The following is a 219680-nucleotide window of genomic DNA, read 5'->3' as shown; positions in this document are numbered from 1 at the left end:
ATGTTGTGATATGCTTTGTTTTAGTGTGTGTGTGTGTGTGTGTGTGTGTGTGTGTGTGTGTGTGTATTACATTTTTCACATGGGCTTTTACATATACCACACATTCAGTGTTTTATGATGAAATAGATTATGACTTCTTAAGAAAGAGACCACTGAGCTGCTGGTTTAGTGCTGGGTCAGGTATCAGTGTTTAACAATGTTATTGAAGCTACAGGGAACAGAATAACAAACATATTTATGAAAAAGAAACATCGGTATGGGATTTAGAAAGAGTAATTTGGCTAGTCTCACCAATCCATTCTGAAAAGTAGCTTCTGTCCTAAAAACAGTTTTATCAATGAATTCCACCTAGGAGTTCGATGCTCTAAAACTGGCTTTTCCTCAGTTATGGGATGAGCACCTCTTTGTTAGGAAAAACTGTTCTTTTTGTATAAGGTAGTGCAATGGCAGATTAAAAGTCTTAACCTTGGATCAAAGATGTACCCCTGTCTTGAAAACATATATACACTATAAGGGAAGGTCTCCAGTTGTCCAAAATATCCAATGTGTCAATCTGGCATCCACAAACATCTCACTTTATCTGACTAAAGGTCCAAAAACCATGATAAAGCAAGATTTGAGGAGGATATCCTCAAATCTGCGAAGGTAACTCCAACACTGATGCCTGAAACAATCAATCTATCATGAAATAGTTGTGGATTAATTATGTGTTTGACTTACTGATTTATTGTCTAATCATTGCAGCTGTAGAATTCCTATAATGAGCTAGAAGAAGTTTTAAACATACTGCAGAGTTGTCTCTTGCCAATTAGCTCAGTGAGATGAAGCATTGTCTCTTATGCTTAGAATGCCACCTTTTTTCATCTTCCTACACTCTGCTTGTTGCTCAGAATGGCCTAATTTTGCCTAAAATTGCCCGGCCCCGACCATTGCTGCACAGCAGCTATAAGTGTAATTTGGCTTTGATCTGTCCTACTGCCCAGTGACAGCATCAACCATCAGTCAGACCACCGATATTAAGTGGTTTGCCTTAAAAGTAAAAATCTAAAAGTGGATTGGTAAAGTGAAAACTCTGTATTGCAATTTCATGAATTATTTTAGTTTTTTTGCTTTCACATCACAAAATACAGCAAAGTAAAATGATATGTACACTGAGTCAATCACATGCACACAAACACTCACATATACACATATTTAAAAGGGGAGGTAAGAATGGAGGTCTTATACTGTACAGAAACATCTGATGTTCTTGCAAAGATTAACATGATCACATTAATAAGGATTAATGGATCCAATAATAATAAGAATTAGTTTAAAATGTATTTCAGGAATAAACAAAGATGATGACTTTGACTTTTTAACTAGAACATATTGGATAATGAAGATGGTTTAGACCAGGGGTGTCAAACTCATTTTTGTTCATGGGCCACATACAACCCAGTGTATATAAGACCGATGAACCGCCTGAGATGTTTGAAGAAAATAAGTGCAATTTCAATAATAAGTTGAGTTGGCCTACTATTTATCAATACATTTCTGTTTTTTAGCAGCAGGGTTCCACCAATATTGTTTTAAGATAGATGTCTGATACAGATTCTTTAGCACTGAAGCTGTGGATTGACAATAATTTTGAGAACTATTTTCTGATCAAGGTGGAAAAGTATAATAAAGATGCATAGAGCATCAACAAACAAACATAGAACCAACAAGGACAAAAAGACAACCCCGCACCTGCCAGCCCAGGATAAAACAGAGAAAGCTAGACCAGCGAAAGGAAATCCAATAGACCAGAACAAAAAAATAATAATAATTATAAGTGTAGCGTGTTTCATTACAATTTTCCAGCTTCCACATTTGCTACAAAAGTTGAAAATGGTTGTGAGGTGGCAAAGAAGCGTGCAGTTGATCCTTTAACCAACTGTTTAACTTGCTCCTACAACCTTGCACCTCGTAGTCTCATCATCTAGTAGGTCAGATTGGACCCTTTGGCGGGCCTGCTCTGGCCCACGGGCCATATACTTGACACCCCTGATAAAGTAGGGAAGAGCGGGACAATTGGGTTTTTTGTGGGGGGGGGGTTTAGATATTTTTTGGGGCTTTTTAGCCTTTAATGGATAGGACAGACAAGCGCGAAAGGGGGAGAGAGAGAGAGAGAGAGAGAGAGGGAGTGACATGCAGCAAAGGGCCACAGGCCAGAGTCGAACACGGCCCTGCACATGGGGCGCCTGCTCAACCACCAAGCCACCGGCGCCCCAGAGCGGGCACTGAATTCCTCCAAGCTAGATTGAGGAAGTTTACTCTGCACATGCTCAGTAGGACCCTTCTTGCTCTGCCTGTGAAAAAGAAGCAGGATCATTTCACCTCTGCAGAAGTTTTAAATGAAAAACTGATTTTGAGGTATCAAAGTTACCTATCGGTATTTTTCCTCTGCTGTCTAAAGACAAGATGACTGAATTTAAACTTGCATGAATTTTTATCTCCAGGTTAATGATAAAAAATGAACAATACAAATAATCAACCTATGATAAAGGAGTTGCTAGCTGCATACAGCATTTTTATTATGGCTGTGTTTCAATCTCCTCTGACCCACATCACCCAGTGTAAGAACCTTTATGTTAGAAAATGAACATATTTCACTAAATTTAAATTTGAATTTCATTTTAAAAGTAATTTTTGCAAAAATTATGTCTACAAAGCAGCGCTCCACTGTCACTTTTGTTTCCTGTACAGCGGATTTAAAGTGGTTTGACTGTATGAGACTTGGCAAAACCAAAGAGGATGACTAGTTCACTTGTCAGAAGGACACAGTTGATGAAGTTAGAGCAAAGAACTTAGTGGAAGTTACCTATTGTATTGTGTTTGAGTAAAATATACTGAGTTCAAATAATTGAAATTTTGCTTGATAGTGCCTGACATCTAAAATAATTTGAACCACTTACAAAAATAAAATAGCATTAAATAAAATCATAAGTAACATTATTAGATACTACAGCAGTAATATTGCTTTGAGGTGTGCTTTTATTTTGAAGTTAGAGCAAAGAACTTAGCAAGTATCTTTTACTCAATTCAAATGCGTAAAACTACAATTAATAGATTGAAACATTTACAAAAATAAGATATCACAGCAGTAATATTATTTGAGGCGTGTGATACAGTGGGTAAGGCTAATATGACTTAATTTTCAGTGGTACAACGGCATCACTGACTTCTTGCATCAGCTTTAATATTATTTCATATTTAAAAAGTGAGTTATGAAGGACAATGTAAACAATGTCACAAGTATGTTGAAGATCATGGGGAGCAGAACCGTCAAGGGCTTTTATTGTGAAAGTCATACCCGGAAACAGAATGTGTAACAGTGTGTGTCTTGACTGTGGAGACGCCCATTTCCAGTCCTCACACCCTCCTCCCCGGCTGTGTGCTCGGTCCCTCCTCTTCAGTCTCCAGCTGGATGTCGGATCAGCTCCGCCGCGTCTGTACCGCAACAGGTAAAGACCAGAAATCATTTTAATCCTCATCAGGACGGGATGAAATGAAACACACACACCGGATACTGTCGCTGCTGACCTTGTTTGATATATTCTCACCTGTTCTCTGAAGGTAAGTGTTTATTAAAGCCAACATGTAACAGGCGAGGCTGTGTGGCGTGTTGTCAGTGTGATCTCGAAATGCTGCTGCAGATTTTATTTGTCCAGCCTTTAGAATATATGAATTGCTGACACCTGTCACTGAACATGAGTGACAGCCTTTTGTTTGAGATGAAGATCAGCCCATAAGGTTGAGGAAGATGTCTTTGAGGCGTTACATTTATATGTGGATAATGCATTTCAGAATAGTCCAGTCACATTTAAGGATACAATCTGATTTAAAATACCTAAAAAAGGGCTGTCTACTGCCTCTGTGGTGTTAGGACTGTCAGGGACAGTGTCAAGTGAATGCATAATGTGATTAATGGTGTATTTATTATGTATTTTAATATATAATCTTACAAAAATACAGGCAAAATAGTGGTTTATGCCAGATAATATAACTCCAGAGGTTGCTCACATCTTTTCCCCCGAGACAATGTGTTCGCTGCTCCCTAAAAATCCATCTAACTACTAATATGTCCATCTTGATCTTGCGAAAATCACCAGGATATTTGTGGAGCTCCCACACCGGAGTGAGTGTGTGTGTGTTTTTAAAATGGAATGATGTTATCAGTTGTTGCTGTTTTCTATCATCAGTGCAGTTTTCCATTCTTTCACAAGGCGACTGGGGGCAAGTTTATCAGTTTATCCAGTGCTGCTGTTCATTCACTGCAGTATAGACTAATTATAGAGATTGCTCAGAGTGTGTGTGTGTGCACGCGCTTGTTTGTGTGTGTTCTGCTGCTCTCAGTGAAAACAGAAAGAGGAGGCTTTCTTTGCTGAAGAGGCAAAGTCCATTTAAGCTGTGCTTCCCAATGACATCTGGACTCATCCCAGGAGGGACTGTTACGATCCACCTGCCAAGAAACAAAACATTGCGTAACGCCCGCACCATTAGGTACACCTTTCTAGTACCAGGTTGGACCCCTTTTGCCTTCAGAGCTGCCTTAATTCTTAGTGTTATAGATTCAACAAGGTGCTGGAAACATTCCTCAGAGATTTTGCTCCATATTGATATGATGACATCACACAGTTGCTGCAGATTTGTCGGTGGCACATCCATGATGTGAATCCCCCGTTCCACCACATCCCAAAGGTGCTCTACTGGACTGAGATCTGGTGACTGTGGAGGCCATTGGAGTACAGTGAACTCATTGTCATGTTCAAGAAACCAGTTTGAGATGATTTGAGCTTTGTGACATGGTGCGTTATCCTGCTGGAAGTAGCCATCAGAAGATGGGCACACTGTGGTCATAAAGGGATGGACACGCTCAGCAACAATACTCAGGTAGGCTGTGGTGTTTAAACCATGCTCAGTTGGTACTAAGGGGCCCAGAGTGTGCCAAGAAAATCTCCCCCACACCATTACACCACCACCACCAGCCTGAACCATTGATACAAGGCAGGATGGATCCATGACGCCAAATTCTGACCCTACCATCTGAATGTGGCAGCAGAAATCCAGACTCATCAGACCAGGCAACGTTTTTCCAATCTTCTATTGTCCAGTTTTGGTGAGCCTGTGTGAACTGTAGCCTCAGTTTCCTGGAGTGGCACCTGGTGTGGTCTTCTGCTGCTGTAGCCCATCTGCTTCAAGGTTGGACGTGTTGTTGGTTCAGAGATGGTCTTCTGCAGACCTTGGTTGTAACCAGTGGTTATTTGAGTAACTGTTGCCTTTCTATCATCTTGAACCAGTCTGGCCATTCTCCTCTGACCTCTGGCATCAACAAGGCTTTTTCACCCAGAGAACTGAAGCTCACTGGATATTTTCTCTTTTTCAGACCATCCTCTGTAAACCCTAGAGATGGTTGTGCCAGCAACAACCATGCCACGTTCAAAGTCACTTAAATCACCTTTCTTCCTCATTCTGATGCTCAGTTTGAACGTCAGCAGGTCGTCTTGACCATGTCTACATGTCTAAATGCATTGAGTTACTGCCACATGATTGGTTGATTGGCTTTTTGCGTTAATCAACAGCTGAACAGGTGTACCTTATAAAGTGGTGGGCAAGTGTACATTCATTGTTGTGTTGAAAGTGGGCGCCTGTGGGTCCAATTTCATGTGACAGTCACAGTAGCGTGACTGCTTTATTGAAGGCAATTTGGCATTGAGTAGAAGTCCGGTACCAAAGGTAAGAAGCTGAGGTGGGACGTGCTGCTGTGTTTGAAGTGTAAAGAAAGTGAAAGAGGCTTTGGTGAATCATTGCTCGAGCTGACCCACAAATGTATCAAAGGGATAAATATAACAGGGATTCTTCCAGTTTAAGCAGTTTTCACTTGCACCACAGCAGAGGAAGGGGTGTGTGTGTGTGTGTGTGTGTGTGTGGATGCCATTGTGTATGTCTGTGCTCTTGTGAATAGGCAGAAAATACAAGCACATACACACACACATGCACACAGGCTTCTTTCTTCCACCGGCTCAGCAAAGCTTCCTGGGCTGTGTCTGCTAGAACAGGGTCCCCCTCTGTTTGAGGAGTGTGTGTCAGACACACTCGCGCACACAGGCCCGCACATTGATACGCACATCCGAGCGGTTCGGTGCGGCACACACAGGTGTCAATCAGCATGCAGGGCAGAGTCAAAGGTTCTTTGATTCATTTTCTCCCTGGGTGCAGTGGGTCAGCAAACCACTGGCCCTTAAAGCGACTCACAATGTTCCCCAAATCAAAAACTTTTAAAGTGCTACATGGAGCGTTTTTAAACATCAATACACCATCAAGGCTGCAGAGAGAGGGATGTCTGAGCTGTTTGGCTTTGGCACTGCAGCACGGACCCACATGAGAAGTACACTGGCCTGTCTGTAGCCTGTGTAAGCACCGTGAACACATGAAACCATGAGTGTGAAAGTTTTGACCTTGGAATAGTGTGTTGATCTGAACCCAGTGTTTGTTTTGTAATTTTACACAAAGATAGTCCAGTTGCCATCACTTGCATGACCAGATTAACCTGTTAGGCCCTGGGGCAAAAAAACATTATGTCCACCCCTATTGGTGCCCACCCTCAATGCATTGTGTGTACCCTGTCACCTTTAAGTTGTCAGTGTACACAGCAAAGTACTCACTGTACTCCTGTAATCGCCTTGCTGCAGCCTTTTTGAATAATAAAGATCTTAAAACCAGAGTCTGACACATGGCCTCTGAAGCTCCTCTGCAAGATGAGCTAACCAACCATTCACTATACAGTGAACCTGGGACCTATGGGGCCCCCGAAGTCTTTTGTCCAATAGTTAAAGGATAGCTTTGGCAGCTCTGGACCCTATTACCCTGTGTAAATTGGTCACAGAAACTGATGTGAACAACTGTTTTTGAAATTGGTCCAGTTTTGAACAAGCGGGCAGCAGCTGGCAGCTGCAATGGAAGCACAAGGGGCAATTGACCCTTCACTAAGCCCCGCCTCTTTGTGATGGTCCGACAAGCTGTCAGAGTAAGCATGGAGCCCACACTGTAACTAACTGCACTCCCTGAAGAAATATGATCATATATTTGGAGAAATGAAAGCGTGATTCCAGAGAGAAGCAGACAGAGGGGTCTACAGTCTGTGTTTGAAGGATATATCCAGGATGTCAAACTGACTCAGCAGCAACAACAGGTTAAAAAGACAAAGATAGTTAGAAGCTAAAGCCGAACTATAGGCTACAGATCACAGTGTAAAAGTGAACCACCACATCACTGCTGATCGCCACACAAGACAATGAATATAAAGGGAAACTTTGCTGATATTGAACCAGCTGTGTGGCACCACAGTGTGTGCAGATGAACTGGGTTCCCTGCTTCCCTTCACTGGCTCCTGTACAGCAGGGTCAGTCTTTGTCTCACTGTTATAATCATTAAAAAGCAAAAGCAGCATGTGTATACATTCAGTAGGAACGTATATCTTTTTCCAACCTCTCCAGGTAACGAATATCATTAATACACAACGTGCCCCGGCCACAACATTTAGCTCCAAATCCACAAAACCAGCCAATGATTGCATTAGAGACAATGGAGCACAGCTGTGTTGTTGTCAGACCCTGGTCTGGACTGGTCCGATGCTACATTATGATTGGCCAGTGTGCGTTCAGGGGTGGGACTCAGTGAAGGGGCAATTGAACACTGTCGCTTTACATCCATTAAAAGTGGTTATTTATGCCACAGTGGCTCAGATTGTTATTGTAAGTGGCTGAATTGTCTCTTTCCCTGGAACTTCTGTCATTTGGTTGAAAGCTCCAGAGGAAGCTTGCCAGTGGACCCTGAGTCAGGACTGTTTTGTAAATGAAAGCATGGTTGAGATGACTTGTATTCTTAATAGGTGTTTTCACACCAAACTGTCTTGGGAACTCCTTCAAGAACTGCATACCTTGGAGGGCTTTTTTTTTTCTGTTTGCATTTACATCGTCAATAGAAACACTGAAGTGACATACTGTAAGCCGGCTAGTGGTTGGTACAGCAAAGTTACTTTCACTTTGATGTTTGAGTGTATGTCCATTGTCACATATATGCTCAGTAAAGCCTGGACTGCATGGTCTGTCCCTAGGTCTGCATTTCCTTCTATTTTTCTCATGTTACGAGCTGTTGTTTGTGTTTTGCGTAGTCTTGTTTACATAACTAACAGGTTTTTAAAAATGGTGGTTGCTGATGACACACTGGCCTTGTTGGAAAAAATCAGTGTGCACTTACAACATTCGGACCAATCACTCTGCATTTAACTTAAGATTACCTACCCTGAAATAAGAGCTAAAAAGTCCCGCAAAAAGTCTCCGTTCTTGTGGTGTTGACACAACAAATAGGGGTGTCTTTAGGCCGAAACACAGCAAGCAGCAGCAAAGTGCGGCTTGCGGCAGTAATTAAACTGTCTGCAACCTGGAGGCGTGTTCATGTGTTTTAGGCGGGAGGACAGTGTTTGTAACTTATGTTCTTATATCAACATGTCACAGGAGTAACATGACTCTGTTTACTGATTGGCTGTGAGTATTCTCTGGCTGCAATTCGCCTCTGAAGGTTGACCAGTTCCCAACTTGTAGTTTGCCGCAGAATCAAACGGCTGCAGCTCAGAGCGGCTGCCGCAGCTTTCCATAGCCATTGCATGGCAGCTTTGTCGCACGTCGCTGCTTCGTGGTGTTTTCAGTGTTTGAACTAGGTTCTCAAAACTATGAAAAAGTGTCTCTGGTCTGAAAATGCCTTCAGTTACACTTTTAAAAACACATATAGAATAATTAAAACATATTCCAGAAATACTGTTGCTGTATATCCTCCCACTTGTTCTACCACACACCTTCAAAAACACGTAGTTGTCAATAGACGTTATTTAAATATCAAGGGCCAAGTTAGGGGAGCACGGCGAACCTTCTAACATGAGGTAAATTATTACACTGACTTTTTATGTGGTCACACAGGGTTGATCCTTTCGTGCTTCCGGCCAGTTGATCACAATACCACCAAACATAATTTGACGTGTTTCAGCTGAGTTCAGTGACAAAGAGCGTTTTCAGCTGACATAAATAAATTTCTTTGTCATACTTTTTTTTTTCGATTACTGAGCTGTTTATGTGAGTCACCGAATCCAACCATATATCATCTTAACAACTGTCTTGTTGCCTAAAACATAGCACCATTTTGAACTATGTAACCAACTCCCAGCAAGTGTAGCTAGGCTAGTGGTAACGGGGTGTTACAGCTGAGCCACCTATAGCACATTTCCTCAATTTTTTGCGCTTCAAACTTGTGTTCAGTTTGAACTAACGTCCTGAATAAATTAATGTATTTTTACTTTGTCAGGTATCTTATTGACACAGTTTCACAGCCTTGTCAGTATTCATATTCAATACTCAGATTTCGACATGCAGATCTGGGTTACCCAATCTATGTATCTATCTATCGGTCCAGCCACTGAATATCGATGATAGCCTAACAGATGGATGGATACCTGCATGGATACCTATCCTTCCCTTGATGAAAATGGAAACATAGGTATCTACATACATCTGTCCATCAGTCTATCATGGGTGAAAAGAAAAAATATATATAATATCAACATACTATACACCGATCAGCCAAAACATTAAAACCATTGGTGGGTGAAGTGAATATTAATGATCATCTTGCACCATGCCACACCACAAAAACTGCTCAGGAATGACCCGAGGAATGGGACAAAGAGCTCAATGCATTAACTTGGCCTTCAAATACCCTAGATCCCAATCTGATTGAACATTTAAGGGACGTGCTGGTGCCCCAGAGGTACCCCCAGTCTGTGGTGGGTCCTCCTTGGATTGGACTTGGCTCTGACCTGTCAAGACATGGACACAGGACACTGGCACCAATGCGTTGGCTTCAAGTCTTTCGGGTCCTGTGGGTTGTAACGTGGGGTGACAGCACATCCCACAGATGTTTTTGGTGAATTTGGACGCCAGGTCAATGCCTTGAGGTCTCTGTCATGTTCCTTGGGCCACTCCTGAGCCGTTTTTGTGGTGTGGCATGGTGCAGGTACGTCAGGCGGAATCCATATGAATGCCAGGACCCAAGGTTTCCCAACAGAACATTGCATTGTAACAAGATGATCAATGTTAGTCACGTCACCTGTCAGTGGTTTTAATGTTTTGGCTAATCTGTGTATATTCGTCTATGTGTTGATCTTTTCATTCAAGAAGCGTTGTGGTTAGATGAAGTTTGTACAGATGTTTGGATATCTATCGTAGATGGATCCATAAACAGTATCAGCCTGTAGTATATAGATATGGTATATATCTCAAACAGTTTTAATAACATTCAGCCCAAACTCCCCTCCATTACTCAGGTAAGTCTGGTTTTTCCAGTTATGATCAAACCTTTTAGTTTTGTGCAAGTTTGCCAGGAGCTGGCATGATTTGAATCAGCATTTGAATCTGCACTGTGAGCTTCCCTGTGGCATAACTGCCTTTCAGTTTCTCTTTGGAACATAACATACGTAGCACAGACTGAGCTTTCAGGTAAATCAAATTAACAATGCATTCATCTCAGGAGTGCACGATGAATTTCAAGCACTCCATGGACATTTAGAAATGACACGCAAATTTAGTGAAGGTGCTGTGGGTGTTACTGTAGAGGGTGTTGATTCTGTTATCCAGGATGTGTCCTGTTTGAACAGAGGAGGCTCTCTGTAGCCAATAGGAGATACTATCTTGCATTTTAAACCACACACACACCCCTCAGGGCACAAAAGTGTATGAGGGCGGATGAGATTCTGCTAAGTACCTTCATACAAAGTGTTTACATAAGGGAGTGTAAGGTGCACACATACAGTATTTACACTCACATGTAGACCTGCGTCGCTCAGGGTGCTATTAGGAGAATGTTTTTGTGTTATTTAGTTTGATAAAGTAATAGTTGACCCAATAATGAATGCTGTGGCATTATCTACTTGGCGTTGTGTCAGCTGAAACACTGAAGCTTTAATATTATTTAGCACACAGTGAGTTACTAACACAGCTTCATTTTAGCCCTTTATTTCTTCATGAGATTCAATTTTTGTGGATGGGAAGTCTGTCTGTCTCAGGATGATGACATTATTGTATAAACTGGTTGTGCTAGCTTAAAGGGACAGTCCATCCCAAAATCATAAACACATATTTTTCCTCTTATCTATAGTGCTGTTTATCAATCTAGATTGTTTTGGTGTGAGTTGCAGAGTGTTGGAGATATCAGCTGTAGAGATGTCTGCCTTCTCTCCAATATAATGGAACTAGATGGCACTCAGCTTGTGGTGCTCAAAGCGTCAAAACAATACTTAAAAATAACACTCAACAACAATGTCTCTTTCCAGAAATCATGACACAGTTGCTTAAGATAATCCACAGACCTTGTTGATAGCAGTTTCATGTAGGAACTATTTTCTGCCAATTGTATCATTGCGCAGAAGGAAGTGTGCATATACTCATGGACAAGAGGCACGTGCTTATAACAGCATGTAATATAGACATCAATGGCGTCCTCCTTGACTGAGCATGGATGTATAACAAGACCTGGATACAGCGTTGGAGGTGGGGCCGTGTTTATTTCTATGAGAGTTGCTCAGTGCCGCATGAAACCAAAATAGTTCAAATGCTGCAGATAAAATTACACGGATGGTCGGCACTGTTTTGGCACTGTGTGGCCCATAGAGCAGGCACACGAGAGACTTTTCCTAGCCAAGTTGGCTACTTCCAGTTTAGCACTCTGTAAACTTGAATGTGGATGAAATGATTCAGTCATGGGCTCTTCTATACTTTCCAAATGTTATCAGAACCAATGGATTAAATCCCCGTAGTGAAATGAGTCATCTTGTGGCGGTTGCGACGCTCCATAAATGTATCCAGTGTTTTCCAGACATCTCTTTTGCCATGGAAGTCAATGGAAAAAAAGGCTTTTTGGGCCGCAGGGCATCACGTGATGGACCCGGCAGTTGTAACTCCACTGTTTGGCCACTACGAAAATTGTCTTCAAAGCCCGGCACACTTCCTGATGGCCTGTTCTAGGTGAGTCAGCAGTAGATGCACGCTTCCTTCTGAGCAGCAATTTGGTTTGCTGGTGTAGTTTAGCAGAAAGAAAATAGTTTGTGGACTTTCCACATCCAGAGATGACTTGGAAGGTACCCTGGGTGTGTTGGTTGTTGACGTTCTGGAACACTGTGTCAAGTTCTGCCCATTACATGCATTGTCTTCTTACAAAATACACTTCTGATCTCACAGGAAGTTTAACGTTGACATACAGTCTCTTGCAAAATAAATGCACTACGTCCTACATTTTCCTTCAACAACAAACATGCGTGGTTAGGTTTAGGAAAAAAGAACAGGGTTTGGCTTTAGAATCTAACGGGATGCAAACACCGCTCTCTCGGGTCAAAGTCAGTGTTTGTGGGACCCATCCACCAACCCTCCCGCCTGCCCCAGTCGGACTTACGCCACCTTAATTTTCGGCCTTGTCTTGCCACATTTCCCCCTGACGCCGCTAGGCGCAGTTAAACTATACCGGCAACTGGCCGCGTATCATGCCCAATTGCCGGATTTCAATAACTTCGGAGTGAGACCGGGCTCACTTGCACATGGTTGGATGTAGGCAACAAAAGCACATGGTTAGGCCCAGAAAAAAACGATAGGGTTCGGCTTTTTATTGATACAGAAAGCAAACACCAGCCTCCAGGGTGAAAGTCGATGATTGTTTGACCCATCCACCACCTCTCCCAACCACCCTGCTTGGACTTTCTGCCCTCTTAACTTATGTTGTTGTCCGGCTGCAATTACCCCTGATGCAGTTGGGCGTACTTCAGTCCTAGAAACCTAGAAATGCCCTTACATACATATGCAGGGCTGCTGACTGGCCCCTGGCATCCTGTCATTTTGCTAAAGTGCACCCCGGGCAAAGCCAGCTGAGTATCCCTGCTTTAAAATCTCCGTTCATGATGCAGTAACAAATGAAGATGGCTGCTCATAGAGTTAAGTGTTACTTTAATTTGATTAGCAAGATTTTCTTTGAGGAACTGCCTCCTTTGTATTGTCCGAACATTTGTGTTTATGTTTTCCTCGATGGATTTATGAGTTTTGGACCCACAGTGCAACCATTGTTTACTTGTGTGTGTGTGTTTGTTGGTCACGTTGTGTGTAAACGTGCACTCTTATAGTCGTGCATATATTCAAGTGTATGCAGAGGTATACACCACAGTGAGCGGTTCATTGCTCTTAAGTAATTGGCAGTGTCGGCATGTGCAGAGAATGATTTATAGGCTACTACAACAGCCACACTCCCCCCCTCCAGGAATTCAGAGGAAAAGGGGGAAGCCGGTGGCGGAGCAACAGTGTAACAAGAGCAGAAGGGAGAGGAAGGGATGAGAGAAATTGAGTGGGAGTCATATAAGAGGGTATGCATGTTAAAGTGAGGGCTGAATAAGAAGCAGGGGAGCTGAAATAGAAAAGATAGAGTGGAGAGCGATGGGAGGTAAAAAGTGTGAAGAAATGATTTGGTGAAAGCCGAGAGGAGATTGCTTCGACCTGACAGGAATCACAGCCGAGCAGAAACCTGGCTTGTTAGCTATAGGCTTGTAGATAGATGGATGAAACAAGAGGAAATAAAGGGGTCGCTCTGAGTGGAGGGACTAATACAATCTGAGGAACGAGATTGAAAGAGTTGCAGGAATAGTGGAATGAGAAATTGCAGGGACGGGAAACTTGGCTTGGAGTGAAGAAGGAGGAAAACCACCTCCATAAAGAAGAGTGTTCATTTTCAATTTGAAGGTGTAGCAAGCACAGATGATGGAGAATATGGGAAGTGTATAGTCGGAGCGTCTGGACTGAGAAATGATTCAGCAACAACAGCAAAGTCAGAGAAGAGAATAAATAGCAAGAGAAAATGGAGAGGACAGGAAACAATAGACGTGCAACTCCACCTGCAGAGGGTTTTTAACGTGTCAGACTTTGCAGCAGTGTTGAAAAAATTATAGACTATACACACCTTTTTTCAATTTAAGAGTGTACCTGCATGAGCTCATCTGTCCCCTCTACCTCCTGGGACTCTGCCAGAGATCCCACAGAGTCTCATCAGGTGGGCCAGGCTGCCTGCCCACCGGCAGCAGTGGATACAGGCTGCACTCAGTGCATTCATCCAGGACTTTAGTTTGTGTGTGTGTGTGTGTGTGTCTGTCTGTCTGTCTGTCTGTGTGTCTGTGTCTGTGTGTGTGTGCAGATACATATGGGAACATATGGGGACATTTCTGATTATGCTGAATAATAAAATATATTTATATAAATATATTTTATTATTCAGCGTAATCAGAAATGTCCCTGATAACAAGCTCTTTCCATAGCACAAAATTCTTTACCTCTATTAGGACAAATATTCATATATCCAATAAGACAAATATTTACATTTATGATAAGATAATATGTGTATTCCTAATAGGGAAAATACAAACATTTCTAATCAGTTAAATATTTATAATACTAAAAGGGAAATATTTATGTGATATTTATTAATATTTTGTCATATTTGTATATTAATACTTACATCGTTAATAGGGAAATGTTTATATTTCTAATTGAAAAAAATCTTATATTCTAATAATACTTATTTGTTTCCCCAAACAAGAAAAAAGAATAAATTCTGTAATAAAACAAATATTTATATTCCTAAAAGGGCAAATACATACATTCCCAAATAAGGTAAATATTTATAGAACTAAAGGTAAATATTTATATTCCCAATGGGAAAAAAAAATCCTAATAACACAAATAATCTAATAAGTTTAATACTTATACTGCTAAGGGGAAATATTTGTATTCCTAATTTGAAAAAAAAAATTGTAATAATATGTTTTTTTGTATTCATAGTAAGACAAATATTTATATCTGTAATAAAACAATATACAACAAGCTAAATATTTGTACTACTTAAGGGGGAAATATTTATATTACTAACAGGGAAATGTTTATATTTCTAACTGAAAAAAAATCTCATATTCCTAATAATACTTATTTGTTTCCCAAAATAAAGCGAAAATTTATATTTGTAATATATATGAATATTTATATTTGTAATATGGCAAATGTTAATATTTATAATATTAAGGTAAAATATTTATATTTATAATTAGAAAAAATACTTATATTCCTAATAATACATATTTGTATTCCTAATAAGACAAATATTTATATTTGTAATAAAACAAATATTTGTAAAGAATTGTATTCCTAATAGGGCAAATACATACATTCCTAATAAGGTGAATATTCATACTACTACCATTCGTACTTTTAAAAAAAAATACTTGTATTTCTAATGGGCAACTGTATACATCCATGTTTTTAAAAGGAAAATATTTAAGGTCATAAATTGAAAAAAAAATAATAATACAAATATATACAAACAAAACAAATATATATATTTATATTAAAACAAATATTTGTACGCCTACTTGGGCAAATACATAAATTTTTAGCGAGTTAAATATTAGGTACATTTCTATATAATCCTAAACAAACAAGGACTGCTATTATTAATAATACAAATTAATATTCCTAATAAGAAATATATATATCCCTGCTTAAAAATACCAATGAGAAATATTAATATTTCCAATAAGACATTTTTTATATTCCTAAGCGGATAAAATCTTTTATTTTTTACGACACAAATATTTATATTTTAAAGAAAACAATTAATTTTATTTATTTATTCATTTATTTATTTTGTTTCAATAAAACAAATACTTAAATGCCTGTCAAGACAAATATGTATATTAAGATAGATATTTATTATAGGGGTGACCTCTAGCTCACCTGGTGGAGTATGCAACCTTTGCAGCGGCCCTTTGCTGAGTGTCATCCCCCCGTCTCTGTCACTCTCAAGCTGTCCTATAATAAAGACAAAAGGCCCAAAATATAATCAAATATGAAAATAATTACATTTTTATACTCCCAAATAAAAGCCAAAACCGATAGTTTAATGGTACTTGCACAGAAAGCCACATGACGGACACGTTAACAATGGAGAAATACAGTTACAGTCAGATTTATAGGAAGCTGCTGGCTTAAGCCGCCATCAGTGATCCGAGAGCAGACAATGATAAATGCTCCCTTCCTCTCAGACCACCATCATTCCTCCCTCCTCCGTCTCCGTCTCAACTGTCTGTCCTCCTCATGCCTACATCTCCCTGGTGGCATTGTCTGTATCTCTGCTCTTCCTTCTTCTTCCCTCCTCATCCTCCCCTCTCTCTCTCTCCCCCTCTGTCATTTTATCTCCCTGCTGTCTCTTTATTTCCTCCTCCTCTGTCCCTCCCTCGCTCTGTCATCCCCATCCCTTCGCCGCGCTCGCCGCTCACTGTGCCTTCCTCGCATTGTTAACAGGGAGGATGAGATTCTTTATTTTTGTTGGCTCCTGCTCGCATCTGTATCGTCCCTGTTCCCTTTCTTACTTCTCGCACGCACACTCGCGTCCCTCACTTGTACCCGCCGCTCCGTGACACACACACAATCACACTTCTCCCTCTCTCTTTCTCTGCAGATGTCTGAGAGCTAGCCAGCTGAGTGGAGGACTCCCCTCTCTGCCCGTGCTTTTCACCTGCAGCCATGAATGGTAAGAACACTTTGTTTTCCTCCTGCATGATGTGTTTGTCTGCAGGGGGTGAATGTGCACTTCAGGCAGAGTGGTCAGGGCAGGTATTGTGAACTTGACGGGAGAGAAAGGAATAAAATAAAAGCAGAAGCAGAAAGACGGAGCTGACCAATGAGCAGCAGCTGTGTCGTGCCCCCTCTTTAAACTTTAATCTTTCCCTCTGGTCAAGACTCAAAGCTGCGTTTGATGATGTTTGATGTTTGTGTGGGTGCTTGTCACTACTGCAAGCTGCAAACTGGACCCTGAGATTGTGTTAAAAGGGTATCGATCTGCTGCTGGAGTAAAGGATCAGACTTAAACTGAACCCATCTTTGATCTCACGACACTTCGCGCAAGAAATTACAGGCAATCCAGTGTCGTATAAACCTCCTCAGCAAAGAGGGCTTGAAGGAATTATTATGTTTAATCAATTTTATGAGCTATTCTGGTGTGTATTCTGCCTCCTTTCCTGCTCAGTCTTGAATATGATGCATCTCTTTTGTCCTTGCTGTGGACAGAATTGCTCAGTAGTGTGTGTGTGTGTGTGTGTGTGTGTGTTAATCCTCTTGTTTCACAGCCTTTGATCATAGAACAGTAGTTGCCGCTCCTTAAGGGCCTCTATGGGAAATGCCTCGGAGTTAAAGTGTGTGTTTGTGTGTGTGTCGGATGCATCTTGTCCACATGACTAATTCTGCAGTTTAACAAAGTGCCAAATCCCCACAACAAGTACGCTCTCTGCTGTAATGCTACCCGGTAGATCAACACCGGGAGACAGCGATTCAGAAGCAGCATCAGTGTGTGGTGTACAGTACGGGAGGCTGAGCTCTCTGCGTTATTGCACCCTCATGAACACGGTGAATCTGCTATGAGGCAATTGTGAAGTCATTAGTGAGTCCGTTTCCAAAACAGGTGGACGGCGTGCAACAGTATGTGTTGATTGAAACGCTGCAGCGTGCACCGACTGTTGATTCGCCGCACATATCTGAAGCATCAACTTGTCCTCCCCAGGTGAAGCGTCTGATATGTAAATAGTTGTGAAAGCAGTGATGTGGTTTCCCCCAGAGGGCCCGCGCTGGGTGTTTGGAGGTTTGACTCCAGCGTCTCCTGAGGACCGTGCGGCGCCTAGACAACAGCACACAGGCTGACAAAGGGAAGTTAAAACCACACAAGGCTGAGGCTCTTTGTGTCGCAGCTGCCGAGGAGGTGAAGTGTGGTACAGTTGGTTTAAATTCTGCACAGGCATCGTTGCTGTGGAAGCTATTCCATGAAGAGTATGCTGCAGGTTTTTTTTTTCCCCTGTACATGGACTGTGTGTTATATTGTCTCAATATTGGCTGAAGGGCTCCTGTGTGTTCGGCTCAGTTAGCCTTCTAGGTTGCTGTGCAGGAAGCTGCTTACAGTCCAGGTCGCAACATTAACAGTGAGTGTCAGGATAGATTTACAGTGACGAACTGGAAGAGTCAAAATGTTGAGAGAGACCCAGAGAAAAACGAACAGACAAGATAAAAATGGTGGCTCAGAAAGACAGCAGAAGTTCTACATTTTGGATAATACATTTACAGAGAGTTAGATGGGAATATTTGCCTATTGTATATAAAGCTACTTCCAGGAGACCAGGGGTCATATGTATGGGCAAAAGCCAAAAATGACGTGCGCCAAAAAATATTTGTTTCTACAATTGGGCTTCCACCTCAGCATCTGTGTTGCCAGTTTCCCGTCTCCAAAATGTTCATAAGCATGGTTCAAAGTGTCTCCCACCCAGACGTTATTATGGAACGGGAAGTGGTGTACGCCTCTTTCAGGTGGTGCAGTGGTTAACATTGTCGCCTCATAGCAAGAGGGTTCCTAGTTCGAGCCCAGGGTGGGGGAGCCCTTCTGTGTGGAGTTTGCACACTCTTCCCATGTCAGCGTGGGTTTCCTCCAGGTACTCCAGCTTCCTCCCACAGTCCAAAGACATGCAGGTTAATTAGTGAGTCTAAATTGTCCGTAGGTGTAAATGTGAGTGTGAATGGTTGTCTGTCTCTATGTGTCAGCCCTGTGATAGTCTGGTGACCTGTCCAGGGTGTACCCTGCCTTTCGCCCAATGTCAGCTGGGATAGGCTCCAGCACCCCAGTGACCCCAACAGAATAAGCAGCTAAATAAAATAAATAAATGAACAATGTTATAGTGGGAAGTGGTGTATGCCTCTTTTAGGTTTTGTTTTGTGCGTATGCAAAGTTTGAGTGAGACCCCAGGCGTCTCATCTATAAAACAATACGTAGGATCTGTAATAAAAATGTACGTACGGACAAAAGCCAAAATTTGCATACGGCAAAAATTATTCGACAATTTCTACAGTTAGGCTTCCACCTCACCATCTGTTTTGCCAATTCCCTGTCTCCAAAGTGGCGTACGACTCTTAGATCTCTTTTACTGTAGGTCTGAAGCATACACAGTGTTTATAAAAGAGACCCTCTCCCTGTTAGTGTGGGTTTTCTCTGGGTACTCCAGCTTCCTCCCACAGTCCAAAGACATGCAGGCTAACTGGTGACTCTAAATTGTCCGTAGGTGTGAATGTGAGAGTGAATGGTTATCTGTCTCCATCAGTAAGTTTACATGAAAAACCGAATTATTGCCTTAATCCGACTATAACTGGACAACTGAAGTGCATGTAAATGCGTTACTCCGACTAATATCGGAGTTCTCCAACTCCGATTAAGACACCCAGATAATGCGATTGGAATTCGATTTTCTCCGGCATGTATACGCCTTAATCGGAGTTAAACTAGACAATGCATGTGCGCATGCTCCACACCCCCCGTGCTGCCGTATGACCCCGGAACAGACAAGACATGCTATTGTTGTAGCCCTCCAACAGCATACGGCGTTCTTGTCTGCCTCTCGAAATCACCATGACCACGAGGGATAGCGTGCACCTTATCTGCACAATCAGTAACGCATACATTACGTACTAGATGAACAAAGCTGTACGATTATCCATCGTGCTGTTGTTCGAAAATGCCGGTCTGCTGCCTGACTCCAGTTGTTTATTATTAGGTGACGTAATAGGTCAACCGGAAAGGGGGCCGTATTAACCCGCTGAAACGACGCATATCGCCACCTAGTGTTGAGGAGGAGGACACGTTCCCGTCAGTAATTCGATTATCTCAGTTGAATGTAAACTGGGACAAGGACAGAAGTCCGATTAGACACCAAAATCGAATTTTGAGCATAGCTCGATTAAGCTGTGCAAATAAACGTACTGTATGTGTCAGCCCTGTGATGGTCTGGTGACCTGTCCAGGGACAGGTCGCCAGCTGGGTAGGCTCCAACCATCCCACGACCCTGAACAAGATAGGCGATTAAGGAAAATTAATGAATGAAAGATTAATTAAAATCATTGTTTTTGCGGGCGGAATCTGAAGCTTTGGAATGGTAGTCCATAAACCAGAAGGTGACATCACTGTGGCTGTGTCCATGGTGACTAGCTTTGTCTGCCCCAAATATGGAACTTTTTTTTTTTTGGTACCCTAGCGTTCCCCCTGCTCTCAGTCTTTATGCTAAGCTAGCAGTCTCCTGGCTCCAGCTTTATATTTACAGAGTGGTTCTGACCTTTTCATTTCACTCTTGACCAGAAAAAGAATAAGTGTGTTTTCTTTAAATGTCAACGAGGTTTCCACTAAAAATAATTTTACAACAAACAGCGGCCCTTTGTTCACGTCAGTGAAAGTTGCTTTAACAAGGATTTAAAAACCTGTGACATAAAAGACTTTTATATGCTACATATTTATCATTTGGCACCTCTTTTATTCGGCCTCACATTGAGTGGCCATATGTTTCCAACACCAGTGTCACGCCACAGATGACCCCTATGGATTCTGCCGTTGCTGTGTAAGAAGCTTTGTGGCGCCCCACTTCTTCAGCCCTCGCTGACATACACACGCCCAGTCAACTGACAGGCCCGTGGATGTGTCCATGCTAGCTACATGTCCCAGTGGCACTGTGCTAAATATCACCTCCTCTTCCTCACTTACAACAGCTTCTAAATGAGGTCTGTCAAAGCCAACGAGACAATGTGGAGAATACTCACATCTCCGTGCGAGATTAATTACTTTCCCCCGCAATTTTGCTGACAATGCCAAAACTAGGACAGGCACTCTGAGCTGCTAATGCTGGCTCTGTCAGGGAAAAAGCACATACCTGAACAGGTGCTGCTGTGGTGGTTCAGAGTAGAGTGTGTTCAGATAGTGAAACCAGCTCTTGGCAATCAGCCAATGTTTGCTAACAAACAGAAATCTATTAGTCTGAAAACAGCTGGCATTTTTTGATTAGAAAATTTTGAATAATCTTTATTTTAACTCTGTAGCTGCTCACATCTCATCTGCAGGCTGCTTACGAGGGACTGCCGTGCTGTAACTATGTCATTCCTCAGTGATGTATGTGCAGTGTGTGTGTGTGTGTGTGTGTGTGTGTGTGTGTGTGTTGCGGTCAACAAGAGCCAGTGGGGTGTTTGGGTTAGCGTCGGGGAGGAAGTTCCATCATGGGCAGGGTGGTATTTCCTGAAGCTGGTGAATAAATTACACCCTAGATACCGTGTCTGTAAAGACGTACTCCCATAATAGCACAAAGAATTCTGCCCAATAACAATATAACTGTCTCTACAGTATATTACGACTGTAGTTTTTGTCCTCAGCTCTGCGACTTCAGTCCTTCTCTCTGTGTCTTTTGCGTCTATCAGAGACACTCTCCCCTGATAACGGCGTTGTTGTTCATGTCGAGATGAAAAGTTTAGAGACGACTTCCTGTGTAAAATATTCTCTGTCTCTGACGTCTCCGGATAAGAATCAGGATCAGAGTGGCTTAATTGTTATCCCAAGTATGTTGTTGTCGACAGTACTTGTGATATCAAGAGGGAATAAAAGCAATTAAAGCAATCACATGATTGTTAATTATTTGCACAGATTATATAACAACAAAACAATGAATGTACCAAAGGCAACTTACATTTATAGATTCAGTCTTTTGAAACAGCTGTAGTTTTTATACATGTGACCCAGATTTGGTGACTTTTCTTTACTCAAGAAGATCTTTACTTCCTTTAAGTTTATTAAAGATAGACAGACACCCTAAAAAATTACACGTGGAAGCAAGTAAGTTGCCCTGCCATAAATTGTTATGACGGGTCTCTTAAAGGTTCAGTGTGAAGGGTTTATAAGGATCTATCAGCTCAAAGTGGGCGACACAGTGGGGCAGTGGTTAGCTTTGTTGCATGTTCTCCCTGTGTCAGCGTGGGTTTCCTCCAGGTACTCCGGCTTCCTCCCGCAGTCCAAAGACATGCAGGTTAATTGGTGACTCTAAATTGTCTGTAGGTGTGAATGTGAGTGTGAATGGTTGTCTGTCTCTATGTGTCAGCCCTGCGATAGTCTGGTGACCTGTCCAGGGTGTACCCCGCCTCTCACTCAGTGTCAGCTGTTCTTGGCTCCAGCCCCACAGAGACTCTTAATAGGATAAGTGGTTACAGAAATTAATGAATGAATATTGGCATGAATGATATTCATGACTATGTTTTCATTAGTGTATAATCACCTTAAACTAAGAATCACTGTGTATTTGTTAGCTTAGAATGAGCCTTTCATATCTATGTAGGTATCAGGTCCTCTTCTGCAGAGCACGCCATGTCAGAGTCCTACACGGGTCTGATTTTCAAGACCCATTCTGAAACCAAAAAATAGTGACATGCAATACTGCACCCACCTAGACACCTGCACATATGACCAATTAGTTCCACAACCTGAGCCGACCCACTGACACAAGGTCTGTGTCCTGACCTGAAACTGCACATCCTTTAATAAGCAAGCGCTGCTCAAATAATTTGGTTAGGCAGCACATTTAAAGTGATCATTTTGGGACCCCAGTCATTATACTTTAAAACAAGGTAAATAAATATTTTTTCCGTATTCTCATAACGTTGAGCGCCACATCTCCACAGTTAACATGCCTGTTAAGTGACGTACCTGATTGAAGCAGCTCTCGTATTCCAGCTGGCAGAGAAGACAGAGCTGACACACAAAGTCAGCAGTCAAAGGATTAAAACGTTAAAACATTAGATTAAATTAGTATTGTTTTTTATTTTATTTAAATATATTTATCATCCAACACACATGATCCAACCAGCATGTTTTTTTCCACTCATACCCAAACCCATAAGTAAAGTTAAGACAAAACACCACCTGCAAATAACTTTTTTGCAGGTCACTCGTCTAGTACCTGTAGGTATCTGACCAAGTGCAGGACTCTGCGCCATGTTGCACCACTAGAAAGGGCCAGTTGCGTTGATACTTAGTCTTTGGCTGCAACCTCACTGTCAGATCCCACTTATCCTACATGATGCACCTTTATGTATCTAAATCAGGGATTTGATCTGTTTGACATGTATTCCCTGATAAAATCATTCACATCAAACCATGTCTAGGTATTTACAACAGGTCAGTGTGAGGTTGGTTTTTGCTTCTGTAACCAAGCTCTTTTTGTTTTCTTAATCAAATTGATTGCACTTTTACAGAGACTTTTCTTTCGATAAATCCTAAATAAATCATTTCATACCAAGGTAAGCTTTAAAGCAGTGATGAGCTCATTATATTTTTTTAATTTTAATACATTTTTCACATCACATCCACCTAATTGTGTACTGGGATTAGATTGCATCCATGAATGTAGGTACAGATACATCCTTAGAGTAGCTTTGTTTGCTGCACGCATCACAGTTTTACAAAAATGGTTGGATCAAGAGCCCCTGACGTTACGATGTGGTGTGTAAAACTTATGTCCATTGGAGAGATTATATCACATGTGCTGAGAGGAACTCTGGGGGTTTTTGTAAGAGACTGGGCCCTAATATCAACATAATCGAAAGAACAAGAACAGAATGAGCATATGAAAGACAATACTTTGTAAATTGTACCGGTTGTGATTACAACTATTGCTCATTTTTTTGTGTTTGTTTGTCCTTACTTTGTCGCTATCATAAGGTTTGTCTCACTTGTGGGTTTTTGTATTGTATCACCCTATTATTGTTTAAAATTAAAAAAAAACAAAAAACTAGTCCATACCCTGGGGCGTTGGTGGCTTAGTGGTAGAGCATGGGCCCCATGTACAAGGCTGTTGCCGCAGCGGTCCGGGTTCGACTTCAGCCTGTGGCCCTTTGCTGCATGTCACTCCCTCTCTCTCTCTCCCCCCTTCACGCTTGTCTGTCCTATCCATTAAAGGCTAAAAATGCCTGAAAAAATATCTTTAAAAAAAAACAAAAGACTAGTCCATACTCATTGGTAGCTTTGTCACCTTCTACCTATGCCAATCCTCAATGCCTATGTGCAGTTTCACATAGATTGACCACGTGTAGAGTCGAAAAACGTGGGACAGACAATGACTGACTGACAGAATGACACACTGACAGTTGCCGTGATTATGTACAGCATACCATACCATGACTTAGTCATACCAAAAATTAGAAAAAAACAAACATTGGTCCACAGGGGGAGCCACAGCGATCGGTCGCATTTTAGCCATTTTGAAGCATTTTTCTGTTGTTATAGCGCCACCCAGTTGCCAATTAGAGTCACATTTCTCCAGTCACCTTGAGGCGTCCTGTTCTACATATCTACCAAGTTTAGTAAAAATTGATATGGCGGTTAGGCCTAGATAAGAAATTAGCTCTCTAGCGCCCCCATTTTGTTTGATGGGGTCAATAATGGAGGGGTCCCCTCAGATTATGTGTGGTCATATTCCTACAAAGTTGTGTGGTGATGGGTGAAACCCTTGAGATGTTATACACCTTTATGTGATGAGCCACGCCCTCCGCAATATTCATTGCCTTATAGAAGCTCAGTTTAGTAAGTTTTCCAACTTTTGCCAAGAGGGAACTTTAGATATTGCTCCCTAGATTATGTTCACCCAGTTTCATGCAGATCGGTCAAACTTCCTAGGAAGAGATCGATTTGAAGTGTTTTTCAAAAAATTCAAAATGGCGGAAAATCTATATAACCGGAAGTTATGGGTTCTTGAGGCAAATGTGTTCCTCATGAGGAGAGGCATCTCTGTGCAAAGTTTCATGTCTCTACGACATACGGGGTACGAGATATGCCCATTCAAAGTTTGCAATTTCAGTCAGTTGCTGTAGCGCCCCCTTTGGCCAATTGATGTAATATTGCTTCATTCGCATCCTCCCATGACCCTCTACCACTGTGCCAAATTTCACATGGATTGACCAAATCAGTGAGGAGAAAAACATGGAACAGACACACACACAGAGTTTTCGTCATTATATAGCAAGATATTGAGAGAAAAAAAAACATTAAAATATATGAAAAATAACATGAATATATAGAGAAAAATATATGTACCAATATTATGTAATATTATATAAAACTATTTTTTAATTCACTTTTTCTTATTATTTTTTGCACATTGAGCACCTTTTTTGTAGCCTGGAAATCCAGACCCAAATCTAGAAAGATTTAGGGTCTGGCTATGAGTAATGCAAATGGCCCAACTTGAGGGGCGGCACCAAGCATGCATTTGAAAATATCACTGCACGCAATTGGATAACACTACGACCAATCAGAACAATACACAGGGTGACGTATCCAGAGCTTAGCTACCAGCGGAGCTAACTGGTAGATTAGACTCTTGCCGTATCCGGTCGGCAAAACAGCAAAAACGTCCTTCTTGCAAAGGAAAGATTCGAGCGCCGTCTTCTGTTCCTCTTTTAGAGAAAAAGCCAAGTCTAACTCGTTCATTGTAGCGGCCAAAGCCGTTTCAAACAACTGGTGTTCATCCGTAGCCATCTTGCAATGTTTACTGTTACTGATTCCGGACTTTGTCGTCGCAGCGCTGTCGTCATCTGTTTAGCTCGCCTCTGGCCCGCCTGTATCAGATACACTGATGTGATTGGTGCAGCTCGGTTTCATGGGCATAGGTAATGAGCATTATTACTGATTGCCAGAGTGACTCGCTGAGCAAATTCAAATTGTGCTTTCACAAGAACTCTGGATTTCCAGGGTACCTTTTTGTGCAGAGGTGTCCTAAATAAATATACTGTTTTTTTCCCCCATGTCAGCCTGTGAACCTTTTTTGTGGCTGTCCAGCCCAGCTACATTGGTGTGCAGGTATCTCCTCTGCCATCCTGTCTTGATTGTTCATTATACTGACATACCCAAGATACATTTTTTTCGTTGCCCTGAGTAGGCGCAGCTTCACAGCAACCCTAAAATTTTAATTATAATATTAACATGCTTTTATTTTACACTAAACTCACTGTTATCAAAGAAACTGTGCAAACATTTTGTGTGAGGGCTGTACCGCTGTGATCACCATGGTTACAGCCATTGGCATCAGGGAGGCCCGTCTGTCGCTGTCAGGCAGAAGACCGAGCTGTTTAGTAGCTGAGCTGCAGACGAACTGATAGACAAAGTTTGTCCTGTGGTTTTTTCCTTCAGTTGTTTTCCATCTGTAACATTGTAATTATCCACTTTACAGCTGTAGCACTGGCCGTTTGTTACACCAGCACATCTGTTTCTAATGTCTGAATGTAGTTTACAGTCGATAAACTAGTCCATCACTCAGCTACACTGGTTCGAATTCATCTTCTGTGCATCGCTCTCCATCTCTATCTGCGCTGTCCGGACTCGTTATCAGTCATTGTCTCCTTATCTACATCTCCGTCCTTCGATTACTGCCATATGGAGAGATCCATCTGTGCACAGTGTCCACACAATCACTCTTTTAATTAAAAAAGGCTTCACAGCTTCAAGTTATGGAAAAGAAATGAAGGAAAAGGCTTTGAATGTACTCTGATCGTGTTATGATTTAAATAATTTCACAGACACCCCTATGATTAATTGATTATTGGCTCCAATGATAATCTCTCACCCCCACTCCGTTAAAGACATCTCATGAAATTGAGTAAGAATTGAGTTTCATATTCCTCACATAGCACATTTGACTTCATATTTAATTCATAGCCAACCCTGAACTTACCTTGAGATATGCAAGAGTGGAGCGCAGTGAGAAAAAGCTGACTGGACATTTTTATACATTAATCATTGTCGGGAGTTGGTTAAGAGTGGTTTCATCTGAGGGGAGGTCTCATTTGGGATGGAAATTATGCAGATTTTTCGGGTGGCAAAGTTAAAAAGACACTGTATACTGAATTCAGTATTAGCATTTCTGCTTTGGGGATGTGTTGCTGCGTTTGTTGTGTGTTGACGAGCAGAGCGCAGCCCACACATTGTGGTTTGAAATTTCTTTCTTCTATGGATTTTTCTCCACAAGAAATGGTGCTGTCATATTTATGAAGGTTTGAGGGTCAGAATTGCAGCTAGTGTTAAAATACAGCAGGATCTTTGTGTATCCGAGTTCCTTCTACTTAGCAGCACCAGTTGACATGCAGAGTTACAGACTATTGAAATGGTAATGTGTGGAATATACTGTATGCATTCGTCAGTTTGAGTTTTGGAGTGGTTGTAGTTACTTTTTCGTCATGGTTGAGACTTTTCTCTTTGGATCGCATTGTTGATCATTGCCATGAAATTTCGTACAAACGTTCATGGTCTCCTGAGGCAGGTTGTTCAGAGGTAATCCGATCTGATTCTGGATTGGATCAAATCTTGAAAATGGGTTGTTCAAAAGAGGAAAAAGGGATTCTGAAATCGTATTTATTATGTAATCCAGTCTTGGTTTTGATCTGGATCAACTCTTTAGTATGAGTTGTTCAGAACTGTCTTGATAAGTCACCTATGATCATATTTTAAAGATCTTACATGGAGTCTGTCCTGACCTTCTTTCTTCTCTGCTGGTTTGAGATTCTCAACATCAGGTCCAAAAATGCACTAAGTAGCATTGCGAAAACGGGTAGCAAGATCTTGGGAGTTCATCTGAGTACGTTATCTGTCCTGTTTCATAAACAGATGGTAAGGAAGGCTAAAGCCATCCTTTCCGACAGCTCTGTTTCTTGGCTCAGATTTTCCCAAGTTAAGAGCAACAGATACAAGCACTCTTTCATTCCTACTGCCATTTCTCTTTTGAATGCAGGGCAGTAACGAGTCATACGTAGTACTGAGGCTGCTCTTTTGGCTGGTTGTTACTCCTGCTATGATCCTGTGATGATGATAGTGATGATGTTGGTGATATCGATATTGATGGTTGTTGTTGATGACAAGTGTTGTTTCAGATCATTGTATTTATATTCTTATGTGTTCTCACGTGTCTTTTTATGTATGCTTTTACTTGCTGTGCAACTAATTGCCCTATAGGAACAAAATAAAGTTGAAGCTGAAGAACTATTTAGTAGAATGGGATACCTTTCTTCCAGAAAATCAGGATTATCCTGCTCCGAGCAGAGGGCTGGATTACAGCAACAAAATTAGTCAAATATACATACATTTATTCATATTTTGCACATGATTTGTTTAGCGTTACAGAGATAAAGTATATCAGGCTACCTATTGAGCCTATCAGTAAGGTAGATTTTAAGAAAAAAGAAGTACTTTGTCCCAACAAATAATCCTTGATTAACTGTGCAGCCCTAAATCTTACTAAAAAGTTCTGAGCAACACATATGGAAGATTTGATCCAGATCCAAACCAAAATTTGATTATGAGATCAAATCCGATATTAGAATCCCTGTTTTCCCCCGTTTGAACAACCTGTTTTAAAGATTTGATCCAAGGCAATAGCTGAAATTTGATCAGAACAGATGGGCCCAGACTTTTCTTCTAGCACCACCATGAGGTTGGCATTCTGTTTAAGTTATCCTCAAATAACCTTTTTATCCAGGCGTTTCTGCATTTGATATCTGAAATGCAGTGAGAGACAGGAAGCATGGTGAGAGAGAGGGGATGTGGCATGCACCAGAGGTCCCTTGCCCTAATCAAACTGTGGACATTTCAGTTTTATGATGTCCGTCTTAACCAGTTGGCTACCAGGGCAACCCTGTGGCTTTGTAGTGGTCCTTTGTCCTTTTATTGCACATTTAAGATGTCGTGTTTTACCAGGACTTCATGAACAAGTGAAGTTATTAAAGTTGTTATAAGTTGACCTCAAAATTAAAATTCAGGATTGTCTCTTTTGTCCAGGCGGAGCCACTGCGTGGGCCATCACTCCAGAGGAGAGGGGGAAGCACGACAAACAGTTCGACACCCTCGCCCCCGTCCTCGGCTATGTCTCAGGTACATTGTTGTCATAACAAACAGAGGTGTCATCAGTGGTTCAGCTCTATCAAACAGCTGTTTCTCCGAACCCCAGTCATTCTTTTTTGTCTGTCTTCAGGAGAACAAGCCAGGAAGTTCTTCCTCCAATCTGGCCTTCCTCCTTCTGTCCTGGCGGAGATCTGGTAAGCATCAACTAACCACATTGTTGAGCCAGAGCAAGTAGGTCAGTAGGTCCAAGCTTTGTTTTTTGGCCAGAGTTAGTTTGGACTTCTCGGCCTGCTTTGTACTTCCTGTTGAGCGCACACTTCCTTCACAGCCTGCCCCACCTAGTAAACTGTGTGTGTAAGAAGGGGGACAGTGTGTGTGTGCGTGCGTGTGTGTGTGTGCGTGTGTGTATGTGTGTGTGTGTGTGTGTGTGTGAGTACTGGAATTCAATCCCACTGGAGCCTTGTGTAACTCTCTACTACTGTCACAATAAAGAAAACACAAAATACTGGGAGTGCACACTGGGCTACACACAGATCATATAATACATCATCTCCTCCTGCAGGAACCTTGCTGACATGGACAGCGATGGGAAGATGGACAGACAAGAGTTCTCCATCGCTATGAAGCTCATTAAACTCAAACTTCAGGGGCGGAATTTACCATCTGTCCTGCCAATCACCATGAAGCAACCTCCTGTTGCCAATTCTGCTCCAACCATCCCTTCATCAGCACGTTTTGGTAAAGATTTCTCAGAGGATATTACAGCTGTGATCCAATTTCAAAACCAATACATTTTAACTTTTTCCCATATAATGAAATTATAATAATAATAATAGATAATTATTTTGCCGTCAATGGGCAAAAATGCCATAATAAACTTTGGGTTTATTGTTATTCAAGTGGACTGAGAGACTTCTGCATCTCCTCTTGGCTCTGTTTTCAGGTTTTAGAAAATCTAGCCCATGTGGCCAATCACAGGTCATTTCAGAGAGAGGGCGTCCCCATTTGCCATTCTCAAAATGCAGATGTTTGTGCATGTCCTTAAGATGAAAGCCTGATTCAATGGCAGAGAAAGTTGTTATTCCAGTAATGGTTACAACTGCTTACACTGCAAAGAAACCCCAAAAAAGAAGACAGACTTACCAAGATGAAAGTCTAAAAGAGTTTGATAATAAGCAAAATGTGTCAGTGTCATTGAATTGTTTCAGAGATGGAGAAAAAATGTTGCTAATAGTTTAGCCTTCAGCTAACCAGAGCTATGGGCTCATAGCTGCCGCTTCGAGTTCACAGCTATGAAGCTAACGTTAGCTAGAGCCTCAGACCACAGTGAGTCATCCGCCTCACTCCCCACTACAATGGACCACTTCGCTGGCAGAAGAGTGGGTAGCAGCTCAGGAGGACTCCAAGTAAGCGGCCGCAGCAACCCAAATGCAGCCAGCACAAACCCCAGCTCTGGTGGACTGGACAGCCCTGACACCCTACCAGATCAGCAAACTTTCTGTTGCTGCTGTGACACATCCAGAGCTGCTGCTGGCCGCCAGTCTGTTGTGAAGCCCAGCACTGAGGGACTTTCACTGGCCAAATTCGAGCTGCTACAGTCAGTGGCTGAAGGTCCATCTCCAGACCTGCTGCCTGCTCTCTTCCCAGAGAAGCAGTCTACAGTGGTGAGGAGCAAGGCGGAGGGACCAGGGTGATGCTTGCTAATTCTTGTTTCATTTGTGGCCTGATAAACAGAGAGGGAGCGGAGCAAGGAGGGTCTGTGCCCAGCTCTGCAATGAAATAAGATTAAATAAATCAATGTTTGAGAAATATGGGGTTACTGTATGAAGTATGTGCATATGCCCATGGTCACCTGGTGGAAGGGGCTTAAGACAGAGGGAGGAAGGCAGCAGGATGAGGGTGTACATTCAAATACTGATGGTTTTTTGCCTTCTCTAGATTTCTGCCTACCCCAGCATTAACAAAGGAAAAATGACTCACTCATTTGAAGAGTTTTATTTCAAATGGGCTGCATTTGAAAACGAAATAGCTCCTTAAGAAATGACTAATGGTACAAAATAATGGCAGCTTTCAAAAAATAATAGGCATCAAGCAGGCGAGTCTTTGATTGACACAAATAACTCATTTAGCTGAGTTACAATAATTTCAGGGTTTTCATTCTACAAAATGAAGAAATCCATTTTCAAATTCAACTTCTCACATCCTCTGAAATATTGTTCTTAATATCTTCATGTTCACATGTGTGTTTCCTCCTTATAGGAATGGGTTCTATGCCAAACCTGTCAGTCGGTCTGTCATCCATGTCAGCTATGTCAGCCATGCCCATCCTAACACCCATCCCGGTTAACCCCTCCATGCACTCTGTGCCAACCCTGGTGCCAACGCCAATGACTCTGCCCCTCATCACCTCCCTGGGAAACTCTGGACTCCCCAATGGCAATGTCAACCTCCTCACCCCGCCTTTTATTCCCAACAATACAGGTTGGTTCTGCAGTGGAACCATTCTGATCGCTTGCAAAACAAATACAAATAGCTATTGATCAGGGGATTAGCACCAATTCATTCAAACTTAACCTGGGATCAAGAAGGTGAAGATGTTGGATTATGTTCCAGAGTAACAGGGATATTTCACTGGCACACGTCACTTTGAGATTAAATGCAAAAGAGGAGACCGCAGACGGTTGAAAAAACAGCACAGATAAGAAGCTTGAGCCATTGATATTAACTTCTGCACATGCAAAGAAAGATATTACCATCAGCTGGGAGCACAGACACAGGAAAATGAGAAGAATAATGTGCTTATAAATGTTCTCTTTGTTTTGGGTAACGTTACTTTAGTTTTTCTTAAGGTCTTTGGACTGGTTGCACCAGTTTATTGTAGATTTAAATTAGTCTTATCATAACATAAGTATTTATTCAATGGATATTAAAACATACAGTCTAGTAGTTCTTATTAAGAGATAGTTCTTATTAGTAATTAGTATATATTTAAACCCAGTAACTGCCAGGTTTAACGATTTCATAGCTAACTGAACCGACACGTTAGCTAAAACTAAGCTAACGTTAGCTTGCTAACAGACCCGTTTTGAATGAAGAGTAAAAGGGAATCTTTAAGATAGGGTCACATATTTGACGTAGCACTTAATCAAAATACTGTTTAACAAAGACATGAACTTCAATTATATTCCACAAAGATAAAACAATAAGTTATGCCTAAAACAACAGAATGCTATGCTAATAGCATCAGCCTGAATGTTAGGCCAACTAAGTAGTGTCAGGTTAGCATGGCTGAATATTTCCTTTTACTCTAAACTATGTAAGTACTGCTAACTTTGATGTATGCGTATATAAATAAATAATACAAAGTTACACCTAAATTAAATTTGCAAATGCTTGACAGTCAAATTTAACACAACGCTCAGGTCCCGATCACACAGAAAGCATTTTGCAGATTGCGAAATGCGAGGTGCACTGTACTGCCTTTTCTTTTTTTAAATTGAATGCCACTAGAAGAAAAAAGAAAAAGAAAACGCTTTCCTTGCCTTTTTATCATTGCCAGGCAACCACCCTATCACCTCCTTATCCTAACCTGCCCGTGTAATCAATCTACCATTTATTTATTTTATTTATTTGACAGTAATTATTATCTAGTTCCAAATAGCAAATAGTTTGTTGGGCACAGGGAAACAGAGATCTGCGTGGGTACATGAGACCTAAAAAACAGGGTGGATCATGGGGGGTACCACCAGTTGGTCCAGGAGCTTCACCTCCATGATGGCCATTTCCAGGCATATTTTAGGATGACCCAGGGGCAGTTTGACAACCTGCTGTCTATGGTATAGCTCTGGGTATCCGGCACCCGCTACCACCAGTTTCTCCTCCATCATTTACCAATTGTAAACTTGTTGTCATGACCACCACAGAAGCCCCACCTCTTAAATCATCCAATTAGACACTAGGAAAAGCGGAGATGACGTGGGGCGCTTTTCTGCTCCGAGTTGGCTTTTTCAACTTGTGGAGTTCAGAGTGCTGCAGCAAAAAAGACAGGCACCTAGAGCGCAGAAACGTGAGGCGCGTTGCAATGCAAAAACAACTACAAAAAGCAGCCTCCCGCTGCTAAAATGCTTTCTGTGTCATCGGGGCCTTGCAGTTTGACAGCTTCTCATACAACGGTTACTTTCTATTTACATAAAATTCTTAACTAAAGGTCTTTGTGAAGTTTTAATGGTGCAGCCTGTTTTAGTAAGTCAGTAGTTTGAGTGCTTATTAAGAGTGTCAGAAAGACTTCAAGGGATAGTTTGGATCTTTTGAAGTGGGGTTGTGTGAGGTACTTATCCATAGTCAGTTCAGCTCTTCATTGATCTGACAAGTCAGCAAATACAAAGTCACCTGCAGCACCAGCTGTGTTTGAGCAGTAAATTTACTTAGATTGTGTCATTTTTTAAATGCTAGGAGCACGATAGGTGTGATACATCAAATCTGACCAAGTGTGTCATGTTGCAACACATTTCCCTGTGGATGTGTTGAAGCATTAAAGGGAAAGTTAGTTTTTGAAGTGAGGTTGTTTAAACACAGGTGAACACAGAGCTGCTGCTCTACTGCTGCCTCGATTAGCTAGTTTGTTTGTGTTATTGTGTGACTTTGGCATTATGAAGGTTTAGTTGCGATTCACCAAAGTCACATACTAACACAAACAAATTAACTGACATAGGCAGTGGTAGACCAGCAGCTCTTATTTTCAGCGAGCTGCTTTTGTCAGTGGAGTCTGGTGGCTTTGACAAGAGCATAGATATGGAACTAAAGCTGTTGAGGGCTTCCCTGTCGGAAAGCGTTGTCTGCTGCAAGATAAAGCAGTCAAAATATTCTAAATCTAGCGTGCACTTAAACTGATATTGTTCTTATTTTAGGTAGCTAGCTTAGCTCCTGTGTCTGTACTCCTGCCTGCTTCTCCAAACTGGGCGCATGCTGACCGACATCTACTGTATGTTATACACTGACTATGGCGAATTACCTCATACAACCCCACTTCAAAAGATCCAAAATATCCCTTTAATGCACAAACTGAGAGCTGGATTAATGAATAGCTGGTGCAACCCAGTCCTGGTGTGTAATGTTTAGTGAATCAGGGTCAGTTATTTATTCAGGTCTTGCGCGTTTATTGCGCAGTGTTAATGTGGAGTGGATTACACATGCAACATGAAAGGGTTGAACCTTATCTCTCTGCTCCCTGAGGTCCTATATCTGACTTGAATGTAATGTGGAAGTATCTGTAGCCTCTGTATATACAGTATGTGTGTGTATGTTGCAGTATGCAGTAAGAGCTGCACAGTCTTTACTGCAGTTAGTGCATGCATTAGATTAAAACATTGAAATCAGGCGTGGGAGCAATTACATATATATATGATATACCTTTAGTCTGACTGTGTGCCCTTCATCTCTCACCTCCTCCATCTGTCCATTGGCTGCTACATTTTTTGGCAGTGAAATGCACAATCTAATGACAGTGAGTGTGAAATCTCTATTATTTGGTGTTCCCTCAATCTTTATCCCCCCGTCTCTCTCTGCTGGTGAAAATATCTCAGTGCCACAGATCCCGAGACTTAAGCGCACGGTTGCAGAAAACAGCGATCAGTTTGTTTTAAGCCAGATGTCAACGACCTTGCTGCGGGAGCTCTGTGTGCTGCGACTGTAAAGTATGAGGAGATAAGATTAGATGTACACACATTCAAGGGCAACTGCACCCTGCACGTCGACAGTATGTCAGAGATTGATTGCATAAGGAAAGGCACATGCACACCCTGTATGTATTTACATGCATGCACTAAAAAAAACCTCACCGCATTGTTTTCTCATATTTCACTGAATTTGTCAGAATGATATTTCACTATTTATTAACCAGCTCCCTCCAACTGATTTGCAGTGCTTCCTCTGTCTGGCTTCTCCTCTCCAATGGCGTTCTCTCCATCCACCGGCATGTCGAAGGCCAACTCTCTTCTGGACCTTGGATCCAGCAGGTGAGACCCAATAAATAAAAACATTCTGTGTAAAAAAAAAAAAAAAAAAACCCCATCAGCTCCCCCAGATACCCTGTAAGGAGAATTTAGCTCATTTTGAATGTCCTCTTTCTGCACACCAAGTTCCCCTTGAAGCATACATTCTGAACCAAGCACCCCAAAGTTTATTGGGCATTTATTTAAACAATTTATTCATTTTCCGTAACCGCCTATCCTGTTGGAGCCACCACCAAGGATTTCTAAAATGCAACATTTATTTTTGCAGTAATTTTAAGGGGAAAGGCTGGTATAAACACAGTCCAGTGCTTACTGAGAGGCAGAGCTTTTGCAGGAAGGGTTTAGGATCAGAACGCAGACACAGATGAAACACTTAGATAACACAGAGAGCAGGAAGGGCATTTTGAAATCAGATGTTCTAGTTGGCAACAGAAGGAAGGGGGGGTTGTTTACAGTCACAAACATTAGAGGAGAGCTGGAATCAAATAGCATTCTTGCAGAAGGAGGTCACTGTTACTATGAAGTTTCCTTAGTCACCATATTAGGTCCACCTCATTGGTGTTTTATATCAGCAGTGACTGACTGGACTGCCATCTCACCAGAGGATCAACCTTACTGACTTTCATGATCCTGAATTTACCTCCGTCTCCACCATAACGGTTACATTTGTAGTTTTGAGTTACATTTTTAACAATTACTGGGTGGATTGCATCTTGAACGGGCTGTTATGATACCACAGCTATCACGCATTGACATGTATGTAGTTTTTTGTCAAGCCACAAGCATCACGTAGGTTTACATTAACAAAAGGTTTATGACTAAATCACTTGTAGCATTGACTCCTGTGTGCACACGGCGAGAGAGGACAGGGAGAGACACTGTGCTGCAGCCAGAGGAGCCGCTGAATGAGTTCCCTCTGAGCCATAAGGAGCTAAAAGAGTCTGAGAAGTAGGGCTGCAACTAACGATTATTTTCATTGTCGACTAATCTGTCGATTATTTCTTCGATTAGTCGACTAATCATTTTACCAAAAAATGTGTTAAAATGTTGCTAAATGCCGGCCTGTCAAACCCCAAAATTATGTCATCTAATGTCTTGTTTCGTACTCACGCCAAAGGGTTGTAGTTCACCGTCATGGGAGAGTGTGTAAAGCTGCCAATATTTGAACATAAGAAACTGCAGTGAGAATATTTTGGGGTACTTTTATAGTACTTTTCTATGAAAAATGACTCAAACCGATTAGTCGACTACTAAAATAGTCACCCATTATTTTAATAGTTGATTAGTCATCGATTAGTCGACTAATCGTTGCAGCCCTACTGAGAAGTCCGGGGCTGTTTATAAAACATTCAGAACGCCACAGTTTATTCCACACTACTGAAGCTGCTCCTCTGTTTGGAACCACCGCGGAGTCTGTAATAATGTTGCTTTCAGCCAAGCTTGTTGTTGCTGTGGGTAACACAGTGACATCAATATGTCATCAAGCCAAAATATCACAAGTATCAGGATATGAATTTTTTTATATCGTATTAAAAATTTTACCACTTTTATCATGAACGAAATGATATGCCACACCCATAGCTGAGAGAGAGCCCCATCAAATCTGAAAGGATAACCCTATTTTCCCATGTTTCTGTGTACAGATGACTAATGGAAACAACATTTTTTGATTATGGTCCAGTATTGAGTGAGCCAGCAGCCGCAAAACAGGCTGCAGTGTCACCACTCAGGCAGTGTTGCCAACTTGGCAAAGTTCACAGTAGATTCTGCGACTTTTCAGACCCTCTTATTGACTTCATTTCTAAAAGGCGACAAGTGACAAATTAGCAACTTATTCAGACCGTTAGGGCAAAAGTGAGAAAAATATTATATTGTAATTTAATACCACACATGCTGCTCAGAGTCATTGCAGTCCATGGCTTATCTGCCATCAATGTGGGGACTCTTCCCGTCTCTTCTCTTGCACTGTGCAATGGGTGTGGGGCAGGCAAGGGAAGAGAAGATGCCATTCACTCTGTGAGTTCAGTTGTATTGAGTTTCTTTTGTTACGCTGACGTTCCCGGTCTCTGGTTTGGAAGTGTGAGAAAGTCGTGCCGTAGATCTCATGCCATTCAAATGCTTTATCTAATGATCCAATTCAGTCAAGTTTTAATGCTTCCATTAAGTTGCAGTGTTTGCACTGTCAATTTAAGTCCATTAACAGTGCTTGTTTTTGCCACTGACGGGCTCAGATTGTGTGGAAAGGATCCCTACAGAGATAGACCTTTTTGTAAAGAGTAACATCCTTTTTGTTTAACTAGAAACAGCTCTGAAATCACTGTCGCCAAACCCACCAGACTCCATTTAAACAAACAAGAATTTTATCATTGTAAAACACACTTCATTCAAAGTTGATAGGAAAAAAAACCCTATGGTTTGGTTTAAATAAACCCTTAATTTACCCAGTTAGATGTGAAAATATGCTGACTCTATACATGCTAAAATTACTGTTTATTTACCCTTTCAGTTGTTTGAGTTTAGTGCTAATTAGCAAATGTTGACATGACAACAAGCTAAACTAAGATAGTGAGCATGGTATATAATGGGGCGGCAGTAGCTCAGTCCATAGGGACTTGGGTTGGGAACCAGAGGGTCGCCTGTTCAAGTCCCCGTCCGGACCAAAATATGGAGCGTGGACTGGTAGCTGGAGAGGTGCCACTTCACCTCCTGGGCACTGCCGAGGTGCCCCTGAGCAAGGCACCGAACCCCCCAACCGCTCTGAGCGCCTGTCATGGGCAGCCCACTCTGACATCTCTCCACTTAGTGCATGTATAGGTCCTGTTTGTGCATGTGTGTGTTCGGACCTGTGTGTAATTGACAAACAGAGTGAAAAAATTGAATTTCCCCTCGGGGATTAATAAAGTATATAAAATTAAAATTAAATTAAATTAATAAACCTACTAAACATCAGCATGTTAGCATTGTCATTGTGTTAGCATGCCAATGTTAGCATTTAGCCCAAAGCACTGCTGTACTTATGTAGCTGCCAGCATGGCTGTAGACTGTAGTTTGGTTCAAGACAAACTGAGTTTTTGTTTCAATTGCAGGACAAAGACACAGGTTACGGATAGATGTAGATTAAAGGAGATATATGATGTTTATTGAGCAGTTTTTATAGCTTGTCACTAGCGAGTTTTGTCAAATTAAATGCTAATAGTATCACATGTTTTCAGTCGTGAATGTTAACTTAGGTCTCAAAGTGGAAATGGAGTGGAAATGTGAGATGGCGACTGGAGGGGTTAGTGGTCCTACATCTATGACAGTCAAACTTTCATTTGTGTTTTTGCACAAAGCACTTTGTCTCTGCCTGGAATAGTCACAGCAGTGGGAGTCAATAAAGATGAAACCAGAGTCTGGGTGGTTTTGTGCAGTTTCAGTAACAGCAAGATTCCCTTCAAAAAAGACAATAGAAGTATCCACTATCCTTGATACTTCTCATTGTGTGGTTTGGGAAAAGGATAGGAGTGGTATCTGATTTCATTTTGAGAGTAATGGTTTAAATGGCCCAGTGTTTGTCCTGGCCTCAGGTGTAGGTGGTAAGAAAAACATAAATAAGGGCAATGGGAGTGTTAGGAAGTCAAATAGCAGGACAGGTTGATCCAGCAGACACCCACATCGCTTTAACCTTCCAGTCCGCATGGAGACATCCTCTTATATCATACTTGACACTTTGTTCTTGTCCTGCTTTGTTTTCTTTTCAGACCAACACTCTCAGAAATAAGGGTCTTCCTGAAGGGCTGAGGTTTTACGTACAAGCAGTTGAAGAGTTCTTGAAAGGGTTCTTCGTAAGACTAAGGGTCCTTTTTTGAAAAAAGGGTTTTTCAAGGATTGTTGAAAACATGGGCCCTCAGATATCCAAATGTTTATCCATGTTCCAAATGGTACTCCTTAATGTAGATGTGTCTGGATCCCTCTCAATCGATTAATTTTACTTGTGTTCTGTCATAGTTGATATCTTTACCATCATTTCATGCCATACAGTACCACATGGTTTGCCAAAATTCTTGGTTTTTTGTTTGTTTTTTCATAGGCACCTGGTACCTGCCATTTTTGTATTCAGTTCTTATTTGGCACCACGTTTTGGCTACCAATCCTTCTGTGCCATTAAAATAGTCAAGGCTATAGTGGTATAGCGTTCTGGATAGGACCCCCAGATACACCATTTCCAACAAATTAACTCTGGCTCTTGACCAGTTCCGTTCAGGACTCTTGGAACCTTGGTGCTATCTAGTGAACCAGCCCACAATTTGAACAGTTTTGATCAGAACTATTGTAATCAAGGATGTGTCATCAGCTGAGGGTGTTGCACAATGCACAACAGAAGTAAACAGTGTTAGCAGAATGGCTTTTTGCATTGACAATCTGCAAGCATTTGTTCTGTTATTACAGATATTTTTTTGATCCAACAAAACAGGCATGGACCAACTATTAAGGAGATCACTGCACTCTTTTTTTCTGACAGTTTCTCACATGACTCCTCCAATGTTGCCTTCTCCCTCCTCTCTTTCCAACCTGTAGAATATGACACACCTACTGATGTTGTCACAGTTCGCACTTCAGGTCAAGGAAAACCTGCTATTTTTTTTGTTTGTTTCCAACTGAGAACCAACTTTTCAGGTTCTGAACCAATTTAAATTTTTTTTTGTCAAAATGCTCAGAACAATTCATAATTAGTGCCATGTTGGTGGAAAATGGGTAATAGGAGGTTGTGGGTGGAACCTTACACAGATGGTTATAGGTATTACCCTTCATGTTGTGTTCTAGGTAAAAGTTTCCAGGTGGAACCTTAAGAAAAGGTTCTACCAGGAACCAAAAAGGGTTTCTCAATGGGGACAAGCCAAAGAACCCTATATGGTTCTAGTTAACACCTTTATTTCTAAGAGTGTATAACAAATTTGAAGAGAAAGGACTTTTGCCTTATTGGTGGCTCGAATTCTTACACACACATTTTGTACTTTTATCTTTGTAAGGACATAATGCATTCCCTAGCCCCTTACCCTAACCTAACCTAAACCATCACAACTAATTTAATACCCCAACCCTTAACCTTACCCAAAGCTAAACCTAATTGTAACCTGAACCTTAAAAACCAGGGCCCGTATTCACAAAGAATCCTAAGACTAAAAGTAGCTCTCAGTATCGTCATTCTAAAGAAAAATCTTAGAATTCCTCGAATTTTAAGATTTTTCTTAGAATTTTCCCTTGGTAAGATAAAAGTTATTCACAAAGCATCTTAGGCCTTAAGAGAGCTCCTAAGGTGAAAAACTGTTAAGAGGAGGAGGAGGACTTTTAAGAAGCCTAAGAGTGTCTTAAACAGAGAAGATGGCGGAAAGACAGAGAGGAAGGAGAGATATTCTCCGTATATTGAACAACAGTGATTTAATAAGATGCTACCGGCTTGATTGTACAGAGATAATGTTTGTGGTTGACCTCATCAGGGATGAGCTTACTTTTCCCACCCAGCGTAGTAACGCAATAATGCCTGAGATGAAGGTCATCACAACATTGCGATGCCTGGCTACGGGGAAAATGCAACAGTGTGTAGCAGTGATGACTTGGGTCTGTCACCACCCTCTGTCAGCAGAGTGGTCAGTCAGACCATTAGGCTACGGCGCTTTAACAGCCTCATATTGCTGCAATCTCCGCTCTCACTTTGGATTGCAGCACGTACCGGCGCTTCTCACACTCATCGCTTGTGTGTAAAAGGAGAGGGAACGAGGCATTGATGTGTCGGGCAATGCGCTCCCAGGTCTGCCTCTTCCCTTGTGCCTTGATCCCAGGACCGAATGTCCCACTTCAAACTCATTTGTTCTCCTCCACGAGCTGTGCCAGCAGCAGGCACTGCTCTTCTGTCCAGTTCGGCTTCTCTCGTTTTTTCTCCATTTCGTTCGTTGTTTTGGTCATTCTGCCAAATCAAACCGCTTTTTACAAGGAGGCCAGCAATCATAGTAATTGCTGACAGCTGAGTCTGCGTCCACCATTAATATCAAATACATTAAGTAGTAAAATTACCAGCATGGCGAGTAAACATAACAATAAGCAAATCAATAGGCTATAAAAATCAGAACCTATGTTCAAACATTTTGAAGCTGTGTAACAATTAATTTAATTTTGCTGAGTTTCATCATCATGACATAAAATTATTTTCACGATTACACATTTCTTAATACAGTCTAAGTTCTATGATCGGTTCATTTCACTGTCCATTCATTACTAGGAGCGCATTTTTTTTGGTAACAACCAATCACAGCTTTTCGAAGACTGCGTTATACCTAGCAACGGGGTCAACCACACCTCTTCACTAAGATAAAAGTTTCTGTCCCCTCCTTGTTCAGAGTTGCTCTCAGAAACTTCCTGAATCACTCTTAAGCTAAGATTCCTTGCTAGGAATTTTTAGGCTAAGTTAGGAGCTCTCTGAGAGGACTCTGAGAATCTTTGTGAATACGGACCCTGGTCTTAACCCTCAAACAGGCCTTTGAAGAAGTGAGGACTGGCCACAACGTCTTCACTCTGTGGCTGGAATCTGTTTTTTGGTCCTCATTATGTAGCCAGTACAAGTACACACAGACACACTCACACTCAAAATAACACAGAAAAGAAGCCTCTGGGTAGAGGGAGGATCCCACACTGCATCTCCTATTGTCTCCCTGAAATCTCTTCTTTTATTTCAGAGGAGTGTTGCATGCTTCCACCCAGCTATAATGGAACGGAAAAAAGTACATTCTTCTCAAAAGAACATCATCGACCCAGCCTATCCTTTTGCTATTCTTGCAGAGGCATTGTTTATAATAAAAACAGAACGGCTGATTAGCATAGCCCGAGAGTACTGCGCTGTCTCGTTTCAGAGAGTCATTGTCTACGTGGTCGTTTGCTTCCTCTACAGCTAATTAAGAGCTGAGAGATAACACCGGGAGTCTCGGAGCAATTAGTGGTTTAAAGTTAAGGCTTGAATACAAGGGAGAAAAGAAACACTGACCACATAATATTGTTGTGTAACTTCCCTTTAGGTGATATCTTTGTGTGTCAACATGTCTCTCTTTTCTCTCTGTCCGTAGTTCAAACTCTTCCTCCACCACGTCGTTGGCCAGTAACTCTCCAAAGACAGGCGCAAGTGACTGGGCCGTTCCGCAGAGCTCGAGACTCAAGTACCGTCAGCAGTTCAACACACTAGACAAGCTCATGAGTGGCTACTTGTCTGGTAGGTCCCACACACACACACACACACACACACACACACACACACACACATATACGTACACACTCCAGCCTAAATAAACACGAGGTTCTCAGGACCGCTTGGCCACTCATGAGTGGCCTTCTCAAAGTTTGACAGAGCATACTCACGGTCAGCTTCACTTTACACACATGCACTCACGTACTCTTGTGATTGCTCTTAACCCCACTTGACAGAACGTAGCAGTCAGATATACACAAACACGTCCACGTCAGCTGGCGTGAGAATTCCCTTTGTTTTTATTTCTGATGTAATTTTATACTTCGCAGGACCTCAGGTTAGGAATGCGCTGATTGCATCAAACCTAACCCAGACTCAGCTCGCTACCATCTGGTGAGTATAAGGTGTGTGTGTGTAAGAGTGTGCATATCCATGTATGATCCAGCAGGTAGCCACATCTATTTGTCTCTGTGACAACTTTTTGTCGTATGGATTGTCTGTACTGGGGAAGCATGATATTGGAGTTTTTACTGATATCCGATATGCTGATATGTAACAACTCATTTAACCAATACCGATATTTATATAGGGCGGCACGGTGGTGCAGTGCTTAGCATTGTCGCCTCATAGTAAGAGGGTTCCTGGTTTGAACCCAGGGTGGGGGAGCCCTTCTGTGTGGAGGTTGCATATTCTCCCTGTGTCAGCGTGGGTTTTCTCAGGGTACTCCAGCTTCCTCCCACAGTCCAAAGACATGCAGGTTAATTGGTGACTCTAAATTGTCCGTAGGTGTGAACGTGAATGTGAATGGTTGTCTGTCTCTATGTGTCAGCCCTGTGATAGTCTGGTGACCTGTCCAGGGTTCATTGTGGAAAGCATGTTGGCCGATTCTGACAGTTCATTTTAAAGCCAGTATCAGCCGATACCAATATAGCCGATAGTTTTTCCTAATTCGTTGTGAGGGTCCAAGGACAGAGGATGTCATATGCTGTGGAGCCCTCTGAGGCAAAATGTGTGATTTGTGATATTGGGCTTTATGACTAAAATTGAATTGAATCTCAAGCTGTGTGCCTCTTAAGTTGATGATACAGTCTATTGATCACCAGACAGGCAGAACATGTAGATGGATGATGCCATTAAAACACAACTACTCTGGTATTTTTACTTCACTTTATGTGGATATTATTCAAATGATTTACTGCACAAAACTTTTTGATGAATGTGATTTAAAGGTCCAGTGTGTAGGATTAAGGGAATTTACTGGCAGACATGGAATATAGTATTGAAAGCTATGTTTTCATTAGTTTATAACCACCAGACACTAAAGCCCAGTTCAGACCAAAGATTTGCGATGAGACGACTTGAAACAACGCAATGTTCAGAAAGAGGCCTGACTGATGATGTCATGTTATTGGAGGACATGCTCAAATGTCACAAAGTCTTCACAAAGGAAGAAAGTTCCAGTTTAAGTCTCCTATTTTATAATAAACAATTCAGCAGATCATTTGTGGCTGACAGTTTTCACTAAGATAACCCTGATTTGGCATAAAGTCCAAAAAATTAAAGCAGCTTTGCAAGTGTCAAGCTACTGTTGCCATTTTCTCGTAGCTTAGCTTGCTTAATTTCTCTGGGGATAGTGCCAATGTAGTGAGGCTTTATTTAATGTAGAGTAACTGGTAGCTTAGCTCACTGCATTCTCTAAGTAGCTTGCCCAACACTGCAATCTGCAAACTCACTGCCAGAGGCTACTAAATCCTAAACACTAGACCTTAAAGTTAGGGTGAGATAAGAGGTGTGAGATAGTATGGGACACAGCCAGTTAAGGAGTTTAGCAATTGCTTCTGAAATAGGAAGATAGGATTCGTCTAGACAAGCAGTTAGGATGTTTTTTCGGTAATGAGAGCCCTGTTTGCCAGCTTTTTCCCCAGAACAACTTTATGGGGTGATAATTTGTTTACAGCTTGTCCCGTTGCCTCTAAAGAAAACAATCATGCTGCTTTAAAATCGTGATAGTCTCACCAAAAAAGTAACAAATTTCCTCTTTATTGCTTTACAATGTGAGTTACTGTGTTGTGTGTGAATAGGACGTTGGCGGATGTGGATAAGGACGGTCAGCTACAAGCTGATGAGTTCATTCTGGCCATGCACCTGGTGGACATGGCTAAAACTGGCCGACCTCTTCCCCTCACACTGCCTCAAGATCTGGTGCCTCCCTCTCTCAGGTAACACAGACAGATTGACTCTGTGGGTTCATCAATATATTCATGATTACAACCGCAGAGATTCTTCTTTTTTCATTTCAGAGGAGGAACCAAGCCCAGTGAGCTTGTTAATGGAACAGGCCCCTACACAACTCCCTGTTTATTGGACACACCAGAGATAGAACCTGCACAGAAGCCAAAGAGCAGTGGTACGACTTGTCCTGTATGTTTTATAAATGTATAAGCCTTTGGTCTTCCTCTGTGTCATACCGGTCTCCTCCTCTTCCTCTTAGTCTCCTTCGAGGACAAGCTGAAGGAGAACTTTGCGCGAGGCAGCGCTGAGCTGGAGAAACGTCGACTGGCTCTGGAGGAAGAGCAAAGAAAGGAGAGGGAGAGGAGAGAAAGGGAGGAGAGAGAGGCTCATGAGAGGAGGGAGAGGGAGGCGAGGGAGCAGGAGAACCGGAGGAGGCTGGAGGAGGAGAGACGGCTGGAGAGGCAGAGGGAGATGGAGAGACAGAGGGAGGAGGAGAGGCTGAGAGAGCTGGAAAGGAAGGAGGTAAGTAGGCGAAGTGGCCTCACATGTGAGATGCCGAACGTCCAGATTGGCATGTCCGGTGACCAAGTTCTTTCGTACTTTCAGGCGGCGAAGCAGGAGATGGAGCGCCAGCGGAGGGAGGAGTGGGAGCGTGGGAAGAGAGAGGAGCTTGGCAGGAGGAGAGAGGGAGAGCAGGAAGAGATCTCCAGACTCAGGGCCAAAAAGAAGAGTCTAGAGTTGGAGCTAGAGGCTGTGGTGAGACTGCACTGACACTCAAATATGCACTTCAGGGTTCTGTATGCAACTTTATACATGTAATCCTCATATGGCCTGTGGATTGACATCTATGTAAAGGACCTGGGCTAAATTTTCCAGGAAAATCCAAAGGGTGTGCCTTGATGTATGTACCCTAGTAGAGGGGTTCCCAACTGGTGGGTCATGGGTCCATTCTGAACAGACCAAGTGACTCACAAACGTGTTAAAAAAATTTAAAAAAACGCACTTTTTTTGGATGTACAGTGAATTTCCTGCACACGCTTTTATTTTATTTTGTTGTAGAGTAGGTGAATAACAGACATCTACTAAACAGAAACAACAAACTAGCTTGACGACATGGCCAAGCGCAAGTGTGATGCTGAATTAAATTTTGTGGATCTTGAACTAATGACTAAGGACCAATCTGGACCAGTTGGGAACCACTGCCCTAGAGCCTTGCCCCCCTTCAGCTCCGCTGCAGTGTTAACAGTGTGCAACACCAGCTAACATTAGCTAAGATGTACACACACAAGACAAACCCTCACTTAGCACCCTGTAGCAACTTAAATTCAGCCAGAACAAGACTCAGCACCCTGAGGATTTGCTTCTAGACTGCCCTCTCGATCACCCCAAGTCTCTGCCAGATCAGTAAACTTTCTTTTGCTGTGAACCCTGGCACTGGGGTTGCTACAGCGGCTAAGGTCCGTGCTGCCATCCACTCTCCTCACGGGAAAGTTGGGTGCTAGTGGCGGAGAATGAGGAGGAAGGTCCGCAAGCTGTGCTAGCTAGCTAATTCTTGTCTCATTTGTTGTCTGATAAACAGTAAATCCATCAGATTCAGTGCCCCATATCATAATTTCAGTTCCCCTGGTGCTGAAAAGAAATCCTAACCTGACACGAAGCACCAACAAGAAATATACTGTGATATAACTGACTTTTGTTAGCGAACGTTAGCTTGCCTGTTAACACGGAAGAATTGCTAGCAAGCTAACATAGCAAAATGCTGTCTTGAGTGATATAGCATGTTCTAATTCACCCAGATTCCAGCGCCTCGTCTGGCAGGTAAATTCGTTAGCTTGCTGTCTAAAAATTACTTTATCGCCTAACGTTAAAAAGCAACTAACTCCAGATTAATACAACATAGCTTAGTTACAGCTAGCTTGCTACCTTAACTTCCTTGCTCGCTAAAGTTCTTGCAAGCGAAATACTATCTGAGTAGATGTGTTAGTTGGCTAGCTTGCCAAATTTTTTCACCACCTAATGTAATCCTAATGTGATACTTAATTATGTATTATTACAGATTATATTGACTTAGCCAACAATAAATTATGTAACTTTACAAAGTGCTTTTTACCAGCCAAGAATGATACAGTGGCGGCCAAGGCGGTAACCATAAACAAAGCTAAAGTTAGCTGTCTAGGTTGCTTCGTAATGTCAGCTAAGATAATTTGCAACAGTTAGCTGCTTAGTATCATGGAGTCACAACATGGCCGATGCCCAGGTACTCACTAGTACCTACAGAGTGTGCGCTCTGGAGTGCGAGAACAGGATGCTGACTGCAGTTCACTTAACAGCCTCATAGAGAGGTGTTTCTAATTATGAGGATTTTGTGAAAGTTACATACAGAACCTTTAAACTCTTGCCAGAAAGCATGTACACATACTGATATCAACTGCCCGGTCTCACAGGGCAACAAGCACAAGCAGATCTCCGACCGTCTCCGTGACGCTCAGAGCAAGAGGCGGATCTTGAAGGCAGAGGTGGACCTTGTCAATCAGAAGAGGGACTCGCGCATCGTAGAGATCAACACACTGCAGCTTCAGTTTGAGGTTAAAGAAAAACTTTCGTTTTCAGTCCCTCCCTGTCAAACATTTAAATTACGCTCATGAATGCATTTTTGTAATTTTCTGTTTGTGTGTTTATGACTGTGTGTTTGCAATAGGACTGGCAGAGGAAGCTGTCACAGCTGGTCCCTGAGCAACAGAGACTGACAGAGAAGCTGCGAAACATCAACCTAAACAAAATCCCCTGTGGGTTACAAACACCTTCTGCTTACACAAACACGCAGACGTCATATCGGTCGCTGAATTCTCTCACTTGCATCTGACCTTTAAACTTTTGCCTCGTAGCCGTGACTTTGACCTCTCTGACTGGGAGCGTGACGGAGAAAGGGGTGAACTGTCGGAGGCTGAAGGACCAGCTTGACACTCTGGAGAGAGAGACCACAGACAAACTGGCCCAGATGGAGCAGTACAACAAGGAGCTTAAGGTCAGTGGTCAGCACAGACTGATTCGGGAGACGGAGGATGGTAGTGACATTTTTAGCCCATCTCAGAGGAGTTTAGACTATTTGAATCCAACACAACCTAAATTAGCCCAGGAAGAGTCGGGTCAGGCCACTGCAGAGTAGCTCAGACCACAGGTTGTAGAAAAACTTTGATGTCAACCAAAGATTTTAGTTTGGAGAAAGCTCAGTTCACCACTCTCCAATGTCTTGGTTAGTTGTTGGAGACAGAAAGTCAAGAAATACTGTGAAGTAGGTTTGAGCAACCGTCCACTGTCAGCCCAGCAACCAGCAATTGCCAGTATATTTGCGCAGTTGTGTGTGCGGCTGGGAGATGTGTTCAAGCCACACACAACTGCTGTTCAAGCAGTGTGTTCGCTACGTTCCACAAACTCTCTTAGCTACTTTTCTTCTAATGAATAAACAAAATAAACTCACAAAGGAAATATTCTTACACCTGTTCTTCTAATCAAACAGAAAAATACAACTGTACACCTTCTGAATTTAACTTTCTCTCTTTCGCCTAACTAAGACTAACTTAATTGCCATAACACATTGATTCAAACTCAACAGAAACAAAATAAAACTCACCAAAACTGTCTTAGTTGGTCACTGATCCAACAATCATCAACTCTGGTTTGGTCAAAACAAACAATGCACAAGGTTAGATGTGGAACATATGCTGATCTATACGCTCTCTCTCGCTCTCGCCTTGTGCCAGCTGCCCACTGAACAGTGACTCCCACACACTCTTAAGAGGCAGATAATTTAAGTAACAAAATAAAATTACAAAAGTCGACTTTCAACAAAACATCCAGCAATGTACTCAGCCAATCGCACATAGACAATATATTCATCTGATTGCCCAACCCTGTCGTGAAGTACCTCAGTGGAGTTGTGGTAAATTAAGATGCCTGTCAGTCGAGCAGACTGAGCAGACACGCACATATATAAAAATATATGTATATTTAAATTGCAATCAATAAAATAGTTTGACGTTTCGGGAACTAGAAGCCCCTTTCCCACTGGATAAAAAAACTCCACCAACACCCACTAACGTCCAGCTTTTTTCTTTTAGTGGGAAAGGTCACAATTGGCATTCATGCTCGAGACAAATGACTCTGCAGTCACAAGTATTTATCGGCTCTCGCTCTGATCAGCAGTGATGGAGACATGGCACCTGGGTGGACTGGCTAATGTTCGCAACTTTGCTGGTGACTCTTCGTCATCTCAGCCATAAATTCCATTTGGTTCCATCCAAGCAACGAGTGAACATCGCTCCAAATTGGTCTGCACTAGGCCCGTTTCCACTGAAGAAGTTCCTGGTACTATTTGGGGGGCAGGAACTACTACAGGAACGTCCTCTCGCTTGGCCCTCTCAACCGCCGTGTCTCCACTGAGAGAGAGGAGTAGGAGGAAGGTTCCTGTAAAGTTACCGGGCACTGTATGTGACGTAATCGTTGCGCGACCATTTTGACAGGGGCGACGTAGGGGCGCAGGGACGCCGTTAGCAGTGTCTGTAATAACTAAAATATTTTTTTCCAGCGGATGTCTTAGTTACAACATGATTGAGCTAACTGGAGTAGTTTCATGTCGTATCTGACAACGGGAGACTTTTAACAGATGACGTCCTGATTTTAGCTTTGCTGCTGCTGTTAGCTGTCCCTGTCAGCTGATGCTTTCTAGACATCGTGATTTCCCAAAACTGAATAAATATCACACATAGCAACACAAAACTGCTTTGCTAGCTCAATCATGTTGTAACTAAGATATCCGCTGGAAAAAATATTTTTTTCACAGACACCGCTAACAGCTAACGGTTAGCCCAGCTAATCTACGATAACCATGTTGTTATTTACAAAATGTCACATCCCGTCTTGAGTATATCCAGTCAGCACCAAGTAAACCCTAAGCCCCAGCCAGGAGTTTCTCGGGGCCATTCTGAGTACCTACTCCGAGGCAGGGACTTGTTTAGCCCCTGTAAAAGTTCCTGAACTCTGTCCTTCGGGGGTGGTTCCTGCGGTGGAGACACGCACCAACGGCCCCGGCCCCATAAAATTACCCCGAAGTTCCTGCGGTGGAAACGGGCCTACTGAGTTTGAAAGAGAGACTGAATAAATGGAAATGAAGTAACAACCATCACATTTCCACTGGCTTCCATGCTGCTTTCTACTGTTTACTAACCTGTTTTTGGCACATTTGTGACGTCAAATGCAGCACACGTGGAATAAAACAAAACAGAAAGGTATACTTGCCTACTGGCAATAGGAATGGAGTCTGTCAACTATCTTTAGTGGGCTTAAAAAACGTTTAAAACCCACATGCTAATTTTGGTGGGAAAAAGGTGTCAGATGTGAAGATTGACACCGCTCATCTGTCCGTTGAGTAGGCTAAAGCTGAGAGCTAATTACTTTTCATTTCTGTTTGTGCACTGACTAAAGAAGATGTGTTGTTAATTAGCAAACTTCAGATGTGCTAGTAGGTTTATTTTTTAACTTCTGGAGAGAGCCAGGCTGGCTGTTTCCTTCTGTTTCCGTTCTTTATGCTGGCTAAGCTAATCAGCTGGCTCGTTCCAAAATTAATGCACAGGCTCTAAAGTGGTAATTTTCTTATCTAACTCTCTGCAAGAAAACAGTAAGTGCATATTCTAAACCTATTCCTTTGAAATATGGCTCTTGAGGCCCTAACTTTATTTGGGAATCATGTATCGACTCACATTTCAGCACAGACGTTTCAGAATAATACAACAAAATGAAGCAGCATGACTACATGATGGATTACACCAATATTTGGTTTCTTTCCCTCAGCAGTGGATTATTGGAATAAAACAAAAAAGGGAGTTTCACACTTAAAACGCTGCTGTGAAATCTTGTTCGGCTGGTCATGGTAACTCTAGAGTTTCACCCCTCAGGCAGAGAGAGCCTCGTTACCTAACTGTTATTGCTCACGTAGAGACTTAGATGTACACACTCGCTGGCAGAGAGCCTGAGAATTTGATGCCTGTGATGAATGATGTCATGCAGTCTCACAGTATATCGTCAATGTGATGCTAATAGTTGCAGCATCAAACGCCTGCTCTTTCTCTTTTGGTGTGTTTGATGCCTCTCTTCTCTTAACTGCTTTTTAAAGCTTTTAACTTCTTTCTCTTCTCCCTCTTTTCCTCTGCTTCCCTCCACTTGGACTTCTTTCTTATTAATTCACATTTATTTTGTTTCTGTCTGATGCTTCTTTTCTTTCATCCACAATGCAATTCACCTGTTCTCCTTTTATCTCGACCACACTTGTCCTACCTTCTGTCCATCTCGTTCTCCGCCCTCCTCCATCCTCCCTCTCCCTCCCTCTGTCATCACACTGTGTTTCTCTCATAGCTTGGGGATATGGATGACTGTGTCCTGCGGGGCCTTCTGTCTCTGCTGGCCTGCCTCAGTCAGCTCTTCCTCCTCATCAAGGTTATCTTTCTTCCTCTCTGTCGCCACCTCCCACTGTGTAATCTTTTTCTCCGTCCCTCCTGATTAGGTTTCTTTTTTTTCACCTCACCTCTTGTCTTCCCCCAAAGCCACAATCTTTAATCTTCCTTTTCATCCCGTGATGATTCGATCTGTTCGCTCATCCTCAGCTGTTTTTTGTCCTTTGACTCATTATTAAATGGAGCTCTGCTTTGGTACCATGTCTTCCTCTTTTTTCTTTCTTTTTTTGTCGTTTCTCTCCATGGGATTTGTTCTAGACTGTGTTTTTTGTGTAAACAGGATGCACCCTGAGGGTAAAACACACTCGCACAGAATGCTTAACCTGCATAAGTTTTGTTTTAGAAAGGAAAGAAAAAGAAGCTCAGCTTATATATACTGTATATAAATATATTTACACACATCTGCATGTTTCTGTGAATGGCTGTCAGTTTGTGGACTGTTCTGCATGCTTGCACTACTGCACCAAACAGTTTTTTTTAGAGATGAGTTTTACAACACATCTACTTCTTTCTATAGATTCAGAACAAATGTAATATGCACTACTATTATACATACTACAGCAGTGTAGTAGGGACATTGAAGGTTAAAAAAATACAGAGCTGGGACTGGGGGGTAATTTTTCAATGAAAACTTAGAATTTCCCAGATTAAAGTTGTACATTTTTTTTTTTTGACAAAAACTCAGAAATACTCTGAGATTAAAGTCACAAATTCATGAACTGCATCACTTTACTTTAAAGTTGGATCTCCACAGACGCCACCAAGGGCACACTTTATTTTACAGTATGCTAATAAGATGTAATAATCCGTACTTTGTATCAGATTAGACCAAGAATGTTAATTGATTATGTGAGACCTCATTCATATAATATTTGGGTGTGTAAACCCCCCTCTACCTACATCCTACGGTGGCGTAATAGGGAGTGGGGAGTTATATTCCAATAAAAACTCCAAGATTAAAGTTGTACATTTTTAGATAAAAACGCAAAAATTCTCAGAGATTATACAGTAATAAATTTGTGAGAAAAAACAATAGAAAAAATAGTGCTTTTCCCCCTAAGGATCCACATTGCTTCACTTTGCAAGGTTGGATTAACCATATCACACTTTATTTTACGATACATTTATAAGACGCAAAAAGTCGTACTTTATATAACAAAAGACCAAGAAAGACCAAAGGGAGAGCAGGCAGAGGAAAGTTTGTGAATGACAGAAAGATTTTAATTTACTATTACAATTAGCTTAGCATGCGTCATACCTTATACTCCTCAGTTAACAAATACTTTGCTGCATTTGAGTCAATTCACGCCATATGCTCGGCTGGTAGGATGTCATGTTGACCATGTTTTGTGTCATTTAAGCTGGACTTATTTGGAGAAGAACTTAGTGCAGCTTTCTTAAAGTGGTCTGTAACAGGATGCCAGATCTGGTAGAATTTGTTTTCACACCTTCTTAATGAGAATTTAATCTTTTCCAAATACAAGTGGTGCATCACACCCTTCATGAGGGCAGAATGGGCAGCAGCCCCGTTTGCTTCCAATTTAATAACAGCAATCTACCTGTTAGTAGGGTTACAAATAATATCATACTAAATATAACGTTTATTATATATTTATGACTAGAAAAACCTGACAGTCAATGCTAAACTGCATCTGAAATCAATCATCAGGTTCCCATCTTTAATATGATGTGAACTCAGTCTTTACCAATACAGCTTTTAATATGTGTTTAGGATTAGCCTAGATATGTGATTTCATCACTGAGTTTTTGTCTTGTAATTTAACAACTTTAATCTCAAAATTCTGGATATAACCTCCCTCCCTCAGCTCTGTTTTTGTTTTCCCTATTCACAATGGCCCTAACATGCTGCCGTAACATCCACCACTTTAGCCACTTTGTTGTTGGAGCAGATTAAAAGCTTGTATATAGTTGTGTTGTGCTCTGTGCCTGGTAATAACACTTTCTGCGTTGTTAAACTGTTAAACTGGTCGTTGCTCGTGTCTTTTATATCTCTCTAATGCATCGTACGCTCTGTGGCTGCATCAGGAGCTGAGGGAGAAGCAGGTGAGGCAGCAGGCTGTCCTGGACGACCTGCACAGAGTCAAAGAGGAGAAACTGAGGGAGCTGCAGAGACGCAGGGAGGAGGAGACAGAGAGGAGGAGGAGGGAGGAGGAAGAGGCCGCCAGGTGAGTGTGAAGGAGCATGTGACTGCAGATCACTCATACTTTACCTGAATCTAATGATTCTAATAAAACACATTTTCTGTCTCGAGCTTTAAAAAATCTGCTTTTACTTCCCACAGACAGGCGAAGCTAGAGCAGGAGAGAAGAGAGAAGGAGAAGAGGGAGGAAGAGGAGGCGCGTCAGAGGAGGCTCCTGGAGGAGCAGAGGGCCAGACAGAGGGAGGAGGAGGAGAGGGAGGCACAGGCTCGCCTCCGAGCAGCCCAGGAGAAAGCACAGGAAGAGGAGAGAAGAAGGAGAGAGGAGGAAGAGGAGGAGAAGAGGAAGAGGGAGGAGGAGGAAGAAAGAAAACGGAAAGAGGAGGAGGAGGAGAGGAGGAAGAAAGAGGAGCAAGAGAGAGAAGGACAGAAGCAGCCGGTGTTGGTGGCTCAGAAGTCCTTGAAGCTGACCACGTACAGAGCTCTGTACTCGTTCGTCGCCCGAAACGCAGACGAGCTGAGTATCGACGCAGACGGCCTCATAGAGGTACGACACACACACACACACACACACGCACGTGTGTGACTCACGCATTTAACATTGATGCATAAAAATACTGCATTTTATTTTCCAAGTATTCCAAACGTTATGTTTCTGACAACCCCCATTGATTTTTTTTTAGGGTTCCCATGGGTCCTTGAACCCTTGAAAGTTTGTGAATTTGAGGGACAAAAATCATGGTCTTGAAAGTTTCTGAAAATAGATAGAAATTAGAAATTTAGTTTTTGAATCAGTACAGGTCAGGTGTAAAGTTTGTTTCTATGAACCACATCTCAGCTGTCATTAGCATCACCTCATAATTTGACACAGCAAGACAACTTTATGTTAGATAGTTAGATGTAAGTGGAAGTAAAAAACTCATAAATCTCTAATTAACAAGTGTTTGATAAAACATTTACACATTGTTTATGATTATGTAAAGGAGTACCTGCTTTTCAATTCAATTCAATGAACTTTCTTTATCCCGAAGGAAATTCTTATGCTAGAGAATGCTTCAAATTACAGTAACACACATTAAAATAACAACGATTAACATTCACTTTCACTTTTATTATCACATCAGCCTGCTTTATAGTAAGCTAGCATCAGTGGTGGGTGAAGTCGGCTACCTTAAAATAAAGGTACAGATATCTCACCAGAAAATGACTTTGACAGAAAAAACAAGTATGAAGAGATTAAAAAACAGTTTATTTTTGCATAATTTTTTACACATTGCCATGACAAAAATGCATATACTCCTCAAATTACACATTTTGTTTATGTGCAGTTTCTTAATCAATGTGATGGCCTGAAATGTGTCAACATACCATCATAAATTATTTTAAATAAAAGTACTTTTCTATTAAAAAGGTGTCCATGTGACATTTCTACATGACAATCTTTGTATGTATCAGCCTCTAGATTATAGTTTTACAATAAAGACTCATACTCGTACTCGTACTCGTCATCCTCCGCTTATCCGGGTCCGGGTCGCGGGGGCAGCCCCGACAGTCCTCTCCCCAGCCACTTCCATCAGCTCTTCCGCAGGAACCCCGAGGTGTTCCCAGGCCAGCCAGGCGATGTAATCCCTCCAGCATGTCCTGGGACGGCCCCGAGGTCTCCGCCCGGTTGGACATGCCCGAAACAGCTCCCAACGGAGGCGTCCGGAAGGCATCCTTACCAGATGCCCGAACCACCTCAACTGGCTCCTCTCGATGTGGAGGAGCAGCGGCTCTACTCCGAGTCCCTCCCGGATGTCTGAGTGCCTCACCCTATCTCTAAGGCTGAGCCCAGCCACCCTGCGGAGGAAACTCATTTCAGCCGCTTGTACTCGCGATCTCGTTCTTTCGGTCACTACCCAGAGCTCGTGACCATAGGTGAGGGTTGCAACATAGATCGACCGGTAAATCGAGAGCTTCGCTTTCTGGCTACGCTCCCTCTTCACCACAATAGACCGGTTAAGCGCCTGCATCACTGCTGACGCTGCCCCAATCTGCCTGTCAATCTCCCGCTCCATCCTACCCTCACTCGTGAGCAAGATCCCAAGATCCTTTTCCGGCTGAGGACCATGGCCTCAGACTTGGAGGTGCTGATTCTCATTGTCAGATCTACTCAAGTGAAACTGACAGTGAAGCAGTCTGTGTGTGATGGATGTCTGAATGCACTAACTGTGTGTGACTGCTGTGTAACAATAATTGTTCCTGATTGGTCCAAAACAGGCCTGCAGTTGGGAAACAACATGTTTATCACCGTCACCTTGTTACGTCTGATTGTGTTTGACTGAGCTGTGTTTTCCATGATGCAGGTGGATGAGCAGACCGTCGGTGAGCCCGGCTGGCTGTGTGGGAGTTACCGTGGAAACAAGGGCTGGTTCCCCCAGAGTTATGCAGAGAAATGTCCTAAACCCTCTGCTACTGAGACCGGCCCGTCTTCACCTGGAAAGATGTCCTGTGCGCTGCCACCGCCGCTAAACACAGGGTAACACAGAGAAAGAAACACATGAGACACTTCCTGTGATGTTTCAGTTCCCCGACACTGAACATAGGATGGTTTGTGTCTGTAACTGTCACTGTGGGCTTTGTAATGTACGCCACAGCACTGTTGGGTTGTTTTTATTCTTGTGTTGTCTCCTTCCCTAATGGTTTGTCCCTCCTGTTTTACCCAGAGTCCCAGATGGGGAGGTAGCATGTGACAGCACCGCTCCTGCCCAATCAGACGCTTCACAGGTAACATCCAACCTATATTTACTTTTCACTCCCGGCACGCAGTAAATTGGGTTAGTTACTTAGTTCACTTAAAAGGAAACTCACTCCTAATGGACAGATGAACTTCTCGGGGACTTGCTCCAGATGCAAATTGAAACTCTGTTTTGTTGCTGTGTCTGCTCAGGATTTATTTACTGGAGAGAATAACCATGTTTAACAGGAGCAACATGGGAGTTTCTTATCCTTTCATTATTTGCTCTCTGTTGTCAGGCATCACAAGGACAAAAAGTTCCCATAATCTATTTTCTAAAGGTTTCTAGAGCACTTGTCATGAGCTTTTGGATTATCTCGGGCCTCCCTGCTCTGACAGTTTATTAAGATTAAAGCTGCTTTAATTCATATTTCTACATTAACGATAGATCAAATGAGCAATGTGAAAGGAGACACTTGTAATGACAAACCCACAGAGAATCATCATCCAATCCTGCAGTTCCCCTTAGCTATACGGAGCGTTTTCATCTTCTTTCAGCTCATTAGATTAGGTATATTACCAAACAGGCTTACCGGGCCCTGGCCCAGGGGCCCAGGAGCTCAGAGGGGGCCCTGAGTCAGAGCCTCTGCGTGATGTTGCTGTTATTTACTTTTCATTTCTTGTCCCAGGGCTTAGTCATCATGTCAACAACTGAGCCCCAAAAGTCCTAAAAAAAGAAAAAGTGAAGGAATAGTCTAAACATTCACTTTGAAGATGTCACAAGAAAGAAAGCATCATGAATAATTAAAGTGAGTGTTTCTATCCCCGCAGTTTATCCACAGGAATTTAGATGTGCTGAGTACAATTTGCCCTTCAGTTTTGTGAGGAGAAACAACAACAACACGTTGTACCTGAACTAAGGGGGGCAGCATTTACACACATTTACCTGTGCTCATTAGCTGCGGTTACACAGATAATATTTCTTGAATCTGATTGAAATCCCCATTGATTAAAGATTCTAACATCACTGTCAACATCAACGCTAAATAAAGTGTTTAAAAAGATGTGTGTTTACATGCCCCAAAGCATTTAATCAGCATGTAACTTTATCGACTTGTGCAAAGTGATTCTGCCCACTGTGAAGCTGAAAGATTTGTTTTTATTAACAGATGCTCAAACTACAGTGCAGGAGCAGTTCCAAAAATGTGTCAGGTTTCCATTTGTGCATTTGAAATGATGCTTTTAAAAAGAGAAAGTAAAGGACAGAGATAACCAAAAACATAAGAAAAGAGGCAAAAACCAAAAACACACACACACAAAAAAAATATATTCCTTAAATATATACAGAGAGGATGTACTAAAACTAAATCTTAGGACATTTTGACATACAAAGATATATTAGTAAATTCATGAATGGATCAGAAATGAGCAAAGTTGAAGTAGAGCATGAAGGAGATTATTGAACCAAAAACCATAACTCTGAATGAATGCTGATGTTTCTCTGCTAGATGTGTAAATAAGCAAATGTTTGCTAATGTGTTGCCATATACAACAATAATAATAATAATAAACTTTATTTATATAGCACCTTTCATCACGCAGTCACACAGTGCTGTACAATAAAACAGATGGAGAGTAAAACTAATTGAAATGTCATCATAATAAAAGATGAAGTACAATGAGGCCAAGACTGAAATCAAGATAATGAATGAGAATTAAAATCAATAAAATAGAGAGACAGCTCAGATAAAATCAGAATATGCTCTCTGACTGAAATATTTTTAAAGAGATGCAAAACGACTACAAGGACATGCAAAACAGCTGCAAAGAGACACAAAGAGACTGACAATGATGACAAACGGGAGTTAAACAAACACAAAGGGACACAAAATAGCTACAAAGAGACCGAAATGATTACTAAGAAGCATAAAACAACTTCAGCGACGCACTAACTTACTGCAAAGAAATGCAAAACAACAACAAAAAGAGGCTCAACAACCATAAAGCTTGTGTCTTGCTCCTGTGTAGTAGAGCAAGTGGGGCCTTCTGCATGTCTGTACCCGGGGGTCCACTGTCTCATGATACACCCATGCACACACCCAGACTCCCTGACGAAACAGTAGACTTTCTGTTGCTGCTGTAACATAGTTTAGACCCAGTGCTGCTGCTGCCCACCAGCTAAATGCTTCAAGTTCACCTTTATGTTGTTGTTAGCTAAAACCTTAAATCACAGTGTGTCGTCCACCTCATTCCACGCCACTACAGACCACCTCTTTGGGAAAAGAGCAGGCTGCACCTCAGGGGAGACTGAACAGCCCCGACTCCATGCCAGACCAAAAAAACTTTCTGTTGCTGCTGTTACATAGTTCAGACCAGGTGCTGCTGCAGCTCACCAACTAAAGGCTCACGACTACAGCTTCAAGTTTATGTAGTTAATGATAGCTAGAACCTCAAATCACAGTGTGTCGTCCACCTCACTCCACGCCACTACAGGCAACCTTTTTGGATCAGCAAACTTTCTGTTGCTGCCTTTACACAGGTTAGACCAGGCTACCAGCCTGCTGTGACAACCGACGCTGGGGTGGTTTTTAGCTGGCTGAATTCAAGCCGCTACAGCTGCCGACTGAAGGTCCATCTCCCAAGCTGCTGCCTCCTGTTGTTAGCGTCATTTTATCAGAATATCAGAAACTTTTCTGTATTGAGAATCTGTTGAAAATCTGTAAAGGTTAACACGGGCTTTATCAGTTTTCAATATCATTAGATAAGCATGTTTCTTGTACTCTAGTAGTTTTTAAGAGAGACTTAAAGACTCAGACAGCCGTATGTCCTCGGGCAGGTCCTTCCAGAGTCTTGGGGCTCTGACACTTTTAGTCTTCAGTCTGGATTCTGGAACAAACAAAAGAAATGTGCCCGAGGATCTCAAACCACACAGATGTTCATAAGAGATTAAAAGGTCAGAAATTTAATCTGGAACGAGGCCATGAAGTGACTTAAAAGTAATCAGTAAGCTTTTAAAATCAATCCTAAAATAAACAGAGAGTCTGTGATTGTGCTTCGTGGTTCTGGTTAATATCAATTATATGTCAGTGTTGTGTTCACAGCGTGTTGCTCTGCCCCCAGGTAGAACAACAAGCTCATTAATGCAGGTTTAAATATACCCTGCTCGGCTTCTTTTTGGTGTCGTCGGTGTCTGCCTTCATAGTATATCTGAGCTATAAACAGGCTTTGGCGGGGAACTAACTAGGTCTGGCTGGAGTACACGGTCTGCTGCTGACACCAACACAAACACACACATTCACGCACACACACACACACATCCTCCACAGCAGCATGGATTTGTATTTATAGCTTTTCCCTACTGAGAGTTCTTCTCTCTCTCTCTCTCTCTCTGGTTTTCTGTGGGTCACACAGACATTTACAGATCTCCATCTCCCAGTGGGTAACATCAGTGTTAGTGGGTCTCATGGTCAGAAAGTGTTAACTCGCTCTGTATCTAGATGAGTCGCCTAGAGGCTGGTTTTATCTTTGATTTCAGAGATGATTTGCTCCAAAGTGAAACCCTGCTACTCTTATTTTCTTATCTCACCCTTCAGTCCTCCGTCCCCCTGCTGGCTCGAGCCGTCTCCTCGTGGTCAGCCACCTCGGAAACTCACCTCAACCTCTCCTCCGGCGCGGGCGACGTCATCACCGCACTGCTGAGCTTCTCACAGGGTGACATCATCAGCGTGCTGCAGCAGAGGGACGACTGGTGGTTGGGGCAGCTCAATGGGACGCAGGGATGGTTCCCAAAAAGCTACGTCACTTTGGAGACGGGTGGAAACACAGAGTATGAAGACACATAGACGTACACAGACACTTTTCTGTTAGCCGACCATGACACTAAATTAACCACGTGTTGTTCCCATTCTAGGGTGGATGCGTTCGACACGACAGACTCTGTTCAGCTTGAGGGTAGGTAAAGTTTATCTGCACAATAAAGGCGAGCCAACTGTCGCACATGTGGCTCTGACTCACTCTACTGTGTTTTATCCCAACCAGAGTATGTGGCCTTGTACACGTACGAGAGCCCGGAGGCGGGGGACCTCACGTTTGTTGAGGGAGATGTTGTCATGGTGACAGAGAGGGAAGGAGAGTGGTGGCGAGGGTGCATCGGGGATCAGACCGGGGTGTTCCCCTCCAATTATGTCCGACCTGTTGAACCAGAGGTGAGTCAACCTGTATAGTAAAAAAGTTTTTCCTGTTTCTCACCTAAAATTGGAACGTTTGTGTTTATAATTCTGTTTTTAGTATATAGAATGTTACATGTGAGGCAAAGATAAGTCATAGTTTTTGATTTTTTTTATTGCTAGTTAGAGAAAATAAGAGTTTTTGGGAACTTGTGACAAGTCCAAACATTATTTGACATAGATCTATAAAGTGACCCATTAGTAGCAAGGCTAACATTACTTTTTTCCCCATTTTTGTCTTTAATTTTAAATGTAATGTACTTGTTTGTTACCTTACCCCCTTTTTTAACTCCTATTTTATTCATTTAGGCATCAAAACCTGGAGCTCCGGTCAAAAAGCCAGGTGAGACAGCTGCTCACAAACACTGAACACACACACAGGCTGTCACAGTCTGCTGATTAACTCCATTATACCTCTGACATTTACCTGATCTATATTCATCCTCAGCTATATCTGTTTGGTCAACAGAGATCGCCCAGGCAGTCACCACCGCTGTTGCCCCGACGATGCATCAGCTGCGTCTGTCTCCTGGGCAACTGATCGTGGTCCTGGCCAAGAACTCCACTGGCTGGTGGCTCGGGGAACTGCAGGTCAGTCATAAGATCTTCAGGGGCCCTACTAAAGCTGAAGTGGTCTTTTTTGTCTTTTTCTGAATAAAAGAATAAAGTAAGAGTGTAAAAACTTGTCAGTGACAAAGTTTTATTTCAGAAATTAATTAGGCTCTTAATGCTCAAGTGCAGTTCAAGGTCAGTTGCACCTTGAAGCACTGTATTGGTATGAGTAATCAGTCATAGTGGGGAATATTTGAATCTCCACAGAAACGGTCTTTAATTTCACTGTTTGAAGGACGCTGAGAAAATGTTCAGATGAAATATTTGATAACATGAAGAATGTTTTTAATGGCTTGTTAAGATTTTTTGAAGTGGGGTTATATGAGGTACTTATCCATAGTCAGGGGCTTCAGTGCATAGTGGTTGGTAGTTCAGCTGTGTAGTGTTGTAGGTGGGGGCAACAGTAAAACATATTTTATATACACTCACCAGCCACTTTATTAGGTACACCTTGCTAGTACCGTGTTGGACCCCTTTAGCCTTCAGAATTATCTTAATTCTTCGTGGCATAGATTCATCAAGGTGCTGGAAACATTCTTCAGAGATGGTTGTGTGTGAAAATCCCAGTAGATCAGCAGTTTCTGAAATACTCAGACCAGCCCGTTGTCTGGCACCAACAACCATGCCACATTCAAAGTCACTTAAATCACCTTTCTTCCCCATTCTGATGCTTGGCTTGAACTTCAGATATCGACTCACTGATCCACCTCACAAGGATCTACAGTAATGACATCGGAATGTCATTCGGACTAGATAAGTGTAGTCAGATGGTGTCAAAGTGAGGGAAGACGATCAGAACCAAGGGGGTCGAACTGCCAGAAGGCAGCACTGCAGATGTTCAGGACAGCTCCAAATACCATGGTGTCCTACAGGCCAATAGGAACCATGAGGAGGCCATAAGGAAGTCGGCCACAGCCAAATACCTACAAAGGCAGGTCCTGAAAAGTCAGCTTAACGGAAAGAACAAGGTCCGAGCCATCAAGAGAATGACCAAGCTAAGATTCTGTGGGACTTCCAGATACAGACTGACAAACTGGTGATGGCTAACCAAGCGGACATAATTTTAATGAACAAACAACAGAAGAAGGCAGTGGTGATAGATGTAGCAATACCTTTAGCACTACATTTTCTCAACCCTAGAACATCTGTATTCCTACGCATAAGCACAATGTGGTACGCCGCAGATCAGCAGTTTGGGTCAGACTTTCAGCTGTATCTTTTGCAGAGGGAGACTGAACGGACCAAAAAAGAGAGATGCATAGGAGTGCCAAAGTTATCCTAAGTGCTATATCGTAGGCAACTGGACTTGCTTGAGTTTCTTGAAGACGATTCACCTCTCATCCAAGAGGCTTTTTAAGTCATGAAGTAAACAACTAAGAACTGAAGAAGCCTCTTGGATGAGAGGTGAAACGTCTGAAACTCAAGCAAGTCTGCACTATATAGCACTTAAGATTACCTGCGAATCTTCACCAATGTAGTGCCAAAGGAAAGGGCTGTCTAACTGCAAGGTAAAGCAGTGAAAATATTTTCAGTATGACATACACTTAAACTGATATTTATATTTTTGGTGGAACTTTTATTTTTTTTAGGTGGCTAAACTAGATTTTGTTGCTGCCCCTTGTCCCTAGCAGTACATTGCTTAGCTTCCATAGTAGTACTCCTTCCTGCTTCTCCAAACTGGGACTTGCGGACCGACATCTACTGTATGTAATATACTGACAATGGATAAGTACCTCATACAACCCCACTACAAAAAATAACGTCACCTTTAATGCCTTAAGACATCCGTAGGAAAATGTGTTGCAACATGACACACTTGGTCAGGTTTGATGTATCACATCTACTGTGCTACCAGCATTTAAAAATTGACACGATCTAAGCGAATTTACCTCTCAAACACAGCTGGAGCTGCAGGTGTCTTTGTATTTGCTGACTTGTCAGATCAATGAGGAGCTGGTGAGAGGTGGACAGGAGGTAACGGGTAAAAACAGGGTTGTCTATAGGTCATACATCTACAGCAGCGAGAGGTCAATCCTCAATGTCTACTTTGTGCTGAGGCTGCTGCTGTAGCTCCGGTTAAGCTCCTGGTGAATGGTTTGACACAGTAATGAGACAGCTGAGTCAAATAAGCAGCCAGGGGACGATTCATACAAGACAGTCAGAATCTGAATTCACATTGTTGGAGGATTACGACAGCTTTGTCAAACTGTACAGAGCCCTCAGTAAGGAATATGCTGATTTGTATTAAACTTGGTAAAGTAGGATGAGACCTTGAACGGCAATCGTTCAGTCATTCCACAGATGTCACACTGAGCTTCGGCTTGATTCATGATGGCAGCGAATATAAATTCTCGGTAAAGACCCATCATGATTCAGTATGGTTTGTTTGCGCTGCCGAGACTTTAGAGGTTCAGCTCTCCACCCGACGAAATCGATTCATCAATTCATCTCTCGATTTAGAATTCAGAACTGAACCAGCAGGAGATTGATTTACTCTCACTGGTTCTTTTCCCCTCCAGGCTCGAGGCAAGAAGCGGCAGAGAGGCTGGTTTCATTCCTCTCACGTCAAGCTCCTCGGCCCCTCCAGCAGCAAGTCCTCTCCCTCCCCTCTGCCAGGTGACGGCTGACACACTTTAAACATAATGATTTATTGGTTCTGTCTTACATAGTCCAGCAGACACACTGATATTTCTAAGCCAAAATTACTTTGACAGCATTGCTGATGAGTTTCTGTGGCTCTGAGTTTGACATTTACGTAGAAATAGTCATTAATGTGGTGTAAATATCAAGATCCTATTGAATTACTGTAACTTCCTGTGCCAACATGGGATGAGTTCACACAATGCAGAACACCATAATGTAGTTTCTGTCATTTTGTTGAATTTTATGGTTGAACAGCATTGTTTTTAACCATAAAAATATCCAATAACTGCCTTATGTTTTCCAGTGATGAAACAAAGGAGGGGAGAGGATCAGGGGAAAGGGAGCAAGGGAAATGAGGGGGGCACAGAAATGCAGGATTTATTCCTGTATTGTACCGCATCTGTGACTGCAACACTGCCTTAACAACAAACAACATAACAGCAAAGCACTGTTTAATAAGATGAGATACGTTAAGATAAGACTTCATTGATCCCACACTGGGGAAATTCACGTTACAGCAGCTCAAATAGCACAGATAAAAAAGCAAGTTGAATGGCAAAAGAATACTAATAGAACTAAGATGAAATACAAAAAGATATGCATCAGAATAAGAAAAATATAAAATATAAAGTAGTAAATTTAGACACAACTATATACACTCAATACTATTTACACCATATACACCTTTCACTTAAATGATATGTATATATGAATGTATGTATGGGCATATATTGACAGCTGCACAAGATAATTGTACATTGGATTTAAAACACACAGTGTGTGATATAAAATTAAAAACAATGTAAGAACAATTTAAACAGTGTTGCCTCACAAAAGCAGATACCATAGAGAGGCATACTGCAAAGAATATTAATAGCAGACATTTTGCAGTGAGGTTCACATTGGGGAATAAATAAATATTGCACGGAATTCGCAGTGTAGATGTACTGTGTTGCACAAGTTAAGGGAAGTGTATAAGTAATGTGGCATAACAGTGCTGCATTAAGCAGCGCTGGTAATTTGACATCTTGCTATGTAAAGATAAAGTGGATTAAGGGTGTCCTGAGTGCATAATGAAGTCATGCTCCCTCTGCTCTTTGTTGTGATAGATGGTCCAGTCGCATGCATGTAAGTGCATGTGAGTCCCTGTGAGTGTGTCCCACTGGTTAGCTAATCGCCACCACTCTGCACTGCACTCATACAGCACTTACCACTAACACTGAAACGGTGTTGTGGAAGCCTAGTGCCCACCCTCCAGTTTGCCCCCGGGGTAACAGTGTCAGCGCTGTCAGCACTGTTGCTGTAGTTAGCACTGGTTATTGAGTTAGCACCGTTAGCTGCTATACTTCTTGTCCCTGTAGGGAAATTTGTCTTGGACTCAGGAGCTGCATGTGTATTGTTGCCTTTCAGTAGAGCTCGTAAGTTGCATGTTTCCGTTTCTGGTACATGGGACCTTAAACATCGATTTCTTGTAATGTATTTCAATGGCTAGATGAAAATTATTTTCTGGTCCCGTCTGAATTGTGCCATGAATTTCACATATGTTGTTTGTGAATTTTTAATATATTTTTTCGTGCAAAGAAGGCTACAATTTAGCAGGAAGAAGTTTGATACTGTTAGGTTTTGTGTGAGAGTGCTTTGTGGACTACAGCTCTTCGCTGCTTTCGGCGCGTATGATATATATCACCACTCGCACTCTGAATATGGCTGTGTCTCTGGTACACTTCACCGCCTTCTTCCAAGTTTTAACATCATGTGGGAATCGAAAGAAAGAACAGTGTTCTTGTTGGAATGGTGACATTCGGGTACGAAACACACCGCTATTGATCTGATGACTCAGTAGATCGTGGCAGAAGACGCAGCAGCAGCACTCTGAGTTGAGAAGTGGAGGGAAAGTGTGATGATGTGACATCACATAGGTGACATGTAGTCTTTCTCATTACGTTGTTTCCACAGCCTTTAACTGAAGAATCATACAATAAACTGTCAAACTCTTAACATGAAAAAATATTATTTAGACCCACACAAAACATTTGTGTAATCCAAGGCATTTAATGACTGGGACCAGAAAATAATAATTTTCTCTCCATTGGCTCCCATTCATATTTTCCGAGCCTAGAGGTCCGATGGGGGTCTACCAGAAGGGGCGTGACTTACGAGCTCTATAATAGTCCAGAAGAAATTAAAAACATACACCATGTGTATAAATGTTTGTACCAAATTCTGATCCATCCGACAGTTGTCAAGACCTCTAACTTAAAATTACGAATATTAACCTCATGGTGGTACTAGACGAAAAGTCAGGAGGAATCCAAAGTCACCATGATTCATCCTCTGGGCACCATGAATGTCCGTCCAACAGTTGTTGAGATAGTCTGGACCGAGCAACAGACCAACATGCCCTTCATAAAACCAATTTGCTGGCACAAATTCACTAAACTGAAGCTTCTAACTTATCAACATGCTCAAACTCATGCCCTTATAAACCCTCATTTGTGCCTCTGACCCTCAGTGTGCCAAGTTATTGCAATGTACGACTACACAGCTGCCAATCGGGATGAGCTGAGCTTCTCCAAGGGTCAGCTGATCAACATCCTGGACAAGACCAACCCTGACTGGTGGAAAGGAGAAGCCAACGGGGTCTTGGGCCTGCTGCCCACCAATTACGTCAAGATGACAACAGAATCAGACCCCAGCCAGCAATGTGAGTAAACCTCAAGCTTTTTTCTGCCTTAACTACTTTTCTCAGAGGGACAATATTTCTCTGTCACACCATAGAAAATCAATAATTCACACACGTAGCTGGAATTTTTGTGGGAGTGCTGTTGGGGTAAAAATAAGACTGTCGGCATAGATGTAAACTGATATTTATCAGCTGTAGAAACAAACTTCTGTCATGTTGCTGACAATTTTATTGATTGACTTGGCTCACCGCAGGTACAGTAGATTCCTCATCCATGTCAGAGCATGGAGAGACTGACGGTAAGATTTAAGGAGTTGGTTTATATCACTGAGGGATCACCAGTGAACATGAACCTGCTGCACTTAAAAGGCTCAATCCACCACATGTTTTGGGTGTCATACTAAAAAGAGCAGTGTCTCACACAGGGCTGGGCAATATATTGAAACGATATTTGTATCCTTATATAAGATTGGATATCATCTTGGATTTTGGATATCATAATATTGTAGATGTTGTGTTTTCCTGGTTTTAAAGGCTGCATTGCAGCATTACTGTTCTATTATTTGCCTTTATCCACTGAGCCAGTATCAACATTACTGATGTTCATCAAAAATCTCATTGTGTAAATATTTTATGAAAGTGCCAATAGTCAACCCTACAATATCATCACATATCATTATGTAATGGTCAAAAATATTGTGATACTTGATGTTCTCCATATTGCCCAGCCCTTGTCTCACACAATTTGAAATTAACAAGACAAAAAGAAAAGTAAATGTTAAATTGCCTTTTAAGTGTACCTGAAATGACTGCACCAATAATTTGAAATCATTCAAAGGAACAGTTTGATATTTTGGGAACTATGTGTATGTGCCTTTCTTGCCAAGAATGTCTGTTAACTAAAGCTAAAGCTAGCAGAGCGTTAAGCTTAGCTTAAGACTGCAAACAGGGCGAGAACGTTAGCTTGGCTGTGTCTAAAACTAACATAAAAATCTGCCTAAGATTTATAAATGTCACTAAATAACATATTTTATCTTATTTACTTTGAGCTTACAAAATTCACATAATAATGCTAGCAAGATAAGCTAGCTGTTAAGCATGTTAAGCTAGTGAACAGTTAGCGAATTTGCGTTTCCAAGGATAGCAAATTCATGTCCCCCATTTTAGTTCATTTTTACTAACTCTTGTACTTATCTTACTTCCATTGTTACCCTGTTAAGCACTTTTTGATCTTATTTTTTACTCCTTAAGCACTTTATATCTTGTATATTTTGAATATTTTGACTGATATTTAGTACTCTATTGTTTAAACCTAGGCCCAGTGCATGAATTTAACCTGGGGAACTCACTGATTGTTCTGGTTGTTACGGTTTTGAGAACATTAATTGTTGTTACTGTAATTCGAAGTGTTCTATGACGCAAGAATTTCGTTTGGGATAAATGAAATTCCATTGAACTGAATTTAATTTAATTGGATTACCCTTACTAATGGCACTCCTCTTGCCTAAACCTAACCAATCCAACCAACTAAGGCAACAAGTGCTAGCCAATAAAGGAGAATAGGACAGGTCATACCTTCACTATCCTAACAAACACAAATGTGTGGTATCAATCTTGTTATCTAACTCTTGGCAAGTAAGTGAAAAAGTGTATTTCCCAAAATGTCAAAAAACACTGGATCACAGAACAAAAGGGAACAACCACTGATTAGTTTCAAATTAAGAGCACATTTTTTTCATTTTAATTGGTTACATTTTTGGAAGCTTAATTTTCACTGGCAGGTTGATAAGATAGGCGGAGATAATGTTAGGGTTGCCAACCGTCCTGTAATATAAGGAATTGTCCCATAATTGGAAACTAAAAGACGCAATCTTTGTTGAACATGATGGGCTTTGTTCCATAATTTTGAGAATGAATTCACTGCAAATCTATTGGAAATATTACAGGGTAGACTGTTAAGACTATTAAAGTGATTTATATGAGATAGATGAAACCTTCCTGCTGTGTCAAGTCTCAGTCTGTCTGTCATGTTACGTGCCGCTACTCAAATAGAAAATGGCTTGTTATTGGTTGTGACTCACTCAGAAGTGACGAGACACAGCAACGATGAGCGTAGTTGGTAGATGCTAGAATGTAGGACGTATTATTAGATCTGGATACCGGACCTGCGGAGAGTTTCTGCTCAGCTCATAGACTTAACATTGTGATGATGTCGCAGATTTTTTAAATAGCTCTTCTCAGCTCTAGGAAAGTTTTGTTAATATAAAACCTGATCAGGGAGTTCAAGTATCTCAGGGCCTTGTTCTGAGGGTAGAATGGAGCGTGAGACGGATTGGCAGTTTGGCGTGGCATCTGTAGTGATGCGGGTGTTGTGCAGGACCATCGTGGTGAAGAGGGAGCTGAGCTGGAAGGCAAAGCTTTCAATTTACTGGTCCATCTATGTCCCTTCCCTCACCTGTTGTCATGTCTGAAAGAATGAGGTCACGGATACAAGCGTCTAAAATGAGTTTCCTCCGTGGGGTGGCTGGGCTCAGCCTTAGAGATAGGTTGCGGAGCTCAGACATCCAGAGGGAGCTCGGAGTAGAGCCGCTGCTTCTTCGAGTCGAAACGGGTCAGTTGAGGTGGTTCGGGCATCTGATCAGGATCCTCCTGGGCGCCTGCTGTTAGAGGTGTTCTGGGTATGTCCCACTGGTAGGAGGCCCCGGGGCAGACCCAGAGCACATTGGAGGGACTACATGTCTCATCTGGCCTGGGAACGCCTTGGGGTCCCCCAGGAGGAGCTGGAAAGTGTTGCTAGGGCGAGAGATGTCTGGGGTGCTTTGCTCAGCCTGCTGCCCCTGCAACCCAACTTTGGATAAGTGGTTGAAAATGGATGGTTGGATGACAACTGTTTTTTTTTAATATAACTCATGCATTAATAGGTTTTTAAGGATTACAGTTACACATATTTAAAGGCAGGGCTGCTTTAGTGACAGGTTGTCTGCAATGCATTACCACAGTTTATGAGTCAGATCCACCTTATTTGGTCACTTCTGGCTCCAAACAAAACAAGATGGTGACGGCCAAAATGCCGAACTCAAGGCTTTAGAACCGGAGACCACAAACCAATGGGTGACATCGTGGTAGCTTCGGCCAGTACTTTATACAGTTTATGGTACTAACCCTAACCATGACCTCTTTGCTATCACCCTAATTACCTTCGAGCACAACAAAACAATCACAACACAGTGGGACGAAGCAAAACACTGCATTCACTGGGTACATTTTAGCATTTATCAGCATAATCTGCTGGAAAAGAAAATAGAGGAGATGACAGAAATAGACGAAATAGAAAAATAATTACCAATGGCTGGTTGTGTAAATGAAAATGTGTATAAGGCCAACTGCACCGTCTGCCACCAAGTTTTCTCCATTAATCACAGAGGAATTCGTGAGATCAAACAACATTCCATCTCAGGAAGTTGGCAACCCTAGAAAACTACAATGCACTTGTCCACTCTGCAAACCACTGTGTGCACAGTACGCTGATCACTGCTTTGTTTGGATGGGTTTGATTGTACTTTACGTCTGATCTACACAGAGTCGGTCTGATGATTAAAAAAAGGAAGGGGCCCATTTTTGCGCAGGAGTTGTGTGTTTGAATTAGTATTCATAGCTTGCGTCCCCCCCCCAGCAGTCGATCTCTGTTAACAAGAGTGAACACACTGGACGTTTAATTAGGATGAACTTATTAAAGCTGCAGACACAAAACAAAATGAAACTTTAATTCTAATGAACATGAACTCAAACACACCCGGGTCCACACGAGGCCTGCGTTTCATCACAGAGAGGGGAAAAAAATGGAGAAATTACCATCATGCTTCAGCTGATATGATTAGTAACAACATTTACATTTCCAGAAATACATTATTAATGCACCTGCATGTAAGAGTCGAGCATTAATATTAAAACTAAATTAATGTCTCTCCGTCTCTCCTTCATCTCACTCACCTCCCCCCTCCCACTCCTCCAATTCATCTCTTTTTTTTCCTGTTTCCTCTGTAGGACAGTAACGCTGGCTTTCCTCTCTACTCCTTTTCTTTTTCCTCCTCTTCTTCCTCCTCTTCCTCCCCCGTTCTGTCTGAGCCAATCCGAATTGCCCTGTCGCAACAGGAAGCCCAGCCGCCAGCAAGAACAGCCCAGCTCTGCGCTTTCCACCTCACTCGTTTAGGACTGTGGTGTTCTGTGCTTCTCTGTTTTTGATCCCTCTTTTAATTTATTTTTTTCTATAAGGCATTTATTACTCACCCTTATCTCCCCCTCGCTCTCTCCTCTCCTGTGTTTCCCTTGATGTTTCTTTACTAACTAATTAACCAACCAGGGGAGCGAGGCCGAGGCAGCTAGACATGTGTTTTAGAGGATTTTTTCCCTCTGATACAAAGGCATGAAATGTGTAGTTTTGTTAAAGATCAATGGAACTATGGATCATAAGAGTTTGGTTACACAGTATAATGGAAATAATATGTGAATGGCATCCGGCTGAGGTCATTTAGTTTTCTAAATTAAGGCTATGAATCAGTGAGAATTTTTTTAAAAGAGTCACTCATTGCACTAACAACATCAAACCTTGCTAAAACGGACCAATGTGAAGACTCACTGTCGCTTTAATCACCAGTAACCTTGATTGCTGCTTGCTAACGCATTGCTTGTACTAACAGGAATTAATTGTGATTTTATTATTCACTTCTTATGCACTCCTCCATTTAATAATGCTTCCAAGCGATTAAGGCTGAGACCATAGAAACAGAATGAGAGTAGAGCAGACGTTGAACTGTTTGCCATGGTCATTTGACCACCATTTATTTATTCATTTTTTAAATTTAATTTACAGTAATTAGTAGCTAGTTCCTAAAATGTTGAGGCAGAGGGTACTTGCTGTAGCTCTGGTTGAGGGTGAGAGGCTGTCAGCACATAGTTTGTTGGACACAGGGAAACAGAGATCTGTGTGGGTACATGAGACCCTAAAAAAGAGGGTGGATCATGGGGAGTACCACCAGTTGGTCCAGGAGCTTCACCTCCATGATGGTTGTTTCCAGGCACATTTTAGGATGACTCAGGGGCAGTTTGACAACCTGCTGTCTATCGTCAGGCTGTATAGCTCTGGGTATCCAGCAACCGCTACCACCAGTTTCTCCTCTATTGTTTACCAACTGTAAACTTGTTGTCCTGACCACCACAGAAGGCCCGCCCCTCTCAAATTATTCAATTGGACAGTGGGAAAAAAGTGGAGATGACGTGGGGCGCTTTCCCGCTGAGTTGAAATTTTTCAACTCAAAAAGTTCTGAGCACTCAGGCAGAAACACCATGTGTGTAGAGTACAGAAATGTGAGGCGTTTAGCAACGAAAAACCGCAAGCAAAAAGTTCAATTCTCATTAAAAACTAATACAAAAAGCTGCCTCCCATTGCTAAAAAATTTTTGTGTAATTGAGGCCTAACATTAACTTAAAGGTCCAGTGTAGAGGATTTAGGGGATATATTTGCAGACATTGAATATATTGTAAGTACGTTTTCTTTAGTGTATGATCAACTGAAAATAAGAATCGTAATATTTTCGTTACCTTAGAATGAGCTGTTTATATCTACATAGGGAGCAGGACCATGTCCACCATGTTTCTACAGCAGCCCAGAACTGACAAACCAAACACTGGCCATAGATAGGGTCAGTAGACTTTTTGCATCGGCCACCGTGGTTAGAAGCACTTTTTAAATTTTTTTTAGGTTTTTTTTTTTAATGTGGAAACTGCTTTATTCAGTGTTTTTACAAATTTAAATCACCTGGTCTGTTTGTCGTGGAGAGGAAGAGACCTCTGTGGATAATCTGGCTCCCAGATAAAACCTCCTGATCATTGAACACTGATGAAAGTCTAACCAGGAGAAGTTTTAGCAGGTTGCAATCTGCAATCCTCACCACTAGATGCCACTAAATCTCCCTAAATTTTACACACTGGACCTTTAATTTCCTTGTTAACTTATCGTAAAACATGTTACTCAAACTCGATAGCAACAAAATAAAACTCACCAAATCTGTCTTTATTAGTCTTGTTAGTTATCTACTTTTAAAAGAATCGATGACTCTGGTTTGATTGAGATCTGCACCCTGTTTACCCCCACGGCCTCTCTCACCTTCTCAGCTGTCCACTGACCAGCGGCTCAAACTCTTTCTTTAGTGGCTGCTCAACTTTCAGGTTACGTGTTTCAACAAATATGCAATTAATGGCAACAAAAGAAAGAGGGATATGACAGTTACAGTGATATTTCAAAAGTAATGGATTGCCTGTTTAAAAACATTTGCTCATTGATTCATTACTACAAAACCTTAGTCAGTTTGCAACTTGCTGCAAATTGGTTTGTATACCAGTGGTTCCTGACTGGTCCAGCCACAGTGTCTGGATTTCTATTTAGTCATTAATTAAAGGTCCACACAGTTTAATTCAGCATCATACTTGCATTTGGTCATGTCCTTGAGCTAGTGTGCTGTCTCTGTCAAGTAGCTGTCTGTTAGTCACTCACTCTACAGCAGGAAAAGGGACTTCAAAATAAAAGCCCTGTGCCCAAAATTCACTGTACTTCAAAATAAAGTGTGTTTTTTACAAACTTGACACAATTGCGAGTCACTTGTGGTCCTTTCAGAATGGACCTGCAACCCTATTTTGGACTGTGACCCACCCATTGGGAACCACTCGTTTATACAGACATTAGCCTGCTAACAGTTGCAGTGGCAATGCAACACATAAAAATGGCTGCCACTCTGACCATCCTGCTACGCTGATTTAAATGGGAATGTCCATTCTACTTTCATTCTGTTCTCATGGTTGAGACTCATCCTGTACTGAACTGTGATGTCACCAGCAACAAAAAAAGAGCAGATATTTGCATTTGCATACCAACTTGCAAGAGTAGTTTCCCAGATGACGACACAACACTGCTGACATTTCCGTCCGACCTCTGCCAAGTTTGAACCTCAAAGACTTGAACTACCAACTGAGTCTTCCACTGCTCGTTCCCTCCAGCATTAGCTCCTTTACTCATTCACACCTATGCAATCATTCGGAGTGAGCGCTCCGCCATGACGGTGCTTCATTTTCCTTTCGTTCAGCGTCCTTGGTAGCAGTGTTCTTAGCGTTAGCATTGCCTGCTATGTTTCCTTACGTTCATGTACTGCAACTACAACGTGCCTCACTCTTTGTCTGTGCATTAAATGTAAATAAAATATTATAGAACTGATAATAAAGGGAGATTTTAACATGATGGTGTGTGTAGCGTGTTGCTGTTTGTCCTCACACACTGTACTGACAGCAAAGTGTTTGTGGGTGTTGCACGTGCTTGTGTGTCGGTGTGTTTGTGCATGCGTGCATGTTTGCATGTTTGCATGTGTGTGCGCTTTAGGGTGTGCCGATCTGATGACGCTGGACACCATGACCCCTCAGGAGAGGAAGAGGCAGGGTTACATCCACGAGCTCATCCAGACTGAGGAGACCTACGTGGACGACCTGGAGCTGGTTCTAGATGTACGGACAAAAACACATACTCAGAAATCAGTAACCTTTCGCAAGATTTTTCACCCTTGGTCTTGTTTACACCATCTCATTTGTCTTTCCGCTGCATCTGTCTGTCTCTCAGGTCTTCTACAAGCCCATGTCTGAGTCAGGTCGTCTGACAGAAGCTGAGATGGGAGTGATCTTTGTTAACTGGAGGGAGCTGATTATGTGTAACACCAAACTACTCAAGTAGGTGCCTTTATAAACCGTTCTGTCAGTGGTCATGTAAAATGTTGAGTTCTTCTTTTTTATATCTGGTTCAGTACATCTTGAGTAGGATGTAACACCAAAATAATGTTCTACATCATTACCATCGTCCGTGTTTCCCAGGGCGCTGCGTGTCCGTAAAAAGACCGAAGGAGAGAACATGCCGGTTCAGCTCATCGGGGACCTGTTGGCTTCGGAGCTTGCACACATGCAGCCCTACATCCGCTTCTGCTCCTGTCAGCTCAACGCTGCCGCACTGCTGCAGAGCAAAACCCACAACCAGCCCGACTTCAAAGACTTCCTCAAGGTACGAGTTACAGATAATAAATAGTGACACTACAAAGGTCAGGGTTTTCCCAAGGTTGTCTCAAAATGTAACACTTTAAAGTTCCTTTAAATATTTATCAGGTACCTTTTCAAATATTTATCAGTCCACGATCCACATGAACCACTCTTTGGCATTAATTAGATCCACTAACCAGAACTTATAAGAATATGTAATTTGTGGCGGCACAGCGGGGAAGTAGTTAGCATTGGTTTGAATTGTGTGTCAGTGTGGGTTTCCTCCAGGTACTCCAGTTTCCTCCCACAGTCCAAAGACATGCAGGTTAACTGGTGACTCTAAATTGTCCGTAGGTGTGAATGTGAGTGTGAATGGTTGTCTGTCTCTATGTGTCAGCCCTGTGATAGTCCGGTGACCTGTTCAGGGTGTACCCTGCCTCTCGCCCAGTGTCAGCTAGGATAGGCTCCAGCCCCTGCGACCCCCAACAGGATAAGCTGTAACAGAAAATTAATGTAAGAATGAACATCATTTGTAAAGCAGGTTTGCCTGTTGCTGCTGTTTCTTCGTTCTGTCACAGTGGTGAAAACACCAGGAGCAAAATGCAGTGAGTTGATTTTTCATTTAAAAAAATTGATTGGTGTGTCGACAGCAGTCCAAACAACTCAGAGCACACAAGGCCAAGTTGCCACTTAGTTACTATGTGACTGGTTGCTGACAGGCGATGTTGTATTTACAAGGCTATTTTTTTATTTTAATGGAGTGCTCATTCTTTATAAAGCACATCAAGGCCACATTATATCACTTCCTGCAAACTTCAGGGGGAACAGTGAGGGGAAAAAAACAACGTCACCAACCTGTTTGGACCAAATATTCTCTGGTATAGCTCAGCTGAAAACACAAAACACAGAATCTGTCAGCATGTTAGAGGCTTTTTCACCACCGGACCAGTTTTTAACTGGTAGTCTAGTGACAACGTTATCTCCACTCAGCCTGTTTAACTGACTCTGGCAGTTTAGATAATAGACTCTCAACTGCCCTGCTGTTCTTAAAGAGGTGAACTAACCACAGCCAAACTCCCTCTCCTTTCTCTCTTCCACACACACACACACACACGCACACACCTCACCTCCTGATGTTTTCATTTAGGGTCAAGTGTTTAGGAGAATACACAGAATATAGTATTATACAGTCACTATATAAACTCAATAATATCTTACTGGAAACAAATCTAACATGTTAATAAAATAAATATCACTCCACACTGTCTGCAGGTCAGCTGCCTCAGGTACATGTTAAGATAAAGTGTTACACTACATACAGACAGCTTTCATTTTAGTTAGCCCAGCTAGCGTGATGTGCTTGTCTAGACCGCGACTCTAAACTATAACAGCAGAATATGAGAGACTGTGGACAGAGCAGATTGAAATATGGCTTTCTACATGCTGAACACATGTGTTGTTGAAGCATTAGCTTTTTACCGGCAGAGGTTTTATTGCACTTACTTATAGTAACAAGCGTAGTTGTCATCAACTACAGTTCAATCAGGAGAGGCTCTTTTTTTTATAGGAGAAAGAATATTTATTAACATGTGCACATAAGAATGAAAAATGTGTAAAGTCTTTGGTGATTAGACCCTGTAGAGATGGTTTGATTTAAGGAGGGTGAAGAATCCATAGTCAAATAGGGAACTGCCCCTGGGGTCTAGACGCTAGTTGTGGGAGAGGAGGTGAAGATGAGATGAGAGGAAGATGGAGAAGTGGCGATAATCTGGATGAGTAGAGGAATGAGCCTTTGTTGAGCTCGTCCTGGACGCTGGGTACAATGGTTGGAGGTGAACAGAGTGGAGGAGGGTGCGACGATTCTGCTTAAAATGATGGCTGACAGCAACAGAGGAGAGAGCAGAATTGATTGGCTGAGAAAGATCGTGGTAAAGTTTGATTGGATAACTAGAAGACTGAGGAACTGAGAACTGTGAATGGATGAGCACAGAGAAAGTCTTCCTGATTGACCTTAAGCTGAGCTTCATTAATCTTGAAGTTACACTCTCTTCATCTGCACCGCGGTCTCGTGTGTGGAGGAGGTCAGCATGCAGACAGCAGTAGAGACTCTGCAGCATGATGATACATGAAACCAAAGCTTTAACAAGTAATGATGAAAGAGCTGATAATGTCTGAGCTTATTATTACTATGGACTTGATTAATTTTTTCTCGGCACCAGTCCCTAGCTGGGCCACTCAGAGGTTGCTTCTATATGAATAAAATATACATCTTTATCTCTCCTACTGTCTCCCTCCTCTCGAGCAGAAGATAGCCACTAACTACCGCTGCAAAGGAATGCCACTGTCCAGCTTCCTCCTCAAGCCCATGCAGAGGATCACACGCTACCCCCTGCTCATAAAGAACGTACGTGGAAAACACTCCCTGTATGTCTGATTACAGTTTCCCCACCTGTCTGTTTTCCCAAATATTCATCATGTGCTTCCTTTTCTCTCTTTTCTCCTCTTCCTCTCGGGCAGATCCTGGAGCACACGCCAGATGGTCACGCAGACCGCAGCCCCCTGAGAGAAGCTCTGGAGCGGGCCGAGGAGCTGTGCTCTCAGGTCAACGAGGGAGTCAGGGAGAAGGAGAACTCCGACAGGCTGGAGTGGATACAGAGCCACGTGCAGTGTGAGGGAGCTATAGAGGTACGTTTTTATATTCACAGATGCAAATCAAAGTTAAACACGGTATTATGGTCTGTAAGTGTTGATGTTTTATTACCGCAGTAAAGCTCAGTTACAAACACCCTCTGCTGTGTATTTTATGTGACAGATTCTGAAGGATCATTTTGCAGTTTCGCTTCTCCTTCACATCTGAATTTATGTTATCTGCACACACACACACACACACACACACGGTAGCAAAGCCAGGGAGCATTTTTCAAACTCAAGCACTTACTGTTCTTGACAGTTTTCTTCTTCCCGTCTCTCTTTCAGCACTTGGTCTTCAACTCGCTGACTAATTGCCTCGGGCCTCGCAAGCTGCTCCACAGCGGTCGGCTTTACAAAACCAAAAGCAGCAGGGAGCTGTGGGCTTTCCTCTTCAGTGATTTCCTCCTCCTCACGCACAGCGCCAAACCTTTCTCCTCCTCGGGACCAGACAAGCTGTTCAGCCTGAAGACCAACATACAGCTGAAGATGTACAAGACAGTGAGTAAGAGGCCAGACGGAATATAAATAACCTCGTCTGGTGGTAAAATACTACTTGTGTTGCTTTATTTATGAAACAGTCCATAAATGAAGTCATCTTACCATTTTCCTCTTCTGGACATTCATCCATAACTCATTCATCATTTCACGTTCTCCTCCAGCCGCTCTTTCTAAATGAGGTGTTGGTGAAAATGCCACCAGACCCGTCCAGCGATGAGCCGCTCTTCCACGTCTCACACATCGATCGAGTCTACACACTCAAAACAGAGACCCTGAATGAGAGGTAGGTGCACTTCACATACTTTACTAATATTATCACATAGTTATAGCATGTAAAGGATCTACAGTGTGTGTTTATTGTGTCGGCAGGACGACGTGGGTCCAGAAAATCAAAGCAGCATCTGAGCATTTCATAGAGACAGAGAAGAAGAAGAGAGAGAAGGCGTACCAAGGTAAACACTGTCACATTTCTTCTGAAAAATCTTGTTAAAAAGACATCGATCTCTGTGAACAGAATAACCACAGTTAAATTGTTAATTTAATTACATCAAATGTGGCTGTAATAACCAAGTAAACACCACATATTTATTCTTAACACACTGTACAATAACTCTCGGGGTTGAAGGGAGGGTTGATTCTTATATTTCATTTTTTCCAAGTCCAGACTGCTAGAGAAGATTTCCGCACACTTACATCTATGCAGTGTTACAAGGGCCGGTCCATTGTTGCCTCATGTTTGCTCTGATGAAAGTCTAATAGGCTGAAAGCTCAACAATAAAGTGAAACACTGCATAGATCTAAGTGTGCAGAAATCTTTTCTTCCAGTCTGGACTTATTGATGTTCCCAGCATGGTGCCAAGATCAAGCTGGGTGGAGCGGTGGTTGTTCTGCATCACTTTTTAAAAAAGGAAAAACCTCCCCTGAGAGCATTATTAATATTATCTCTGGACCCTCCCCTTCACTTGGAAACACTGCAACGCCCTCCCTTAATAACTCATCATGAGCTGATACAACTTGTCTCATCTTTAATTAAAAGAGGAAAAGTGTAACATTTTAAGATATTGCAATTTAATTAAAACAATGTTAATGGAATTTTCAGAAATTGTAATTATATTGTAGTCTCTCTATGTTAAAAAAACATTATACTTAATAAAAGGCTAAACTATTATATATTATATTATAACTAGTCCATACTGGCTTCCATGATTATGTACAGCATACCATACCATGACTTAGTCATACCAAAAATTAGGAAAAAAAACAAACATTGGTCCACAGGGGGAGCCACAGTGACTGGTCACATTTTAGCCATTTTTAAGCATTTTTCTGTTGTTATAGCGCCACCCAGTTGCCAATTAGAGTTAAATTTCTCCAGTCACCTTGAGGCGTCCTGTTCTACATATCTACCAAGTTTAGTAAAAATCCATATGGCGGTTAGGCCTAGATAAGAAATGAGCTCTCTAGCGCCCCCATTTTGTTTGATGGGGTCAATAATGGAGGGGTCCCCTCAGATTATGTGTGGTCATATGCCTACAAAGTTGCGTGGTGATGGGTGAAACCCTTGAGATGTTATACACCTTTATGTGACGAGCCACGCCCTCCGCAATATTCATTGCCTTATAGAAGCTCAGTTTAGTAAGTTTTCCAACTTTTGCCAAGAGGGAACTTTAGATATTGGTCCCTAGATTATGTTCACCCAGTTTCATGCAGATTGTTCAAACTTCCTAGGAAGAGGTTGATTTGAAGTGTTTTTCAAAAAATTCAAAATGGCAGAAAATCTATATAACCGGAAGTTATGGGTTCTTGTGGCAAATGTGTTCCTCATGAGGAGAGGCATCTCTGTGCAAAGTTTCATGTCTCTACGACATACGGGGCATGAGATATGCCCATTCAAAATTTGTAATTTCAATTGGTTGCTATAGCGCCCCCCTTTGGCCAACTGATGTAATATTGCTTCATTCACATCCTCCCATGACCCTCTACCACTGTGCCAAATTCCACATGGATTGACCAAGTCAGTGAGGAGGAAAACGTGGAACAGACAGACACGCAGAGTGTTCATCATTATATAGTAAGATCAATGAAAATCAACAGTTCACTTTGATGGGAAAAGTAGTTATTAGATTGTTTTTATTTTTGTGACAGAGGCATTATGTTTTCGGGTTGTCTGTCCCATTCTTGTGAACGTCATACCTCACCAACGCCTTGAGGGAGTTTCTTCAAATTTGGCACAAACGTCCACTTGGACTCAGAAGTGAACTGATTCGATTTCGGTGGTCAAAGTCAAGATGACTGGGGCCTCACAAAACATTTTTGGCTACAAAGAAAGAATTCATGCGCTAATCATGATAAAATTACACGGAAATGTCTAATTGGATAAAATAATGAAGTGATGGCATTTTACACCCAAAAGGTCAAAGGTCATCTTCACTGTGACATCATAATGTTCTGCAAAAAAACGTTCCCAGCGATTATTCAGTGTCATAACTCAGGAACAGAAGGGGAGACATTTGGTTAGATATGTATTGGTGACACTCACCTTGACATTGTGCCGATTGTATAGACCTTCTGTGCTGTCAGGGGGAAGATGTGTGTGACGCATCCACGTTTTGCCAAAAAATGCACTAAATATGTTTTATTAAATTCCTGGTGTACAACAACCGCAAGGCTGTAATTCTAGTTTGTCAGTGTTGTCTGCTAGTCAGCCACATAATTGTGTAACCTTTTTTTTGTACCCAATGTTTCTTGTCTGTCAGCTTTTACACTGCCACAGGATGTATCAGATGTGATGTCTTGCCCTGTGTTCAAAAAGTAAAACAATAAAAACTACTGATCACAAAAAAAGACCCACTCCAGCTCTATTCAGAAAAAAAAATCCATTAACAGCACCCAATACCCAAATACATTTCCCTTACTCATAAAAAGGATATTTTTCACGTTAAGCAGAGCACACACGAGCACATAAATGCGTGAGCACACCCCAAACATACACCAAATGTAGTCTGCATTGTATAAGCACCTGTATCTGCGTATTGTTCACACATTATTCAAAAGATCAGCTATTTCAGCTGGCACACTGTGGAGTGTTGTAAGTTTACATCTAACGTCTGTGTTTGTTTCAGCACGTTCCCTGAAGAGCAGCGGTATCGGCCGACTGCTGGTAACAGTCACTGAAGCTCAGGAGCTCAAAGCCTGTAAACCAAACGGTAAGGCCTTGTAAAGGAACACACATCCTGTCACTCTGCTCTCCGTCTATCCATCCATACACTATGTATTACATAAATGGCTCATTAATTTAAAAACCCGTGTCATCTCTCTCCAGGTAAGAGCAACCCATACTGTGAGCTGACGATGGGAGCTCAGTGCTACACCTCCCGACCGATCAGCGACACTCTGAACCCAAAGTGGAATTTCAACTGCCAGTTCTTCATCAAAGACCTCTACCAGGATGTCCTGTGTATCACTGTGTTTGAGAAAGACCAGTTCTCACCAGATGGTCAGTGAATAAGAGACACACACAGCACAGAGACGCTCACATAAACAGATTGTTAGACTTTTGTCCAATTTGTCCTGCCTGTACAAAATGAAGGGAACACACATATGCACTAGCTGCACGCCAGGTTCTGATGTCTGCTTTTGACTTGTTTAAACAGATTCTTTAAAAGCAATAGACATCCCTCTTTTCACCCTCTGTTCTGTGTACGCTGCTGTCGCTTTTTTTCTGTGTTGTAGTCTCAAAATCCAGGCATCTATGAGGCTTTAATAAGAGTTAAAATCCCTTGAAGAAGTGTCCTTCTTTGCCCCAGAACACGCAGGTATTTGTTTCATCAGTTTCACTAAGTGACCGTTTTCTGCCTCTTTAGACTTCCTGGGTCGCACTGAAGTCCCCGTGGCAACCATAAAGAAAGAGATGGAGAGCAAAGGTGCTGCAAACCGTCGCCTGCTACTGCATGAGGTCCCCACTGGAGAAGTTTGGGTCAAACTGGACCTGCAGCTTTACGAGCCGACCAAATGAGGACGACACACAGCCGAACACACCCTCAGGCACACACACATGCACACACCACTTAATTGTATAGCAATGAAGAGAAACATTTTGCATAAACAGCCACACACACCTTTAAGTGCCTATTTGTAATGAAAAATTCTCAATTTTACTGCCACTGTCTTATTCTGCCTTGAGCCATTCAGACCCATTTAAGTGACCTTTAATATAAAAGGGAAGGAGATCCTGCCAAAAATGTAGAGTGACACACTGATTATCAGATGTAGAAATGTATTTGTGGAAAAAATGTGGTCTCGTTACCGACAAACCAGCTAAAAAGTGCACAATCATGCCTTGAAATGTACCAGTTAGATTTGCTACATGGTCGAGTTTTGTACTACTCATATTCGCAGATTTGTACGCAATACTTTTTTACTCTTAAAGGAATACTTCAGCCCCCAAATGACCATTTGTATATCAGTTACTCGCCCCGTGTTATGTTGAATTCATGAAGAAAATTTTCTTTTCTGGCATGGCTCTATGGTGAACGAAGAATCCAAAAACTGAGAAAATTGTTGATGAATTGAATTAAAAGGGGTCAGTGTGTTCAACAACAGCAAAACTATATCAAAACATCAGTTTACAAACTTGTTGTCAGTTGTTTCTGACGGGGAACTAAAAGTGAAACTTGTCTATGCTCACTTAAAAGCCAATCTCCATTGACAAAAGCGGTGATTTTACTTCTGATCTGGTGATTTTGTTATTGTGTGACTTTGGTGTATTAAAGGGTTAATTTGGATTCACTAAAGTCACACAAATGCACAAGCAAATTGACTGATCGAGGCAGCTTTAGACCAGCGACTCCTGTGTTCAGCAAGGTAAAATCACAATTTTTGTCAATGGAGTCTGGCTTTGAAGAGAGCATAGATACGTTTTGTTTTCATTTCAGTTTCCTATTGGAAAGGACTGGACAAATGACACTCAGATTATACTGCACAACTTGAGTGAGAGTTTGTGAACCAATGTTTTAACATTGTTTTGCTGTTGTTAAACACACGGACCCCATGACTTTAATTCGTCACAAATTTTCCGCATTTTTGGATTCTTCATTCACCTGAAGCATGCAAGACAAACAGTTATCTTCAAGGATTCAGCTTAACACGGGGTGTGTAATTAAAATACAAATGGTCATTTGGGGAGTGAAGTATTAATATTAATGGAGGGATACACCCTGTCCAACATGTCTTCATTTGTTTGAATAAAGACACACACACACTCTTTATACAGTCGCCTGCACACTGCCACACACGTCCTTGTTATACTATCATTTCAAATGTTGCACACTACTGTAAAATATAATGTCAACGTTAACCCTGAGTGTTCAATTAAGTCCCAAAAATGGCATGAATAAAATGTACATACAGTCAACATGTTTCTCTGTTGTGGATGACTTTCTCAACACGTTCCTGGTTTCCTGTAGTCTTACACAAAAACCCTTTCACATATCGGGCCTGGGGAAATTTGAGGTAGTGAGGTTGGGAACAGAGGTGAAGATAAACACGGAAAAGTATGGATTTTATTTAGATGAAGCAACAGGTGAAACTGCTATAAACTTGCTGGTTGTTGGCGACATCCACATCTGGAGATCCAGCAGCCAGTCTGATGGCACCTTCCATCTGGTTGGGCGGTGGCACTGATGTGGTGTGATATGGTGTTGAGCCTGGATGAGATAAATATGCACAACATGACTTCTCACATTATTCTAACTTAAAAACTTTGCTGGGATCCCTCAGTGGCATTGTGCTGCAGCTGTAACACATAGTCACTGTGGAGCCTGCAGTGTTATAGAAAATATGGTTTAAAAATAAAACGTAATAAATAATAAAACGACCTTGAGGCGAGGCTGAACTCACACAGAGAGAACAAAGAGATTCAGACTGGAGTCTGGGTTTTTAATTGCTCTTATTTACATATTGGGGCTGTACAAACTGTAAGGAAAGTGCGAACATGTCAGTCCATGTCAAGGCTGTTACAGGAAGGCTGGGACATGCTCTTGGACCCTATGGGGGCTATGGGCCATGACACAAGCACAAGGTTAATCCCAATATCCCCCCTCGACTCCTCTATCCTCAGTCACTTGATCACTTGACTCAGAAATTAAGTTCCTGAGTGTCAGGTTGATTTTCAATTTTCCCTGAAACAACTGGCCTAATAAATTAATTCCAGTGTTCAAAAGACACCATGATCATTTTTTGGGTTATTAAATAATGAACTCACAATCAGAATATCAATAAATACAAATACAAATACAAATAATGAATACAGAACACAGGTTGTTATTCATGTGCACGTTTGTTAGACAGAAAACGCTGCTGCTCTGCCCCGCATCTCTCCCCTGTGTCTTACCTTACTTGATTGTGAACCCATAATTGAAGTGGAACTGCAGTGTTGGACAGCTGCAGCAGACAGCACTAGAAATAAATGGACTGTGTCCGCTCAGGCGCTCCTTGAGCGTGTTCTTTTTAGTCTCCTTGGGAGTACGCAGTCTGACAAAACTTTTTGGGTGCGCTCTAATGGATGACGGCCGATATACAGTAGAACATTTGCATATAGAAAGCATTTGTTTATGGTCTTATATTATGGGCTTTTTTATGGACAGTGATTACAAATTATATTTCTCACCCATAACTTTATTTCATGGGACGCCTCAGTAAAACAACTTGATCACCCTCCTTGTTCTATGATAGTGCCTTTCAGCAAGTGCAGACCAAAATGTGTGTTGTACCCCATTGGTATGATGGGATATGACCCTGTGACTTCTCCTCTTTTAACCTCCTTGGTCCTTGTTGGACATCCCTCAGTGCAAAATGAGGCGTGCATGTTGAGTCTACTTGTATGCAAGTCACTCCACAGGTGCACCTACTCAGTCATCAAGGCTTGACTGAACACACATGAAGCCAACTGAAAAACATACCAAAACAGCTTTTCCCTGACTACAGCATCACAGAAGAATACAGTTTAGTTTTTAAGGTGTAGCTCAACTCCTGTGAACCAGTGAAAAATATAATATATATTTGTACCTGCTGGACTTCCACCTCGCAGACTGATCGTCTGTTGGAATTTTTCTGGATGCAGTGGCCCGATGATTAAACAAGGCCTGTGGCAGGATGTCAGACTCACTAAAAGGACGGTCCCTCTGAGGTAGAGTCTCGTCTTGTGCTCTTGTGTATTTAAATCCTAAAATAGAAGCCAAATTAATTAGCTTACATTATCCATCATAAACCACTGTTCATACCAGACAAAGTACAGTTACAGCAAAAACCCTAAGTGTACTGAATGGAGCAAGTGTGTGTTTTATTTCTTTTCATTTATAAGAGGAAGAATGTGTTAGCTCTACTCTGTAAAGCTACAGTCTTACTTGAATACCCCCAAATTTAAAGAGCAACTTAACCCTCCACCTTCACTCTGACCCACTGTGTTGTAAGTGTGCATAGCGCTGCCCTCTGCTGGTTGAAACCCGGCTATTGCAATTGAATTTCACTATTGGCTGATCTGGTGGCAGGTTACATATATGCGGGCAACTTTCATCACCATACGACGGCCCTAACACCGCTCCACTCCTCGGTGGCATCAAGAAGTAACTTGGCCTGATTAATGGTTGGGCGCTCAACACTTCTGATGAATGTCACTCGACAGAGATGTCAAATTTTTGTCACTTGACACTTAAGATTCATGTCCCACACCTGGAGAATTGTGTAATCTCGCAGACACCGCCATATTTTGTTGTGCAATGTGACTGGGTGGTGTTACTAACGTCGCCATGGAGATAGTTTTAAATCCACAACAACTCCGACCTTCCTTTAACGTCCCTGTCCACAGAAGCAGTCGTCTGTCAGCAGCAGCAGCCAAACTGCCGTCACCAGGCTGACTGACAGCAGACATTTACTAAACCAAAAAATTTTCATGTCAGTGTTTTTATGCACTGATTCATCGATTTTATTTTCCCAGCCCACCAGAGCGAGTGAGAGGAGTCTGCTGCTCACAGACAGACAGAGCTGATCAATCAGTGTCGATACAGTAAAGTTAAAAACATACGTACAGTGGGATATTTGTGTTATTTTAAGCAGCCATCTGTGCAGATTATTCTCCACTAAACGCACCAGAAACAGACTCAGAGCATCTCTGGTTACCATGGAGATAACTGAAAACCTTTCGCTGATGCATAAATTGAAAACGACACATCACTTTAATTTATATCAAGCGACATATCAAAAGCGTTGAGCGCCCAGCCATAAATCAGGCTTTAATCAGCACTGTGTGAACTCGTTTGAATATAACAGATGCTTATTTATATAGAGAAAACACACACACCAGCTTTAAATTTCCTCCTGGATATAAAAGAAAAATACTCAGATACCTGCTTCACAAGAACGAGCCGTTCTGTTTTCCTTCAGCTAAAGAATAAAGCAGTGAATGTTTTGTCAGTAACAGACAGATTCAGAGTACTTCGATACATCCACAGCTGTTTTTTTAATATATTCCGTGAAATATTTAAGTCACATGAAAACACCTTCACCTTGAGGTAGTGTGGCTTTTTGATGCGGAGAAGAAACGGATTGTATTCTCTTAGATCATACGTCTCTAGGAACACAAAGCCCTGAAGATGAACAACAACAGCAGTTAGATAATTACACATCGTCTTGTTTGTGTTTTGTTTTTGTACTGATAGCACAAAAGAAGCATATGTCCATGAAGTCTGATGCAGGATTAAAGTATCAGCTGTTTTTTCCCCAAGTATAAGCAGACTAAATGGTGAGGGTAGTATCACCTTGCTGTTGCAGTGTTGGAGGTAGTGAGTGTATAAACTCTGGCGTCTCTTGAGCGCCACAGGGCTGCAGCTGGACGCTCGCTCCTCCACTCTCCTCTGGAGGGGAAACCATACACGCTCAGTCCAGCGCTTGTGCTGCAGCTCCCTCCTCCTCAGCTCTGTTACGTCCCATTGGTTCAGAAATGTCTCTAACTTCTAAATGGAGACACATTTCAACCAACATGGGAGTTACAGACACAAACGTAAAAAGAAGTTGAGATTAAGATCACAAAATTATTGTGCTGTCAAAGCATCTTACCTTCACAAAACAATTTTCTGTGTCCAGTAACGGCTGGATTATTTCTTTCGCCTGCTGATTTTCAGTCTCCATCTTTGCCTATAAAAGTACCAAACACAGTAAGAACACTCCCCTCATCTTCTTGTGCAGGTAGAAGTTTGGTTGAGTGCAATACCTGCAGTCGTCTGAGGGAGGAGTGAGAGAGCCGGTCCTGGTCGTTCCCCTGCTGCGGCCCAGGAGGTGAGGCCTCATCCCTTTTCTCTGCTCTCACACATTTACTGGGGCTCCTCGGCTGAGACGAGCTCCTTCTGCTCTCTGAAGCATCCTTCACGTCTGCCACGCACTCCTGAAACACCAGAAGGGTCAAGTCTAGGGTCACACTATCTTCTGTAACTGTGTCGTTAGTAAACACAACACGGGGTTTGAAGTGTACAGTTTCATTTTAAATCACACTGCAAATAAACAGCAGGATCACATATCAGGTTACAAAACAACAAATTGTACCTTAATTTGAGCTCTTTTTTAATATTATTAACAGTGTTATTGTTATTTCTTTCTTTTAGATTTAATACACATTCAGCAGGGGAACATCAGGAATACAAAAAAGGGATGTGGAAGATGCAAGGGTGACATTCACATAGCATTTGTAACATACATTTGATCTCATGCATCCATTGTGTATTTAAACTGGGGGCTACTGTTTTTAAAGTGTAAGGACAGTGTCCCAGTGGTCTTCCAGCTACTTATCAAAGTCTTTCAGAGGCAGGCTGCCCGTTCCATGTTTATTAAGTCCAGATATTCCTTCAGCCAGGAGTCCCTTGTGAAGCAGAATGCTCTATGCTCCTTCCAGTTAAAGGCAAGCCAGTGTCCATAGGTGCTCGACAGTTACTCCAACATTATTGTCTATCTAGTGATGAGACTGAGCATATGTTGAGAAGTGAGAGTCCAAGAGGCCAAACTGATTCTTCTGAATGAAACAACATTAACTTTCTCAAATTAACATTAAATTGATCTGTACGTGTGTTACAATATTTTGTAAATATGAAATGTAATACATTTTTTACAATTTCTTCAAGTGCAGAGAAACTTAATGGTATTTTCAGTTAAACAACCTCTTCACTGTGAAATTTTGATATTTTTGACTTTTTAGGACACACGGTACTATGAATTTTTAATGACATTTTTATGACTTTTATGATGTACTATGATCAATTTTAAATAATATTCTACGACACACTATATTCTGCTCATATATTATGGCATACTATATTATGATTTTTTTAAAATAATTTTTAATGATTTTTATGACACCCTACACTATAAATTTTTAAAACTGTTTTATGACTTATTATGAGTTTTTCTATTTTTTAGGACTTTTTATGACATGCTATATTATGAATTTTTCACAATATTTTGTGACATACAATATTATGTTTTTTATATTTTTCCGACTTTTTATGAGATACCATATAATGATTTTTAAATATTTCATGACTTTTTATGATATACTATACTATACATTTTTAATAACATTTTAATTACTTTTAATAATACACTATACTATGAATTTTTTACTTGACTTTTGTTATGCACTATTATAAATTTTAAATAATTAACGACTTACTATATTGTGATTTTTGATTATATTTTATGGCATACTATATTGTGATTTTTTAAATAATATTTTAATGAGTTTTTATGACACCTTATACTATGAATTTTTAATACTACTTTATGACATACTTTATTTTATAATATTTTTTACTTTTCATAAAATACTATATTATGAACTTTTAATAATATTTTATGACATACATATAATAATTTTTAATATTTTATGAATTTGTATGATATACTATAATATGAATTTTTAATACAATTTTAATATTTTTGTGATGTACTATGAATTTTAAATATTTTATGACATACTATATTATGATTTTTTATCATATTTTATGGCATACTATATTATGATTTTTAATACTATTTGATGACTTATTATATTATGAGTTTTATAATATTTCAATGACATTTTTATGACATACTATGATTTTTTTTATATTTTGTGCCATACTATATTATGTTTTTTATTTTTCTACCTTTTTATGACATACTATATTATGACTTCTTATATTTTATGACATACTATATAATGATTTTTAAATATTGTATGTCTTTATATGATATACTATATTATGAATTTTTAATCTTATATTATGGTATACTATACTATGACATTTTTAATGATATTTTTTATGACTTTTTTTTAAGCAGCTGCACAAGAGACTTTTTAAGAAAACCTTATTATAACATTATCTAGTAGGGGTGGTGGTTTTGGAGAGTACCACAATGATACCAAGGATATGTTCTTATTTACAGATATAATATTTCTCTCCAACCACTACCAGCTGCCCACTGCAGCCTCAGATTTATAGGCCCAAGTCAGTGGATATTCTGCACTGGATGAAAGAGAATACTGAAATATATCTGGGACTTCTAGACGCCCACTGGATCTGGGTCTGATTAATTTCTTGTTGGCAATTCTGGGCTTTCTGTTGTTCCAAAGGAATTGAATGAAGAGAGATTTAATGTCTATGTGGTCTATAAATTCTTAGAAATCCCAGCTGGAGTTCACAGACAGACCAGACACAGTCATGTAGGTTAACAGGAGACCTGCACAACAGGCTGTGACAGATCATGTCACCACCTGGAAACCTGAGCTGCATCTCACTGTTGCGCACATATGGAGGGGCATGCATTTCAGAGACCTACGTATTTTATAGTTGTTGTTTTAAATATGATTTAGCAACTTAAGCATCTGTATAAACATGGCTTTGTCTGTGATTTTTGTTGTGTTTGTCTACAATAACACTAGTAATTTTAGATTTAAATGCTCGGCTGGTTTGTTCATGTCATCTGACCCCTCACCAGGCATTTCCCCCTATTGTGCCGAGTTAAGAGAGGATAACAGTGGCTACCGTATCTGTCTTTCAATAACCTGAAACCTTTCCATTCATCTTTCCGAGGACACTGAGATTCCAGTGTTGTACATTCAGACATGACACTGTGCAGACACAGAGGAGAGAGAGGGGCAGCCAGGCATTCAGGCGAGCATTGCACAGTCCAGGGTACACACACTGTGCCAACACAGTCACCATGACATTTAAACACCAGAGATAAATTATCAGTTGACACATATGTTTGTTTTTACCTCTGACTTCAGCAGGCTGAGAGAGAAAGGTGTGTGGAAGGTGATGACACCACTGGCCGTGTTGGTCCTCTTCAGCCTCATCCCTATATCACGAGACAAAATGGTTTGACCCATCAGTGATAATTTAGTGACAGGCTTAAGTTAGCTATATGCTAAATACCTGCCTGTTAGGGACTATGGATGTAAATTAGCAGTCTTGCAAATTACTAACTGAGCATCTTGTATTGCTATACTTGTGTTCATTAACGTGCTCTGTTCAAATTAAATAAACAAAAACATAATGTTAACCACGTAGCATTGCATAAAATTAAGTTAAATCTAAATTAACTTGTGGTGTCTTACCTTTGTTGGCTCGTTTGTGTCAGAACTTCGAGAAAAAAACGTTAATAAATGACCGGAAATAACCAACACTACTTTAGTTTCCGGTCGGCTCGTCAATTAAAACATAAGTTGTAAAGTTTAAAAAGTGTTTCGGCTGCTAACTTTCGCTGTCTCCTCTCGGTCTGGCTTCAACAGAGGCAGTAAGTTGGAGAGAGCAGAGGGAGAGGCCTCCTCTTCCTCCTCCTCCTCCTCCTCCTCCTCCTACAGGTGTCCTGCCGGCTGAAGGTTTCCTGTTGCCATGACAGCGGCTCACGGGCAGCAGAAACGCACGCGGAGTTCACCGCGAGACAGACTGCAGCTCTGTCAGTGTGTGACAGTCTGTATCAGGGCCGTTGTTATATGACACCACATTAATTTTATTAAACTAATATTAAATGTATCTGTACATATGTGACAGTATTTGGTCAAGTAGGAGAAATAATACAATTTTACAATTTCTTAAAGTGCAGTTTTTTTGTTGTTGACATTTTATGACACACTTTATGACTTTGTGATACAATCTTTATGACTTTTAATGATATACTAAAATGTGCAATGAATTATTGATATTTTTGACTTGTGATCTAGTATTATGAATTTTTAATAATATTTTATGACACCTTATACTATGAATTTTCAATACTATTTTATTACTCATTATATTTTAAGTTTTTATAATATTTTTATGACTTTATGACATACTATATTATGAATTTTCAAAGACATTTTATGACATATTATATTATGATTTTTTTTATAATATTTTATGACTTTTATGACATAATATATTATTAATTTTTAATTCTATTTTATGACATGTTTTGTTTCTTTAAATATTTTAATGACTATGACATACTTTATCATGAATTTAATCAATATTTTATGACACTATATTTTTATTTTTAAAATATTTTATGATATACTATGTAATATTTTTATATTTTATGACTTTTTATAATGTACTATATTTTGATTTTTAATAATATTTTATGACATACTATGATTTTTTATGATATTTTTATGACTTTTTGACATACTATACTATGAATTTTCAATAACATTTTTTATTAATTTTATGATGTACTATATTATGAATGTTTATATTTTATAACATACTACATTGTGATTTTTTTTATATATTTTTATGACTTTAATGACATACTTTACTATGAATTTTAATCACATTTTTAAATTCTTCATTTTGTCCTATATTATGCATTTTTAATCACGTCTATGATTTTATGACATGGCTACCATGACTTATGACATTTTATGAAATTTCTTAAGACATTTTTAATAACATACTATAGACTATGAATTTTTAATTACATTTTCTGTAATGTTTATGCCATACCAACACTTTACAAAAACTACAACAATCAACAGTGATATAGCTGTGACATAATATTCATATAACATTGAGTCTTCCACTTTTAAGACATTTGGCAGTAATGAAGTAGAGAGTGAGTACTTACAGTTTGACATTAATTGTACTCAGCAGCTTCTGCTGTATGGCAACACCACAGGCACAAACCACATGCAGAGTTAGATGCTTAGTTATGATAATGAGTACCTAGCCGCCTCTATCACACCACTGCATTATTTTTTATTTATTTTTTTTTTAGTTGTTTATTTATTTTTCATTAAAATGATAAAAACTACAGTATGTATTTTGGGCAAGGTGAGTGCTCCCACCTTGTCTGGCACTCACGTGTGTCTAGACAAACTTGGTGGCAGACTGCCTTGGTAGTAAACCCAAGGCTAGATTTGCACACACTGGGAGCTAAGGGATCCTCTCTAAGGCATTGGAAACGATCATTTAGGCCTAATACATAATTTATGTGAAAAATGAATGTGATTGATATATTCAGAGATCAGGAGTGAGGAAGAGGAGAGAGTCAAACACTGGGAAAGCCTATGATTTAGAACGGTGCGGGAGGAAATGCTTTATTTATTTATTTATTTTTTTAAATAATTACTCTTAAAATGTTTAAAATAATCCCTTAAATCTCTGATCTCTTCTGTTCTCCACTAAAGCAACAAGTGTCCATTTCCGAGACACTATGGGGTGAAGTAGGTTAAAGAGTCGTAGTCTGTTGGTCCTCATGCGCCTGTTGACACCTCAAGTGCACCTTGAAGGTGTCGCTCACAGGCTGCGATGCGACTACTTAATGTTCAGGTATTAGCTGCGTAAAGGCAGGGCAGGGCTTGGCCACATCATAACTTGGGGGATTCCACTGCTTTCTTTCTTTTCGTTGCCGAGTCCAGGACAGGGGGGAGACCACATGGATTGGTTGACTTGGTTGGCAGCGTGTATTGCCCTGCTCTGGATTTTCTGCTTTATAGACGGTAAGAGGAAAATGTAGTCGGTGGAAATTTGGAGGCTTTTCAGGAACGCTGTGGCACCTTATGGCGGAAACAGCTGTCATAAAATCACAGTAGAGGAAATGAGACTATATTCTCTCTCTGTATTTTATATAAAGTAGTCTATTACTGTATATTTTGCTTGGTAAATGTAGAAATTATCACACCTTGCAGTTAAGAATTTAGTGCGTAAAATCTATCAAAGAACGCATAGCGCACTGGGACGTCTTACCAGGAAATCATGACACTGTTTTCATTTTACGTTTCCCAAACTGAGCTTGATTAGAAGAAAGGTAGTGCATGCCACCCTGTTAGATTTTTAAGAGTTATGTTGCATGGAATAAAGGTAAGAAGGCCTGCTTTTGCGCACGAGCAGCACAATCTTCCTTAAAGATATCTGTAATGTCTTAAGACAACTTGTTTTAAGATTAATTGGGGCATTTTTGAGACTGTACACTCAAAAGTTCTCATGCTTGCCTGTGTCAGGACATAATCTTGACAGAACTGAACTTGTACTAGCAGTAGGCATAATTTTAAGGCTTTATTGTCGACTAAAAGATGTGTGATATTTGTCAGAGGATGGGTCCCGTGCGTAATGACGCGCCCGGCCCCCTGCTTCGCGTGCTCAGGTGATACCCGCCGTCCACATGGCTGGTGAACACTTTAATCCAGTGGCAGACGCTGTTTGTAATGGTTGCTGACATTAGCCAGGGTGTTAAATTAGACTCCAGCTGACCCCGTTACCCTCTTATCCCCAGGCAACGCCGTGCTTGAGCTGCGGCTGCTCTTCCACGCTCTCACCAAAGCTGCATGTCACCTGTACCTGGCCCTTCTCCCGCTGCGCCGGGCCGCCACCCACTTCGCCGACGGCGCGAGATACCTGTTCAACCATGTCCAGCAAACCCCGTCTCAACACGGCGGCTACCTCCACCAGGGCCAGCCTCTGGCTAGGAAAGGCACGCTGCACTTCCTGGAGGGCTTTTGCGTGGTGTGCGAGACGGTGCCCAACCTGATGGGCGCAGCGCTGAGCGTGGGCGCCGCCTTCTGCCACATGATGCAGGGAGGTTTCTACGTCCTGGCGGCCACGCTGCGCACCATCCAGGTCAACCTGTTCTCCCAAATGAACGGCGAGAAGGATAGATGGGACAAGGAGCGGCACAGGGCCAAAGAGGGCGAGAAAAAGCTAAATTCTAAAGTGTTGGAATACATCTCGGTGTTCTGTCAGGACCCCGTCAGCGCTTTACGCATCAAAGTTGACGTACCACCTGTGTATAGATAATCTTTGTCCATGTAAAACGATACACTGGTTAACTGGCACATCAGTGGCCTTCTTCTAACTGCTGAGGGGTTACAGGTGCAGGCTGATTGGTTTGCAGAGAGAACTTTGACCTCTGGTTTTCACTCACTGTTGTAAAGGGTGATAGTACAAACAGAATCAAAGAAGAAATTATACTTAAGTGTGACAACCAAGAATCTATGGTGCATTTTGTTACATTTGTTTTACATTTATTGAGATGTAAAGTTAAAATAAATGTCTCAAACAAGTGAAGCCTCACATCTTTGATGGGTTATAGCATTATACACTGGTTTTAATTGGTACATTAACGTATATACAATCAAGTGTTTACTATCTTATTGCACTTAATATGCCTGTAATTATCTTAAAAGTGCTCTATTCATTCTCTCATTATCAATCACCAACATATCTTCAGGACAAAACATACTAACAACTGATTTAAACACAGTCACAGTTCAGTATCTTGATCCACAGGCATCACTGGCACATCGGTCATTTCCTTACAGACTAATTCCGACTAAAGCCATCAAACAAAATCAGCAGCACTGTCACTGCATCAGGTGTTTGTAGCTTTATCAGGTCTGTAAGGGATGAGAACAAGGACACAGAGAGGGGGAGGGGGTAACGTTCAAGAGTGGAATGGTGCCAGGTTAAGTCTGGCCGCTGGCGTCCAGGATATTCTGTCTGAGCACTTAGAGCGCAGAGTTAAAGGGACAGTTCATCCCCAAATCAAAAGTACATATTTTCTCTCTTAACTATGGTGGTATTTATCGGTCTAGATTGTTTTGGTGTGAGTTGCAGAGTGTTGGAGATATCAGCCGTAGAGATGTCTGTCTTCTCTCCATTATAATGGAACTAGATGGCACTCAGCTTGTGGTGCTCAAAGTGCCAAAAAATACATTTGAAAAACTCAACATCAATGTCTCTTTGCAGAAATCATGACCTGGTTACTCAAGATAATCCACAGACCTTGTTGTGAGCAGTTTCATGTAGGAACTATTTTCTATCTACCAACCTACACCTGCAAATCATATCACCATGCAGAAGGAAACGTGCATCTACCGCTAGCTCACCTAGCACCACTGAGCTAGCTAACGTTACAGCTTCTTTACTTTTACATCTTGCGCTGTCATGACCTTGAGCCTCTGGTCCATGAGTAGATGCACACTTCCTTCTGTGCATTGATACAGTTGGTGGGTGTAGTTTGGCAGAAAGAAAATAGTTCCTACATGAAGCTGCTTACCGGGGGCGGACTGGCAACAACCTGGGAAATTGCTGTCAAGGTGCCCCACATTATTAGGCTACACCAAATTTTAAACAAATTTTCCAGGCCAGCCATCACTAGCATCTACATAGACAAATTAGCTGATGATATCCACCTTATTTTTCACGGAAACACGGAGGCAAAACAGAACGCAGCCAGCTTCCGTTTTTTTGTGCGACACTTCCGGTCCAGCACTCTTACCAGTGTGTAAATGGGAATCACCTTGTTGTTTACCTTGCTGAGTTTAGCTATATATATGTATATATCACATTTTTCACGTCACTATATCACCGTTTAGACTAATCTGATGTTTGTAAAGTCTATAAACACAATGACTGAACAAACATTAGTATTTTCTCTGTGTGTAATTAATAACATGGTTATCGTAGATTAGCTGGGCTAACCGTTAGCTGTTAGCTGTTAGCCGTGTCTGTAATAACTCACTAAACTCACAAAGTGGCCCGTGAAAAAAATATTTTCTCCAGCGGATGTCTTAGTTACAACATGATTGAGCTAATTAGAGTAGTTTCATGTCGTATCTGACAACGGGAGGCTTTTAACGGATGACGATCCTGATGTTAGCTTTGCTGCTAGTGTTAACGTTAGCTGTCCCTGTCAGCTGCAGCCACTGATGCTTTCTAGACATCGTCATTTCCCAAAACTGAATAAATACCACACATAGCAACACAAAACTGCTTTGCTAGCTTAATCATGTTGTAACGGCTGGATGGTTGATGCGTACATGCTGATTCAGGTGCTATCAGAGCCGATCCGCGCATCACTATGGCTTAATGATCAACTCAGTCAATTAAAACAACCCGTCCTGTGTTAGGAGTGTATGTCGCTGACAGAAAGAAAGAAAGAAAGAAAGAAAAGGGAAAAAAGATAGAAAAGCAGCGTACACCTCACATATTTATTTCTCACAGTTGCGCACACGTTTGGCTGGCATGCAGAAGCACCGTCTGTGTGTCGAGGGTGCGAGCCGCAGCTTCAGCTGCTCAGGTAGAGAGGCTGTGTAGCCCGGTGTGTTTTTTCACTGATTCGGTTCTGCAGGTTCTCTGCTGGTACACTGGAGACGGAGATCAAGCAGTTTGTCTCACTCGGGATAGATTGTGCTTTTTTGGTTCATAGTTTATGATTGACGTGCGATTTATTCGCGTTTAGAGGGAATAAATTTCCGTTATAATGGAAACGTGGGCACAGTTATCTATACAAAATACACAGACTAACTAACTAACTGATTGATTAACATAAACAACTGAAAATTGAAAAAAAAAATAGCTTGCACCGTTAGCTCCGGTAAGGGAAAGCATGAGGGAAAGCGGTTGACCGGAAGTCACGCACAAAAAAAAACAGAAGTTGATCACTATTTACTTCCGTGTTTGAAAATAAGGTGGATAGTGCTCCCAGACTCATGGTATATGCTTTGAAATGGGAGAGCTAGCCATGCAATTGGTGAAGTTGCCATAACGATACACATGTGACCAAGTCTGGTTTGTAAATAAGGTGTTAACGAAGGTTAAATAATGCCAGGGTTCACTAGGGTTGCACTAGGGTTGCAGCAGTATATCAGTTTGAAGGTATATCATGATATGAAAATTAACGCTATTGTAACGTGTACAATTGCTTATCTCCGATATTGGGGAAAAAATTGGAACTAAACGGAGAAACTCACCTTTGTTTTGGTTTTTTTCAAAAGGGAAAGTCTTTATACATACTTCCAACTACAAAAAAATGGTTCAAGTTTCAATTATAGTAAGAAAACAACACATTCTCACTCCGACCTCGTCACATAACGACGTTTGGTCGTACACTTCCGCGTCCACATACAACGTGAAAGGTCCCCTGGGACATCGTGTCAAGTTCTGCCTGTCACATGCATTGCCTTCTTTCAAAATACATTTCTGTTTTCACAGGAAATTTACTGTTTACATACAGTCTCTTTCAAAATAAACACACTACATCTGTACAACACCACAAACTGACTTTTTTCCCTCCAACAACAAACGCATGTGGTTACGTTTAGGAAAAAAGAACAGGGTTTGGCTTTAGAATCTCAAATACCGCTCTCCTGGGTGAAAGTTGGTGTTTCGCTGCCTCAAATTTAGTCCTTGTCCTGCCACGTTTCCCCCTGACGCCGCCAGGCCAATTAAATTATGAGGGCACGCATCATGCCGACATTAAAAGACGGCTTTTTTTCATTGGTTTCTGACGCCACAAGTCACTGCCCAACGATCCTGGTGTTTTGACGACTCAAGAAAACGCCAAAGATAACCCTTCTGTTTAATTCCTTACGGGTCACTCTGACTGATGATAATATAAATTCTGTTATACCATGAAAGCGCAGTATCATCTTAAGATGGTTATCATACAGTGAAAATCTCACATCGTTGCAACCCTAGTCTTCACATGACCGGCCCACTGGGAAAATTCCCAAACTTCACGATTGCCAGTCCACACCTGCTGCTCACAAGGTCTGTGGATTATCTCGAGTAACCAGGTCATGATTTCTGGAAAGAGACATTGATGTTGAGTTTTTCAAATGTATTTTTTGGCACTTAGAGCAACACAAGCTGAGTGCCATCTAGTTCCATTATATTGGAGAGAAGGCAGACATCTCTACAGCTGATATCTCCAACACTCTGCAACTCACACCAAAACACTCTAGACTGATCAACAGCACTACAGGTAAGAGGAGAAATATGTATTTTTGGTTTTGGGGTGAACTGTCCCTTTAAGATGCAGCAGTTGTAACGATTGCTGCATAAAGGCACAGAGGGAAGAAAAGGAAGATGGAGGAAAAGGTCACGTAGGGGTAAACAGGACTGTGAGCTGATACTGAAGATGGATCTGTTCCAACGGAGGCTAAAGTTTTGCGTCAGGTGTAGTCTGGAGCATCTGGGGAGGGATTTTCCCAGCTACAGTGAGAGAGGAAAAGAAAACATAAATCCCTCAGGGTGCTGTTAGTTGAGGCGATAAACACAAGCAAGGGCAAAAACAAAACCTTACCAACGAGGTGAGGATATTTAAGTAATCTTAAAAGTATTTAAAGGCAGTGAGGTAAACAAGATCAGTCATATTTGAAGTGACTCACAAAGAATGTCATCGATTCTTCTGACAGCTGCTTTATTCACTCTGAATTCATTCTGCTCCGTCCTGTGAGGAGGAAACAGACAGAGAAACTCAACAGGCACAACGCTGGCACCAGAAATACAGACAGCTTCTCAACCACCACAGAAAATGAGCTTAAAAGCAAACAGACTTGCAGGGGCTAATCTCGTTACTCACGCCCTCAACTTTGTCACAGTCTCCAGCCTCCGCAGGGCCGACAGGACGTTCTTTTGTGTGTCGGACGAAAGGGCTTCATAGGTGTGAAGCTCACCTGCAACACACAGACATCATTATGGGGAACAGTTTAACAGCATGAGATTAAATCTGCAGGTCAGAGGTCACTTTCTGTTTCACCTGAGAGGATGAGCTTTGTCGCCAGGTTTCGCACAGCAGGCAAGAAGTGTTTCTCAGAGCACACGTTAACTCCGTCCTCACAGAGGTACCTGAACATCACCTGGACAGAAAAACACACCCTATCAAACGGGAGGACATAAACCACCTATTATAATATTTAAAATCCAACATCTTAATTGTAGTTAGAGCCAAAAACACTAGTTGACTAGAGCAAAGATTGACATGGTTGTGTGGAAACCTGCTATAAATAATCAGCATCGTGGCATGTCAGCCAGAACAGGTGTGACCTACTGTAACAACCCAAACAGCATTTTTCAGTCACAGAGGGAGTGTCTCTAATCACATCCAAACCTCCACTAATTACATAGGTATGGTTAGGATATAATAATTTAACATTTAACAAAACATAAACATTAAATATTCCTGATTTAAAGAGCACTGGGATGGGAAAAACATTTCTTTAATTAAATATTTGAAATTTTATATATAATTTATGCCAATTTCATTTAAACAGAGTGCTTAGTGACTGCTTTTAAATACTACATTTTATCTCTATTTTCTTTATAGTAAGTACAAATAAATATTTATTTCCAAGTAACTTCCTGGAGAAATTACAGCCCCGAATTCTTTTTCCCAATTTTTTTTGGACAAAAATGTCTCAATCCTTCCGAAGTTGAACGTGTTCGCTTGACAAAATAAATAAATAAATAAATAAATAAATAAGTAAAATCTGTTACTCTGACTTAACAATGTTATCTTGTTAAGTCAGAAAAATTTGGATAAATTCAGAAAAAAAATGTTTTTTTTTTCCTCGAGTGAACACTTTTACCTTCTGTAGCAATGAGACGTTTTTGCTGGAAAATGAATTGGGAGCACTTTATTTTAAAGGGCTGTAATTTCCCATGAACATTACAGTTAGTTACCTGGAAGTAAATATTTATTTATAATTATTTCAACTTATAAAAGAGAATTGATTATCCTATTAATTTAGAATGAGAATTAAAAGCAAGAATTATAAAGAATTAACAAGTTTTTCTTGTTAATAAAGTTTCTTTTCTAATTTCTTGTTAATTAAAGCAAATCATAAAGATTATTGTCTTGTTAATTTATAAAAACAAGCAGATTTCCTTCTTGAAACCTTTACTCAGAATCCTGAAATGATAATCTTGCGAATTCAGAAAAAAAGTATTTTTCTAAAGTGAATGCATTAAGCTTCCATACAATTCTGTTTCAGCGCCTGCTCTGACCTACCAGGTATAACACTGAGTTTAAGAAATACTGAATTATTTATTGTTTGTTTGTTGACATATAGTACTAAAAATAAAACTAAAAATACTGAAATCAGCAAAAAAAAAAATGTAAAAATGCAAACTAGTGGTTCCCAGCTGGTCCCGCCACAGGGTCCAGATCTCTCCATAGTCATTAGTTTAAGGTCCACACAGTTTATTATATTCAGCGTCATACTTTGTACTTCAAAATAAAGTGTTTTTTAAAAAGTTACTATGTTCCCGAGTCACTTGTGGTCCATTTAGAACGCACCTGTGACCCACTTTAGGACCATGACCCACCAGTTGGGAACCACTGATGTGAACTACCCCAGGGTTGCTAAAGACAGAGAGGTCATGGCCTCAGTGTCCTCGATGGCAGCTACAGTCCAGTCTGAAACGTGTGCACAGTGCGTTATCTCGATCTGAGGAGGCAAAAGTCAAAGGACCTGATAAGAGTCTATGAAGGGTTGTAGAAGCGCCTGCAGGAAGGATAACACCTCCCGTCCTGCGTCTGACACCGTCACTTCCTGCTGACTGATGTGGACTGCTCCACTCTTCTTCAGGAGGAAGCACGCCTCCTCGAAGTCCTGGTTGAAGGAAAGACAGATATCAGCAGGCAGATATGCACAAGCCAACAACAGTCTCAACTCTTAGACGTGCAGTGCTGCACACACGCCTGCACATGCATGTTCCTGACCCGACTCTGCTCTGACTTCACACATTAAGCCTGAACGTGCTCAGTTATCTGAGCTGTTGTCATGTTTGCGCTAAACATTTTATTACCACGGTTTAACAGGACAATAATCCTCTTTGGGATCTTTGTCCTGAGATGCCCGCAGGAAGCTGAGCCCTGAAAGATGAGGCTGTTACCTGAGACGACTTTCCAGGGATGAAGATGAATTCGTTGGAGAAGACGTCCTGCAGGAAGCAGAAGAAGGCGGCGAGCTCGTCTGGGAAGAGAACGGAGGAGGATATATTAAAAAATCTTTCAGTGTGTGAGTTGAGAAATACACTGTGTTTTACCCTCACCTCTCTGTGTGCTCTTTGTGACGTGCATGGCTGTGGCGAGCATGGCGGGACGCAGAAAAACGTGCAGGCACTGATTCCTATAGGAGGCCAGCATCAGCACCGCCGCCGCTGTTCTCATCACATCCTCCTCCGGCTTGATTGGACGCCTCCTCTCAGGCTGTTCCTCCTGCACCAGGTAGACACGCCCTGCTTTACGGTGAACTATGGAGCCATGAAGATCCACGGTGGATGACATCACATCAGAGTCAGACACTTGTCCTGCAGAAAACGGCGTCCACATTATCACTGTTTAAGGGGTGGTTCAGATTTTACGATTGTTGCGTCAGCCTCAGAATAGCATGTATTTTGTGTGTGTGTATTTGCACACACACGAGACCTGTGAAGTGAGACGGTTCAGTAGGGTCCTCTTAGGATGACTTACTTAAATCCACTGAGGAGCTGCTAAGTGAATCTGAACGCTTGTGCCAACTCACATTCATCTAATCTGTCTGATCTACCTCAGACCGGGCTGAAGGAGCCTTCAGTGTCCCCGAGGTGAGACGCAGACAGATTCTACTCAGTTACTTTTCTGCATTAACTTTGTCTGGTTTCCTTGAACGCAATATGCAAACGCCACCTACTGGCCGTTTAAGGAATGTGAATAAATCTCCTAAAAAGACTCATTAAAGGAAGAACACTTAAACTAATCATGATACAATATTTACAGCAAGTATATAAAACTCTCTCCTCCACCCACCAGGCCAGTTCAGGTGAGCCCCAAACTCCAGCGCCAGCTTCCTGAGCCAGAGGGTTTTCTCAGTGAGCTGATGCCACAGCAGACCCTCCTCTGTTAAAGCTGTGGTGGGAGCCTGCAGCAACTGGCAGGCCATCAGAGACCAGGGGCTGGTCAGAGAGCCCTCCTCTTGGATTCGTACCATCAGATGAGCAAGCCAGCTCACACAGGCCTGAGTCTCTGCGCTGGGCTTCAGAGGAAGGTCTCTATGAATACATGTAAAGGGAGAGATGGGGGAGACAGCAGGAAAAAGAATTGGGGGGATGGAGACACACAGGAAACAGTATGTTGCAGTCAGATAGGAAAATTATGGAAGCTCTGAGAGGCAAATGAGAAAAACAAATTCTGGTGATTCATATTTCTAGGTCTGATCTAAATTGATTTCTCTCCTGTGTTTTTGACTTAAGAACAGGTGAAAAAAAGGTTTTGCCAGGATAATCTTTCTAAGTTCCTTAAATGATTTTTTCATCTGTTTAACAGGTAAGAAAAAAGTTTTGCAAAGAATTTTTTCCTAAGTTAAAAATTTTGGCAGGTGATTTTTTTCAACAGGTGGGGCGCCAAATTCTTGTTTAGTAATTTCATTGTATTTTCTAAATAAAATAAAATACAATGAAATATTTTTAATAAATTAATTTTTTAAAATAAAAAATAAAAATAATAAGTTTTAAATTTTTTTTCATCTGTGAGAACAGAATAATAAAAATAATATTTTAAATAAATTCTAAAAAAATAATAAGATTAATAGTAATTTATTTATTTTTTTGTTTTTAATTTAATGAACAGGTGGGAAAAAGGTTTTTGACAGCATTCATATTTTCTGCTAAGTGTGCTTTAATTTACAAACAAAACAATAACAAAAGGTACATATAATATTGTGTGTTATTGCATTATGCAACTTTACTGTCATGTTGTTATTTTGGCAGATTAGCACAGTTTAAAAAAATTCCAGCCAAAAGTACAACATAACAGTAATAGAGCTGGCTAAAGCACAATATATGTACCTTGTGTCAAGAGTACCTGGAGAAAAACTCACCTGGCAGAAAATATGAACGCTTTTTCCTGTTAAGAACATGGGGTAGTGGTGGATTTCACTCTCTTGTGGCCAAAATGAGTATTACAACAACAAACATTTGGTGATTAAGACAAATAAAAAATAACCTGCTAAAAATGTTCACAAATGAAAAAAAAGGTACCTTAGAAAATATTTAGAGCATTTTTTTCACCTGTTGTGCAGATGAAAACTAAAATTTAAGGAACTTAAAAAGATTATCCTGGCACAACCTTTTTTCTTCTTTTTTTTAAATTTCACCTGTTCTTACATCATGAACACATGAGAGAAAACACGTGAGATCAGACTTAGAAAATGGATCACTAGAATTATATTTTCTGCTTTGCCTCTCAGGTCGCCCACAGAAGATACATGAGTACAGGGCTGCAGTGACTGTGGAAAGTGAGTTCATGCAATTTGTGGTATTTCTGCACATTCAAAGGATTTCAAATGTCGTAAAGAGGAGTTTAGACTGTGTGATTATTACATTTGTTTGTTTATTTAGGCTTATCTGAATGCTTCTTTTCTTTAGATAAAATTTGACAAAGTTTAGACAAATAAAGTGACATAGAAGGACTTGTATTTTCTACCTGGGTATGAGGTTGTACTGGCAGCGGTTTATCTTTCCCTGACACAATTGTCGGACTGACATGGGGCGGCCAAAGTTCACATGCATGCAGCCGTAATCTTCCTGGAGCACTTTGCTCGCCTTCAGCAGACCCTGCAGGGAAGGAGCAAAGCTGGTGGTGAATGACAGGCCACAAATAATCAGCTTTATTCATGCATGAACCCTTCTGACCTGCACTAATGAGTTAGAGAATGAAGTTAGAGACAAAAATACATTGTTTGCAAATACAATATACAATTTTCCTGTATTTTTACATACTGTGTTGGCAGGGATTCAGAGACTAACTAACACTTAAAAGGTGGTGAAGCTTCTTGAACTGAGGTGATTATGAAGTGTTGGCTGAAGTGTGTACTGTGACCAGAACGTACCATGGTGCTTTCTTTAGGTTTGGGGATACCCAGTAACTCGTGGGCGAGCAGCGACTCCTCCAGCACTCGGTCATAGCTGATGCTGATGGGGACCAATGTGACGTCATAAACTTCACCTTTAAAGTAGGGTTCTACCACCATGTGCATCATACCTGCAGACACACGCAGACAGTGTAGAACGTTTTCAAATGGCAATACATGAATGCAACTGTTTCCCCTTGTTGGTCACTACAGGTAAGTTGTGGGGACTTACGGCAAACTGAATGGGGAAAAATACAGACTTCTGAGCACCCTAAATACACTGTACCACCACATAGCTTACATGGCAGAAAATCTCTACACCTGCACACAATGGCACAAAACTAAAATTACAGCCTTGTGGTCATACGCCTCCACGAACCGGTCAAGTTGAACTGACAGTTTACATCATGATAATATTGGTATGTCATCAGTATTGGCCGATATTGGCTTTAAAATGTGCCTGATGGTGGGCCATCACGATGCATAATATCATGTTAATTCCCTTACAGAAGAGACTTGATGATCACCAAAATTAGGTGGGGAAAAAATGGATATATTGATATCTGTATTGGTTATCAGTCAAATGATTTGTTACATATCAGCATATCAACAAAAAATCCATATCATGTATCCCTAATCACTTCATCATTTTATCCTATTAGACATTTGTGTGAAATTTTGTCATAATCAGAGTATGAATTCTTGAGTTATGGCCAAAAACATGTTTTGTGAGGTCACAGTGACCTTGACCTTTGATCATAAAAATCTAATCAGTACATTGTTGAGTCCAAGTGGACGTTTGTGCCAAATCTGAAGAAATTCCCTCAAGGTGTTCTTGAGATATTGCGTACACGAGAATGAGACGGAGGCAAGGTCACAGTGCCTTTGACCTTTAACCACAAAATTCTAATCAGTTCATCGCTGAATCCAACTGGATGTTTGTGCCAAATTTAAGGAAATTCCTTTAAGGTCTTTTTGAGATATGGCGTTCAAGAGAATGAGATAGATGCAAGGCCACAGTGACCTTGATCTTTGACCATAAAATTCTAAAAAGTTCATGTTTTAGTCCACGTGGACTTTTGTGCCAAATTTTTTAAAAATTCCCCGACGGTGTTCTGAAGATATCACATTTACAAAAATGGCACAGACGAGGTCGCAGTGACCTTGACCTTTGAAGAAATTCCCCAAAGGTGCTCTTGAGATATCGCGTTTGTGAGAATGTGACGTATGAAGGGACAACCCAAAAAGATAATACCTCATGGCACTTACCTAATTTGGGTATCAGGGACTTCAGTGTGCGACTGCGCAGGCCTTCCACATAAAACTCCAGAGGAGCAAATCCATTCTACAGAAAACACATTAAAGTCTCAGAAGCACTCTCTACATGACAGTCTAATATGGATCCACAAATACTGTAACGAACTGAAACCATTTCCAGAAGGGGTATGTCAGATTGAGTTTGATGTGGCTGATGAAGCAGATGATTATGTCCTACCTTCACAATAGTTTTGACATATTCTGACAGCACTGCCCAGTACAGTTTATCAGAGCCAATGGCGCGTCGGATAAAGAAAGCTCCCGAGCGCCGCAGTATCTCTCCGACCATCTTCATCCCTGCGAGAGCTTCACAGCGGAGAGAAATAAAAAATAAACAGAGTGAGTAAGAGAAGTGAGTGCCGCCAACCAAAGAAACAGGTCCTTAAAATGTTTACCACACAATATTCTGTTGTTTTAATTCAAGTAGATACTTGCGAATTCCGGCAGCAATAACAGGCAGTGGGATGTCGAAGGCGAACAGGATGTAGGAGATAACCAGGAAGTCCACGTAGCTCCGGTGATTGGGCATCAGGATCACAGGACTCTCCTGAACGGCTTGTTGGAGCTGCGAGGGACAGAAAACAAATCAAATACTGTATCTGTGTCTCGGGATGGTGATCTTGGAAGAAGCGCTTGTTCGATAAAAACTTCTCAAGGGCTAATTTTCGTTCAGCCGTGACAAAACGCAAAATATTTATTCAAACGGAGGCTGTTGTGCATTGAACACCCTGCTATGTTACACAGGCACACTACCTTTTAATATGGTTTAATTTAATTCAATTTAAAAGGGCTTTATTGGCATGGGAAACATAGTTGATGAGAGAAAAAGCTTGTTCAAGATGAGTCAGGCCTGCGCACAATACATGACGGTTAGATTTGTGTCCGACTTCATCCCCACTTGCTCTGACGTCATGCAAAAGCAGACAACGATAACCTCACGAGATCGAGGAGGCTGCAGATTTTAGAGCCAGGCGCTGCGGTTGCTCTCTACCAACTGCGAGACCCAGGGCATGATGGGAAACGCCTGGCTCTCACTTGATCTAGCAGCTGAATGGTTTAGATGTTGACTCAACAATACGACGTTTTGGATAAGCTTTTCATTTTTGTTGAACTTCAGAGATTAAGATTGTATTTGTCTGATTTGAAGGTTTATTCTGTCGACAGAAAACATGTTGTGTGACTGATGGAGATGTTCAGTCATCAGAGACTAAATACATTCATCATAAACTGTACTCATCCTACTGTATATTAACATTAGACTGTTTTAATTATTGAAGTATTGAGTGTCACAGAGACTGGTGATGAGTGGGATGTGAGGATTCTTAAAATAACATCTGTACAGATGTGAAGCCCTGACTGTATCTAACTGAGCCTTAATGAAAGCTGTTGTCTTGTGTGTTTTTCCTCTGAAAATATGAACCTTATAGTCAAGCACTATTTATTCAGCCTGTGTAGCTCTGCAGCTGATTTACATGACAATTTATGTAAAATGGAGGTTGAACCATGAACATAAACTACAGATCACCTGTAAAGCATTTTAATAAATAAATAAACTAATGAATTAATCATAATTAAAACAACTGGAGACTGAGAACAAACTGATATATGGGTCTGATAACATTTTTACGAGCCTGTTGTTCAACTTAGAAATTGTTGCAAAATGGTGCACACAGTTTCCAGATTGAACGTGCCCCAGCTGTGCTGGTCCACACAGGTAAAGGGGGCGTGGCTTAGGGAACAAAGGAGAAGGAAAGTGTTTGTGGAGGGGATTTTGATTTTGTTTGGTGAGGAGAAGCAGAGGAGTAAGGTTGGAGCCAGGTGGTCTTCCACTGACAAAAACAAATGCACGTGACTCTTTCTTATGGTGGTTCCTTAACCAACTGAAGGCAGCAGAGAACCATAAAGATTGAGCAAACCATAAAGCCAAGGCAGGGTGATTTCTTTTCCGGATTCAACAGCCGGTGAGTTTTTTTGTTTTTGCAATGCAGTGTTTTTTTCCTGGTTTATACTTCGGCATTTTGAAGGGAGGGAGTTGGTCATTTTTTGGGGGCAGTTGGATTCCTCTGTCCCGTTAAGGAAGACTTAAATTGGACAAATTAGTAGTCGACATTCTTCAGTTATCTTTTTGTACTCTCATTTAAGGAGTGGGGTTATTGTCTTAAAAATTGTGTTCAAGCTTACATTCAAGTCTCCTTTTGGTGCTGTCTTTTGGTGGAGACACTGAGGAATTAAAGGCAAGTCCCTCTTTTAACCAAGTCATTAGTACCACAGCTGAATTATACCTGTAACAACTTAAAAATCAAGCTGGTTGTTAAACAGTATTTGCTCTTTGCTGGGCTAACATCTAAACTAGTGGTTCTCAAATGGTGTGCTGTGGGATTCTGTGATAACCACACATTATTATTACATTAATCAACCTTGCCTGTACAGAAAGTTATGAATGAATTTTGAATTGAGTGTGTTGTGTGCACCCATTTCCTAATAAAGAGGCAAATATAGCTAAAAAAAAATGTAATGTAATTTAAAGTTGTGAACACAGTCAGTAATGTGCTCCTCACCATGTTGAGTCCCTCCATGTTGATGTAGATGCTGGTGAAGAGTCTCTTTAACACCTTGCTGAGCGTGAAGGCCATCAGCCTGATGAACCCCAGCTGCAGGTTCTGAGACATTTCCTCCAAAATCCCAACAGCCTCCTCTCTCACCTCCTCCACCGACTTCCCTGTCTCCGCGGCAATCTGAGGAGGAACGCAGAGAAAACACTGACTCAGTGTTGATGAAGCAACAGTGAGGAACTTCTCTGTTACGTCTTGTCAAATCACACCACCCTACCTCCTTGGCCACGTAGCGTAGGTACTGGGACTCCAGCACGGCTTTGTTGAGTTCAGCTGTGGAGCAGGACGGAGCTCCTTTATAAGGGCTCGGGCTGAAGGTCTTGAAGGTGAGGCCCAGATCACTGCTGCACCTCCTCTCCTCCAGTATGTCCACAAACTCATTCTCCAGCCCCGCTCTGCCTGAGTCCCAATACTGGAGGAGGAAATCATTCTTATGTGAAGGCTTTAAAATTAAGTTTGATGTTTGACACCTTTTAATAGAAACACAGATAGATAACAGAAGCATGGCTGATCTGCCACACAGCGTCCTGGTGTGATTCAGGTATGTGAGAAGACAGAACGAGAAAAATAAATATACTTTGGAGGGTTACTAGCTGCTTGGATTTAAAGTTGCCCTCCACTCCACCTTTGGACGTTTGACCGTAACTGTGCACAGTTATGTCTGTTTTAAGCTGCGGCTGTTTCCACATCATGGATATAAAAAGAGAACTGGATACAGCGTTGGTGGCGGGGTCCAGTTCATCCATGTGAAAGTTGCTCAGTGGCCCATGAAGCCAAAAATGGTCAACTACCGCCTATAAAATTACCTGGATGATGATTGTCATGGCTTCTGCACATAGATTTTAATAACTAGATACCACATTCCAAGATGGCACCTGTTCAGTCCAGTTGTGTTGTTCAAAAAGCTTTCTAGGCTCTGGGTTTACTTCCAAGGTATCCGGCCAACTGATTATGTTCAGTAGTGTTTCTCTTGCTGGCCCTGCCCATGTGTTCTGCTCAGCTCATAGACTTTACGTTGTGATGACATCATGGATTTTTAATAGGATTTTATTGGCTTGGGGAAAGTTTTACAAATATAAAACCACCATGGCTCAAAAGTTCAGAATAGACATATTCATCATTGACCTTGTTTGCAGTTTGTCCTGTCAACAGTTTTACAGACGTCTCATTTATACTGATTTTCTATGGGGAAAATGCTTTCTGAACCACAGGGGATTTTTTCACTGCAATACTGCGAGTGGCCACTGGGGGAAATTTCTTAGGCAGTTGGGAGAAATTTTCGTCATGGGATTTTTTATGAGAAAGGGATCTCTTGGTTAAGGTCAGACAAAAAGTCGTGGTTTAGATTAAAGAGAATAGATTTCTGTCAGACAGGGCCTTCTTGGAGAAAGTCTACAAGCACTACTTCTCTCATGTGCCTTTCCTGGGGGCCTGTTCTGCAACGTGAGGATAGAGCTAGCATAAGCCCCTTTTACACTGCCAGATTTTCGGCGAACGTTGGGCCGTTTTGCCTGCAAGCTGCGAACGTTTAGACACACAGAGCCGGATTGGCGAGTTGATCTGAGGTGCCCAATTTTCTACCTTGTAGGGTAGACATATTGATGGAACTTTTTTGGTTTAAAATGAACAAGGCACCCTTTCACCACGGAGGAGCTGTTGATGACTTGTGGGAGGAGCTGTTGATGACGCCGCACGTGCGACCCACTGGTGGTGGATAAACAGGAAACAGCTGACAGCAGGAATTAGCGAGCAGCTAGTAGCAAGAGGGAAACGCAAATCTGACAGACACTGTAAAGATGAGCAACTGGGGAAGCAAGGAATTGCGCGACCTCCTTGCCCTCACAGATGAAGAGGCCATTAACCGTCAGATGATGGGGACGGTGAAGAACGGGCCGACCGAGAGAATCGCCGAAGGACTGACCAGCCGCAGCTTCCCTCCCACGTCACTGTTTACGTCACACGCTGAGCTACACGTTTTGTTACTTGCTCACGCCCCCCATTGCCCCGAAAAAAGCACATTCTGTATGAACAAAAGTAGGCAGGCGGCATTTGGCTGCACTCCCCGATTTTGCTTTTATACTGCCAATGCTGAAAGAAGACTGATTGGGCTTTCCTGCAAATTTGCACAATTCCTGTTAAAAAAGGGCTATAGAGTAATCACACTAGAGACTTCGACCATAGGAGCCAACTACTTCTGGTTTAGTGCAATGATTTAATTGCGCAGCTCTTCAAGACTTTCCAAATGTTACCAGACCAAATGGACCAAGTTCTGGGAGTCAAACAAGTCATTTATCAAGGTTTGTGAAACTCAAAAAAACATATTTGCTGATTTACAGACGTCTCTCACATTGTAGGTCAATGGGAAAGTCTTTATGGGCCCAGTGGCCTCACTCGATGGAGCAAGATGTTATAATTCCACTATTTGACCATCAGAAAAATTGGTTTCTAAGCCCAGGGCACCTACTCTGGGTATTTTTCACATGACTGGAACACTCCCCCCACAGAATGACCATTTGTAAATCAGTTAGTCATGCCATGTTACCTTTCAGTTGTAAAGAAAACTTTGTTTTTCTTGCATGTCTCCACTGCATTTCAAAACTGAACGGAAAGTGAAACTTACTTACGTTCCCTTCAAAGCCAGACTCAGATACCAAGGGTTTCTAGTGAAAATGTCTGTGTTTGAGAAGAACTGATGCATATGACAAGGCATGACTGATTATGAAGTACAGATTATGAAGTATTCCTTAAAATCTGAGTGTACATACAGGCATGGTTTTGTGACATCACAACAGGAAGCCAAACATCGCAACTAACTGTCATGTGATAGCTTAAAACCTCCAGCCTACGCACAAACAGAAAGTGGAATTTGGGGTTAAGCAGTAAACATGTTGTACTCAGCAGTGAAACAAACAGAGACTCAACACTGCACTACGTCAACATATATATATCCCTGCAATCATCACTGCATCTGTGCATGACAAAAATACCACAGATAATAAGGAATTATTCATTTAATTGAATCCTTTTACAGTTTATTTATAGTTTATGTACAATAAAAATATAATTTTGTCATAGATGCTACTATTTTATGTAAAATAAAATAAAAAACTGACAGATGGGTTTGTGTTTTCAAGGGCATATATAGCAAATTGCACCTTTTTTAATTTAGGGTGCGTTCCGAATCACATACTTTTCATTTTTATTTATTTTTAGTAGGTACATCAGCTGCCCTTACAAAGTACGTACTGTTATTTTTTATTATATTACACCCTGAATTTTGAACCTCTTGCTTTATATCTGTTACCTTAGAGATAAAACAAACGCCACTTGCAGAGTTTGCCAGAGACGGAGATCAACCCGGAAAGCTCTGCTGTTGTTACTTTGCAATGTGTGTATGTTTAACTTTAAAGTTATAACTGCACAGGTTGTAGATTCTGACATATTATAGTTGTGACAGTGAAGTTACATCCGCAGTTCTTTGTCGTTGTTCTTTTCATAGTTATGTCCTGTTGTTGTTTGTAATTATGATTATTTTGTTCAATTAAACAATTTATATTCCTATTATTGACACTATTGATCAGTGACCTATCGTCCACTGTGCAGCGCATTGTGGATCAGAATAGCCAGGAAAGCATGCTGGCTTGCATACAACAAAATCAGACCGGCTGTAATAGAACATCCTGGTGTTTTTGGCATACTGCGTTTGACAGACTATGTATTGGTACATACTGAATCTTTTTCTGGCATACTGTATAGTATGGTAGTGTGATATTGGAATGCACAGTTAATGAGAGTTCTTTGAACATATCTCTAAGGTGACAAGAGCCCATTCTCCGCCTAATGACACTGTTGGATAGCCTTCTCTCTCTATGGGCCCCACCACCTCACAGGCCCCTGCACTGCCTTTATTTACGCCCCTGACATGGTGATAGAGCTCTATCGTTTATCTGGGTCTTTATCTGCAGTCTGTTCTGTACTATGACCTGATAACACCAGTCGGCAGCAACATGTTAAGCAACATTATTAAAACATGTTAAAGTTTCAGCAGCTTAATGGCCTCAGCTTGAAGACTGTCAGCAGCCAACACGTCACTCAGTCTCACTTCCAGCACTTAATAATGCATATACTTTACAATGTTACTTTAAAGCGCACAGAGGCTCATATACTGTGCGCAACAAGCGGCAGAGGATGCAACAAGTCTGCATGAACACATATCCACAGGTGCTGCCTGGTGTCTTACCGTGCTCGTCATTGTTTCACAGGAACAAAGTGGAGCCCTCGCAGGTGCCCGTCCTCATCGACTTTCGTTTTCCCTGCTTGAAAGCTGCCTCGGTTTCACCCTGTGTGCAGCGCAGCACTCTGCAGGGCCGAGCCAATGGGGGCGCTGGGTTTTGGAAACTCCTCCCGCGCATTGTAATGTACAGCCCTGTGATCTTGAATAACCCCGCACATTGTTGTGCACGGTAACATGTGTGGCCAAGTCAAACAGCTGAGTTTGGCTGCTCGCAGAGAGACGCATATCTGAGGCAGAGATAAAGTGTTTAGACTTACTAAATGTACCCAAACTGTGTATCTCTTGATTAAAATTACAAAGAGATCATTTGCAACTCAGGCAGTGGTGTAATGTGACTACATTTACTCAAGTACTGTACAAACTTAAGGTACTCATGCTTGAGTATTTCCATTTTATGCAACTGTATACCTCTCCACTGCGCCACAGAGGCAAATATTCTCTACTCCACTAGTTTTCCTACAGCTTAAAGGGACAGTTCACCCCAAAATCAAAAGTGCATGTTTTTCCTCTTACCTGTAGTGCTGTTTGTCAGTCTACATTGTTTTGGTGTGAGTTGCAGAGTGTTGGAGATATCAGCTGTAGAGATGTCTACCTTCTCTCCAGTATAATGGAACTAGATGGCACTCAGCTTGTAGTGCTCAAAGCGCCAAAACAATACTTAAAAATAACACTCAATAGCAATGTCTCTTTCCAGAAATCATGACCTGGTTACTCAAGATAAGCCACAGACCTTGTTGTGAGCAGTTTCATCTAGGGACTATTTTCTTTCTACTAAACTACACCTGCCAACTGTATCACTGCGCAGAAGGAAGCGTGCATCTACTCATGGACTACAGCTGAATCCAAATGTCTACCCTCTGAACTTGCAGACTGAGCCCTTGTGGACTTGAGTCGAACACAGTGTGGCATATTTACTATAATCATGTAAAGAGACTGCAAGCAGCTAATAGACAGCCCTTGATACTGTTTTACTCGTTGCCGTGGAAACTACATAGAAACAACTTTAACTATTGCTGCTGTCATATTCACATATATGTCATAAGTTGATGAACAGTGCTGACTCATCTGTTCTTGCAGATAACAAGATATAAATCTCATGTAGAGTCTTTTTTGTGACTGAACAGGCTATACACGTTCAATAACAGAAATGTTTGTAAATAAGGACAGGACTATAACTCAATAAATTGGGTGTTACTGACATTAGAAACCTTCTTTTGTTGCTTTTCAGCCATTTTTTAGCCTATTTCACTGCCTAACTATCAGTAACTGTTTTACACATTTATGAGTTTTTTTGGCAATTGAAAAAGCCATAAATTCACGTCTGTATTGCAATGAATTGTGGGTTATTAAATCAGTGAAGTCTGCTAAAGTCTGCATCCCAAGTGGACTCTCTGGAAGTCTGCAGGAAGTCTACTTGAGGCCCCTTGTGGACTGGCTGAATAGAGTGTGCCAGGGCCGAGGTCAAAACCCGGAAGTTTAGCATTGCGCTGGTTCCCGGAAGAGAAAGTGAATGTGATTTTTGCACTGCATTTTGGATTGTGTCAGAAAATAAGCTCCGTGGCTAACACAAGTTTATGTGTCATACCGCATTTGAAGCTTAAATGTGATCGCCAGAAGTAAAAAGCTAACGTTAGGCTTTAACGGACTACATGACTCCTCCCACGGTTGCATGACTCTTGACGTCACTGCCACAAAGCTTTCAACTGATTTCGGCCGCTTTATTTTAAAAACATTGTATAATGGGGAAAATCAGACTGTTTAAGCTAAATAAGAAGCTGTAATGGCAGACTGCCAGCACTCTCGCCTCTTCGGGGGTGATGACGTTTCATGTCCCTGACAGGGTTTGTAGTCGTATTGAGCAACTTGTTAGCAACCGCCTTTTTTACGACACGTAAAAGCTTCAAAATTCACAAGTAGGGTATTTACTGACGTGTTTTATGTTGTAGAACAAAACCTGAAATTCGCTTAAGCTTTTGTTAACCACAGACCTCATTTGAGGCATTTTACCAAATTCCCATTCAAAAAACGTATTGACTTTTAGACGAGAGAACCGGAAGTGCTAAAAGCGTTAACGGAGTTCCGGGTTTACTGGCACACTCTATTGTGGATTTTGACAGTCCTCAGCACTCCTGTATGTCCTGGGAATGCGCCCACAAAGTCTGCACGGTGTCCAGACATTTGGATTCAGTCTACAGGCTTTTGGTGATGACAGCACCTAGTCCTCCTCAGCAGAGCTGTGTGGTAGTAGATGCACTCTTCCTTCTGCGGGTTGATATGTGTGGATTATCTCGAGTAACCAGGTCATGATTTCTGGAAAGAGACATTGCTGTTGAGTTTTTTTAATGTATTTTTTGGGCACTTTGAGCACCACAAGCTGAGTGCCATCTAGTTCCATTATATTGGAGAGAAGGCAGATATCTCTACAGCTGATATCTCCAACACTCTGCAACTCACACCAAAACAATCCAGACTGATAAACAGCACTACAGGTAAGAGGAAACATATGTAGTTTTGATTTGGAAGGGTACTGCATCTTTAAGTTACTTCTCAGATTACAGATTTCCATACCTTTCCTGTCTAAATAATCCTTGGAGGGTTAAAGGATCTGAATAATTCTTCAACCACTGTATTCAGGTGAATCATGCTGAAAGTTAATAAAGGACTCAGTGAATATCGACACACACTTCCTGCTGTACCAATGCATTTTTTATTGAGTTTGATTACATCAATTTAACAGTGACCTGGTCAAGAGACGGGGTGGAGAGTATATGAACAAGTTATTGATCATGTTGTTCACAGTTAAGGCAAAGATAATACGCTTTCATGCTGTCTGAGCTCTTTCATGGAAAGAATAATAAATCATCTATATACACACGCTCTGTCACAAACTACACGCTTACTCAGGTGGTGATGTTCACAGTAAGACCACTGATACATTAGGCAGGTCAGCTCCTGCTCACATATGGACTCAGGTTATCTGCGGTGGTGTAAGAAATAAGGACCACTTTTCAAATGTCTTAGAAAAAAGGCTGAACATTGCTTTAATACTTCAGCCTCTAAGCTGTGGATGGTCTGATGAGGGTTTCCAGACTGCTTTAAGGGATAGTACAAGGGAATGGCAGTAACGCTACAATAAAAGAACCAATGAGTAATGAAAAATGTAACTTGATGACAGTCAATATGTGATCAGATGAATAAATAAAATACATTTAATGGCATATATGGAAACAAACATGACTCTCAGAGAGTGGAAACAGTCACATAGATTCATCACATGAAGTGTAACTGATAAATTAAAAGGCGTCTCATGAAGGCCACCACAGATATGACACTCTGATCACGACACATGCACACCGTGTGATTTCAATAGAAAAATAAAAACTATTCAGCGACTCTAATCACAGATACTCTTGATTTCTTTTAGAGAAAACTGATTATTTTGACCGTTAAAAATGTTGTGCTTCTGTTTCTTTTGTCAAAATGTCTCAACAATAAATATTCTAAACTACAATGTACCTCAGTCAGGAGAATATCAAGCTGCGTGGATGTTCATTCATTCGTTGTGCTCTGAAATACAATTTAACTGATTTCTTCCAAACAGAATAAAAGACCACACACACACACACACACATGTTGCTATAAAGTAAAATAACCCTGCATGTACGTATATATCAGCTGATCGCGGATCGGTAACAGTCTCGAAGTAAGAAAATAAATTCTACATTAAGTATTTGGCACAAGTTGAAGTAACTTGCTCTCTGACGTGTGCTCACTGCACTTCTGAACAGATGCCATAGGTATACTGTGTATTCATAGAGTATACAACTGTCTGCATAAACAGCCTATAATGTCTTGCTACTTAAATAATGTCAACAGTCACTCAAACATAATACATGTGCTAAGCTGCCTGAATAAATGACTGTAATATCTCATATACATATATCTAGTCAGAAGGCTACAGAGGCCGTCTCATCATAAAAGTGCGCTTACATCCATCTTGTGCGTTTTCAGAGTATTCACAGCTGATTTACCCACTTAAAGAGTGAGTTCAGTATTTTTCAACATGGACCCTATTTTATTTTGTGACTAATGGGAATAACAATTTTTCAAAAACCTTCTTAAGTACTTGCTTTTGTCACTGACAGGCTCAGATTGTTATTACAAGTGTCTGACAACGTTATGGAAAGGATCCCTACAGAGATAGACCTTTTTCACCTCAGGTTATTCAGAATGCTGCTGCAAGGGTTTGGACAAAAACTAGGAAATATGACCACGTTACGCCGCTTCTAAAATCCTTACACTGGTTACCTGTCACTCAGAGAATCGATTTCAAAGTCTTGCTGCTTGTGTATGAATCACACACACACTCAGCGCACAAATAAATCTCGGACATGCTTGTGACACATTAAACTTCTAGGACCCTGAGGACATCTGTGGCCGGGGTATTGACCGCCCCAAGAGTCAGAGCACTTTTGCTATTTTTAATGGTGATTTTTCAATTGTCATTTTTAATTTATAAATCATTTAGTAATTAATTTAAATTTTAAAATGTAATTTTTTCTTGTTACTCTTTTCTGTATCCTTTATTATGTTTTATATTTCACTGCTCTGTAATGCACTTTGAAATGCCCTGGTGCATGAAATGTGCTATACAAATAAAGATGCCTTGCCTTTTGTTAAGGAGTAAGATCCTTTTTGTTGAATCAGAAACAGTCCCGAAATCGCCAAACCCACCAGACTCCATTTAAATAACAGTAACTTTATCATTGTAAAATACACTTCAGTCAATGTCGACAGGAACAAAATAAAAACTAACAAAAGCTTCCTTGGTTTGTCTTTCCACTGTTCCAACAATCACCAACTCTGATTTGGTTGAAATAAACCTGAAATTCACCAAGGTAGAAATAAAAATATGTTGCCTCTATACAGGCTAAAATGACTGTTTATTTAAATGGAGTCTGGTGGGTTTGATGATAGCAATTTTGGGGCTGTTTCTGATTAAAAAAGGATCTTATTCTTTAACAAAAAGGTCCATCTCTGTAGGGATGCTTTCCATATCGTTGTCAGACACTTATAATATTCATCGGAGCCTGTCAGTGACAAAAACAAGCACCATTAGTGGACATAAACTGACTCACTCAGTACTAAATCATTCTTAAAAACTGCTCTCATCAGTCACAAAGACACAAAAACATGAGAAAATATGGTCCAGGTTGAAAATACCAAACTTACCCTTTCAGTATCTCTCTGTCTGCTGTGCACTCAAAGTGCTCCATCTGCTACACACATCTACAAAGTCATATCACACACCCACACATGTCACCATCACACCATCAGTCAGTCAGTGCTCAGCAGGCCACAGGTAGTCAGCTGCTGGGAGTGGGAGTCTGTGGAGGTGTAGTTCCCTGATGGTCCACCCGGGGGAGCTGCTGCCTCCAGAAGGTGAAGTGGCTGTATGTGTCCGAGCAGGGGAAGTCTGAGGAGGAGGCTCGCATCTTCAGGGGGAACACGTGGTCCACCACCTCACCCAGACGGACGTAACTGAGGAGAGGAAGAGAGAGAAATGAGTGAACTTAACTTTTTTTTCTGAAATATTTACAATGTTTCCTCTTAGAATTTGTCAAGTAAACTGCAAGCAGGACTTACGATGAGATGTTGGTCTTGGCGTGCTCCTGCACCAGCTCGCCTTTAGGGTTCACTGTGAAAATCCTGTTCAGTGGCACTCCGACTTCTTTATAAGAATAGACATCCTACAAGAATGCACAGCACAAATGGCTTTAATTTTCTAACCCAAAACTCCAGATGAACCAAATGTTATGCACTGGAAATTTCCTTTAAATGACTGAGTGTACCATCAACTGTACTTTATATAATGTGTGTGTACCGTTGGTCTGTTGCCAAACGCTGCGTAGAACGGCTGTGTGTTTGGGTAGAAGAGGTTCTTGATATCGTTGAGACACTCCACCTTGAATTTCTCTGGTTTCTTCTCAATCACCTCCCTGTCAAACACGAACATACCGCAGAGATGTAACAATCAGCACTGCAGAACAATGCTCTTCTTCTTCTTGAACATGGAGTACTATTCTAGAGAAATATGTGTGTGTGTGTTGGTGTGGATGAGAGACCTGTGAAGAGCTGAAAAGAGGCTGCTCGGGCTGAGCAGGACGGGGCCCATAGGCAGCATGGTGCCTCTCTCGTTGACCCAGTGGAGGTAACCTCTGGTCATATCAGCCATGCCGATAGCTCGAGCTGAACAGTACAGGAACTTGTAGCCGTTTCTGGGGTAACGAGAAAGAAGAAAGGAAGATCACTTGATGGTGCTAATAATAGAGCTTGTTTTTGGCCTGTTTGGTGTCACATTCGTGCTTTGATCGGAACAATTCAAAGGAATTCACACGTGACAGTGTGGAAGAAAATGAGTGCTTACTGGCTGACTTTGTGGTAGAGGTGTGCGATGCCCTGGTGGGTCCAGTCTTTCCCCAGTGTGGGCAGGATGTGACCCAGTGTGTCCGACCTGGAGACACATAAATGACATCGGGACATGTGAGCACAGGCTTTTCCTCATTAATAAAAAAAAACAACAATGTAGGGCTGCCCTCTAATAGTCAACCAAACGTTAGTCGACCAGAAAGGTCAATAGTCGGTAAGACTGAATAGGTTGCTTAGCTGAAAGTCTATTAGGAGCTGCGCCTTGTCAGAATAAATCAAAATCTATATGACTGGACCATGTGGGAATTTAATTTGAAAGGACAGACACAGGAAGTGTCCACGCTCAGCAGTCAGACAGGAGTCAGGTTAATTTCCAGGGCTGGTACCTGCGGTTATTCCACAGGCTAGTTAATAACATGTCGGGCAGGAAATCCAAAGTGTGGGATCATTTTGAGAAGGTGAAGGACGAACCCAAGGTGATATGTAAACTCATCTTCACTGGTCGACTACAAACATGACGTATCATCTGAAACATGGAAGTAGCTACATGCCCATTAGCCCACAGCGTCATTAACAGGCGGCTCGCTCAGTGTGTGACGTGCACTTGGAGATAAAATATAGGCCTATATTAATGAAGGTTCACTAGTACGGTTTTGTATTTATATTGTAAACATGACGGCGACTAGTCGACTAGTGGACATAAATGACGACTATTGGTCGACTAGATAAATTCATAGTCGGGGGGCAGCTCTAATTCACATGTATCACACACCTGGTGATGGTTCCATCTATGTCAGAGATGATGATCTTGTCGTCCCAGTTCCAGAGGTAGATGGTGCCCTGACAGCGACAGGTTCCCTGGTACTGAGTGGTCACACTGAACACAGCATCGTTAGGACCGTCCTGCAGCTGGAGAGAGAGCTGTGTGTGTGTGCGTGCGTGTGTGTGTGAGAGAGACAGAGACAGAGACAGAGACAGAGAGAGAATGAGATATAATATATGTAGGTAAAAACAATGACGATGAAATAACTTTACAATATTTCAGAGTCTGCACTCACCAGCTGCTCTGACGTGAGCCGAAGTGTTTTCTTATAAGACACACCCCCTGATGGCTCTGATTGGATGGAGGAAGAGCTCTGTAGTGCTGCCCTGTGGTCTTCATCACTAGAGGACGATTCTTCTTTATGTCTGGCGTCAGACAGGTTAACAAAGTGTTAAAAGATGTTCAGCCCCGGCAGGAAGTTCGATAGTTAGGAGGTTACTTGAATGTTTGAGGGTTCCTCACCTGCTGGACATTTTCCCAGCCTGCTCAGCGTAGCCACAGGCCCCACGCTCAGACACTGAATCCTGCAGGAGGAGAAACACTGTTAATTTGCTTTGCTCGCTCATTTAGTGGTAATTTACATGAGCAACACCTTGGGGAGTGTTATCAAACAGATGAGGAGTAATTACCGATTTGGTGCTGCTGTTTCTGCCTCGCCACGAGAACCACCACCGCCCTCCTTTCTTGGGCATCTTCTCCTTCATGATGTTCTCCACTGCAGCCTGGAGCGGAGCACACACAACCCCAACACAACCACAACAAAACACTGTAAAAAAACACACTCAAAAAACTGAAGCCAAACCAGACTGTAAATCAACAAACAGTAACACAGATGCAACGATGTGTCTGCGGCTGAAGGAAACAAAGCATGATGGGAGTCTGAGAGGGGGCAAAGAACACAGAGGGTAAAGAAAGGGTAGAAAACATGAGAAAGAGGAAAAAGAGTGTGGTCTCTGACGTACAGAGCTGTAGCCCAGCACACCAGTCACACAACAGAGGAGAAACTCTAAGGCTGAGTGGACATAACTGAGGCAAGAGGACTGATGGATGGATGGATCAATGGGAGGGAGGGGAGGAGGGGAACAGAGGGGGAGACAAAGTTTAAGGAGAAAATATTCAGTGGAGGTTTATCACACAACATAAAGTCTTTCTGAAGCTGCAATAACAGAATGCTTAGATAGCACATGAGGCATTATGCAACGTAATTATGGGTAGAAGTATGCGGTAGGACTGCACAATATATCGTTTTAGCACTGACACTGTGATGTGTGCATGAACAATAGGCGCATCGCAGGACGTGCAGTTAGGGATACATGAGATTGGATTTTTTTGACGATATGTAACAACTCATTTGACCGATAACTAATATCGATTTATTTTGCCTCTGTGCAGGTGACAGCTGTGGCCAACGGCATTATGTTTTCTGGTTGTCCATACGTCCCATTCTTGCGAACGCCATATCTCAAGAACGACATTGGGGAATTTCTTTAAATTTGGCACAAATGTCCACTTGGACTCATGGATGAACTATTTAAAATTTCGTTATCAAAGGTCAAAGGCACTGTGGCCTTGCATCCGTCTCATTGTCGTGAACGTGATATCTCAATGAGGCCTTGAGGGATTTTTTTCAAATTTGGTACAAACATCCACTTGGAAAAAAAACGCTGAGCTGATTTAATTTTTATGATCGAAGGTCAAGGTCACTGTGACCTCACAAAACATGTTTTTGGCCATAACTCAAGAATTCATATCTGATTATGACAAAATTGAACACAAATGTATACTAGGATGAGATGATGAAGTGATTAGGGATGCACGATGTTGGATTTTTTTTGGGGATATCTGATAACCAATATCGGTATATCCACTTTTTTCCCCCATCTAATTTTAATGATCATCAAGTCTCTTCTGTAGTGGAATTAACATCATATTATGCGTGTATGCTCTTATCGTGATGGCCTATCAGCAGATGGAGGCATGAAATACTTTTCAGTGTATATAATAATTATTAATTGTGTAAATTAAGAAAAATCATGTTGGCCGATATTGATAGTTCATTTTAATGCCAATATCGGCCGATAACGCTGACGTGCCAATATCATTGTTCATCCCTACGTGCAACGTCAAGTAAGGAAAATTAACCGAAACATGTCATGCTACAACTTTTTTTGCTGCTTGATACAAAAATAAAAGAATGTTACAAGTGTATGATAATGCTACTTACCAGCTACAAGCTAAGCTCAAGCTAACTGAATGAGCTTACAGACACCAAAGGTCTCCTAACTATGGTTCACAGCTGCAAGGTTGGAAAAGTAACACTAGCAGGTTGTTACTTGAATAAAATGGTGTCATGGAGAGCCAACTAGTGTATTAATCTACTTAATTTCGCCTTCCTCCCAATCAAAAAATTCTTAAGAGAAAAAGGTAAGTTTCAGCTTTTATCATTTTTATCGTCTCTGCAGATACACTCCCCTACACATACCAATAATTTTAGAATGATCAGTTCCTGTGTTTTTTCACACTGAACTATGTATTACAGAAACAAAAATATCACACTGTTAGTTTTTTATAGTATCATGCAGCCCTAGTCCAACTTAAATGTGAGACACACAAACAGGATGCAGTACCAGTTTCAGTCAAAAGGGGGAGTGATACTCATGTAACACCACCACCCTCCAGTCTTGAGTCATTAGTATCCATGCTGTGTATCAATTTCTTACCTTTGGCAGTGGTTTCTGGAAGGCCTGCATAGCCAGCATAAGTGGAGCCGCAGAGCTCCAATTATAGTATCTGGGGGAGAAAACAAAATGTATTTTTATCAATTTCATAACCGCAGCAGAAAACACTTTGTCAGCCAAATGTCTCTGCAAAAAACATCCTTATGAGCCCTTACGATCCTGCACACTCTGCAGTGTTTGCTGCAGTGTGTGGCAGCTAAATCCATACAGCACACAGTAGACTGTAAACTCCTTATAGCCTGCTGTTTGACTATATTTAGACATAAACATGATCTCACTCCGCTGTGAGTGTGAAGAGTGTGGAAGTCTTACTTGGAGCCAATTTTCACGACCAAGTTGGGGTCGTCGATGATGGAGGGGTTTTCCGCAAACTGCTGGTATGTGATGATCTTCTCGTGGAACTGATCTGTAAGGACACACGTTTCATGTTCAATGTCTTGTCCCATAGCTGTCAACACAGTGCACGATACAGTGGCTGACACTGGTCAATGACAGGCTACACTTCCATTAGGAGAGATGTGCTGCAGCTTCAGAGACGATGCCAATTCAAATCCAAAACAATTACAATAACTGAAACGTGAGAATATTCATCAGTATGAGTGTCTTACCTTTCGTGATCTCCCTGTTTTCATTGAGTCCACCACACAAGGAGATGGCGATAGACGGCATGTCACCCATGGGGTCGCAGTAGCTGTCCACTCCGCTGTCTCCTCCAGAGCTGACAGACTGTGGGGACAGACTGGTGCTGTGGAGGCCTGGGTCTGACATGCTCCTCACTGTCGAACCACTGTCACTACAGAGGAGAGGTGTTTATAAGAATGGATGGATGCCCAAATGTTGTAAAGCTGTATCAAAAGCACATAAGTTATAACTCAGTCATACCTCTTAGGGAAATAAAGAGCCGCCACTTCAGGCTCGAGTTCTGTGATGTCATCCAGATAAATCCCATCTGAGCCAAGATGGTGGCTTCTCTTGTCTGCAACAGAGAGACGACTCCGTTAAAATAAGTATTTGCTTTTCTTTTGGATTTATCCATGAGGAAATCATCTGAATGCAATATTTTTTGAGGAATAAATCAATGAAAAACACATTCTCACATCTTTAGTGAAGTAGTTCTATATCTTAATAATCTGCTTCAAAGTTTATGTTTATGTCTAAAATGCCTCTAAAAGCATGAAAGGCAGTACAGTGGACTTTTATTACAAAGTGCACGTCTTCAAAAAACAGAGGCGAAGATTTCGAGGGGAAGCAGGACACATGTCCCTCTTAATATTTACAACATGTGCATTTGTCCTTATCCCCCTAAATAAAAATATAAAAGTAGCAGAACACTTTTATTTTGAGGAAATTACAGACATTTCCACCTAAAACTGATGCATTAAAATTCACCATAATGCAGGAAATTTACTCTTAAAACTATGTAGGAAAGGACCACAAACTCAAAGTTTCATACCCCTCCCTGCCCTTCCATGCGCCTACATGGAAAGCCTAAGGCAGGGAGAGCAGCAGCAAAGACCCCCCGGGAACAGAACAGAGCATCATCAATGATAAACAGAAATGACATTGATAAGTCAGACACAACATTAAAAGGAGAAGCTGGGGTGGAGGCGGTTTGCAGAGGAAGCAGCAACAGTAGGCAGCCAGAGCAGTTTAAATAGGGCGCCCTGAATGAGATTCACCAATTGGTTGCATAAAAAGGAATCATGTAGTAACTGTGTAGTTGCACTTTGAATGTTACCTTTTCTCTTGGACGGAGAGTCCGTCTTGCCCTGTGGCCGAGGAGTCGTCTCCTCCATGTCAGCTATCGTACAGGCTGCGACACCTCCACCTGTCTGGGTCTCCACCCTCATGGACTCTGACTCCATCCCCACTGTCTCCTCCCTGGTCTCCCCTGGCATCAGCAGCCTGAGCGCCGATATTTCAGAGCAGGGTCCGCACTGTTCTGACGATGTCTCTTGAGTTATCACACGGAAGTGTGTGCTCTCAGACACTGGGATGGACACTGGGCAAACTGGTGGAGGGTCGGGTTTCACTGGGAGGAAGGACGGCTGGAAAAGAAGGGGAAGAGGATGAAACAAAAACCACAACAAATAGAGTTGTTGTGTCTGTGTGTGGATGCGAAATGGACGGTTTGGCTACCGTGGCAGCCTGTGGCAGCTCTCCCCACGCCCAGTGCATGGCTTGATCCTGATTGTCTGTGTCTGATGGCTTGGTCATTAGCTCAGAGTCGCTCTTGGGAGAGGTAGGACGAGAGTTTCCAGGGCTGAAGGAGGACAAGGGGATAAACAATGATCATAGAGCTGTTTCTGTTTCATAATTACACAGAGGTCCTTGTTATGTATGTGTGAATGAATCACCTCTGAATGGGGCTCCACTCTCCATCTGAACGAGTGTAGATGCCTGTCTGTTTGAATGAGCCGCTGGTTGAAGTGGTTGTGGTCTCTTCTCTTAGAACATCCCGAGACGAACTCCTGCAACACACATATAAAGTGTATGTGCACACTATGTAAAAAAACATTGCTTACATGAAATAAACATCCATCTTTTCTTATTTAGGTCATCAACTGTATTCTCTGTAAGCTTATCTGAATGAAGAACCACCCTGGTGTTGTTTTACAGTAGAGTACAGTAGAGATGAGCCAGGACTAAACGTAATGTATCTCCTACACACGTGCAGAGGAGTAAATAAATCTTCCATGTGGCAGTTATTTACAGCAGCTGCTTTGTTCATTCATGATAAATGGACTTAACAACACCCAGTACAGTAAGGGAGGGACATGGCTTCTATAGCTGCATGCCTGACCGACATACTGTATATACATGCTCGACTGATTTAGACTAAACACTGCGCACAAGAGGCAAAGTCACGTGTCGGCAGTTACAAACTGTGTGCACAGGGAGTATGTGCCCCTTATCTTAAACACACAGGGAAGATATTTCCTCTGTTCACATGCAGAGCTTCTTCTTTTCTATTCAGTCAGAATCACACATGTGGTTTTCATATGGCCTTGAGTGTGTGTGTGTGTGTGTGCCAGTCCCACAGCTGGAGGCCTCTCCACTACAGACGCTCATCTGTTTATTCTCCACTTCCATTACAGCTGCTCTCAGAGCTCATTTCAGCGATGTATTATACTTTTTATCTCCCTGTCCACCCCTCCTCTCCCTCACTGTCACGTGTATCGCTTCCCCTCATTGCTTCCTTCTTTTTCACTTTCTCCATTCCTCTTTTCTCACATATCCTTCCTCCTTTTCCTGTATCGTCTCCACGTTTCTCACCTGTTGCTCTCGATCTCCGCCATTTCATCCGAGCTGATGTCTATAGTGAACATGTCTTCGTCCTCCGAGTATTCCCCGCTCTCCTCCCTCCGTACGCTGTCTGCCCTGGCCTTCCTCCTCCTTTTCCTTCTCTTCTTCATCATCATGGAATTGCCAGTCTCTCCCAAGGTCCCCGCGGAGCCCAGGGTCTGTATCGGTGGCCCGGAGCTCTTCCCCATCAGGGAGGAGCTCATCATGATGGCCCCGTCTGACAAGATGGGAGAGGTGGCCAGGTAGGAGGGAACCACTTCCTGTTCAGACGAGAAGACGCAGAAGTGAAACCATGAATGCTGTCTTTGAAACTCACAAGTGTCATGTAGTTGATGTTAAAGGGGAAGGGAGGTTTTCAAGTAAATGTGTGAGTAATTAAAACTTTCTTTATGAATCACTTCTTATAAACAGGATTAAAAAGTGAAATAAGAAGCATCAGTAAAATGCTTCCTCTACAGAGCCATAAAACTGTTAGATTTTGAATAAATATGCATTTTTAATCCATAAATCCTGAAGTATTCAAATTAGAGGGTATTTTTTAACCATATTCCAGTGTTTTTGTGTGTAAGTGATTAATGGAGACGATAATTTTTAAAACTGTTCCAGTATTGAGCGACAGGGCTACAGCCAGCAGCTGCAAAATAGGCTGCAACGCACCCTCAATTTACATCCACTAAAAGTGTTTGTTTTGCCAATGACAGGCTCAGATTTTAGTTTTAAGTGTGTGACAACATTATGGAAAGGATCCCTACAGAGATAGACCTTTTATTATAGAGTACAATCCTTATTGTTTAACCAGAAACAGCCCTGAAATCACTCTCGCCAAACCCACCAGACTCCATTTAAATAAACAGTGATTTTATCATCATAAAACATACTTAATTCAAAGTCAACAGAAACAAAATAAAACTCACAAAAGCTGTCTTGGTTCCTCTTTTCACTGTTTCAACAATCGCCAAGTCTGGTTTGGTTGAAATAAACTCTTAATTCACTCAGTTAGATGTGAAAATATGCTGACTCTATACACGCTTAAATTGCTGTTTATTTAAATGGAGTCTGTTGGGTTTGGTGATGGCGATTTCGGGGCTGTTTCTGGTTAAAGAAAAAGGATCTTAGTCTTTGACGAAAGGTCTATCTCTGTCAGGATCCTTTTCATAATGTTGTCAGACACTGATGATGGTGATGATGTCGATATTGATGTATTTGGTTGCCCGCACCTCCCCCTGATTGTTAAGTATCTATATGCTTATGTGTTCTCTAGTGTCTTTTTATGAGTGTTTTTATTTGCTGTGTGACTAATTGCCCTCTATTGACAAGATAAAGTTGAAGTTGACTTATGATAACACTCTGAGCCTGTCAGTGGCAAAAACAAACACTTAAGTGGACATACATTAACGGTGCAAACACCCCTCGAGTGGTTGCACTGCAGCCTGTTTTGCGGCTGCTGGCTGCAGCGCTCTTGCTTAACACTGGGCCATTTCCAAAAATTGTTGTCCTCATTAGTCACTTAGATACACAAACATGGGCAAATAGTTTCCGAGTTGAAGAATACCAAAGTCACCCTTTAATTGTTGCATTATGTGCATCTGCCTGCGACACAAAGACCCATTTGTGCTGCTGTGTGCAGTTTGTTCAGTGGAACACTTCCAGACCAGCACTAATATTATCTCTGCTATGAATGTGAAACACTGAAAAACTAAATCCAAAATATCTTCTCTAGCATCCGCCCTGACAATTTCCGCAACCGAGCTAAAACTAGATTTTGAAATCTGGATCAGCTCCCACTAGAACAGGACTCTAACTGTGAGTGTTTTGCACAGTTTTGTTCCGAGGCAATCGCTGCCAAACTGTTTGCAGCCACCTCTGCTGTAAGGGGACCCTCAGCTGCCAAACAGCCAATCCACAACAGTCTGTTCCTCAATTCTGTGAAAGGAGGCGACTCTACTTCCTTCTAGGAAAAGAAAAGGCTTTCCAGGAGGGTCTCCTGCTGTCGGCGTGGGGGAGTGTAAATGTGTATGTGTGTGTGTGCAGACATACGGGGGAAAAAAAGACAGAGAGGGAGGGAGAGGGAGGAAAATGTGAGGTTTAACCATATGATTTGTGGTTTGGACAATGCTCCCTCACGTTTTCCTTCTCTTTGCCAAGAAAAAAAAAAGGGTTCAGAGAGACAGTCTCCCCGCCTCCTGCTTTCTCTGTGAGGCCTGGGAATGTGACACCACTCTGGGGAGAATAAATCACCCTCTTCCCTTGTTGGTGCCGCCCCACTGCCTCAGTAGTTCCCCGCTTGTTTGTGTCGTTCAGCTGCACGTAGCAAAGACACATATTACAATAACAGTACACGGGATTTGGACGCTTCAACCTGCAGTTCAAAAATCAAAAAGTAACAAGATTTTTAGAAGGAGGAGGGCGTTTTTCTTACTTCATCTTTCTAACTAAAAACCAAATTCACTTTCTTAAAAGCATATTTCTTTGCCATGAAACTCAAGTGCAGGTTTGTCCTCAGTCATAAGGCCACTGCATTTAATATAGGTCAGAAAGGCTGAGTTAGTAAAAGCTGCATTCAGGACTCATTCACTCACTGATGAACACAAGGAATGCTGTTCAGCCAAAAAGGGACAGGAAAAAAAAAAAATCTTGGCCGCTGTGCCAACTCTGCACACAGCGTGACCTTGTTCAAGCTACTACACTATGACTGCGTGTAAGGAGGAAAATACTTTGGATAAACGTTCTCGCTTGTAAACATGGGTGTGTCTGGGTGTCAGGGACGCCAGCAGGGAGGAGACTAGTGTGTTTTCATTGGAATGTTGTTTTATTTGAATCAATGTCCGTTATTTAACAGGTGTTGTGTGACACTTTCGCCTGGAGTATGTAAAGCTGCTCATGGTCATACGTACCTGATCGTTTTCTGTTTCCTGCACAAAGAATGCTTCTCCATTGTCCCCGAGCTTCATGTGTAGATCCACTGGCTCGCCGTTGATCTCCATGTCCACCTGGAGGAGAGGAGAAAGGGGCAAAGCATCAAGTATCTGAGAGGTTAGAGCTCTCTCAACTCTCTGTGACGGAGGAGAGAGGCGGTTGCCCTTACCACTTTCTCTCGGGAGCGGAGGACTCCCATCTTGCCGAAGCGGACATGGAAAGGTGAGCACTGCAGGGATCCATCGGGCTGTCTCACTACAATGACGTCAATGCAGCCAGAGAGCGTGGCGGGATTGAGGCCTCGGTAGAGCTCTTTGACCTGGACGAACACCTGGCCCGCCAACTGGCCCACGTAGTTCATGGTCTGGCGGGTCTGGAGGAGGGACAAGAGGGGACAACATGATCAGCATTGAAACTGTAAACTACATACATACCAAGAGGTCAAAATTGGGATCTTTTTAGGTGGGCACAGTAGATGGCAATCGGCTCACCCCAACTTTGGAGAAGCAGACTGGAGTACTGACACGGAAGCTGAGCAATGTACTGCGATTGACGGGGGCAGCAACAAAATGTATTTTAGCCACCTTAAAAAAATCAATAATAGTATAAGTGTATACTATTTTAAGAATATTTTCGGGGCCGCACAAAGCCCTTGTCAGTCCACATTGATGCTCTCGTCAAAGCCACCAGACTCCATTGAAAAAACAAGTAATTTTAGCTTGCAGAACACAGGAGCTGCTAGTCTACTACTGCCTTGATTAGTTAGTTCGTTTCTGTTATTGTGTGACTTTGGTGAATCTGAACTAAGCCTTTTGAATGCCGAAGTCACACAATGAGACAAATAAACCAACTGATTGAGGCGGCAGTAGACGAGCAGCTCCTGTCTTCAGAGATGTTAAAATTACTGTTTTTCTCAATGGAGTTTGGCTGTGAAGAGACCAGCATTATGGCTTCAGCTACTGGTTGGAAATCACTGTCTAACAGCAAGGTAAAGCCGTGAAAATACTTTAAATAGAGTGTATGCATATTATTTGTTTAGGTGGGACTATTTTAGGTTGCTACAATATGTTGTGTTGCTGCCTCATCCACAGCAGTACATTGCTAAGCTTCCACGTCAGCGCTCCTGTCTGCTTCTCCAAACTGGGTGCGTGCTGACTGACATTTAACTACCACATGTAACACACTAACTATGTATAAGTACCTCATACAACCCCACTTCACACGATGTGAACCATCCACTGAATAGTCGAGATCACTGAGCTCCACATCACTGTCTCGAACTCAGACAACCTTCAGAGAAGGAGGTGTTTATGAACCAGCATCTACTGTGCCATTCTTGCACTTGTCAATCAAACCACCGATGACGTACAACGCTCCCTCAGGGGGCATGAGGTGGAGTTATTCTAATACTATGATCTGAAGTCAGTGTTCAAGCAGCACTGTGACTGGTATGTCTGAGGAAAGAGGACACGGTGGCTGGTTCCTGTTCTGTACTCTTCTCCCAGGACAGTCTGCGGCCTGCATACAGCAGAAAAAACCTGTTGCTACTCTGACCTTCCCACCTGTTTCTCCCCTTCCTGATAAGTCTGGGAAACCTGATTGTTTTCCATTCAGCGACCCCTCAAAAGCAGAGGTCAAGGGAAGTTAAACCAGTCTGTGCTCATATAGTGTAGTGACCTTGTGTGGTGTTTATGGGCTGAGATGGGAACTACAGCAGAGCACCTGGGCGCTCAGAGACATGTCAGAATGTGCAAATGTCTTTTGAAGGTAAAGAATACTGTCACGCGATAACTAGATTAAATGCATGAGTCATTGTTCTTTAACAGCTACAGACGTCTCAGTCAGTCATACACTGTACACTGTAATTACTGTCTCTGGTTTGATGATAGCAACACAATGACATTAGAGAAGGAGGGGGCACAAGGTTTGTTCTTTAAAGGAATAGTTCACCCAACAAATGACAACTTGTATATCAATTACTCAACCTGTGTTATGATGAATTTGTTAAGAAGACTTTTTCTCACATGCATCCAAAGTGAACGAAGAATCCAAAAATGGAGAAAAGTCTTAATGAATTGAAGCTATAGGGGTCCACGTTAACAGCAAGACTACTGTAAAACTTCAATGAGTAGCCCAGGCTATTATTTACCTACATTTGGGACAGGCCTTTAATTCCTTTCACACAAAACTAGACTTGTATGAATATTGTATATAAATTAGGCTTCAAATAATATATCAGTTATGAATCATTAATTTGATCTAGCTCCGACTGACAGCACATCAGAAAAAGGGCAAGTCACAGCACCTGGTGTACCGACACAACACCACTTTATCCCGCTGGATCAATTTTCATGAAAACCCCTTTTGATTCTTATGATCTGAGGACCCTTACGGACTAAAGGAACATGAACAACTTACAGGGTAATCGAGGAATGGACACATCATTTGAGGTAGCCAACAACCTGGTTTTATACATCCAAAGAACTGCTTGGCATCCAGACCAGGCCTCTAACTGAGACAGGCCTTTACATGTCAACATGTGTAGCCACACCAGGCTAGTAAAGGGGACTTGGTGTTTAACTAGGACCAGGCTTTTAATTTGAGTTTTACGGTATATCGAACATGTGTTTACAAACTCTCACACAACTCGCGCAGTATAATCCAAGCCTCATTTATCCAACTGTACGCTTAGCACTTCCCAAACAGACACTTCTTTGCGACGGGGAAAAGAACTAAAGTGAAACTTATCTACGCTCTCTTCAAAACCAGACTCCATTGACAAAAACATTCATTTTACCTCACTGAACACAGGAGCTGCTGGTCTACTGCTGCCTCGATCAGGTAGTTTGTTTATGACTTTGGGGAGTTCGACCTAACCCTTAAAAACGACAAAATGTGTGAGAGTTTATAAATGGATGTTGCAGAGCTGAAAAAAGACGAACCACTAGACTCGGAGACAGTTTAGTTTAGTGTGCTGACAGCCATCAGCACACTAAATAAAACAAAGGCAAATAATGTGCAGCCAGTCTGCCACCCACTAAGCCCTTTGCTTAATAAATACTTTTATAGTTATTTATGTATTGCATTTGTATCCTCACTTAGTGTCCTATGTCTTGTGTTTTTATGTTCTTTGTTGGGATGCATCACCTGAATGTCACAACTAATTTCATTGTATTCCTATTCAATGACGATAAAGGCTTTCTAGTTCTAGTATGATATAATTTTGCTGTTGTTAAACATGGACCCCTATGACTTCAATTCATCAAGTCCTCTCTCCACTTTTTGGATTCTTCGTTCACCGTAGAGGCATGCAAGAAAAACAAAGTTCTCTTCAACGCAACACAACATGATTAACTGATGTACAAATGGTCATTTGTGGGGTGAAGAGTTCCTCTAAAACCCTTAAAACTTGTTTCTCAATCCACTACTTACTATGAGTACTGGGATCTAACACGAACACACAATTTCCTGCCAACCTTTAATCACTTTTGGTTGTTTCCCGATACAGATTTCTATAATTGTCTAATCTGATCAAACCAAACAGTCCTGATCCTGGTGAAGCAGATTACCTAAGTTTTTTGGGGGCAGTTGTTGTGAAATACTTCAGATTTGAAGCCAGGTTTTCATCCATGCACGCACACTTCCCTGAATTTGTAACATTAGGTCCTGTCACTAGTTACATAATTATACCTCATGCATGAATTTCTGATAATTAATTACTGGAACAAGCTAAACTGGCGTCTTTTTCTTTCTTTACAACACTTACGCACATGCATTTCTACTTCTCCATAGTGGTATTGATCCTGTTATGTACCTCTGTTTCTGTTTCAATTAATCCCATTTTCCCCACTAGCCGTTACAGCTCAACTCTAAAACAAATAAATGCAAATGAAGGCAAATATGACATCTCTCTCTGCAAGTAGCCTCAGGATTAACAATATACGCTAAGGTAAAGACTTAAGGTAAAGAACTAAAGCCATTTCAAGAGCATCTATTAAACCTCATCCCTGCTAGCACCATGATATGACTGAAATATTTACATTTCTATGATGCAAACACCACGACCACACGTGATAAGTCCCACATGCATAGCTATCAAGACTCCTTGAGGACTGCAGTTGTCTCACAACAGGATGGAGGGGGTCTGACCTTGACTCAGTTGGCAGTCGGGCCCCTAAATGATTGCAGCAACAGGGAAGGTTTGGCTCAATGCCAGCATATCCCCCCTCTTTGAACATGTGACCACAAGCTCAGGCCCCTTATAGAGGAACATGAGGCCTAAATTTAGAGCAGCAGACCAGCCATAACAAAGTCTTATAGACGACCTCAGCCATCTTTAATTATTAATTTCCCCCTTTCATCACTGGAGCATTGGGTTACAGAGCTGCAGCTGATTCTCAAAAGCACTTTTAATGTGAACACTGCTATGAGCTGCAGAGACGCATCCAAAAATAGATGTTCTTGAGGTGCAGATGAGATGTGAGAGAAAAGAGGAACAGTCTCAACACACTGACAGCACTGTTTGGTGTCAAAAAGGAGTAGTTGTGGATACAAACTTACCAGAGCCTGTGTGAAATGCTATTTTTAAAGCAAGTGGCTTGTATGGTCATTAGTTAAATGGGCTTACAAGCTGCAGTTGTGATTTCCTTGCAGGCTGGAAACTGGCTTGGCCACTCAGCAGATAATGTGTAAGTATACATTATGCCTCACATACTATTATCTGCACTGATGAGCATTTAACAGAATAAAAGTCCCAGCAAGTAGATGTTACATGAGTTATTAGTGTTATTTAAAAGACAACATATGTGCCTGTGTTTTTTCATGCGCATATTTCAAGGGGAATAAAAGCTGACTCATAACATCCTGACACTGCAAATGGAAAATGTAATAAATGACTGATGATGAGTGTATGCTGAGATTAAGGTCAGAGTAGTGATGGTAACAAACATGTAAAACTGTGTTAAAATCACACATGTCATCAGACACACACAGGTGCAGTCATACACATCATAAAAACAGCCTCATACCTTCTACAGCTGCTGAGTCTTTACCAACACACGGAGACTGGCGTTTCCTCAGCGGTGAATGACAGCTCGACACCACCCTAAAGAAGCCTCATATCCCGGTGGAGGTGATGTCTGAGTGTCTGGTAAAACCCAAACCTGCTGTCACGGACAAACAGCGACAATAAACGGTCTAGTTAAGTCAACGCGACACTCGTTTGTCCCTCTGTCCGCCTCTGACTCCCCGTTTCTCTCTGTGTATCTCAGCGAGCCTCGTCAGTGAGTGACATCACCTGCATCGAATCCCGCCCGCTGGCCAATCAGCGTTGAGATGCGGCGTTGCGAAACTCATCGGTTGAGCTGCCACAGTGGCAACAGAATCACAGTTAATAGCTTATATTGTCGCAAACAAACGTCAAAATCGGTATTTTCGACGTGAACGCAGCGTTGTATGTGTATTTTAGCTAATTTATTAATTTAGCTAATAATTTTAGCTAACTTTTAACTGGATATTTAGGCTAAAACTTCCTAAAACAGGCTAATTTGTACTCTGCAGTGATAAAAACATATATTAGTCCGTGTTTTTTATTTAAAGATTGTGTAATTGGAACGAGCCTACAGCGCCATACTGTCTCAGTTTAAAGGGCACTTCAGGAAACTGTAACCAGCAGCAGCCGTGCTGTGACGGCGGGAAATAGCGGCGCTACGTCATCGCTTGAAGTTACCCATTCAGTGTGATGCAGTGAGGTGATCCTCTCGGCCAATCACAGGCCTGCATGAGAGCACATGCGATGTTGGCAGACGAGCCTCTGTGTGCTGCGACCCTGTAGAGTTACTGTGTGTCAGGAGGATGTGGTGGACCTGACTGGTGGAGTCATCATGGGGAACTCAGCACCAGCTACATTTAATGACTGTATGAGAGGAGGGTGGTGCTGTGGCTGCACACTGGAGAAGTTTTCCTCATTGGTTTTTGTTCAGAAAGTTATTTATGACAGATTTTAACCCAAACCATGACTCCCCCCCCCCCCATAAGCTTTACCAAAAAAATCACTCTCTGGTTAAACAAACAAAAAAAAAGCTCAAGGCAAACCTTCCCCCGCTGCAAGCCCAGCAAAAAATGATCCAGGAAGTCATTGTAATGAAAAAGCTTTTTTAAGTAATAAATTACTTATCTCAAAATAATGGCTTAGCATCTCAAAATAATGACTTAGTATCTCAAAATTGTGACTTAGTTTCTCAAAATAATGACTTAGTATCTCAAAATTGTGACTTAGTTTCTCAAAATAATGACTTAATATCTCAAAATAATGACTTAGTGTCTCAAAATAATGACTTAGTATCCCAAAACAATGACTTAATATCTCAAAATAATGACTTAGTGTCTCAAAATAATGACTTAGTATCCCAAAACAACGACTTAATATCTCAAAATAATGACTTAGTATCTCAAAATATTGACTTAGTATCTCAAAATTGTGATTTGGTGTCTAAATACTGACTTAGTGTCTCAACATAATGACATAGTATCTCAAAATTGTGACTTATTTTCTCAAAATAATGACTTAGTATCTCAAAATTGTGATTTGGTGTCTAAATAATGACTTAGTATCTCAAAACAATGTCTTAATATCTCAAAATAATGACTTAGTATCTCAAAATAATGACTTAGTGTCTCAAAATATTGACTTAGTATCTCAAAATTGTGATTTGGTGTCTAAATACTGATTTAGTATCTCAAAACAATGACTTAGTATCTCAAGATAATGACTTAGTGTCTCAAAATATTAACTTAGTATCTCAAAAATAATGACTTGGTGTCTCAAAATAATGACTTAGTATCTTAAAATCTTGACGTAGTATCTGAAACCAATGACTTAGTATCTCAAAATAATGACTTGGTATCTCAAAACAGTGACTTAGTGTCTCAATATAATGACTCAGTATCTCAAAATAATGACAAACTCTAAAAATAATGACTTAGTGAGTTTGTATCTGAAAATATTGGCTTTGTGTTATTTTTCATTATTTTGAGATACTAGATACAAGTCATTGTTACTAACTCATTGTTTGAGACAGTTTTACTTTTTTTTAGATACTAACACTAAGAAAAGAAAGTTTGTCATAATGACTTATAGTTTGTTTTTGTATCTCACACAGGGGGAAATGTGCTTCCATACATTTGCACACTTAACAGATAATAACATAGTCTAAATCAAATTTAAAAAAAAAAACAAAAACTTTGTTGGCATGGATGTTAAAGTTATTGCCAAAGCTACTCTTTTTGTGTGTGCGTCTGTGTGCGTGTGTGTGTACGTGCGTTTGTGTGTACGTGAAAGTGGGAACACAGCTTAAACTTAGACAGTGAAATATCTTTCTTCATAGAAACCTCCCTGTGGCAGCCCAAATATTTGATGGGCTACATGCTACAGCAGCCTCACGTGCAGCTCTCCTCCGACAAGAGCCAGTTCAGTGTGTGTATGTGTGTGTGTAAGGGAACTAATTGTTTTTCCAGACTGTGAACAGACTTTCTGGGCTAAACCAGAAAAGGAAGAATGTGTGTCTTTGTGAGTGGTTTTCCACCACAGCCTACCAACGCTGAGGCCTGTGTGTTGTTATCTTGGGGGACTGTTTTGTACTTTTGAAATGTTCGTACTGTCATGTCGAATGACTCTGTTGTGAAAGTAGGGGAATCAAATTAAAGATAAAACCAATCAGATTTAAAACAAAGAATGTTCCACCCATAAATTTGAGCTAGTTGATAATTTCTTGAGTAGCAGGCAGTACATGTCACCATGTCACCATGTCAGAGCTGCAGTCTCATCTCGCACTACTCCAGCTGTGTGTGTGTGTGTGTGTGTGTGTGTGTGTGTGTGTGTGTGTGTGTGTGTGTGTAATTGTGCAGTTTCAGCATGTTTAGTTTCACTAACAGTTTGTTTCCTGAGAACTTTAATCTGCTGACCCTGCACCAACCTGCAGCCTCAGCTGACATGAGGCAGTTTTATGAATGGACAGATACTTGGAATTATTATTCCTTTGACTGTATAATTACTGATGTAAAATGCACTTTAATGTGGCAGTATTTTTTCCCTCATTGGAAATTTAAAAAAATAAGCAATGGACAAATTCTTGTAAGGAAGTTCTTCTCTGCTGTGCAGCTACAGTTCAGCTAGCAGCTAGCTGAGCATTAATCTGTTATGATATGCTACAGTAATCCTCTGTGTGTCTTTATATAGTTATGGTAGTTACACTGTGCTGTGTAAGACAGGACTTGGATTCTTGTCACTTTGGCATGTAGGTGTAAAGCATAAGCATTATCAAAGTATTACGTCATACATTATATCTACCACTTGTAATGCTTTATGAACTATGTTGTAGGTTGTGATGCCTGAAAATAAACATTTACAAAGAGTTTTATGAAGCCATATAAATGCATTACAGTGTTTGAAAGAGGAATCCCTAAGTATCTCAAAATGATAAGTTAATATCTCAAAATATTGACTTTGTATATCAAAATATTGATGTAGTGTTTCAGAAAATATTGATGTAATATCTCCAAATAATGACTTGGTATCTCAACATGATGTAGTATCTCAAAATAAAGACACTATCTTGAAACAATGTTGTAGTATGTTGAGATAATGAATTAGTATCTTAGTATCTCAAAATTGATGACTTAGTACATAAAAACAATGACTTAGTATCTTAAAATAGTGACTTGGTATCTCAAAAATAATGACTTAGTGTCTTAAAATATCGACTTAGTATCTCAAAATAATGACTTGGTATCTCAAAATATTGACTTGGTATCTCAAAATAATGACTTGGTATATAAAAACAATGACTTACTATCTTAAAATATCGACTTAGTATCTCAAAATAATGACCTATTATCTAAAAAATGACTTGGTATCTCAAAATATTGACTTATTATCTCAAAATAATGACTTAGGAGCTCAAAAATATTGACGTAGTATCTCAAAATATCGACTTGGTAGCTCAAAAATAATGACTTGGTGTCTCAAAATAATGACTTGGTAGCTCAAAAATAATGACTTAGTAGCTCAAAATAGTGACTTAGTATCTACAAATAATGACTTAGTATCTCAAAATAACGACTTAGTATCTAAAAATAATGACTTAGTTTCTCAAAATATTGACATAGTATCTCAAAAATAATGACTTAGTATCTCAAATTAGTGACTCGGTATCTCAAAACAATGACTTATTATCTCAAAATAGTGACTTGGTATCTCAAAATAGTGACTTGGTATCTCAAAAATAATGACTTAGTATCTCAAAAATATTGACATAGTATCTCAAAAATAATGACTTAGTATCTCAAAATTATTGACATAGTATCTCAAAAATAATGACTTAGTATCTCAAAATAGTGACTTGGTATCTCAAAATATTGATATAGTATCTCAAAATATTGACATAGAATCGCAAAAAATAACGACTTAGTGTCTCAAAATAGTGACTTGGTATCTCAAAACAATGACTTAGTATCTCAAAAATAATGACGTAGTAGCTCAAAATATTGACCTAGTATCTAAAAATAATGACTTAGTACCTCAAAATAACGACTCAGTATCTAAAAATAATGACTTAGTATCTCAAAATAATGACTTAGTTTCTCAAAATATTGACATAGTATCTCAAAAATAATGACTCAGTATCTCAAATTAGTGACTCGGTATCTCAACACAATGACTTATTATCTCAAAATAGTAACTTGGTATCTCAAAAATAATGACTTAGTATCTCGAAATTATTGACATAGTATCTCAAAAATAATGACTTAGTATCTCAAAGTTATTGACATAATATCTCAAAAATAATGACTTAGTATCTCAAAATAGTGGCTTGGTATCTCAAAAATAATGACTTAGTATCTCAAAATATTGACATAGTATCTCAAAAATAACGACTTAGTGTCTCAAAATAGTGATTTGGTATCTCAAAACAATGACTCAGTATCCAAAAAGTATTACGTAAAACCTCTAAATACTGATTTAGTGTCCCAAAATAATTACTTTGTAACTCAAAACAATGACTTAGTGCACTAAAAAATTACAGAATTTCTCAAAGTAATGAGATAGATAGATAGATAGATTGATAGATTGACAGACAGACAGACAGACAGACACTTTATTGATTCTGAAGGAAATGAGTTACTATCTCAAAAATAATGAATTAGTATTTTGAAATAATGTATTAACTCAGAATTATTATTAGAATCTTAAAATGATAAGAAACAAGACTAAGTTTTTATTTTTTAGAAAGTTCCTCATTGAACTGAAAGTACCTTAATGCATCATAATGTCTTATGACTGTGTGTACGATGCTCTGCAGACATGACCTTTACAGAAAGTGTAACAGTGAGCCAGAACCAGACCCAGGCATGACACATACCATTATACTGTATTTCAACACCAGCAGTGAACAGCCCATACTGGCACCACACCGGCCTCACATCAGTCTTTTTGTCAGTGTCACAGAGATTCTCTGAGGATATCTGAGCTGTCCAGCTGCCCTCAGACATGCCTCTAAGAACGAGCTGCTTTGCCAGGAAGAGCTCAGTTCAGTCGATGTACTCTGGACACCAAACGGCATATGGTAACAATTTCACATTCATCACGTATGGTCAGTGGCGTGACCGGTATCAAGCTCCGACAAACAAGTTGACATATGACTCTGAACCACACTGCAACATTTATCAGCAGAGTGAAAACAAAACCACTTGTTGTCACACAGACTTACAGCAGGCCTTATTCGGTACCTGAGGCTGACCTAATTTAGAAATGCAACAAAACTTCCCCCTCTCTGCTCAGAGGAGTGTCTTGGCTGGTGTGGTTGTCTCACACTCAGTTCAGCCAATCACAGCTTTGTATATACAGATCTGTAGCTATGAGCTGACTGCTTCCTGTGCACCAATCACATTATAGTAGGGCAATCATTTGTTTACTTTATTCATATAGAAGAGTGCAGGGATTTTTAGCCCTCTGAGGCCCACCATGGACCCATATTTTAGGGGAGCAGGGGACATTTAGCAGGAGGTAGCAGGTCAGCAGTATACGACACATTGAAGTGGTACACATCATCTGAAAGCTAGGAACCTGAAGATTAATTTGAGATGCAACTCAGCACTGTGTGGGAAGTTTTACTGAGTCATAACTCTATAACCATTGTGTTTTGTTTAGGCACCTATTTAAACTTTTAAGAGTGTGTAGGGGCTTAGAGCATTGCAATGGAAGTATATCCTCCAGAGACCCAAACTTTTGTTAGGTATGCTTTTGTAATTTCTCCTAGCTATTTGGGATCAATAAGACCGGATAAGTATAAAAAACTAAACACTGTCAATGATAATTAAGTCCCAATGTCCTTCAACGAGACGATAATAAAGTTCTACTGTCTTCAAACAAGTACTTCCTAATTAACAGTGTCTTAACTTGTTGCTGTTGCTAAAATTGGTCAACTTTGCTGCCATATCAAACTACAAACATCATGAATCATAAATAAACAAGTTTCAACCATAAAATGTGATCAGGTTTTGGACCTTGTCCACTTTTGTATAGGGGTCAGCTGCAGACTTGTTTTTCCATGGATTAGTGTATTGTGCTCGTACTGCCACTAGATGGCACAAAAAAGGTTCATGAACAAGGACAACAAGTCTATGTTAAGTAGAATGAAGTCAAGTAGGTCAAGTAAACCCAAAATGTGATGTCCTCATATGAGGACACAGGGTCTCAGGAGGATATGATGGCCATTCTCGTGGGAATCCTACTGACGTTTTGGGTTTTAAGCAGGGGGCATTAGAAGAGTTACCACAGGGATGACTGGCTTGTGGCAACCAAGCGTTCATAGTGACACTGCTTTTTGATCCTTCAGTGTCAGCTCCCCCTATCATTGTGAAGCTGAATCCAATAATAGGAATGTGAGCTGGGTTTAGACTGTCTTGAGACATAGCTGAAGATGTCACAATTATGTCTCATAAGTTTTTGGGTTGATACCAGTTTTAGTGCTTAATTTCAGCATGTTTTACCACCCAAGACTTGATAAAAGTGATCAAAAATCCCTCCAAAATTCCACATTAACACACAAAGACCTAGAGGAACACCATAGAAAAATCCATGCTGTGATTTGATTTAAAAAATATATCCAGAGATATCTCTATAAATTGAATTTTTCAGCAATTGAATGGCGAGCACTTCTGGAAACTGCTGAGAAACCTCCTTATTATCAGTATATCTATGACTTCCCAAGCTCTCTAGTTTGTGGCTATAAGTTTCACAAGGCTGTGATTATCCCAATGGTCACAATCTGTCATTTTGTACTGTCAGGTCCTTTTCCAAAAGGGGCTAACATCATCACACATGAAAAAAACTGAACCCACAAGAGTCTCAGCTTTCCAGTCATACCCAATTCATGCAATTCCAAGACTGTTTTGGGACTCCAGTATGCTGAAATATTCAAGGAGGAAAAAAGACAAAAGAATGCATTTATACTGCATGTGAAAAATCTGCATTGTTATTGCCCAAAACTGTACGGGACTAGCATAAAGTGGGCATATCTGTAAGAGGGAGTCTTGTGGGTACCCACAGAACTTATTTTCATTCAGATATCTGAGGTGAAAGGTCAAGGGACTCCTGTGAAAATGGGCATACCCGTTTTCACTTGCCAAAATGCAGCCTAACTGTGGAGTGTTATTTAGCCCCCTTCCTGAGAAGCTAACATGACACTGGATTCCTTGGGTCCTCTAGTTTCATATGATATCAGTATCATCTAACTAGCTTTAAAACTCAGCCCACTACAGCCTCTTAAAGACGGGGATGCCAGCTGGGATTGCCAGCAGCCTGCAGGTCTCTTAAAGTTCTTATTTTGAATCTGTGGGAGAGCGTGTTCAACAATACGTTCAAGTACTAGTCATGGTGTTTAGACGTCATTTCAGCTGAGTCAGCGAGGGCACGGTGCTTTGACAAAGTTATTGCATAATCTTTTTACACACTTGGCTGATATCAAGGCCTCTGATTGGCTCAGGCTACTCTGGCCTGAGAGTCATGAGACCGACAGAAACATGAGCTGGAGCTGTTAAACTCTGATACAGTGATTAAAGGAAAAAAACTCTTTGTCCTTAATGCGTGAGATTATGAGTGTACAACAGCCTCTCAGGCAAAACGTTGTTGAGTTACAGCTGGGGACTGTGAGAGGAGGAGAAATGAGGTCAACAATGTTTATCCACTCAGGACAAATAACTTTTATGGTGTTTTGGTCAGTGGTGCTCCCAAGGGGGGGCCGAGGGCGCCATGGCTCCCCTGACACAATTGCTGGCACCCCACTGGCAAAAATAATTGGAAGCTGACGTTACTGTTTTTAAGAGGCACAAGGGTACCCTCCTTTTTGGTAAGGAGGCTAAGTAATGCTCCAAGATTAGACTAAATTTTGGCAAGGAAAAAACTGGCATGGCCATTTTCAAAGGGGTCCCTCAAACTCTCACCTCAAGACATCTGAATGACAGGGGGTTGTATGGGTACACACCAGTCTCCCCTATGTTTTGTTCCTTACAATCAATATACTCCTTCAGATTAAAGTTTTATATTTGTCTTTTTAAGAAAAGGAAACACAAGCCTGTTTAAAGAACAATGAATCTCCTAACATGTACAGATACACAACACATTAAGTAAGTTTACACGCATAGTTAAGTCGAGTTATGGTTATAGCTTGACTAGGCCGTTTAATTGGACTATTGTCCTTGTATCAGTATACATGCAAAGAAGGGGAACCAGTTATTTGACCAAAGAATGTCCGACTCCACTACGATAGGTGATATGCCCCTTTCAGCTTGTTAGTATTGGATTTTTACAGTTGACCTATTCCGTCACAGATCAAACAACAGACAAATCGGTAAGCTAGCAGCAAACCCGTACCATGGTGGACAACTTTACAGCTCTGTACATTTTGTCCGTCCAAAAATACAGAGCTATCCCAGCTGACATTGGACAAGAGGCAGGGTACACGCTGGACAGGTCACCAGACTATCACAGGGCTGACACATAGAGACAGACAACCATTCACACTCACATTCACACCTACGGACAATTTAGAGTCACCAATTAACCTGCATGTCTTTGGACTGTGGGAGGAAGCTGGAGTACCTGGAGAAATCCCACAGACACAGGGAGAACATGTAAACTCCACATAATAGGGCTCCCCAATGCCCAGTTTGAACCAGGAACCGTCGAGCAATGAGGCAACAATGCTAACCACTCTACCACCGCACTGCCAGAGCATAAAAGAATTCCTGAAATTCAGTTGTGGTTTTTGGTGTTGGTTCCACCCCAAGGTTTTCACCAACCCCATCTGACCACCCCAATGAAAAATTTCTGGGGATGCTACTGGTTTTCATCAAAACAAAATGGCACATGATTAAGAACCTAATTGTCAATACCTGTTGAAACTGATATATTGTGACAGATTCGACAATGTTTGGAAACAATTGCCAGAGAGTTGCAAGAGTTGCAAACTATCATTTTGTATGACAAACCCGGTCTCACTACGAAGTCGTCGAAATCTGGTGCTTGGGCAGTGACTTGCGGTGTCAGAACCCAATGAAAAAGGCGTCTTTTGACGTCGGCATGATACGTGGCTGATTGCCGATATAGTGTAACAGCATCTAGCGGCATAAAGGGGAAACGCAGTGGGGCAAGGACAAAAGTTAAGGTGGCGAAAGTCCGACTGGGGGCGGGAAGGAGGGGTAGTGGATGGGTCCAACAACCCACGACTTTCACCCGAGAGAGCAGTGTTTGTGTCCCGAAAGATTCTAAAGCCAATCCCTGTTCTTTTTTCCTAAACCTAACCACGTGTTTTTGTTGCTGCATGTAAAGAAGTTCAATTTGCAGTGATGTACCAACGCAGTGCATAATGTTATATTTCCTGTGTATTTTGAAAGAAGACAATGTATGTAAAAGGCAGAACTTGACACGGTGTCCCAGAACATCAACAACCAACCTTTCACATCGTATCTGGACGTGGAAAGTCCATGACCGAACGTCAATATGTGACAAGGTCGGAGTGAAAATGTGTTGGTATGACACATGTAGAGCTCCTTTTTACCAAATAACCCAAACTCAGAAAACCACAGACGCGATGAGAAGATCAGCTCACCCATCAGGCTACCCCTCCACCCTGCATTACCCCTGTCCTCTCTCGTCCCCCTTTCACACACTTTTCCTTCTGCCCAAGTTTCAGTCGGAGCAGATCGCCTTACAGGGGGATTACTGAAACACACGGCCCTGGTGTCACCGTCTCTGCTGGCCCACAAACCAGCTTCAGGAGTTGGGACCTGCTTTAAAACACTATTTCTGATCTTTAATTTATCAAAGCAGAACATTATTCGGAACGTCTTCAAATTATGTCTTTAGTCCTGCTCTGTCCTGATACATGAATACATTGCTTTTCATCTCTGCATTTTTCTCCCTTCCTGCTGTCAACTAGATGCATGCAAAATCATAATCCTTAACCTTTACATCCACTGATTGTGTGCATTTTATTCATGCTCTTCTTCCGCACATGCATGTGATATACGGATCACTTTACCCAGCTCCAGGTGGTGTCAGAGACATACTGCTCCACAGCCTCAAACTCTTCATCATCCTCTTCTGATATCATGATTCCATAATGTGTTTGATCCCAGCTGCAGCTCTCCGGTCTTTGCTACCTCTGAACCGATGTGTATGTATAAGAACGCCCCAAGTTTGGTCCACTCTACAACTCGTGTCTTCACTCTGCGAGCATGTCAAGTGTCTGACTGCCGGGTAGAAGTTGACAGCGTCTTACTAAATTTACCTGGGCCCCATGTTCAGAAACCTGAGACTGTCCTGGGGTGGTCATCCTCCACCAGACCCCCTGACTTCTTAGGCATTTGGGAAGGAGGACACCTGTTAGGATTGTTTGTCAGAATTCTAGTCTAAGTGGACACACACACACACACACACAGCGAGTCACACGTAATCACACACACCAGCCAGACAACAAATTACCTTGGCACAGCTCCCCGTCCTAATGCATGCCTGACAGCTTTTTCAATGTGTAAAATTTCTCATTAGTTAACATGGCCACTGTGACACCTGTTGTTGCCCATGGCCCTGTGTTGACCACGGTGGTGCCGTCACTGTCATTCAGATAGAACACCTGTCGCATGGGGTGAAGTCCAAGTCTCCCTGGTACCCGGTGACTCTTCCAGTGACCACTGTAATTAATATGACACTGTTGCCACTGATGAGTTTGAACTCGTGACCTTTGGTGTTTATTTGATAGGCCAGCTGACCGCATGCAATCATGCCATCCACAGCTAATGTGGAGACTTTTCAATAATAGTCTGTACTGCCATCCAGTGGTCAGAACTGGTTAATACAAGCAGACTTGGAATTAAAGGCCCAGAGTTGCATTCACTTGCTACATTTAAACTCTGAATTATGAAGATGTATTCAGGTTGTTACACGTCACGTGGCTTTGGTTGGAAAGGGCCCGGAAGTGTGACACATTCTCTTGAGAGGAAAAAACATGTGCTCTGTTCTTCTGAATTAACACGATTATTATCTCAGAAAACTGAGAAATATTTTAATGGGAAAAAAAATCTGCTTTTGTTTTCTGAATTAATAAGGTTATTATGTCAGAATTCTAAGAAGAATTTTAATGGGAATATTTGCCCTGTTTTCTGAATTAACGACATAATAATCTTGTTAATTCAGAAAAACGAGAATTTACAAGGTAAAAATCTTGTTAATTCAAAAATATCTAAAAAAAAAAAAAAGATTTCTTTCTTAAAACGTTTTTTTCTCCTAAGTTTTTCTCTAAGTTTACTCAGGAAAAAGAGAAATTGATTTTTTTTTTTGTTTATATAAAACGGTCCCAGAATTAATGATAATATTTTCCTTAATTCGGAAAATCAAGAATTTTTTTTTTAAATAAAATTTGCTCAGAATTCTGAGATGATAACAATCTAGCCAATTCAGAAAAACAAGAACATATTTTTCCCATATTTAATAAACAATATTTTTATTAACAAGATAATAATCTTGTTAATGCAGAAAAAATAAAAATATATTTTTTCTGCATAAAACTTTTTTTTTTTTAATTCTGGGAAAATTACCTACTTAACTTGGGAAAACAGAAATAACTTTTTAAAATAAAACTTTGCAAAGCTCTGCGATAATAATCTTGTTAACTGAGAAAAAAAACAAAACTTTTTTTTAATAGAAGTTGTCAGAATTCTGAGATAATACTCTCATTAACTCAGAAAAAAACATTTTTTTTAACCATATAACCTTTCCCTGAATTCTGAGATGATAATAATCTCGTTAATTTAAATAAAAAGTCGATTTTTTTTTTTTTACATAAAACTTTTATAATAGAACCTTTTTTTCAGATTTCTGAGATAATAATCTAATTAACTCAGAAAAAAAACCACACATATTTTTCAAAGAAAACTTTTCAGAATTCTGAAATGATTATCATGTTAATTAAGCAAAACAGGACAATTCTCCTTCTTGAGTGAATATATTACATTTCCATATAAAAAATCACTATTTATTTATCCAGAGTCACACAGGATATGTGACAAAAAATACAGTTTTGTCATTGTTTTGATTTAGGTTAGGTGAGATTGTGTTATTAATCTGACAAACAAACAAACAAAATAAATACCCTCAAATCCCATGTACTATCTTTTTGATTACAGTCCTCATAAGAGGAGTTTGCTGTGTTAGATTAAAGTTTGCTCGGTTACATAAATATTTGGTCAGTATTCTATTAAGTTACTGTATTTTTGTGGACTGGTTGAGTGAAGAAGCACATCCTTCCCAACACTTTGTGATGAAAACATGACAGTAAGTTTTATTACACACCCAGGATATAGAGTTGTAAACTGGTGTAGTATGTGGTGTAAAGGTAAAACCTAATTTCCTGCAGTTCTTGAAGGCAGCATAATACCTCCTGCTGCTTTCACGGTGTCCTCCTCTTGTCGCATATTGATCCAGCTAGCTGATCGTTAGCTTTTGTGTCAGGATGTTGTCTGTGGTGTGTAAATGTTTGTCCGTACTTTCTGGCTAAAGGTATCCGGCATTTGGGGGCTTTAATGTTCCGTGCAGGTAATCTAAAAACCATCGGCAAAGCGGGAACCGGCTGGTAGGTGGTGTTTGAAATCACTGAGACGTAACATATTGTTCACGTCCACTCAACTCTCGTGAAATCAGACAGCTAGGGGAGCTAAAGCTAGCTATGCTAACTGGCTAGCTAGCAGCAACGCTCGTGTGAATATCGAAGGGGTTCTTCGTCGTTTATTTTCCAACGACAGTCGTTACAATTTCCACAATTTAAAGCTGTGAGTCTGCGTTTTTAACGGTAGTTAACGTTGGCTAATTATCTTTAGTGGCAGTTGGAGGTTAGTGTAGTTAACTTAGCTAGCTAACTAGCAAGAAAACGTTAGCTCAGAAAGCTGATAACAACCAAAACAGCTAGCTTAAAAAAGAGTAATATCAGTGCTAATTCCAGAGGAGTTTGCAAACTACAAGTCAGGCTTTTTAAACCAGATTTCTGAAGTTTTATTAACGTAAGTATTACGTAGTGAACTCATGGGTTGTTTAATAAAACTTTGCTCGACGACAAGAGATGAGTAATGGATAAAATGCGAAGAATTAGCTAACATGCTATTGTGAGTTCCACAGCTGCCCTTTCGACCGTTAGCCTTGTCAGTTAGCCTGCTCAACAGTGAAGCTAATTAACGTTATCATGCTAGGATTCATTGACAGTGATAGTCTCATACTTCCTACCCCAGTGGCAGTTTGCAAATCATCCCCCACCACACACACACACACACACACACACACACACACAGATTTTTCTTACGGCCTGCTATGCCAATAATTATCCCAGCATCACCCATAACTGTCCTGCACACACTGCTTATAGCCCCAATAAAATACAAGTTGCATACTTACACACTTGGAAGTGTCTCTGCATGTGACAAAATGTCTGAAGTAATGTCCTCTCTTCTCCACCCCAGGCACTTTCGCCGGACGATGGACGAGCTGGTCCATGACCTGGTGTCAGCACTGGAGGAGAGCTCTGAGCAAGCTGCCCGTGGTGGTTTTGGTGATGGAGGGGACCATGCCCTGGCCGTGGGATGTCTGCTGAAGAGGCAGGCTCGGAAGCGGAGGGGCAGGAAACGGCGCTCTGACAACCCACACCCGCCTTGGGAGACCGGTCACCTCAGTGAGGGCTCAGAGTCCAGTGTGGAGGAACACAAGGTGGGTGGATGGAGGGCAATGAGTCAGTGGTTACAAAGACAATTCATCACCCAGGACCTTTCGGTTCCTGTGACAGCCTTGTGAAAAAACTGAAATGTCCTTGAGGGAAAAAACACATCCAGAAATTTTGTTTTCTTGCTCACCCTGTTCTTTAGCAGAGTGCTCCTGATGGAACCTGACTATGTAGATGTGTCACAAGGAAAATCTTTCTCTGTACCACTTTCATCCCTGGTCCTGGTAAACAGTAAAACCGAGTTCAGCTTTTGGAATGCAGCAGTGTACACTGCATGACAAAACCCCCATGTTTGCTTCCAGATAGGGTCTTATTCGTCATAATGTGTCAAGTCAAAATATTATAGTTTGGTCTGCGTACCTTTTGTGATTTCATACTTCTTGTGTGGACAATGTTGCTCCTTTCTCATTGCCATGGCGTCCACCGACGATGGAAAAACAACTCTGATATGTCGCCGCATTTGCATTGCAGGGACTTCTGATCTGTTTTCCGCCACCTTTACCGCCTTATACTCGTATTACTTTCAGTTACAGTTCCACCTCGTTGTCGATCCAAGCAAAATCTCTGGTTTTACATTTCGCCATCTCCTGTTTTCTGTAACTAAGTTTACAACCACAGAGTAGGCAATTGCTTCCTGTTTACACCGGCACACAAGCCCAGTGTACGTGAATAGTCATGGCATGTTAGTATGGATGGAAATCATTTCTGAAGTGTTGTGAAAACACTTGTGTATGTGGAGATCATTTTTGTCTGAAAATACCATTTTAAAATAAAAATGTACTGGTGGAGATGTGGCCTAAATTTAGCCTCACTCAGATGAGGCGTTGGACTTATCAACATCCTCAAGTTTGTTTCTTAATTAAGTATCAGAATCACTGTCTGATATTCACCATGACGTGTGTTACAGGACTATCGTGCCAGCACAGGGGGAGTCTCTGCTGCCAACAGCCATGCCCGCGACAACAGTGACTCGGATGAACAACTTGGCCCCAAACGGCGCAGCCTTCTAACAGCTGATGCTGGACGTAGCAAGAGGCCGCTTTGGCCGGACGACTTGGGTGTCCTGGGGACTGCAGAGGGAACCCGCAGCCTTAGACGGAGACGTAAGGTCAAACGTATGGCTGTAGACCCACCTGCAGAGCCAGAGCCCCCCTCCTCCACCATGCTAGGGCCCCCACCTGTCCCCAAAGCCCGGCTTGGCGGCAGGCCGCACAGACTGGGTGCAAGTGATGTCAGGGGGGCCATGGAGCTGTGTGGAGGTGGACTGATAGGAACAGGAGGAGGGAAGAACAGGGTGAAGAAGAGGAAGCTGGCTCCCCACAGGCTGGGAATGGAGGCTGCAGATGAAGGTGTGGTGGTGGAGAGTGAGGACCCCATCTGTTCTCCAACGGAAGGGTCCAAGGACAAGATGGAGTTGGAGGAGCAGAAGGGCTCGGATGAGGACATGAGTGACAGGTGGTTAGTGTTTTGACTTTTGTTTTTTGATGCCCTGTGTTTCCAGAAGTTGCAACTGCTCTGTCTGTGCCTCTGTATACTGTGACATTGTGGGCCAACAGGTGAGGAAGAACTGGTCTGTGTTAGGCTGGGTACAAAACATCAACACTATGTGACAAAAATGTGTCTGTTGCTCCAACAAGTGTCAGTAACAGTCAGATATCAAAAGCTGGCATAGAGTTTTTATATAGCTTTTAGTCAGTCTCATCATCTTGTTTACTTACTGATCAGAAGGTTCCTGATTGGAATTAACATTTTGCCAGTAACCGAGAAGGGTTTTATAGGAAGGTGTTTTTTTGTTTGTGTTTAGACGACATGCAACATTTAAAAAGATTGGCATATGTTGATAAATATAAGAAAGGGTTGGTAGAAAAACATATTTATGAGGTATCAAATGTAGAATTTTGATATTGATACCAAAACACATGCAGCTTATTGGTGCTAGTATAACAAACTTAAGTACTGCCCCATGGTGCGTGAGAGCTAGCTAGTTGTCCTTTTAGTAGACGATAATTGACTTGTTATTGACATCCTTCTTGCAGGTTAAGTTAATTATTTCCCCCCATTTTCTGTGCTCCCTTTTTCAGTGAGACCAGCAGCGTCAGTAACAGCAGTGACGGAGGCCTCTACACCAATGATGAGGGGCGGCAAGGTACTTGTATATGTTTAAAGTATTGGTCGAGCTAAAAAGACGTGTACGCATCAAGCATACCATATGTTGGTTAAGTATTTTCTGCGTTTGATGAAATATGAATACATGTCACAGAAAAATTGGCTGTTGTCAAACCTTTGAGACATAATTTAAAAGATAAATTACCGGTGGGTTCTGTTTGAGTGCGTCTCTTTAGTCCTTTTTACACAGAGATCCCGCAGTAGGACTGCAACCAAGACCGTTTATTACACTGGCTTTGCTATTTTAAAGGAAACCAAACAAACCCAGAGATTTTTAGATAGCATGCCAGCATTTGGGGAGCAAAAAAAAAGGGGGGGGGGCCTTTTGACAACAGCGTCAGCCTCTGACGTGACATATACCACTTGCAATGGGCAGCAATTTCTAAACAATAGCAATGCCATAACAACAACAGTAATTTACCATCCCTTGAGGTCCCCAATAGCTCACCTGGTAGAACAGGCGTCCCGTGTACAAAAGCTGTGTCCTTGGGCTCGATTTCAACATGCAGCCCCTTGCTGCATGTTATCCCCCCCTTCATGCCATTGCTGTCCTATCAAATAAAGGCAAAAAAGCCCACCCAAAAATATCTCTTATGTCCTTATTTCATCCTCTGTCCGGGGAGTAAGGAGCTTCCAGACTTCATTGTTTTCCCAATATTTGGACATTTTCGTTTGCTGTTCTTCTGTGAATTGAGTTAGCTGCTAACTGCTTCTAGCTGCTGTTTAAATCTGCTGCTGGTGGGTCACATACATAACGTATTAAACATGTCACACCCGTCCCATCCTGCTGGCTTTCCCTCTTACACAGATATTCAGCTCTGTTACTATCTCTGCAAAATTGTAATTTGTAAAATACTAAGTGTGTTATCAATAGCCTACTTAGCTGGATGGCGGATGCTGCAATTATCAGCTGAAAGTGTCTGCTCCGTACAGCAGCAGAGTTGCAGCACAGAACTGTGCCAGAAGCAAACAGGGACCTTATGCGCAGGGCGACATTTATGGTCCTGTGCTACCAGGGTTACTGTGGCCCGAATGTTGAAGAGGCCAAGTGGATGATAGAGGAGGAAGCGGTCATCCTCAGGCAGTGAGCGCACACAGGGAGAGAAGAGGGAGATTAAGAGGAGGAGGGAGTTGCTGCCGAGTCCAAGTGCAGCCCAAAAGAAAAAAACACTTGTAAGTTTATTAAAGATAAAAGCAGGCGCTGCCACACCAACTGCTCCAATACCGTTTTGTTCAAAGTAAGGGGAAGATCTAAAGATCCAAATAAGCACTCTACTGAGCGTCATCAACGATTATCCTTTCTTGCGAAACGTCCCTTGTCATCTGTAACACTGATGTTGTGACAGAATTATTAACCAGTCAGAAAAGTTTCCTCACCATAGCATCTTTTACAAAAACAAAAAAAATGTGTAAGTATACAGTGAAAACATCTGCGGTGTTGCTCATGACCCCGGGGTCACATTTCCTCTGCCCTCTTGTCTTCCTCCAGCTGACGACGAGCAGAGCGACTGGTTCTATGAAGGGGAGCCAGGCTCCGGTTCAGGGCCTGGAGGTGCGTGTGGGATAGCAGGAGTGGTTCCTTGGTGGGAGAGAGAGACGGGGTCAGAGGAGCTGGATCTTGCTGACCCTGTTTTCAACAGCATCCTCACTGGATCCTTCCCACTCATGAGCCCTGGGGCACAGAGAGGTAGGCTGGAAACACACAGACGGTACACTCAAGAAAAAAAAGCACTCTAATGTTTGACTGGTAACATATTTTGAAAAAAGATAAGGGTTTGGAGATCAGTTGTAATCAGTGGCGATTGCTCTAAGACTGCAAGGGAAGCTCAGCTTCCCCTAAAATGTCAAAAAATAAGTGGTCAAATATGTACTCTTGTGTTTTCATGTCATTGACTAAGTATGCGCTAGAACGCGTTCAACTTTTGTTCAGAATCAGCTACTGATCACAGGTCACTGACGCGACTTTCTTCTCATTCATTCCCGTAGCGTCACAGTGCATTAAACAGTGGAGGCTCAGCGTCCAAAGACTTCAGTGGGGAAGCATAGAGTGGGTTGTTCCACTGCAGCGAAACTAGACAGTCATTGGATAAATGTTCGGTTTTGTCCCGCCCATCAGACGCTCAGCGTCTCTGGGGGTCTATGGGGCAGTGGGCTGGTCTTGGCTGGCCTGGACGCTGGGCTTCTGCATGATGATTGGATGATCTGTCTGAGGCTGAATCCCTTTTTGATTGACAGCGAAATGAGCGAATCAGCAATCTTGAAATATAAACCACCGGAGCATTTTTCAAGTTTCATTCCGTTGTTCCGAGTTGATCTGGAGACTTTTCCAATCCTCTTAGTGACTTTTTCTTTGTTAAAAATGACTAGCGACAAATCTAGCATCTTGTTCTGGTGTTATTGGAGGCTGTACTCGTGTTTGGAGACTCTGACTTCTGTCGCTCCGCAGTTACTGTCCCCAACGAGCAGCGGGTGCTGTGAGCCCCTCCACCGTCCCAAAGCACACACAGGCGGTCACACTAGCCTGCGCAGCAGCCCCAGAGGGTAGAATTTACGTATAAATAAACGGACACATTTTATGATGTAGGCCGAAAATGAGCTTCCCCTCCTTGAAAGACCAGCAGCCGCCACTGGTTGTAATGTACAGTCACATGCATTTGACAGTGTTGTTGCAGTCTCACTCATGGCCAGTAGGAGGCAAACACAAATTAAGGCAATGTTCAGCAGCATGGCAGGAGAGTGTTGTTGAGTAGTGAATGCAGAGAATAAAATCTCCTATCTTTAGCTGCTTTAGCTAGCAGTGCTAAATAGAAATAAATGATTTATACATACCAGATTAATTGTCACATAAGTATCCCAAAGAATGCAGTCCATCCTCAGTGGTCCCCTTATAGTGTAGCAGTAGGCATAATGAATTTATTTTGCTCACTGATATATCAAAGGACTGCTGCTCTTAAATGGTAGAATGATCAAACTACTCTTATCATTTCTATAATCATGCCCTGAGTTTTATCGCTGACGAACCGGCCCTGTTTTTGTCAGGGTTCCAGGCCCGGCTGAGTCGTCTCCATGGAAACCAGCAGGCATCTCAGGCGGGGCTGCAGGGCAGCTCCAGCCAAGGCTTCGGTGACAGACTGGGCAGACAAACCCAGGACTCCCACGAGTGAGTCTCATCCATTTAAAATGCTGTTGATTTCTTTAACTATTTAAGTTGATTTTTTTATTTTATGAAAGGTGTTGTAGAAGTAAAGTGGTTGAAACTGAGAAAAGGTGCCACCTGCGAGTCTCAGTTTTCTTCTAAAGTCAGTTCAGATTTAATTGTGTAGTATACACATTTGCTTTGCAGACAGCATAAACAACACAGCAGCATGTCCTTAAATAAGTACTAAAAATAATATAAAAGCAAAGTGAACTGGATTATAGATAAATTTCGTCATTTTCATGTTACCATTCCACATTTGTCCCAAGTCAATTTAAAGTATTAAATTGTAAATTCCTGCAATCTAAATGCAAGTAATGTTTCCAAGTTAATGTCTAAAAAGGTTCTTGGGTTTCTGTTAAAGTTTCTGTGATGGACAAGGGCCAACAGTTCACTTAAGGCAAGACTCTGTGATTAATAGCAGTCTGGTTTCTGCTGCCTTGATGGGAATTTGAGGGCCTTAATGACACTATTATATCTCCAACAGGCCTTGGTTTAGCTCAGGCTCAAGGAGAGAACATGGACAGGTGAGCCGTGTTCCTTTACTTCAGTTTTATCCCTCTCAAATGAAAGTTTAGATTTTGATCTGTTGTAAGGACCCAGTATAGAAGGCCCTCCAGGATTTTGCAATTGTAACAATGTTAAGTCAACCAATCCCTGTGAATTCTGTAAGACTTGGCAATTTTGTCCAGTCACGGCAACTTTTCTGAAATTTTGACAAATCCTTGTAGTTCATTGCCACAAATAGATTTTGCAGTTTTGGAGCTGTAACATTCATTAGAAGCACTGTTGAAATAAATAGATCGTTCGGTCATTTATAGCACCACACTGTCGAAGTGCAGTGCACAATATTGGCAAAGATGGAGCAGCAGAATGTTGGAAGCATTGAACTTAACTGTTCATTCTACTGGGTCAAACTTGCCTCTGCAGCAGCTGCTCCTCTTATCGATCTGATTTGATCAGCACTGAACGAATCGACAGATTAATTATCCACCTTGTGACTCACAAAGTGCTGCTAAAGAAAAAAAATAAAGAAAAGAAAAAAGAACTCATAGACAGCTCCTCCTAATTATTAAATGATATATTTTGGGCGGGGCAACACAGTGGTTTGAGTTGAAGGTGTGAGAAAGAACAGTATCAGTAACATTGTTAACACTGTGCTACATTACAGAGAAATACAAAACCGTACTAATGAAGCTTCATTAATATAGGCCTATATTTTATCTACAAGTGCACGTCACACACTGAGCGAGCCGCCTGTTAATGACGCTGTGGGCTAATGGGCATGTAGCTACTTCCATGTTTCAGATGATACGTCATGTTTGTAGTCGACCAATGAAGATGAGTTTACATATCACCTTGGGTTCATCCTTCACCTTCTCAAAATGATCCCACACTTTGGATTTCCTGCCCGACATGTTATTAACTAGCCTGTGGAATAACTGCAGGTACCAGCCCTGGAAATTAGGGACCGTACACATGACCTTTTTGGTCGATTAATGTTTGGTCAACTATCAGGGGGCAGCCCAGTAGTGTAGTATAAATCACAAATTCAGAACAATGCCATTTTATTTTCCTTGGAGCAACTTGCCACTGATCTTTAATTAATTATACAAAAAGCTATTTTTGCAATTTTCACCTGCTCCTACAAAGAAAGCCAGTGAAATCCTGGAGGGACTGAATATAGGTACGTGTTAAACACAGTAGTGTTATGTTATTCCAAGTATTGCTTACTAACGGCTTGAACATTAACTTAAGTTTTTCCTCCTCTTTGCCTCACTGCCACTTCAGTTGCATTGGGACCCGCGGTCAGACAGAGGGCATCGGAGAAGCTGTTCAGTGAAAACAGCCAGCAGGTGAGAACAACAGTTTAACTTAAAACACGGATGATTTATGACCAGAACTCCGACTCATTTCCTTTAGTACCTGCTTTTGTCTCTGCTGCAGTCTCATCGACATAACTCTCCACTGGTTTCACAACCTTTAGGTATTTTTCAAATGAAAAAGAATACTTTCCACTGTGTTATTTGAGATCAAACTAATGCTCCCATATTTTTGTCTCGCCTGGCTGGTTTTGCAGACAGACCAGCGGGCACCTCGGCTCTCTATGTACAGGGGATGTCAAGCGGAGGCGAAAGGCAGCCCCCCTCGGTTCCACCGCCCCCTCAGGTATTGGATGCAACCCTAGCTACACCTAACACACCATCTGGCACTTTTTGCCAACTGCCCCTTTTATTGTATTTTTGGCTCTCACTTTCTCGCTTGTTTTCCTCCACCTCTTGGTTGAGCTCAGTATGTTCACCAGCCTGCTTTCCTCATTGCCTTCTGTCTCGCACATACACTGATGTAAACACAAGGGACCGGGATGAAAAAAATGACGGTCACACTACGCATTTTTAAAAGAATTAATAGAGAGATGGGAGTCCCTCATCCTTCATATTGCGCCCTCTCTCCTCCTTTCTGATTATTAAACTGTGCTTTAGCTCTTAACCCCCTTTCCTCCTAAGCTTTGTTGGACAAGAGTCAGCTGGCTAGTCATGCTGTCAGAGCAGAGATACTGGATTAGCTCTTAGCCAGTAACACTTGTGCATCACCCCCCTCCTCCAAAACACTCTCTTTACCTCTGGGCCAGCTGATGCTTTTGGAGGAGGAAGGATGTGGTAGCAAAGCCTAATACTGTTAGGGCGCATTTCCACCAGATGATTGGTTTTGTATGTTGGTGTATAGGTTAAGTTTGATGCTCTTAAGTTGATTGCATTGCGCACAAAAAGGATCTGGTGGGAGCTAGTTAGTGGTGCCTCACATTTGATGATGATGAAGAAACACTGTGCCCACCCTCTGGTCTCCCCCTAGGTCACCCCTGTGAGCACTGAGCCACAAACCTCCTTTAGCATTGTTAAAGTCACAGTTAGGTCTGTTGGCAGTGTCTGCACAGTTCATGGTGCTCACATAGTTAACAATGCTTGAGGGGTTTGCGCCTCAAAATGAAGCAGCTTACTCACCGGGGCTACGTGGGGGCAGACCAAAGGATGGCCAACATCTTTTTGCAGCAACACTGTCCTGCCACTGGGATGGCATTACCAGTGGTAATCGCTGAATGCGCAGCACCTTAAGCTAGCTCTCAACCAACCCATGTGGTGCGCAGTGCCGAGTGGTCAGTGCTGATGTTTGCTGAACAGTGGAAAACAGAGAGTGGGCAACAGGCACAACGTTTCTGCATGTTAACATGGCTAACCGGCTGTCTGTCAGCAAAGCCAATAGAAAATACAATAAAAGGCAAGACATTTACAGCACAAAACATTAAAATTTCAACACCTCTAAATGGATAGTGCTTTGAAATGTGGCGCTGAAACTCACTGAGTCAATAGAATGGCAGTCTAAAAGGAAAGGTCTCTTGTATTTCATGTTTTTTTGTGTTTGTTTTTTCCCCCTACAAAATAAGCAGTTAGTTATTGGTTAGTGGGTGCCTGGCTATCGAAAGCTAAATTAACCAGAATTAACTAGTTTAACACAATGTTACTGACTCACAAGACTTGGACCAAGCTGTCAAACTCTGCGGAGTAGTTCTAAAATAAAACATAATTCAATGACCTCGCCCACTTCGTGCCTCAGATGTTTTGAAAAATAGATTTTGATGGATTGTTAAGATGAAATAGCAGAGTTTATGAGCATGCCACCAGGTGGTTTCCTGTTTGAAATGGCTAGCAGAGAACCAGAGACTGCCCAACTAGCAGCGTGTGTATCCAATCAGTAGCACTCCTTTGATAGGGTCCAGGAGAGAATTGGTATCCGCCTACTTTTTCATGTAAATTTCATGTGTTAATTTTTTTTTTTGTCCAAAGTGACACAATCAGTGATGCGTTGCAAATATGAAGACATTTAATATTTGCTCCAGACAGTGGTGTGGTGCTCAGGAACAGCAGGTGCTGACCTCACAGAAGGGTGGCAGCGAAGGCCTGCCAAACTCTCGTCCTGACAGTTTGGCTCGAACCCACATGGGACTTAACTGGCATGTGTGTAAATGAGCGTGCGGTTTCATCCTGTGCATCTTACAAATCAAGATTGGATTAAAAAGGGCAATAGGTCGGCATCTGTGACTGGACCGTGAACCTCCAGGAAGGTCGATGACAAAATGGCCAATGTCTGTTTGAGGCAGACTTGGGTGTACTCTTACTCACTGGATGTATTTGATTCAGGACTGTGGTGACTTACATTACTGTTATTCTCAGATGTATCAGAGGAACTGAACAGTTTTAATGGAGTGATGGTGTCACGAGAGAAAAATTCTTATATCATATAATCATTATACATGATTTTATATACAGAGGCAGTACCAGACTGTAGACAGATGAGCAACTGACTTCTTATTTTCATTATTTATTTATCTATTAACATTAAAAACATGCTCATTGCAAGTTCCTTAAGCCCAAGGTTCAAGGTTAACTTCATTGCACCTGAAGTGAAACATAAAGACAGAATATAAAGACGACACACTAAAACACAGAGCTAGAGCTGGTAAATGGAAATTCATACCAAGTAAACTACCCATATACAAGAGTGCAAATGTGTAAGTGTGCAAGGGAAGTGCAAGGAGTGCAGCCAGAGTGCTTTATTTGCTATTAAGTGTCTCAAAAGCACTTAGGATGGAGACATGAAATCTCTTGCTCCTCCTAACATCCTAAAATGACATCCTGAGGACAAAAGAGTTGATTGCTCTCAGGAAAAAAAGTCTTTGTGAGACATTGTTAGAGGTAGTGTCAACATTAAGGCTCTGACACATCAAGGCGTCGGTCGCCTGTCAGTGAGCCTCCGTCGTCCGAGTTGTTGCTGTGTGTCCCGCACAGTTGGCCCTCAGTAGTGGGCTTTTTTCCTCCTGATTCATTGTGTTGAATCAGTGATGGTGAAGGCAGAGCCCGTCAGTGAATGCAATCCCTCTGAAACAGAAGTGAGGAAAGTAAACAAAGAGCTAAAGCTAAGAGGGAGTGAGGTCAGAACAAAGTTGGTATATAAGGTAAGATAATTTTTCTCTTTAGCAGAAACGTTTCCTTATGGTTTGTGCTATTGTTCACTGGCAGCGCAATTTTTGTTTACTTTTTTTTTTTTTACTAATAAAACTCTCCATGGTATGAACAGTGGTTACATAACTTTCAAAACCAGCCACAACTCAGCCCTGAGCAGAGTGACGGTCCTCTATTGACCAGTCAACAGACTGCAGTGTTCACAGCTCCACCTTTTAGTACCAGATCTGTGTGCTAGGTACCCCAACAGAGGGGGGACCAACAATGGGGACAGTGTGGAATGGTTCCATTGGTACCATCCACAACTTTTCACAGTGGAAACAGAAAAAATGTGCACCAAACTGAACTGAACTGTACTGCTCGGTGAAAATGGGGCTTTAGACACAAGCCGTTAAAATCTCCCTCTATTCTAACTTGTGCCCTCTTCTTTCAGGAGTGGTCGGTGAGAATGCGCCTCCCATCCCTGACACGAACATGGGGAGCCGCATGTTACAGACCATGGGCTGGAGCCCAGGGATGGGCCTGGGTCCAGAGGGCAGGGGCATCACTGAGCCCATCCGGGCCACGCAGAGACCTAAAGGCACAGGTCTAGGTTTCAACTGAACACCTGGTTTGTGGATCCTGAACCTGACACCGGCTGGGACAAGATGCCTCGAGAGCTACAAGGAGCGAGGAAGATAAAAATGCTGCTCAGGGTGATGAACGATAAAAAACGGCCCAGAATAATCCAGACATGTGACTCATAAGAAGGGAAGGAATGAGGCTTTGCCTAGCAACAGAGTCTGTGATGAAAGAGAAACTTTCCCATATTGGGGAAACTGCAAGAAGCCTGGGATATCCACAGCAAAAGAGTGACGTGAAGGTGAATAAAACTGAGCAGGAGGAAAGACTTGTTGCAGACGTGTCCTCTCAAGAAGCTCCATGTTGGAGAAAATAAACTACATTGATGCCTCGTTGTTAGTCTGTTAAGCTGGCATGCTGCCTCAGCCCTGTTACCTCAGCTGCCATTGTCACTGGCCGGAAAACTGGGATAGTGATGACCATATACTGAGCCAATGACGACAGTGTGGCTTGTTCTCAGTCAGCTGTGTTGGTTAGTGAATTAACGAGAAATGGTTTTGGTCTGATATCGCACAAAAAGGCCGTACCTCAAGATTCATTTTAGGTTCCTTTTTAGGGTAATGAAGGGTACACTGTACTGGATGTGTGTTGGAATATGTAGATCGTTTCCCATCTGTTTTATTGTTCATTTAATGGAAGATGTCATGTCAGCAGAATGTTTTTATCTACCCAAAAACACAAAGAAAGATAAAAATCAAACCCACAATTTTCCCTTTATTTAGCACCACTATGTATGCATGCTGCAGCTGTGGCTTCTGCGGGGTCTGCTGATGTTTCAGAAGAAACACATTCAGACACGTGAGCTAAGGTCTTGCATACGACTAGCTTGAAAGTTGTATTTTACTCAGTTTAGGAACTTGAAACTGACATGTTTGTGCCGCATTTAGCCGAACATAACTGTACTCAGACTTGAAATACAGTATATGGAAACATGACTGATTGTCAGACTACAAGCATTTCAGCATCTCCAAATTCCAGCGGAAGAGAATTAATAATTTCGCTCTTTTCAATGTCTGCATAAATTAAAAAATGAAGGAATATTTCTGTCATAATACACACGTAAAGGTCCTACATACCGTTGTTTTACATGTGTTTTCACTTGATCAGCCTGACGTGAAAACACCTGTAAGACTTTGCAGGGCCTTTAACTAAAAACAGTAGAGGAAGTGCTACTTTAATTCCATTGTTGTATTAGTTTTAGCCCCATTGTCTTCTTGACTTCACTGTGATATTGTTTCTTGTGTTTATTTAGACTGGTGAGTAATATAACTTACCTGCAACCATAGATTATCCTGAAAACAGATTTGAAATTATTGTAAGTGCAGGTAGAGAGATTAAAGTCTAGAAAAACAAATTATGAATTAAAAATGTGCAGGAAGTTGTACTGTAACGATATTTGTTTCCTCTGCTCTGTTGTTGTAACCACGGAACACCAGATTTATGGTCTTGTGCCCCTCTAGGCCTGCTCAGAGAAGTGTGAGATATCAGTGACAGAAACAAGTATTAAACTCAGAGACTGCCGAAACTCTGTGGTAGTTGTTGTCCTGTGAGGCTGGTCTCACCCCCAAGTTCATTTCATTTCATTATTCATTTTGACTGGAGCCTGATCCAGGCTGGAGTTTTGAAGCCAATATTAATATAACATTTTGAGAGTCAAAAACAAAGGATAATTAGATTATCTCCCATGTGTGCATTTAAAAAAAGCAACCCTTAAAGGAATACTTCACCCCCAACATTATGATTTGTATATCAGTTACTCACTCTGTGTTACATTGTGTTTGTGAAGATAAATGTGTTTTTCTTAAATGCCTCCTCAGTGACTGAAGAATCTAAAAACTGAGAAAATTCATGATGAATAGAAGCCATTGGGGTCCATGTTTAACAACAGCAAAACTTTACCAAAACATCCATTTACAAACTCTCAAGCAGCTCATGCAGTATAATCCAAGTCCCATTTATCCATTCATATGCTCAGTACATCCCAAAAAGCCATTGACGCTGGAGAACTGAAGTCATGAGTTGGAGTCACAAAACTGTCACTAAGTTTAAATATCTAAAAATAATGAATGTTAATGCGTAATGAATAATGTTGGATTACTCTCTCATAATTTATGAGCCAAATCATTGGATGGGCCAAACCTTTGGACCTTTCCCCTTGTCTTCCTTTGTATTGGCTAACGTTTATGCCAGTACAGCTGGAGGCAACTGGAGGCAAAGACTACCAACACTGCACAAATGCCTATCATTCTTACAGTGTTTTTTCTGGCTTTTGGCCTTTACTGGACAGGACAGACAAAGTGTGAAAGGGGGAGAAAGGGAGAGGAGATGACACACAGCAAAGGGCCGTGGTCTGAAATCGAATTTGCGGCGTCAACGTTAAAGCGTTTGAGTTAAATACGCCTCAAGTTGGATGCAATTACAATGTACTGCAACAACTTCTCTGTGCTTTTGGCCGTGACCCAGATTTTTAACAGCGTTCCATCAGACCTTTTAGAACAGTTGACCCAATAGTTGGCTATATTAATAGTAGCTAAAGTTAGCTAACGTTAGCTAGTAACGTTTGCCTGACCGCAGTGCATCCATGTACAGTTTGACCGTTAAATTCAAGCACATTTACTCACTTGGCCAAAAACAGCCTTTACGGTTGTTGACCCAACTGCACACAAAATATTTACAGTCCACTGAACTCTTACACTCTTTCATCTGTTCACTGTGTAGCGTTAGTAACGTTAAGAGGTCTGGAGGATGAGGTCACTTGAGGCGACAATCATGTAAACACAAGGCAAAATACAAAAACACGAATACAAAACATAAAATATTAAAGATATAAACAACCAATATAGTCACAGTATAATATCAATGGAGAGAAAAAAAAGCAGTTGAAGAGATGTGGGCTAACTAATCGTAGAAGATAATAAGTTGTAATATTTCATACACTGTACACATTAATTTAATGCAATGACAGTATAGTTACAGTCCAGTGATATAAGCCACCTTTTCTCAAACACATCTTCCCTTTTCCCTATTTTGTGAGTCACTGTCTCCATGAACTTTACTTGTTGAATCATACTTTTCCATTTTATTAAATCTGGGGGTTAGTTTTTTTCCCCCACTCTTTGCTTATCTGTTTCAATGCTGTGGTTCTCAAAGTTCTGAATAGGTATTTTTCATCTTGACAAAGAGTCGCTGGAGGTTTACCCAAAATGATATGCTGTGCTCATAAACACAGCAGTTTTTTAATCTCTTCCATCAGCGTAAACACTTTCAACCAATATGTATTTAATACTTTACAGCATGATCTTCTTCAGTTCCTCCATCACTGAGAGCTCAGTCTCTTATATTTTGAGATAGTCTCTGGGGTCAAGAAGTATCTCACCAACATGAGTTTCAGTTTTCTGATGAAACCTGCTGCCTGCAGGTTCATCCAACCCTATATGATGTCACTTTCCTCTATTTTTGAATTCACACCATTTGGATTCTTCTTGCCCTCCATGTGATTTTTCCGCGTCATTATAGTCACATGATGTCAAACAAGCCATTGTATCAGCAATGCCAATATTTTGACCCATGTCTGTTACATTTTCAAAAGGACTCAGCTTCCTACAGCTGTTGACGGAGACCTTAGACCCCCCCAAAGTGTTCGCAGTCCAGATGAGACATGTAATCCCTCCAGTGTGTTCTGGGTCTGCCCTGGTGCCTCCTACCAGTGGGACGTGCCCGGAGCACCTTGAACAGGAGGTGCCCGGGAGGCATCCTGATCAGATGTGCCAACCACCTCAACTGAACCCTTTTGACGCGAGGGAACATCGTCTCTACTCCGATCTCCCTCCATATGTCCGAGCTCCTTACGCTATCTCTAAAGCTGAGCCCAGACACCCACGGAGGAAACTCATGTCAGCTGCTTGTATCCGCGATCTCATTCTCTCGGTCACTACCCAGAGCTCATGACCATTGGTGAGGTAAAGCTTTGCCTTCTGGCTCAGCTCTCTCTTCAGCATTACGGTCAGGCGCATCGCCCGATCCATCTCACGTTCTACCCTCACCTGTGAACAAGACCCGGAGATACTTGAACTCCTTCTCTTGAGGCAGTAACTCTGTCCAAACCTGGAGGGGCCAATCCACTGGTCTCCAGCAGAGAACCACAACCTCAGATTTGGAGGTGCTGACTCTTATCCCGACCGCTTCACACTCAAACCGCCCCAGTGCCTGCTGGAGGTCACGGTGTGATGAAGCCAACAGAACCACATAATCTGCGAAAAGCATAGATGCAATTCTGAGGTCCCCAGACCATACCCCTTCCTTCTCCTAGCTGCACCTCGAGATCCTGTCCATGAAAATCACAAACAGGATCGGTGACAAGGGACAACCCTGGTGAAGGCCAGTACCCACTGAGAACGTGTTTGATAGTATGCCGAGTATTACAGACGCAGCTCTCACTTTGGTCATACAGGGATTGGATGGCTCGTAGCAGCGACCCCAGTAACCTGTAGTCCCGCAGTACCCCCCACAAGACTCTTCTCCAAGTCCACAAAACACATGTAGACTGGAACTCTCACGACCCTTCCAGCAGCCACACAAGGGTAAAGAGCTGGTCTGCTGTTCCACGGCCAAGACAGAATTAGCAATGCTCCTTCTGAATCCGAGGTTCGACAAGCGGCCGGTGTTGTAAAATCAAACCTGTTGAAATATATTTATGGTCCAGAGATAGTAAATCTGATTCATCACTGTGAGTCAACACTTGAACGTCTCACTACAACCATGATTTCTACTTATTAAACACAGACCAGCAGAACTTCCTGGTCCAAACACACTCGCGGCCCCTTAACTGCCCATAGGAACACATGCCCTCTAAATATTTCCAACTCTATCAACACATGCATCACATTCACATGCTGACTCAACATCGCTGAAACATGATGCTCTCTCTGCCCCCCCTCCACCTCCCTCTTTCCTCTCCCTCTCTCCCATCTTTGCGAGGCTGCAATAGAAATCCCTCCTCTGTATCTATGGGAATACAAGAGCGCTGTGTGTCCTCTATCCTCCCCTCTACTCACCACCTCCCTCTCTGCATATAAGGGAACGCTGGCTGCCCCCCCCACACACCTCCCCTCTTCTCTTAGACACACTTTCTGTCTGACACACTCTCTCAGGACTCCCCTGCGAGCCAGCGAGCGAGGCAGGTAGGTAGGTAAACTCAGCACTGGATCAGAGTGAGACGCTGAGAGGAAGAGGAAGAGGGAGAAGGGGGAGAATGTGTGTGTGTTTGTGAGTGTGTGTGTGTGTGTTGGGAGAGTGTGTGTGCGCTGCTGCATCGCTGAGCTACAGAGACCGGAGGCGAGGAGAGCTGGAGCGTTTGTCCTTGAGACTGACTGACTGACTGACTGCAGCTGTAGAGCGGAGGACCAGCCGTCCAGCCAGTGGATGAAACTGACAGTAAGTGCTGAGCGAAAGCTGTAAGACGAGCGAAAGGGACGAAGTAGGCGCTGGTTTCTTTTAATTGCAGCAAATGGACCAGTGTGTTTTTGTTCCCGTCTGCTTAGAAACAGTCCAGTGTGGTGTTTGAATGGAAACAGAGGTGCGCACAATGTGTGTGTGTGTATGTGTGTGTGACCAGGTGAAGGTCTACTCTGCTCCCAGGTGAACTCATCTCTCAGGCTTTTTATTGGCTCCCATCGATACTTGCTTTTCAGCCTTTGTGAGACTTTGTAAGTTGCAATTATTCAGCTATTCAGTTTGTCTGCAGCAGCATCCACTGTCTTTGTGTGTGTGTGTGTGTGTGTGTGTGTGTGTGTGTGGCGTCAAGAAAGATGTCAGTAAACACAACATTACTGTACATCCCTACAGCCCGTCTCTCCTCACCCTCCCTGCTTCTGTTGACAGATCGATAGTTATGCATCTATAATTGGAAGTCATCGTTTATGGCGACCCTCCAAAGCGAGTCATTATCATGTGTAATCTTGCAGAAAATTACATTCTGACTGGTGTACCTTGGCGTGGCCAGGAACCAGCGGACTGCGCCGAGCCGGCTGAAGGATGACCAGAAGGTGGAGTTACTTGCAAGAGGACCCCAAAGCCTGGACAAGGGTGGTGTAGGGTGAGGGAAAGGGAAGGGCAGAGCCGTGAGGCGACGGGGCTTGCATGGTGTCACATTTTTGCCCGAAAGTGAGGAAATCCCAGCAGTGCCCCGGTGGGTGCATCCGTGTGATCAGATGAGGAAGGACAGGAAGGAATGGATGGCGACACAGTGTGAAAGATTACAAAGAAGAAGCAGATGATGGAATCAGTGAGAGATAGACGAGTATTGGCACTCCGTGGTGTGAGACGCTGTCGTGAGTCGAGACTGGCTCACCTGTGGAGCTGCTGACAGGATGTGTTAGGCCACGTTTAGAGGGGCGGCTTTAGATGGATGGGGCGATAGAAAGAAAGCCAGAAGGCGAATTCATAAAGCTGTGGTAGACTTTTTTTTTTTTTTTTTTTTTTTTACCCGACATGACAGGATAGCTCTTTTAGTCTCCGTGAGCGTCTGTGTTGATTTGTTTATTGTAGACATGCTGACAGTGAGCCAGAGGGCTAAATTTGCCACCTGTGGAGATAAAAGTGATATGATGAGATAGACTGCGTGCTGAGTTTGTGTGTGTGTGTGTGGGTGGGTATGTGAGAGTGTGTATAATAGTTCCTGACATCAGCAGTAGGTTTGTGGTGCTGACTCCCAGGATTTCATGTGTGTATTTGGCCCGCACCAGCAGCTCCTTACCTGAGACGGGTCTGGGAACCAGGTGTGTGTCTCCGGGTGGGTATTAAGTTGTGAAAAAGCATGTGTATGAACCACAGCTGTTTAATTTTAATCTTACAGATCAAAATCTCATTGGTGGAAGGAATAAAAGGTGAAAAAAAACGTGGGAACGTGACGTCACTTAATTACATTAAAAAGTCCCGCATTTAATATCCTACTTAGTCCAGAAGTATTAAAGGCCAGATAAGTTTGAGCATCAAACACTTAATTTTCTGCATTCTGGTTAATTTTTTGCACAAATTTGGTCATTTTCTGCATCAGTTTTAGTGTAAACAGCATAATTTTGTCAATAATAATAATAAAAAAATCAAGTTAAATAAAAATAAATTTGAAATAATTCAATGTTTTTTACCAAAATAAAAGTCCTCGGCTACCTTCATGTTTTTATTGGGGAAGATAAATGCAGCTCGGACATGTGGTGGGAGCTCGGAGTAGAGCCGCTGGTCCTCAGCGCCGAAAGGGGTCATTTGAGGTGGTTCGCACATCTGATCAGGATCCTCCTGGGCGCCTCCTGTTGGAGGTGTTTCAGGCATGTCCCACTGGTAGGAGGCCCCAGGGCAGACCCAGAACACCCTGGAGGGATTACATATCTCATCTGGCCTGGGTACGCCTTGGGGTCCCCCAGGAAGAGCTGGAAAGCGTTGCTGGGCAGATGTCCATAGTACTTTGCACAGCCCTGCGACCCAGCCCCGGATAAGCGGTTCAAAATTGATGGATGGATAAATGCAAATGTTCTAAATATTGAAAGTGACCCCTGTTTGCCCCCTGAAATCTATGGCTAAGTTTTTTCCGATGCTTTTGTGTCTTATTGATTACTGGGAATAACAATTTTTGACATTGGTTCAGTATTTAGAGAGGGCACTGCAGCCGACTGGGTGCAATGCAACCAGTCGAGGCATTTGGGCACTGTAAATGTGCGTCCACTAAAAGTGCTTGTTTTTGCCACTGACAGGCTCAGATTGATATTGACATTTGGTTGTGAAGCCTCACAAGTGTTGAACTGTTGTAGAAAAACAACAACAAACAGGCCAGATCAAGGGAAGGTTAAAGAAAAACATTTTATTTCTCTGTAGGGATCCTTTCCATAACATTGTCAGACACTTATACAAACAATCTGAGCCTTTCAGTGGCAAAAACAAACACATTTAGTGGACATAAATTGCCCTGAAGGATTAGATTGCAGCCTTTTTGAAGCTGCCGTTCGCAACCCTCTCACTCAACACGGGACTTATTTCAAATATTGTTGTTACCATTAGTCACTTCAACACACAAACATGGGAAAATAGGGTCAAGGTTGAAAAATACTAAAGTTTCTCTTCCAAGTTAAATGATAAATAGATTTAAAGTTTCAAAATAAAAGTACTCATTGTGCAGAAAAAATAGCCCCTCTGACTGATATTATATAAAATATTAGATTGTTAATACTGATGTGTGAGTAGCATATTACTGCTGTAGCTTAGGTAGACTTGTCCAGTAGTTTCCAAGCTAAAGGGTCATAAAATAAATCTGAAGGTCAAACAGGGTTGGGTATTGTTTAAAAAAAATACCAGTATCCTTAAAGTGATACTGTTACAACAGAGTACTTTATCTGTTACTTTCTTCCTTACTACAGATATATAGCCATACTTTTCAACGTTTTAGTGACATCTCAGCACACTGAACCGTCAACTCCGTCAAATACACTGTGCACAAATTCACCACACCACAGACTGTGTTACAGCTGCTTCGGCAGTAGGCCAATCACACGTCGCATTAAATAAAGAAAGGGAGATAGCTCGGGTTGATTGGTTGTTTTTCTAAGTCAGTTTGCTGCTTTCCCTTTCCCCACCTTCTTTCTTTTCTCTCTTTCTAGGAATCCTGATTTCCCTTTTTTGGGGAAAGATATGAGCAGCATAAGCCGTCACTCACTCAGCTCCAGCTCAGTTTAGAGATGAATCCTAGTGCAGGGGTGGACTGAACCATTTTGCGCCTTCAAGGGGGGGAAGGGGCCTCAGAGATCTCTCACTATTTCTTTTTATTCAAAGTTCATTCTTTGAGCTTGAACTTGAATTTATTCAGCCTTTTCTTAATTTATTTATGGCACTAATATTAAGAAATACAAATTTGCAAACAAACCAAACATTTCATTCCAGGCTTTTTGAGGGCCCCCCTAACATTGGTGCCCTGGGTTATCAGTCCCACATTTCCCCCCACTATGACGCCCCTGCTTGGTTAATAACTTAAAGGTATCGAGAACAAATACCCAGCCCTAAAGTCAAAGAATAAAAGGGAAGCGTAAAAGAGGAGAGAACTCACTCTCAGGATGGCCAGACATGAGTATGATGTCATATATAGAAAAGACTGAAATAATCACAATATTTACATGATCAAAAAACAGAATGACAATATCAGGTTAATAAAACTGCAAATATATAAAAAAAAATATGAATCAGAGAAGACGATATTTACACTATGAATTGGTGCATAAAATGTCACCAGAGTGCAGGAAATTAAGTGTGTGACGCTCAAAATTTTCTGGCAGAGCACCCCCAAATGCCCTGTTTCATATGTGTCGCCGCAATGTTGAAATATACAGTACAGGCCAAAAGTTTGGACACACCTTCTCATTCAATGCGTTTTCTTTATTTTCATGACTATTTACATTGTAGATTCTCACTGAAGGCATCAAAACTATGAATGAACACATGTGGAGTTATGTACTTAACAAAAAAAGGTGAAATAACTGAAAACATGTTTTATATTCTAGTTTCTTCAAAATAGCCACCCTTTGCTCTGATTACTGCTTTGCACACTCTTGGCATTCTCTCCATGAGCTTCAAGAGGTAGTCACCTGAAATGGTTTCCACTTCACAGGTGTGCCTTTTCAGGTTTAATTAGTGGAATTTCTTGCTTTATCAATGGGGTTGGGACCATCAGTTGTGTTGTGCAGAAGTCAGGTTAATACACAGCCGACAGCCCTATTGGACAACTGTTAAAATTCATATTATGGCAAGAACCAATCAGCTAACTAAAGAAAAACGAGTGGCCATCATTACTTTAAGAAATGAAGGTCAGTCAGTCCGGAAAATTGCAAAAACTTTAAATGTGTCCCCAAGTGGAGTCGCGAAAACCATCAAGCGCTACAACGAAACTGGCACACATGAGGACCGACCCAGGAAAGGAAGACCAAGAGTCACCTCTGCTTCTGAGGATAAGTTCATCCGAGTCACCAGCCTCAGAAATCGCAAGTTAACAGCAGCTCAGGATCAGAGACCAGATGAATGCCACACAGAGTTCTAGCAGCAGACCCATCTCTAGAACAACTGTTAAGAGGAGACTGCGCGAATCAGGCCTTCATGGTCAAATAGCTGCTAGAAACCACTGCTAAGGAGAGGCAACAAGCAGAAGAGATTTGTTTGGGCCAAGAAACACAAGGAATGGACATTAGACCAGTGGAAATCTGTGCTTTGGTCTGATGAGTCCAAATTTGAGATCTTTGGTTCCAACCGCCGTGTCTTTGTGAAAAGGTGAACGGATGGATTCCACATGCCTGGTTCCCACTGTGAAGCATGGAGGAGGAGGTGTGATGGTGTGGGGTGTTTTGCTGGTGACACTGTTGGGGATTTATTCAAAATTGAAGGCACACTGAACCAGCATGGCTACCACAGCATCCTGCAGCGACATGCCATCCCATCCGGTTTGCGTTTAGTTGGACGATCATTTATTTTTCAACAGGACAATGACCCCAAACACACCTCCAGGCTGTGTAAGGGCTATTTGACCAAGAAGGAGAGTGATGGAGTGCTGCGGCAGATGACCTGGCCTCCACAGTCACCGGACCTGAACCCAATCGAGATGGTTTGGGGTGAGCTGGACCGCAGAGTGAAGGCAAAGGGGCCAACAAGTGCTAAACACCTCTGGGAACTCCTTCAAGACTGTTGGAAAACCATTTCAGGTGACTACCTCTTGAAGCTCATGGAGAGAATGCCAAGAGTGTGCAAAGCAGTAATCAGAGCAAAGGGTGGCTATTTTGAAGAAACTAGAATATAAAACATGTTTTCAGTTATTTCACCTTTTTTTGTTAAGTACATAACTCCACATGTGTTCATTCATAGTTTTGATGCCTTCAGTGAGAATCTACAATGTAAATAGTCATGAAAATAAAGAAAACGCATTGAATGAGAAGGTGTGTCCAAACTTTTGGCCTGTACTGTATTTCATTTATTTCTTTAACCAGAAAAAACTTTTGAGATGGGTTAGGGTTAGGGCAGCAACATAAAGTTACAGACAACGTAGAACAAAAACACAGAAAAAAAATGTACAGCCCTAAAACAACAATATAAAACACAAAAAAAGATTACTACGAAGAAAAACCAAAAAGTATGATAGTATATGTGTCAGAAGTGAACCATGCAAATGTAAAAATGGCAACTACACATGAGTACAAAGACCAGCTAAGACACACGGTGACACTGGCTTATGGAAGATTGTGTACAAAAAAACCTCCACCACGTAACATTGCACCTGGACTATTAACCTCTGGACAGAATTTGACTTAAGCACAGACTCAAGACTCATCGACACCATTAACACAGAGGCAGAAGAGTCAAAAGATATTCCCTTTTTACCTCTTAATTCTCTGAAACATACTGAGAACCTGAGGTGGGTCAAGTGAGGGTAATGAGCTGGAGACCAGCAGCTGACCGGTTAATCCAATACAGGTTGTTGAGAATATGAAGGGCCCTTACCTTACTGTAATCCACATTATGTAGTTAAGGTAGTCTTGGTTACATAATCGCCCTAAGAGCCTCCAGATGGGCACCTGCCAGAAGTCGACATGACAGGATGAGTGGACGAGGGGGAACAATGAAATGCACTCGACTCCATAATCAAAGCAAACTTCAGCCACATTACAGCTCCATTAGAGTCCTTTACAGTGCTTTTAAATAATCAGCCCTTGTCAAGCTTGTGGTCAGCTCAAGGCGGGCTGAGAAGCTGGTGGAAATGTCACAGATATTCGTCCACTAGGGGGCAGTGCAGCCAAGTTATTAGGGTATGTAAAGCAGCTGTAAGAGGCTGTGATTGTGCAGTGTTTCTCTGTGTTTAGTCTCAATTTGTACATAAAATGATCCTAAATTAGCTCTAATGAAATCCTGCCTGCCCGAATGCCTTCCTGTGCATATATGTTTCCCAGCACTTCCTCCCCAGTGGGACCGAGGATATCCAGATAAGTGAAAACCATTTAAAGACCACTGACCCTCTGAGGAGCTCAGCAGCACAACCCAGTAGCTCTAAGTGACATTTCTATGGTTACGTTGCTTTAAGCTTCTCCCAGAGGCTTTCTAAGGTTTCTGTGACCTCTGATCCCTGTACAGTGTGCAGCGGATCAATACAGTGAAACTGATCCCGTCCCAATCTGTCACTCAATCCATCATCTTATGCATCATTTCCCTCCCATTCATCTATTTAAAGGAATCAGACTGTACAGCGTGCAGACAGAACGAATCTCTTCCATTTCTGTATCATATTTCTCTCATGTTCGTCTCGTTTTTCGTCTCCGCTTTCCTCCTTTTTCTCTCTTCCCCCCGCTCCTTTTGTGAACCATTTAAGTGTCTGAGAGGTGCTGTGACGCTGCAGTGAGACAATGGTGTTTGCACACAGTGTCAATAGTCTTTCCCTCTGTCTCAGTAATTGATGGATGACTGTGAGTCAGGCATAAACTAAGCAGATTACACTCACCAGATCTGAGGGCTGATGCTAATGTGAGTGTGTGTGGTGGCGGCGGTGGTGGCGGTGGTGGTGGGGGAGTTGCAGAGTGACTGTCCAGTTTTGGAAGTCAATCCGACAGCTTTCCCCGGAGGCTGAGATTTGGTGGCTGTGAGTTTAGGGATGAAGAGAAAAGGGGTGGACACACACACATGCAAAGGGTGTCTGCTTCACTTGTACTTTTTGCTTTTCTTTAGAGAATACGTGATGCATCTGGTGTGCGGGGGTCAATAGCTGGCAGCTGGGCGCTCTGTTACAGGCAGCGTCCCTCCGGAGCAGCTATTGAGCTCCTGTCTTTGGTTCAGCCTCGGTGGTGTAAAAATATTTTTGATGTTTAACTGCAGCCATGTGCGTTCAGTTTCACATAGCTTGTTTCCATTTCTTGTTATTTCTCGGTTTTGCTTTGGTTTTATGTCGTTGTCCTGTTTGCTCAGTTTGTTTGTCATTTTTCTTCTGCCTTTTTGTCCCTTTTATTTTTTAACTAAACACATTTTTTACGTCCAACAGGAGGTTTCAGTTGGTTTCAGTAACTCTAAAACTCCTTTATAGCCTGAATCATAGTTGATCTTTGAGACCGCTATTAATATTTGGATGAAAAAGAAAGACAAAAGACCGGTTTAAGCAGTTATTTTTGATGACCATCCGCCCAATATTTATGGATCCAAAATAAACTTGTCAGTGCTCTCTGGTTAAAACATCATAGAGTGCTGCAGGGATGACGTTTTTTTGCAGGCTGATGTAGAAGTTAGTGTCGCCTTGGTTCTGTCAACAAAAATCCAAATGGATTTTTCCATTGGAGATTGGATTATTGCCGGAAATAAGCTCTGTGGCAAACAAACATTTATGATACTCTGATGATACTATAAGATTCTGGCCTTTACATACTCCACAAGAACAGAGAAATGTGCTCTCTCACAGGGCTGCAAGAAAAGAATGACGTCATTATATTCTCGCAGCCCTGGTTTGGGAGTTCTTGCAGCTTGTTCTCGACACATCATCTGGGCATAACTTTTTTCTTGTGTGGTGTCCAAGAACTATTGTGTGATTGGTCAGAAATTTGAAGTGGGCGTGGTTAATGCAGAAAATCGAATGTGACATATGCGGCAGTGGGAGGGGCCAATGAGGACTTCCCAGGAGTTCTAAAAACACGAAGTGCTGATGTGAGGCTGATGGGAATATCGTTAATTTTGGAGATATTTGGTCATAAAACAAAGCATTGGACAAATTAAACCCTTGACATGATGATGTCACTTGTTGATACCAAGGACCAAAATGGTGGACCAACCGACTGACACACCAACATTACCATCCCTGAAGCCACGCTGCTAGCATGGCTAAAAATTAAACAGATTATTTGATAGTCATTATGTGCAGCCCTGATCTGAATTTCTCTAGCCTAAGTGTTAACAATGCTACCATGTTCACTGACAGAGGCTGTGTCTCAAGTCAGGGGGTGCAGCCTTCGAAGGCTGCGTTTGAAGACCGATTGCGTCACATCGGCGCAACCAAGGCTTACTCATTTCGAAGGCTCCTTCAAATGCAGCCTTCTTTACCAGAATTTGGAGGATGCAAGGGATGAATCCTTCGTGGCCCAGCCTATCCCAAGGTGCACTGGGAGCTGGTGATAATTGTGTTGTTTTAATTATGGCGTCTGACACACCAAATGTAAATGCTGGGTTTCAAGTCACTCGAATAGCTTGAATACAAATGTTATTAAACACAAGAAGTTTTGTTCAAATAACAGACTAAGGTACGTGATGCTATCAGCAACAGGAACGCCAATGGGTTGGGTGAGAACAACTGGTAGTGCAACCAGGAAATCCTCCGCAGACCAGACCGTCCCGTTTCGGAGACCATTGGGTTTGGTGATGCAGTCTTCAAGGACATGGCCAACGTAGACTGCGAAGGCTGCGTCCTTCAAAGGCTGTAGTCCCTGAATTGAGACACAGCTGTAGTCTCCTCCTTGGCCGCCATTTTACAAGTGTTTGTGGTCCAGCCCTTTCTGCTACTTAGGCTATCATAGAGGATGAATAGCACCCCAAGGTCCACACTTTTAGTTCCCTGTACTCATGGTGTTCAGCGTTTGGCCAGTCTTCTCAGTATGAATGCACATACGCACTCAAAATAATAAGTCTATGTACAGAAGGATCCGATTTGAGACACAGCATCTGATGATAACGGTTAAAACAACGTATGAACTTTAATGAGTGTGACTTAAGTTCAGTCTGTAACCTTTTTATTTGCATTACCTGGAATGACATCAGCCTCCGACACAGAGCTACTGCTAAGTGAAACAAAAAGCTTTTGTACGTTGGCACACAGTAATTAGGAAATTATCAGAAAAAATAATCCACTCAGGAGCGTTCGGCCTTTCAAGTGGTTCGCTCGACGCCACTCCGGCTTGACTCAAGTGTGCCTTACTATTGTTTTGGTGCGTCTCGGCCGGTGCCAAGGAAAATAACCATTGATAAAAATATTAATCTCAAGTTTTGATTTCAACCTGAATGTGTGACAAAACTCCTCAGCTTTGTTTGAGCAAATAAAGAATCCATTGATGGCAGCTGCCAAACTAAAAGCCACCGAGAGATAAGAGCCACTCCGCGTTAACGTCAACATTCAGTTTCCTAAATGGTTTATAAAAGATAATTTCTGAGCGCAGATAATGTTTTATGTGATACATTAACTGTAGGAGATTTGATATGATAGCAGCACTCAGTGTCTGGCTTTTTGTATTTTATGGCTGAGATAAAATTATCTACCATTACAAATCACACTCTTTATCTTTTATGGGTTTTTATAATGCGCGCTCTCTCCTTTGTGTTTGCATGTGCTTGCGTTCATATGTTTATTTACACGACGTGTAGCATGTCTGTGTATGTGGCTGCTGCATTTCTGTTTGGCGAGCTGTTTCATGTGGTGCGTAATGAGATAAGGCCCACTCCATGCAGTCTGCTGTCTGGCTTTTATCTGGGCAGCAGATTAGCGCAGGTGATTTCATTCCTGTGGAGTTTGGTTAGGCGAGGGTCAGCTCGGAGCACGAGCACAGCGTCATGTGTCGACGAGAGGGAAAGAGATGGACTGTGACTGACGTGAAAAGGGGAGAAAATTAGAGGTTTGCATGCACCAAAGCCCCTGTGATATCTGTGCAGTTTTGAAGCTATGATATGATTTCAAACTGTAATAATTTGGGGATGCTTTTGGTGATTGCTCATCCATTACTATTTGTTAAAAGACAGCATTTTCTGCAACTTTTACATGTTTAGTGAGGACATAAATTCACAAAATTGGCCATCTGCTGGACTTTGAAAACTTGAATAGCGAAATATGTCCCTGTATTCGTACAGTGATTGAGAGGTGTTACAAGCTGATATTGTGTCAGGTATTAATTCAGAAACACCTGGAGCAATATGCAAACAAAATATTTGATGCACTCTACACTGCAATACTTCTATGATTTATTCAGCGCTCCGTGGCAGGCATCCACACTGAGGCTTGTGTTGGGACCTCAGGGTGCACCATCATGATTTGAATTTGACCCCTGACTTCTCAACAAGCAGCGAATCTGTGTGTATCTCCACACGGCCAAATGCACTGTAAGGCTTGTGTGTTTTTGTGTTTTCTGCATACAGAGGGATTTATGTTGACATGGCCTCTGACAGATGACCAGTGCATCTGTCTTTTAAGTAGATTAGGACATAGTGACACAGGTTGCATAAGACTCGTTTAACCTCGGGCGACTTTACTCTCACTGGAGAAATGACAGTGTTCATTAGCGGACTGATTAGCTGAGTAACTGTTTTATTTGTGTTGTTATTTAAGATAATCTGAGTTTTCGTCAAATCTAATCACAAATTGAAGAATGCAACTTAAAGGGATAGTTCACCTCAAAGTCAAATATACATATGCACATTTTTCCTCTTACCTGTAGTGCTTGTTTTATCAGTCTAGATTGTTTTGGTGTGAGTTGCAGAGTGTTGGAGATATCAGCCATAGAGATGTCTGCCTTCTCTCCGATATAATGGAACTAGATGGCACTCAGCTTTTGGTGCCAAACAAATACATTTGAAAAACTCAACATCAATGTCTCTTTCCAGAAATCATGACCTGGTTACTCAAGATAATCCACAGACCTTGTTGTGAGCAGTTTCATGTAGGAACTATTTTCTTTCTACCGAACTAGATCCACCAGCCGAATCACCACGCAGAAGGAAACGTACATCTACTGCTAGTTCACCAAGCACCACTGTAGCTAATGCCATTAATGTTTACATCTTGTTCAGGGTAAATAAATAAAATAATTCTATCTGACATATTTTCCCCTTATAAAGGTTTTATGGTGAACAGGCTAGCAAACATTTGCCTATTTACGAGTGTAAGTCCAGTGATTGCTCTAGTTTTAGCTCTCTTTTGGTCTCCACCAACTTCTGAAATAAATAGCTGCTTCTTAAGATGTTAAATGCTGCACTAATTTGTCACTTTTTCACTGAAAACTGCCGCCCTCTGCGGCTGGAAATGACCTTGGAATACATTTGAAAAACTCAACAGCAATGTCTCTTTCCAGAAATCATGACCTGGTTACTCAAGATAATCCACAGGGTAGTTTTCACTGCTAGTGGCGGGGTCCGCCATTCAAAATGCCTTCACTCACACTGGTGATTCAGAGAGAATGAGGCATGCGTGTAATCCAGTGTTACTGTTATCTCAGTAGGTGCGTTTAAATCCACCTGTTTCTATACAGATTTTCAATTTGTGCATGAAAAGACATTGTGAGCAGTTTCATGTAGGAACTACTTTTTTTTCAAACTACACCTACCGACTGTATCGCTGCGCAGAAGGAAGTATGCATCTACTCATGGACGAGAGGCTCATGCTCGTGACAGTACGAGATGTAAACATTAATAGCATCCACCTTGGCCAAGCTGTAACGTTAGCTAGCTTAGTAGTGCTAGGTGAGTGAGCAGTAGATGTACACTTCCTTCTGTGTGGTGATATTGTTCGAGGGTGAAGTTCAGTAGAAATAGTTCCTACATGAAATTGCTCACAACAAGGTCTGTGGATTATCTTGAGTAACCAGGTCATGATTTCTGGAAAGAGACATTGATGTTGAGTTTTTCAAATGTATTTTTTGGCACTTTGAGCACCACAAGCTGAGTGCCATCTAGTTCCATTATATTGGAGAGAAGATAAACATCTCTACAGCTGATATCTCCAACACTCTGCAACTCACACCAAAACAATCCAGACTGATAAGCGGCACTGCAGGTAAGAGGAAAGATATGTAATTTTGATTTTGTGGTGAACTGTCCCTTTAAAGTAGCACTTCATGTGTTAAAAATGATTCATAGAACACATTTGGTCTGCAGTCACTGCAACACCAGACATATGAAACACTACAGCAGCAATGTAAAGGGAAGAAAAATATCCATTTGGACACCAGAAAGTGTAACTGCAAGTTTAAAGTTATTTTATTTTTCTTCAGTTTCCCATGCTGTGTTGTTTCTGCTGATCACTCTATATCTTGTTGCACCGTTTAACCTTTTTTTCCATGCCAAGCACTACTTACTGTGGCTCTCATTTCGAGTACACGTGTGTGTGCTGTCAGCGAAAGGCGAAAAGCATCACATTAGGCACATAGCCATAGCTGATTAGATCAGATAAAAGTACTGTAGCAGTAAGTCAGTTAAAGCTTGATTATAAACTCTGCATGTGTGTTTCTTTGTATGGTTGTCCATATGTTTACTCCAATCACTGTGGGAAGGTGATGACTTTTTTTTGGATGTGGCATTGAATTAAAAAGTGTAGATTTTGGAGGAAATTATTCAGCTCATATGCAGCATTCTGACATTATTTGTCCAAACCAGTCGTCAGAATAAATGTTGGCATTGTGTGTCTCTGAAAACCACAGATATGTTAGATTTATTAAGTAGCCAATGTTAAAACTTTACATCTCTTTATGTTTTGATTTTCAATTTTATATTGTGACAACCCTGATCTTTAACATGTGAATAGGTTTAGACACAAAAATGTGTTGGTTAAGGTTAGGAAAACATTATGTTTTGGCTTAAAATGACCAGTTTTGTCACCACAAACGTGGCCAGAGGTCCCGAAACCTTGTAAAAACGATATCCAGTTTTGTTGACACAAACACGTTTGGAGATGTTGTGGTGTCTCGCTAAAAAATACCCAGTTTTGTTGCGACAAACCTGGCTTAAAATGTCCTGAAGTCACGTTAAAAAATACCTGGTGTTGTCACCACAAACATGGCTGGAAATGTCCTGATGTATCTTTGAAAAATACCCTTTTTTCGCCACAAGCACGGCTGGAAATGTCTTTACATTTCATTAAAAAAAATACCTGCTTTAGTTGCCACGAACTGGAAATGTCTTGGTGTCTTGTTAAAAAAAATACTCAGTTTTGTCGCAACAAACCTGAGTGGAAATGTCCTAATGTTTGGTTAAATATACTCGGCTTTGTTGCTGCAAACATAGCTGAAAATGTTCAAAAGTCATGTTAAAAAATACCTGATTTTATTGCCACAAACCTGGCTAGAAATGTCCCAATATTTAGTTAAAAATACTTTTTTTCTCCCCACCACAAACATGGCTGGAAATGTGCTGATATCTTGTTAAAAATACACAGTTTTGTCGCTACAAACACAACTGGAAATGTCCTGAAGTCACATGAAAAAATACCTGTTTTTTGTCACAAACCCAGCTCGAAATGTCCCAATATTTGGTTAAAAATAAGTTGTTGTTTTTTTACCATGAACACAGCTGTAAATGTCCTGATGTGTCATGATATGATACATGTGAAACATACAAATGTAATGTATCTGTGGTTTGCAGAAATGTACAATGCTAACATTTTATTCTGGTGACTGGGCTGATTTAGTAGGATTTGTTTAGGTATTTAAGCTCTTTCTACCAATCTGAGTAAAGCTACAACTAATGATTCATTATCAATTAAGCTCTTAATTACATCTTATTATATTTACAGTGAAAAATGGTCATCACATTTTCCCAGAGCCCAGTGTAATGCTTGTTTTGGCCTACCAGCAGTGTAAAACCTCAAACATATTCAACTTACAGTGATAAAAAACAAAAATTAGGAGCTTATTTTTATATTTATGAGACTAAAACCAGATTCTTTCCATTGATAAATGCTTATAATTGACAGTTAATGTGGATAGACATTTTTGGATCTATTAATAAACTGAACAAAAAAACAAAAAGATCATACATGTGTGCTTTTGGGCAGAATGTGGGCAAAGATTTATCCTTTAATTCACTCATAGTGTATAATTATTTGTCCTTTTTTTTTTCTAAACCACAATAAAAACAAAATCTGCTGACGGTAATGTGAGAACTCACCTCCCACATTCCCACATGAACTTCTCTCAAAGAACCAAAGCTAAAACATCCTCTGTTGTCATATCCACCTGCCCCACTGAGAGGCTGCCTCCCATTGGCTCAGAGCACAGCCTATCAGCTGCCAGCTCAGCGTTCTGGGGGAAGGCCATTCAAATGTGTGTGTGTGTGTGTGTGTGTGTGTGTGTGTGTGGCTGAGTATTCATGAGGGCCAGCTTCCCTTGGAGACCCTTGTCACACACAGCCAGCTAGTCACAACAGTCAGGACTTCAAAGGCAGCCAGTGGCCGTAGGGGGGCTGTCGGTGAGAAGTGCGAGTGACAGGGAGACAGACGCAAGGACAATGAGACGAGCTGAGAGAGTGATCTAACACAGGAGCAGGCTGTAGATGGAGACAAAGTTTGGAGGCAGAGGAAAGAGAAAGTGACAAACAAGTGCAGTGAGAGACACAGTTTATTAAACCAGCAGAGGAGAGGAAGAAGAAAAAGACACAGACAGAAACAGACGTTCATTTTTTTCTTCTCTTCAGAGCATGGTGGCAGAGTGCACATGGATTTAGTCGACCTCTACCTCCCAGAGTGTTTCACCTACCACTCTGACACAGAGTAAGTACTTTCACCCTGCAGAGGGGCTGCAACCAGCATCAAGTGTATCTCAGAGGTGTTAGCAGCAAACTGAGCTAGACTGTGTGAGATAAGATTTTCCTTCAGATGTCTGATCGGTGTGTTTATGCCTCTGAAGTGTCTGCTTGTGCTGCACCGGTATCATGATCTGTACGCTGTTGATTTGAATACTTCAGAGAGTCAGTTTGATTCATAACACATCTGTGTGTCTGAAATAAACCTTGTAAAATGACTCAGGACATTGAGAGAGTTGGCGGATGTGAATCAGGGTCCATCACAGGTGCAAATCAAATACCTTGATGACGATATTGCGACGATATTGTAGGGTTGACTATTGGTGCTTTCACCAAATTTATACGCAATGAGCTTTCTGCTAAATAATCACAAGTAATGTGGATATAATGACTACGTGGGTAAATGGTAGAATAGCTCGAATGTCACTTAATTGTAATGCAGCCTTTAATAAAGCCAGGAAAAGACGACCCTTACGAAATCCTGTTCCCCAAATCTGATACATCATCTCGTCTCGTAGCTGGTTATCCAGATAATATTGATATATTGCCCAGCCCAGTGCTTAGCATTGTCACTATTCCTTCCAGCTTTATGGAAAGAATTGTTGTACCTTTACTCAGATTGGGCAATATGACGATATTATATTGTTATCGAGATACAACACTATGTATCGTCTTCGATTCTGGATATCGTTGCATCGTGATGTGGCATAAATCATGTTTTTTTGCCGTTGTTTTAAAGGCTGCATTACAGCAAAGTGATGTAAATGTATCAACTTGCCAGACTGTACTATTTGTTTCAACCCTTACCTTAACCCACTCAGCCATTATGTTCACATTATTGACGATTATTGATCAAAAATCTAATTGCAGTAACAGGATCCTTCATTTGTACTTCCTGGACTCGTCCAAATCTTAATAATTATTGGATATTTAATACATTTTCTGTGGTTTTTAGAGTCAAATTTGCCCCTTCCCCAGAGAACATACCTCCTCCTAGACACTACACAAATGCTGTTGCCTTTGCCTCCTTCATTGCTAGATGCCTTATTCTTACTAAGTGGAAGCAGGAGGCGTCTCTCATACATGCTCAGTGGGCTGGTGATCTTATGAGTTTTCTATACGCTGGGGAAATAAGGTGTAAGCTGGGTGGTACTACAGGTGAATTCCACAGGACCATTTCTGATATATATGAAAACGCTAAAACTGTGCGATGTTTCGTAATTGATTCTCACTTGGAGCAAATTACGATGTAGATTGACTAAAGACAGCTGTGACTGATGTATGAATGTACTTATGTTTATATTTGGATTTTATGTCACTGTCTGTTTATGTATGTAAAAAAAAAGACAAGGAAAATTGAATTTTTTTAAATTGTATTAATATTTTCTGAAAAACAACAACAATAACAAAAAAACCATTCGTCATACAGACAACTTTGTCGCATGAAAGAGGGTATTTGCTCAGAAATATGTTAGATTTTGTCTCCCAGTCCTAACATTGATAAAGTGCTTTTGGGGAGATTTAAAAATATATCGAGATATATATACATATATATAACCTGAAAATACACAATATAATTTTCAGGATGTATCGTCCAGCCCTGACTTTTGCGGTAGTTGCTCATCCACGTCTTTTTCAGAGGAATGCATACATTCCACATAAACATTTAAAATCGTCCTCTTGTTTGGCATTTAATGTATCTTCTCTTGAATTTAGCCGCTGTAAATATTCGCCATAGACCTGCAGTCTTCTAGAATTTCAGCATTTAATTGTACGATCATTTTCTCGATTAGTCAATTAATTGTGTCTCCTAAAGTCCAAGATGACATCTTGTTTTGTCAAATCAAGTCAAAACCTCCCATTGAAAAGTTTACAATGATATGAATTGGAGAAGATTTGAAAGTAGAGAACGTTTGGCATCATAGGCGTAGATTTCAGATATATCCTCCGCAGTATGTTGGTGAAGATTCTCAATTATCCAAGTCAAGTTTATCTTAAGTGGTATGTCGTAGGCTTTGGACTTCCTTGAGTTTCTTGAAGATGTTTCACCTCTCATCCAAGAGGACAGGACTGAAGAAGCCTCTTGGATGAGAGGTAAAACGTCTTTGAGACTCAAGGAAGTCCAAAGCCTACGATATAGAGATATAGCAGAGGACTTTTGTTTTGACAAAATTAGACATTTTCACCATAAACGGTTGCAGAAAAGGCAACAAGTGGTGCATTGAATTCATCAGGATGCTCAAAATTGCCTAGCAGAGGACCCCAAACCCCGGTTTCATATATGTCCCTCCCAGTGTAGAAACAAAACCTGATCCCTTGTTTTGCATATTTGCTTAAAAATGTCTCAAACCATCAACCAATGATCAAAAATAGTTGCTGAATCATTGTCTGTTGATTGATTAATCAATAATTGGATAGTAGGAACAGGGATTTGCATAAATAAGTGTTAAAATATAAAGATTTTTCTTTGTGTTTTGGGAAAACTTTGATGAAAACTTCCCATAGTTTGTGGTGGTTTGTTTGCGTCACTTACAGTTGTGATTGTTCAGCCTGTTTGTTTGTTGATAGTGAGGACGAGAGGGTGCAACCAGTTTGAGAACAGCTCGGGTCATCCGAGGCCGGTTGGTGAAAATCTCCCCGACGAGAACAAGCCTGTGGAAAGCTGTGCGAAGCAGCTGTTTGATTACCCCGGCAACAGCTTTTTGATTGCCTTTCTTTTCTGTAATCATAAAAGAAAATCATGTTCATTATCATCACCGCTGCGCTTTTATCAGCTGTGGCATAATCACCCGCCTCTGAGAAAACATCTCATCCAGCATTGTTAAGGATTGGAAATAACATTCCCCCAGCTCAAAGAAATGAGAGGAATTGTAGGACAAAAAGGAAAGACAGCCGGACAGAAGATGAGCGGACATGTGGACGTACAGGTCGGCTGATTGCTGGTGACAGAATCAGCCAGATAATGGGAGAAAAGGCTGCAGATGATCCCCTGTATGGCACGCGATCCATGTTTCCAGAGCCTGCGGGTCCAAAGCTGCAGCCACAGGCACCTCATCTCACTGCTAACAGCCTCGTCCAAACCCTGACTAAGGCTCTTACGGCTGGCTCGGGGTGCCGCTGATCCCTGCTCATCTCCTTATTAGTCAAAAAAACCCACCACCTCTGAGACCCCACTGACCTACATAGCTGCTCCTCAGGATTCGGGGTTAGGGCTAAAAGGTTACTTAGTTTGTTTTTGTGATATTGCAGAGAGTATCTGTCGCCTTGTGTTTTATTTCACTTCCCCTCCATTTTCTTTACATCCCTTGGTCACTTCCCTCTTATTTTTCCTCCCTTCCTTGTCTTCTTCTCACCCTCCTTCATCCGTCGGGTCATTGTCTGCATTATGACCACGCTCATTTGAAAGTGAGTGTCGCCGTCTCTCTTTTCTTTCAACACCCCCAGGTTAATGAGCCACCGGACTGCCCCCTTTCTTTCTGTCCCTTCCCGGCTTTTTCACACTCCCTCTATCTGTCTGCCTTCTCTTGTAATTTCCTCCCCGCCTCTCTTCTTCTTCTCTCTTTCTGTCTCCCTGTCGTTTCACGCCGGATTTTTTTGGCCTTTGTTGCCACGGTGCAATTAGAGTTGTTTTGGATACTGGGACACAAAAGGCTAAGGTAGGATAACTTTGAATACCCACTGACCCACACACACACACACACACACACACACACACTCTGATTTATCCCCGCTGTAGAAGCCGCACCAACAGTCTTTTGATGGGCTTTTATGTTGAGTTGTAGATTAGTAATCTGTCAGAGTGAATATTACATCACATCTGATCACCCCACTCTAATGCCATTTCATTATGAAGGCAAAACACCAAACCCCCCCTCCGCCTCCTCCTCCCCCTCATCTTCCACCCGGTGATGCATTATAATGGGAGAGCACAAAGTATATCTCACTCTGTACCTGTCAGAGACCTGACACGCCAATATGGACGCCTGTGATGGATGGCCAATAAGTAAACCAGTGAGTCACCTTAAAAGCAAACTGAAATCTCTTCAGTGTTCTGTTTTTATAGTCCTCAAAGTGGATTGGAGAGGTGAGACATGGCAACAAGGGAGGGGGAGGAGTTACAAGGCTCGTTCATTGGATATTAAGGTAAAATTTGGGCACTTAGAGGAATTCTTCACCCTCCAAATGGCCATTTGTGTGTCAGTTACTCATCCTGTGTTACACTGGATTTGCTAAGTAAATGTTTTTTTCTGCATGTTTCAAAGTTGAACGGAGAATCCAAAAACTGAGAAAGTTCTTGATTAATTGAAGTCATAGGGGTCCGCGTTTAACAACAGCAAAACTGTTTCAAAACTTTTGTTGACAAACTCTCACACAAGTCGCCCAGTATAATCCAAGTCTCATTTATCCAGTCGTATGCTCAGTGCTTCTCAAACAGACGCCCTTTCTGACAGGAAACGGAATTTAAAGTGAAACTTACGTCTGCTCTCTTCAAAGCCAGACTCCATAGTAATTTTACCTCGCTGAACACAGGAGCTGCTGGTCTACCACTGCCTTGATCAGTTAGCTTGCTTGTGTTACTGTGTGACAACACAAACAAACTACCTCATCGAGGCAGTGGTAGACCAGCAGCTCCTGTGTTCGGTGATGTAAAATTAACTAACTCTATGGAGCTTTTTAGTGTCCTTAGGCTAATTGCTTTGGTGATAAAGGCCCACAACTGTGCTGTTTCACTGTTAGTGCTCTCATTGAGGTCATTTCCAGCCCCAGAGGGCGGATGTTTTCAGTGAAAAAGTGATAAATTATTGCAGCACTTAACAGCTAAAGAACCAGATATTTCTTTTAAAAGTCGGAGGAGACCAAAACAGAGCTAAAAGCGGAGCAAACATTGGACCTACATTCGTCAAATGATCAGGAACACAATTCCACATAAGTGCTAATGTTGCTAACATTTGCTAGCATGTTCGCCCTAACACCTTTATAAGGGGAAAATATGTCGGATAGAACTTTATGTACCCAGAGCAAGATGTAAACATTAATGGTGTCCTTGTCCGCCGAGCTGTAACATTAGCTACAGTGGTGTTAGGTGAACTAACAGTAGATGTACTCTTCCTTTTGTGCAGTGATTCGGCTGGTGGATGTAGTTCGGTAGAAAATAGTTCCTACATGAAAATGCTCACAACAAGGTCTGTGGATTATTTTGAGTAACCGGGTCATGATTTCTGGAAAGAGACATTGCTGTTGAGTTTTTCAAATGTAGTTTGTTGGCGCTTTGAGCATCACAAGCTGAGTGCCATCTAGTTCTATTATATCAGAGAGAAGGCAGACATCTCTACAGCTGATATCTCCAACACTCTGCAACTCACACCAAAACAATCTAGACTGATAAATAGCCCTACAGGTAAGAGGAAACATATGTCATTTTGATTTTGGCATGAACTGTCCCTTTAAGACAGCAGATGCTTGATTTTCTTATAGAAACGTCTACTTTGGGCTCTTGTGGAGTGTTTATTTGCTGTCAGTCTGTCTCTTACTGTGCGTCCGTGCGTCTGTCTTTGTGGGCTTGTAGAGGGGTCAATAGCGCGTGCCCATGGTTTACTCTGGAGGTGGTTAACAGCAGCCAGTCCTTTTGCCTACCAAATGACTTGTGGCCGAGCGAACTCTGATTTACATGGCAGGAAACAGACCGAGGCCGACATCCACCACACCAGGCCAAGATTAGAGTGGGAGAGACGTACGGCTGTGTGGATACTGAACATGTGTGTGTGTGTGTTTCTCTACATGTGGAAGTGTGTGACACAAGTGAGACAGCAAGGGGGTCTTTTTAAAGTTGGCCTGGCGACAAAGAGTTGCATGCCTGTATGTGTCGGAGTGTTTATGAAGACACTTGCTTTAAAATGTGTCTGTTAGTGTGTGTGCGCGGAGGGGGGGGTGGGCGGTGGGGGGGGTGGGGGGGTGGAGCATGTTCCTGATCACGTGAATCTGAAGTGTGTGTGTAGAGAAGTAGAGGAGCCCGTCTATGGTTTTTATTTTTACATCCACGCACATGAACGCCTGACGCCACTGTGGGAGTGAGTGTGTGTGTGTGTGTGTGTGTGTGTGTGTGTGAGCACTCATCACATGCCTGTGAGCCAAGAGTACACCTCAGCTGGTTTCAGATGCTTTTTTCTTCTCGTTGTGGTGACAGAGAGTCTGTTGTGGTCACGTCTCGATCCAATAATAAAGTAATGATGCACACTTCAACATGCAGGCAGAGGAAGAGTTATTTCAAGCAGTTAGAATGGAGCTATGCATAGAAAGTACGCCTAAAAATATAGTTTTGAAAATGCTAAGACAAAAGACGTGTGTATTTTTTGAGTATATTGTTCTTAAAACCATTCTTCATTGCCCTTTTTGTGTTTTTTGGACTGCCTTAAGTGCACAATACACCCAAAAATGACCTAGCAGTAACATTTTCTCTGTAATTGCACTGCAGAGCATTTATTTGTGTCTCATTCTCCACATCTTCTAACAGTAAAAAAGCTGTTAACTGTTGAAGGCCACAGAGTGTTTGACAGGTCGAGTATGATGAGTAACTGAGAGACACAGAGAGACAATAGAGAGAGAGAGAGAGAGGAAAGATGATCGTGTTTGGATTGAACATAATGGCGATGATGAAGCGGATGATTGCTGGTTTGGCAATTTCCCTACGTTTGCTTAAGCAATCTCCAACTTTAAAAACAAAGCAGTGTAATGGACGGCAGCTTTGCATATGTGGGAAATCACAAACGGCTGGTTTAGATAAGACGGGGGATGGATGGACGCATGAATGAAGGGGCGTGGAGGTGGAGAGGTGGAGGTCTTCGAGGCTTTGGGAGACGGATGAAACAAAACAGAGTGCATTGTAGCTCTGTATGTGGTTGTGAATAGATATATGAATCCATAGATTAAAGCAGGGGTCTTTACTAAAGCGTGGATAGCCGACGTGTCCGACTAGGTTCGGATAACAAATCAGAAATTTTGCTCGGGTTCGGTTCGGGTTTGGCCCACTTGTCACGCTGCTGTGTTGTGCTATGGCCTATTCAAGTGCTGGAATTTGTTATTTACGTGACAATGCCTGAACGCAACACAGGCCAATAATTACATTTCAGGCAGGAGGCGGTAAATATTCAGACTGAACTAAAGAAAATGGACGCTAGACAAAACTTGGGTTGGTTGGTTGTTTTCACTCAGGTGCTGTATATTCTTGCAAGCACCATTAGCAGCACCAGAAGGAGTCAACATAACCTGATTTTATTTTTAAATTTTTCAGATTATCCATCTTGTGTGAGACTATCAGGATGTGGTGACAGTTTCAGCAAATATGACAGCTATTTTCTTTTAATAAAAATTACCTACCGTAGCTTTAATGCTAATGATTTTTCAAAGCTGCTTATCACATTATTACTTCCTGTGTAAATGATGCCTGACTTAATAAAACTAGCCGCTCATTAATATTAATACCAAGGTGACTCTTCATATATAGCTGACCTGAGAGTCAAATCCTTCACCCTCATGAATATGGATCACAATAAGGTGCATATAGGATCATATAGAGTGGTAATAAAGCTTCTCCTGTGTTTCCTCTCTCCTCTCTGTTCTCCAGACATCTGGGCAGGATGTCAGTGAGGGGCTTGGACCCCACCTGTCCCTCCACTATAAAGCGTGAGCCCTCCAGCCCCAGCCCCAGCTCTCAGGGCGATGTCAGCCCGGCTCAGCCCAGTCCTGGAAGCACTTCCTCGGACACAAACTCCAGCTACGGGCCCCCGAAAGGCCACATTCACAGCAATGGGCTGGACTCGCCAAGCCTCTATGGTCACACAGCGGGACTGGTCAACAATGGAGAAGCTAACAGGTTGGTGGATGTATTTCTTTCACTTAAGAAACATCGCCAAGGTGTGGCCGTTCCTATCCTACAAAGATACACTAATATTTATTTATGATTTTATTTCAAATAGATCAGATTATTGCACTTACTTAGAGTTGTGCTGCTCGACTTATCACCAAAACAAGAAAGACAGAGCATACTATCCACTCCAATGGTTGGCACTCTTTTTTAAAATAAAATTTAATGTTCTTTTATTTGTTTTTTAAGCTTTTAATGGTTTTTGGACCGGCCTACGTTGCAGACTCTCTGTCGTTCTGTAATCCTTCACAAACTCTCAGATCTCAACTGCTGGGTTTTTAAATATACAAAATTAGCACAAGAATGCAGGCAGTGCAACGTTTGTTAAATATCCTCCAAAATTATTGCATACCTTTCAAAAAGCTTTAAGAGATGCGGGCTCTGTGAACATTTTTAAAACAAGAACTGAGAACCTATTTACTTAGTTTGGCTTTTAATCAATGCCATTCTTCTTTTTATTGTTATTTTTTTTATCCATTCTCTCATTTTTACTACTCATACCAGTTTCTGTTCTTTAGACCTTTACTTATCCTCCTGAGACCCTGCGTCCCCATGAGGACAGCACATTTTAAAAACAAGATGGCAGCCATCTCTGCCAAGTCAGTCTGCAGGCGATCGCGACACCAAAGTGGACAAGGTCCAAAACCTGATCACAGTTTATGGTTGAAGCTTGTTTATCTATGTTTGTAGTTTGATATGGCAACAAATTTGACCAATTTTAGCAACAGCAACAAGAGGCTGTTAATTAGGAAGGACTAGTTTGAAGATATTGGGACTTTATTGTTGTCTAATTTGAGGACATTGGGACTTAATTATCATTAACAATGTTACGTTTTTTATACTTATCAGGTCCTGCTGATCCCAAATAGCTAGGAGAAATTAAAAATCCGGAAAATAGTTAAAGGAGCAGTGTGTACGATTTCCGGGGATTTAGCGGCATCTAGTGGTGAGTATTGCAGATTGCAACCAGCTGAAACTTCTCCCGGTTAGAATTCCTTCAATACTCACTGTTCAGGAGGTTTTTACCAGGAGACAAATTATCCACAGAGGTCTCTTCCTCTCAAAACAAACAGACCAGGTGATTACAACCAGTAAAAACACAGAATAAAGCAGTTAGGCATTTAAAAAAAAAAAAACCAGGAGTTGCTAATGACAGTGGTCAGTGCAAAAATGCAAAAATGCGAATGGCCCTATCGAGAGCCAGTGTTTGGTTTGTCCCTTCTGGGCTACTGTAGAAACATGGAGGTGTAACATGGTGGTCTCTGTGGATAATGACCCGCTGCCTTTGTAGATATAAACAGCTCATTCTAAGCTTACAAAAACTCAACGATTCTTATTTTAGGGTGATTATACACTAAAGAAAACATACTTATTATATTCAATTTCTGCCAATATGTCCCCTTATTTCCAACACACTGGACATTTAAGGAGGGCATCATGTTAAATTCTGTCAGAATACTACTGATTCCAAATATGCTTCTCCTCTGTCGCATTTTTTAGGGTATATCTGCTCAGAATCAGGAGCTCAGTTTACATTCACATCCAGAAGCTGACGACCTCTAAACAGTTGTGTGTTAGGCATTTGTTTAACATGTGTTTGAAAAGGGTGGGGGGACATTTCCTCTCTGTTCCCAATGGAAATCTGACATTATACTGTGCTTTATTTTGTGTGTTTTGCCTCACAGATGTTAAATGGAAGCACTATCACTATCTGATCACATTCCTCTTAATTTGTCTCCTTCACTTCCTCCCTTCCTCTCTTCGTCTCCACTTCTATCCAGGAGGTTTGTGGAGGAAGAAAGCCAAGTGAAGTGTGAATTCATGCTGGGCTCGGTGGCCAAGCGTGTGTGTCTGGTGTGCGGTGATGTTGCCTCGGGCTACCACTACGGTGTGGCCTCCTGTGAAGCCTGCAAGGCCTTCTTCAAGAGGACCATCCAGGGTACGAGACAGACAAAACACACACACACAACACACGTAGGCACAGGTTTCATGCTCAGTTTTATACTTAGTAACAGAATTTATTGTGCGTGGCTTGCTGCATCATATAAACCTGTTTTACTAGCAACATTGTGCAGATGCAGTCGTTTGTTTTGGTATAAACAAACCCCGATCAGTTAGCTCACAGCGTCCGGCCCCCGCCCTCCCCCGCCTCAAACTGCAGAAAGGCTTTAAATAAAGACCTGTTTGCAAACAGCTGATATGCGGTTGAACTTACAGCGTGTCATGTGTATAGTCAACATGTTTGAGTTTAGGCTTTAAAGCTCTAGATAACATATGGTGCTGCTGAATGTGTTTGTGTGTGCGCGCTTCACCCCTGAAAGCCGTTAGCGGTGAGAGGCAGCGGCAGGCAGTTTGGGTGTTTTAAAAGGATTGTCCTGTGCTCTGTGGGCTCCGGGCCCAGGTCGAGGACCCGGCAGGCTGCGATGTGTTTAGGCCTCTAGAAGTTGGCTAGATGGATTCAAAGGGCAAACAGGATGAACGGCTGTCAGATCAGCCAGGGAGATCTGATGTCTGGCTCATCAGATACTTCCTGTTTCTGATCGAGGGTGGCAGCTGAGAGCTCCTGCAACTGGCTGGACGCCATCGGGCTTAACGCGCACTTTTGGCTGCCATGGCTATTACTCTCAATTAGGTGTTAGGAACATGTGTTGTGAGTTAAAGTCAAAATGTCATGATGAAAATAAGATTTAATGTTTAGTGTCCATAATTTAAAGGTGCACTGCACTGAATTCACACATAGGCATCAGTTGACTCATCATGAGGAGTATTTCACAGCCTGTTGTATTATGTCCTCTGTAGCTTGGAGGGAGCTTTGTCAAGCCTGAGAAACCAATCCTGATGATGTCATAGTGATGTCATCACGGTCAGTTTCTGCTTGAGGTTACAGATTAATGAAAGAAAGCGTGGGGCACAAAAACAAGAGGTGTGGAGTTTAGAGGGTTTGAATGAGGGTTTCCAGGCAGGAACAGTCTAATGAAAGACCCTTTCCAGTTGCATCATGGGAGGTGTAGGATCCTGTGTTTTGAGAGCATGACTCACACAAGAAAGTAATACCCTTTTTCAAGCAGAATTAGCATGTATATGACGTTTTTTTAAACTCAGGAAAACCTGCTAAAAAATAGGCAATAGACTTCTTTCTCATTTCCAGTGAATGAGTTTACCTTTCTGTTTTTTTCCCCCTAGTGTCTCACCTTTGACTTCATGAACGCACTGTTCAGGGTTAGTAAACAGTAGAAAGCAACATGGAGGCCGAGGAAAACATTTTTATTTATTCAGTCTCTCTTTCAGTCTCGATGCCAGCTAATTTGGAATGATGTTTGAGTGCTGCTTGGATGAAGACAGATGGAATTTATGGCTGTGGTGTCAAAGAGTTGCAGGAGTTACAGATGGTTGTGTCGAAATAAAGTGCCAAAAATGAGTGAATCCAACTGGATGTCATGTTTCCATCACTGCAAATTGGAGTTGGAGCCAATAAACTATTAGGCCTCTTTACTACTGGAGAAAAATCCCCCACTAAGGGTTCATTTATGCTCAATGTTAGATATGGAGATGGACAGAGCCGTTTGTCTCTTTTTTGTCTTTTGTCTGTTTGACGGGCGAAACGGAGCAGTGCCACCTGAGATCATGGAGGCAGTGTAGTGTAGTTCAAGGGAGATACAACTGTAGGAGATGCTGAAGAAATATAAATAATGGTGGAAGGAAACTAATTGGTAATTTAGTGAAAAGAATTCTTCATCGACATGTCAGATGTACGTAATGGCTGCACAGACCACTGCGCCTACACCGCTGCCTCTGTTTAAAGGTACAAAATTACGACTTCTTCCACTGTCGCCTCATTTGGTTTTCTGCAAAACTTTTGACTCTGCCCTCTAGTGCCATCTATTGGCTGTGTATATGTCAACATAAAAGACGTGTTAAAGTATGAGGGCTGTCCGATCGACAGTGATGGGAATACGACACCTGGGTGGACATGCTAATTTTAGCCCCTTTTCTGCCGCTATATAATGATGCACTGCCACAAACTTCTGTCCACCTCCGTCCAAGCAGCGCTAGAACAACACTCAAAATTAAGTTGGCCCAGAGTTTTAGAGAGCAACAGCCAGATGTTTGTGCATATTAGTGGGTTTTCTCCCGTGGGAAAGGGGGCCTAAAAGTCAGGATATCTTGGCTTTTACTTCGATTTTGACCATTTTTTTTAAAAATCTGATTCTCGTAATACCCCCAGCACTATGCAATATACAACACTAATTCTCTGAAGTATCCAGGGGCGTAAATCTAGACAATGCAGGCAGTGTGGTTGCATTGGGGCCCTTGAGGTGGGCAGCCCATAGAGAGAGTGGGCTCTCCAATAGTCAGTACGTTTACATGACACTTGAAAAAACCGAATTATTGCCTTAATCCGACTATAACTGGACAACTGAAGTGCACGTAAACATGTTACTCCGACTAATATCGGAGTTCTCCAACTCTGATTAAGACACCCAGATAATGCAATTGGAATTCGATTTTCTCCAGCATGTATACGCCGTAATCGGAGTTAAACTAGACAATGCATGTGCGCATGCTCCACACCCCCCACGCTGGCGTATGACCCCGGAACAGACAAGACATGCTATTGTTGTAGCCCTCCAACAGCATACAGCATTCTTGTCTGCCTCTCGAAATCACCACGACCACGAGGGATAGCGTGCACCTTATCTGCACAATCAGTAACGCGTACATTACATACGAGATGAACAAAGCTGTACGATTATCCATCGTGCTGTTGTTCGAAAATGCCGGTCTGCTGCCTGACTCCAGTTGTTTATTATTAAGTGACGTAATAGGTCAACCGGAAAGGGGGCCGTATTAACCTGCTGAAACAATCGCCACCTAGTGTTGAGGAGGAGGACACGTTCCCGTCAGTAATTCGATTTTCTCAGTTGCATGTAAACTGGGACAAGGACAGAAGTCCAATTAGACACGTGTGTTAGGTGGAGAATGGGCACTTAGGAGTGATTGCCACCTTGAAATATGCCGGGGTTCAAAGAAGAACTCTTATTAGATTAAAACCAGTGCCATTTGCTATATATGCCCTTAAAAAGGCAAACTAAAATATGTATGTTGATGTTATCCAATGTCACGTCTATTATGTGACGAGATGATATGTGCACATTAGTCAATATTTGACATGAAAACTGTGAATCTCAGTAAGAGAATTTTGTCAGATTTAAATAAAAAGATGATGAACAGTAATGTTGAATTAATGTTCCAATGCATTTTCTAAAAATATTTGTCTATATTTGTTTATCTCCTCCAGGTAACATTGAATACAGCTGCCCAGCGTCCAATGAATGTGAAATCACCAAGAGGAGAAGGAAATCCTGCCAGGCCTGTCGATTCGTGAAATGTCTGTCTGTGGGCATGTTGAGAGAAGGTCAGCCATACACCAAAAATCACTCTCAGACTCGGGTCAAAACATTGTTGGAGCTGCTTTTTCAGGGATTGATCGGCTGCTGGTCTTGGCAGAGGTTCAAACCTCGTCCTTCAGACGGTTGAGACAGAGAAAAAGCACCCGGAGAGCGAAGGCGAACTCAAGTCTGACTGCAGTTTCTGTGTCCTGCATTCCTGGAAACAATACCCTGATTACCAGCTGAGGTTCTTTAAATGTCTCACCTGAGAAACTGGCGACAGCACGTACTGTAGTTCTGTAGACTCCAGTGAAACCTAAAACTTCTGACAGTTAAACTTCAGCCCCTCCGTGCCAGCTGTGATGCGTGTGTGTGGGTCTGTGTATGTGCTGTAAACACAGGGTTGAACAATGCAGAGCTGCATCTTAGAGAAGGAGGAGAGGGTTTCTAACTGTTCAATTGTGTCTTTACTTCAGTAGCGTTCCTCCGAAATAGTTTCTGGAAATCTGCCAGTGTGTGTGTGTGTGTAAGTGTGTGTGTAAGAGTGTGTGTGCAGCAGCTAGGGAGATAATGGAGCGAGTTGTTGCTAGGGGCTCCTGGGACGAGACTTTCCAAAAATTTAAATGCAGGGAAAGTTTGAGATACATTTTTACAAGTGGGGAATTTAATGAGGATGGGACAAGTTTCCTCACAAACCCAGACAATTGCTTTATGTACAGTCAAGTTTTTTTAATTCATTATCTCTGGATAGACACAGTGGTGTCTTACAGTATATTTATGCTCATGCACAGACAAAATTAAGGTGGAATAAATGTAAAATAGGCCAAACAGTTTTGTGACAAGCTTCATATTCCAATATCTTTTCAACAGATGCCCTCAAACTTCATTACACATGCTTTAAAATATGGCCCGAGTGGTGACATACTGTATACATACCACACAGGGAGTCTGTGGCAGCGGTCAGGTGCTCCTTTAGTCTGGCTGTGTGCCTGTCTGCTGACATATTGTTGTCCAGATTTAGAAGTGACTCAAAAAGGAAAACATTAGCGACCTCCTACTGTACCGGCCACTTGCTGCACGCTGTGTGGGACCCAGAGATGATAATAAAGAGAGGAGAGGAGATAAAACGTGTGTGTGTTAGTCTGTGGTGGGCGCAATTATAGGATGAGGGGATAGTAAATGTAAAGATGAGGCGTGTAATTGTGTGAGTTCGAGTACGAGTGGAAAAGGAGCTGTGTAGGAGCTGAGAGAGCAGACTGAGAGACAGAGGCAGACTGAACTGGTCGGCTCTTTAGGCCTGTGAGCTCATCAGCTCGCTCGCGATCTGCACTGCCAGTCCACTACCTGCAAGGGGAGGAGGAAACACAGGCAGGCGAAGCAGAGCAGAGACACAGGAGGGGTGGTCACAACACAGTTTATTTAGAGAACTTATCCGTACCCTCGACTCCTGTTTTCATTAACGTAAACTGTGCGTCTTTTGTGGAACAGTTTATACTCTGACAGAGGAGGTAAATTGAAGCACGAAAATCCACAGTAGCTTCCTCCATTTTGGACTCTACAGCTCACGGCCCCTCAAAGGACGGCGCTGTAACGACGGCTTGCTAATGTTTAACTGCGTGAATTTTTCATTTCATAGTTCTTAAAGTCAAACTTGAGATTAATCAGCGCGGTCACCAGGAGAAAATGTTTGCATCATGAGTTTTCTGTAAACTGAAAATACATTACATTTGTACGTTTCATACATATAATATCAACGTCTCTGAAGTGACGTAGCATATGAGCTGATCTCTTGAGGAGAGACGGCTACCAAACCGTGGAGACCACTACAGATTACTGTTCGAGACCAACAAACAACAACACAAGATCGACAGGAAGGCAATCCAGGCACAAAACCTACAGCACAGATATTGCCACACCACAATGTATGTTGTGAAAGCCCTGATGAAGACCCGCAGTGGTCGAAACATGTTGGCTCTTTTTTTGATTTAGCCACTACAGTTAAGGCTTTATAATATTTCCTTCCTCATTTTTTGTGTTCCGAGTGCCTGGGATGCCTTCCTGTCGATCCTGTTGCTTCCTGTTCTCCACAAACACCCGGCACAAGATTTTGATCTACGTTTGTATATACAGAGCAACAAACAACACAGGTTGTGTTTTAGCAACTCGTTGCTGTGTTTCCAGCTGCGTTTGTGCCACTAAATGTGGAAGTCTTGAGCCAAAACACGATCTTTTCCTATTCATAACCAGGTGGTTTTTATGCCTCTACGCCAGTGATAGCCATAGCTGGAGGCATTATGTTTTTGGGTTGTCCATCTGTCTCATTCTCGTGAACGCGATATCTCAAGAACGCCTGAAGGGGATTTCTTCAAATCTGGCACAAACTCAACAATGATAGATAGATAGATAGATAGATAGATAGATAGATAGATAGATAGATAGATAGATAGAAGACAAAAACAGATCACAATAAAATATATGAAATTTGGCACAAATGTCCACACAGGCTCAACAATGATAGATAGATAGATAGATAGATAGATAGATAGATAGATAGATAGATAGATAGATAGATAGATAGAAGACAAACTGATTTTGGCGGTCAAAGGTCAAGGTCACTGTGACCTTATAAGACATGTTTTTTGGCTCTAACTTAAGAATTCGTACTCTGATCATGATAAAATTTCACAGAAATGCCAAATAGGATAAAATGATGACATTTTATATCCAAAAGGTCAAAATTCACCTGTAACATTGTAATGCTCTGCAAAAACACTTTTCAGGCCATGACTCAATGTCATATCTTAGGAACAAACAGAGAGTCATTTGGTCAGATACTGAATTGGTGACACTCATCTTGGGTGTCCACTTTGAAACCGTGCTTCTGTGGGAAACTGTCGAGGAAACTTGACCGGTGCGTGGAAACCTATAACTGCAGGGTAGTAAGAAGAGATTTAACGTAGCCTATTCACAATGTAATATTATACAAATGTAGCCTATCTGTGGCTCATTTATTCCAGCTATTAGGTTAAATTAATTGATTTTAATGAAAAATATTGTCATTTTGAAGGCAGCTATGACCAGGCCTTTATACAAAGCTTCATGTTAGCCACACATATTTGGAAGAGAAAAGAAAGTGAACCATAAAATTACAATCCAAACATTTTATATGGACACAGCACATCTAGTTGTGCATATACACATAATTTTAGGTGCATCACTTTTGGTTTTTACCTCTAAATGAAGTTAGAATGTGGCTAAATCGCTGACTATTTTACGACCTGTGTGATCAAGTGACAACTTTTTTGCACTGTTGGAGTTTGTTGTAGCGATGTCGCCATATTCCCTGAGCTCAGCACTCAGTGTCACTGATATAATGTGATAGTAATGGCGGCCAAAACCATGATAATAAGATCCCAGTTGTAATAAACTGGAATGATCCTTTAATCCCACCTACTCATCTCCAAACAGCAGCTTCTGTTTATTACTGCCGTGTGTGTTCCTAAATGTGTGTGTGAGTTATGGATACGCAGAGTTATAGCATCTTTACACGCGTATCAGTTTGTGTATATGAGTTTGTTTTGTCAGCCTGCACTCACATTTATGAACACACCTCTGTGTGTTTTTGTGACAGAGTGTGTGTGTCTGTCATTTTTCTAAATTAGCTGCATTTAATAGGGTAGGGGCATCAACAGCATCCCAGTCCGCCTCTCAACCCCCCCTCTCCTCTCACCAACCCCCTTCCTGCTTTCCCTCCCCCCTCGTAAATTCCTCCAGATGCCTTGTGGGATTCCTGGACCTCCGTGAAATGCGAACTGCCCCTCGTAACTCCCGTCGTAAGCGCCCTCGTAACGCGCTTCATCGTGTCTCGTAATGCCCCTCTTCCCCGGAGAGGCCGCAGTAAAGGCTGAGACAGAGAAGCTGTGAGGTTTAATGGGGAGAGTCAGAGCCGTATTAAATACATGGCTAAAAGACATATAGACCCCGGGCAGGATTTGATTAAGCCCTGTTTAGTGCTCTATACTGTGGTCACTGTCGCCTCACAGGGCAGTAAAAACATGTATGTTTGCAAAATGTGTGCAATATTTTAAAAATGCAGTTTATCATCCAGATGTGGGGGAGAGCGGGGCTGGTCGTCACACTTTTTTAACTTTTATTTGAATTCCTCAAAAACGGTATCTCTAATAGATTCTTTTTCAATGTGTAATGGAGGCCTAAAGGAATCGAGTGACCTTATTGTCCTTATGCTTATTCTGTTTTAAAGATATGGACTGTCAAATATGATATGTGCACTGAGAATACCCATCCCCATTGTGGGGTTGGTTGTCCTAGTGTTATTTTAAAGGGAAAAAACAAAACATGTTTCATATTTTTTAATTTTTAACAATTATTCAGATATTTTGTATCAATCAATCAATTTTATTTATAAAGCCCAATATCACAAATCACAATTTGCCTCACAGGGCTTTACAGCATACGACATCCCTCTGTCCTTTGGACCCTCACAGCGGATAAGGAAAAACTCCCCAAAAAACCCCTGTCCTTTTATTCTCTTGTTAAAGAGCAAGATAGCTTTGAAACAGCTAATAATTATAATCATTATGATCAATCCCAAAAAGAACATTTAATTTTCCTTGGAGCAACGAGCTGAATTCTGAACAAAAGTAAAAGTCTCGAAGCACAAGAGACATTTCTCTTTTTTTTAAGATTATTTTTTGCCATTTTTGCCTTTATTAGACAGGAAAGTCCAGCGTGACATGGGGAAAGAGAGAGTGGGGGTGGCATGCAACAAAGAGCCAGAGCTGGAATCAAACTTGCAGCTGCTGCGTTAAGGACACAGCCTTTGTACATGGGACGCCTGCTCTACTAAGTGAACTAGAAGGCGCCCCACAAGAGACATCTCTAAATACTCTATGGGTTGACCAGGAAAATTGAAGCAGCTCATGCATCAAGAAAACAATCATTACTATTAGTGCACTTTTCAGCCTTATTTAACAATACAAAGAACAAAACAAAGAACAACCAACCCTGAACAGGATTTGACCAGCGTCCTCAACTTTTTGCTAGCGACTAAGCTAATAACCACATGTTGTGGCTAGTGTTGGGCAGTAATGCGCTACAGTAATAATATTACTTTTTCCAGAAACAAGTAGTGTCACTTATTACTAATAAAATTTCAGTAATAATATTATAATTACCCCAAAACCAAACAACTTGTTACAACTTTACTTGACTTGAAATACAACTATCACATCAGCGAACTCATTTACGTAATCGTTGCTCTGTGCAGGCACGTCACAAAACAGCAAGCTAGTTTGGAAGATGTAAAACTTACCTCAGCGGCTGGAAGTATTCCCATTACTTTGACTTTGAACACTGTTGCTGCAGGTAGTTGGACTAAAACTCTTTCCGCTGCGAATAACACATCCTCAAACCTTTGGTCTGAAACACCTCGGCTACTACGACCGACAACACAACAACTTGAAGCTCCAGGAAATACACCCCACCCAAAGGTGAGCTCTTCTAAGCCACGGAGGTCGACTGTAGCCCTGCACTGGCTGAACAACCAAAACTGGAGATAGGTCTGGCTACACAAGACTAGCTCTCCCTTCATACTTATTAATGGTAGTAATTATTTTATTATAAACTCATCGGCGTCATGTGTCTCAAGATCTCAATCGAACTGCCCAGCAGGAATTCGCATCTAATTGCGTCTTTACATTGACTTTATATGAAATTTGCTCGCGCGCATTGTTCTTGCGCCCGCTGTGAATGCAACAACACCCCTGAAATGACCCTGTAGGTGACCTCAAAACCAAAGGCAGTGAAATTTCAGTACCTACATTTCTTTACGGCGCCCTCTTGGTAGCGAGATCTAATGAATATGACAACCAACCCCGTTCTCCACTAAATGTGTGGTCCTGTATTTTAATGTATGCTCCAAAGAGAAATGGTCAGTGGTGCAGCGATACGTCAGTAAAGTACCCTCCTTTGTCTCGTTATCTCATCCCCACTTCCTGCCGCCTGACGTTACTTGGTCTCAGGTGTGTTAATCACGCTGTGCTAATCTGTATTCTGAGAAAAGCATCAGAACAGAACACAGAGACTATGTGTGTGCTTTTCACTGCCAACTTTCCAAATCCTTTTCATCTGAGAGGCAGTGTGCAGGGAATGTAACGCCACAGCGGTGTTGTGTACATTTGTCACAATATCGGAGCAGATTGTTTATACTGAACACATGCTGGTGGAGGCAGCCGTGATGGAGGCAGTGGGTGGTGGACGGGGGGGACACGGTAACCAGGATCAGTCCGGATCAGCGGCTGGATGTCCGTGTTCCTGATCCTGCTGCACCGTGTGCGTTTTGGGAACCTGTAAAGCCTCCCATGTGAAGATCCAGACGCTCTCAAAAGAAGGCTGAGTGATGAAAGCAGCAAAAAATAGATCAATGTCTGAGTAGTCGGTGTTTATCGAACTCTGATGGGCTGTACAGAAGAACAGGGAGGAGGTGTGTGTGTCTGTTATCCACCAAAGCTATTCTTGGCCTTTTGGTTGTCAGCACATTCCACTGTGAAGAGTTACACTTAGCTCTCATGTGTGTGTTGGAATAACTGTCAGATCTGAGCGCACACAATTAAACCCGTATAAAACACACTTTACTTACACATCAAGTGACCAAAGTCGCTTCATTTAATCCAGTGTTTGCCAGCAGTTTGTGTTTAATCTGATGCACAAGTGAGCACCCTCATCCCTCATCTCACACCTCGGAGAGGCACCTGCCAACAGCCCGGGATAATCCACACTTACTGTTGCCCCTCATGACATCACCACGGGGTCAGGGGGCACTGAGTTTGCCCGACCAATCTCTTCTCTAATACCCCACTCATCTTCCTGAGTGCAAGCTCTTCACTTCTTCCTTTGAGCCCCAAAACTGCCAACTCACATCTCACCGTCATCAGACCAAAAGTCTCCGTAGCCAGTCCTTTCTTGCCCCGTGCCGGCGCTGAGGAAAGATCTGTCTGAACCCATTAGAATTCTGCGCTATCGTCTTTGGCGGCACTTAGCCCAGGATGCCTTTGCAAAAAAGTCTTGGGAAGGAACTTATTTTGATGGAGTATTTGCACATGGGGACCCCTAAAATAACTGCTTCAGAATCATTTAGATGGTCCCCTGACTTGTAACAGACCATTTCAGTCTTGACAACAGCAGCATTCTAAGGCCCTGATGACACAGAAAGCATTTAAGCAGCTGAAGTCGACTTTTTGTAATTGTTTTCAATGAAAATGAAGCTTTTTGTTGGCTTTTTTAAGGTGCCTAGCATTTTCTCGAGTTGAAATGATAGCACCCCGCACCATCTCCGCTTTTTTCCTATTGTCCAATCGAATGATTTGAGAGGCGGGGCTTCTGTGGTGGTCACAACAGCAAGTTTACAGTTGGTAAACAATGGAGGAGAAACTGGTGGTAGCAGTCGCTGGATACCCAGAGCTATACAGCCCGACGATAGACAGCGGGTTGTCAAACTGCCCCTGAGTCATCCTAAAATATGCCTGGAAACAGCCATCGTGGATGAGAAGCTCCTGGACCAACTGGAGGTACTCCCCATGATCCACCCTCTTTTATAGGGTCTCATGTACCCACACAGATCTCTGTTTCCCTGTGCCCAACAAACTATTTGCTGACAGCCTCTCACCCTCAACCAAAGTAGTACCCTCTGCCTCAACATTTTAGGAACCAACTACTGATTACTGTGAAAAGAAACTGCATGGTTGCCTGGCAACAATAAAAACACATAGCAAGCATTTTTTATTAGTAGCATACAATTAAAACAAAAACAACAACGGTGCAGTGCGCCTCGCATGTGATCGGGGCCTAAATTCGCTTCTTTTTCCTGTTGGAGTGTTTTGCAGTGTAGTTGAATGACATGAGCTGACAGGAGGTAAACATGGACCCACGCTGTTGTCTGGCAATACAGTTCCAGTGAACTGATCTACAGGGAGAATGGTGGCTATTAAATTCCCACTCTGTGCCCCATACCTGTTCCTGCACCATGCAACTGTGGTGATCATGAGGGAATTTCTCCAAATTTGGCACAAACATTCACTTGAAGTTGAGGATGAAGTGGTTTGATTTATATAGTCAAGGGTCAAAGGTCAAGGTCACTGTGACCTTGTCTGTCTCATTTTGGTGAGTGCGATATCTCAAGAACAGCTTGAGGGAATTTCTGCAAATTTGGCACAAATGTTCACTTGGACTCAACAATGAACAGATTGGATTTTGGTGGTCAAAGGTCAAGATCAGTGTGACCTCACAAAACATGTTTTTGGCCATAACTCAAGAATTAATACAGTAATTATAACAAAACTTCACGCAAATGTCTAACAGGATAAAATAATGAAGTGATGTCATTTTATATCCAAAAGGTCAAAGGTCACCCTCACTGTGACATCATAATAATTTGCATAAAATATTTTTCTGGCCATTATTCAACATTATTTCATCCCAAAACTGTGCTGACCGTATAGCTCTTCTGTGTGTGAAGGATCTGCGTTTTCACATGGACATAAACTGTAATGAAAATTGACTGGTGGGCGAAGGCATACAACCATGGGGTGGTAATTCTAATTACTAAACTTTTTGTACTGCCTTAGACCATACAAATAACATGTATGGATTTTGAAAATTGAAGTAGTTTGCCTTTAAGATTTCTTAAGTATTTATTACTTATCAAGAGTTTAATAGGCGTGGTTTGATTGACAGAGGTCTCAAAACATTGGCAAACAACTGTCTTCAGATTTTGATTCAAATATTGTTAAACCCTGATTGGTGCAGGGAAATACATGGCACCACCTTTTGCAAAGTCCTACCCACCACATACCAGTGAAAGGAGCTTTGAGGAAAAATGAAATACAAAAATGTGTAATGTAAAATAGGTCTATATTTACAGTATTTTTTGTCTTCATGTCCAATAAATAGGCTTATATACAGCACTGTAATAGGACCTGTAAGGATGTGGGCCAATGGGGATTCTGCAAGCATCTATCTGTCAAAATTGTCCACCTTTAAATATGACAGTAACCATTCATGCAGCATCTGAGCATGGTATTTCATAGTGGTCTTGTGGAAGAGTCCGTTGGCTCACAGCAAAGGTCACAGGCCACGTTCTCACACCACCGCTTTGTTACGAGTGTCCTCCTCTTTCCATCTTTCCTCTCTGTATTCACGGCACATTAACTAATAAAGCAGAAATTCTATAAAAATGTTGTTATGGTAATAGCTTAACTATAAAATGACACACAAAATAGCTTTACAAACCAATGATGCAAAAAACTAAGAACCCTTCAACCCTACAACACATTTACACGCCTGATTAAGAGGACATTATGTTATTTAACGTGGATGTTCATGCATGCGCTCCATAAATATCTGCATAGGTAAGAGTGAGCGCAGGAGGCAGCAGGCTCAAAGGGATGAAGTGTCACTGAGAGGTGTCAAGTGGGCAAATAATACCCTCAGAGTGCCATTATAGATCTATTCAGGGTCACTATGGCCGTTTACACTGTGTAGATCAGGAAACCCAACACCACTACTGAAGGCTGCCTGAGTCACGTTCACACTCGCTGGACACATTTTCTTTGGAGATACACCTGGTGACTGTTACTCTCTGTACTGACTGCTACCCCCTGCACACACACACACACACACACACACACACACACACACACACACTCTTAAATCCCCATCGCCGTGGCGACGAGGCCACCACAATGCTCGTTAAGATGAGCAGTTGTCATCGGCCGCTCTGAAGTTCCTGGGTGTCGTGTTACAGGATGCATGCTGCTGTGCAGGCGTTACACGCGTCCCGTTCATGTCTCCTAGGAGGCGTTAAGACGTAGGAGTTGATGATTGGGCGACATTGTGATGGTTAACTGATCACCTGTTTGAACTAGGGCGGTAATCAATCACAGAAAATCTTGGTCGACTGAAATTATAACTTTTCTTTTGATGTTTCCAAAATTTCCAAATTTAAAAATTGTTGTTGCCATTAGTCATTTAGACACTTAAACATGAGAAAATAGGGTCCAGATTGAAAAACATCAAAGTCTGCCTTCATGGCGTGTATACTAAGAGTGTGCCAGCAGTTTGTGTTAAACTACATCATTACAACATCAATGTCGTGGTGTTTGTGTTGTTGTAGGTGTGCGTCTGGACCGGGTTCGAGGCGGCAGACAGAAGTACAAGAGGAGAATAGACGCTGAGAACAGCCCGTATCTGCACCCACAGAACACCTTGCCCCAGAAAAAAACATGTAAGTGTACAAACTATTAACTGTGGTGGGTTATGAATGTGACCATAGTTCATAATGGTTGTTTGTTGTTGATATGAGAGGATCTGCTTTTATTTGTGGTCTGAGAGTTCAGAACAGTCAAATCATGCTCTCTGTGATGTTGTCTGCTGTAACACTTCATCATCTTTATAGCTTGTATTTGCTAATGAGTCGACATTAATCAACGCCAGCTGTAGTTTTGAAGTGAGAAGTAGGAAGAAGCTTTGAATGGCTGCAATGAACTACACTGCCATCCTGTGAAAACCACGCATCTCCAAAACCTCAACTTTTGATGAGCTAAGGAAAAAGACCCATCTCTAGCTTTTTTTACATAATACCATGCAGTTTTTCAGATATTCCTGAGTTTCAGTGGCTTTATGGGTTTTCGCAACCCGTAATGGAACACTTAACCCCTTTGCTTTAAAATCACCGAATTTGGAGGTATATGGTTTTCACAAGACAGCGCTGCAGGGGTCACTAAAGTCAGGGGAGGGAGGTAATATGCTCAGATTAAAATCAAAAATTTGCAAGAGCAAAGGAAAAAACAAGAGAAAAAAAATCGAAAATATTTGAGAAAAAAAAACCTTGGATATTATTTGAGATTTGTCATAAATTTACTAAACAAAACTCACAAATTTCAATTAATATTCTCTAAAATTAAAGGCGTAAATTTCCAAGAAAAAAATCACAAATTTATAAAAAAAAATACTGTTATTGTCTGAGTTTAAAGTCATAAATTTACATGAAAAACTTCAGATATCCTTTAAGATTAAAGTCGTAAATTTACAAAAATAATTTACTGGAAAAAACTTTGATTATAGAAATAAATAGAAGAAATAAATCTCATAAATTTACTAGAAAAAACTCACATTTTCTCTGAGATTTTAGTTGTAAATTTACAAGAAAAATGTCACAAATTTATGAGAGTTTCTTTTAAATCAAACACGTATATATAAACAAGGAAAAACTGATGAATTTAATAGAAAAAACTCTGCTATTGTCTCAGATTAAATTCATGAATTTGCTCTAAAAAAAAACCCTCACAAATTTATGAGAAAAAACATAATTTTTTTCTGAAAAAGTCGTAAATGTACAAGAAAAAACTTGAAATTAATTCAACTTAATTCCCTTAAATTGTTAAGTCAAAAATTGCAGAAAAATGGATTGGATGAGGAAACAACATCAACCTCTGGCCATCTGCCTCAGCCAGCGTAGGCGGTGTGATGAGGTTGCAAAGTGGTTCCTTAATAAAATACCTCCACTATTTTTTCCAATTTTTTCTCATAAATTTGTGACTTTAATCTCAAAGTCTGTGATTGTTTCTAATGGTGATTCTTTACATGTGCTTTTGTGTAACGGCCTAAATTACCTGGTCATATGATAAATAATGATTAAATAGAGGTGGTTATCATATTAAAAATCTAATTTCACTCTCTCCATCTCTCTCAGTCATTGTTGGTGGCGTGATAGAGAACAAGGTGGTGTCTCTGCTGCTGGTGGCCGAGCCAGAGGGTATCTTCGCCATGCCGGACCCCACCGTACCCGAGAGCGACATCAAGGCTCTGACCACGCTGTGTGACCTGGCTGATCGAGAGCTGGTGGTCAACATTGGCTGGGCCAAACACATCCCAGGTACGATCGCTCAGTCAGTCAGTGGAGTCGGGCAGTTGGTCGCTCACACACTCCACCACACACACACACACACACACACACTAGCTCACATTAAGTCTATAATCAGATCAGAGGAGGAGATTGTTGTGACTTGTGGTTGCCAAGATGCCCAGAGAAGAGAGGGCATGTTGGCGCGGCTGTGTGTTATCTGTCAGTCATCCTCAATGCGTGTGTGTGTGTGACTGTGACTGTGTGTGTGTGGCATGCCCTTGCTGACCAATGTGGGTTCTTAGTATATCAACCAGATGACCAGTGGCCACCTGGAAGTTTTAATTCATTTCCTGGGCCGCAGCCGTCTCTGAATTACGGAAATCCTCCTGACACTTGGAACACAATTAGCTTCTCCTCTGACACAGGAACAGCAGAAGGGATGTTCGGAGTTTTTTTTTTCCTTTGGATGAGATGGTGGAAAGGAGAGGGGAAGTGCATTCTGACAGCTTAGTGGGATTAAAACGCTGGTATGCAGCTATGTTGGCGGTTGTAATCGTATGCGGTGGCAACAGAGGTTTGCAGGTCTGCTTTCGATACTTTGTTTTGGAGACTCACAAATCACACGCACACACAAATGAAAAGCAGCACGTGTACTTATTCAGAAGCTCTATTTCTTTTTTTGAGCTGCTCTAATTTGACAAATTAATTTCTTCTCTTCCATTACAGTCTCACATAGCACAAGGTGATGTCTTAGTAAGCTGGTGTCTGCAGGTTTTTACACTGGCTTCTTATCTGTCAGCAAACCACTGTTGGTTCACAAAGCACTGAATGGTTTAGGGCCATAATACATTTCTGATCTTCTGCTACATTATGAACTGCCGAGACCGCTGAGGTCGTCTGGCGCAGGTCTGCTGCGTTCAGTTTTTATGCAACACATATCTGGTACAAACTCAGCAAAATGGCCGATCTGCTGCAACTAGAAGTTCTTTTAAATCAAGGCTGAAGACTTTTCTGTTTGCTGCCTTTTAGCAAATCCAATATTTGATAATTTGTTACACAGCACTAACAAAGTATTTTATACCTGCTTTAATTTTGCTTAGCTTGTTTTCATTCTCCGTTCTCTTGCTTGTTAATGACTGTATTTAAAGGTCTAGTGTGTTGGATTTAGTGGCATCTAGTGGTGAGTTTGCAGATTGCAACCAACTGAAACTTGCATGCAAAGCGTGGATGTAGGAGAATTATGAAGGCTAATGCAAAAACACAAATGGCCCTATCTAGAGCCAGTGTTTGGTTTGTCCTCTCTGGGCTACTGTAGAAACAACATGGTGGACTCCCTGGAAGAGGACCTGCTCTGTATGTAGATATTAACAGCTCAGTCTAAAGCCCAGTTCAGACCAAAGACTTGGGACGAGACGAGTTGAAACAGGCATCTACTTGCAATGCGCTGTCTGCTGGTTCACACCAATGCAACTAGATGAGACAGCGTATCATCTCTATGCAACAACTCTGTACTTCTGTTCTGATTTGCAGCTTTTCAGGTTTATTTTGTGGCTGAATATAATTTGTAGCTTCTTAAAATATGATTGAGGAGAGTGATAGTGAGATACTGGCTACAGCTGCATTTGTAGCAGTGATGAAACGGCTGCAAGCATCTGACACTGGCACACCATGGGGATGGAAACAGAGGTCTCGGCTGGGACGGAGGAAACACGCGTCTACAATCATTTTGACGGACGACTTTATTGAAAGCTGATTTGCTGTAGAAACAGGTGACGTGCTTTACGCTCTAAAACCAGCCACTGGCGAGTTGACCAGCAGAGTTGCAGGTGACGCCATCAGTCGGCTTGAGTCGAGCTCAGACCAGCCAGTTCACACCGCTGCAACTTTTCTCTGCAACGTTCTAAAACAGTTTCATCTCGTCACAAATAATTGCTCTGAACTTCTTATTTTCAGGTGACTAACTGATGAAAACACATTTATGAATATTATGCACCAACTCTGTCAATAGATGTCCCTAAATCCTACACACTGGACCTTTAATATGGATGACATTAATATTAGTATGTTAACACTGCACAGGCATTTTAAGTCATTGTTCAGACAGACAGCCTCAGTCTGACCTGCTGGAAGTTGCTGTCTTCTGGACTGTTGGTTGGATGAAACAAGCTGTTTGAAGATGTCACCTCAAGCTTTAGTGAGTAATGATGGGCATTTTTTATATGTTTTTGACATAATATAAATTTAAAGCGACGGTCTAGCTGTAGATCAGTCAGAAAAACCTCAGAAATGTGTTTTAAATTCTAGCGTAGATCTCAAAGTTTCCAGCTGCAATGAGTTAATTAATAATGAAATGAATCATTATTTACCCTGCAGGCTCCAGCACACTAAAGGCTTTATCATCTGTCTAGATTTCTCCTTGGTGCTGTTTTCTTATCGTCTGTTTCCTCTAACTGAAGCCCTGCTGCTTTATCAGCCGTGGTTATCCACACCCAAAACATCACCAGGGAAACACCTGGGCTTTTTTTTGATGTCCTATCTCTGAAATGCTTACAAAACAAACAAAGCAGGTGTGTGTGCGTGTGTGTGTGTGTGTGTACTATATTTGTCCCCGTATTTCTTCCTACAAAGTGGACATAAAGCTGCCATTTGAGTCAGTGTTGGTGTTTGGTGTCCCTCATCAGCATTTCCATTGTTCAGTTAGAAAAGGAAGGAGAGCATCGTCGCCTCCTCCTCCTCCTCCTCCTCCTCCTCCTCCTCCTTCTCACCCCCCGGGCCGTTGCTGTCTGCCTCCTTTCTCCAGTTGACGGCTCTTTACTGTCAGCGCACGAGACAGACGGAGTACGACTGATGGGTGTATTTGTAGCCCTTTGCCAGTGGAGTGTTTGGCTGGGAGAATGCCCGTACACACAGCAGATACCCACCTGAGGGGAGGGAGAGACAGGGAGCCGTGCATTCATCCAGCTGTCAAACTAATTTTACTTAAAGTTATGAAATGTCACGAAAAACCAAGTAAAATGCAACAAAAGGTGCACTTAGATCGGATGAGTTGAGGCCAATAAAGAGGCTTCTTACATGAAACAATTCACATCTGTTTAAGACAGAGGAGAGGAGTTTTAAAGGGGACCTATAGTTTTCATTTTCAGATTCATACTTGTATTTTGGGTCTCTACTGGAACATGTTTACAAGCTTTAATGTTCAGAAATACTTTATTTTCATCATACTGTCGGTGCTGGAATACCTGTATTCACATTCGTTCTGAAATGCCCCATTTTAGTGCCTGTCCCTTTAAGACCCCCTCCCGAAAAGCCCAGTCTCCTCTGATTTGTCAGCATTTTGAGATATTCTGTATCTCCATTATGGCAGCCAGTGAATAACTGTAACAAAGTTACTACTTCTAGCTGCTAAACACAAACCAGACTCGAATTTGCAGATCATAGGATAGCGAAGGAATGGCCTGCCTTACTCTGCCTCTAATTAGCTACCCTAGGATTTCTCAAATTTGCCAACTGGACATGTTCCAACTACCTGGTCTCACTCCGAAGTCATCCAAATCCGGCGTTTGGGCAGTGACTTGCAGCGTTAGACACTATGAAAAAAGCTGACCCTTAACGTCGGCATGCTACAGAGCTGGTCAGCCTTTCCTTTACGGCGCTTGGTACCGCCAGGGGAAACACAGCGGGCCAAGAATGAAAGTTAAGGCAGCGAAAGACCAAGTAGGGTGGGTGGGGCCATTGGTGGATGGGTCCAACAAACACTGACTTTCACCCGGGAGAGCGCTGTTTGTGTCCTGTAAGATTCGAAAGCTAAACCCTGTTCTTTTTTCCTAAACCTAACCACGTGCGTTTGTCGTTGAAGAAACAAAAACATCAATTCGCTTTGTTGTGTTGGGTGAGAACATGTTGGTTCCAAGCGGAATATAATCCGAAATCCAGGAGAAATCAACCACATCAGCGAGCAAGATTACACGTTTTCCTGCCATTAGCATGTAGCTACATGTAGCAGTGTACGTAATGTAAACTCTTGCCGTAGTGTGCCTACAGATCACCATTTAGAATTTGTCACAATCTGACCTCGTGGTGCGGCCAAAGTAGAAAACATTTAGATGCATTAATCTCATTATTTCAAATGTTGGTGACATTTAACATGAACATCCGATATGGTAACATATATATGACACCAAATAAGGAGAGGCATAACAGGTGACCTTGAAAGACCTGATCAGTAGCAGGCAGTTTGTTGGTGTTCATTAGTGTCAGTTAATTACCGAGAGTTAGATGAGAAGATCAATACCACTCTCACGTCTGTACAATAAATATGAAGCTGGAAGCAGCAGCTCTTTAGCTTAGCTTAACACAGAGACTGGAAACAGGAGGAAACAATACAACAACAATACAATCAGGCCAGCTGGTTAACATGTTTTTTAAAATTTATTTCTTTGCCGGACTTGGCCACAGCAAACGTGACCTTTCCTACTGGACAATAAAATAAGAAATACATAAATTATTTTGTGCTCACATGACGTCTGAAAGGCTTTTTTTCACTTCTAAGACTCTATCAAGTTAAACAAATAATTACATTTAACTTTATTATTTAAAAAAGGATTTAATTTGGTCAGAGGTGCAAAAAATTACACAACCAGTACAAAAATACACATTATAAATCAATAGTGACAACCCATTAAACGAACAATATCAGATCCCTACATGATAAATTTTATTACAGTTATTGATAAATAATAATAATAACAATCATGATAATAGTAAATTAATTAATTATCTGTACTGAATATACTGAAAATAAAGTGCTAGCTGGAGCCTTACAAACATTAGAATAATTGGTTGGACCTTTTGGCAAACAAAATGACACTGTTGCCTGAAAACATTGTTGCTCCAGTGAGTGGGAATTTTTGCTTTTGCAGTTTAATAGATAACGACAGAGAGAAAAAACTGAAACACAGAGGCAGAGACCGAAAAAGAAGAAGAAGAAATAGTGACTTGAGGTGAAATGACAGAGATCACGAGACAAGAGGAAATGAAACGATGGGGCAGTAGCATCATGGACGGGACAGGTTGAGGAGGTAAAAGAGACGACGATGGCTGACGGGAGACAAAGAAAGAAAGATAGATATAAAAGACAAACACACAGAGACTGGATATTAAAAAAAAGACTGCCCCCTCCTAGCAGCGTAATGGCCATGTCACATCAGCTCTGGATGAGTGGCAGGCCACACGGCCCCCATCGCTGGGAGAAGCAGGGTCTTGGGCAAAGTAGCCTGGGCCATCTGAGTTCTCTGCCCAGGGGGAGGTGAGTGTGATGGGGCTACTGTCCTGGCTGCTCCCCCTCCTCTGCGTCCGCTCTTATCAGGCAGATTGACGGTGATGTGGGCTGAAGTCTGAGGGCCAGACTGGCAGATGAGCTGGCTAAAGACCAACTGCCCTCTTTGCTTTTGGCCTTTTTGAGTCCGTGCTGCAAGTTGGCTGTCAAATGTGTGTGTTAAAGACGACTGTGGTGTGACTGGCTATGTGTTGTTGCTGTTGATATGATACAACGAACACTGGCAAGAGGATTCTCCCCAAATGTCAGCACTCCTTCCTGCCCTCAGTGCCCTCTGCCTCACCACTTTACAAAACGCCCTTTATTGGAGGTTTAACTTGTATTTGTCCTTAAAATCTATCAATATATTGCCTCAGATTTCATCACACACGCCCAAACACACACTCACACAGGTCTCTGTCCCTGATCGATGGTCCAGTGCCAGAATACTGATCCCTATCGACCAATGAAATTGTGCACAGACAGCGTTTCCAATCAATCAGGGAGCGATAGTGGGGAAACGGGCGCCACTCACATACCCGTGGTGATTGTAAAGAGCAGTGGATCCTGATAACAATCACCCGATGGTGTCAAAAACACAAACGCCTCCCCCTCCTCCCCTCGCTCTGTAAAATCATCTGTTTAATTACAGTAAACGTGTGTGTGAGCGTGTGTATGCGGGTTTATGTGGGGGACGTGAGCAAGTTTAATCACGCTCCTGTGGGGTGTAATTGTCAATCAAAGTGGGTGTGTCCCACAGAGTGTAATTAAATTCACCATCTATTCACTCCCTCTGTCCTTTGTTATGCCCTTTGCAACGTGGCCTTCTTATGAGCCGATCATTCTGCTGCAGGAATTCTGTATCACTGATATTACCATACTGAATAGATATTAATATTAATGCTGGAAACTGCTGGAAATCACTGATTTAAACAGAAGTAGTGGGGAATTTGGATACAATATAAGACATAATTTAACCAAATTACTGAAAGGGGTACTTCAACAATTTACTACTGCCATTTCATAAAGTCTGGGAACTTTATGAAATGACGACAGATTAAAAGAATAATTTGTGCAGCAGATGCTGAATCATTATGACTTTCAGCCCAATCCCGTTTCTTATTTTTACCCCTCTGCCCCTCAGAATGATGTTACAAGAGGTATTGGTTGATATCTATATATGTCATCGGTAGTCGTTGATTTCTTTGTCTTCTGCTGCAGTGATTTCTTCTGTGTGGGCTACAGGCATGTATTTGCCGTTATCAGGACGCTCAGGATTTGCTCACAACCTAAATTGAATGCTATCAGTCAATCAAACAAGTCATCAGATAAGAAAACTGCTTCAATACCAGGCAACTAGCGGTGCTCTGTTGGCTACTGTTAGCAACATGCTAATTTAAGCGACCCCTGTCCCCATGTACCCTTCCAGCCTACACCAGGGGCGTAAATATAGACAATGTGGGCTGTGGGGTTGCACTGGGGTCTGTGGGATTGGGGGAGGGCCCTTACAAATGATTCAGATTGCCACCTTGGAACTACACTTGTGTTCAAAGAACTCACATTAAATTTAAAAAGAAACAGTGCCATCTATCATAGGCTATATGCCCTCAAAAATGCAAATCCAGGTGCTAATACAAAATAAACGATTAGGCTACATACAGAAATAAAAGAGACATAAAAGGACAACACTGTATTATTTTTTGTATGGTCCCTATCATGTTTTTTCCCATTGAAATTTTAAATCTAAAAACAATAAAATTTGTTGGACTGCCTCAGTGTTAACAATGTAAAGTTAGCTAGCTAGCTAGTGAGCTAACGAGACTTCGGCATACTACTAACATCGTTTTTTTTTGTTGTTGTTCTGCTTGTTCTAAAGAAAATGACCGTATTACTTTGAAATGACATTAAACTTAAGATAATATAATTTAAAATCTTTATTAACGAAGAAAATCAACTCATTTTGAAGTGCGCCTCTGAAAAGCCTTCATTTAGAGGATCATGCAGCCCCAACACTTCGCCCTACACTTCTATCCCAATAAGAATCAGACATGATGCATAAAAAGGAGAGATAAGGGCAAAGTGGTAGGGGCAAGGGGGCTATGGAATTAGATCAGTCTTCAAAAATGCTGGATCCCTTAATTTCCAGAACATAACAGACCTTTTCTTACCATTAAATGTTCACCCATTTAAACACGATACCTCAATTTATAAAGCAGATTTCTGTGATATGATTGTTGTCTAGCGCCCATTCCAAAATGACCCTGATGACATCATCAGTGATTTTTTTTCTCAGGTTTTATAAAGCTCCCTTCACAGAGGCCGATTATATCATACAGCTGATGCGTAAATAGACCTTTTTTCATAAAATGCATCCCAATGTGGAGTGTCCCTTTAAGATCTCTCTTCTGCACCCCAAATAACTGGTCCATGATGTCCCTCTTTTCTCCCCAGGCTTCCCCTCCCTCTCTCTGGCTGACCAGATGAGTCTGCTGCAGAGCGGCTGGATGGAGATTTTGATCCTGCGGGTGGTGTTCCGCTCACTGGCCCTGGAGGACAAGCTGGTGTACGCTGAGGACTACATCATGGACGAGGAGCAGTCGAAGCTGGCCGGGCTGCTCGACCTCAACAATGCCATCCTGCAGCTGGTGAAGAAGTATAAAGCCATGGGGCTGGAAAAGGAGGAGTTTGTGGTTCTCAAGGCTATCGCGCTCGCTAACTCAGGTCAGTTGCTACAGAGATTAGGCTCTTTAGCTTTGTGCCTGCACAATATTTAGCCAGTACAGCATGTGGCTCTGTGGATGGTAAGACCAGGCAGTAGGTTGGTCCACAGATTTGTCCAAACTGAAATATCTCTACAACTACATGATCAATTGCAAAGTCATCAAAAATTTTCTCTGTTTTTGGATTCTTCGTTCACCGTGTAGGCATGTGAGAATAAACAACGTTTTTTCACAAATTCAACGTAACACAGATCAAATAATTGATAACAAATGAGCATTTTTTGGGTGAAGTATTCCTTTAAATTAAAATCTACAATCAGGTGTTTTGAAATTCTGCTATGACTTTGTAAAAATAAGGTTTTACATATTTAAATTCTTGACATATCTCAACTCCTCAATTCCATCTCTCCTTACAGACTCAATGCAAATCGAGGACTCAGAGGCCGTTCAGAGACTCCAGGATGTCCTTCACGGGGCCCTACAGGACTACGAGGCCACCCACCACCCAGAGGACCCTCGTCGGGCCGGCAAACTGATCATGACCCTCCCTCTCCTCCGTCAGACGGCTGCTCGTGCTGTCCAGCACTTCTGCAGCATCAAACAGGACGGCCGCGTGCCCATGCACAAACTGTTCCTTGAACTGCTGGAGGCCAAAGCTTGACCCCAACACAGACAGCCATCAGGTTCGTCCTGACCCCCAACGGAGGCGGTCAGGAGGACAGGAAGTGAAGGATAACGGGTAATGGTGGGGTTTGACACCATGTATTTGTCCATTTCAGCTTTGACAATAAGGTTTTGAATCTGCAGTCGCCGGGGAGCGTGTTCTAGAGGCAAGCAGTGGAACATTTTAGAGCAACACCCTTCCTACTCTAAATGACAGTTTGAACGGAGCAGTTTAATTTGCATTGAGCGTCTTCTCGACGATGAGGACATTGTCATCTTTGCTTTTCGTGACACTAATTTAAGTGTGTTGACCTGCTTCCAAAGGTCGAAGGCAGATGGACAAACAGCATAAACGCAGAAGAAATCGCCTTCTAGACATATTAACAGTAACATGCCAAATGTAGAGCTTCTTTTGTCAAAGACCACCTGATACTTGAAGATCCTCATGGATTATTTTTGATCCATCTTGAAGCCTGTTAATCTGCAATCTAGTGCATTTAGGGAGCCTTTTGATGATTTGATTTTGTTCGTCCTTTTTTGTATAGAAAAGGTAAATGTGTCCTAAGAGGTAAGTCTTGCCAAAGAGTAAAGACTCGTACTATTAATACCAGCATATGTCCACAGTAATATAATGTGGCCTGTAAGTCATTCACATAAACCTGCATCCCTGCTGTGTTGTGTATCGCAAAAGTATCTATCTACACTACATCCATATATAAGTAATTAAAGGGACGCTATTAAGTGGTCAGCATCTCATAAATCTATAACTGGCCTGATTTTAGTAGAACATTTCAGGGAAAGAGTACTTAATGATACATTAATACAAATGTACGACAGCAAAGTGATATTTATTTAAAAGTGGCTCTGTTCGTTTGCTGTTTTTTATTTACTAATGTGGCATTAATGAAGAGTAGGTTAAAGCAATTACAGTGGATAATAATTTTTTAAAAAGATTTTTAAACGATATCATTGTAAGATAATTTTTTACTAGCTTCTCTGCTACAGCACTGATACCTATGTAAACCATATCGTGAAAATTCAAGGCAACATGATTATAATTGGACTTGAAAATCATAATGTTGTAGAGTTGTTGTAGACCCGTAGATATAACTTTAACTATGTAAAATGGCTGCCATACTGTATAATCTGGATTAGGGAGGCATTTGATGTCCTTTCAATGGTAGAAGTCTATGTGTAGGATGAAATTTGTGCACTACTTTTTCTTTTAGCCATAAAGTTTGGGGAAACGGGTGATGGCGCTCTGTTTATCTGTTAGTGTGTTTTGTGTGAAGAGTAGTTATACCTAAAAATTTGTCTTTTTTTTTTTGCACACGTTAAATGAAGGGATGAAATCAGAAGGAATCTCAGTACAATGAATAAAAGTCTTGCTCCTTATTTTACTCAAGGTACTGTGACGCTATAATGTGCATATTTTTGTGACAAGATGACGGCAGCAATATGCCGGTTTAAATGTATGTACTGTACGTTTTGCTGTATATACGTCATGTCTTACGCCAACAGAGATGTTTTAAGATGCAAATAAGCATTGTTTGGATGAGCTGTGCCGTGCTATTTCATTCTCAGGTGGATTCTTGGGCAATAAAGATGATCCCCTTAATGCAAAGCTCATATCATCTGAGTGTCATCTTTCTCGATAAAAAGAAGAAAGGCTCTGAAATAAATTTATTAAGAGCGAGGACGTGGGTGCAGTCTATTCTGCACAGCCTGACAATGGACTGTCATTTTCAAATGAGGCCCGTTATGGCACATTTAGGCCATCTGAACTCAGTTGGATGGAGATTTATAATTAACAGCTATAATGTAATGAAGTCCAGCAGTGGCTCCGGGGAGCGCTGGTCATCAGATGCCTGTTGAGGCTGATGGAAGCAGAGGAAGTTGACTCATCTTCTCATCATACAATCATCCTGAGAAAATGAAACTCACTATAAACATATAGCTTTAGTAAAAGGGTGATAGTGTTTATTCATAACATAGTATAATTTAAGAAGTCATAGGAGAGCATGTCAAAAAAACAGTTATAAATATTATAGAAGAGTACGTTAAAAAAAATCATAATATAGTATGATGCAAAAAATATCATATGAAAGCATTATTAAAATCCGAGTATAGTATGTAGAAAAATGTTAGAGTATAGCATGTCGAAAAATATGTTAAAAGAAGTCACAGAATATCAAAAAATGTGTCAAAAAAACAGCATAGTATGATTAAAAAATGCCAAAGTATAGCACATCGTCCAGAAATCATGAAAAAAAATCACAGCATAGTATGACATTAAAACTCATTTAAATAAGTCATAGTATAGTAGTTCATCCAAAATCATAAAAAAACATACAAATACTGTATGTTGTCAAAAATCATGAAAGAATTTCATAGTATAGTATGTCGTCCAAAATCATTAAGAATGGTCATAGTATAGTATGTCATCAAAAACCATGAAAAACTAGTAACGGTATAGTATGTTGACCAAAATCATGAAAAATAGTCATAGTACAGTATGTCGTCCAAAATCATGAAAAATAGTCATAGTATAGTATGTCATCAAAAACTATGAAAAACTAGTAACAGTATAGTATGTTGACCAAAATCATGAAAAATAGTCATAGCATAGTAATGCCGTCAAAAATCATGAGAAAACTTTATAGTACAGTATGTCGTCCAAAATCATGAAAAATAGTCATAGAATAGTATGTCGTCCAAAATCATGAAAAATAGTCATAGTATAGTATGCCGTCCAAAGTCATGAAAAAACGTCATAGTATATAGTGTGCCGTCGAAAGTCATGAAAAATAGTCATAGTATAGTATGTCATCCAAAATCATGAAAAATAGTCATAGTATAGTATGTCGTCCAAAGTCATGAAAAATAGTCATAGTATAGTATGTCATCCAAAATCATGAAAAATAGTCGTAGTATAGTATGCTGTCCAAAGTCATGAAAAATAGTCATAGTATAGTATGTCGTCCAAAATCATGAAAAATAGTCATAGTATAGTATGTCGTCCAAAATCATGAAAAATAGTCAGAGTATAGTATGTCGTCCAAAGTCATGAAAAATAGTCATAGTATAGTGTGTCGTCCAAAATCATGAAAAATAGTCATAGTATAGTATGTCGTCCAAAGTCATGAAAAATAGTCATAGTATAGTGTGTCGTCCAAAGTCATGAAAAATAGTCATAGTATAGCATGTCATCCAAAATCATGAAAAATAGTCATAGTATAGTATGCCGTCCAAAGTCATGAAAAAACGTCATAGTATATAGTGTGCCGTCCAAAGTCATGAAAAATAGTCATAGTATAGTATGCCGTCAAAAACCATGAAAAACTAGTAACAGTATAGTATGTTGACCAAAATCATGAAAAAATGTCATAGTATAGTATGTCGTCCAAAGTCATGAAAAATAGTCATAGTATAGTATGTTTGACAGAGAGGGTCATTATGCCATGCACTTAAAAGAAGTGATAGTATGTCATCAACAAAAATCATACTATGTCATTCCAAAGTCAAAAAAATAAGATTCATAGTGTAGTGCTATTAAGAGCTGTTAAAAGTCATAGCAAAGTCATCTCATTGTGTGTCTGAAAAAGTAATAAAATGATAGTATCATATGTCATGAAGAAGTCCAATATAAATTGCCATAAAAAAATGTCATTGAAGAAGTCAGTGCTGTTTTTATCCTGTTTCCTAAATTTGGCACTCTGTTATTAAAACACTGACGACCCCTTATGTAGGATTGTTTTGTTTTCTTCTAATAAATCCATTACAATGGTTAGTTAAGATTTTCAGTTGTTAAAAATTTCTCCTTGAGGGAATTCCTCCAATACACAATTGCTAATGCTTGTTTCCAGCAGCCATGTTTGATGCTACTCATTTTGAAATTGTAATTGGAAATGACTGGGATGATGAGCAGCGCTCTGCCTATGTGAGACTGGTGATTGAACCAGCAGATATTCTGTAGGATTACATACTTTTTGATTGAGTTCACGATCGATAAAGGAAGTATCAGCTATAGAGACGTGCAGTGTTCAGTGGCAATCAGTCATGACTGGTTCTGTAACATGAAGCATGTGATCTTGTTTGTATATACAAGGAGACGAGACAAAGCCAGCAACACCTGAAGAAGAAAGATGGTCGGGCAAATCCCAATCCAAGGGAACCCATTTGTCTTTCATCCCCCGTCATCTGTCAGCAGAAGCTAAATAATCTCCTTATTTTCCTGTGGTTAAAACTCACATAGTGTACCGAGGGATTTGGAACAGGCTGGAGATGTTTCACCACATCAGCCGTCAGTAAGTGAGTTAGTGATCTTGAGTGATACATCCCCGTATGTCCCTCTCCTTAAATGAGTTAGTATGTGTCTAGCGGCCGTGTCGCCCAGACACCTTGGTGATGGATGAGGCCCTGAGGAGATGGGCTGTAAAAAAAGGCTGATTCTGGCACTCAAGGGTGAGATCACTTCCTCAATAAAAAAGCATTGTCCCGAATCATCACGGCAAGGTATGAATGCTGATTAGGGTATTAGACTGAGGAGAGCTCTTCTGTAAAAATAAATCAAATGAGCAGTTAGTTAATGTGAGGCCCCCCTCTTATCCAGAGTGGTGATGTCTGGGACTTTGGAGTGATGGCTGCAGCTTCAAGGAAAGTGTTAAATAATCGCCTTGTTTTGGTGGAATTATTATGTGGCAGCGTTGGTTTCAGACATTAAGTTGTCCTTGTTTTATTGCAGGAAATGCGTCTTAACGGTCAGCTAACACTGCTGACTTTCATCACAACATAAAGGTCCTGAAATGTCCACGTTTAGTCCAAACTCTTGAGGTGATTAACAAGAAAATGATGCAACGATTATGAGAAGTGTGTTTTGTTTTGATTAATAGCTTTTGTCTGTCATCTTAAAAAGTTTATTTCTAATGGACTTTTGAAGTTTTCTTAAAGGACATTGTTGCTACCAGAGTGAACACCCTGCCACTGGATCAGGAGTCTGAGAATGTTGTCATAAAGCTGAAATAAAATATAAATTGCAAAATGAACTGCATATTAAACCTGATGATTTCAAACTCCTTTACATGTTCCACTAGCTTCTGTCTCAATTGGGGTTTTTCTACAAAGTTACTGCATATCAAATATTTCACTCGTAAAGGTCCTCTTCAGATATGTTTAAGACATACATTTTTTTCATCTTCAAATTTTTGATGTGCTTCATTAAATTCTGGTGTGTCTTTTATGGCATTTTCTGTTTATTATATTTTTTTAATTTTTGTTTTTCCAATTGTATTGTGACACACTATGTAAAACAAACAAACAAGCGCAATAGAAGTGAAGTTTAATATTATTTTTATTCAATTTAATTACATTTTTTTAATTGTCTTTATGACAGGGAAATGGTAATACACAAAGCACAGATTACAACATGATATGACAATATGGTTTCACAAAAGAAAACAAAACAAGCAAACAAACAAAAAAAAAACAAGGAAACAAACAAACAAAACAAAAGTCGATAAAAGAAAAGCCATATAAAAGTTAATAGGATCAAACCAGTAATTCAAATGATTAAGTTCTATTTTAGATTTATTTTCTATCCTCCTTTTTTTTTTTTTTTTTTTTTTTTTTTTTAACATTTCTTTATTTATCTATTTATTAAGTGAATAATTTTACTGAACTGAAAGCTTTGAATTTTGCCGGTTTTAGATGTGAAACAGTATGTTATTAGTACTAGAAAAAACTAATAAATTAATTACATTTATATGACAGGTATAGTGTAATTAATTCTATATAGTCCAACTTTTCAATAAAGCAAACTTTATTCCCATTTTATGTTATGTTGTGCTACTTTGCAATGGTTTGTAGTGATACTTTTTTCCCAATAGAAACTGACACTGCGCTGTATTTTTCAGAAAACTTAAATTCAATTTTTTTCTTGATTGAGCTTTAAACAAAAATATTTTACAAAACAGAATAATTGTATTTATTATCTGCGGCCAGTTTTTATCCAGGACCCCCATAAAATGTTTAAAGTCGTTAGTTTAAAAGAAACGTTGAGAGGCCCCGGCCAGCCTCAGATATCAGTCCAACATAACCTGCAATATATGGGTGGTAGAAAAACAAAATACAAAATACTCTGCTTTAAAAAACAACCACCTTTGTCTGAATTTATTTATTTATTTTATTAGTTGTGATGATTTTTCAACATTTATTATTATTGAATTTATTATTATTATCATGAAAATACCCTGCTTTAAAAAACATTTGTCAGAATTTATTTATTTTATTTATTGTGATGATTTTTCAATATGTATTTTTATTGAATTGAAAGTATTATTATTCTTAGTATAATTATTATTATAAAAAAAATACTCTACTCTAATACATCTACTCCTTTTCCCTAACTGAAAAGAATCTATGGAAATGCAAATATTTATTAATTTCAATTGGCTCCCAGACAATTTGTGATGTCACAAATCCTGGTCGTACAAACACGTCCTAAACTCCAATTTAAGGTGAGCGCAGACAACAAGACGAATGTGATACCGGTCTTCTCATGTTAAACTCTTCACATACATTATTCCGCACACTGAAGGTCAAACATCCAAACAAAGTGACAAAGAGAAAAACACTTTTTTTGGTTAATGTTGGGAACTTTAAGACAGAAAATACATCATATTCAAACCTATTGTCTGGGAGCCTCCACTGTCCAGCACACTGTGCAGAATCATGTTTAATTTAACAATTTTGAGGTAGAAGAAGAAAACAAGACCACAAATCATCCCAGGATTCCACCCCCGAGTTGCTCACACGTTTAAAAGTTTCATGGCGTCCTGCGGCGCTACCACGAACACCCTGACAAACTGTTACTAAATCTGCTGCTGCACCTCTGGCCTGTCATCCTCAATCATTCCCTCACAGCAGACGGACAACAGTACATGTACAGTTAGAGGTCACTTGAGGACGACACAGAGAGAAGTGACTTTCTTTAGCTCAGCTGTGTTGCTTTGTCCTGAGCGGGACGACAAAAGGAGTGTGTATGTTTGAGCATGCGTGCACGTGTGCGACTGCAATAACAGCTGGGACTGAGGATAAGAGGCACTGCAGCTGTACTTGCAAATTGAGTTTCTCCTCTGC

General features: G+C 41.5%; 6 protein-coding genes across 13 annotated transcripts; 3 read left to right on the top strand and 3 right to left on the bottom strand.

The window, feature by feature from the left end:
• The first annotated feature begins 3379 nt into the window (after window positions 1-3379).
• On the top strand, window positions 3380-82544 carry itsn2a (intersectin 2a). 3 transcript variants are annotated; one of them, XM_049589721.1, is made up of 39 exons: window positions 3380-3488; window positions 16612-16683; window positions 28813-28905; window positions 29006-29069; window positions 29438-29613; window positions 31135-31356; window positions 34796-34889; window positions 41981-42123; window positions 42429-42492; window positions 44181-44318; window positions 44400-44506; window positions 44591-44853; window positions 44938-45087; window positions 46776-46916; window positions 47030-47117; window positions 47217-47356; window positions 52884-53023; window positions 53140-53542; window positions 55341-55513; window positions 55701-55761; window positions 59305-59537; window positions 59622-59662; window positions 59750-59916; window positions 60247-60280; window positions 60407-60528; window positions 63069-63165; window positions 65705-65896; window positions 66130-66174; window positions 73302-73423; window positions 73536-73642; window positions 73784-73967; window positions 76248-76346; window positions 76460-76627; window positions 76919-77131; window positions 77293-77414; window positions 77501-77583; window positions 80254-80337; window positions 80454-80627; window positions 80995-82544. In XM_049589721.1, the coding sequence occupies exons 2-39, from the start codon at window positions 16677-16679 to the stop codon at window positions 81144-81146; spliced, it is 5106 nt and encodes a 1701-aa protein (XP_049445678.1). In that variant the 5' UTR covers window positions 3380-3488; window positions 16612-16676; the 3' UTR covers window positions 81147-82544. The 3 variants fall into 3 exon arrangements, with proteins under 3 accessions (XP_049445678.1, XP_049445677.1, XP_049445679.1); XM_049589720.1 differs by having other exon boundaries at window positions 3404-3600; XM_049589722.1 differs by lacking the exon at window positions 66130-66174 and having other exon boundaries at window positions 3405-3600.
• A 138-nt stretch (window positions 82545-82682) lies between these two features.
• fam228a (family with sequence similarity 228 member A) lies at window positions 82683-90020 on the bottom strand. The gene is made up of 9 exons (XM_049589723.1): window positions 89775-90020; window positions 89433-89515; window positions 86397-86567; window positions 86243-86320; window positions 85945-86139; window positions 85693-85773; window positions 85534-85570; window positions 84197-84353; window positions 82683-82836 (listed from the first exon to the last, which is right to left on the bottom strand). Exons 2-9 carry the CDS (start codon window positions 89511-89513, stop codon window positions 82722-82724), a joined length of 915 nt encoding a protein of 304 aa, XP_049445680.1. The 5' UTR covers window positions 89514-89515; window positions 89775-90020; the 3' UTR covers window positions 82683-82721.
• Window positions 90021-97394: 7374 nt separating this feature from the next.
• gnpat2 (glyceronephosphate O-acyltransferase 2) lies at window positions 97395-111676 on the bottom strand. Its single transcript, XM_049589735.1, has 16 exons — window positions 111486-111676; window positions 107463-107657; window positions 107192-107368; window positions 105069-105198; window positions 104812-104939; window positions 104586-104661; window positions 103296-103447; window positions 102890-103020; window positions 101216-101457; window positions 100480-100737; window positions 100321-100400; window positions 99897-100037; window positions 98183-98282; window positions 98006-98099; window positions 97812-97873; window positions 97395-97635 (listed from the first exon to the last, which is right to left on the bottom strand). Exons 1-16 carry the CDS (start codon window positions 111495-111497, stop codon window positions 97583-97585), a joined length of 2031 nt encoding a protein of 676 aa, XP_049445692.1. The 5' UTR covers window positions 111498-111676; the 3' UTR covers window positions 97395-97582.
• Window positions 111677-114227: 2551 nt separating this feature from the next.
• On the bottom strand, window positions 114228-143569 carry LOC125896845 (phosphatidate phosphatase LPIN1-like). Of its 2 annotated transcripts, none has more exons than XM_049589731.1 (20): window positions 143351-143569; window positions 127921-128124; window positions 127730-127825; window positions 124806-125095; window positions 123887-124000; window positions 123669-123792; window positions 123268-123577; window positions 122412-122505; window positions 122138-122322; window positions 121842-121935; window positions 121512-121581; window positions 119421-119513; window positions 119254-119315; window positions 119027-119156; window positions 118741-118889; window positions 117967-118053; window positions 117665-117817; window positions 117424-117538; window positions 117186-117289; window positions 114228-117080 (listed from the first exon to the last, which is right to left on the bottom strand). In XM_049589731.1, exons 1-20 carry the CDS (start codon window positions 143420-143422, stop codon window positions 116906-116908), a joined length of 2721 nt encoding a protein of 906 aa, XP_049445688.1. In that variant the 5' UTR covers window positions 143423-143569; the 3' UTR covers window positions 114228-116905. The 2 variants fall into 2 exon arrangements, with proteins under 2 accessions (XP_049445688.1, XP_049445690.1); XM_049589733.1 differs by lacking the exon at window positions 143351-143569 and adding an exon at window positions 132779-133007.
• A 2172-nt stretch (window positions 143570-145741) lies between these two features.
• On the top strand, window positions 145742-159807 carry gpatch2 (G patch domain containing 2). 2 transcript variants are annotated; one of them, XM_049589737.1, is made up of 10 exons: window positions 145742-145939; window positions 146817-147060; window positions 147981-148528; window positions 149155-149219; window positions 150729-150926; window positions 152279-152399; window positions 152923-152962; window positions 154227-154291; window positions 154516-154604; window positions 157887-159807. In XM_049589737.1, exons 1-10 carry the CDS (start codon window positions 145890-145892, stop codon window positions 158054-158056), a joined length of 1590 nt encoding a protein of 529 aa, XP_049445694.1. In that variant the 5' UTR covers window positions 145742-145889; the 3' UTR covers window positions 158057-159807. The 2 variants fall into 2 exon arrangements, with proteins under 2 accessions (XP_049445694.1, XP_049445693.1); XM_049589736.1 differs by having other exon boundaries at window positions 147981-148531.
• Window positions 159808-163193: 3386 nt separating this feature from the next.
• LOC125896851 (estrogen-related receptor gamma-like) lies at window positions 163194-214186 on the top strand. Of its 4 annotated transcripts, none has more exons than XM_049589742.1 (8): window positions 163194-163507; window positions 186237-186485; window positions 188318-188475; window positions 191836-191952; window positions 202116-202226; window positions 203694-203876; window positions 211612-211881; window positions 212297-214186. In XM_049589742.1, exons 2-8 carry the CDS (start codon window positions 186250-186252, stop codon window positions 212539-212541), a joined length of 1320 nt encoding a protein of 439 aa, XP_049445699.1. In that variant the 5' UTR covers window positions 163194-163507; window positions 186237-186249; the 3' UTR covers window positions 212542-214186. The 4 variants fall into 4 exon arrangements, with proteins under 4 accessions (XP_049445699.1, XP_049445698.1, XP_049445700.1 ...); XM_049589741.1 differs by lacking the exon at window positions 163194-163507 and adding an exon at window positions 178235-178583; XM_049589743.1 differs by lacking the exon at window positions 163194-163507 and adding an exon at window positions 186046-186098.
• The last annotated feature ends 5494 nt before the right edge of the window (window positions 214187-219680 follow it).

The sequence above is a fragment of the Epinephelus fuscoguttatus genome, linkage group LG11 (assembly GCF_011397635.1).
Source record: "Epinephelus fuscoguttatus linkage group LG11, E.fuscoguttatus.final_Chr_v1".
NCBI classification, from domain to species: Eukaryota; Metazoa; Chordata; class Actinopteri; order Perciformes; family Serranidae; genus Epinephelus; species Epinephelus fuscoguttatus.
Note: the sequence above shows the minus strand (reverse complement) of the source record. Positions and strands in the feature narration are given on the sequence as shown.

Excerpts from the sequence above, each read along its gene's own strand:
- itsn2a (XM_049589721.1), top strand. Across the intron at positions 44,319-44,399 it reads CTGGTGCCTCCCTCTCTCAG|AGGAGGAACCAAGCCCAGTG; the intron begins GTAACACAGACA and ends TTTTCATTTCAG. Across the intron at positions 59,538-59,621 it reads GAGACGGGTGGAAACACAGA|GGTGGATGCGTTCGACACGA; the intron begins GTATGAAGACAC and ends TTCCCATTCTAG.
- fam228a (XM_049589723.1), bottom strand. The coding sequence starts at position 89,513 with ATGAGGCTGAAGAGGACCAACACGGCCAGTGGTGTCATCACCTTCCAC. Across the intron at positions 86,321-86,396 it reads CCTCCCTCAGACGACTGCAG|GCAAAGATGGAGACTGAAAA; the intron begins GTATTGCACTCA and ends GTACTTTTATAG. Across the intron at positions 84,354-85,533 it reads GGCTCGTTCTTGTGAAGCAG|GATTTAAATACACAAGAGCA; the intron begins GTATCTGAGTAT and ends CTTCTATTTTAG.
- gnpat2 (XM_049589735.1), bottom strand. Across the intron at positions 104,662-104,811 it reads ATGTCAAAACTATTGTGAAG|AATGGATTTGCTCCTCTGGA; the intron begins GTAGGACATAAT and ends TGTTTTCTGTAG. Across the intron at positions 98,100-98,182 it reads GACAAAGCTCATCCTCTCAG|GTGAGCTTCACACCTATGAA; the intron begins GTGAAACAGAAA and ends TGTGTGTTGCAG.
- LOC125896845 (XM_049589731.1), bottom strand. The coding sequence starts at position 143,422 with ATGATATCAGAAGAGGATGATGAAGAGTTTGAGGCTGTGGAGCAGTAT. Across the intron at positions 127,826-127,920 it reads TCCGCTCCCGAGAGAAAGTG|GTGGACATGGAGATCAACGG; the intron begins GTAAGGGCAACC and ends CCTCTCCTCCAG. Across the intron at positions 123,578-123,668 it reads AGCTGCCACAGGCTGCCACG|CCGTCCTTCCTCCCAGTGAA; the intron begins GTAGCCAAACCG and ends CTTCTTTTCCAG.
- gpatch2 (XM_049589736.1), top strand. The coding sequence starts at position 145,890 with ATGTTCCGTGCAGGTAATCTAAAAACCATCGGCAAAGCGGGAACCGGC. Across the intron at positions 150,927-152,278 it reads GAGCCCTGGGGCACAGAGAG|GGTTCCAGGCCCGGCTGAGT; the intron begins GTAGGCTGGAAA and ends TGTTTTTGTCAG. Across the intron at positions 152,400-152,922 it reads CAAACCCAGGACTCCCACGA|GCCTTGGTTTAGCTCAGGCT; the intron begins GTGAGTCTCATC and ends TATCTCCAACAG.
- LOC125896851 (XM_049589741.1), top strand. The coding sequence starts at position 178,528 with ATGGATTTAGTCGACCTCTACCTCCCAGAGTGTTTCACCTACCACTCT. Across the intron at positions 202,227-203,693 it reads CTTGCCCCAGAAAAAAACAT|TCATTGTTGGTGGCGTGATA; the intron begins GTAAGTGTACAA and ends CATCTCTCTCAG. Across the intron at positions 203,877-211,611 it reads CTGGGCCAAACACATCCCAG|GCTTCCCCTCCCTCTCTCTG; the intron begins GTACGATCGCTC and ends TTTTCTCCCCAG.